At 42.1% G+C, this 243,793-nt stretch overlaps 1 protein-coding gene and 1 long non-coding RNA gene across 6 annotated transcripts; one reads left to right on the forward strand and one right to left on the reverse strand.

Moving 5' to 3' along the window:
* Positions 1–95,582: 95,582 nt before the first annotated feature.
* On the reverse strand, positions 95,583–211,847 carry LOC126284879 (N-acetylglucosamine-1-phosphotransferase subunits alpha/beta). 5 transcript variants are annotated; one of them, XM_049984119.1, is made up of 13 exons: positions 211,594–211,847; positions 211,219–211,466; positions 156,541–156,752; positions 156,257–156,465; positions 156,013–156,135; positions 155,715–155,914; positions 130,810–130,912; positions 105,351–106,513; positions 105,116–105,268; positions 104,843–105,023; positions 104,571–104,761; positions 99,326–99,587; positions 95,583–95,916 (listed from the first exon to the last, which is right to left on the reverse strand). In XM_049984119.1, exons 1-13 carry the CDS (start codon positions 211,723–211,725, stop codon positions 95,845–95,847), a joined length of 3,249 nt encoding a protein of 1,082 aa, XP_049840076.1. In that variant the 5' UTR covers positions 211,726–211,847; the 3' UTR covers positions 95,583–95,844. The 5 variants fall into 5 exon arrangements, with proteins under 5 accessions (XP_049840076.1, XP_049840078.1, XP_049840081.1 ...); XM_049984121.1 differs by lacking the exon at positions 99,326–99,587 and having other exon boundaries at positions 211,594–211,818; XM_049984124.1 differs by lacking the exons at positions 211,219–211,466; positions 211,594–211,847 and adding an exon at positions 210,300–210,339.
* An 80-nt stretch (positions 211,848–211,927) lies between these two features.
* Positions 211,928–222,725, forward strand: LOC126284882 (uncharacterized). Its single transcript, XR_007551566.1, has 2 exons — positions 211,928–212,147; positions 222,282–222,725. It is a non-coding gene; the product is annotated as an uncharacterized LOC126284882 (long non-coding RNA).
* The last annotated feature ends 21,068 nt before the right edge of the window (positions 222,726–243,793 follow it).

Raw genomic sequence — 243,793 nt, forward strand, 5'->3', positions numbered from 1 at the left:
TTTTGCAAGAGCATTATGAAGCAAATGTGGAAATTGCCAAAAGACTGTAACATAGAACTGATGGAGAAAATCCAGTCCCTAATTACATATAAGCGGAAGCGTTTCTTGGCCGAACGGCAAAAGAAATAACAAGTCTACTCATAACAGTTAGTTGCTGCCGAGGAAATACGTACTATGTGGGGAAGAAGCCATCACCTTATACTACGATGCCACAATGAATTAAGTTAAATTGTAATGGTGTGGTCTTACTGCAAATGTATTTTTTTATCTTTAATAATAATATTACGGAAATAATTAAATAGTGTAAATGTATTCTGCAAGTCTCATGTAGTTGGCGTTACAAACAAATTTCGCAATTGTGGATTTAGGAACACGATACAGGTATTGTAGTGAAGAATACGAATCGCCACTTGCCAGGAAACGAAATGAAATTTGTAACTTAGCTCTGGCGACAACGCTACAGGTATTACAATATCTTTTTTCCTTATTGCGTTGTTCATTGTATTTAAAAGATACGTGAACTCGTCTGGTAACATTCGGAGGTGATTAAAATAACTTCTCGGGTCTTCTACTACAATTTCTTTTAGGAATGTCTCAGAGCAACCGAGGTGACGTCTTTTCTTGATCCACTCGCGAACTCAAACACGTTTCTTAATTTTTTTTATCTTTTTCCTTATGCAGCGATTTCACGCAAACAGGAATTAACTTCGCCGCAACTCGTACAACAGCCAAAACTTTCATTTTAGACAAGAATATAGGACACTCACAAACGACGAAACTGAAGTGCACACAGATGGCAGCGTGTCTACAGACACATACGAAAGCAGTTGCGTGCAACGTGTAGCGCAGGCCGGTGTCGTCGTGTAAGACGGAATCCCTCATGCCGGTTTAAGCTGTCGCTCTCATGACGCGCTTGCCACGGTAACACGCACCGTCCGGACCTCGGCACTATCCAGAAGCTTCCTAGCATCCCTGCTGACGTTTCCACAACCTCTGTGCGTAGCCGGGACTATAGCCAGGGACAACTTCCGCCGCCATGTTATAATGTCTCAGCTCTCTGTTGCACGACGACAGCTTTTCCGTACCCTACAGCAATTTATTCGCGAAAATACGTGTTTCAGCATTTTTGGAAATTTCAACCACTAAGGGGGTAAATTAATAGGTGACAGTATTTTTGAAAATAAATAATTACTAAAGAACTACTAAATAATTTTTGAGGTCACAGGTATGACAACTAGGATTTGACTCCTTGGTTAGAAATTAAAAAAAAAAAAAAAAAAAAAAAACGTATTTCAGTGTTTCTGAAATTCAACCCTAAGGAGGGTGCAATTGGGAACGATAATTTTTTAGAAAATATTTCTTTACATTAAATTACGTTCAAGCTAAATACATAAAAACTGGTATTTCATTTCTTGGTTAGATGTAAAGAAATATTTGTAAGGGATGAAAGATCGTATGGAAATATCTCCACAGGAACGCAAATCGCGTGGTTAATAAAAACTTTGGCCTCCAGCTACCAGAACCGCCTGTTAGTCAGAAGTACATTCGGAAAAGACCATGATTACGTGGCCTTAATTGGTGTGAGAAGTTCAGAAGGTGTTGGAATTTGTGAACAACATAAAAATTCGGTTAAATAAAACCAAAAGGAAAGATCTCTGCAGGCCTCACAATCTACGTGAATGAAGCAGTGAGCGTTAAGCTAGTACTGTATGTGTGTGTACTTATTTTATGGAAAACAGCAAGTTACAGTATAAAAAAAGTGGTTTTGATATAGTTATTGAGTGAGAAGAATTATTTCTTTCTTTCTAATGATTCGCATATTGCATTACTTTGTATGAGTTCAGGAAGGCATTGGACAACGTCCCGCGCTACCGTTTCTTAAAAAAAAAAAGAAAAAAAACTCACAAGTTTACCAACTATGGGACCAGATTTGCGAACTGCATTCAAGATTTCCTTACAGACAGAATTCAACACATCGCTTTTAACGGAATAAAATAAACAAATTTAATTTCTGGAGTACCACAAGGAAGTGTAATAGGGTCGTTACAGTTAACAATATATATAAATGATCTATTAGATAAGTTGGAAGCTCTTTAAAACTGTTTGCAGATGATTCGGTTGTCTATAAGAAAGTAGCAGCCCCAGAAGACAGTATGAATTTGCAGAATACCTACAGATGACTGATGAATGGTACAGGCTCTCGCACTTGACGCTGATCGTCAATCAACTTAATATATAGAAAAAGAAATATATGTACTACTGTACAACTACACTATAGATGACAATATCTACCACACAGTATCTAGGAGACCGATAACTATGCAAAGCGACCTTAAGTGGAATAACCACATGAAACAAATAATAGAAAAATCAGATTCTTAGGAAGAATCTTAATGTAACTCAATCACGAAATCACGAAAGCAGTGTCTCACAAGGCGCTTGTGCCACCGATTCTTGAGTGTACCAAGTAGGACTGATAGAAGAGAGAGACAAGCTCCGTCAAAGAGCGGGACGTATCACCAAAGGATCATTTACTCGGCGTGAGAGCGTTAAAGGGACGCTCAACAAACTCCAATGGGAGAGAGGCGTTGTTCATCACGGAGAAGTTTACAGCTGAAATTTAGAGAGTACCTTCCGGGAAGAATAGAACAACATATTACTTCCTCCCACAGGCCCGGATTTAGGGGTGGAGGGGGGTGGAGAGGGGGAGTAAACCGTTTAGAGTGCGTCAAATTCATGTTCTTGAAGAAAACAAAACTCGTTTCACAAAGCGCCTAGCATGCAGCGCACGTTGGTCTATCGATTGTTCAAATGATTTTGAACATATTCTAAGATGATTTCTGAACGAATCATAACGCGATTTTTGAGCGCGTGCATACTATACGTGATGTCTCTGCCAGGGGAATCCCCGTCGCATCTAGAAATAAACAAATTTTTCCACAGAAAAAAAGGGACAGGACTATTTGAGTGATCTGAATGAATCCGAACCTGTGAATGCCAATCGCTGTTTGTTTATGTTGTTGAATGGGTGTGGGAATGATAAGCGTTGTTATAATTCCTAGCGAAATCTAAAGATTCGGACTACCAGAGTGGAAACAAACGACTAACAGGAATAACAGGTAAGAAAGATTACGTATTATCTTCTCGTGATATCCAAGAAAATTAAATTTTGACAGAAAATTCTTGCCACATCGGTACATCACCAAGGACCAGTTGTACGAGTACAGTCCCCGATTAGCAGTCGCTAATACTATGAAAATGGAAGAGGATGTAGATGAAGATGAAATGGGAGATACGTTACTGCGTGAAGAGTTTGACAGAGCACTGAAAGCCCTAAGTCGAAACAAGGCCCTGGGAGTAGACAACATTCCATTAGAACTACTGACAGCCTTGGTAGAGCCAGTCCTGACAAAACTCTACCATCTGGTGAGAAAAATGTATGAGCCAAGCGAAACTCCCTCAGCCTTCAGGAAGAATATAATAATTCCAATCCCAAAGAAAGCAGGTGTTGACGGATGTGAAAATTACCGAACTATCAGTTTAATAAGTCACAGCTGCAAAATACTAACGCAAATTCTTCACAGACGAATGGAAAAACTGACAGAAGCCGACCTCGGGGAAGATCAGTTTGGATTTCATAGAAATGTTGGAACACGTGAAGCAATACTAACCCTACGGCTTATCTTAGAAGAAAGATTAAGGAAAGGCAAACCAACGTTTCTAGCATTTGTAGACTTAGAGAAAGCTTTTGACAATGTTGATTGGAATACTCTCTTTCAAATTCTGAAGGCGGCAGGGGTAAAATACAGGGAGCGAAAGGCTATTTACAATTTGTACAGAAACCAGATGGCAGTTATAAGAGTCGAGGGACAAGGGAAGAGAAGCAGTGGTTGGGAAGGGAGTGAGACAGGGCTGTAGCCTTTCCCTGATGTTATTTAATCTGTATATTGAGCAAACAGTAAAGGAAACAAAAGAAAAATTCGTAGTAGGTATTAAAATCCATGGAGAAGAAATAAAAACTTTGAGGTTTGCCAATGACATTGTAATTCTGTCAGAGACAGCAAAGGACTTGGAGAGCAGTTGAACGGAATGGACAATGTCTTGATAGGAGGGTATAAGACGAACATCAACAAAAGCAAAACGAGGATAATGGAAAGTAGTCAAATTAAATCGGGTGATGCTGAGGGAATTAGATTAGGAAATGAGACACTTAAAGTAGTAAAGGAATTTTGCTATTTGGGGAGAAAAACAACTGATGGTCGAAGTAGAGAGGCTATAAAATGTAGACTGGCAATGGCAAGAAAAGCGTTTCTGAAGACGAAAAATTTGTTAACATCGAGTATAGATTTAAACGTCAGGAAGTCATTTCGGAAAGTATTTGTATTGAGTGCAGCCATGTATGGAAGTGAAACGTGGACGATAAATAGTTTAGACAAGAAGAGAATATAAGCTTTCGAAATGTGGTGCTACAGAAGAATGCTGAAGATTAGATGGGTAGATCACATAACTAATGAGGAGGTATTGAATAGAATTGGGGAGAAGAGGAGCTTGTGGCACAACTTGACTAGAAGAAGGGATCGGTTGGTAGGACATGTTCTGAGGCATCAAGGGGTCACAGTTTAGTATTGGAGGGCAGCGTGGAGGGTAAAAATCGTAGAGGGAGACCAAGAGATGAATACACTAAGTAGATTCAGAAGGATGTAGGTTGCAGTAAGTACTGGGAGATGTAAGAGGTTGCACAGGATAGAGTAACGTGGAGAGGTGCATCAAACCAGTCTCATGACTGAAGACCACAACAACAACAACAATTTCTGTTCTTGGGAATAGCTCGGAAAACGTGTTGCACAAACACTTAATAAGCCTAACTGGAGAACAAATGCAGGATAACTGGGACAGTGATTATATCAGGGTTAGTGAAGTTAACCGGAGAATACGTTTTGACAGTGGGAGGTATAGTTACAGAATTAGTTATAACTAGATTGTTTTTTAGGACGAGGGAGGAGAAGAAATAGGGAGATCGCAAAAATTATATGGAAGAATATGACGATTCCCAATTCATGTAAAAAGTTCGTACTTCTACTACTTTTCGATATCATGCTTGAGAAACTGGAGTATATGAATGAAATGTGAAACTCCTCGTATTTCCTAATATAAAACTTATTGCTTCTACTAGGCCTAACAGGCATTTGATATTGGTACTTCGTCAATTATATTGTGTCGTGTTATTTATGTAAATAAGGTAGATAAAAATTACCATTTGTCCAAAACAATCTCGCTAATTTGGCACGTGTTTCAATTACTGCAGTATTAGAAAGGTCTGTTTCATTTTATCTAGCAGATAGCGACAAAATAGATGTAATAATATCGAGAAATAACTCCAGGCTTTGGTAGTATTCGTAACAACAGCTTTTTCAGTATTAAGACAACGGCATTTTGATTTTTCATGCAGTAGAACGTTTGACGAACTTTGATGAGGTGACACATTCTTTCCCAGAAAGGAAAGCACACCGTGTAAAGCTGTACCAAGATTAAAAAGAAAAAATGCTTGGTACTAAGGATTCTACATCTACATCTACATCCGTACTCCGCAAGCCACCTGACGGTGTGTGGCGGAGGGTACCCTGAGTACCTCTATCGGTTCTCCCTTCTATTCCAGTCTCGTATTGTACGTGGAAAGAAGGATTGTCGGTATGCTTCTGTGTGGGCTCTAATCACTCTGATTTTATCCTCATGGTCTCTTCGCGAGATATACGTAGGAGGGAGCAATATACTGCTTGACTCTTCGGTGAAGGTATGTTCTCGAAACTTTAACAAAAGCCCGTACCGAGCTACTGAGCGTCTCTCCTGCAGAGTCTTCCACTGGAGTTTATCTATCATCTCCGTAACGCTTTCGCAATTACTAAATGATCCTGTAACGAAGCGCGCTGCTCTCTGTTGGATCTTCTCTATCTCTTCTATCAACCCTACCTGGTGCGGATCCCACACTGCTGAGCAGTATTCAAGCATTGGGCGAACAAGCGTACTGTAACCTACTTCCTTTGTTGTCGGATTGCATTTCCTTAGGATTCTTCCAATGAATCTCAGTCTGGCATGTGCTTTACCGACGATCAACGATCAACGATTGAAGAAATGTGCACTGTCTTGCTTTTCTCTTGTCTTTACTGTTTTTATGTTTCCTATATTTAACTTTATGTCACACAAAAGAGTAAGTTATTAGCTAATAGGCAATAAAGAGTGAAAATTTTCTGAAGATTTCTTATTCTCCCAACCACATATTATCCCACCCTGTATTAACTGAGATTTTCTTTTAAGGAGGTAGGATGTCAAACCGGCCAACTGGGAGCAGAAGAGGCACCACAGGACATTTTAATTTCCACTATCCTGAATATGGGTTTCATGGCTTCCATTACACGTTTGAATTCCACAAAGCAAAATACAGTGATGTGCGAAAGAAGAATGCTGTGTTAAAGAGGGTGGCACTGCACTTTGGCACACACCTGACCAAATAACATATCTTATATTTTCTCTAAGATACGTGTTTTGTATGTATGTTTATGTGCGCTGCAAAATGTACATATTTTTGAAAAATCGGCTCTTTAAGATTTTTGACGTCCTATCTGAGGGGGAGGGGGGAGAGCGCCACTATCAAGTTTTCGCTATGTTGCGGAGGTACTGTAGATATGGGGTTGTCCTTTCACGTACATCTCGCAAAATGATCACGACCAAAATATTCAAGAAATTAGAGCTAATACAGAGGCCTACCGACAATCATCTTCTCACGCGCCATTCGCGAGCAGAACAAGGTGGCGGGGAATCATTTAGTAGTACGGGAAGTACCCTCCATAAACACACACAGTCTGGTGACTTGCGGAGTATCTGTGTAGATGCAGATGAAATAGCAGCTGAATAGTCCATTTTTAAAGAAATAGGCGTGCTGCTAATACGTTAATTTGTATTGTATCGTAGGCTACTGTACAGATTTCTATTTGTCTCACAACGTACGTTTTACAGATCATCTGATCCTATTGTCCAGAAGACAAGGCTTATTACGTATGTACATAAATTTTGCCAGCACAGGATTATATTCAACAATTTGTGAAATGTTTTCTCATTATGTACAGCACTTTTTATTGTAATTTCGTTTGCACATGTTTCTTCTGCACTTGCGTCTGTCTCTAAGACACTAAAACGGCTTTTTCATGGGTTTTGGAACACATTTTAGATGTTTTCCACGAGTGAACTTTGCAAAATAAGTTGACACTCGGCGCAGTGGCTGGTGAGGGCGATCATAAAAGCATTTCCCATTTATGGTCGCTTCCATCAGCCACTGCGCCGAGTGTCAACTTAGTCTGCGTGCTTAGTACTAATATTCGCCATAATTTTTGTTTGGCGTAGTTTGCAATGTGTTTACACTGTTGTTTGGCTGCAGATGTTTCATATCATTTTAAAGTTTGATTATATCGACACATTATATGTTAATTATTTTTTCTTCTGCAGCTGTTTCACAAAGTATTTCATTCCAGAATGAGATTTTCACTCTACAGCGGAGTGTGCGCTGATATGAAACTTCCTGGCAAATTAAAACTGTGTGCCCGACCGAGACTCGAACTCGAGACCTTTGCCTTTCGCAGGCAAGTGCTCTACCATCTGAGCTACCGAAGCACGACTCAGACCCGGTACTCACAGCTTTACTTCTGCCAGTACCTCGTCTCCTACCTTCCTACCTCTCCGCTGCAGAGTGAAAATTTCATTCTGGAAACATCCGCCAGGCTGTGGCTAAGCCATGTCTCCGCAATATCCTTTCTTTCAGGAGTGCTAGTCTCGGTCGGGCACACAGTTTTAATATGCCAGGAAGTTTCATATCAGCGCACACTCCGCTGCAGAGTGAAAATCTCATTCTATTTCATGTTTGTTTTGCCACAAAGATCCGTGTTTTGCGAGCTTGTACACTAACAATAAGAGTAGCTCAGTTTCAGCCACAACAGTAGGTAGCATACTTTATAGAGGTATTGTTGTAGTTCCTGGTACATATAGTGTGTTGTGTTGGCAGAAGAGCCAACACCGTGTTACGAATGGAGGCCGAAATTCACGCGTTTTAGCTCACGCGTGAGAAGGGAAGAACTATACTGACGTGAGGTCTGGAACATGACAAGGAATGAGAGTTCAGAAAGCAGACGTAATTAGTTTGCTACTTAACTTTACTCCATTAATGATGAACGTCGCTCTTGACGATACATGATTCACAATATTATCTGTTCAGAATACATTCATAGTAACTGAATATGGCGCCTTGCTAGGTCGTAGCAAATGACGTAGCTAAAGGCTATGCTAAACTGTCGCCTCTGAAAATGAGCGTGTATGTAGACAGTGAACCATAGCTAGCAAAGTCCGCTGTACCACTGGGCCGAGTACTAGGGAGTCTCTCTAGACTAGACCTGCCGTGTGGCAGCGCTAGGTCTGCTATCACTGATAGTGGCGACACGCGGGTCCGACGTATACTAACGGACAGCGGCCGATTGAAAGGCTACCACCTAGCAAGTGTGGTGTCTGGCGGTGACACCACATTCCTCCCCCGCAAATCGGCGTACGGTTGTGGTATAAGGCCTCCGTCCCCATGTTGACTTATACGACGAGGTGGGGAGCCGAACAACAGGCGAGGCTGTGCCACCTGCACCCTGCCATTAGGACCACGGGGAGCTAGGGAACGCCTGAAAATCTACTCCAGGGTGCACGCCAACATGAGGTGTATGCTCCCGTAGAGAGACAGGAGGGGCCGAAGGGTCGACCTCCATCGGGCCGGCCCCGGCGAAGACGACACATGGTCCGGAGCGGGCAAGAGCTCCATGTCGGAGGACAACTGGTCACGGGAAGCGATCGGCGGCTCGTGACCCAGGGGGGCGCTCGGCGGCTCCAGCGACGCGTCCACTGCGGGCGCCGCCGGGGGAGGCGGCGGCGGTGGCGGCGGCGCGTCGCCATGGGGCAAAATGGAAGGCAACGTCGGTAACACGTGGGGCTGAGGCAAGGCAGTGGATGGGTCCCCGGGGCGCTGACTGGACGGCACCGTCGCTGAAAGCAGACGGGGAGCGGCAGATCCCGTGCGACGACAGAGGCGCAGCTGGTTGAGATGCCGGCGCACCGAACGAGAGGCCTCTCAAAACCAGATACAAGACATCAAGGTTCGATGTTGGCGACCGTGGAGCAACTCATCCGGCGAGCGACCATCTCGGGGCTGAGAGCGATATGAGGACAAAAAGAGCAATAACGCGTCCTCCCGAGAATGCGACTCTTGCAACTTCAACATCTGTGACTTGAAAGTTCTGACCAATAGTTCAGCGGCACCGCTTGACTGTGGCGAAAACGACGCGGACGTCAGATGTTGAACACCATTGGCCTTGCAGAATGACTGAATTTCTGCGGACATGAATTGTGGGCCATTGTCGGAAACAATAGTCTGTGGAAGACCTTCAGTGCAAAAGACAGCGGATAACGCTTGGATGGTGGCAGATGACGTCGTGGAAGACATCCGGACAACAAAAGGAAAATTACTGAATGAATCTACCACAACCAACCATCGAGCATTCCAGAATGGACCAGCAAAATCGATGTATAAGCGTTGCCAAGGGGAATTGGCTTTTGGCCATGCAAAGAATTTCCCCGGTGGTGCTGATTGTTGTTCGGCACACACCATGCAAGAAGAACACATATTCGTAATCGCGGCATGGATTCCGAACCAAGTACAGTGCTGACGAGCAAGTTGTTTCGTTCTCACTATACCCCAATCCTCCCCCCATGAACCATGGACCTTGCCGTTGGTGGGGAGGCTTGCGTGCCTCAGCGATACAGATAGCCGTACCGCAGGTGCAACCACAACGGAGGGGTATCTGTTGAGAGGCCAGACAAACGTGTGGTTCCTGAAGAGGGGCAGCAGCCTTTTCAGTAGTTGCAAGGGCAACAGTCTGGATGATTGACTGACCTGGCCTTGTAACAATAACCAAAACGGCCTTGCTGTGCTGGTACTGCGAACGGCTGAAAGCAAGGGGAAACTACGGCCGTAATTTTTCCCGAGGTCATGCAGCTTTACTGTATGATTAAATGATGATGGCGTCCTCTTGGGAAAAATATTCCGGAGGTAAAATAGTCCCCCATTCGGATCTCCGGGCAGGGACTACTCAAGAGGATGTCGTTATCGGGAGAAAGAAAACTGGCGTTCTGCGGATCGGAGCATGGAATGTCAGATCACTCAATCTGGCAGGTAGGTTAGAAAATTTAAAAAGGGAAATGGATAGGTCAAAGTTAGATGTAGTGGGAATTAGTGAAGTTCTGTGGAAGGAGGAACAAGACTTCTGGTCAGGTGACTACAGGGTTATAAATACAAAATCAAATAGGGGTAATGCAGGAGTAGGTTTAATAATGAATAGGAAAATAGGAATGCGGGTAAGCTACTACAAACAGCATAGTGAACGCATTATTGTGGCCAAGATAGATACGAAGCCCACACCTACTACAGTAGTACAAGTTTATATGCCAACTAGCTTTGCAGATGACGAAGAAATTGAAGAAATGTATGATGAAATAAAAGAAATAATTCAGATAGTGAAGGGAGACGAAAATTTAATAGTCATGGGTGACGAATTCGGCGGTAGGAAAAGGGAGAGAAGAAAACGTAGTAGGTGAATATTGATTGGGGGAGAAAAATGAAAGAGGAAGCCGCCTGATGGAATTTTGCACAGAGCACAACTTAATCATAGCTAGCACTTGGCTTAAGAATCATGAAAGAAGGTTGTATACATGGAAGAACCCTGGAGATACTAAAAGGAATCAGATAGATTATATAATGGTAAGACAGAGATTTAGGAACCAGGTTTTAAATTGTAAGACATTTCGAAGGGCAGATGTAGACTCTGACCACAATCTATTGGTTATGATCTGTAGATTAAAACTGAAGAAACTGCAAAAAGGTGGGAATTTAAGGAGGTGGGACCTGGATAAACTGAAAGAACCACAGGTTGTACAGAGTTTCAGGGAGAGCATAAGGGAACAATTGACAGGAATGGGAGAAAGAAAAACAGTAGAAGAAGAATGGGTAGCTTTGAGGGATGAAGTGGTGAAGGCAGCGGACGATCAAGTAGGTAAAAAGACGAGAGCTAGTAGAAATCCTTGGGTAACAGAAGAAATATTATTTTAATTGATGAAAGGAGAAAATATATAAATGCAGTAAATGAAGCAGGCAAAAAGGAATACAAACATCTCGAAAATGAGATCGACAGGAAGTGCAAAATGGCTAAGCAGGGATGGCTAGAGGACAAATGTAAGGATGTAGAGGCTTATTTCACTAGGGGTAAGAAAGATACTGCCTACAGGAAAATTAAAGAGACTTTTGGATATAAGAGAACCACTTGTATGAACATCAAGAGCTCAGATGGAAACCCAGTTCTAAGCAAAGAAGGGAAAGCGGAAAGGTGGAAGGAGTATATAGAGGGTCTGTACAAGGGCAATGTACTTGAGGACAATATTATGCAAATGGAGGAGGACGTGGATGAGGATGAGATGGGAGATGCGATACTGCGTGAAGAGTTTGACAGAGCACTGAAAGATCTGAGTCGAAACAAGGCCCCCGGAGTAGACAAATTTCCATTGGAACTACTGACGGCCTTGGGAGAGCCAGTCCTGACAAAACTCTACCGTCTGGTGAGCAAGGTGTATGAAACAGGCGAAATACCCTCAGACTTCAAGAAGAACATAATAATTCCAATCCCAAAGAAAGCAGGTGTTGACAAATGTGAAAATTACCGAACAATCAGTCTAATAAGCCACAGCTGCAAAATACTAACACGAATTCTTTACAGACGAATGGAAAAACGAGTAGAAGCCGACCTCGGGGAAGATCAGTTTGGATTCCGTAGAAATACTGGAACAATACTGACCTTACGACTTATCTTAGAAGAAAGATTCAGGAAAGGCAAACCTGTATTTCTAGCATTTGTAGACTTAGAGAAAGCTTTTGACAATGTTGACTGGAATACTCTCTTTCAAATTCTGAAGGTGGCAGGGGTAAAATACAGGGAGCGAAAGGCTATTTACAATTTGTACAGAAACCAGATGGCAGTTATAAGAGTAGAAGGGTATGAAAGGGAAGCAGTGGTTGGGAAGGGAGTGAGACAGGGTTGTGGCCTCTCCCCGATGTTATTCAATCTGCATATTGAGCAAGCAGTAAAGGAAACAAAAGAAAAATTCGGAGTAGCTATTAAAATCCAGGGAGAAGAAATAAAAACTTTGAGGTTCGCCGATGACATTGTAATCCTGTCAGAGACAGCAAAGGACTTTGAGAGTAGTTGAACGGAATGGACAGTGTCTTGAAAGGAGGGTATAAGATGAACATCAACAAAAGCAAAACGAGGATAATGGAATGTAGTTGAATTAAGTAGGGTGATGCTGAGGGAATTAGATTAGGAAATGAGACACTTAAAGTAGTAAAGGAATTTTGCTATTTGGGGAGCAAAATAACTGATGATGGTCGAAGTAGAGAGGATATAAAATGTAGACTGGCAATGGCAAGGAAAGCGCTTCTGAAGAAGAGAAATCTGTTAACATCGAGTATAGATTTAAGTGTCTGGAAGTCATTTCTGAAAGTATTTGTACGGAGTGTAGCCATGTATGGAAGTGAAACATGGACGATAAATAGTTTGGACAAGAAGAGAATAGAAGCTTTCGAAATGTGGTGCTACAGAAGAATGCTGAAGATAAGATGGGTAAATCACATAACTAACGAGGAGGTATTGAATAGGATTGGGGAGAAGAGACGTCTGTGGCACAACTTGTCGAGAAGAACGGATCGGTTGGTAGGACATGTTCTGAGGCATCAAGGGATCACCAGTTTAGTACTGGAGGGCAGCGTGGAGGGTAAAAATCGTAAAGGGAGACCAAGAGATGAATACACTAAGCAGATTAAGAACGATGTAGGTTGCAGTAGGTACCGGGAGATGAAGATGCTTGCACAGGATAGAGTGGCATGGAGAGCTGCATCAAACCAGTCTCAGGACTAAAGACCACAACAACAACATACCCCAATGTCCTTGGTGGAGAAGCTTTAACACAGAGGACTGTAACGAACGTGAGACCACGACCCTAGACTGATCATTATCAGAACGCAACAACAAAACACCACGGCGAACAAAAAGTCTCTCCTTGGGAGCCAAAAATCTGCGAACCAACGGCTCCCCGATAAGTGACTTTGACAAGGGCCATTGCGTAGCAACAAAACGCAGAACGGTAGCAAGGACTGGGTCGGCAGATGTGGCTGTAGCTACACGACGAAAATCAATCGGAAACGATTCGACCACGTCATCGGTTACCGAATCGATGAACATGCAAGCAAGTTCGGGGAATCGCATGACCTATCCTCAGCAACAGGCAAACGGGACAACGCATCAGCGTTTCGTTGCTTAGCAGTGGACCGATACAAGATATCGTAGAAGTACTGTGATAGGAAAATAGACCAGCGAATGAATATGTGAGCTGTACGTGGAGGTGCAGGCCTGTTCGGAGAAAAAGCGATGTCAAAGGTTTGTGGTCTGTGATTATGGTAAAGTGACGACCATACAAGAAGTCATGAAACTTTGTAACACCAAATACAAGAGCCAACGCTTCTTTCTCGATCTGTGAATAATTTGTTTGCGCAGATGAGGGCAATTTGGACGCAAAGGCAACAGGGCGATCGTGCGATCCATCTTTGTGCGCAAGCACAGCACCGATCCCGAAATCCGATGCATTCACCATCAACAAAATGGGTTTCTGGGGATCGAATGGCGTAAGGCAAGTACTGGAAAGCAACGCCGATTTCAATCGGCGAAAGGCGCGTTCGCATTCTGTCGTCCAGACGAACGGAACACCTTTACGGCGTAAGCGATGAAGCGGAGCTGAAATGGAAGAGGCATGCGACACATATCTGTGATAATAGTTGATTTTTCCCAGCACATTCTGTAGCTGCTTCAAATTCTGCGGCGAAGGCAAGTCTGGTATGGCACGGAGGTGTGTGGGACTGGGATGTATGCCTTGGGCATTGAGTACATGTTCCAGATAAGGCAAGTCACCAGCAAAAAACATACATTTTTCCTTCCGTAAGCGAAGACCATTTTGTCGCAAGACCTGAAATAATGTTCTGAGATTGGCTAAATGTTCTTCTTCCGTTCTCCGGAGATAAGAATATCGTCCAGATAGTTTGCTGCAGTAGGGACCGACCCACAAACAGTTTGTAGGTATTGCTGAAACAAAGCAGGGGCGAATGCACACCCGAATGGCAGTCGTTTGAATTGATACAAACCAAGATGCGTGTTAACCACCAAAACGCGCTGGGATTCTTCGTCCACCGGTATTTGCAAGTACGCATGAGCTAGGTCCAACTTCGAAGAATATGTGCCTGGGCACAGTTTGTTAAAAAGATCTTCTGGGCGGGGTAAAGTTGCAATCAATAGTTGTGGATTCACTTTTGCCTTGAAGTCCACACAAAGTCTCCATTTTCCCAAAGGTTTTGGCAAAATTACTAAGGGTGATGCCCAGAGAAAAGCCTTCACACGTTCAATTACGCCTTGTAATTCCAAATCGTGTAATGTTTTTGCGACCTCATCACGCAATGCGTGGCGAAAACTGCGCACTCTGACAAATTTTGGTTGCTCGTTGACTTTCAGTTCCAAATGTGCTTTATAGTTCTTAGCGCAACCGAGTTCCGGTGCAAAAATGTCTGCAAATTCTTCTTATAGACGAGAAACACTGAAGGCTCAGTCTGGTTCACTGATAGGACCTTACTTACTATAGACAAGTTAAACAACTGAAATGAATCGAAACCAAACAAGTTCACTGCCGAAGAAGAACGAAGGACGTAAAAGGACACAAGTTTTGTTTGTCCTGTGTATGCTGCAAGATGCTGCACTGTCCTAACACAGGGATCTCTTGACCTGAATAGCTAGTTAACTTAACATTTGCAGCACGCAACGGAGGTGTGCCCAGCAGTTTGTAAGTGTCTTGATTGATCACTGAAACTGCAGCTCTGGTATCAAGCTGGAATGGTATCACTTTGCCGTTAATGTACAAGTCTACAAAAAGTTTATTGTCCTGCTGACGACAAGAGCGACTGTCTCGTGCAACGTGAGCTGACACTGGTACAAAATCACTTGCAACTTGACGGGAGTTCCGGCGATGTCGACGCACACTAATTGTGGGACGAACACAGTCACTGTTTGAGAGAGTGGCACAGGGCGAGTGGAATGAACGACATGAATTTTCCATGGGCGAAGTTTCGCGAGCCTGAGTATCCTTTGTTCGATTCCGATTCCGGCGCGAAGCAAAGGGCCTGGAATGGTTTTGAGTTTCCGATCTGCTTTTTCTGGCAAACACTCTGAACATGTCCTGTTTTATTACAGTAAAGCCAAATAGCTTGGCGTGACGGGCAATTCTCACGCGAATGTTTAGTAGCGCACCGCGGGCATGATTTGAGCACTGCATTTGCTTGTCGGTGCGGCACACGTGGCTGAGAGCCTGGCGGCAGCGGCGCGGCCGGGCGCGAGGGCTGTTTACCGCTCCGTGCAGCTCGCCCGGCGGGCCGGTTAACCTGACACACTGCTGGCAAAGTTTCAAATGATTCCTGAGCAAAGTCAAGTGTGTCCTGGCGATCCAATATGTCCATCACTTGTTGAAGGGAGGGATTGACTAGTTTCAAAATCTGTTCCCGTATACGAACATCAGAAACGTTCTGTGCAATCGCATCACGTACCATAGTATCTGAATATGGGAGTCCCCATTGACACTCAAAAGCACAATCCCTAGTGAGGCCTTGCAAGGTTGCAACCCACTCCCTATTAGTCTGACCTGCCGTACGTTTTGTACGAAAGAAGGTATACCGTTTTGAAACTACATTGACTGATTGTTTGAAATATGCATCTAATGCAGACAAAATTTCTTCGTAAGACAAAGTTGCTACGTCGCGTCGGGGAAATAATTTGACCATCACACGGTAGGTTTGCACACCGGCGGACAACAAAGGAACAGGCTGCTGCTCGTTACCTTGAATTCTGTAGGCGGCGAGATGGAATCCAAATTGGCGTGACCATTTCGTCCAGCTTTCCAGTGCAACATCAAAAGGTCGAAAAGTTGGTGCAACAGCGTGTTGTGGCTGCGTTAGCAGTGGAGCGGCGGCTGCCGCATCGGTTTGCATTGCACGTAGACCATGGACGAACTGTCCAAGAGCGTCCAGTAATGCCAGCGTCTGCCGATTCTGATTCTGAAACAAGATGGCGGACACTGGAGTCGTTGAAGTGAAGGATAATTGGAGGGAAGAGGGCTCTTTAGATTGGGTGATCTAATAATTCTTTGTAGGCGGAAAACAGAGTTCCATTGTAGAGTACTGTGCTTTCATTTATTAATTGTTTTCCTTCAACTATGGCTTTTTGTATTTGATAGTTTTCTGCAGTTATTAGTTTTTGTGAGGGTCTGTCGTTGCATTTCACAATTTTCCAATCAGTATTGACCATGTTTCTTGTCCATAAGGTGTTCAGCAAATATGGAATGACAGGTGTTACTTTTAATGCTCCTCTATGTTCTGTGAACCTGGTATTCAAGTTTCTGCTTGTCTGTCCCATATAAACTGATTTGCAGTCCTGACATGCTATCTGGTAAATCCCAGATGTCTTGTGTTTCTCTGTGCTTGTGTTGGTTGTCCTAATTTTCTCTGTGTTGAATTTTCTGTCCTGTAGGCTATTTTTAGCCCTGGTTTTTTGAGGATGTTCCCGATTCTGTGGCTGCGTTATTGTTGTAGGTGAGAGGTGAACTACAAGTTTGTTTTTGTGGATATTTCTTGTTCATATGTGCTCATATGTGTGTTTCTAAATTGGTGACAAGACTATTGTCTTTGTGTGTTCGGTGTCCTTTTTAATTTTGTTTTTATTTTGTAGTTCAGTTTTTGCATTATACCCTTTCTCTACAGTTATTTGTCTGATTGTGTGTAACTCATTTTTATAGTTGTTTTCAGTGAGTGGTGTTTTGTTCAGTCTGTGTTTGTGAATGGCTGTGCTGTTGGCTTTTGTCTGTATATTGTGAGGTCAAGGAACTTTAACATTTTGTCGTTTTCTGTTTCTATGATGAATTTTGTATTCTCGTGGACTTTGTTTATGTCACTGTGGAGTTGTTGGATGCGAGTGCGTGTTTCATATAGAAGGTATAAGATGTCATTTACATAACGATACCAATATATTATCTGGTATTGTTTGGGTCTTACTATTGCTTCAAATATTTTATTTCAATCAGATTCAGAAAAATGTGAGTTAGGAGCCCACTGACAGGTGACCCCATTGGAAGTCCGTCTTCTTGTGAGAAGAACTGATTGTCAAATGAGAAATAGTTTTGCTCTGTGATTGGTTTTACAATGCTAGGTATTTCTTTTATGTGGGGTTTGGGAATTTCTGTCTGTTCTTCTAATTGTTCGATGATGTTGATGGTTTCTGTGGTGGGGATATTGCTGTAAATGTGTGTGATGTCAAATTGCCTCTGTGGGTATCTTGATGTCTTTGATTTTTTGTATCAGCTCTTCAATGTTGAGTGTGTTTTGTTATTTGTGTATATGTAATGTTCATGTAAGAATGTGTGCATTTCTCTGGCTAAGTGATATGTGGGTGCACTTCGGAAATTGACAGGGGGATGTATCAGAATGGCCTCCTTGTGGAGCTTTAGTGGGCTGTTCAGTGTGGGTGCGTGGGAATTCTTTTGTTTTAGCCATTACGCTTTCTGTTTTGTGAATATGTGTGAGACATTTTTTTAGAAGTGTTACATGGTATTTTTGTGTTGGGTTGCTGGCTAGCTTTGTTATGTTGTTGTCTTCCAGCAATTTTGAGGTTTTAGCCTTGTATTTATCCTGTTTTACTATTATCATGGTGCTGCCCTTGTCTGATCTTGTAATGAGTGCCACATATTTTAAAGTTTGTTCTTTAATTTTCTGGAGATTTCTTCTTCTTCTTCAGTTTTTGCTTTTCTCAACATGTTATTTTAAAATGCAGCAACAGCCCCCAACAAAAACTAATAATTGAAGAAAACCATCAAATACATAAAGCCATAATTGAAGGAAAACAAGTAATAAATTAATACACAGTTCTCTACACTGGAGCTCTGTTTTCTGCCCACAAAGAATTATTAGATAACACCAGCCAATAGAACCAACCCCCCACCCCCACCCCCAATTATCCTTCAAACACACACACACACACACACACACACACACACACGCACCACAGACAGACACACACTGTCTCTCTCTCTCTCTCTCTCTCTCTCTCTCTCTCTCTCACACACACACACACACACACACACAAACACAACTTTCCACCTAGAACTAATTAATTTTAGGCATAGCCATAACAATTTTCAAATCGGAAATTTTGCTTAAGTAATTCGTCTACATTAAATTGTATATGGCTACAGGTGACAAACTGAAGGAAAACAGCCACTATGAAAACCTTATACCTCAGGAAAAACAAGCCACGTGGTAAAAAGGTATGCATACATAACTCTTTTGGTTCTTCAAAAAATTGTAATTACGATTTCAAAACTAATATTTACATTTGCACAAATAGTAAAAAACATTCTTTATGTTTAAGAGCCATAACATAAAAGCTCACTGATGATGCTGCAACTGCAGTGAAATGTGGCTGGGATTAAAAACAAAATTGTGTTTTCCTAAAGACGAACTGCATCCAAAAACATATGTACTGGGAAATCTGTTTGTTATATGAATCGCCAAATACAAACTTTTATAGTACTGTAAAGTCATAGTATACTTATTCGTCGTATAATTAGTGGTTTCTTTAGAACATCAGTGTGTCACCTCTAGTTTGGTGCTGTCGCATTCATTTGTTCGTGATATTCACTTTGCTCACGGCACTGCTGTTTGCACGCCTCGTCTTCGTTGTCCGAACTGTTCATGTGGTGTAAGTATAAATTTGATGGCGTTTTTTTCTCATTTGTTTTGTTTGTGAGTATTTTCTGCCCACAAAGAATTATTAGATAACGCCAGTCAATGTGTGTGTGTGTGTGTGTGTGTGTGTGTGTGTGTGTGTGTGTGTGCGTGTGGCCTTCTTGGTCAAGACGCAATTAAACATGTATCATATCGTGAAACTATATCACGATTTTCATTGTACTGATCTTCACTTTATAATAGTGCAACAAAATCTGAATTATTACTACTTTACTCACCTTTACCTGTTGTAGGTTATAGAGGAAAGTATTAAACGTGGAAAACAAAATGAATTAGTTACTGCAGAGGGTCAAGAGTATGTTCTTACGACATGATCAATCATGTACGACTTGGGCAAATACACTCCTGGAAATTGAAATAAGAACACCGTGAATTCATTGTCCCAGGAAGGGGAAACTTTATTGACACATTCCTGTGGTCAGATATATCACATGATCACACTGACAGAACCACAGGCACATAGACACAGACAACAGAGCATGCACAATGTCGGCACTAGTACAGTGTATATCCACCTCTCACAGCAATGCAGGCTGCTATTCTCCCATGGAGACCATCGTAGAGATACTGGATGTAGTCCTGTGGAACGGCTTGCCATGCCATTTCCACCTGGCGCCTCAGTTGGACCAGCGTTCGTGCTGGACGTGCAGACCGCGTGAGACGAAGCTTCATCCAGTCCCAAACATGCTCAATGGGGGACAGATCCGGAGATCTTGCTGGCCAGGGTAGATGACTTACACCTTCTAGAGCACGTTGGGTGGCACGGGATACATGCGGACGTGCATTGTCCTGTTGGAACAGCAAGTTCCCTTGCCGGTCTAGGAATGGTAGAACGATGGGTTCGATGACGGTTTGGATGTACCGTGCACTATTCAGTGTCCCCTCGACGATCACCAGAGGTGTATGGCCCTGTAGGAGATCGCTCCCCACACCATGATGCCGGGTGTTGGCCCTGTGTGCCTCGGTCGTATGCAGTCCTGATTGTGGCGCTCACCTGCACGGCGCCAAACACGCATTCGACCGTCATTGGCACCAAGGCAGAAGCGACTCTCATCGCTGAAGACGACACGTCTCCATTCGTTCCTCCATTCACGCCTGTCGCGACACCACTGGAGGCGGGCTGCACGATGTTGGGGCGTGAGCGGAAGACGGCCTAACGGTGTGCGGGACCATAGCCCAGCTTCATGGAGACGGTTGCGAATTGTCCTCGCCGATACCCCAGGAGCAACAGTGTCCCTAATTTGCTGGGAAGTGGCAGTGCGGTCCCCTACGGCACTGCGTAGGATCCTACGGTCTTGGGGTGCATCCGTGCGTCGCTGCGGTCCGGTCACAGGTCGACGGGCACGTGCACCTTCCGCCGACCACTGGCGACAACATCGATGTACTGTGGAGATCTCACGCCCCACGTGTTGAGCAATTCGGCGGTACGTCCACCCGGCCTCCCGCATGCCCACTATATGCCCTCGCTCAGAGTCCGTCAACTGCACATACGGTTCACGTCCACGCTGTCGCGGCATGCTACCAGTGTTAAAGACTGCGATGGAGCTCCGTATGCCACGGCAAACTGGCTGACACTGACGGCGGCGGTGCACAAATGCTGCGCAGCTAGCGCCATTCGACGGCCAACACCGCGGTTCCTGGTGTGTCCGCTGTGCCGTGCGTGTGATCATTGCTTGTACAGCCCTCTCGCAGTGTCCGGAGCAAGTATGAGGTTTCTGACACACCGGTGTCAATGTGTTCTTTTTTCAATTTCCAGGAGTGTAGATTAAAACTGCCCGTTGGAACATAAATGCGAATTTACATATTGTTTACTAACATTCAGTTTTACCGTATTAAATGCGAATGTTTGCCTATTTTCATTATACTTCAGGCCAAATTCGCAAGTAGGTTGCTACAGTTTGTTGTGCTCGATTATTATTATATAAAATAGGCATTGTTAAAGGATATATATTTGTGCTGAACGAATAGTTAGCTTATGAATCTTATGTATTGAAAGGGAAATAAATTTCAGTCATACTATTTTACGACAGTGGAAGGCTTAAGGTCTACACAAAGATGTCAAGCAATAAGAATAAATAAATTAAGCTGCTACATTGTGGGAAAGAATCTTATTTAGTTGTTTTGAGTCTTGTCCCGAGTTGTTTTGTATACACATATTGTTATATATCAATAGAACACTGAGATTGGTACACGCCTCACCTCAATGACATGATGGCACTCTTGGTTACATTAAATACACCTTGTTATGTAGACTCATAGTGAGGAGATACTTGGGGATATGGCAAATGAGTCTGAAATGTTATTCCATAGTAGAGGCAGACCTTATTACTACTATTTCTTGTAGCTAATTTTCTCTTCATTTACTTGTTCATCCAAGGATAATATGATAATGAAATACAATACAATTAAAATAAATATACAAAATGTAAATACACATAGTGACCTCTTCTTGAGTAAGATTTGTATTTTCAACTGTGACCTTTAGCTGGAGGAAATAGTTCTTGTACTGTGTAAAAGGCTTGCAGGTGACATTCATTAATGGCTTACATAAAAAAATATTGGGATGTACATTAATTGATGTAATTGGGCACTATTATTAGGTTAGTAATTTTCTGGCTGTATCTATATGTATATGAAGAAAAGCATTTTCCGTTTTGCTTCACACATTTCCAATTAATTTATTGGAGTAGTTTTAGTGCGAGTAAGTTAAGCTTAATAAACTAAGGAAAAATGCAGCTACCAAAATGAAAATTATGTGTTTAGTTGCACACAGACACAAGTTAGCAATTATTGATATTGCTTGCAACAGATTTAGACGGATCGGAATTACAGAAGCGTCTGATGCCACCCATCTGCTTTACCCAAGATGTCACCAATATGGCGGAAATCACCATTCTCGAGATCTCCAATATGGCGCCTATGACGTCATTACATAAACACGACAACAAACACGAAAGTACATATAAAACCACCAAACACATCTCCCTGCAAAAATATAATCAGAAACAGGAGCACACACAACACGATGCAAAACCACACAAAACGAAGACATAAAAACACCACAAAATCCCCAATATCAACACGAATCGGTCACTTCCCTTCACCACTACCACAATATAAAAACTCAACTACTCCAAAAATTACAATCACACTGCAACTATCGATACCACAGAACCAACACCTAAAACAACAGAAATTGGAGTGGGACACTTCCCTTGACGTACAGCGGTTAACTACAACTCACAGTACCAAAACACACAGAGGTACGACGACACATTGGAATCGTACACTACCCTTCAAGTATATAGGTCAACAGCAGTTCACGATACCAGAACACACATACAGAGATTTGTCAGTATGTCCAACTGTTTGAAAGCTGTCCATAAGAGATTCCAGAGTGGACACTGAAGACACTGAATATTATATAACATGCTTCTCTGCAGCAAACACATTTTCGTCACAGACAAAACATCAGTGAATTACAACAGGAAAAGTTAAAAACTTTTTTCCATTTTTATCTCCAAAATCTGCTATTATACATAATGCAAAAGTTGCAGAGCTTGGACTTGTGAGAAGAGCTATAATGTGTGTCTTCTAGATCAGGTTCATGTAAGCATGAACACCACAGATATACACCATACATGAACCAATGAACCACATGACAGTGTTAAGAGGCAAAGATGGTGAGATGATGTCTGTCGTTAGGTCTCAATTCCTATAGTCTGAGCGCCATAACTCTGGCCAACCGCAAATTCTGCTTGCTTAGGCCATATTTCACTATCTCCGCCATAAGCCCAAAAAGTTACAGTAACTTATATGACAGACAGCATGCCATCCCTCACTTCTGCCTGTAGACATGCACTATTAAATGGCATACCGCATGACAAACAGCAAACCAATAACAGCAAACGACACTGTAATAACATAAACACAACAGAAACTTAATTCTTAACTCACTGAAACCAATTTTCGTTCTCCTACAACAGTGACAACTAATAAATGCACTTCAAGCAGTGACACCCAAATTAACCCAAAACACCACATTAACACACAGACCATACACACCACCAGGGGATACCATGAACTGCAACATCTACAAACACAATACACTCAAGTTAAACTCTGCACCACCATTATGTCACACACCACAACACCATTACGTCATTGGTCAAAGCCAGCAGGTGGCATCAGATGCCTCCATTGACCCTTAACTTTAAATAGGTCTTTTCTGTCCTCATGTTAAGGATAGCCATGAAACTCCATTCTGTCATCACGCCTCCCCCCCTTCCCCCCTGACCCCAACTTCTCTGTATTTTTTTACTTTCTGGATAGGAATTGAGATCTAATGAGAGACACCATCTCACCATCTTTGCCTCTTAACACTGTCATGTGGTTCATTAGTTCATGTATGGTGTATATCTGTGGTGTTCATGCTTACATGAACCTGATCTACAAGACACACATTATAGCTCTTCTCACATGTCCAAGCTCTGCAACTTTTGCATTATGTATAATAGCAGATTTTGGAGATAAAAATGGCAAAAAGTTTTTAACTTTTCCTGTTTTAATTCACTGATGTTTTGTCTGTGACGAAAATGTGTTTGCTGCAGAGAAGCATGTTATATAATATTCAGTATCTTCAGTGTCCACTCTGGAATCTTTTATGGACAGCTTTCAAACAGTTGGACATACTGACAAATCTCTGTACATTTACTCGCAAATGAAGTTTGTTGTGAATAGTCAATCATAGTTTGAAAACAACGTTAATGTTCCTGCATTTCAAAGCGTGTGGTTGCAGCTGTAGCAGTTCCAAGGTTACATATTGACAAAGTTGTTTGTGGACTGTCATTCAGTTATTGAATTTAGTAGTTTCAATGGTGTTTCCTGCTGGTTCTGGCTAAAGAATGGTTTAATAAACTTTCAGACGCTTTTTCCCATTGTGTTTTATAGAGTTGTTTGTGTTTTGAAGTCATTTATTAAATTTAGTATGGTAATTTTCAGCTGAATTTTTTATTGTTTGTGGTGAAATATTTCAGTAAAACTTTCGTTCACTGTGCTTAATTTCATTGATTGTTCCAGTAGCCACATGAATTTTTGGTTTTCTATAAGAAATTGTGTAAAGTTTTTGTGGTATTGGTATTAGTTCGTAAAACTTGTCACTTTCTTAGTAGAGAGTTAAGTTTGAGATAGTTATTGTTAGTTCTTTAAATAGTTCTTCTGTTCCAATTCAGATTAGGTAACATAGACATGTAGTTTTTCCAGTAACTGTTAACATTTTACCACAAGTGAGAAGTGAGGCGTTTGTCGTTGGTTTGTGGGTAGTGGATTTGTTCAAAGTATTTTCATAAGGGAATGGAGTAGGGAAGCCAGTGGTCATTCTAGTGAGATCCTCTCCTAGAAATGCAGAATTTGTAGCATAAATAAGTTGATAGAGAAGCAGGAGCATAAGACTGTGCCCATAAGGTGCAGTTACAAAGTGCAAAGGAGGAACTAGATAGGGTGAGGAGGTTGAAGGGCGATGGAAATGGGAACTGTCTCTTGATAAGGTTGCAGCTAGGAGGAGGAGGTATTCAGACAGTTGTACTTTGCATACAACCAATAAATTTGACCAACTGTCAGAATTTAGTGAAGAGATACCTCTTGTATCTGTAGGTGTAAGAAACATGCAGCATTCCTCAGCAGTTAGTAAGTCTAGGTCAGTTACAAAGTCAAACAGAAAGAAGAAGGTTCTGCTGTTAGGTAGTTCGCACAGTAGAGATGTGAGCCAGCAGTTGCAGGAAGTGTTGGGGAATGAGTGCCATGTCACCAGCATTGTGAAGGCTAGTGCAGAGTTGGCTCAGGTGACTGTTAAAGTAGAGGAGTTATGTAGAAATTTATGAGAGAGGATCAGATAGTGACTGTGGGTGAAGCTGGGAGTATGATGTAGGTGATGACCTAGCAAAGAAAGCTACTCAAATTGCAGGTACTAATGTGCACTTTGTACAACTGTATCAGCGTCATCATCGGCCCCACGTTAATGCTGCTGTTAGGCATGTTAACATGGGGCTGGAGAAGGCACTGATGGTGAAGGGCATTTCACACTTTGCAGTGGTGTCAGTTGAGTAGAGCGGGTTTCACGAGGCATGGTCTGCGCCTCAATAGGTATGGGGAGGGGAGGTTAGCTAAGCTTATAGGTGACAGTGTAGTGGGTGGTGGGACCATTCATGGGAAAATTCCTGTAGTAGTTGGTGCTACAGCTGCATCCTTTTTAGATTGAAGTCAGCTGATAGGTATCCCTGGTTAAAGGAAGTCCCTCTAACAAAGAAATCACTTCCAGAGTAATCAGGTACCCAGGTAATGAAAGAATTAACTTATTTAATCAAAATATAAGGTGTATTAGTGATAAATTTTGTAAACTGCTTGTAGATGTTGACTGTGGCATTATTGTTATATTGGAGCACCACGTAAATAATTTGATAATTCAGCAGCTTCCTCTACCAGGATATAGATTATCTCTGTTTTTCAAGGATTTGTTTGTGGAGTCGGGGAGTGGCCATGTACATAAAAAGCAGTATTCCATTTAAGTCCATAGATGCATCATGGCACTGCACTGAACAGGTATCTGAATGTAGTGCAAGGGCAGCTGAATTTAGTAAAATTAAACTTCTAACTGATGTTTATAAGTCCCCTAACTCAGACTTCAGTGCATTTCTGCTCACGCTAGAAAGGATTCTTGGTTCACTTGGTGACTTCAATATTAATTTTGTATATGATTGTGCAAGGAAAAGGATATTGGAACACCTAAATTTGTATAATCTGATGCAGATTGCTTTTTTTACAACTAGGGTGCAGGGGAGCGGTAGCACAGCTGTTGACAGTATTTTTATTCATTCTTGATTACTAGATAGGCAGTCTGTTAGTAAAAGGATGAGTGGCCTTTCAGACCATGATGCACAAATTTTAACCTCAAAATGTTGTTGTCCTCATACAAATGTTATATATAATTACAAACTATGTAGAAAAGCTAATCCACTGACAATAAAGAGTTTCTGAACCTCGTTAAGGAGCAAGAGTGGTAGGATTTTCATAGTTCCGATAACATAGGTGACAAATATAGTGCTTCCATTAACGCAATTATGCTCTTTGAAAGTTGCTTTCCATTAGAACTTTCTAAACGGGGTACTAGCAGTAAAAAGAAGGCTTGGTGGCTGACTAATGGGATAAAGATACCATGCAGAAACAAGTGGGCATTATATCAAAATAGAGCTACAGTAGCTCATTACAAACAGTATTGTAAAGTGCTTAAAAATGTTATCAGCAAGGCAAATAGTATGTAGAATGCAAATATTAAAATAAAATTAAAAGCATATGGTCAGGTGTGAATGAAGTGTCTGGTCAGCAGCATGATATATGTTGCTCGAATGCAGGACAACCTATGGCCGAAAACTGGACTCAACACCAAGCCAACAGGCAGAAGGCCCGTACGAAGACCTAGAAGTCGATGGAGTTACTGCATATTCAAAGATCTTCAGAGGGTGGGAGTGCTGGAAGGGTGGCAGAAACGAGCTGAAGGCTCAAGGCAGCACGCTGTCCATTGGGCCTAGGGTTGCCACTTTGTTCACAAAAAAAGGAAGACTTTTCATGGACATATTTTTTAATGGCTAGTGCATTCAAATTTTTATTAAATGGCATTTTCAATAAAAAATAGCTCACACTTACATCTTAAGCCCTATTCCTTCATATAACTATGGTATTTTGAAACTGATTTAGCTTTATTTAGGAATGTACTGTCATTCTTTAGCTGGTTAAAAAAATCTTTGCAGAACATGTCAAAATTTATTACTATTTGAAGCTCTGATTTTATAAGTTCTTGTGAACACCTGTTCCAAACATTAGTCCACTTCTTCTACATCATCGAAAACACTCGTTCCACAAATACATTTGAAACTGGTATATTTAGTATGAAACACATGTGCCGAGACATATTTGTCACTTTTTGTTGAGGCACTAGTGTGAAGAATTTTATCCACTTAGACGCAACATCACCGTCCTCAGTGATACAGATTGTAAAGTTATCTTTCACTTCACAACATTCTTCATATAGCTGATCCATGTTGATCCTATTCTGTAGATTAAGTGTTTCCACTGCAAGTTCAAAATCTCAATATTGTAATTCCCCATTCAAATAAAGAGGTTACTAGCTGAGAAGTCATAATGGTTTTCAAGATATTTCAACAATTTGTCATAGAAAGAATCAAATTCACATGAAATCTTATTAAGAGATGTTGATGAAATCTTTCCCATTAATTTCTTGCTTTCACTCCCATAGAATTTATCCTCCTTTCTTTGTGTAATCTTCTTATACATCATGCACAGACTGTTATGTGATTCAATGATGTTTAGCTTCCTTTTCTCCAGGTATCTGGATACTTTTTGCATTTGACCTTCTATATTTGACACAAAATGCAAGTAAACTTCAGGAATAACTCCTTTCACTGGGTCTTCAGCTAAAAATACGGAGGCAAGTTGCTTTGGACAGGCATCAATGCAGCTGAAATAGCTCTTTACAGCTGGCCAGCACTCAATCAATCTGTTAATGGCAGGAATTAAGTCCAGCCATCTTGTGAGCACATGCCTTAATATCTCAGACCACTCAAAATCCATAAATTCAAAAATTGATTTCAGTTCCTCACGTCTTTTAGCTGATACTGAGAAATGATTATAGATTTTCAAAACAAGATTCTCTACACCCATTTCCAGCTCGTCCATAGCATGCTTCATTGCATTAAGAACCATGTGGTTTGAACAAGTGGCTTTCTGCAGGTTGAAATTTATGGAAAGTAGTAATTGATAAACAGATTGTTTCCTGCCAAAATTAACATTAGAATTGTAAGCACTATATGCAGTTAAACTATTAATATCTAGTGAATGGCTCTACAGGCTATCAACAATTAACTCTGCCACTGCATTTGAAGTTTCATCAGGCTGTTCAATAAATGTCAACAGTTTGTTCTGTACACCTACTAAAGTTTCAAAGTATCTTATACAAATTGGGAAGCGTCTGTTGCTACTGAGAAAAACTTACTATTTTCAGGAGATTTTAGAACATTAACAACATCACTGACACTTTTAGGTGCTAACACGTTTTTCACCAACATTTCTGCCTTCGTCTTGCCACAGGGAAGTTTTACAGCGGTTTCTGAATCTGTGGATATACAAGACGTCAATTTATTGCTACAATCCAAACTTGAATAACTTAGGTTGTGTTTGACTGTGTGATACAAAAGTCCTAACTCACAAGCTATGACAACGTTGGCTTCAGATTTCTTCGAGTTCACAAAATATTTGGAAACTTTCGTGGTTTGACTACTTGCTTTCTCCTTTAACTGATGTCCTTTGTACTGAGCGCGTCGCTTGAGATCAAACTGTGCACCATGAGAAATGCTGAATTCCTTCCTGCACAACGTACAAGAAGCATGTTTATCAGAAGTTAAACCATGCCTAACCAGCGCGAAAGTATCTTCCCATTTCTTTAAGTACACTTGACTGTACTGCTGTTGCTTGCCGCGTTTTTTCTTCGCTGGTGAACTCAGTACAATTCTTGAACAAAAGTAAATTAAGAAAACTAGACTTTCCGGGTCAATTCTAGTGTCCTATACCATCGGTCGGCTTTGGCCAATGACGTAATGTGTGCTGTTATTTTGTTTGTGCCGCATAGTGTAGTCGATGAACGTTAAATAATTTCTCTGGATTTCTTCGTTTAGCGCATAATTTAAAAATTCGATGCGAATTGTTTTGTGTTCATCTCGTAATTTATTTCGGCATCCTTTGTTAATGAAAGTAGTCGTGATTTATAAGTAGCCGTGCTTTACAAGGTCTTGATTTCTAACGCTATTCGTTATGGATGAGTCAGTTGTTTTTGCTGCGAAAATTCTGCTTCAGAAAATGAGTGACCGTAAATCAACTATAAAATTTTTCCAATCTACATCTACATCCATACTCCGCAAGCCGCCTGACGGTGTGTGCCGGAGGGTACTCGGAGTACCTCTATCGGTTCTCCCTTCTATTCCAGTCTCGTATTGTTCGTGGAAAGAAGGATTGTCGGTATGCTTCTGTGTGGGCTCTAATCTCTCTGATTTTACCCTCATGGTCTCTTCGCGAGATATACGTAGGAGGGAGCAATATACTGCTTGACTCCTCGGTGAAGGTATGTTCTCGAAAATTTAACAAAAGCCCGTACCGAGCTACTGAGCGTCTCTCCTGCAGAATCTTCCACTGGAGTTTATATGTCATCTCCGTAACGCTCTCGCTATTACTAAATGATCATGTAACGAAGCGCGCTGCTCTCCGTTGGATCTTCTCTATCTCTTCTATCAACCTTATCTGGTATGGATCCCACACTGATGAGCAGTATTCAAGCAGTGGGCGAACATATCAACCCTATCTGGTACGGATCCCACACTGATGAGCAGTATTCAAGCAGTGGGCGAACAAGCGTACTGTAACATACTTCCTTTGTTTTCGGATTGCATTTCCTTAGTTTCTCCCAATGAATCTCAGTCTGGCATCTCCTTTAACGACGATCAACTTTATGTGATCATTCCGTTTTAAATCACTCCTAATGTGTACTCTTAGATAATTTATGGAATTAACTGCTTCCAGTTGCTGACCTGCTATATTGTAGCTAAATGATAAGGGATCTTTCTTTCTATGTATTCGCAGCACATTACACTTGTCTACATTGAGATTCAATTGCCATTCCCTGCACCATGCGTCAATTCGCTGCAGATCCTCCTGCATTTCAGTACAATTTTCCATTGTTACAACCTCTCGATACACCACAGCATCATCTGCAAAAAGCCTCAATGAACTTCCGATGCAATCCACAAGGTCATTTATGTATATTGTGAATAGCAACGATCCTATGACACTCCCCTGCGGCACACCTGAAATCACTCTTACTTCCGAAGACTTCTCTCCATTGAGAATGACATGCTGCGTTCTGTTACCTAGGAACTCCTCAATCCAATCCCACAACTGGTCTGATATTCCATATACTCTTACTTTGTTCATTAAACGACTGTGGGGAACTGTATCGAACGCCTTGTGGAAGTCAAGAAACACGGCATCTACCTGTGAACCCGTGTCTATGGCCCTCTGAGTCTAGTGGACGAATAGCGCGAGCTGGGTTTCACACGACTGTCTTTTTGAAACCCATGCTGATTCCTACAGAGTAGATTTCTAGTCTCCAGAAAAGACATTATACTCGAACATAATACGTGTTCCAAAATTCTACAACTGACCGACGTTAGAGATATAGGTCTATAGTTCTGAACATCTGTTCGACGTCCCTTCTTGAAAACAGGGATGACCTGTGCCCTTTTCCAATCCTTTGGAACGCTACGGTCTTCTAGAGACCGACGGTACACCGCTGCAAGAAAGGGGGCAAGTTCCTTCGCGTACTCTATGTAAAATCGAACTGGTATCCCATCAAGTCCAGCGGCCTTTCCTCTTTTGAGCGATTTTAATTGTATCTCTATCCCTCTGTCGTCTATTTCGATATCTACAATTTTTGTCATCTGTGCGACAATCTAGAGAAGGAACTACAGTGCAGTCTTCCTCTGTGAAACAACTTTGGAAAAAGACATTTAGTATTTCGGCCTTTAGTCTGTCATCCTCTGTTTCAGTACTGTTTTGGTCACAGAGTGTCTGGACATTTTGTTTTGATCAACCTACCGCTTTGACATAAGACCAGAATTTCTTAGGATTTTCTGCAAAGTCAGTACATAGAACTTTACTTTCGAATTTATTGAACGCCTCTCGCATAGCCCCCCTCACACTACATTTGTTTGTCTGCAAGGCTTTGGCTATGTATGTATGTATGTACTGGGCGTCATTGCGGGTTTTCAGTGTTGCAAGGCCATTTACATGAATACTGTTAGAGGAAGAGTATTCCTAAAGGTTTTTGTTCATTTTTTGCATTAGTAAAGTAGTCAGCAAAGGTACAGGCCTCGTTTTTTAGTTAGGTGTTGGTGGGTCTGATACTTTTTTCTTCTTTTACGTTGCGTTTTTTTATGTTACAGTCTTGTGCGTGTGCTACTTTTTTTGTTTACCTGGGGGAAGGTTTCTCTGTCACTTTAATATTTTCTGGTGGGCCGAGGGGTATTGATGTGTCTTTTAAAACTTTGCATCTGATTGAGGGCGGGATGAACTGATTTGAGTGGTACCTCATTCGTGCCTGGAGTTTGTGTTTCTCATTATTTTTCCATTAGTTATTCTGGATGTTGCTTCTTTCGTTACAGTTTGACCTTCTCACATTATTATTTCTTGTTATGTCATTATTTCGTTATGTTAGTCTCAATCTTTGACTCCTTTGGAAGTTCGTAAGCGGTAAGTTTCTATTTATGTACTCAGTTTTCTTTTTTTCTTTTCGATGTTTTTGTTACACTTGTCTTATTTTTACTGTCACTCCTGGTGTATCGATTTTACTGAGTGTTATTTGGATCTACTGCAGCTGGTGTGAGTTTCGTGTAGTATAGTTATCGGTTGCAAGGTTTGGTCTTTTTTGCGTTTTATTTCTTTGCGTATGCTTTAATGTGTACAAACATTTTCATTTTCTGAAAGTCTAGTCATATTCTGTAGTTCACAAACAAGATCATTTTTACGGACGTTTCTGATATAAGATTTTTGCACAACAAATGTAATATTGGAATCGGTAACTAGAAATTATCTCCTACATAGGTTGCTTCTAGTTACCGATTCCAACTATTCGACGGTTCATTATTTAGATCGTTTTTGCAGTACGTGTGGAAAATATAATAGAACAGGCTGTGCTAACGGTATACTATGCCTTCCACATCGCTGGAAACAGGTTCTACGCAACGATGTTCCATTATATTATATACACTCGTAATTGCTCTCATGTTCTTCTTTATTTCAGTCATCTTCAACTCGTTTAAATGAAATTCGCGCGTAAATAGTAGTCGCGTTAAATGTATTATTTTATGGCATGCTACATTCGTTTGTTTAACAGGATAATCCGTTCCATTCATGGATTGTCCATTGCAGCATCTTTGCCTTACGTAAGACGTCATTGGTCAAAGCCGACGGGTGGTATCGGACACTAGAATTTATCCGACTTTCCCCTGTATGGATTCAAGAAATTATCGCTGCAACGAATTTTATTAGTTTACAAACATCTGTAGTTGTACACATCAGAATCGGAAATAAGTATATCGACAACATAATCGATTGTGCAATCGAGTGATCGTCGGAAGTACCAATTTAAACGTAGACCAATCTATCTATATCTGAACGATAATAATAATAAATACAACAAAATTAATGTCAAGTTTTGTTATATGTATATTAGGGGGAATAATTGTGTTGAGTTCTGCGATAGTTTAGCGCCAAATATTTTAAAAAACGGAAGAAAGGGCTGCTCCTGTTCCTTATTTATTTAAATGATGTGCCCTCTAGTATTACAGGTGATTCTAAAATACTTCTGTGTGCTGGTCACACTAGCTGGGTAGTTGTTGTGCGCAAAATTGGTTCTGTTTCAAATAGTGCAGTTCATGACACAAATTCGTGTCTTGTAGAAAATAAAGTAATGCTAAATCATATTCAGGCTGAGGTTTCACTGTTTCTAATACACAATTCAACAAAAGCTGAGGTTTTAACTGCTTATTTTCATTTAATTATGACATACGGTATTATATTTTGGGATAACTCTTCCCATTATCAAAGGATATTTTTGGCTCAGAAATGGGCACTTTCAGCAATAAATGGTGCAAGTTTGCAAACCTCTTGTCGACTCCTGTTCACTAGCCTGGGTATTCTGACATTGACCTCTCAAATTAAAAATATCAACTTATTCTGAAGAATTAGCAGCTTTCAATCAGTTAATACTAGGCAGAAATCCAATTTGCATCTGGATTATACTTCCTTGACTCTTGTGCAGATAGGTGCACAGTATAGGGCTGCATCCATTTTCATTAAGCAACCACAAGAATTCAAAAATCTTTGCAGTAATCCATGTGCTTTCAAATTGAAACTGAAAATTTTCCTCATGGGTTATGCTTTCTATTCTGTCGAGGGGTTCCTTGAAAAATTAGGATGATTCCTATCTTATATTGTTGATTGTGTTTACATAAACTTACGACTTGTCTTTTTTGGGTTCATAAACATTTTATTTTATCTGTTATAACTTTTATGTCGTAATTTCATTTACTTACATATTCTGTGACCTTAGAAATTTACTCCTCAATTTCATCCTACGGAACTAGACGTGTAAAAATAAATAAATAAAAGCAATACTAGAAGGATAAATGATTTACTCTGTCCATCACTCAGCTTTAGTAATACTGAAAGCAGTAAAGTATTCAACCATAAAAGTGGTTGGTTTGGGTTGTGTTGGGGGAGGAGACCAGACAGTGAGGTCATCGGATTTGGGAAGGATGGGGAAGGAAGTCGGCGATGCCCTTTCAAGGGAACCATCCCAGCATTTGAGTAGAGTGATTTAGGGAAATCACAGAAAACCTAAATGAGGATGGGCGAACGCAAGATTGAACCATTGTCCTCCCAAATGCGAGCCCAGCGCATAAAAATATTCCACACATACACAGTGATATAAAGAATGCAATGAGTAGTAAAATTAACTTCACACAGAAATTAATGACTGCTACTGTACAGAAAAAATCTCTGAACATGTAGTGAAATCCGGTGTGTGAGAAGGGAAAAGAAATAACTCAAAGACATCATGTAAATAGTCAACATGTTGCATACTTTTCACTAAGATGTAGTGCCTGCTATTATTTTAAAGCTGGCCTGGTCTACATTGTGAAGATAGGTAGTGATTACGGTCCTTAGAAAATGAAGATAACGTGTGGTCTGCCTTTCTGTACAACATGGTTTGTAACTAGTTCTTTGACTAACATTAGGTTTTTCCTTTGCAGTTTGAGCACCAAATTCATCTAGAGTAAATTGCCTTTTTTGTTTCAATCATTGTGCAAATTTAATTAGTGTAACCTGCAGGATGTAGCTAAGAGTAGAAATCTCGTAATCAGCTTTGACTGGTGATTCTGTCATCATATTCACCAGTACTACATAACGAATTAGCCGACTGTGTCATCAATCAGTCCTGTGTTTTTAACTAAGTGAATAGGGACCTCCAATGGAATATAGGGGGTTCATGTTGGGCGTACTGATTATTCATGCTTCAAGTGTATTAAAAACATCAAAATTTCAGACCACAATGGGTAAAGAGAGATTTTCCTCCTCCTCCTGACTTTCTCCCCCGTTCCCACTCTCAACTGGACTCTGAGTTGTTCTTCGTTTGCAACCTTTTCTCCCTGAGGAACAAACTAACGCTTCCAAAGATAAGGTTACAGTTTTTTCTACTTTTAAATGTGTGAATCGACTTCGGTTGGAATTTTTCCTCACGAAGGCAAGTAAGAACTACTCATTGCCACTTCGTAATTAAATAACTTTTTGTGCATGTCTTTGGCTAATTTCGTGGTGTCATTTTTGAAGTATTAATTTCTTTTCACTTTAGAAGGACAAGTCACCGCCATTGGTGGTGTATTCACACAATATGATACATGGACTTCACTTAGCACTATACCAAATTATGGAAGTGATGTTTTGAAATACCATCTTGATTTAAAAAGTCAAAATATAGTGTCAGAATCAAACAACTCGCAATGATAAAGTTACTGACGCCTATAGTAATGTATGCATAAATGGATTTCATTTACTAAATCTTTTTCATAAACTTTCCACATTGCTGTACAGTTGGTGTTCCGCATAACTGCTTCAATCTGAAATGTCAAGTGGTATGTTACGGCATTTGGTTCCTTCAAGTGTCAATGTCTTCACTCTCCCAACACGTATATCTGACAAGAACCATAGCAATAATGAAATCTGAAGACATTGCAGTGTAAGTGTTTTTTCAGCCTGCATCTATCACCAAGATTGGAGTTGATGGTGCTGTCTTACTGAGTAGGGATGCAGGTTTTGTGCTCTCTAATACAAGAAAAGACACACCAACGGAATGCCACAGGTATTGGTTAAAGTTGATGTACATGTATGTACAGGCAAACAAATTATTACAATTTCTAAAAAAATAGGCTGTTTATTCAAGAGAAAGAGCATCACAAATTGAGGAAGTCAATATTGGTCCACCTCTAGCCCTTATGCAAGCAGTTATTCAGCTTGACACTGATTGAGAGACTTGTCAGATGTCCTGAGGGATATCGTACCAAATTCTGTCCAGTTGGCGTGTTAGATTGTCTAAACCCTGAGTTGGTTGGAGAGCTGTAACTATAATGCTCCAAACATTTTCAATTGGGGAGTGATCTGGTGAGTTTGCTGGTGAGGTAGGATTTGGCAAGTAGGGAGACAAACAGTAGCAACTCTTACCTTGTGCAGATGGGCATTACCTTGCTGAAATGTAAGGGCAAAAAAATGGGACATAGAATAATGTCGACAAACCACTGTGCTGCAGGGATGGTGCAGATGACAACTGAAGAAGTCCTTCTATGAAAAGAAATGGCACCACAGAGCATCAGTCCCGGTTATCGGGCTGTATGGCAGAAGTAGTCAGGTTTGTATCCCACCACTGTCTGAAGCATCTCCAGACATCAGGGTTTAATTTGAAGAGAGACTTATAACTGAAGCCAATATTACTCTAGTTAACAAGACACCAGGCCTAAGACATGTGTGCAGACGTCCTGAGACAGCAGTGGTATACTGACTTGTCTGTCGCCTGCCATACAACAAGGATTAATGGTGTGGGATGCCATTTCATTTCACAACAGGGCCCCTTTTGTTGCCGTCTGTGGTATCCTTACAGCACAGCACACAGCATCCCCTCAGAGGCCTCGCAGGTTCGTGCTTGTCTACCACAGGGCCTCAGACTTTGTAGCACCTTTTCCTTTCCATAATGCATGTCTAACCTCTTGCTGTTCTTTTTCCTCTTCCTTGGGGAACATGTGTGGGCTGTTTTTGGAAAAGTATTCTGCATTTTTGGTATTTAGTATCAGAATACTCTGTTTGTTTTTATTCAGCTGAATGTCAACCTTACTAGCGTGCATTCTCTTGTACCAGACAGGTGCGCAATATTCATCCACGGGATATGTGAGAGATAAGGCCGCTGCATGGAGAGTGTCAGCTTGTGCATCCCAGGAAGCTCCAGCTAGTTTCCGGATAATGTTGTTCCTGGTCTTTAAATTTTCTTCTAGTGATGTGAAGTGAGTCCTGCACGTAAGTTATTGGTCCAGTGTGATTGCAAGATACTTAGGATGAGGGTTGTTCTCAAATGATTTGTTATGGAAGGTGACATTTAGTGGCTGGTTTGCTAATCAGTTGTTGAGGTGGAAAGCTGTCACTTTAGTTTTTGTTGGGTTAGGGCACAATCTCCTATTTTTGTAATAGTCGCCATGTACTCTGAGGTCTTGTGTGAGCACATTTTCTCCCTCCTCTAGGTGCTTGCTTTGATACACAATGGCGGTATTGTCAGCATAGCCGAACTTCCTTTTTGACATGTCACTTATATATAGGTTGAACAATAGTTGGGCCAGGACAGATCCTTGTGGTAGGCTGTTCTTAAGTTTATGTGACTTGCTCGTTATGTCATGAAGACAGACTCAGAAATATCGGTCTTTCAGCATGTTGGACAGCAGTGTCGTTAGTCTTAAGCATGGAACAGTTCGCTTTAGCTTTAACATTAGTCCATCCAGCCACACAGTGTCATAAGCATCAGTTAGATGTACAAATGCTACTGAAGTTTTCAGCCCTTTCTGGAAACTAGCTTCTATATATGAAGTGAGTGCCAACACCTGTTCACACCAACTGCGGTTTTGCCTGAAGCCTGCTTGGCAGGGAGGCACTTTCCTGTCAACTTTTTGGTAGACCCTACTGTAGAATAGCTGTTCCAGTAGTTTGTAGCAGACACTGAAAAGGCCAATTGGACGATAGCTTAAGGGATCATCTTTCGGTTTTCCTGGTTTGAGGATTGCGAGCGTTTTTGCTACCAGTCGCTACCTGACCCTTGCACAGGCAGTCTGTAAAGGATCTCTGTAGCCATGTCTTTCATTTTTGCCAAGGTGGATGACAGGTTCTGGGAACACTCCATCTAGACCTGCTGTGTTCCTTAGCTTTAGGCATCTTATGGCTTACTCAACTTCGCTGAAGGATGATCTTCAGTCGACGGTGCCATCTATAGTTTTGAGCTTTTCTTGTAAATTTTTGTGTTGTCCAGGGGAGCATTGCTCGTGACTTGATGTGTTGTGCAATCTGTGATGGGGTGATTTGTGGTTTCTGGCTGATTTTTGGTGTTGCTTTTTGTTGTCTGAACAGGGACCATGCTTTGCGGCTTGAGTGGATAAAGTCCAGTTCTTTGGTAGTTGTCAACCATCTGTCTTTGCTTTGGCTGTTAAGAAACTGGAGTACCTTGTTGCCTACCTCTGGGTCACCATGGGCTTCATATTTCATGTAGAGCTATTCCAACTCCTTGTTCCAGCAGGGCACATATTCCTTCCTGAAACCACGAGATGTATTACATTTTGCTTCTCCTATAAGGACATCTACAACGTGCATGTAGCTTTTTAATATCGCTGGGATCCAACGGAGATGTCTATCAACTTCCTTTGCCCTGGATTTGTATGTCTGCCATCAGGCAGAGTGAAAGGATCCCAAGGTCTTTGCATTGTATGAGAGGTGGGGGTGACGATTTTCGATCCAAACTGTTAGAGCTTCGCCGTTCGGATAATTTGTTCTGCAAACCCTCATTTCATGGTGGCTGTTGAAGTCCCCTATTTTTTTATTTACACGTCAGGTTCCATAGGAGCAAATTGAGGACCAAATCTCCAAGGTCATGGAACGAGTCGTCAGTACGCGAAATTAGAACATAAAAGTTGTTGTTGTTGTGGTCTTCAGTCCTGAGACTGGTTTGATGCAGCTCTCCATGCTACTCTATCCTGTGCTAGCTTCTTCATCTCCCAGTACCTACTGCAACCTACATCCTTCTGAATCTGCTTAGTGTACTCATCTCTCGGTCTCCCTCTACGATTTTTACCTTCCACACTGCCCTCCAATGCTAAATTTGTGATCCCTTGATGCCTCAAAACATGTCCTACCAACCGATCCCTTCTTCTAGTCAAAGTTGTGCCACAAACTTCTCTTCTCCCCAATCCTATTCAATACCTCCTCATTAGTTACGTGATCTATCCACCTTATCTTCAGTATTCTTCTGTAGCACCACATTTCGAAAGCTTCTATTCTCTTCTTGTCCAAACTAGTTATCGTCCACGTTTCACTTCCATACATGGCTACACTCCAAACAAATATTTTCAGAAATGACTTCCTGACACTTAAATCTATATTCGATGTTAACAAATTTCTCTTCTTCAGAAACGCTTTTCTTGCCATTGCCAGTCTACATTTTATATCCTCTCTACTTCGACCATCATCAGTTATTTTACTTCCTAAATAGCAAAACTCCTTTACTACTTTAAGTGTCTCATTTCCTAATCTAATTCCCTCAGCATCACCCGATTTAATTGGACTACATTCCATTATCCTCGTTTTGCTTTTGTTGATGTTCATCTTATATCCTCCTTTCAAGACACTGTCCATTCCGTTCAACTGCTCTTCCAAGTCCTTTGCCGTCTCTGACAGAATTACAATGTCATCGGCGAACCTCAAAGTTTTTACTTCGTCTCCATGAATTTTAATACCTACTCCAAATTTTTCTTTTGTTTCCTTTACTGCTTGCTCAATATACAGATTGAATAACATCGGGGAGAGGCTACAACCCTGTCTCACTCCTTTCCCAACCACTGCTTCCCTTTCATGCCCCTCGACTCTTATGACTGCCATCTGGTTTCTGTACAAATTGTAAATAGCCTTTCGCTCCCTGTATTTTACCCCTGCCACCTTTAGAATTTGAAAAAGAGTATTCCAGTCAACCTTGTCAAAAACTTTCTCTAAGTCTACAAATGCTAGAAACGTAGGTTTGCCTTTTCTTAATCTTTCTTCTAAGATAAGTCGTAAGGTCAGTATTGCCTTACGTGTTCCAACATTTCGACGGAATCCAAACTGATCCTCCCCGAGGTCCGCATCTACCAGTTTTTCCATTCGTCTGTAAAGAATTCGCGTTAGTATTTTGCAGCTGTGACTTATTAAACTGATAGTTCGGTAGTTTTCACATCTGTCAGCACCTGCTTTCTTTGGGATTGGAATTATTATATTCTTCTTGAAGTCTGAGGGTATTTCGCCTGTCTCATACATCTTGCTCACCAGCTGGTAGAGTTTTGTCATGACTGGCTCTCCCAAGGCCGTCAGTAGTTCTAATGGAATGTTGTCTACTCCGGGGGCCTTTTTTCGACTCAGGTCTTTCAATGCTCTGTCAAACTCTTCACGCAGTATCGCATCTCCCATCTCATCCTCATCCACATCGTTCTCCATTTCCATAACATTATCCTCAAGTACATCGCCCTTGAATAAACCTTCTATATATTCCTTCCACTTTTCTGCTTTCCCTTCTTTGCTTAGAAATGGGTTTCCATCTGAGCTCCTGATGTTCATACAAGTGGTTTTCTTATCTCAAAAGGTCTCTTTAATTTTCCTGTAGGCAGTATCTATCTTACCCCTAGTGAGATAAGCTTCTACATCCTTACATTTGTCCTCTAGCCATCCCTGTTTAGCCATTTTGCACTTCCTGTCGATCTCATTTTTGAGACGTTTGTATTCCTTTTTGCCTGCTTCATTTACTGCATTTTTATATTTTCTCCTTTCATCAATTAAATTCAATATTTCTTCTGTTACCCAAGGATTTCTAGCAGCCCTCGTCTTTTTACCTACTTTATCCTCTGCTGCCTTCACTACTTCATCCCTCAGAGCTACCCATTCTTCGTCTACTGTATTTCTTTCCCCTATTCCTGTCAATTGTTCCCTTATGCTCTCCCTGAAACTCTGTACAACCTCTGGTTCTTTCAGTTTATCCAGGTCCCATCTCCTTAATTTCCCACATTTTTGCAGTTTCTTCAGTTTTAATCTACAGGTCATAACCAATAGATTGTGGTCAGAGTCCACATCTGCCCCTGGAAATGTCTTACAACTTAAAACCTGGTTCGTAAATCTCTGTCTTACAATTATATAATCTATCTGATACCTTTTAGTATCTCCAGGGTTCTTCCACGTATACAACCTTCTTTCATGATTCTTAAACCAAGTGTTACCTATGACTAAGTTGTGCTCTGTACAAAATTCCACTAGGCGGCTTTCTCTTTCATTTCTTAGCCCCAATCCATATTCACCTACTATGTTTCCTTCTCTCCCTTTTCCTACACTCGAATTCCAGTCACCCATTACTATTAAATTTTCGTCTCCCTTCACTATCTGAATAATTTCTTTTATTTCATCGTACATTTCTTCAATTTCTTCGTCATCTGCAGAGCTAGTTGGCATATAAACTTGTACTACTGTAGTAGGTGTGGGCTTCGTATCTATCTTGGCCACAATAATGCGTTCACTATGCTGTTTGTAGTAGCTTACCCGCATTCCTATTTTCCTATTCATTATTAAACCTACTCCTGCATTACCCCTATTTGATTTTGTGTTTATAACCCTGTAATCACCTGACCAGAAGTCTTGTTCCTCCTGCCACCGAACTTCACTAATTCCCACTATATCTAACTTTAACCTATCCATTTCCCTTTTTAAATTTTCTAACCTACCTGCCCGATTAAGGGATCTGACATTCCACGCTCCGATCCGTAGAACGCCAGTTTTCTTTCTCCTGATAACGACATCCTCCTGAGTAGTCCCCGCCCAGAGATCCGAATGGGGGACTATTTTACCTCCGGAATATTTTACCCAAGAGGACGTCATCATCATTTAATCATACAGTAAAGCTGCATGTCCTCGGGAAAAATTACGGCTGTAGTTTCCCCTTGCTTTCAGCCGTTCGCAGTACCAGCACAGCAACGCCGTTTTGGTTAATGTTGCAAGGCCAGATCAGTCAATCATCCAGACTGTTGCCCCTGCAACTACTGAAAAGGCTGCTGCCCCTCTTCAGGAACCACACGTTTGTCTGGCCTCTCAACAGATACCCCTCCATTGTGGTTGCACCTACGGTACGGCCATCTGTATCGCTGAGGCACGCAAGCCTCCCCACCAACAGCAAGGTCCATGGTTCATGGGACATGTTTTGAGGCATCAAGGGATCACAAATTTAGCATTGGAGGGCAGTGTGGAGGGTAAAAATCGTAGAGGGAGACCGAGAGATCAGTACACTAAGCAGATTCAGAAGGATGTAGGTTGCAGTAGGTACTGGGAGATGAAGAAGCTAGCAGAGGATAGAGTAGCATGGAGAGCTGCATCAAACCAGTCTCAGGACTGAAGACCACAACAACAACAACTTTTATGTTCTAATTTCGCGTACTGACGACTCGTTCCATGACCTTGGAGATTTGGTCCTCAATTTGCTCCTATGGAACCTGACGTGTAAATAAAGTTGGGCCAGGACAGATCCTTGTGGTAGGCTGTTCTTAAGTTTATGTGACTTGCTCGTTATGTCATGAAGACAGACTCAGAAATATCGGTCTTTCAGCATGTTGGACAGCAGTGTCGTTAGTCTTAAGCATGGAACAGTTCGCTTTAGCTTTAACATTAGTCCATCCAGCCACACAGTGTCATAAGCATCAGTTAGATGTACAAATGCTACTGAAGTTTTCAGCCCTTTCTGGAAACTAGCTTCTATATATGAAGTGAGTGCCAACACCTGTTCACACCAACTGCGGTTTTGCCTGAAGCCTGCTTGGCAGGGAGGCACTTTCCTGTCAACTTTTTGGTAGACCCTACTGTAGAATAGCTGTTCCAGTAGTTTGTAGCAGACACTGAAAAGGCCAATTGGACGATAGCTTAAGGGATCATCTTTCGGTTTTCCTGGTTTGAGGATTGCGAGCGTTTTTGCTACCAGTCGCTACCTGACCCTTGCACAGGCAGTCTGTAAAGGATCTCTGTAGCCATGTCTTTCATTTTTGCCAAGGTGGATGACAGGTTCTGGGAACACTCCATCTAGACCTGCTGTGTTCCTTAGCTTTAGGCATCTTATGGCTTACTCAACTTCGCTGAAGGATGATCTTCAGTCGACGGTGCCATCTATAGTTTTGAGCTTTTCTTGTAAATTTTTGTGTTGTCCAGGGGAGCATTGCTCGTGACTTGATGTGTTGTGCAATCTGTGATGGGGTGATTTGTGGTTTCTGGCTGATTTTTGGTGTTGCTTTTTGTTGTCTGAACAGGGACCATGCTTTGCGGCTTGAGTGGATAAAGTCCAGTTCTTTGGTAGTTGTCAACCATCTGTCTTTGCTTTGGCTGTTAAGAAACTGGAGTACCTTGTTGCCTACCTCTGGGTCACCATGGGCTTCATATTTCATGTAGAGCTATTCCAACTCCTTGTTCCAGCAGGGCACATATTCCTTCCTGAAACCACGAGATGTATTACATTTTGCTTCTCCTATAAGGACATCTACAACGTGCATGTAGCTTTTTAATATCGCTGGGATCCAACGGAGATGTCTATCAACTTCCTTTGCCCTGGATTTGTATGTCTGCCATCAGGCAGAGTGAAAGGATCCCAAGGTCTTTGCATTGTATGAGAGGTGGGGGTGACGATTTTCGATCCAAACTGTTAGAGCTTCGCCGTTCGGATAATTTGTTCTGCAAACCCTCATTTCATGGTGGCTGTTGAAGTCCCCTATATTTTTTATTTACACGTCAGGTTCCATAGGAGCAAATTGAGGACCAAATCTCCAAGGTCATGGAACGAGTCGTCAGTACGCGAAATTAGAACCTAAATGTAATAACAAATAAAAACGAATGTTCATGATCCCAAAAATGTCAGTCCATAAGTTTAAGTGAATGCAACCAACAATACAGTAAGAATCAGCTTAATTTTTCAAGGATCTCCTTGACAGAATAATAGGAGTGACCCATGAGGAAACCCTTCAGTTTCGATTTGAAAGCGTGTAGATTACTGCTAAGATTTTTTAATTCGGGTGGTAGCTTATTGGAAATGGGTGCAGCAGTATATTGCACACCTCTTTGCGCAAGAGATAAGGAAGTCCAATCCAAATGCAGGTTTCATTTGTGCCGAGTATTAAACGAGTGAAAGCTGCTTCTTCTTGGGAACAAGAAATAAGGAATATATGTATTGAGAGGCCAATGTCAAAATACCCAGACTCGTGAACAGGGGTTGACAAGAGATTCATGAACTTACACCAGTTATTGCCTGAACCGCCTGTTTCTGAGGCAAAAATATCCTTTTAGAATGGGGAGAGCTACTCCAAAAATAATACCATACGACATAAGCGAATGAAAATAAGCAAAGTAGACTAATTTTTGTGTCGAACGATTACTCACTTCTGATACTGTTCGAATAGTAAAAATGGCAGTATTAAGTCTCTGAACGTGGGCTTTCCTTGACAGCTTAATATCTATCTGAACACCTAGAAATTTGAACTGTTCAGTTTCACTAATCATGTGCCCATTCTGTGAAATTAAAATGTCAGGTTTCGTTGAATTGCGTTTTAGAAACTGTAAAAACTGTGTCTTACTGTGATTTAGTGTTAGTTTATTTTCTACAGGCCATAAACTTAGGTGATGTACTGCTCTATTTAAACTGAGCCAATGTTGCACACAACATCCTTTACTACCAAGCTAGTGTCATCATCAAACAGAAATATTTTAGAGTTACCCATAATACTAGAGGGCATATCATTTATATAAATCAGTCACAGGAGTGGCCCCAACACTAATCCCTGGGGCAGCCCACACTTGGCAGTACCCCACTCAGACCCCACATCACAGCCATTATCAACATCCAGTGAATAATGACCTTTTGCTGCCTGTTGCTAAAGTAAGAGGTGAACCAATTGGGAGCTACTCCCGTATTCTGTAATGGTCAAACTTCTGGAGCAATATTTTGTGATCAAGACAATCAAATGTCTTAGTTAAATAAAGAAAAAATATGCCCAACGTTTGAAATCTTTTGTTTAGCCCATCCAGTACATCACTGAGGAAAGAGAACATAGCATTTTCAGTTGTTAAACGACTTCTAAAGCCAAACCACATTTGAAAGCAAATTGTGTGATATAAAATGATCAAATATCATTACATACACAGCCTTTTCAATAATTTTTTGCAAACACTGATGGTATAGAAATAGGTCTAAAATTATCTACATTATTCCTTTCTCCCTTTTTATAAAGCAGCTTTACTACTAAGTGCTTTATTAGTGATTGGGAGCTCAACGTTAGGCGGGTGATGGAGCCTCTTAGGGAAATAGCGGAAAGGTCGGGGAAGAAGGCCAGTGTTTACTCTGTCTGCTTGCCGGGGGCTCTCATCCGAGATGTGGAGGAGGCCCTGCCGGCGGCGATAGAGAGCACTGGGTGCACCCGACTGCAAATTGTTGCTCATGTCGGCAGCAGTGACTCCTGCCGTCTGGGTTCAGAGGTTCATACAGGAGGTTGGCGGAGTTGGTGAAGGCGGAAAGCCTCACCCGCGGGGTGGAATCTGAGCTAACTATTTGTAGTATTGTTCCCAGAACCGATTGCGGTCCTCTGGTTTGGAGCCTAGTGGAAGGCTTAAACCAGAGGCTCAGACGATTCTGCAGAGATCTGGAGTGCAAATTTCTGGACCTCCGCTATCGGGTGGAGAAATGTAGGGTCCCCCTGAATAGGTCAGGCGTGTACTACACGCCGGAAGTGGCTACAAGGGTAGCGGAGTACGTGTGGAGTGCACATGTGGGTTTTTTAGGTTAGAGAATTCCCTCCCTAGGCCCGACAAGACGCCTCCTGAGACGCTGCAAGGTAAGAGTAGGTAAAATACAACAGGAAATAACAATATTAATCTGCTAATAGTAAACTGCAGGAGCGTCTATAGAAAGGTCCCAGAACTGCTCTCACACTTTTCGCTATTTAGCGTCAACTGCCACGTGCCACACCATACAGCAATCTTTTCTAAATCGCTTTGCAACTGATACTGGTCTTCGGATGACCTTACTAGACGGTAAATTACAGCATCATCTGCGAACAACCTAAGGGAACTGCTCAGATTGTCTCCCAGGTCATTTATATAGATCAGGAACAGCAGAGGTCCCAGGACGCTTCCCTGGGGAACACCTGATATCACTTCAGTTTTACTCGATGATTTTCCGTCTATTACTACGAACTGCGACTGTTCTCTGCTCCACCCACTATCACTACCTCATCCTCCTCCGTAAAATCTTTCATAACTCCCCTATGCTGTCAGTCACTTGAGTCAACCCTGCACTAGGCTTCACAATGCTGGTGACCTGGTACTCACACCCAACACTTCCTACAACTGCTGGCCCACACCTCTACTGTGAGAACTACCTAGCAGCAGAACCTTATTCTTTCTGCTATACTTTACAACTAACCTAGGCCTCCCAATTGCCGAGGACTGCTGCATGTTCCCTACATCTTCAGCTACACGAGGCTCCTCTCCACTCAACTCTTACAGTTGCTCAAATCTATTGCATATATGCAAAGTAAAACTGTCTGGATACCTCCTCTGTTTAGCTGCCTTCTTGCTGATTGCCAGTTCCCATTCACCACCACCCTTCACCCTCCTCAACCTATCTAGTTCCTCCTCGGCGCATTGTAACTGCACCTGAAGGACACAGATCTTACGCTCCTGCTCCTCTATCGACTTATTTCTAGTACAGCTTCTGCATTCCTAGGAAAGGATCTCACTAAAATGACCACTGGGTTCCCCACTGCATTCCCCCCAATAAAAATACTTTGAACAAATCTCACACTGTAACCCACTACTCATAAACCTACAACGGAGCCCACACCTCTCACTCACGGTAAAATTTTACAGTTACTGAAAGAAACTATACATATACATTACCAAAGTTCAGTTACACCAAGATAAGGTACATCTGGTAATCGAGGATTTTGCCACATGTCATTAGGTGGTTTGTATAAATCTGTGATTGTAATTACTGCTACGTTGGTTATTATGATTTCAGTTGTTGCGTAAGTAGGTACGTACCCACGAAAACACAGTTAGAAATCGAAAACTAACGGAGTCTGAACTCAAGTTTCTTTTTTTTCTTTCACATATAACAGGTTGTCAAGTAAGAGAATACTTAAAAGAGAATCAACAACAAAGAGTTAAAAGGTAGGTATGAGAACCACAGTCGACGGCTGTCTTCTCTGTGACTCCCATGCGAACTGTGGAGAATAGTCTCTGTGGTTGGCGCGAATTTTACGTGTCGGCTGCGATCGACGTGTGCGGTAGTCGCCACATGAGCCCCCTTGGTGAGAGCGGAGCTCGGATGTTCCTCTCTGTAGCGGGCAGGGAAGTGCCCTTGTCTGCCAGAAGGCGTGGTGCATCGAGGCTGCTGCCTTATTGACTGCGGAGGTAGCGGAGTGGGGTTCTGCATCGTTGTCTTGTGCTGATCGCAGCGCGACGCTGGCACCGCCGGAGTGTCGTGAAGTAGATAAGCAGGTTTCACTCTACTTAGCGATATGGTGGCTTGTTTCCCATTCAGTACTATGTCTAGGGTGTGTACATCTCTGCGTATCAGGCGATGAGATCCAGTTTATGGCGGTTGTAGTGGTGGTTTGACGCCATCTGTGCGTAACAATACACGCGTGCAAGTTTTTAAATCGTTGTGCACGAATGTTACCGGGGCTCCATGTCTGGACGCTTTCGCAGGTTTGATTTTCTTGATCGTTTCTCACAGTCCTTGTAAATATTCTGACCGGTCACCAGCATTCGGTACGCCTGAGTCGTCCCAGGTAGACGTATTGTTTCTCCGTAGACCAACTCTGCCGGGGAGGCGTCCATACAAGTTTTAAAGATCGTCCGAAGACCTGACAGTACAGTGGGTAATGCTACGGTCCATTTAGTATCGTGGCACATGAGGGCTGCTTTTAAGGCACGGTACCATCTTTCTACCATCCCGTTGCTTGCCGGATGGTAGGCGGTGGTGCAGTGATGGCAGTACCCACAGAATCTTGCTAACTGAGGGAATAGTTCTGATTCGAACTGTCGACCTCTAACAGTCGTTATATGAAGTGGGCAGCCGAACCTCGATATCCAAGTTGACACGAATGCCGTTGCCAGAGTTTCCGCCGAGATGTTGTCTGTAGGTATTGCTTCCAGTCAGCGTGTATACCTGTCAATGATTGTTAGCATGTAGCTATTACCATGTGATGGTGGAAGAGGTCGTACGAGGTCCAAATGAATGTACGAGAAGCGTGCCTTGACATCCGCGAATTGTCCGATTGGAGGGCGCACGTGTCTGCTCACTTTGCATAGCTGACAGCGTGGGTAAGATCTAGTCCAGTTACGACAATCGCGGTCTATTCCTGGCCATACAAATCTTTTGGACAACAGTCTGATAGTTGTTCGAACACCGGGGTGACATAGGCACTAGAGACCATGAAACACTCTTCTGCGATGTGTGATTGGAACATAAGGGCGTGATCGACCATGTTGTACGTCACAATGTAGTCGTACTCTTCCCGGGCACGTCAACTAGCTGTAACTTCAACGCCGTGTTGTCGTCACTCAACAGGATATGTAGCTCATCATCTTCCTGCTGGGCTTGCGCTAGTTCTGCCATAGTTACAGGCTGTGTTATTATACTGGATACTCGTGACAAACAATCAGCTACCACATTGATTAAACCTGAGATGTGGCGTAAGTCTCTGGTGAATTGGCTTATGAACTGCAATTGAGAATACTGCCTTGGAGAGCATTTGTCACTGTTCTTGTTGAATGCGTAAGTCAAGGGCTTATGATCGGTAAAAACTGCGAAATCACGAGCTAAATATATAGCCAAAAGTCCTCTATCGTAAGCACTCTAGCGTTGTTGTGCTGGTGACAACTTGTGCGAATAGTATGCCAGAGGCTGCCATGCGCCGTCTACCAACTGTCGCAGGGCTCCACCAACACCAAACTGGCCAGCGTCCGCCACCAGGGCCAAAGGTGCTTCTAGTTTAGGGTGTGCCAGCAGTATGGACTGAGCCAGGCTCTGACTTCGAATGCTGCATCAGATTTCTCATTCCATTGTATGGTTGCATTGCTGCGAACCTTTGGGCAGGCTAATAACGCGTTTAACGGTGCCTGCTGTTCAGCTATCCGTGGTAGATGCCTTCTGCAAAAAATTAACATGCCTAGGTATCTTCTTAATTCTTTGACCGTAGTAGGCTTGGGCATGTGTAGAATAGCCTCAACTTTTCCGGGTAAGGGTGCTGAACCTGTAGCGGATATGCGATGACCTAGAAATTCCACTTCAGGTTGGCCAAACAGGTATTTCGCTGTATTTAACACTATTCCAAACTTCTATTAGCGTTGGAGTACTTCTTTTAAATGCTGCTTGTCCTGTTCATTGTTTGCAAAAAATATGAGAATGTCATCCAGGTAGGCAAAACAAAAGGGCAATCCTCGTAATACAGAATCCAGAAAACGTTGCCATGTGTGTGAGGCAGTTCGCAGACCAAACGTCATGAAATTACTTTCAAATAATCCAAAGGGTGTTATAATGGCGGTCTTTGGTACGTCTTCTGGCGCTACAGGAATTTGTGTATAGGCCTTTGCTCACTAAAGACTGTGGCGCCGTGCAGCGCGTGATTGTAGTCCCTTAACAAAGGTACAGGATAACGATCCGGAATAGTTCCGGCGTTCAGTGCGCTGTAGTCGCCACACAGACGCCAGGCTTCACCTTTTCTTTGGTACGAGGTGTAAGGCCGACGCCCATGGACTGGATGACGGGCGTATAATTCCTTCTTTAAGCATTAGCTCTAATTCCGCTTTAGCTATAGCGAGGTTATTCTCCTAGGTCGACATGGTTTTTATGTAGTGTACTGTATCATGCAACACTTTCTGCGGTGCTCCTGACGGTTTCGTTAATTCAGGAAAATCCGCTAGGACCGCGCGGTACTCTGAGTCTGCCATTTGAATTAACTTAATACTGGTACAATCTGTGTCACGATGATAACAAGCCGTTGATAGGTTGGTGAGACTGTCTATCAGGCGAGCATTGGCCAATTCTGGCAAAAGTCTGAAGTGTGGTAAGAAATCAGCTCCTAATATTTCTTATGTGATATCTGCTACCGTGAAATTCCATTTAGAATCTCTACGGACTACCAAGTTCAGATTCTCTTGTTGTAATCCGTATGTTGAAACCTGCGAATTGTTGGCGGTAGGTAAGTTAAATGCAGTTGCGAGGCCGGCAGCAATGCAAGGACTGTCTTGGTAGTGCACTGAGGTCTGAACCGGTGCCGATTAAAAATTTCCTGCCTGACGCACGATCTGTTGTGAAAAGGCGTCGAGGTTCAGGAAGGTAGGAGGTAGCGTCTAGTGCCACTTTCCGCTCCGATTTGGAGAAAGAACATGGGCTAATGCATTTACGTGCTTGCTCGCCATACCGACTATGATACCCACATATGGCCTGTCTGTTCTCGGTTTTAGATTGCGATGCAGAACGACTTCCATGTCGTCGCCGGCTACGGCTTCTCTGATTGACAATGATGCCATTCGACATTAGTTTCGAGAGCTGTGGGCCTAGGAGATCGACCTTGGCGGTTAGTGCATCGTAATCCGCCCGAGACACCGTAGTAGATGCAGCTGCTACGCTGACAGGTGTGTCTACAACACTGACCTGTGTGTTCGGCGTGATCGCTTCCAGTGTGCCGTCGGCGAGTTCTGCTACCGCGCCCAGTGACGTCTCGTTCTGCGTGGCGATGACTGCTTTTACTTGCGGTGGCAGGCGGGAACTCCACAGGGCACGCAGAAGGCTGTCTGGAATCGTGCCGGGGAGGGGGGCGTCCACCTTGCTGCGGAGATGGCGCAGCAACTGCGAAGGTTCCCGGTCCCCGATTTCTTCTTGCGCCAATACTTGCCGGATTCTATCTTCTTGAGAAACGGCTAAGCGTCGTATCAGTTCAGTCTTTAACCGTTCATATGCATGCTCAGTCAGAGGAGCTGTTATGATATCCTGAACTTCAGTTGCGTAACGATGATCGAGTTGGCTAACTACTAGGGAAAACTTAGCTCTTTCTGCAGTTATTCCCACGTAAGTGAAACTCGCTTCCACCTGTGCGAACCACAGCGTTGGGTTGTGTGGCCAAAAGGGTGGTAAGCGAACCGCTAGTCTTGATACTGCTGGCGTGTCCATATCCGAGTCTAGTGAAGCAGGGGATACAACTCCTCGGCTTTGACCAATGACGTCATACATTAGTCATAGATAGTAAAGTCTTCACTTCGAGGCATAGATAATAAAATAGTTCTGTGTTCCGGACAAGCGCTGTCATTGTACATTAAAAAAATAATTATTCGTAATGATATTGAGGTAATTTGGAGTAGTAGTTTGTTACTGGTGAACAATTTTTAGTGTCTTATTTTCGTTTATAGGAATGGATTTGTCTGTTTGTGGGTATGTAATTTTCGTTCCTGCCTGTCTAGGCGAGCTTCGGTTATTCCTCGATATTTCCGTGTGGTTAGTTCACTTTTCCATTTGCTTCTTTTGCTGTATTTCACTATTTTGACATAGTTCACTGTTTTATTCCACTAGTATGTGTATTTCCGTGTTGTGCAGTACGTAATAGAAATTTCTCAGCTGTCGATCTTCTTTCGTTTCCCAGCACTAGTATCAGTACGGCCTTTTCGAATGTGTACTTGCTATATTACAGGCGAAACCCCCGGCACAACTAAAATTTGTATCCCATCCTTCACTTCGCCTTTACGCAGACACTATATATGTCAATTGGCGAGCAAGATACAAATGTTGCGTACAGCTGTATTATATAACTCAAGTAACGAATGGGATACTGTTAGCGTCCAAGGCAACAGGAAAACTGTACCCCATAGTGAAGTACGGGATACAAATTGTATATGTGTCGTCTTCTTGTCTCCGTGTAGTTCAATTGAGGTACAGGTTGCAAATGTAACGTATGTCCATTTCCACTTTTTCGTCACCAGTGTACATAAATAGAGGTCAAGGGAAGTCTGGTATACATATATTACATACGTAGTTCCTTCTGTCAACAGTAGTACTGATATGTACGTAACAAAAGACTGTTAGTAATAGCGGACACGAAATAAACAACACATCTACAATTTGTATCCCGTGTTCCATTTAGCGGAGGATACATCGTTCAAGTGAAGAACAGGACAGTAATGCTAGTGAAAACGAAAAAATCGACTTACGACAAACTCGTATTCCGTACTTTACTTAAGCAACACACTTCGAATGAGCTTTTAATTTGACTTCGTAGGCTTTCCCGGCGTAATAAGTCTTGAAAATCTCTTCGGGTTTGCTGCCGGATCCTAAAATCAACTTGACTCGATATTTCGGCGATCCAACTGGTCGCCATCTTCAGGAGAATGCTGCTTGCTGATGAGTCCCGCTGAGAACTAACGCCTGGCTGCAAAACGACGTCCTATATAGCCCACCGTGCAGTACACGGCGCGTGCGCCGCCCGTCACAGTTGCTGCTCTCCAAGACAGGGAAGGGGCGCCGCCCCTGGTAGAACTTTGCGGCAACGATATATCGCACTCATGGTCGCACCGAAGAACGTTCAATTTTGATGCGGGGTAGTACCGGATTTCACGTCCTGCTAAGAGGAAACCCATTGTCTCTATTGATTAAATTATCCGCCAACCTAATTTCAATCGCCTCTTTATAAACACTATTCCAAAAACTGGAAATGTTGGCAACTACCACCGTTTCGTCATATTTCATGCCGTGTCCCTCATTTAAACAGTGCTCTGCTACTGCCGATTTTTCCGGCTGTTGTAGACTCGTATGGCGTCGAAGTTAGATAAACTTCGGAGGAAGAAAGGAAAGCTGTTGAGTACACTCGCCTTTTTGCTGAGATGCAATGACGAAGGTATCATTCCTAATTTCGCCAGATTTGTTCATTTTATTAGTAGTAAGAGAGCTAATAGGATTAAGGAACGTGCAAGCCTAGCACTTATAAGAGAACGCATTCGTTTTACCCGCAGACAGCTGGATATTGTTTCCAAAGATTTATTTTACTTACATTTGAACTTGTCGTCGCAGTTTTCAAGTGATGTTTGGCAGTGGGTTGATGATTCCACATGGGCGATTTCGGATTGGGCTCATAAGAGCGCCGTTACCAGACAATCTTCGAAATTTGAACGGCTTCTTTCTCGTTCTACAGCATCAGAAGGGGATAAACGTCGGCGCGCTGTGGTTAATCTTTCTAACAAGGCGTTGGATGGGCCCACAGTGGCGGTGTTGGAGAAAGGCTTAAATTTTTCGCCCACTCCCAAGAGTCTTCCTGTCACAGAGTTCATATGCTCTGTAGAACAAGCAGTACACAGCCTACCCGAGGACCAAGCAGAAGAAATAAGGCAAGAAGTGTCCCACACATTACGTCGGGCTCGGCCACCGCGGGATAACATCTCTTCCGCAGAGAGAGCAGCCATTCGTTCCCTTAGGAATGATGATGAAGTAGTAGTTTCACCAGCTGACAAGGGGAATGCCACGGTTGTAATGACGCGGGATGATTACGTCCTAAAAATGGATTTATTACTCAACGACCCGGCATACAGAAAACTATCTAGTGACCCCACAGAAAGGATTAAACGCAAGACACTTTCACTGTTGAAAAAGAGTTCGTTGTCCGACGATTTATGTAAGAAACTTCATCCTGGTGCTGCCGTTCCGCCTAGGTTGTATGGTCTGCCTAAGGTACATAAAGAAGGGGTTCCTCTACGCCCAATTGTTAGTAATTTGGGTGCACCCACTTATAACCTGGCGAAGTATTTATCATGTGTTCTCCGTCCATATGTTGGCGAGTGTGAACACCATATTTACAATTCGGTGGATTTTATTAGTCGATTGAAATCTTTGAAGTTGAGTCCTTCAGATCTATTAGTGAGTTTTGATGTGGTATCTCTGTTTACGCAAGTTCCTCTAGAAGAGTCGCTTAATTTGATTAGTGAAAAACTGGATGAAGAGTTGGTGAAGCTTTGTCGTCATGTGCTGACATCCACATATTTTTTATTCAACGGACACTTTTTTGAACAGAATGACGGAGTGGCTATGGGTAGTCCTTTATCACCTATAGTCGCCAATTTATTTATGGAGGACTTCGAGGATATGGCACTAAAGACTTCAGCTTTGCAACCAACGTGCTTCTGGAGATACGTGGATGATACGTTTTTTGTTTGGCCGCATGGACGTGACTCTCTTAATAGATTTTTGGACCATTTCAACTGTCTTCATCCCCGCATCAAATTTACCATGGAGGTCGAAAGTGATGGGATGCTTCCATTTTTAGACGTTATGGTTTATAAAAAACCAGATGGTACTTTGGGACACAGTGTTCACCGAAAGCCGACGCACACAGATCGGTATCTGCATTCTACGAGTTGTCATCCACCCTACCAACGCAGTGGCGTCCTCAGGACTTTGGTACGGAGAGCATATGCCATTTCCGACGCGGACAGCTTAACCCAAGAACTTGCGCATTTGATGGCTGTTTTTAAGGATAATGGATACTCCGAGAAGCAGATTCGTCGGGCTATGGAGTTTGGACCATCTCTGGAGGTGCATGAAGAGGAACATGGATCGGTGGCCTTTCTTCCCTATGCAGGAGGTATATCGTTTTAAGATTGGACGAATTTTAAGGAATTTTAACATCAAAAGTGTGTTCCGACCGCCTTCTAAGATTAGGGCACTACTTGGCTCTGTAAAAGATGATCTGGGGCTTAGGAAACCCGGTGTATACAAAATTCTGTGTCAGTGTGGGAAAGCTTACATTGGTCGTTCGATTCGCACAGTTCATGACAGGTGTGTGGAACATCGACGCCATACGAGGCTACAACAGCCGGAAAAATCGGCAGTAGCAGAACACTGTTTAAATGAGGGACACGGCATGAAATATGACGAAACGGTGGTAGTTGCCAACATTTCCAGTTTTTGGAATAGTGTTTATAAAGAGGCGATTGAAATTAGGTTGGCGGATAATTTAATCAATAGAGACAATGGGTTTCCTCTTAGCAGGACGTGGAATCCGGTACTATCCCGCATCAAAATTGAACGTTCTTCGGTGCGACCATGAGTGCGATATATCGTTGCCGCAAAGTTCTACCAGGGGCGGCGCCCCTTCCCTGTCTTGGAGGGCAGCAACTGTGACGGGCGGCGCACGCGCCGTGTACTGCACTGTGGGCTATATAGGACGTCGTTTTGCAGCCAGGCGTTAGTTCTCAGCGGGACTCATCAGCAAGCAGCATTCTCCTGAAGATGGCGACCAGTTGGATCGCCGAAATATCGAGTCAAGTTGATTTTAGGATCCGGCAGCAAACCCGAAGAGATTTTCAAGCTTTTAATTTGTATCCGCTATTTCATTTACGGTTTAGTGAAGCAGGGGATACACAGTTCAAGTGAACAACAGGACAGCAATCCTAGTTGAAACTAAGAAATCGACGTACGCTGAACTTGTATCCCGTACTACACTTAAGCAATACAGTTCGAAATAGTTTCGAGATACAACTGACATATATATAACGTGATGTATGCTTTGCTAGTAATATATTTCATTCATTTCTTTCCATTGTATTTTGCGGAGAAATACTAAGATACAAACACTCGATATCGATAACGTGAAAATAGTGCTGGCCCATATATATGTGAAGTACAGTTTTTCTCTCTTGCATTCTTTTGTTTCTGAACATTCTTCTCAGCTCTTTCCCCTTTGTAATACATGCTCTCTGGCCATTTCTGACGTCATTGGTCAAAGTCGACGGTTTGTATCCCCTGCTAAACTAGACCCCTATATCCGTATCTGCTGTTTGTTTTGCAATCGGGGTCACCAATGTAGCGTAAGTAGGTATGCACCCACGCAAACACAGTTAGAAATCGGAAACTAACGGAGTCTGAACTCAGGTTACTTTTTTATTTCTATTACATATAACAGATTGTCAAGTAAGAGAATACGTAAAAGAGAATCAACAACAAAGAGTAAAAAGGTAGGTATGAGAATCACAGTCGACGGCTCTCTTCTCTGTGACTCCCGTACGAACTATGGAGAATAATCTCTGTGGTTGGCGCGAATTTTACGTGTCGGCTGCAATCGACGTGTGCGGTAGTTGCCACACAGTGTTCTCTTCCTCTTGCAGTCACCGTATATTCTTCTATATCTTGACGAATGTACAAACTGATCCATAGGTATCAGAGGGTTTTTTTTTTTTTTTTTTTTGGTCATCAGTCTACTGACTGGTTTGATGTGGCCCGCCACGAATTCCTTTTCTGTGCTAACCTCTTCATCTCAGAGTAGCACTTGTAACCTACGTCCTCAATTATTTGCTTGACGTATTCCAATCTCTGTTTTCCTCTACAATTTTTGCCCTCTACAGCTCCCTCTAGTACCATGGAAGTCATTCCCTCATGTCTTAGCAGATATCCTATCATCCTGTCCCCAGTGTTTTCTACATATTCCTTTCCTCTCCGATTCTGCGTAGAACTTCCTCATTCCTTACCTTATCAGTCCACCTAATTTTCAACATTCGTCTATAGCACCACATCTCAAATGCTTCGATTCTCTTCTGTTCCGGTTTTCCCAAAGTCCATGTTTCACTACCATACAATGCTGTACTCCAGACGTACATCCTCAGAAATTTCTTCCTCAAATTAAGGCCGGTATTTGATATTAGTAGACTTCTCTTGGCCAGAAATGCCTTTTTTGCCATAGCGAATCTGCTTTTGATGTCCTCCTTGCTCCGTCCGCCATTGGTTATTTTGCTGCCTAGGTAGCAGAATTCCTTAACTTCATCGACTTCGTGACCATCAATCCTGATGTTAAGTTTCTCGCTGTTCTCATTTCTACAACTCTCATTACCTTCGTCTTTCTCCTATTTACTCTCAAACCATAATGTGTACTCATTAGACTGTTCATTCCATTCAGCAGATCATTTAATTCTTCTTCACTTTCACTCAAGATAGCAATGTCATCAGCGAATCGTATCATTGATATCCTTTCACCTTGTATTTTAATTCCACTCCTGAACCTTTCTTTTATTTCCATCATTGCTTCCTCGATGTACAGATTGAAGAGTAGGGGCGAAAGGCTACAGCCTTGTCTTACTCTCTTCTTAATACGAGCACTTCGTTCTTGATCGTCCACTCTTATTTTTCCCTCTTGGTTGTTGTACATATTGTGTATGACCCGTCTCTCCCTATAGCTTACCCCTACTTTTTTCAGAATCTCGAACAGCTTGCACCATTTTATATTGTCGAACGCTTTTTCCAGGTCGACAAATCCTATGAACGTGTCTTGATTTTTCTTTAGCCTTGCTTCCATTATTAGCCGTATCGTCAGAATTGCCTCTCTCGTGCCTTTACGTTTCCTAAAGCCAAACTGATCGTCACCTAGCGCATTCTCAATTTTCTTTTCCATTCTTCTGTATATTATTCGTGTAAGCAGCTTCGATGCATGAGCTGTTAAGATGATTGTGCGATAATTCTCGCACTTGTCAGCTCTTGCCGTCTTCGGAATTGTGTGGATGATGCTTTTCCGAAAGTCAGATGGTATGTCGCCAGACTCATATATTCTACACACCAACGTGTATAGTTGTTTTGTTGCCACTTCCCCTAATGATTTTAGAAATTCCGATGGAATGTTATCTATCCCTTCTGCCTTATTTGACCGTAAGTCCTCCAAAGCTCTTTTAAATTCCGATTCTAATACTGGATCCACTATCTCTTCTAAATCAACTCCTGTTTCTTCTTCTATCACATCAGACAAATCTTCCCCCTCATAGAGGCTTTCAATGTATTCTTTCCACCTATCTGCTCTCTCCTCTGCATTTAACAGGGGAATTGCCTTTGCACTCTTAATGTTACCTCCGTTGCTTTTAATGTCACCAAAGGTTGTTTTGACTTTCCTGTATGCTGAGTCTGTCCTTGCGACAGTCATATCTTTTTCGAAGTCTTCACATTTTTCCTGCAGCCATTTCATCTTATCTTCCCTGCACTTACTATTTTATATCATGTTATTAAGACTCAAGTGTTTATCTGAGTTTCCTCGGCGAGATGAATTTCCTGCAGGCAGATGATATCAACTTCGTTTTCTATCGTTATTTTGCTCAAATAGTTGCTTCTATCTCTTGATATTCCTTCTATATTTAGCTGTAAGGTTCATACACAAGGTCCTGTAACTTTTGTTGGTTTTTGGCTCTTAAAAATGCCGTTGTGGGGTCGCTGCATGTCGTTCTGGACGTGAAAGATCTAGTTCGGCCTCCATTTGTGTGGACTTCTAGCCATCCTGCTCTTGCAGTCTGTTGCCCGGGGTGCACCATCTTGGAGGTTGTCTACACGTCCCACCCCAAAATATAATTAGCATGTACAAGGCATGTAACAAAATATACTTCTTTAGACGTTCGTCAATGGTTGCCTGTGTTGATGAAATTATACACAAACATAGTAATTATTGAATATTGAAGCCTTCAAAATTGACGCAGTTAAAAGTGAAACTAATAACTGTCATTCTTTGAAGAAAATGCTGCAGATGGAGTCACTTGTAGAGTTTGGATTCTTTCAATCTCACAAATATCTTCAGCTTCTGGCCGCTTCAACCGATGGCCGTCTATCTTTCTTATACGTTTTACAGTGAAATTCTCTTCATTAGGAATACTGATATTCTCTCTCAAATAACATTTTTCAATTTTCTTTGTTTGGAAAGTAACAGTGATACATTTTCCAGTGCCGAACCATTCAAAATTTCAGCAGAATCACTGTTACTCAAACTCTCGGAGAGTTGTTATCAGATGCACATGAAGGCAGACTTTAGACCTATTCTTTTATTTCTTGCATTCAAAATTGTCTCTTAGGTCTTCCCTCAGGTTTGTCTTCATTCATTTCTTGCTCTGAGAGTTCTTCCTCAAGTTTGCGTTTTACCAGAGTGTTTGTTAGGATCGCTGTAGGTGCTCTTTTCCTTCCTCGTCTAGTTGTAGTGCGAGCTGCTGCCTTGGTGTGTGGTCTGATATCTTCAACAAATCTGTATGCCAGGGCTAGGTCTAATTCTGGAAGATAAAGGTGTTAATATTGAAACAGACTCTTTTGAAGAATCTCAGACTTCCACAGAATATAAGTGGTCTGTTGTATATGAGGACAAAAATTCATCATCTGTAAATACATCAGAGTTAAAGGGCTGTATGCCTGAAACTTAAAAACCATTGACCACATTGTTGGGTGTAAACGCTTTAGGCAAAGCTCTACCAAAACTTTCAGAGATATCACAGATAGAGTGAGTTTTTCCTGGATGCACTGTCATCCAGTCTTCTGCAGCAGAATTATAATATGCTTCCAGTGGACCGTACTCTGTCCTATCAAGGGGTTGCATTTTATGGGATGTGTGAGGAGCAATTGTCAAAAGAGTAATTCCATTTTCTTTCGCAAAATGTAGAGATTCCAAATTAACATGACTGATATGACTGTCCATGATGATGAGCAGAAGGAGCTCTGTGTAGCACCCTATCCAGCCAGTCCTCACATGGAGAGATCATGATTGTTAGGACGCTGCCTCCTATAGCATTTTTTTGCACAACATGCTGTCACAAGTGTCAAAAAGGTCCTCCTTATAACATGAAAACCATTTTCTTGCCATGCTCTGTCCAATGGCATTATTTCTGTACTCAACGCGAATTTTTCTGGTATCTCTATTTAACTCAAACAGAAGAATATGCTACAAATGTTCAGATTCTTCCACTTGGCACCTCATTTTCAAGCGTCCACACCTCCACTCATTGATCTTCAAATGACAATATGTAAACCCAACACAAATTACAACTTTTGTATGTTGTTTCTAGCCTGTGTAAGTGATGCACGTGTTGTCACTGATGGGTTCATGTTGTAGCATACATTTTACTGTTTTCAAGATTTTATAATAGTGGTGATGAATAGGAGGTATAACCTTCAGGGCGTATTTTACATTCATATTTATTGCCACAGAGATCGGTCTTGATATGCTATAAAGAAGTTCATGTGGGATACTATGTAGACTTTCTAAAGAATGTCTGTTTCCATTTTGCTTGTGGATATCGATTTTTCAAAATGACATTGCTGATGAGATACTCATTTTACATTTGATAGCAAATGGCTCAGCCTTCGCAGCTGTGATCCATCTCTATGTCAGCCATTTAATTGGTTCACCTTCGACTTCACCAGAAAGTCTCTTTTTCTTCTGAAGTACCCTCTTCCAACTATGAGGCTTTCTTTTACATTTACAACCTCTAATAGGCTGTGGTGAAGGCATAACCTCAACATCTGAAGGGGCAGTCACTGTTTTGCTCAACTAAAACATCATTATTATTTAGTTGGTGAAACGAAATTATTTAAAATGTTTAGTTTTTGACATAACTGGAATGAAGAATTATCAGAATTAGAATCTAAATCTGAAACTGCTACAAAGTCTGTATCAGTGTTCGAGCTGTCACCAAAAATGTCTCCTTCACTGTTCTTTTCACTTGTTGCAGACCACTATTTGATCAAAATCATCATCATCATCATCATCATCATTTAAGACTGATTATGCCTTTCAGCGTTCAGTCTGGAGCATAGTCCCCCTTATAAAATTCCTCCACGATCCCCTATTCAGTGCTAACATTGGTGCCTCTTCTGATGTTAAGCCTATTACTTCAAAATCATTCTTAACCGAATCCAGGTACCTTCTCCCTGGTCTACCTCGACTCCTCCCTACCCTCTACTGCTGAACTCATGAGTCTCTTGGGTAACCTTGCTTCTCCCATGCGTGTAACATGACCCCACCATCTAAACCTGTTCGCCCTGACTGCTACATCTATAGAGTTCATTCCCAGTTTTTCTTTGATTTCCTCATTGTGCACACCCTCCCGCCATTGTTCCCATCTTCTAGTACCTGCAATCATCCTAGCTACTTTCATATCCGCAGCCTCAACCTTATGGATAAGGTAACCTGAATCCACCCAGCTTTCACTCCCATACAACAAAGTTGGTCGAAAGATTGAACGGTGCACAGATAACTTAGTCTTGGTACTGACTTCCTTCTTGCAGAAGAGAGTAGATCGTACCTGAGTGCTCACAGCATTAGCTTTGCTACACCTCACTTCTAGTTCTTTCACTATGTTGCCATCCTGTGAGAAAATGCATCCTAAGTACTTGAAACTCCACCTGTTCTAACTTTGTTCGTCATATTTGACACTCAATCCGTTCATATCTCTTTCCCACTGACATTACTTTTGTTTTGGTGTTGCTAACCTTCATACCATGGTCCTTACATTTCTGATATAGCTCTGAAATATTACTTTGCAAACTTTCAATAGAATCTGCCATCACAACTAACTCATCCGCATATGCGAGACTGCTTATTTTGTGTTCACCTACCTTAATCTCACCCAGCCAGTCTATTGTTTTCATCATATGATCCATATATAATATGAACAACAGCGGAGACAGGTTGCAGCCTTGTCTTATCTCTGAAACTATTCTGAACCATGGACTCAATTTACTGTCAACTCTAACTGCTGCCTGACCATCTATGTAAAGACTTTTAATTGCTTGCAAAAGTTTGCCTCCTATTCCATAATCACATAGAACAGATAATAACCTCCTCCTAGGAACCCGGTCTTATGCCTTTAGTAGATCTATAAAACATAGATACAATTCCCCATTCCACTCGTAGCACTTCTCCATTATTTGCCGTAAGCTAAAGTTCTGGTCCTGACAACCTCTAAGAGGCCTAAACCCACACTGATTTTCATCCAATTTGTCCTCAACTAATACTCGCACTTTCCTTTCAACAATACCTGAGAAGATTTTACCCACAACGCTGATTAAAGAGATACCTCTGTAGTTGTTACAATCTTTTCTGTTTCCATGTTTAAAGATTGGTGTGAGTACTGCTTTCGTCCAGTCTGATGGAACCTGTCCCGACTCCCACGCCATTTCAATTATCCTGTGTAGCCATTAATACCTGACATTCCACTGTATTTGATGAGTTCCGACTTAATTTCATCCTACTCAGCTGCTTTATTGCACTGCAATCTGTTGACCATTTTCTCCACTTCCTCAAATGTGATCCTATTTCCATCATCATTCCTATCCCATTCTACCTTGAAATCTGAAACATTGCTGATCGTATTTTCACCTAAATTGAGCTACTCGTCAAAATATTCCCTCCATCTGCCCAAGGCATCCACAGGATTCACCAGCAGTTTTCCTGACCTGTCCAAAATACTTGTCATTTCCTTCTTACCTCCCTTTCGAAGACTGCTAATTACACTCCAGAATGGTTTTCCAGCAGCTTGACCCACAGTCTCCAACCTGCTTCCAAAGTCTTCCCAAGATTTCTTCTTGGATGCTGCAATTATCTGTTTGGCTTTCTTTCTTTCTTCAACATAACTTTCTCTGTCTACCAGAGTTCTAGTATGTAGCCATTTTTGATACGCCTTCTTTTTCCTTTTACAGGCTGCCTTGACTGTGTCATTCCACCAAGATGTTTGCTTCATCCTACTTTTACACACTACTGTTCCAAGACTTTCTTTAGCCACTTCTAGTACTGTGTCCCTGTAACTTGTCCATTCCTTTTCCAATGACTGTAATTGACTACATTCAACTAACTGGTACCTTTCTGAGATCGCTATTATGTACTTGTGCCTGATTTCCTTATCCTGAAGTTTCTCCACTCTTATCCTCCTACATATGGACCTGACCTCCTGCACTTTCGGCCTCACAATCCCAATTTCACTGCAGATTAAATAGTGATCAGTGTCATCAAAGAATCCCCTGAATACACGTGTGTTCCTCACAGCCTTCCTGAATTCCTGATCGGTTATTATATAGTCAATGACAGATCTGGTTCCCCTGCCTTCCCAAGTATACCGGTGGAATGTTCTCATGTTAAAAAAAAGAGTTTGTGATTACTAAGCCCATACTGGCACAGAAATCCAAGAGTTGTTTCCCGTTCCTGTTGGCCTCCATATCCTCTCCAAATTTAGCCATAAACTTTTCATACCCTTCTGTTCGATTTCCAATCCTGGCATTAAAATCACCCATGAGCAGAACACTGTCCTTGTCCTTTACTCTAACAACTACGTCACTCGGTGCGTCATAAAAACTATCCATCTTATCTTGATCTGTGCCTTCACAATGCGAATATACTGACACAATCCTAATTTTATTGCTAGACACTGTCAAATCTATCCACATCAGTCGTTCGTTTACATACCTTATTGCAACTACGTTGGGTTCCATTTCTTTCTTGATGAAAAGCTCTACATCACATTGTGCTATTTCTGCTTTGACTCCTGACAGGTAGAACTTGTATTCTCCCAGTTCCTCTTCTTTCTCACCCCTTACCCGAATGTCACTAACAGCTAAAACATACAACCCCATCTTACTTGCAGCCTCTGCCAGCTCTACCTTCTTCCCGAAGTAGCCCCCATTGATATTAATAGCTCCCCATCTCATTACCATTTGTATGCCAAGTCGTATCTTAGGAGTCCCTGGTTTGTCAGTTGGAGGTGGGACTGTGTCACCTCCAAAGGTCTGAGGCACTTTGCTCTGATTGTTGCCAGCATCAAATTTATAGCACCAGGGAAGCAGGTTGCTGGCCTTACTTGCCCCAGGTCCCATTGAGTTTTACCCCTAACGGTTGAGGGACTAACCGGTGGATTTGGTGGTCTTTGCCATATGAGCACCACGATTCAGAATATGTCTGAGATGACCAGCCTTATTCCAAAGTAACTGGTATCCCGACTGTCAGGACCACTTACTTGACCACTCGTACATTGCCCGTAGTTCATGAACTAGGACATGATACCAGGAACCCACACCATGAACCAATAATCAAATAAAAAAAAGAAACGTAAGAAATACCTCATACACACACTATCACTGTAAAGCTTGAAAATGCAGAAAAGATGCAAAATTGGAACCTAAAGTCAATTAAACATAGGCTGCCAAGGAGTTAAATACTTCAGCAACTGAAACCACTGGTAAAATTTTCCCTTGCCAGAGCAGACAGTGCAGTCTAGCAACAAAACATTTAACTGTGGAGTTAGTCATTTTAGCCACTCATAAGTATTCAGTAATGCAGCCCAGCCATGTTATTACTCACACTTTTTAAAAAATGAAGTTGTTCAGCTTCGCTTCTGAACACCCCATACCCCGAAAGAGTTGGTACCAGCACATTTTCTTGGAGCAGCCATTTTTCTGTCTCCTCCCCACGCTCCTTTGGGACTCTACGAAGAAACTTCAGTTCTGGAGCAGGTTCTGATGGCCTGGGTGAAAATATATTCATTTGTGATGTTGCATATCTCCTAAACGAAGGCGACAGTGAATGGTACCGTAGGATGCTGACAGGTCAATAGAGACTGTGTAAGTAGGCTGTTTAGGTTTTCTTATTGGTAACGCCACGTAGCGCTCTGTATAAAAAAAAAACACTGGCTGTGCTGTGTGCAGTCAGTTGCTGGTTGGCATTGTTGTAATACTCGCCATTGTAGTGTTGGGCAGCTGGATGCTAACAGCGCGTAGCATTGCGCAGTTGGAGGTGAGCCGGACGTGGGGAGAGAGATGGCGGAGTTTTGAAATTTGTAAGACTGGATGTGACAATTCCAAAAACTTCGTGAGTGGACGAGTGGTGGGTTATGGACTTGCTATATTATCCGCAAGACTCTTCAATGGTGATTGTGCGCCTGCACAGTCAAACAGATGGCTGCTGGCTATCTCTACAAGGACTACAGTGGGTCTACACCTTTGATGACCCACCAATACCATTATTTCTACAAGGTCTACAGTGGGTCTGCATCTCTGGTGGCCCACCAATACCGTAATCTCTACCAGGACTACAAGGGGTCTACTCTCTGATGACCTACCTACCAATATTCTTCAAAACTTCGACTGACTCTGCTGTGGGTTTGCTCTGTTGTGGCCCATTACCTGTCTGCATGTCAAGAGTCAGCACTGTCTTTCCGTTGGGAGGACAGCACTACTTCTTCAAGACTGCATGGAAATCCACTACTTCCGTGTGCATTTTCTTTTATTGCTCAGTCTTTGAGAAAAACACTACTATTTTACTGTGATGAATGATCAGGACTATCTATATGGACTGTGAGAAAATTTTAGCTTTTGACCAACATTGTATCGATAAGTGTGTGCATTTCATTTCTTTGTCATTGTAATTATGAAAAAAATTTTCAAATCTGTATTGGCCACTGCCCAAAACAATTTGTAAATTTTTTTGTGGGGAGCATGGGGGCTATGTAAGTAGGCTGTTTAGGTTTTCTTATTGGTAACGCCACGTAGCGCTCTGTATAAAAAAAACTCTGGCTGTGCTGTGTGCAGTCAGTTGCTGGTTGGCATTGTTGTAATACTCGCCATTGTAGTGTTGGGCAGCTGGATGCTAACAGCGCGTAGCGTTGCGCAGTTGGAGGTGAGCCGCCAGCAGTGGTGGACGTGGGGGGAGAGATGGCGGAGTTTTGAAATTTGTAAGACTGGATGTCATGAACTGATATATATATTATGACTATTAAGGTAAATACATTGTTGCTTCTCTATTAAAATCTTTCATTTGCTAATTATGCCTACCAGTAGTTAGTGCCTTCCGTACTTTGAATCTTTTATTTAGCTGGCAGTAGTGGCGCTCGCTGTATTGCAGTAGTTCGAGTAACCAAGATTTTTGTGAGGTAAGTGATATGTGAAACGTATAGGTTAATGTTAGTCAGGGCCATTCTTTTGTAGGGATTTTAGAAAGTCAGATTGCGTTGCGCTAAAAATATTGTGTGTCAGTTTAAGCACAGTCTTGTACAATATTTCTAAGGGGACGTTTCAACTGCTTTCGTAATCTCCTGCCTTTCAAAGCCATCTTATGTATGCTGAAACAGTTTCACTATGTGGAAGAGACTGCAAAATAACTTTGGTTTGTTAAAAGGGACAACCAAAGATTATCTTAAAATTTTTTAGTTGCTGACAAATCATTGAGATAATTCCTGGAACAAGGATCTGTCCCCAATACAAGACATTATATTAGTTGTATGCAGATAGTAACTGTTCACAAATGAACAGTTACCACTGATGACCATGCAGCTTCTCTAGAATAAATGATAATTAATTGAAACCCTCAGCTACCGACAGGTGTTGTTGATATACCTCGATGGCGACAGCTGAAAATGTGGGCGCTGACCAGGACTCGAACCCGAGATCTCCTGCTTACATGGCAGACGCTCTCTCCACCTGAGCCACCGAGGACACAGATAAATAGTGCGACTGTAGGGACTTACGCCTTGCACGCTTCCCATGAGACGCACATTCCCAACTGTCTACAATCTACATACGTAATGTTCCTAATAGATATTTGCCCACGCATATCCAGGGTGGTCCATTGATCGTGACCCGGCCAAATATCTAACGAAATAAGCGTCAAACGAAAAAACTACAAAGAGCGAAACTTGTCTAGCTTGAAGGGGGAAACCAGATGGTGCTATGGTAGGCCCGCTAGATGGCGCTGCCATGGGTCAAACAGATATCAAATGCGTTTTTTTTAAATAGGACCTCCCCCATTTTTATTACATGTTCGTGTAGTACATAAAGAAATATGAATGTTTTAGTTGGACCACTTTTTTCGGTTTGTGATAGATGGCGCTGTAATAGTCACAAACATATGGCTCACAATTTTAGACGAACAGTTGGTAACAGGTACGTTTTTTAAATTAAAATACAGAACATAGGTACATTTGAACATTTTATTTCGGTTGTTCTAATGTGATACATGTACCTTTGTGAACTTACCATCTCTGAGGACGCAAGGAAGCATGCTGTTATTGCGTGATTACCTGTAAATACCACATAAATGCAATAAATGCTCAAAATGATGTCCGTCAACCTCAATGCATTTGGCAATACGTGTAACGACATTCCTCTCAACAGCGAGTAGTTCGCGTTCGGCAATGTTCGCACATGCATTGACAATGCGCTGATGCATGTTGTCAGGCGTTGCCGGTGGATCACAACAGCAAATATCCTTCAACTTTACCCACAGAAAGAAATCCGGGGACGTCAGATCCGGTGAACGTGCGGGCCGTGCTTCGACGACCAATACACCCGTCATGAAATATGCTATTCAATACCGCTTCAACTGCAACGCGAGCTATGTGCCGGACATCCATCACGTTGGAAGTACTTCGCCATTCTGTCATGCAGTGAAACATCTTGTAGTAATATCGGTAGAACCTTGCGTAGGATATCAGCATACATTGCACCATTTAGATTGCCATCGATAAAATGGGGGCCAATTATCCTTCCTCCCATAATGCCGCACCATGCATTAACCCGCCAAGGTCGCTGATGTTCCACTTCTCGCAGTCATCGTCGATTTTCCGTTGCCCAGTAGTGTATATTATGCCGGTTTACGTTACCGCTGTTGGTGAAAGACGCTTCGTCACTAAATAGAACGCCTACAAAAAATCTGTCATCATTCTGTAATTTCTCTTGTGTCCAGTCACGGAAATGTACACATCGTTCAAAGTCGTCGCCATGCAATTCTTGGTGCATAGAAATATGGTACAGGTGCAATCGATGTTGATGTAGCATTCTCAGCACCGACGTTTTCGAGATTTCCAAATCAATTCGTCTGCTACTGATGTGCAGCTTTGCTGTGACAGCAGCTAAAACACCTACTTGGGCATCATCATTTGTTGCAGGTCGTGCTTGACGTTTCACATGTGGCTGAACACTTCCTGTTTCCTTAAATAAAGTAACTATAAGGCGAATAGTCCGGACACTTGGATGATGAAGTCCAGGACACTGAGCAGCATACATAGCATACGCTCGTTGGGCATTTTGATCACAATAGCCATACATCAATGCGATATCGACCTTTTCAGCAATTGGTAAATGGTCCATTTTAACACGGGTAATGTATCACGAAGCAAATACCGTCCGCACTGGCGGAATGTTGCGTGATGCCACACACTTATACGTTTGTGATTATTACAACGTCATCTATCACAAAGCGAAAAAAGTGGTCCAACTAAACATTCATGTTTCTTTACGTACTAACAAATATGTAATAAAAAATGGGGGTTCCTGTTTAAAAAACGCAGTTGAAATCCGTTTGACCTATGACAGCGACATCTAGCGAGCCAACTGTAGCGCCATCTGGTTTCCCCCTTCACGCTAGACGAGTTTCGTTCTTTGTAGTGTTTTCGTTTGATGCTTATTTCGTGAGATATTTGGCCCGATCACTATCAACGGACCACCCTATATAGTTAAATGGCTACCCCAATGTTTGCCCATGCATATATAGTTAAATCGGTACCCAGCCATTGACCATCGTCTGTGCGAATGCGCACAGGTTGCCCGAACTATTACGAGAATCATCACCTTCGTGTGCGTGAGTAATGAGTGGATGGGCAAATATCTATTAGAAACATTACGTATGTATATTGTGGACAGTTGGAAATGTGCGTCTCATGGGAAGCGTGCAAGGAATAAGTCCCTGCAGTCGCGCTATTCATCTGTGTCCTCGGTGGCTCAGATGGATAGAGCGTCTGCCATGTAAGCAGGAGATCCTGGGTTCGAGGTCCCGGTTAGGGCGCACATTTTCAGCTGTCCCCCTCTAAGTATATCAACAACACCTGTCGGCAGCTGAGGGTTTCAATTAAATATCATTTATAGGCATGTATTCAAGCCTCAGAACTGCGTATGGTCTTTGTCGCAACACAGCAATAGAGAAGTTTTGTCCCAGTAGGTCCTGCAGTCTTGAGGTTTTGACTCCTGTTGAGATCGGCCTGTCATGCCAGAACAAGATGGGCATCCTCTGAAAAGATATTATTCTTAGGGCCTACTTCCCCCCAGCTTTCTAACCACACAAATTTTTCTTGGAAAGGTGGTTTTTCGTCATTACTACTTAAAGACTGAGGGCACAGGAAAGGCTCGTTCACTCCAACATGTTTGTCAGCTGAAACTTCCTGGTAGATTAACACTTACACTGCTGTGGTCATGTTTACACATCTGGCTATGCCGTTTCCCAGATCGTGGACGTGTCTACGTGTGCCTCTAAATCTACATCTACATCTACATCCACACTCTGCAAGCCACCTGACAGTGTGTGGCGGAGGGTACCCTGAGTACCTTCATCGGTTATCCCTTCTATTCCAGTCTCGTATTGTTTGTGGAAAGAAGGATTGTCGGTATGCTTCTGTGTGGGATCTAATCTCTTTGATTTTATCCTCATGGTCTCTTCGCGAGATATGCGTAGGAGGGAGCAATATACTGCTTGACTCCTCGGTGAAGGTATGTTCTCGAAACTTCAACAAAAGCCCGTACCGGGCTATTGAGTGTCTCTCCTGCAGGGTCTTCCACTGGAATTTATCTATCATCTCCGTAACGAAGCTCGCTGCACTCCGTTGAATCTTCTCTATCTCTTCTATCAACCCCATCTGGTACGGATCCCACACTGCTGAGCAGTATTCAAGCAGTGGGCGAACAAGCGTACTGTAACCTATTTCCTTTGTTTTCGGATTGCATTTCCTTAGGATTCTTCCAATGAATCTCTCTGGCATCTGCTTTATGGACGATCAACTTTATATGATCATTCCATTTTAAATCACTCCTAATGCGTACTCCCAGATAATTTATGCAATTAACTGCTGCCAGTTGCTGACCTGCTATTTTGTAGCTAAATGATAAAGGATCTATCTTTCTATGTATTCGCGGCACATTACACTTGTCTACATTGAGATTCAATTTCCATTCCCTGCACCATGCGTCAATTCGCTGCAGATCCTCCTGCATTTCAGTACAATTTTCCATTGTTACAACCTCTCGATACACTACAGCATCACCTGCAAAAAGCCTCAATGAACTTCCGATGTCATCCACAAGGTCATTTATGTATATTGTGAATAGCAATGGTCCTATGACACTCCCCTGCGGCACACCTAAAATCACACTTACTTCGGAAGACTTCTCTCCACTGAGAATGACATGCTGCTTTCTGTTATCTAGGAACTCTTCAATGCAATCACACAATTGGTCTGATAGTCCATATGCTCTTACTCTGTTCATTAAACGACTGTGGGAAACTGTATCGTACCTCTTGCGGAAGTCAAGAAACACGGCATCTACCTGTGAACCCGTGTCTATGGTCATGAAATCATCGATGCAGTAACTACTTTATGATCGCTGATTCCCTGTTCTGCGTTAATTGTTTCAAATAGTTCGGGTCTGTTTGTCACCAGAAGGTCTAATATGTTATCGCCACAAGTCGGTTCTCTGTTTAACTGCTCATGGTAGTTTTTAGATAAAGCACTTAAAAAAATTTAACTGGATTCTTTGACCCTGCAACCCGTTATGAACGTTTGAGTCTCCCAGTCTATATCCGACAAATTAAAAACTCCACCCAGAACTATAAGATGTTGGGGAAATCTACTCGAAATATTTTCCAAATTATCCTTCAGGTGCTCAGCCACAACAGCTGCTGAGCCAGGGGGCCTATAGACACATCCAATTACCATGTCTGAGCCTGCTTTAACCGTGACCTTCCCCCAAATTATTTCACATTTCGGATCTCCGTCAATTTTCTTCGATACTATTGCACTTCTTATCGCTATAAACACGCCTCCCCCTTCACTGTCCAGCCGGTCTCTGCGGTATCTCTTACTGTGCTACAGACGTCTGATTGCATCCTGAGCTACTGACCTCCCAATGCTGCGGATGTGCTATTTCCGTACCCTCGGTCAATAAAAAAGTTTAGAGTATTTATCATACAACATATGTGCCTCATTGCAAGCTATCATTTGCGTAAAACCTTGTTTTGATATCTCCAGTTGTTTGAGATAGTAAAATTTCGATATCTTATCTGCATTTGGTTGATTGTAATGTACGGGCTAAAATAACAACACACAAACCTTATGCAATGTATTTTTACCTCTACAGACTCTTCAAAATTTCGAGAAATGTTTTACTACATTTGATGTGGTGCAGTAATTATGGCGGATAACCAAAAGGAATTCAGGTCTTTACCAAGGGAAGATATCAGACAGATTTTGAACCAAAATCTTTTTTTCCCGCCAAATAGTTCTCGAAAAATTGGATAGTGAGTATTTTGTATCAGCCGGAAAGTCGTCTTTCAGCACAGGCACCAATATTTGGTGAGCAGTACAGCCGTAGTGAAAGTCTCCTCAGCGCAGAATGAGGAGAGCACGTCTGTAGCAGCAAAAGGATTAAAAGTGTTTACCGATTTGTGACTCGAACCTGGGATCTGTGCCTTTTGCCGACAAGTGCTCTGCTGACTCACTTATCTGAGCATGACTCACAACTTTACTCCAGCCAGTAGCTCAACTTAGCCGCAGCTAGGAGTCTCAATCTGGCATCCAGTTTTAATCTGCAAGGATATTTCTGAACAGCACATATTTGCTGTAGAGTGACTGTTCATTCTGGACCTTTGTCAACTGTTTTAACATTTGCTCTCCAATACTCCCACCCCCTCTCCCTGAGTAAGTGTAATTTTAATAAATTCTTCAGTTGACTGAGAATGTTTTTTTTTATTTCTTTTTTTTCCCCTATACTTCAAAGCTTTAGCTATATATTCATTGAATACATGTAAAAACAAAGCTCACACTCAGTTTCTCAATAGAAAAGAGGTTCCCAGGCACTTTTTTCTCATAGACCACTTTCAAACTTTTACTGTTTTCAGTAGATCCCTTGCTGCTGCATTTCTCCTATATTCCAAAAACTTCTAAAAAATGTCACAGTCGAGTTCCAACAATAAATTTGGAGAGGTGAAAATAAAAAGAAAAGTAATATATTTCCTTGTGTCCTATTTATTAAAATAATACTTACAGGTATATACTTAATATGATTAAAAATAAACTTTGATAACACACTAATTAACAATCATTTTTAATAGGTTGGTAACGACACTAAAACTTTTTTCAACAAGATATGACGAGAGGAACGCTATCAAAAACTTTCTCCCAATTTCCCACAGCCTAGGATATTTTTCGGGTATTTCTGCCTGTAGCCAAAATGTTTGCTATTTCAAATTTCACCGTCAGTTCCTCATTGGCCCTAAGCTCAAGTAGCTCTTATTGTTATACCACATTCACCACTTCTGTTTCATCAAATGGATTTATGATCCACAGTGGTATTTCCATCATCAGAATGTCTTCAAATGCATTTTTGAAGTCATCATGCAGGGTAATTAAATGTTGAGCATATGTCTGAATATCCTCATCAAGACATTCTCTCTGTGACAAGTTTGGAAACTGGAAGAATTTGTGGTGACTGATTTTGCATCATATATTTCAGTTTACCAAAATAAACCGAAATTACACCTTTCGTTTTTATTAAATTTAGCTGTCCCCTTGTAATTACAAGTTAACATCATTAAATTTGATGAACAAATCTGTCAAGTATTCAATGTCTGCTTTAAATTTGATCCTACTTTCTTTTAAATCTGGATCTTTAGTTTCCAGAAATTCTGTAACTGTTTCGAAAAGTGAGTAAAATCTTGATAAAAGTGTACCTTTCGACAACCAGCGTACTTCAGTATATAAGAGCATTCGGAAATCTTCATCATTTTCATCACACAGTAGTGCAAATAAACAGATATTCAATGCATTGCTCATTATTTTGTTAACAGAGTTAAAACACAAATTGAAGGGATTGCTGCAATTTATTTCTCAAATTTTTCACTACAAGATGTTGTTGGCGGATGACACAGTGAATTACAGTTGGTCTTGGTATCATTCTTTTAAGATGACTTATAAATCCACAATATTGCCTGAACATAGCAGGAGCTCCATCTGCCGCCACCAAAGTAATGTTTGTTAATTTAATTGATTTTTCCTTTAAAAAAATCACTCAAGACATTAAATATTGATTGGCCTTTAGTGCCCATTTCTAAAGTTTTCACAAATAGCAGCTCTTCGTGGATTTCTTTGTCCATAACAAATCGATTATATGCCAATAATAGTGCTTCATTATCAGGTAAATTCCACTTGTCCAGTTGAATAGAAAAACGAGTGGTTTGCAGGTAATTACACAAGAAGCTTTCAATATCAGAGCTCATTTCATCAATACATCTTTGTACAGTGTTGATACTTAAAGGAATTCTTTTGGGAACGTCAAATGGTTTGTGCAGAACAGTTTTTAAAACCTCCTCAATGGCGGATAAAATTAACTGATCTCCAATGGTGTGTGGTTTTTCAGATTTTGCTGTAAGGAATGAGATATTGTAGATACCCACAAGCCATCATCGTTACTATGAGATGTTGAAGTGAACATACTGTCCACAGTGGGTCTCTCTTCAAATTTTTTCTTCAATGTTTGAAAATATTTCAAATCTCTACCTATTTCATCAGGATTACACCTTCTTAAATGATCTTCGGGCTTTTGTTTCATAGAATCATTGCTCAAAATTTTGTTGCATAAAAGACATACGGGCAATTGCTTTTCTGCCTTTGATGGAAGAAAACCAAATTTCAAATAATCAACACTGTATTGTCAACATTTCTGCTTAGATTCAGCTGTTTTTCATATCAGTTATCTACAATGAGATCTAATTTCTTCTGTCTCAACACTAAACCCACAAGACAAAATGCATGCCTAGATAATGTTATCTCAAATGGCTGCAGAAATAATGTTGTCTAGGATGTGGTGAAACCCATGCTGTCTGACCATGATGGATTACTTCTAAAATTAACTGGGCTGGGGAAAGGTCAAGAGCAAACAAAAGAACCTAGGGCAGTGAGACAGCTAAATCATACAAACATAATAAATATGTCACATAGAATTATGAGTGTAGACTGAAATTCCACTGTGATTCAAACTCACTCATTTACTGGAGCACTTGATTGCTTCCTACATACCGTTGTAAATATCTTTAATGAGTGCTGCCCACTCAAAACAAAATCAAATTGGTTACATACCAAGAAGCAGAACAGAAGTTCCAGCAACTGGTATGCATCTTATCTCCATAAATTAAGGATCTTACTAAGAGTGTAATATGAAAAATCAAACAGAGACAATCACTCTAAACACACTTATGATAAACTAAAAAAGATATACAGGAAGAAGATTGTTGGAGCTAAAAAAAAGGCCAATGGTGATTACATTCTTAATTCTAGCAACAAATGCAAAGCAGCGTGGAATGTAATTAAAACAGAAATTAGAAATTCCCTTAAGTGCAGAAGAGGTTAATAATTACATCATAAATTTTGGAAAATTTTCTATGACAGATGAAGTCAAGGCAAGTAATAACCAAAGAAATGCAGATAAACCGCCAGTTTTATGAAAAAATGTATCTAATGCTGGTTTAGAAACTTTTCGGTAGAAAACTGTTGATCCTAGGGAAATAATAGATGTTGTCTCCAAGATGAGCAACTCTAGAACAGTGGATGTCTATGGTCTGTCCAATTTTATCCTTAAAATTTTTTAAATACGATCTGTCACCCTATGAGTTTCCTTATAAATCTTATGTTCACAAAATGAGTATTTCCAGACACCTTGAAGTTAACCACCATATTGAGTGTGCGTAAAAATGGGGACAGAAACACAACTAAAACCTATAAGTCTATTGCAATAGTCCCAATAATATCAAAAGTTATTGAAACTATAGTAAAAAACCAGCTGAATGATTTTTTTGAAAGTAATAACCTCTTAGACAAGGCTCAGTATGGTTTTCTAAATGGACTGTCTAAAGTTAAGGCCATCAAAAATGTTCTACATGGCTTTGAAGGTAGACAACATACCTATGACACTCTGCTGGAGCTTAGCAAGGCCTTTGACACTGTTTCACATAATATTATAAAATAACATTATGGATTAAAAGGCAAAGAAACGGCATTTTTGAGATCATATTTATCTAATAGAAAACAAATCGCGATCATAAATCCAAACAAAAAAATCTGATTCTCAGATTCTTATGTATGGGGTCCCACAAGGTTCTGTACTGGGACCCTTTCTGTTTGTTATAGGCGTAAATGACTTGCCAAGTATGGTGCCATGTAAAGTAGCGATGTGTGCTGATGACACCACTTTTATCATGTCTCATACAGATGGAAAGGTTGTGATACAAATGAAGAGGCTAGTGAGTGGTTCAGGGACAACAGATTAAAGCTAAGTGATGATAAAACAGAACACCAACTTTTCTCCCTTAGCAACCTTGATACTGACCTGCATAAACTCAAGGAAAATTCAGTGAAATTGTTAGGCATCCATCTTGACAGTAAGTTATGTCGGAATACCCAGACAGAAAAAATTTTTAATAAATTATCAAGAGTAGCTGTGTCAATCAGAACCACTCACACGCCTCTTCCATCATTAGTGCATTCATCTGTATGAGACGTGATAAAAGTGGTATCATCAGCACACATCACTAGTTTACATGGCACCATACTTGGCAAGTCATTTAGGTCTATAACAAACAGAAAGGGTCCCAGCACAGAACCTTGTGGAACCCCTCCTTATGGCCTATTATCCATTTTTTCACACACATCTGAACTATGGGATAATACTCAGGGAGAACTCTGCTGGGGCCAAGAATGTTTTCCTGTGGCAGAAGAAAGTAGTAAGGTTCATTTTTGGTCTACAAAACACAACTTTCTGCAAAGAATACTTCACCAAATATAAAAAAGTTATTGGTCCCAGCTTGTACATACTGTGAGTTCTTGCCTACACCAAAGAGAATGCTCTTATAATGCAACTAGGGCTAATATCCATGAAACCAGGAACAGAAATCTGATAAATGTCCCCTGGACTAGACTATAACAGACCAAAAGCAATTTTACACTCATTGGCAAGGTGTTTCTGAACAAAATACCACAAAGTATTTAGGAACTGCCTTACAATAAATTTAAAATGATGATGGAATCATGGCTAAAAAGAAAGGCTTTCTATAATGTTCAGGAGTTTTTATGTAATACTATAATTTCCTGTCTATTGCTTTTTCACCACTCGATACACAAATACCTTCTAAACGACATATTTCCTTTACATACAAAAATAACTGATCAGTTAAAATGTTTTAGGGTGATACAACTAGGCTATCCTCCACTTCCCTAATACATCGAATCCACTGAAGGTAATACTGTACTGTGTGGCTGTGGAAGTATCTGACTCAGTCGTATTTGCAGCTGTGAATTGAGCAGTCACTCTGAACCGTGATTAATTGAAACTGACCCTGGAAGAGTAGGTGAACAGGAAGAGCTGTGCCACAATTGTAGCAAAGGGAAGATCACAAATGTGACTTCCTAATTGTGTCGGATTCTGATTTCAAGATTTACAAAGCAACAGGAAAAAACTGAAGGCCTCGGTACAAGAAGGGGTAACTCCACTTTTCCCAATCACATACCAGCCCGTATTACTTTTAGAATCTATCCATCATATCACTTCGGTTGACAAAGGGATAAATATTTGAAATATCCCTGTTTTTGCACCAATCATACACAAGCCAGTCAAATTAATGTCTTATGTTAGACATTAAATTTGTAAAATGTGAGTGTCCTCCTTCTTGCACCGAGGTCTGCAAATGTTAAGCGCTGAAGTTGGAAGGAAAGAGTGCACACCAAGTTCACACGTTTCGTTGCATCAGTTAGAATAAAAGTTTACTAATGTAGCCCCTATTCCGATGAGTGAGCAAAATGGTAGCAGTGAGGACCAACGGTGGAGCACGGTGGCACGTCACTTAGCAGGCAGGCCGCAATACATCTGTGCAGATGTAAACTGGCGTTTGTCCGCGAGGTCCTCTGTGATGGACACGGAGCTGAGTGTTGACTATTCCAGGACGTGAGAACAAAAGTGAGGCTGTGTGACTCTACTGGCCCCTCTTTAAAAACTCAGTCCTAGCAAGAAAACAGTGTGCGCACGCACACGCACGCGCGCGCGCGCACACACACACACACACACACACACACACACACACACACACACACACACACTCTGTCAGAGTACGGATTATTTTCCATCCCCCCCCCTCCCCAAATGGTCATTCCTACAAAAAGCTGTGTCGTCTTACCAGTGACTTCTGAGGGAATTCCCCCAGTCGTCTGGGTTGCTGTCACCTGACCAATTCTAACCATTGACCACCTCCCAGGGAATATATACTACTTCTTCAAATCGAGGAGCTTTTCTAACGGTCACTTCCGTCTTGTATCCACCTATATATGCAACAGGAAAGGTGCTGCCTTAAAATTAACGTGGACTTGGGATCACAGAAAGATATGGACTAAACGAGACGGTGGCTTTGAGAAAAGAGGATACAGTTAATATTGAAATTTCAGTTTACTTGTCTATTCAAAATATCTGAATAAAAATTGATTATTTCAGAGATAACTGAATATTCCGTCATCATTATGTGCTAAATTGGAGTTTCTAAGTAATTAACATTGATACCGGACCAAGTATCTTGAAATTTCGTCAAGCTTGGTATTGGGACCTATGTTTCTACTATTGATATTGTCCTAAAAGAAGCTTATGTGCTTGTATTGTCTTTTTTTTTGCCTGCTCTCTTCTAAAGTAAGTTAAATAACTGAAATATGTGCAAAATTGTTGGAACTGAGTAGTAGCTTTTATTTCTATTTTGAAATGCATTTATGTGCAAAATTTAAGCAATGGAAAAACTTGGGTGGAATAACAGTCAATATGAATTAGGACAGATTGCTGGAGGGAGAGAGAGAGAGAGAGAGAGAGAGAGAGAGATTGTCCCATAGCGTAGCCTTCTTTTATATGTGCCCATCTGCCACACAACCCCTCCTCTATGTGATTAGTAGCACTCCACTGTAATTCATACTGTTGATATTTGATTGAGGTTTTTCACTATTTGATTTTTCCTTTTTCTCTCTACATTCACAAACACCCAAAGTGAAATTTATGCATGTTACACTAATTCCCAGAGAAGTCATAACTATAATCAATATGAATCACTGCTTCTATTGTTGGCACAAATAAATTTTACAATGCCCTTCCTCTATATGGGTGTGATAACCATACGAAATTTTAGCAATTTTTCTGTTTTTCCATTTTATTGTACTCCAAAGTTTAGATCAAGGCTTCACAACATACGTGCTCGCGGAGCAAGCTGTGAGCAGCAAGGCGCGAGCACGGAGCAACGCGAGCACGCTACCCCCACTACCGGACCAGAGCGGACACAACAGCTGCCGCCAGTCAGTCAGTCAATGTAAATCTGCGGCCACCTGCACGGATATCACTCAAGAATTATTACTGCGACAAATGAAACAAATAAAGGAGAATCTACATGTGCCACATAATTTTATTAGCTTAGTGTATGCCTCTACATTCGTATTAATTTGTGAAATGTTACACAATAAAAAGTGTCACTGAAGTGTGGGATTCTCGGTTATCTTGTACTTTTTGCCCTTTACAATTGCGTCTATGTTCGGAGTAATTGTTCTTGTGCACTATAGGCGCAGCGTACAGTTTAAATTTCGATCAGATAATGCGTTTCTCAGGCGCGTCTTGTTACATTTCATTGCAGAGAACAGTTGTTCACAAACATACGTGGAACCGAACATGGATATTATTGTAGTCACCAGTTTGAGTAAACGAGGAAATCTATCCTGAGGGAAGTGTCTGTAGAATTCCAAAATGTTTTTCTTGTTCTCAAATTTGTTTCTGTATTCTGTGTCACACTGCAGGTCAATAATTTCTAGTTGCAGCTCAGGACGAATCTCTTTAATATTCGCTGAATATGGAGAGGAGAACAGATCAAAATCACTGTCTAGTGCTGTCAGATCTTGAAAGCGTTGATCAAATTCTTTCTTAAGGGCAACTAAACTATGTGAATAACGTTCACAGTCTTTGTGAACATCTTGCATGGATGATAATTTAGGAAAATGAGCTAGATTTCCTATTTCCAGCTGACTCACCCAAAGAGTCAATTTCATTTTAAAAGCTCGTATTCAATCTATGAAATGAGTAATTAGTAGATCTTTACCTTGTAGTGAAATGTTCAATGCATTCAGATGGCTCGTTAAATCTGCTAAGAACGCGAGATCACATTTCAATGAAGTCTCTTTCAATTCAGGAATACACTTGTTATTTATTTCAATGAACATATTTATCTCATATAATAAGCAAAAAAATCGATTTCATAATTCGCCACGACTAAGCCAGCGGACCTCGCTGTAATATGGCAGGCTACCATACTGGCCTTCTACATCCTCAAGAAAGCTTTTAAATTGCCTGTCTTGTAGCTCATGCTTCCTTATACACTCCTGGAAATTGAAATAAGAACACCGTGAATTCATTGTCCCAGGAAGGAGAAACTTTATTGACACATTCCTGGGGTCAGATACATCTCATGATCACACTGACAGAACCACAGGCACATAGACACAGGCAACATAGCATGCACAATGTCGCCACTAGTACAGTGTATATCCACCTTTCGCAGCAATGCAGGCTGCTGTTCTCCCATGGAGACGATCGTAGAGATGCTGGATTTAGTCCTGTGGAACGGCTTGCCATGCCATTTCCACCTGGCGTCTCAGTTGGACCAGCGTTCGTGCTGGACGTGCAGACCGCGTGAGACGACGCTTCATCCAGTCCCAAACATGCTCAATGGGGGACAGATCCGGAGATCTTGCTGGCCAGGGTAGTTGACTTACACCTTCTAGAGCACGTTGGTTGGCACGGGATACATGCGGACGTGCATTGTCCTGTTGGAACAGCAAGTTCCCTTGCCGGTCTACGAATGGTAGAACGATGGGTTCGATGACGGTTTGGATGTACCGTGCACTATTCAGTGTCCCCTCGACGATCACCAGAGGTGTACGGCCAGTGTAGGAGATCGCTCCCCACACCATGATGCCAGGTGTTGGCCCTGTGTACCTCGGTCATATGCAGTCCTGATTGTGGCGCTCACCTGCACGGCGCCAAACACGCATACGACCATCATTGGCACCAAGGCAGAAGCGACTCTCATCGCTGAAGACGACACTTCTCCATTCGTCCCTCCATTCACGCCTGTCGCGACACCACTGGAGGCGGGCTGCACGATGTTGGGGCGTGAGCGGAAGACGGCCTAACGGTGTGCGGGACCGTAGCCCAGCTTCATGGAGACGGTTGCGAATGGTCCTCGCCGATACCCCAGGAGCAACAGTGTCCCTAATTTGCTGGGAAGTGGCGGTGCGGTCCCCTACGGCACTGGGTAGGATCGTACGGTCTTGGCGTGCATCCGTGCGTCGCTGCGGTCCGGTCCCAGGTCGACGGGCACGTGCACCTTCCACCGACCACTGGCGACAACATCGATGTACTGTGGAGACCTCACGCCCCACGTGTTGAGCAATTCGGCGGTACGTCCACCCGGCCTTCTGCATGCCCACTATATGCCCTCGCTCAAAGTCCGTCAACTGCACATACACTTCACGTCCACGCTGTCGCGGCATGCTACCAGTGTAAAAGACTGCGATGGAGCTCCGTATGCCACGGCAAACTGGCTGACACTGATGGCGGTGGTGCACAATTGCTGCGCAGCTAACGCCATTCGACGGCCACCACCGTGGTTCCTTGTGTGTCTGCTGTGCCGTGCGTGTGATCATTGCTTGTACAGCCCTGTCGCAGTGTCCGGAGCAAGTATGGTGGGTCTGACACACCGGTGTCAATGTGTTCTTTTTTCCATTTCCAGGAGTGTATAATTGGTTGTACGAGCAACAACACTCATCACATTGTTTAGAGTGATACTCTTTGCACATAAGTTTTCCTGGTGGATCATACAGTGAATGCCCCTTATTTCATTCGGCACGGTCAATTTTTGCATTGTCTCCTTCAACAGCGCAACAAAACCTGATTTTTTTCCTGTCATCGCTGGTGCACCGTCTGTAGACACAGAAACTAAAGAATTTCACGAAATTCCTATATTGTCAACACTTTCTTCAACACTACTTAAAATATCACCTCCGGTTGTAGTGTTCTTCATGGCTACTACATCGAGGACCTCCACCCTCACCTGAAGGTCTCTATTAACACCTCTCATAAATATGGCAACCTGCGCTGTTCTAGTGATATCAACACTTTCGTCCAGAGCTAGAGAATACGCCATAAAATCTTTACAGATAATTGCAAGCTGGCTCTGGACGTCGTCTGCCATGTCCTGTATGTGACGCATAATGGTCATGTTAGATAATGGCACAATCCGAAACTGTTCAATTTGAGATGGACACAAATGTTCCGCTGCAACTACCAAACATTCTTTTATTAAATCGCCATCAGTGAAGGGGTGCAGGGATTTTGCTAAAAGCAAAGCAATTTTGTAACTCACTCTGAGAGCTGCCTCAGTTGATTTTTCTTCGTCGTCCAGATCTTCTTCAGATAGCTTCCTTTTAAGTTTAATAACTTCTTGTGCACAAATCTGGTCCATCACATTCTCCACTTCCGTAGTCTTTCGCGTGGTACGACATATAATGTCGCCGCAAATTAAATTTCCTAAAGGACTTCAGCGTTTTGTAACATACTAAACATTCTGCAACACCATCTTTTTCTGTAAACAGATACAATTCCTCCCAATGGGGTTTGAACTGCGAAAGCATGGTTGGGGTTACACAACGGCGACTTGACATGATTCTTAACCAGCGAAGTGATGTTAGAGCAGATCGTAGTTAGTTTTAGGTTAGTGTTGTTTAACGTCCCGTCGACAACGAGGTCATTAGAGACGGAGCGCAAGCTCGGGTTAGGGAAGGATGGGGAAGGAAATCGGCCGTGCCCTTTTCAAAGGAACCATCCCGGCATTTGCCTGAAACGATTTACAGATCGTAGTACTTTAAACGTTACACAGTCGGCGCGAATTCAATAGGCACGCTGCAGCCCTATTCAAACGTGCGCGCGCATTTCCCCTCCCTCACCTCCCGCCCTACTCCATGACCTGGCGCGCGCAGCGCACATATACTGAGGGTTGAGCCCTCTGCTGTGGTAGAAGTTTTAGCGCACCTGCTCGCGAGCACGTGCCTGAGCAGACGCGAGTACTCGCGCTCAAAACCGGCCAGTTGTTAAGCCCTGGTTTGGATGTTTTGTTGTTTTTACCACTGTGTTGCCACAAAATGAAATGCCAAAAATTTCTCTTTTCTCAAATGAAATGGCACAGTTTCGGAGACTGTACTGGTCTCATAGAGAGATGATTTTTGTTTACCTTTCTTTATTTATCATCAAATCTATGTGAAATTATGTGGTTATATACTCTCTAGACTTGATTGTAAAGAAAAATCTCATAGCTTTAAATACGACTATGAAGACAGGAAAAAAACCTGTACTTCCTGTTTTCTACTTTAGTTTGCATAAAACAAGGCTGACCATTACATAAAAGGAATGGAATAAGACATATTTTTTCCTTATTTGTACCTTTATTTTTCTTTCGTGGAACAGATAATAGTTACTGATTGCTTGCTTGACAATGTAAAATTAATAACTGAAGATTCAAGGGTCAACATAGTGCTCTTCATTGCCACACACACTATGGTCTCCCGCTGATGACTACTTGGCCATGAAGATGCTGTTCGGAAAACTGTCTCCAGAGCCCAGGGTCTATACGCGGGCAAGGAAAAAAAAATCACGGATTTTTCCCGGATCTCCCGGTTAAAAATACATTTTCTCACGGGGGAAAATACACTTTTTCGTGTTAAGTGACAGTATACTTTCCGTCGGAACAGTAAAACTTATCAATCCTTTGAATGGATATGGTTTTATACAGCAGCGTAGAATCTATCGGCAGTTTAGAAAACGAAACTCACGTGGAGGGGGGGGGGGGGGGGGGGGAATACGGTTTGGAAAGATTTTTGATGTGCAGTGACATCTACGCCGCATATTTTCGTATTACGAAAGCATAAATTCGAATTCCACCAACAGGAAAAGTGAATGGTTTAAGTTAATGTACATAGTATTGCTTCAAGAAAAGCAAAGCTTTCTCATACAATATTTGTCTCTAAGATTAATAAACTAAAAGAGAAGCTATGCTTTCACATGTAATGTTGATCTGTTTAGCGCATGTTACACTTTAAGATACATCACACAAATACGCCAGTAAAATTTTTAATACCGACATAAATCTCTGATCTTCTGGGCTTGACATTCTTCTAAATGGCTCTTCATCAAAGAATTGACTTTTAAATGAGAGTAAACACTCTTTGATTTAAGAAATTCGTCGTACATTCTTGCACATAGTTCATCTTGCGAAATAGGAAATTTACTTCCAAAATAACGCTTTTCAAACCACAATTCGCAATATTTCCCAGCGACCTGTTAGATTCATTTCAGCAGTTGCCAGAGAGCGCCAGATAAGAGGTGTCACCGCGCTTGCACAGCTACGGTGACGTACGAAGCTGTATGTTAGTACGTGTAAAACATTAGGTCATAAAAGAAACAAAGCATCAGATGATACTCCACGACCGTCGGAGTTTCGTGAACCATACTAAAATGCATAGTTCCCCTTAAAGCGCAAATTCGTATGACCAGATTCCCAATGACGTAGGCCTCGACCTGATATTAAGCTTTTCGGTGTGGACTTCGGGATGTAAATCTTCTTGGAGTACCAGTACTGTATTATCTCATGTTTGGTTCTTTATTATGGCATAATGCCATGCGTGCTAGAAGCTCAAAACGTGCACTTGAAATGTAGCGAACAGTTGAAACTAGCCAATATTGTGGAATTAAACATTTCGTTTCAAATAAATTTACTGACTCAGCAGAAAAGCTTCATAAAAGCAAAATTTCTTTAGCAAACCGACAGAAATAACTTTATTGTTCTGCAAGGCGATTATAGAGGGTCTATACAAGGGCGATGTACTTGAGGACAACATTATGGAAATGGAAGAGGATGTAGATGAAGATGAAATGTGAGATACGATACTGCGTGAAGAGTTTGACAGAGCACTGAAAGACCTGAGTCGAAACAAGGCCCCTGGAGTAGACAACATTTCATTGGGACTATTGACGTCTTTGGGAGATCCAGTCCTGACAAAACTCTACCATCTGGTGAGCAAGATGTATGAGACAAGCGAAATACCCTCAGACTTCAAGAAGAATATAATAATTCCAATCCCAAAGAAAGCAGGTGTGAAAATTACCGAACTATCAGTTTAATAAGTCACAGCTGCAAAATACTAACGCGAATTTTTTACAGACGAATGGAAAAACTAGTAGAAGCCGACCTCGGGGAAGATCAGTTTGGATTCCGTAGAAATGTTGGAACACGTGAGGCAATACTGTCCCTACGACTTATCTTAGAAGCTAGATTAAGGAAGGGCAAACCTACGTTTCTAGCATTTGTAGACTTAGAGAAAGCTTTTGACAATGTTGATTGGAATGCTCTCTTTCAAATTCTGAGGGTAGCAGGGGTAAAATACAGGGAGGGAAAGGTTATTAACAATTTGTATAGAAACCAGATGGCAGTTACAAGAGCCGAGGGACTTGAAAGGGAATCAGTGGTTGGGAGGGGAGTGAGACAGGGTTGCAGTCTCTCCCCGATGTTATTCAATCTGTATATTGAGCAAGCAGTGAAGGAAACAAAATAAAAATTCGGAGTAGGTATTAAAATCCATGGAGAACAAAATAAAAATGTTGAGGTTCGCCGATGACATCGCAATTCTGTCAGAGACAGCAAAGGACTTGGAAGAGCAGTTGAACGGAATGGATAGTGTCTTGAAAGGAGGATATAAGATGAACATCAACAAAAGCAAATCAAGGATAATGGAATGTAGTCGAATAAAGTCGCGTGATGCTGAGGGAATTAGATTAGGAAATGAGACAATAAAAGTAGTAAAGGAATTTTGCTATTTGGGGAGCTAAATAACTGATGATGGTCGAAGTAGAGAGGATATAAAATGTAGACTGGAAATGACAAGGAAAGCGTTTCTGAAGAAGAGAAATTTGTTAACATCGAGTATAGATTTAAGTGTCAGGAAGTCGTTTCTGAAAGTATTTGAATGGAGTGTAGCCATGTATGGAAGTGAAACATGGACAATAAATAGTTTGGACAAGAAGAGAATAGAAGCTTTTGAAATGTGGTGCTACAGAAGAATGCTGAAGATTATATGGGTAGATCATATAACTAATGAGGAAGTATTGAATAGGATTGGAGAGAAGAGAAGTTTGTGGCACAACTTGACCAGAAGAAGGGATCAGTTGGTAGGACATGTTCTGAGGCATCAAGGGATCAAATTTAATATTGGAGGGAAGCGTGGAGGGTAAAAATCGTAGAGGGAGACCAAGAGATGACTACACTAAGAAGATTCAGAAGGATGTAGGTTGCAGTAGGTACTGGGAGATGAAGAAGTTTGCACAAGATAGAGTAGCATGGAGAGTTGTATCAAACCAGTCTCAGGACTGAAGACCACAACAACAACAACATATTTTAGCCTTCTGTAATTATGTGAATGTATTTTTAATTCACTTCATAGCTTTCAGCCACAGAAAACCGTCTTGTTTTCATTTGACGTGAGAGCAGTAAACGAAAAGGAAACAGAAAATTCACCAAATGTAAACACGGGTCTCTTGGAGACTACCCACCGCTCACTATAACTCAGACTACTCTGTGCATAAAAAAAAAAAAACCTTTTCAAAAATAAGTCCATTTTGTAGCGCACATCTTTCTGAACAGTAAAACATGTATCTTCCAGGAAATGAAAGACATGTTATTTGGTCTGAAGTGTGCCGAAATACATTGAAACAACATCCTTATGCCGCACGTCACTGTATTTCGCTCTGTGGAACACAAACGTATATATTTTGTTTTTTGAAATAGATTTCATCAAACTATTTTAGGACAGAGGAAATAGAAAATGTCCTGTAGTGTCTCTCCTGTTCCCAGTCTGCCGTTTTCACATCTTGTCCCTCTCTCTTCTTTTAAGGAAAAATTACTCGCAATTAATACTGGATGGGATTACTTGTAACCAGGAGAACAAGAACTCGTCTGAAAATCTGCACTCTTTATTGCCTGTAAGCTAATAACTTGCTGTTTTGTGCGATGTAAAATTAAACATAAGATACCTAAAACCTGTAAAGAAAAGAGACAGGCAAGACAGTACACATTATTCAATTCTTAGGTCCTAGCGATTTTTCTGTCTGATGTTGATACAGCTATACATGGCGTGCTTTCCCTCTTGCGAAAGAACTATTATCTTATCAAAGCGCATCAAACTTTTGCTACATGAAGAATCGAAATGTCGTCCTCTAACACTGAAAAACCTGTTAATACAAACAGTGCCCAAGACCGGTGCGGTTACTGGATCTGATTACATCTATTTTGTCACTGTGTGCTGGATAAAACAATATAGGCCTTTCTAATACAAGGTGCATTCAAGTTCTAAGCCCTCCGATTTTTTATTCTCCGGACTGGAAAGATATAGAAATATGCGCATTGTTTTAAAATGAGGCCGTGTTCATTGTCAATACATCACAGAGATGGCAGCACCGTACGGCAGATGGAATTTTACGGCCAGCGACGAGAATAAGAACTGTTTTAAATACTTACAATGGCGACGTATTCCTTACTTGAACAGTGTGCAAGTCATTCGTTTTCTGAATTTGTGTGGTGTGAAACCAATTGAAATTCATCGACAGTTGAAGGAGACGTGGTGATGGAGTTATGGGTGCGTTCGTGGGTGCGACAGTTTAATGAAGGCAGAACATCGTGTGACAACAAACCGAAACAACCTCGGGCTCGCACAAGCCGCTCTGACGACATGATCGAGAAAGTGGAGAGAATTGTTTTGGAGGGTCGCCGAATGACTGTTGAACAGATCACCTCCAAAGTTGGCATTTCTGTGGGTTCTGTGTAAACAATCCTGCATGACGACCTGAAAATGCGAAAAGTGTCATCCAGGTGGGTGCCACGAATGCTGATGGACCACCACATGGCTGCCCGTGTGGCATGTTGCCAAGCAATGTTGACGCACAACGACAGCATGAATAGGACTTTCTTTTCGTCGGTTGTGACAATGGATGAGATGTGGATGCCATTTTTCAGTCCAGAAACAAAGCGCCAGTCAGCTCAATGGAAGCACACAGATTCACCACCAGCAAAAAAATTTCGGGTAACCGCCAATGCTGAAAAAATGATGGTGTCCATGTTATGGGACAGCGAAGGCGTAATCATTACCCATTGCATTCCAAAGGGCACTACGGTAACAGGTGCATCCTACGAAAATGTTTTGAAGAACAAATTCCTTCCTGCACTGCAACAACAACGTCCAGGAAGGGCTGCGCGTGTGCTGTTTCACCAAGACAATGCACCTGCACATCGAGCTAATGTTACGCAACAGTTTCTTTGTGATAACAAATTTGAAGTGATTCCTCATGCTCCCTACTCACCTGACCTGGCTCCTAGTGACTTTTTCCAACAATGAAAGACACTCTCCGTGGCCGCACATTCACCAGCCGTGCTGCTATTGCCTCAGCGATTTTCAAGTGGTCAAAACAGAATCCTAATGAAACCTTCGCCGCTGCCATGCAATCATCGCGTCAGCGTTGTGAAAAATGTGTACGTCTGCAGGGCGATTACGTCGAAAAGTAACGCCACTTTAATCGATTTCGGGTGAGTAGTTAATTAGAAAAAAAAATCGGAGGTCTTAGAACTTGAATGCACCTCATACTGCAACAATTGTAACACACACCGCATGAGCGAGACTGTTTTGGCAATAATGATCATCATGATGTGATCTTCAGTCCTGAGACTGGTTTGATGCAGCTCTCCATGCTACTCTATCCTGTGCAAGATTCTTCATCTCCCAGTACCTACTGCAACCTACATCCTTCTGAATCTACTTAGTGTATTGATCTCTTGGTATCCCTCTACGATTTTTACCCTCCACGCTGTCCTCCAATGCTAAATTTGTGTACCCTTGATGGTTCAGAACATGTCCTACCAAACAGTCCCTTTTTCTTGTCAAGATGTGCCACAAACTTCTCTTCTCCCCATTTCTACTCAATACCTCCTCATTAGTTATGTGATCTACCCATCTAATCTTCAACATTCTTCTGTAGCACCACATTTCGAAAGTGTCTATTCTCTTCTTGTCGAAAGTATTTATTGTCCATGTTTCACTTCCAAACAAATAGTTTCACAAACGAATTCCTGACACATGAATCTAAACTTAATGTTAACAAATTTCTCTTCTTCAGAAACGTTTTCCTTGCCATTGCTGTCTACATTTTATATCCTCTCTACTTCGGCTATCATCAGTTATTTGCTCCCCAAATAGCAAAATTCCTTTACTACTTTAAGTGTCTCATTTCCTAATCTAATACCCTCAGCATCACCCGACTTAATTCGACTACATTCCATTATCCTCATTTTCCTTTTGTTGGTGTTCATCTTATATCCTCCTCTCAAGACACTGCCCATTCGGTTCAGTTGCTGTTCCAAGTCTTTTGCTGTGTCTGACAACTACAATTACATCGGTGAACCTCAAAGTTTTATTTCTTCTCCATGGATTTTAATACCAACTCTGATTTTTTTCTTTTGGTTCTTTTACTGCTTGCTCAATATGCAAATTGAATAACATCGGGGATAGGCTACAACCCTGTCTCACTCTTTTCCCAACCACTGCTTCCTTTTCATGCCCCTCGACTCTTGTAACTGCCATCTGGTTTCTGTACAAATTGTAAATAGCCTTTCGCTCCCTATATTTTACCCCTGACACGTTTAGAATTTGAAAGAGAGTATTCCCGTTAACATTGTCAAAAGCTTTCTCTATGTCTACAAATGCTAGAAATGCAGGTTTGCCTTTCCTTAATCTAGCTTCTAAGATAAGTCATAGGGTCAGTATGTGTTCCAACATTTCTACAGAATCCAAACTGATCTTCACCGAGGCCATCTTCTACTAGTTTTTCCATTTGTCTGCAAAAAATTCGCGTCAGTATTTTGCAGCTGTGACTTATTAAACTGATAGTTCGGTAATTTTAACATCTGTCAACACCTGCTTTCTTTGGGATTGGAATTATTATATTCTTCTTGAAGTGTGAGGGTATTTCGCTTGTCTCATACATCTTGCTGACCAGATGGTAGAGTTTTGTCAGGACTGGTTCTCCCAAGGCCGTCAGTAGCCCCAATGAAATGTTGTCTACTCCGGGGGCCTTGTTTCGACTCAGGTCTATCAGTGCTCTGTCAAACTCTTCACGCAGTATTGTATCTCCCATTTCATCTTCATCTACATCCTCTTCCATTTCCATAATATTGTCCTCAAGTACATCGCCCCTGTATAGACCCTCCATATACTCCTTCCACCTTTCTGCTTTCCCTTCTTTGCTTAGAACTGGGTTTCCATCTGAGCTCTTAATATTCATACAAGTGGTCCTCTTTTCTCCAAAGGACTCTTTAATTTTCGTGTAGGCAGTATCTATCTTACCCCTAGTGAGATAAGCCTCTACATCCTTACATTTGTCCTCCATTTCCATAATATTATCCTCAAGTACATCGCCCTTGAATAAATCAATACTTCTTCTGTTACCCAAGGATTTCTACTAGCCCTTGTCTTTTTACCTAATTGATCCTCTGCAGCCTTCACTACTTCATCCCTCAGAGCTACCCGTTCTTCTTCTACTTCTTTTTGATCCCCCATTCCTGTCAATTATTCCCTTACACTCTCGCTGAAACTCTCTACAACCTCTGATTTAGTCAGTTTATCGAGGTCCCATCTCCTTAATTTCCCACCTTTTTGCAATTTCTTCAGTTTTAATCTACAGTTCATAACCAATAGCTTGTGGTCAGAGTCCACATCTGCCCCTGGAAATGTCTTACAATTTAAAACCTGGTTCCTAAATCTCTGTCTTACCATTATATAATCTATCTGATACCTTTTAGTATCTCCAGGGTTCTTCCATGTATACAACCTCCTTTGATGATTCTTGAACCGAGTGTTATTTATGATTAAGTTATGCTCTTTGCCAAATTCTACCAGACGGCTTCCTCTTTCGTTTCTTACCCCCAATCCATATTCGCCTACTATATTTCCTTCTCTCCCTTTTCCTACTCTCGAATTCCAGTCACCCATGACTATTAAATTTTCGTCTCCTTTCACTACCCGAATAATTTCTTTTCTCTCATCATACATCATCATCTGCAGAGATAGTTGGCATATAAACTTGTACTGTTGTAGTAGGCGTAGGCTTTGTGTCTATCTTGGCCACAATAATGGGTTCACTATGGTGTTTGTAGTAGCGTACCCGGATTCCTATTTTTTTAAATTCATTATTAAACCTACTCCTGCATTACCCATATATGATTTTGTATTTATAACCCTGTTTTCACCTGACCAAAGGTCTTGTTCCTCCTGCCACCAAACTTTACTAATTCCCACTACATCTAACTTCCCATTTTAAATTTCCTAACCTACCTGCCCAATTAAGGAATCTGACATTCCACACTCCAATCCGTAGAATGCCAGTGTTTTTTCTCCGGTATATTTTACCCAAGAGAACGCCATCACCATTTAACCATACAGTAATACTGCATGCCCCCGGGAAAAATTACGGCTGTAGTTTCCCCTTGTTTTCAGCTGTTCGCACTACCATCACAGCAAGGTCATTTTGGTTCGTGTTACAAGGCCAGATCAGTCAATCATCCAGATTGAGGCCTTAGTACGTGTTCGTACAATGCGCTTTCCGTGCTACTCCCAGAATGGAATGTAAGAGGTTGCTAGCCGGGGACTACAACTAGCCCTGTCTAGTGTAGCCATCTGGCCAAAATTTTTTTGTCAGAATTTCACTTTCTTGGATACACCATGACGATAATACATAATCTTTCTTGCCTGTTATTCCTGTTAGTTGTTTATTTCCACTCTAGTACTCTGAATCTATGGATTTCGATGGTAATTATAACAACGCTGAACATCTGCAAAGCAAATCAACCACATAAACAAGCAGCAGTAGGCATTCATCGATTCGGCTTTATTCCGCTCAGCTCGTATAGCCCAGTCCCATTTTGACTGCAGGAAAGTTCATTTCTAGATGCGCAGAGACACCACCTACACTATGCACTCATTCAAAAATCAACTTATAATTCATTCAGAGATCAACTTAAGAGTGTGATCAAAAATGTCCAAAAAAAAAAGCAGGGGTGTGTTTCAAAATCATATGAATAATCGATAGACTGATGTGTGCTTCAATGCTAGGTGCTTTGTGAAACATGGTTTTTTTTCCCTCAAGAATATAATTTGCCCCCTCCTCCCAAAATTGCTACCCGTTTCAGATACCCCGGTTAGCCCCCCCCCCCCCCCCCCCCACTCCACTCCACTAGATCCGGGCCTGTTGCGCACACGTGAATCTGACATCTTAGGTGTGCTAGTAAAATTTTTCTGGGTACCCCATGTGGCTCATTGCTGCTTACACAGCCAACAGCCACACTTCTTTCGCCTGAAGAGGAAGAAGGTATTAGTCATACACGACTCAACTGCGCGTGTGCATGAGCCTGCTCGTAACTGCTTAAATGAATCTAATGCAAACAGTTGTGACGTCACGCTCAACGGAGGCAATTTGTTGTTATGAAGTAATGCATAGTTTTCCTACAGCCTTTGACACATTTTGCTGTTTGCAGACGCTTGTATGTGCACTGTGTTATTTTATATGACGCATTTCCTTTGCAATTTTAAGTTTTATTTTCGTTTTTTCTCTCGTTCATGTTTTAATGCTGCAGTATTATTCTGCAGTAGCGGGATACAGTAATATCCCTTCTTAGAGTATCAGCCCTTAGCACTCAAATGACAAAAATTTAACTGAAAACTAAAACATTGAAATATTCCCGCAATGCTAAAAAATTCCCGGGGTTTTCCTGGATCTCCCAAATTGTATACACCCTGAGAGCCACAAACATTCAACTATGCTCCATTTAGACTATTCAGTACTGCAGTATGAGACTTGAAAGGTACATTACAGAAATAGCGTCTACTAAACATGTACAAAGTAGAATAGGATTAGAAGAGGATGTGGCACAGAGTTGGTCAATGGAACCATCCCAGCATTCACCTTAGCAGCTTTGGAAAACCATGGAAAATGCAAGTCAGAATACTTTTGACCTAATTGAAATTTTGAGTGACACTAAACCTTAAAAAAAAAGGGGGGTTCAACCACCAACTATGTTTTCTAAACAGAACTACATACATTAGACACATTTTTTTTCTGGGTGGAGCACAAACACATCTCTGAAAACCAGTAAGTTAACCCCACTGATGTTTTAGGATGCCCAGCAACAGCAAACACTGAGGAGTTGGAACCTCTCATTTGGGCCAATGCAATGTTGGCAGTGGTCCTCAAGGGTGCATAAACTGTACAGTTATGGAAACTTTTGACTTCAGGAAATCTCTGAATTCTGAGGACCAGGCAGAATTTGTCCGATTCTCTTCTGAAATAAAATAAAACTGAACTTCATTGATGGTAACATATAAAAACTGAAACAAATCTATGAAGATAGTATTTGAATTTTGAGGGATCTTTGTAAAAATTTCCTTTTGTGCCACCTTTCAGCTGTTGTTCTCATTACTTTCTAAAATTAATTTGTTTTATTGTCCTCCAGAGCAATTACCAAAACAGTCTATTTTTTAACATTCTTCAGAAATTTTTAGGTTCATTATAATAGGATGTCCATTGGTAACATTGCACTGTGTACCTGGATAGAGAAAGAGTGATTTTCATTCAAGCCCACTGATAATGTGGAAACATTTATACCTGATGATTCTCTAGGTGTATTAAAATATTTTGATTCCTTCCTATCCAGTCAATGCTTAAAACAGGTTTCCTGGATTCATTGATGATATTTCCACAACTTTGGCTCGTGGCCGGAAAGCCCTTGGCCTTTCCTCCATTTCTTAAATATCTACTCCCAAATCCATTTCACCTGATCCTTCTCAATTCAACAAGTCATTTTCTTAGACGTCAATCTCCACCTCTCAGATGGCTCCATAACGTCTTCTGTTAATATCAAGTGCACAAACCACTAGCGATACCTCCACTATGTAAACCGTCAGTGATTCCGTGTCAAAAAATGTCTTCTTTACAGCCTCACTGCATCTGCAGAGAAAAACAAGAGTTGACTAAATACAATGACAACATTACTTACTTTACGCAATCATACCCAGAGGATCGTGCACAGCTATGAGCCTCCTCTTCCATTGGATTCTGTTATGTGCCTTCTGTCACTAATCACCAGCTGCGACGATCTACAGCAAGACCTGTACATGCCATCCCTCCACCTTTCCTTTGTCTTCCTAGTGGTTTTCTTCCACAGGAGGTAAAATCCATGGATTTCAAAGGCCGTCAGTATTTATCTGTCTGAGTGACATGTCGTGTCAATACTAGCTGCTTGCTTCTCATCAGGTCTTTCATATTTTGTTTATGTAGTTTTATTACCTCATAATTAAGCCAGATCTTCCATTCTCAATGGTCTTGTCTTATGCTAGACCATAGATCTTTCTTAAGACTTTTTGCTGGAAAACAACTCTACAGACCTACAGTTATGTCAGTGTTTTGCTGCAATTTGAAAGTCCTCAAGAGATTGCATGACTTGAAAAGCAGACGCAGATAGAAGTATGATTAGTTTGCAGCTCTAATCCTCGCTTTGATTTCTGGCTCTCACAATGTGTCATCCATAAAGATTATCCCCAGATATTTAAAATTATGAACCCTTTTGTATGACTGGTACTGACTACCGAGGCTGGAGTGGGTATCTTGAACAGTCATGGGTCAAGCTCATCACCAGATACTCTGTCTTCAACTTATTCACAAGACGATCCCTTCTACTAGCTTCGACCTCCACACTGTCGCTCAACCACATCAGCTCTTCCTTGGATCTGGATGACAGTGCCACATCATTGTCAAACTGAGGTGTGCGATTTTCTCACCCTCTACCTTGATCGCTTCAAATTTGTATGGAAAGCTTCACTCATTATTTTTTCCAACATGTGGTTGAAGAATATTGCTGATACACTATGATGTGGTTCACTTTGCCTTTGGAATCAATGAGACAAGTGTGAACCAGGCAGACAAGTTTCCTGGGTATTGAAAATTTGGTTAGGCAACTCAAAAGACTCTTCAAGTGTGTGCAGTATATGCCTTCGTAAAAGGTATGAACAGCACATGTAGGTCTTCACCTTATCACATCTTGTTGGTGAGCCACTGCAGCACATAAATGTTGTTGACATTTCTGAAATCCCAGTCCATTTTGTCGGCTTTCTTGTATATAGAGCAGATGACTGTTATCTTCCAGTCTTCTGGGAACTCCTCGAAATCCAGATCCTCATGATTACTTGGTGAAGTTTGTTCTCTCCCCTCCAGTTTGAAAAACATCTGCCTAGATTCCATCTTCTCCTTTACTTTTATTCTTCTTCAGCTTAATTATCTGAATATTTATTTCCTCCAGTGAAGGCAGTCTGTATTTCACCCAGGAATCAAAATCTACAATGTCAGAATGTCAAAATTCAAACATATCTTCTAGGTTCATAACAGTCGAGGATCACCTCGAATTATTGTTTCCAACCGACACTATAATTTAAATTTGCTTTTCTTCAGTACTCGAGTCATTACTTCACTTCTTCCTATACTTCTGCGGAATTTTCAGATGTCTACCGAGTGCTACATTTGACCGAGTTGTGTCAGAGGATTTAGCTGAACACATCATCAGCATGTAAAGCCATATTCTGCCAGTGTAACATTATGCCAGCCCACACCGTAACACCTGGAACATCAAAACAATCGTGTTCAACAAAGTTTCTGGATACATGATGTGTTCCTATCTTTTGCCACACGAAGGTGCGTCTGACATTGTCGAACGTGATAGTTTTGGTGATGCGGTTGTTACAACATGAGCAGGGATTATGCTGCACGGGCATGCTGCTCTACAACTCTTTGAACACAGTATACTCACTGGTCAATATTATTGTGACTCTGCACTTTTTTTCCCATGTGTGTCTTTTCAGAGACGTATTTGACCCCGACTATTTTTGCCCTTACATTCTGCACACTAGTGTAATGACTGTTCCAGAGACAAAGCTGTGCTTTGTTAAACATGCAAAATATCAAGTTACTCAGTTACTAGCCTCAGGTTACTTATTCATACTCACATCACACATGAAAGTTCATGTTTTCTACATCTACATCCATACTCCGCAAGCCACCTGACGGTGTGTGGCGGAGGGTACCCTGAGTACCTCTATCGGTTCTCCCTTCTATTCCAGTCTCATATTGTTCGTGGAAAGAAGGATTGTCGGTATGCTTCTGTGTGGGCTGTAATCTCTCTGGTTTTATCCTCATGGTCCCTTCGCGAGATATATGTAGGAGGGAGGAATATACAGCATGACTCTTCGGTGAAGGTATGTTCTCGAAACTTCAACAAAAGCCCATACCGAGCTACTGAGCGCACACTCCGCTGCAGAGTGAAAATCTCATTCTGGAAACATCCCCCAGGCTGTGGCTAAGCCATGTCTCCGCTATATCTTATCTTTCAGGAGTGCTAGTTCTGCAAGGCTCGCAGGAGAGCTTCTGTAAAGTTTGGAAGGTAGGAGACGAGATACTGGCAGAAGTAAAGCTGTGAGTACCGGGCGTGAGTCGTGCTTCGGTAGCTCAGATGGTAGAGCACTTGCCCGCGAAAGGCAAAGGTCCCGAGTTCGAGTCTCGGTGGCGAGATTTTAAAGCTGTGCAGCAGCCTTGTGGCAGCCAACTGAACAGCAGCACAGTTTTCAGTTCAAAAAGACTACACGGGACTTAAATGGTCAGTGATATTCAGATTACTGTTTTGCAATTTACACTATGTTTGCTTCTCACAGTTGCAAAATACTTGAAAAATTGTCAGCATTGTAACACTTGTGTGTGGTGGAAAAGTAAAATCACAGAGCCTTCTCCATTTTTTACAACTTAAGAACCAACTGTTTTATAATATGTTGCCCTTTCATTTTGACCTATTAATATGCTCGGGTTGGGGGTATATTAGCAGTTACATGAATTAATGTTTTTTTTATACAAGTGACTTCCAATAAAAAATTAATTGAAGAAAAGATTTGACAGTCTGGAAAATTTTATTTATTTATTAAGACTGCAGGATGATAGGAATGATTCCCATAATTAATTACACATGCTTTCACAACTGACTAATAAAACTTGTCTATGGAATGATACTCCAAGACTCATTCAAAGGATACTCACAACAGTTCTGGACATCATCTAGGAAAGGTTGACAAGGCTATTTGTAATATTTGCAGAATGTCGGTACAGTGAAGTATTGAACTATTTGGGTAAATTTCATACATACATCATTCCTTGCTGCACCTTTAAGACCCACTTCCCTAAACAGTTAGTATCCAGTCATTTATCAACAGGTCTTTGTTATTTTACCTAATGACTGCATTGTAAACATTTGTTTCTTAGTCCCAAGTGACTAATACTTCACCTTTTACTTACCTCATTACCCAATTTCTCTCTGGATTTGCTAGAGGAGGAATTCTGTTTCCTGTCAAGCAAAATAATGTAATGTTTCAGGCCAATATGTCAAAATTTACAGCAAATTTTGGAAAAGGATGTTGGAGATAAATATTCCAAGAAAAATATTACTTACATTTCTAACAGCACTGGTGTATTTGCTGTACAAACAAAATGGTGTGATGATTTATATGAACTGTACAGCTCTCCCTTATTCACACTATTACAAACACACCTTACATTCATTGCCTATTCATATTACAAAAAGTATTATTTAAGACAAAAATTATTAATAAACAAATTACAAATATATCCATCAAAAACTGGAATGTAAGGAAATATTATTTACATTGTGACTAGATTGTGATTCAGAACCTGTAGCATTCTTTACACATTACACACCCACATCTGCATATTGTCTTGCAAGATTGCCATTTGACGCTTTACGATGGCATCGAACCTGGCGCTGCAAAATGAAATGGGAGAAAGTGATAAATGATCTTAAACTCAAATAATTACAAATTATTAAATCTTACTATATCACCAAGCAACTGATAATATAGTAGAATATAAATAAGAAAAAGCTTTGAAATTACATATAAGACTAATGCATGGAAATGACTCAGCAGTTATCACAGTTATATCATTTTCTAGCTGACAAGTTGAAATTGCCTTTGGACGTATCGGTGATGCCTCCACAGATTTGACATACAAAAGTCATTCCAAAAGTTGTGATCAAGACTTTGTTCCCATCTGGTCCTTGTGCACTACTCCATACAAATAGTAGTCTTCACTGTTTGTAGCATGTTTGTTTAATCACATTTGCACAAAAATGGCAGACCGAGATTTAAACCCTTTCAAAGAAAAGACTCCCTGCATCAGATATTTGTCAATAATTGTAGAATGCATACTGGGATCAGTACACGGCTGCATGCATTATAGCCACTGTAGTTCTGACATTAGAGACTGATCTCCCATAGGCTATATTCCCTCTATGTGATATACAAAAACCAGGATCGGACAAGTAAAACGGTTGGGGCAAACAAGAAAATTTCTTTAAATGAAGGCACGTGTTCTTCACAACAGGGCACCTATCTGTTCAATATGGAATTGGGAGTTTCATAGGACACATTTTTTTTTTCTCCTCCACAGCTGCCTGCAACAGAATGAATGAATAAATGAATGAATCAGTGTTGTGGCTGTTGTCATTTACTGGTTACAACTTGCTCATGGAATCCAGGAAGATGGATGAAGTTAATGTAACATGTTAAAGTTTAGAATGTTCCATTCCTTGGGGAATTAACTGACGAAATAGTTCTAAATTTGTGAAATGGGCATGTTTACTACTGGTGAGGCAGTATAATTATTAGCCTGTCAGTGCGGGGGCAAGTATTGTGGTGTTCTTACACATATATCATATGCAGCAAGTAACTAGGTTATGAAATTGTTGTACTTATGTAGATCATCTGCAGGAAGCAATTAGGTTTTGAAATACACACACGTTTTATGAAGATGGTATCTGTTCCCGAAAGAACAGATATCATTGATGACCGTGCATGCAGCTTCTCTAGAATGAAATGATAATTAAATTGAAACCCTTAGCTGGCAACAGGTGTTGTTGAAATACATCAATGGGGGCAGCTGAAAATGAGTGCCCCGATGTGGACTCGAACCCGGGATTCCCTGCTTAAATGGCAGACACTCTATCCATCTGAGCCACCGAGGGCACAGAGGATAGTGCGACTGTTGGCAGCTAATAGTTTTGATTTAATTATCATTTCATTCTAGAGAAGCTGCACAGTCATCAATGGTATCTGTTCTTTCGGGAACAGATACCATCTTCATATAGTTAAAGGCTACCTGGCCATTGACCACCTCCTGTGCGAATGCGCACGCCTTGCCAAACTCTTACGGGACTCGTCAGCTTAGTCTGGTGCGAGTAATGAGTGAATGGGCAAATATCTGTTAGGAACACTACAAACGTAGGTTGTGGACAGTTGGGAATGTGGGTCTCATGGGAAGTGTGCAAGAGATAAGTCCCTGCAGTCGCAATATCCTCTGTATCCTCAGTGGCTCAGATGGATAGAGCATCTGTAATGTAAGCAGGAGATCCCAGGTTCGAGTCCCAGTCGGGGCACACATTTTAAGCTGTCTCTATTGATGTATTTCAACAACACCTATTGGCAGCTAAGGGTTTCGATTTAATTAACATCACATACATTTTATCTTCACACAGTTATTTATTTGGAATTAACACAGTATGTACACTGTTATATGGGAATATGTTAAAAGTCCATTTAATTATTATGTAGGCACCTTCAGTGTCTACCAACTTCCTCATGACCTGGATCGGAAACGACAGCTATCTGGAGGAAGCTGTGTGGGATGTTGGTAAGAACTTCCTGAATCCATGCGTCTAATTCATCCAACGTGTGAGGTTTCGTTCAATGTTCCTCCTGTTTTGCCCGGGCCCATAAAAATAAATAAATAAAAATGTCACAAGGTATCAAGTCTGGATTTTTTGCAGGCCATTCATGTAGTCTACTTCTCCCCAGCCAATCTCCCGAAAATTTCTCATCCAACCATTTCCACACGACATTTGCATAATGAGGTGGTGCACTGTCTTGCATGAAGATAATGTAGTCAGTATTTTCCCATCCAGTTCATTAAATTTCGATGTAGATGCCTGTGGTGTTGATGTATTTACTCAAACAACTTGCAATGGAATCTACAGTTTTCTGGAGGAAGTTGCGTAGGATTAGTAAGACCAAACACAATTCTGAAGCACCGGAAGGTAGCATTCACCAATCATTGTGCCACACAGAAAACATCGACCCACGACATTTGTAACCGTTATTCCACACCACATGGTCATGGTCACTTTTGGACAAGAATGCATCTTCTCTACTATCTTCTCTACTGTAACTCCAGGATTCTGTACCACTCAGTAATGGAAATTGTGCCAATTGACGAAACCTCCCACTTGGAATATGACCTCATCAGTCAAGAGGATGTTATGAAACAACTGAGGCCAATCTCCATGCCAATCCCACATCAACTACCCATACTCCATTCTGTGATCACAGTCTTCTGTATCAGCTGTTGCACGTAATGGGATCCATACTCCAAAGTTTAACTCTGCACAGCCTGCTATCACTTGCTGCCAGGTGTTTCGACTTCTCCAGGCTACGATTGAACATGTTCTACACAATCACCACATTCTCAGCACACCAAGATGTGGATTGCCACCTGTTTTTGCTGCATTCTTTACCAAACCTGTGGTCTTCAGCTTCGCATGACAATTCTTTATTGTCTCAATGGGAACCACAGCATTCCCTCCCTTTGCCGCATGCACAGGCACAGGCATAATCCAGTTCCACACCCACTACTGTGAAACAACTTATATTCATGGCAATTGGCCATCTTTGTTGTAGCTGAGTGTACTGCCTCTTATGGCCAGAGTAGGTACTACACGGCATGAAAAATCACTAGCCCATTTAATGTTCTGTACATTTGTACTATTTCCATTATTATTCCATCAATATTAAAAAGACTGTGATATGCTTCTATTCCCTTCATGTAGACTACACCTGCTGTAACACACAAGAACTTTGACTGCAAACAGAAAGATTTCTGTGCATGAAAGTGCATGTTCTTCACAATGTACCACTCCTTTTAATGTGACAAGATACAAGCAATTCTGGAATGTAATTATTTTACTTCAACTATAAATTAAAGTTAAATGGATCACTTGTTGGCAGACATGGATGGAATAGGTATAGTGCAAGTCAACAGTAACATATATCAATATTGATAACTTTACAACACGTAACATAAACAGGACATGGAAAGAATAATGATCATCTACTACTCACCTCAATCACAAGGAAACTGACAAGTGAAAAGCTGAGAAGTAAAGCTAGGCATAAATATACAAACACGCGTGCGATATTTCTGCTCGCTCTCCAAGCCTCCAGTTCTGATACATGCAGAAACCGATTTCGGTATTCTGGTGGCAGTTCAAAAGATGATGGAGCAGGAAACAGTGCTTCATAAAAGTCCTGCAGAACTGCACGAATCACATCATTGACTTTCTCAACGGTAGGATCCAGATTGTCATTCAGACATATGAATTTCCTGTTAACAAGGGCATTTATACAATTTGTTAATGTATTTCAAATGTTAAAATTTTGAAATAACACGAATTTCCTATTTTGTTGAAAAAAATCAAACTAACACATATTAAAACTGAATATTGCAGTCATAGTAATATACAGTTATCATGAAATATCCACAGTAACATATGAATGCAGCTAAAAAAAAAAAAAAAAACAATGCCTGCACAACATGGGCTTTCAAGGAACATAATCCCTTCTTTGGGAGCAACAGACAAACGTTGGGTGCTCAAACAGCTGGCAACTAGTAGTCTGAGCCATTAAAAATAGTGGCTGCACAGAATGACATTAAATGCTGAGATTTTCCATTTTAAGTTCAAATGGTTCAAATGGTTCTGAGCACTATGGGACTTAACATTTGAGGTCATCAGTCCCCTGGACTTAGAACTACTTAAACCTAACTAACCTAAGGACAACACACACACCCATGCCCGAGGCAGGATTCAAACCTGTGACCGTAGCAGCAGTTCTGTTCCAGACTGAAGTGCGTAGAACCGCTCAGCCACAACTGCTGGCCATTCTAAGTCTGTTATTACTTTGTGTAGCACACAGTGCTACAAACAGGCCACAAAATCCAGCTCTGTAAAGGTTTTATTTGGAGAGCAGATGTCGCATGTCACGCTGGCAGAAACTGTTTCCAACATGGCTCTTTGACAAGCAGTTTAAGAGGACGGCAAGAACTATTTGTAATTACCACACTGCAAACCAACATACAGTATTGAATCACTCAACTCTACACACTGTCTTCTACACTGTGAGGAGACATACCAACTACAGAAAGTCACCTCATGACCAGCCTTTTGCCTTAGCCATTATGTGTGAGGCTGGACTTAGGATCAGTGACTGTTGATGCGCAGACGTGAAGCTTTGGAACCCGCTCATGGGATTTGTACTTCCTCTATGAACAACCAACTAACTGGTGGGTAGTCTGTTGCCCACCAGTGCCACTTTGCATGGTACTGTGGGTGTGGGGCTTGCACTGTTTCTGTCAGGTTGACAGCCACTGTAATAAAATAAAAAATAAAAACAAAAAAATGCATAAAACTTATTAGATATGTACTTATGGTGCATCAAATGGTGGGACCAAAGGTCTAAAAATTGACTGTGTAATAAAAAAGAATTTGTAAAACCAGCTATGCAGCCAGAGGCCATTTCATTTACAATTACTAATCATACACAACTGTGTCTCCACCATCCACGACAACAGGGAGTCAAGATACAGTCAGAAGCTTTTGTGACTCACCAGTGGAGACTGTTGCCAGTTAATGTAGAAATTACCAAAAATCAAAACTAAAGACTTGTGGAAAAATTATTTTCACATTCCTGAACTACCTAGTGGTTGCAGAAGAAGATTTTTAGCAGAATGGCTACCTTATCTAATGTGATCTGACTCATGGTGAGACACAACCCAGCATACCATCTCTTAAGTGTAGGAATGACCTCCAAATTCAGGAGTAAGAATTGTAAATGCATATAGCTTTTGTATCCAGTATGTGTGGGCACAATAGGAAAAAGAAGCAAAATATGATACAACAGTAAATAAGACAAAAAGGAATTACAGACATTGGCTGCAAGTGGGCATTGTTTTAAATCAATAGGGAAAGTTGAAAATTTGTGCCATACTGGGATTCAAAACCAAGTCTTCTGTCCTCAAGGCAGATACTCTGACACTAAGTCAACTGGACACAGAGGTCATCGCAACTGCACGCCTTCCGTCAGACCCAAATTCTCAAATCATCCACACAGTACGAATGTAGTGCCCCTTGCTTATTATTCTCATTACTCACAGCATTTCACCAATTTCCATAAGAGTTCAGGTCTGGTGTGCGCACGCACGCACTCACAATTTTCTGGTGTGAGTAGAAATGCACAGCTTAGCATAAAAAAGTGTAAGTTCTAATCGTTTTTGTAGATTCATATGGTTTAACTTACTGGGGTTTACTGTCTTACAAGCAGCCGCTGTATTACAGATGAACAGTCAGCTCTGACTGACAAGCACACATAAAAAGTATTGACCCAAATCTTGCTGATGGACCAGTGCTAATATTTATATGAAATGACAAACGGACATTACAGGGAACATTAATATCCTTATGCACTAGTCCACAGTTGCAGTAACGTTTTGAAGATAAAAACCATCTTGGCGCCTTTGCGTACTTAATTTTTTAAAACCAATGTTTCTTCAATAACTGTGTCGTGTGTGAAAACCAAGATACATATGTATCAATATGTGTAACATTGCCTTCATTAGGAGAGGGCAGTGTCTCTAACACTTTTACTCTTTGACCCAGAACATGTTAGCTAGTGAACCTTGCCCTTACCTCCAAATTTTCATTATTTTAAAGCATCTTTTCTTGCATCTGGTCACATAACTGCAGGAAATTGAGAAGTGAAAGTTAAGGTGGGAAAGGCTTAACCTGTATATTATTTGATATATAAAGGTTAATTAGAAGATGTAAACTGGATACTCTTTCACACTGAGTGGAAGTAATTTTATAGGATCAAATCTAAACTTATGCAGTTTGTGTGAATGTCAATTGTTAACATCGATACTGAAACACAGAATAACTTATAACTGACTGTATGATACTTAAAATTATATCTGTACTGGACAGACCTAAATGACCTGTGCCTTCTCTGGAATAAATTTACTTTGATTTGTGAATTACATCAATATGGAAGAACAGGACAAAGTTAGGCACATTCGGTCATTTGAAGATTAATGAACTAGGTCAATGGACACTTTCTTTTTCTGCAGAAGATCCTCATCATCACTCGTCGTTAATTCTGTGTGGCAGTTAATTACGGATTCAGCTTAATCAGCAATTACTCCACATTAACTTCTATAGTGGTTCAGGTGAATCTACTGCCAAGAACTATTATTGTGTGGTTTGTGAACTAATAGACAAGTTTAGTTTGTTGTCACAGAAGTCGATCGTGTTCAGTAAACATTGTTGGCCCTAAGTGAAGATTATACAAGTTCCTTCATTTACTCGTGCACTATCAGCGGATTTGTGTGTGTTCCCATTATCGTGACCTTCAAAAATCAAAGCTCCCTGTACACTTCAAAACAAATATCTCCGAAGTATGTGCTGCAGTGCATGTTACACAAGTTGAGCCAACAACAGAGCAAGAATGAGCACTGTGTTATAAGTAAAGAAACTGATTCTACTTCATTCTACGTCATTTTATACATACATTATCTGTGGAATTTGGTAACTGCCATGTACCAAAATCAGATGATAGTGCACAAGTGATTGATGAAAAAAAAAGACACAATCATTTCAAAAATAAAAAAAGCAAATTGTAGGTGGCAAATTGGTTTTAACCTTCAAAAATAAAACCTAGATCCATCCAGGATTTATGTTCTTTCTAACAACATTTACTTCCTTTCTTGAAGTACTTCTGAGATAAGTGGTTCTGAACACTATGGGACTTAACTACTATGGTCATCAGTCCCTTAGAACTTAGAACTACTTAAACCTAACTAACCTAAGGACATCACACACATCCATGCCCGAGGCAGGATTCGAACCTGCGACTGTAGTAGTCACGCGGTTCCAGACTGTAGCGCCTACAGCCGCACGGCCACTCCGGCTTACACTTGTGAGATATTAAGAAACATTTCAAGAATTCATACTCCATTGCACTAGCTGTGTAATTGATCATAATATATATGAAATGAATTGTTTGATGATATGATAGTGGAACGGCAAGAATATCATCTTTGCAGGTGTACTTAAAAAGCTAAAGACATACAATGACAATGATTATTTTGGTGATATGTAAATTCAGACATAAACACACAATTGGCGGGGCTCAGAACTGCATTCTGAGCACAGTTCTGAGCAATTATTTGTATGGATTCAAGCAAAAATATTATTTCAATTCTCCGTGTTCCTTTTCCATGCTTCCACACAGGTAATAAAACATTTTATGTTACCATGACTGGCAACAACAGTATGAAATATAATATTATACTTCTGGGTGTTCTGCCAGAAGCACATTATCATACCAAAAAGCCGCAGAGATCAAAAATTAAATGCACCCTTGTTGACACTGAATGTAAATGGTACAAGCAGAGTTAAAGTACACAGCATAGTGTTCAGGGGGGACAGCAAGAGAAGGAGGGAGGGAGGGGGGGGGGGGGGGGCTGGGGGTGAAAGAAAGATGGGAATACAAAGTGATAGGTAACAAGAAAATAAATCAGAATAAATTGAGACCAGAGACAGTGGGTGAGACATGAGGAGGCAATAAGGCACATTTTCATTTATGACTGTATGAAGCACTAATTCTGGAAGGGAACAAGCAAAAGGCATGGGAGAAAAAAAACACAATCTTGTCATGGCTCTTCTGTAGCAGGAGCGTTACCAGAAGCTGCGGTCTGTGTGCCAAGTTCCCATAAAGTCCTGTGTGTTTATATCAATTATCACTGTGATAAATGCAGTCTGTGTGCTTTTTCTTGAGCTGTGACCTGAGAAGCAGCAGGGGAGAGGATATCCACAGTGAAGATGACAAGGCCGGACCACAGAGGAAACAGGAAGACTGCTGCAAAATGAAACTGCTCTGCCTCCCTCAGGCACTGAAGCCAGTGATTATGACTGTGCTCTGTACTGACCATCTACAAGAGATTATCCATAAACCGCTGCCACACATATAGTATGAACACCACACGACAAGAGAAAACACACCATTCAGTAATGGTTATACTACTGTACCACTGTACCAGATTATTATTTGTCCACTTCAGTTGGCACTGATAGATAAAATACTAGTGTTCCAGAGTCCTCTGGTTTGTACTGATTGACAAGTAGAGAGCTGAGTATTTATGAAAGAGTGCACATATAATGTAACTATGTACATGCACAAGAGCCTTAAACTTCATTTTTTCACAATTTACCATTCACAGTTTATTCAGGTCTGTGGTTAATAATTTGGTACTTACTTTGGTTCCTTCCGTATTTCATCGAGAACAGAGACAACGTGGGTTATGTTTGAGTTAATCATTTTGAAAGTCACATCTTGATGTTTATCTTTCACTATTTCATATTTATACCTTTTTACTGAGCCAAACTTGGATGTTAACAACTTCGCCAATGGCCCACAATTCACCACAAGTGGTCTGCTCACAATAGGCTGGCAAAAGTGGGAGGAAAGACATTATTACAACAAGTACAAACTCAGAAACATAAAAGAAGCTAATGAGTAGCTACCTACAAGCCTGGAGTCCTGGTACCTCTCATACATCGGTGTGAATGCTTCTCTCTCATATACTACATGTGGCACTGTTCTAGAACAATTTATTACTTTGTTGGTAAAGGCTGTAACACGGTGAAAGCCAATGGGCAATTCATAAAGTCTCGCCAGAAGTGTCCTAATTTCTCTGTCGGACAATGTCCTGCAACAAAGAGAGAAAAAAGTTTCATGTTCATGAACAATTTGATTGCTGAACAGCTAAAAGCACAAAATTAAAAGCACAAAAATTATTACCCTGACTGATCAGTGTCAAATATGTCAAATATCTCTGAAGCAGATCGCGACTTCTTTTCACTCATAAGAAAATAAAAGTAAGAGAAAGCATACTGCATATCATTTGCTCTACGTATCTTATGTGAAGAGGTCAAGAGCCATTCGTCCTGAAATCTGAAATAACCATCAATAACCATAAGATACAATATTCACACAGAAAAATATATAATATGTGCTGCAACTCTATATTTATTACCTTCTCTGCAAATCTTCCATTATCTTTTTATCTATGAGGTGAGGCATATGTGCAGGAACTTTTCGCACCTCAAAACCAAATTCCTTATTATAAAGGCGATTTACATAGAGCAATGACCCAGCAAACGAGTCTCTAAGCACCTTTCGAGATATTCTGTAAGGTGTTCGGTAAACACGTAATTGGTTGTAATTCTGTTTCTCGTGAGGAAATTCTGTGACACTCATGCCATTAACACGCTCCAGAAATGCCTTTCTCGGTTTAGAAGCATTAGGAATAATTTTTTCAACATTAGTTCTGTCCCATCTGTGGTATTTTCCATAATTGTTCCTGTTTTGTTTGATCATATCTTTCACATTTTTCCTCAAAGAAGACTGGCGTCTGGTTTTGTGAGAACTTCCATCCGCGTTTTTCACATGTCTGGTTTCATCTGCAAGTTGAAATTTATCGTCAATGGAGTTTGGCTTCCTATTGATAGAACTGACAAATGTGCCCACAGACTTGGTAGCAAATGTTCTAGTGTTGTTATGGTCATTAACATCAACCTCCTTGTTTACATCAGGAACACTTGAGAACCGACCAGTACCAAATGACACACTGTTATCTGGTGTCAGTGGTCCTACAGTTTCATTAGAGCCAACAGGAAATTTGGTGACTGAATCATGTGACAATGTTCTGTCATAGTTATAATGGAATTTATAGTTAGTTCGGTGACTTACAGAAACATGAGGAGCTGTAGATGATGATGCTACAGGTTCAGTATATTCATTACTTTCTCCAACACTGTTAATTGCACTGAGAATATTTTCTGTAAGTGTTGCTCTTTCTGAGGTGTTAAAAAATTTAGCTACTGAATCCTCCTGTAGACTTCCTTCTTTCCTATCCATGTCATCAAAAAAGTTTATGTGCTTGAATGGATTGTCATTATTGTCTTCAAAATTGAGCTGACTGTCAAATCCATCATCACTGAAAGCATCCATGCTCTGGTTGTTCTCATCATACATTTCCACGCCACCATTACTTCCGGCATCTCCATTTCCGAGATCGCAGTCGCCACCGTCATAAAAGCAGTCTGAAGTGTTACATGCAACATCACAGGAGCCATCATTGATGTAAGACCATGGACATAAAACTGAACAGTCTGGAACTGACCATGAGAAGTACACCTGAAAAGTAATTTTGCATTTTGTCAAACAAATAGAATGAAAAACAGATTTGTAAACAATGTAGTTACGCTTATCTTTCAGATAAACTATTACAAACTGAAATGGGAAAAAGAGCTGATTCTGTAATTATATAGAGGAAAGAATTAAGCCATAAATAAGCAATGAATACATCATTTGTTTACAAATGTACCAACTCTGAAATGGTAAATGTAATATTCACCTTCAGTGCTGCACTGTACTGTGTGTCTCAATTGTTGTGTGTATGATAATATGGTCTGACAGAGAAGAAGTGGTGACATGTAACCACCAGCATTTAGGAAAGTCAATGTGTACAAATAGCAAGCAATATGTGATGGCAATATGCCATTAATCTGATAAAAATATTTATGAACCTTAGTAGACAGTTGCAGCTGAGGATGTTGCCCAGCTTTTAAGTTTACTGTCAGTTCTGGAAAATAAAAATCCATACAAATTATTTTTAAAGTAACAGTTTGTAACCATATGAAAACTTGAATGCCGCTGAAAATCAAATGAAAATTGCCAAGCCCCACTACTGATGTAAAACAAACTGAGTTCACTGGATAACAACACATTGAATTAAGGAGTTGTTTAACTGCCATTGCCCTGTGTACCAATATCCATTAGTTTTACAAATTATCTGAAGATCTAGATTCGGGTATTGAAAAGTTTTGTTAATTACATAGCATGTAGCACTGTGTGTCATTAAGCTACATTATAACTATTAGGTGTACAACTTTGCTTCCGCCATTTTTTCCCCACCATTTGAGGCTTTAATAAAACAAAATTGGTTACACATATACCATTCAAAGAATTTTCCATCGCTGGCCACTACTTTCTCCCATCTTCTGGGCAGTGTGCGAATCCTGCATCGAAAAAATTGTTCATCTTTTGAAGCGATTCACAAATCGATCCAATTTATGACTTCATGAGATCGGGAGTGTTGGTCAGCCACACCATGCGCCATTGATTGGAACAGGGGGAGCAATGTCTGGAGAATACGGTGGATGGGGTAGGACTTCCCATTTTAACATTTCCAAGTACATTTTGACTTCTTTTTCAACATGGGGTCGAGCACTGTCATGCTGCAAAATCCCTTTATCGTGCCTCTCGCTGTATTGCGGCCATTTATCTTTTAACACTGCTGAAACGCATTATTTGCATATGATAACAAGCATCTGCTGTTGTTTCACTTGGCTTTAATGCCTCAAAGACACAACGCTGAGCTGGTCCCACCAAATGCAAATCTTGGAGTCCTGAATATTCTATGTGGAAGCACGGTCAGGATATCCCCACGATTTTTTGCATTTAGGGTTAACGAACTGAACGCATTTTTCATCCTTGGTCACAATGCGATGCAGAAATCCCTTCACTTTTTGCCTCTGAAGCAACTGTTCACAAACACACAAATGCCATTCAACATCTCTCGGTTTCAGCCCACACGGGACCCAAGTTTCTTCTTCCTCAATCATGCCTATAGCCTCGAGACATTTTGAAATGGCTCACGGTGTCACTCCCACTAATCACGCCAATTCTTCCCGAGTTTTACGCTAGTCTTCACTTGGCGATGTCTCCAATTCTGCATTTTCGAAAACATTCTCTCTTCCACCACTATGCCGGTCTACGGCATTAAAATTACCGTTCTTGAAGTGTTGAAACCACTCACGACACATTCTTTCACTTACAGTGTCCTTACCATATGTACTTGAGAGCATTCAATGAGACTCAGCCGCTGTTTTCTTCATACTGAAACAAAACAGTAACACCTCCCGCAAATGACGAGAATTAGGCTCGTAAAGTGACATTTTCAATCGAGAACAACTTTATGATGCACACACAAATCGGCTAATGTTCAAATGAGGTTGTGTTGACTGAGGTAGAAGCTAACTGCCTGATGCGGGCAATCTGTTTCTTTTGACCGCGACTTACCGTTGTCGCAATCTATAGGCAAATGGAGGGAAAAAAGTTGTACACCTTGTAGTAATGTATTATAAACAGGACTCAACATTCACAGATTTAAGTAAATATTGTCTTTCAAAAATATCACTGTAATTAAGTGAATTCTAAAATTACTGTAGATGTTGAGCAGCTTTGCAGTAAATATAGTAGGACTGAGGAGGCAGCAGCTCTCTCACTAATTTGTTGCTGTTGTGGTCTTCAGTCCCAGGAGAGGTTCGATGCATTACTCTATCTTGTGCAAGCCTCTTCATCTCTGGAAAACTACTCCAATTTACATCCTTCTGAGCCTTTTTACAGTATTCATCACTTGGCCACCCTCTACAGTTATTATCCCTCACTCTTCCCTCCCGTATTAAATTGATGATCCCCTGATGCCTCAGAATGTGTCCTACCAACCAATCCTTCAGGTTGTGCCACAAATCTCTCTTCTCCCCAGTTTTACTCCTTACCTCTTCATTAGTTACGTGATCTACCCATCTAATCTTCAGCATTCTTCTGACACACCTCATTTCAAAAGCTCCTATTTTCTTCCTGACTATACTGTTTATCATCTTTATTTCACTTCCATACATAGCTACAATCCATGCAAAAACTTAAAAAAAAGAAAAAAAACTCTTTCTACCATTTAAATCAATATGTTATTTTGATATTAACAATTTTTTTTCTTCAGTAATAATTTTCTTACCATTGCCATTTACATTTTATATCCTCCCTACTTCGGCCAACATTAGTTATTTTTCTGCCCAAATAACAAAACTCATCTACTACTTTAAGTGTCTCATTTGCTAACCTAAATTTCTCAGCATCACCTGATATAATTTGGCTACATTATATCATACTTGTTTTGCTTTTCTTTGTGGTCATCTTCCATCCTTTTGAGAGGTTTTCGAACTTCAAAGTTTTTATTTCTTCTCCCTGCACTTTACTTCTTAATCCATTCTTTTTTCTTTTGTCTTCTTTAATGCTTGTTCAATGTACAGACTGAATAATACTGACGATAGACAACAACTGTGTCTCACTCCCTTCTCAACCGACACTTCTATTTCACGCTCCTCGACTCGTAACTCCAATCTGGTTTCTGTACAAATTGTAAATAGCCTTTTGCTCCCTGTGTTTTACCCCTGCTACCTTCAGAATTTCAAAGAGAGTATTCCACTCGACAGTGTCAAAATCTTTCCCTAAGTCTACAAATGCTGTAAATGCAGGTTTGTCTTTCCTTAACCTATCTTCTACAGTAAGTCTTAGTGACAGCGTTGCCTCACACGTTCCTACATTTCTTTGGAATCCAAACTGATCTTCCATGAAGTCAGCTGCTACGAGTTTTTCCATTCATCTATATTGAATCTGTGTTAGTATTTTGCAACCATCACTTTATATTAAACTGATAGTTCAGTAATACTCACACCTGTCAATACATGTTTTCTTTGGAATTAGCATTATTATATTATTCTTGAAGTGTGAAGATCTTTTGCCTGTCTCATACATTTCTATTGGGCCTTGTCTTTTTACCAATTTGATCATCTGCTGAATTCACTATTTCATGAATGCGATTTTCACTCTGCAGCGGAGTGTGTGCCAATATGAAACTTCCTGGCAAATTAAAGCTGAGTGCCGCACCGAGACTCGAACTCAGGACCTTTGCCTTTCATGGGCAAGTGCTCTACCAACTGAGCTACCCAAGCACAACTCACTCCCCGTCCTCACAGCTTCTGTAAAGTTTGGAAGGTACGAGACGAGATACTGGCAGAAGTAAAGCTGTCAGGATGGGGCGTGAGTCGTGCTTGGGTAGCTCAGTTGGTAGAGCACTTGCCGTGAAAGGCAAAAGGTCCCGAGTTCGAGTCTTGGTCCGGCACACAGTTTTAATCTGCCAGGAAGGTTCACTATTTCATCTCTCAAAAGATACCCATTCATCATCTACTGCATTTCCTTCCCCTGTTCTAGTCAGTTGTTGCCTAATGCTCCCTCTGAAACGCCGGCCGAAGTGCCCGAGCGGTTCTAGGCGCTACAGTCTGGAACCGCGGGACCGCTACGGTCGCAGGTTCGAATCCTGCCTCGGGCATGGATGTGTGTGATGTCCTTAGGTTAGTTAGGTTTAAGTAGTTCTAAGTTCTAGGGGACTGATGACCTCAGAAGTTAAGTCCCATAATGCTCAGAGCCATTTGAACCATCCCTCTGAAACTCTCAACCTCTGGTCTCTCAAACTATACAGGTCCCATCTCCTTTATTTTCTACCATTTTGCAGTTTCTTTAGTTGTAATTTACAGTTCACATCCAATACATTGTGGTTAAACTCCACATCTGTCGTTGGAAATGTCTTACAGTTTAAAATCTGGTTTCAACATCTCTGTCTTGCCATTATATAATTTATCTAAAACCTTATGGTGTCTACAGGTCTCTTCCACATACATGATTCTTAAACTGAGTATTAGCTATGATTAAATTAGGCTCTGTGCAAAGTTCTTCCTGGACGCTTCCTCTTTCATTCCTTTCCCCTAGTCCATATTCATCTATATTTTTCCTTCTCCTCCTTTTCCTGCTATCATATTCCAGCCCCCACCAAAATTAAATTTTTCTCTCCCTTGGCTATCTAAATAATTTCTTTTATCACATCATACATTCCTTCAATCTCTTCACCATCTGCAGAGCTAGTTGATACATAAACTTGCACTACTGTGGTGGGTGTTGACTTGTGTCTATCTTGGCTACAATAATGTGTTCACTGTGCTATCCACAGTAGCTTACCCACATTCCTGTTTTCTTATTCATTATTAAACCTACCCCTGCACAGCCCCTTTCTGATTTTGTATTTATAACTCTGTGTTGACCTGACCAGATGCCATGTTCCTCCTGCCACTTAACTTCACTAATTCCCTCTATATCTAACTTCAACATAATCATTTCCCTTTTTAAATTTTCTAACCCACCTACATGATTAAGGGATCTAATCTTCCACACTCTGATCCATAGAACACCAATATTCTTTCTCCTGATGACAACATCCTCCTCAGTAGTCTTCCCCCTCCCCTCTCCCCTCCCCCCAACAATCCAAATGGGGGACTTTATTTTACCTACAGAATATTTTACCCAAAATTTAACCATAGAATAGAGCTGCATGCCCTCCGAAAAATTATGGCTGTACTTTCCCACTGCTTTCAGCTGTTTGCAGTAGCAGCACAGTAAGGCTGTTTTAGTTATGCTACCAGGCTACACCAGTCAATCATCCAGACTGTTTCCCTGCAACTACTGAAAAGGCTGCTACCCCTCTTCAGGAACCACATGTTTGTGTGGCGTCTCAATAGATACACTTCAGTTATGGTTGCACCGGCAGTATGGCTATCTGTATCACTGAGGCACACAAGCCACCCAACCAATGGCAATGTCCATGGTTCATGCAGGCCAGCTTACTAATTTAATCAATTAACAGCATTAAGCAGTACAGTGATACTTAATACAAAATAAGTTACTATGTTTTCTTGTCTTCTATTTATGTATATCTTGATTCATTCCACATTTCTGAAAATAGTTATTCTTGATGGGATCCTCAGAACATGATGAATTAATTAATTCATGTGGTCTGAAAAAGTGGAAACTGTGTTTTCTAACTGTTATCTATTATTACTTATTGTTTTAAGATGTACCTTTCTTGCTCACTTGAATCTTTTTTTCAAATTAAATGTCTGTAAGATCACTTCTGTCAACTTTGAGACAATGTGTTTTGCAAGTGTTGAGCTTTACTGTGTCTATAGTCATCAGCTTCATCCCTAAAATTCACTAGACAGATGCACTCTTAAGTCTGAGAACACTTTGTAGCTACCGTAGCTGGTACGTGTGTCCAATTGCAGAGGATGAAAAGTTCAGGAAAATGTCCGTCACTAATCTCATAATAGTCTAAAGCAGATTCCCTGGGCCACCACTTCTGATCCTGGTGCTGATGACTCCTATGGAAAAAAAAAAAAAAAAAAAACTTTTTTGTACATCTCTTGTCACTCTGTATTATTCTTGTCTTCAATTTATTAATCAGCTACTTCGACAAAGTTATGACTTCCCAAAATCATGCCCTATAATTAGGTCCATTCTATCTGACACTTAGAATAGCTTTTCATCAACCCCCGCAACCTCGAAAATATCCTGGTCAGACCTATGCTCCTGTGTACCACATGTTATGTAAGTACCACTCACCTTTCTACACTGGTACAACACCTACCAAGACTGGCAAACACAATATCCTGTTGCAGAGTATGCTCTACAATATGAAAATCCTGACCTCAGTGCCTGTTTCACCACATGTGCCATCTGGATACTCTTTCTTGAGACCGGTCTCTCATCAACTCTCCAAGTCGGAACTGGTTCACAACGTGTTCTTGGTTCTTGCCACCCACCTGGCCTAAATTTACATTAATTTCTTTGGTTTCAGCATTTCTTTTCAGTAACAATTTCTTTTTTGCACTCTCATTTAGTCTTCTGTATATCTTTTATTTTCTGACCTGTCTTTTTCTTCCCTGCCCCCAATTCCCCTGTATATCACACATAATGCACTTAACTTTCAGATCTTATTAACTGTTGCACAATACTTCTTCAGTAATCTCTGCCTTGCTTACTACTGTATTTTCCACCTTTTAACTCTCAGGTTTTCAAATCTTGTCCAGTGCAGTCCTCAGAAATCAGTCTTTCTCTCTCATCCCATCCAGCAATGCTCCCTGGACACAGGTTTTGGGATGACTGTTTAGTAACTTTACCTATTTCCTAAATCTTGCCAGTCCTTTTCCTTCATCCTTCTACATTCCCCTTCAACCCTCCTGCCACTGATTCCAAGAGCTTGCAAATTTACCTAGCTTTTCTACATGTTTTATCTTGCAGCTCCCTGGTGAGCAGATTTGTTATTCGTCCAGTTCTTTTATATTTTCAAAAATAAATATGAGGTGTTACTTGTTAGTTACATCTGACATATTGTTGCTATGCTCTGAAGTCATTATCAGGATTCAGGTACTCATTTTATATCTTTTTTTCTGCTGCAAACATATTGTCTATGTTTCTTCGAAATGGATGGTTCTCTACTTTCTAAGTTGAATTCACTATTTTTTTACACGGATTTCTTGCCACCTAAAACACTTATTTTATTCTTTCAATGACACCATTCTATTGCTGCAGCTGAGTCACGCCAAATGGGTGAGCCATTTCCTAGTTTTGATCTGTGTTGAACAATTACTTCCATCATTTATTATATTGTGACCACTACTTACTCATGTTCAGACTCTATATTCGATTAACCTTTCCTATATAACATCTTCCAGGTATGGCACAATAGAATAAGCGCTGAGACTTCAATGGCAAAGACGGAGACCATCAGAATGGCTTAGCTAGTGGAGGAAGCAACCCTGCTTTCAGGGGTAATATTAAAGCTCAAGATATATAAACACTAACAGGTCAGGGCTGACTGAAAAGACGTTTGTTCTCCATGTCTGGGGTGTCCTATAATGAACTCTGTGGCTTACAACCTCAGTTTTACCTCTAGGAATGGGCTGTGCCCACCCTCTAAGCTGGGTTTCAACTTCTGACATGATGGAAACAGAGTAAAGACTGCTTGAAGAGGTAACTGGGAATACAAATCCTCTACCAGCATGAGCAGTGCAGCCCAGGTTATCAGATCAAGGAAACCCTGAAACATCTGTGAAGGAAAGTCTGCACTTCCCAGAATGTTAAGAAAGAAATATGTCCCGAATGAACACGTGCTTGGAATTGTGAACACCAGCATGCTCCTTTTTTTAAAAAAGTGGCTGATCAATTTTCTAAGAGAGAAACACTTTGCAAGAGACCAAATACCTGGAAAGAAACCCGACAGATTCAGAAAAGTACAGAATCTATAAGAGAACACCAGTGGTAAAAAGTACCTGAAACATAATGATTCTAGAAACAGCCTTTGTAAAAGAAGAATAGAGCTGAACCCATCATCAGTTTTATGTTACTATCAGTGGAGATTCAAAAAATAGCAAGAGAAATCCTGAAAAAGTGGATGACTTTTGGCAAACTCTCAAAGATGCAGCATCTACAATTCCTCATCATTGTATTAAAATCTTGCTTGGTGACTTCAGGCTTAAGTGGATTGGTTGGTTGACTGGTTGCTTAAATTGACTGAACTATTAAGTCAGCAGTCTCTCTGTCCTTGAAGAGACAGGTCTCTATGACTGCAGATCAAAGAGAGCCTACTGCACAAAACTCAGGGGAAGAAAACCTGCTGAGGTAAGGGTCAAAAAGAAGAAAGAGTGACAGGGAAAAAAAGGCAAGCACAAGGTGCTCCATCTAGAGAGCAGCCAGAATACCCTGAGAGCAGAGTTCAATCAGGTGGCACAGACAGACAAAAGACAAACAAGTCCAACAGACCACACAAGAGGAGCAAAGGGGTAGGGTTGGGGGGGGGGGGGGGGAGGGGAGAGAAAAGAAGAGTAGAATAGCATGTAGGATGAAGACCGGGCTGGACCACCAAGCCCAGACAGCTCCAGCCCAGTCTGGGCACAGAAGGCCAATCATCTGCCAAATCCTCAATGGGCTGATAAGGTTAAGTGGTCCTCCCTTACAGAGAGTGGTAAAAGCACACTTCATAAATAAAACCAAGTCAGTTGCTGAGGTATCGTCTCAAGCAAGCAAGTGAGAGAGATTAAGAGTCCACCGCAGGGCAGCTATGTCGGGACAGTCTAGCAAAATGTGAATAATCGTCAAATGGGAACTGCAATGACAGTGGGTGGTCCTTGCCGCCGATGCGGAGCCGACAAAGGACGGTAGAGTCCCAGTGAGAGGCCTGCACAGAGCACCTCCGCAGATTTATGCTCTCCTTTATTACCCACAGTTTACTTCATGACGTCAGGGTAATCCATTCCGTATTCCAGATTCCTAAAACTTTATGGTGTAACACCAATCAGAGGTCTGTTTCTGGAATACTGATCTGAAGAGTCAGTTTACTGGAAGCCTGTTTGGCCAGGCCGTCAGCAAGTTCAATCCACAGGATCCTGATATGACCTGGAGTCCAAACCAAAGTCGCTGATCATCAATACTGTTCAAGCACATACACGGAATACTGGATAGCAATAATCAGGAGGGGTGAGGGTAGCACTGCTCGAGAGGTTGCAGATGAGAAAGGACCCACCAGTGCAGCAAGGGGTATGCTCAAGCACATAAGAGAGGCTACCAACTCCCAAGTGAAAGCATCCGACAGGGAGAGTAGTTCAGTATATCTCACAGGTGTATGAGCAAGGCCAACATGACCAGCAACCATGCAGTGCAGACAAATTATGAGATGCACCTAAGACGGAGAAAAATTGGTGGCAGAGGGCCTCGGAATGGTCCGAGTCTTTCGAACCGTGTGAGAGGTCAAGATGAAGCTGCGGTCGAGGGATGCACCGTGGAGGTGTAACGGAACTGGATCCAGAGGAGAGGTGGAAGAGGAAACAACTGAAGTCCAGAGAGGATAGACTGGATGCAGATTGCAATTGTAATCCCCTTGAGGGCCGCCAATGCGGGAGATGGGTTATTGTGTTTGGAAGGAGGAGACGGTAGTTTAGATGCTTCGGGGAGCTGCGGACACGGGCAGCATCACTGACACGCTGTTGTTGGCACCTGATCCGCAATGGAGAGACCCTAGTCTCCACGAGTAAACTGTTCACAGGTCTAATTCGAAAGGCTCCTGTCACAAGTCGAATCCTGCAGTGGCGTGTCAGGCCAGTATCCGCAATGCCAAACTGTACGCCAGACTCCCATAATCGAAATGGGATTGTAACAGGGCTTTGTAAAGCTGCAGAAGAGTAGTGCAGTCTACACCCTAGCTGGTGTTATTCAGGCAGTGAAGAGTATTAAGGTGCTTAAGCTGGCGAAGATGCGTATTCCGTGTCAACTGAGACTCAAAGACCAGTCCTAAAAAAGCGATAAGTGTAAACAAAATTGAGTTGCTGGTCATTCAGATAAACTTCTGCTCGTGGGTGAATGGTACAATGTTGATAGAAATGCAATACGCTAGCCTTGGCAGTTGAAATTCAGTGACACACACACTAAATGAGGAATATTAGGGGCAAAAGTCATCAGCATACGAGGAGGGTGATACTGAGGACTCCACAGCTGCTGCGAGACCATTGATGGTGACTAGAAAGAGTGGGACACTCGGTACAGAGCACTGTGCGACCCCATTCTTTTGAGTAATGGGGCTACTGGGGAAAGCATGACCTTGAACCCGGAACATATGGTGCAATAGGTAGTTCTGTATGGAAATTGTGCGAAGATCCCAGAGACCACACTCACGTAAGGTAGCAAGGATGTGGTGTCGCCATGCGGTCAACGAAGAAAGCTTTAAGGTGTTGACATCAGGCAAAAGCAGTTCAGAGCAGTTCAGATGGCAGACTTCAGGCAAACCAGATTATCAGTAGCGGATTGGCCTTCGCGGAAACCATCCCGGGGCGGACATAGAAGACCCCGGCACTTTAGGAGCCAACACAGCTGCTGGCTCACCGTGCATTCAAATAGCTTACAGAGAACATTAAAAGGACTAATTGGGCCTTTTTTTGTTATGGTTTTAGGTTTAGGGCACAAAACTACTACGGTCATTAGTGACTTAGGAAAAGGTAAAGAAACGAAACTGGAAATAAGCAGCAATGGCAGCAAAACTCAAAAACGTGGGGAAACTAAAAAACAGAAGGAAAGCTTAGAAAACCACTATAGAACGAGAGGGGGGGGGGGGGGGTTGTTTGTCCCCAAAAAGAGCTTTAAATGACTGATGTCATCTCACTGACACTAATAAACTCGAGAATGCGATCACCTGATGGCATGTCATCTGCTAAAAGGGAAGATATATCAGGCGACAGCTGTAGACGGGCACGTAACAGAGTAAAATAGGGGCACTCAAGTAAAAGGTGTCTCACCATCCACAGTTGAGAGCAGGGAAGGATGGTCACTTAAAAGATGTCGATGGCTAAAAAGACAGTGCCCTGTCCAGAGTCTAGTTAAAAATACCTCCTCCAGATGATGAAGTCGGGAGGAACAGCTCCAAGCACAGGGAAGAACTTTCACGTCCCACAATTTATTATTGGGAAGTGTAGACAAATGTGCATACCATAAAAGGGCAACTTGATGACAAAAAACACTCTGTACATTGGCAAAGGGAACCACGCGAACAGGAGGCTGAAGAAGAGAGACTGCAGCCTTGGCTGCTATATAGGCCGCCTCGTTTCCATGGATACCAACATGTTCTGGGCTCCAGAGGAATGCCACAGAGATGCCCCCCAAGTGGTGCAAGTGGAGGCAGTCCTGAATCCCGTCGACAGGGTAAAAAGCTTGCAGACTGAGGAGAGAGCTGAGCGAATCTGAGCATATAATATACTGTATCCACTGGTGGCGATGGGTGTATCGGACAGCCTGGAGGACAGCGTAAAGCTCCGCAGTAAAATCCGAACACTGGTCGGGAAGACAAATTCAATTAGGGGTGTCGCCAACAATATAGGCACTCCCTACACCAAATGATGTTTTTGAGCCATCAGTGTAAATAAATGTGGCATCCTTCATTTGTGCACATAGAGCACCAAATGCCCGATGATAAACAAGAGAAGGGGTACCATCCTTGGGAAACTGACAAAGGTCACGGAACAGGCAGGTCCGGGGCCGGTGCCGAGATGGTGCTGTACCCCAAGTTGTCAAGAAAGTTTTAGGAAAATGGAAGGAAAGAGAACATAGCAGTTGACAGAAGTGGACTCCTGGTGTTAGTAGAGAGGAATGGCGACATGCATACCCTAAATCCAAGGAAGCATCGAAAAAAATGTCATGGGCCAGATTAGGAGGCATGGAAGACAGATAACGACTCAGAAGGACAGCTCGCCAATTGGACAGTGGAGGTTCAGCAGTCTCAGCATAAAGGCTTTCCATAGAGCTGGTGTAAGAAGCTCCAGATGCTAAACGTAATCCATGGTAGTGGACAGAGTCGAGACGCCGAAGAATAGACAGCCAAGCAGAGGAGTAAACTATGCTTCCATAGTCCATTTACGAGTGCACTAAGGTGCGTTACAGGCGGAGAAGGATTACTGCTCCGCTCCCCAGGAGGTACCATTCAGGACACAGAGGGTGTTGAGGGATCACAGACAGCGAGCCAAAAGATAGGAAATGTGGGAGGACCAGCACAGTTTTCTGTCTAACATAAGACCCAAGAATTTAATGACGTCAGCAAACAGAAGGTTGACAGGGCCTAGATGTAAAGAAGGTGGAAGAAATCCGTAGGACACCAAAAATTGACACAAACGATCTTACTCGGAGAAAAGCGGAAGCTGGTTTCAATGCTCCATGAGTTGAGGCGATCGAGACATCCTTGAAGATATCGTTCAAGAAGGCTGGTCCGTTGAGAGCTGTAGTAGATTGCAAAATCGTCCACAAAGAGGGAGCCCGAGGCATCAGGAAGGAGACAATCCATAATTGGATTTATGGCAATGGCAAACAGTACAACACTTATCACGCACCCCTGGGGTGCCCCGTTTTCTTGGGAGAAAGTAGTGTTCACCGCACTTTAAATGTGCGCTCTGCCATAAATTCACAAAGAAAAAGGGGCAGCCGACCTCGAAAGCCCCAAGAGAACAGTGTGCGGAGGATGCCTGTCCTCCAACACATATTGTATGCTCTCTCCAGATCAAAACATTTTGCTACTGTTTGGCGCTTCCTGAGAAAATTGTTCATGATATAAGTGGAGAGAGCAACAAGATGGTCAACTGCAGAACGATGCTTTCGGAAACCGCATTGGGCAGGTGTTAAAAGACTTCGGGACTCCAGCAACCAGGCTAAACAGCAATTCACCATACGCTCCAAAACCTTACATACACTACTCGTGATGGAAATGGGACAATAGCTGGAGGGGAGATGTTTGCCCTTTCCCAGTTTCGGAACAGGAACGACGATAGCTTCCCACCATCTTCTGGGAAATGTACTGTCGGTCAAAATTCCATTATAAAGATGAAGGAGGTAACGCAGACTATGGTATCGTAAATGCAGCAAAATTTAAATGTGTATAGCATCCGGTCCTGGGGTGGAAGAGTGAGAAGAAGAGAGTGCATGTTGGTGTTACCGCATGGAGAAAATAGTATTATAGCTTTCGAGTTTTTGACAGAGGAAAGCAAGAGGTAGCACTTCCGCTGCACATTTCTTCGGGAGAAAAGCGGGTGGGTAATTTGAAGAGCTCGAAATCTTAGCAAAGCATTGACCCAATGAGTTGGAAATTGCGACGGGGTCCACTAATGTATCATGTGTGACAGTGAGCTCAGAGACTGGGGAGGAACTAGGCGCGCCAGTTAACCATTGAATCTGACTGCAAACTTCTAAGGAGGGAGTGAAGGTGTTAAATGAGCTAGTAAAGAAGTCCCAGCTTGCCTTCTTGCTACCGTGAATGGCACGACACCATCGCGCATGTAACTGCTTATAGCAGATACAGCTGGCCAAAGTAGGATGGTAGCGGAAAAACGCAAGGAGCACGTCGCCACTCACGTATTGCATCACGGCACGCCTCGTTCCACCAAGAAACTGGGGGGTACCGGGGCAAATCAGAGGTGCGAGGTATTGAACGTTCCGCAGCTGTAAGAATAACTTCTGTAATATGAGTGACCTAATTGTCGACACTATGAAAGTGACGGTCATCGAATGTCGCTAGAGGCAAAAAAAAAGTGCCAAATCGGCTTGGACACACTTCCAGCGTCTCAGGCGTGTAGATGGCAGTTGTGGCTGCAATCGAAGGACACATGGAAAGTGGTCACTCGAGTGTGTATCAGCAAGGGCGAACCATTCGAAGTGCCGAGCTAGCGGAACAGTACCAACCGAAAGGTCCAAAAGAGAAATTTGTCATGGAGGCAGACAAAAATGTATGGTCCCCAGTGTTGAGGCAAACAAGATTCGCTTGGTGGAAGACGTCTATCAACAGTGAGCCACGCGGACAAGAATGTGGAGATTCCCAAAGCGGGTGGTGGGGATTGAAGTCCCCAAGCAGCAGAAAGCGGGGACGTAAGTTGACCAAGAAGATGAAGGAGATCAGCTCTTGCCATTGGTGTGGACGGTGGAATGTATACAGTACAAAGAGAGAAGGTGTATCCAGAAAGGGAAAGATGGACAGTGACAGCTTGGAATAAACTGTTTAATGGGACTGGGTGATAATGGACAGTATCATGGAGAAGAATCATGAGTCCTCCATGTGTTGCTGTGCCTTCAACAAAGGGGAGATCAAATTGAACTGACTGAAAATGGGGAAAAACAAAGTGATCCTGGGGACGCAGCTTTGCTTCCTGAAGACAGAAGATGACCGGCGAGTAGGATCATAAGAGGATCGACAATTCATCCCAATTGGCTCGAATGTGGCGGATATTCCAATGGATAATGGACATAGGGTGGACTGAAAAGGGAAGAATGTGACCGAGGTTGCCCTCAACTCGACAACTGCTCAGAGCTTGCGACCGACAGCGTGGAACGTTGTTCGGGAGCAGCTCCTGCCACCGGCGATCGGCCAGTTGATCGGCCACCGGCAGTGCGCCTCGGCAACACAGAAGACGGCCGAGGTCGGTTACCACCAGCTGGTGCTGTAGATGAGACGTGCCGTGGTGGAGAAAGAGAGGAACTGGGTTTCTTACTAGCCTTCATGGAAACAGGAGGTTGAGATGAGGGAATGAGCCGCTCATCTTCAAAAATGGGGCAATCACTAGAGCAAGCAGCACGGTCACCCATACAGTTGACGCAACAAGGGAACGGAGGTGGACAAGCACCCTCGTGGGCATCCTTGCCACACGTAACGCATTTGGCCGGATTGGAACATAACTGGCTGGTACGATTGAACTGCTGACACCGATAGCAACACGTAGTGTTTGGGATGTAAGAGTGAAAGGAAATTATCTCATAGCCCACTTTTATGTTTGATGGAAGCTGAGCTCTGTCAAATGTCAGGAAGATAGTACAGGTTGGAACCAAGTCCTTGTCAACCCTTTTCATGACTTAATGAACAGCCGTTAGCCCTGGTCAGACAGGTAGTTTTGAATTTTCTCGTCGGACAATCCGTCAAGGGAGCATGTATAAATGACCGCACGTGATGAATTGAAAGTGCAGTGCACTTCCACTCAGACAGGGAAGGTATGTAGCAGTGAAGTACGCAGCAATTTTTGTGCCTGGAGGGCACTGACTGTTTCTAACAACAAGGTGGCATATCGTAATGGGAAATAAGACTTTACAGGACCTGCAATTGCGATGACACCTTTCTGAATAATGAAAGGGTTGACTGTGGAGAAGTTTTGACCTTTGTCAGACCGAGAAACAACAAGGAACTGTGGCACTGATGGAAGAATAGTCCGTAGCTGAGTCTCAACTTTCGCTTGTGAGCAGACATAGTAGATGATGAGGAAACCATTGCAGAAGTATCCCCCATGATTACCGGCGTCTCTGATGGCGCGCTCCTTCCTCGTGGGGGCCCTCTCTGAGGGCACTCACACACTTAGGTGATTGTTCACACATCAGGTCACACCTCCCGAGAAATGGCCGAAGGGACCAATCGACACTTTCGGAAGGTATCAGCTCGGGTAATGACCTCTCCCTGGGGCTGGCCGTTACCAGGGGGTATGTAGATGTCCTACCTGTCTACCCGGGGTGGGGAATTACGTGTTACCCCGTCACCGGCTATGCGTGGGTCGGCCTTCAGACACGCACAGGGAGGAAAAAAGAGAAAGGGAGGAACAAAGAAAAGGAAAGGAAAGAAGAGGGGTCTCAAACGCCGCAGCGGAGAAAATGGTAAAGAGAAGAGGTAAGGAAAAGAGAAGAACAAAGGAAGGACAAAGACTTGCCAGCACAGAAAGCGAAGAAGAGAGACTGTTTTACAGTTTTGAGCATCCTTCTCCAGGCGTAAGCACAAAACATACTCCCACTCCCAGAGGGGGAGAAAGGGAAGGCAAGAGGCGGAGGTGGGGGGGGGGGGGGAAGAATGGGGGAAGGGGAAGGATGTGGAGGGATGGGGGATGGGGGATGGGGAAGGATGTGGAAAAGGTAGGTATGCACCCTGGAAAGAGGGCCAGACTAGCTCGGGGTCCTGTGCTCGCTACACACGTATCCACAAAAGAATTGTGGACTCACTGGGGGTGACAAATGTCCATCTCTAGAGGGTGCATACCCAGTTTCAGTAGAGGGACAATGACGCTTCCTCGCCATTGTGATGGGAACGTGGCGTTGTACCAGATACAGTTAGAGGTGGCAAGGGTATGACGTTGATGATCCACTGCCAGGTGCTTGACGATTTGGTTGTGGATACAGTCTGGCCCTGGGGCTCTATCAGGATGGTGGGCAAGAACACTGATAAATTCCCACTGACTGAATGGAGCATTATATGGATATAAGTGATGTATAGTAAAAGATAATTGCTTTCACTCCAACTGCTGTTTTAGGACACAAAAGGCAGGTCGATAATTTTCAGACGCTTAGGCTCGAGCATAGTGTAGAGAAAAATGTTCGGCGATGGCGTCTACGGTATGCCAGATAAACCTGCAGGTTGTCTGGTGTCCACACGAATGTCTGATCTTAATCCAAACCTGCGAAGAAGAGGTACGCTTCCATCTTTTTAGTAGGTGTCGGACCCAGGCAAAAGCAGCTTAAAGATGCTCCATTTGTGGGTGACACTTACGGTGTTGGAGATCCCACCTACGATCTCAAATGGCCTCTGCAAATTCCAAGGACCACCAAGGTACTGTCTTGCACTGGGGAGGTCCTGACAAAAAGGGAATTGCTAAATCGGCTGCTGAAGGAATTGCTGTAATCGTATTCTGGATTGCCTCATTGATATCTCCATGCAGCAAGAAGCCAAGCTCGACAGCAGACGTGAAAACAATCCAGTCAGCACTGTTGAGAGAGCCCATCCAGGCTGGTGTGAAAAGATCTGGAAGTGGTCACTAGGGGGGTGCAGGTGATCGTGGATCCCCAAGTGGATGGGTGGAAGAAGACAAGGCCTGCAAAATGGGAAGGTCTACTACTGAGAAGATTCCATGCACCACATTGAAGTGTGTGAGGGTACCAGTATTCAGGAGGCAATGGTCAAGTTGTGCCACTAAGTTTTCGAGGTCTGTACCGTGGCTAGTGAACGTGGTTCCAGCCCACAAAGGGTTATGGACGTTGAAATCACCCAAGATTAGAAAAGGTGGGAGGGAGGAGCTGAGAAACCAATGCAAACAGTGTACTGTGAGACTCTTCACCATCGGGAGGATGGTAACCATGCAAATGGTAATATCCTGAAATGCCCTTACCTGAACAGCCACAGCCTCCAAAGGTGCACTAAGAGGCACGAGGCACGAGTTCTAAAACATATGCGCAAACTCTGCCCAACACCTTGTCATAGACAGCATGATTCTTATAATATTCCTGGTATCCATGAACAGCTGGGGTCTGCATTGCTGGAAACCACGTCTCCTGAATGGCAATACAGGAGGTAGGTGATGAGCTTAAAAGATGTTGTAGCTCACCCAGGTGGTGGAAAAAAACACTATGATTCCAATGGAGAATAATGTTCTCGATGTACAGCGATGCCATGAAGGGACCAAGGGGAAGGTTAGGCCTTTGGGTCACCTGCTGCCAATGGTTGAGGGGTTAGACATCATATTACACAGAGTTTCGGGTTCTGTTGTGTGGTATGAACTGGGGCCTCAGGAACCACTGGAGAGTCCACCTCAGGCTGTAACGTACAATAAGACGTCTGGACCATGTATATTCACAAATTTACAATCTTATCCTTTTTTCAATCTAATTTGAAATGTTTTAAACTCAACTGTAAAACAGTATATGAAGTGCTAACACAATAAACCCCTGTGATTTAAAAAAAATAAAAATAAATCATAGAATTACTGCACTACAAAAAGAGATATATTTTTGTTTATGTTAATATATATGATCATAATTGTTGTATTGTACTGGTGACTAAATTTCATTTTTTGTACATTATTTTCAATTTAATGTTCTATATCTATGTTTCGATCTTAGTATGAATATACTTTTACTGATACTTTGGAGCTATGTTAACTGCATGTGTGTGTCGAAGGAAGGAAGGTAGGAGAAATGTAAAGTTTTCTGGAGTTGTGTACAAATGGAATGTATTTCACTGAGTGAACATTGTAAATTTATGGCAGCAAGGCATCTAGGACTATCAAATGTGAAAATTACATATGAATCAGTTTCGTCGTCTACATTATTCTACAAACACATCAACCTATAGGGCATCCAGACCTACAAGAGAACCTGGCTTTTAGATAGAAGTTCAAGCAACAAATTTGAGGAGATCCTTAAGAAACAAGATGAGAATTTTTTCTTTAAAACTACAACTGGACCCAGCCAACAACATGTAATTACTCCATGAACAATTATTTACAATTAATGGTCATCCAATGTGTGTAACAAAGGAGGTCATTAAAGTGGTGCTATTGGGACCAGGATACTTGTACGTTTGGATTTTTGACAGTGTTTATGTTTCAAGTCACCAAAAAGCATATAGTTGTGTTGCAAAGTGGAATGATTTTAAACCAAATGTAGTTTGACATATTACCATGTGGATAAGTTTTGGAAAGGCGCAAAACTATGGACATACATGGTTGTAAAAGGTTGAGGCATTATTAATAAAGTTGACGCCAGCTACCCAATCCAGGACAATAAGCAGCTAACCAATTAAAATATTAATTTTTGCATTTTCTCAGTGCAGTGTTGTGCTGTATGGACATTTTGACCAACATTTTTTTTTCTTTTAGCATCGATAATTTAAGAACAAATTTACAAAAAGTGAATCATGATCCGAACAATGAAATAAATATGCTGAACCTACCAGCTTCAACTAGTGAGTTTAGCCAAGACATAGCCGATAACAGCATGTTTTAAGATGTATTAGACAATAGTCGACCAAAGCACATTAAATGAAATCAGTGCAGACTCAGGAGTTTTAGACAGTAACATGTTAGATTCGAGTCTAGACCATGAGAAACAAGTACAGTTGCATGTAAGTAAAACAATGCTGAGTGAAAATCCCAAACAGCTAATTTACAAGACATGTTTACTGCATTAATGTAATCAAAGGAAAAAATAGTGAAAAACTTGAAACAAAAAGCCTGTCATCAATGGAAAAAAACAGTGGAAAACAAAGTAATCTCATTAGAACAGAGCTTAACGCACAAATTTCAAATATTAAAAATGACTGAGCTTTTCTCCAGTGAAAGCTAAAGATGAACGTGTGAAAAAAGTTGAGGGGAGGGTAGAGGCTTGAGAATCCAAAATACAATCATTATAAACCAAAATATAAGAAGTATACAAGGACCTCACATCTGAGATACGTGCTGTTGAAGCTAAGACGTAAAGATGCTGTTGGAGACACTAGTACACAATCTGTGAACTTTATAAATAAGCTAAATGAAAAAACAGACATTGTTGCTTCAGATGTAGATGAAAAAGTTCAGAAGATAGCTGAGATAACATAATGATGTCACCATTACCAAAAAAACAAGATGGGGCTTATCAAAAAACATTCTGTAATGTAGGACATCCAAGCTTTCCTGCTATGCCACTGAAGTGTTTCACTGGTGACAAACACTTTCATCCAGTTGATTTTATACAAAGTTTCTGTGATAGTTTTCTCCCTGGTATGAGTGATGAATTAAAAATTAAGTTCATTAAAAGATCATTAGAAGGGGAAGCCTTGTCATGGGCCAACTAACTTGACTGTAGCAATTTAACCATAGATGAATTTGAAAAGTGTTTCTTGAAAAAGTTTTGGTCTGACACTGAACAGGCAAGGATAAAGAGTAAGTTTTTAAATGGTCCAATGTACAGGGAGCAGAAAGGGGGTATGAAAGAGTTTTGCAAAGACCAGATCATGAAACTTGCACACATAGACCAACACTTTGATGAATTACCTCAAATGGATGCACTTAAGAGAAGGCTACCACAAAGAATTCAAATGGGGTTAGTTTACAGACCAGACGATTCTGTAGACCAGTTCCTGGAGAAAAAAAAAAAAAAAAAAAAAAAAAAAAAAAAAAAAAAAAAAAAAAAAAAAACATTAGTTTTCAAAATTTGCAAAAGACAAAAGGGTGTTCCAAGATCTGTCTGGGGCACTTCAGTGGTGATGTCACTTATTCCTCTTCCCATCCTGTGTAATGAGTTAGGTAGTATCTTTAACTGTCTTCGATTTCAGGTAATGTGTGGTAAACAGGACTGGATCGAGTCTAGCAACTACGACAAACCGATCGGAAGTGGCCCTCCTTGTTACACAGCGTGCACGTTTTCCAGTGGTGGGGACAATCAGCCTGCGAATGGGCAGTAAAGCACTACGGACAAGATGGAAGTGGGCTGCGAGATCGGTGACGAGGGGCGACCAAAGGCGCCAACACCATAGAGACATTGGAACATGAGGAGTCCCGACAGTGCTGGCCTCCGTCCGCTGGCCACGTCGACGTCGCGAGGGCGGAACCCGCCATAATGTCACGATCGCTGCCACCTGCAGTCGTGCCATACAACGTTCGTTAGCTGATTGAGCAATTTCAAAGGAGTGGGCAATGCGGAGAATCTGTTCCAAGGAGGGGTTGTCGAGTTTCAACTTCGCAGTATGGACCACAGGGTCGGGACCCAGCTGAACCACCACATCCCTGATCAGGGAGTCCGCATATGAAGCCTTACACTGCTGATTGGTGTATATAAAATTGCATCGATGGCTGAGACCCTGCTAGTCCATGACTCAGGAACGATACGATTGACCAGGCTCTTTATGGTATGGGTGGAACCTCAGCTGAGAGGCGACTACATGGTAGCATTGGGAATAAAAGTTTGTCAGCACAAGGCAGATCTCCTGGAAAGAGAGAGCCACAGGATCGGTCAACGGTGCCAACTTGCAGAGAAGAAAGAACGTGTCTTGGAGAGGCCCAAGACAAAAACAACGACCGCTGTAAGGAGTCGTCCGTGATTTGAAAAGCCGTGAAATGTTGTTTCAGCCAATGTAAGTAGGTTTCCCAGTCCTGTTTAGCGTCATTAAAGGGTGGAAACAATGGCGGACGTGGGAAAGCATCAGACACACGAGGACTCTGAAGCTGTTGCAGCAACACGTCTCGGGCATTGACTTTGGCAGTTAGTAACTGCAGTGACTTTTGTAAGATGTCTAACTGGAGCTGCTGTTGCTGCTGCTGCATGAGCTGCTGCTGTTGCTACAGCAGACAGACCAACTTCGCCTCCATACCAACAACGACCACCGTTTACCTCGTCGCCAAAATATTGTAACTGCGACCGGGACGGTCACGGGGTAGCAATGACGGAAAGCGCGGTGGGACCCAGGGAGAGGCCCACGAACAACAACACAACCGGAGAGGACGGACACAACCAGCGGACAGAACGAATAAAACAAGATTGAACAACGGAGTCACCAGGAAACAAACACTTTCACTCGTACACAGAAAAAGGAAGTAGCCTGCCTAATGCGAGGCGAGGTGTCAACCGACGTACGCGAGGTTAGACTGGCTGGCTGAGCGAGAGGCACGTGCTTAAGTACGCTATCGGGGGCACCGCTATTGGCGCTGGAACCAAGTGTTCCACTGTATCGCCCTCACACTAAAAGTGGGCCAGGAGGCGCGCGCCGCCACAGCTTACTGCGCGATGGTGCGGAGACCTCTATGGGTCTTCAGCGTCCAAGATGTCTGGCGCGGATTCAAATTCCGCAGCGCGCGGTACCAGAGTGTCCCTGTCACAAGGTAGGAAACAGTGACCTGAACATAAAAACTTCTAATACATTTCTGTAAAGTACTTGCCGTTGACCAGATAGAAGAAAAGCACTAAAACTCGCCAGTTATTGTGCACTGATCAGACTATACAATCAGTTTGCGTGCCATATCTTCTTCAAGCTTATTCTAAGTGTTCATCACAAATTTAAGCACACAGAAAACTATTCCCGCTAAACCACTCCTAGTGGTGAATTCGTCCCACACATTTACTGTGATGCTTCCAGTATCAAAATCGTGAACAATGAAATTATATGATGGCAGCCATCTCTGGTAGAATACCGAAGAATGCGTAATGTAGGACAAAGTAAAACCTGTGTACATCATGAATATTATTGTTCCTTTTGGCCATTTTGTATCGCTTCTTAGCCCTTTGTATGCTTGGTCTGCTTTTGCATGTCACATGATGCAACTGACTCTCCAGTTCGGTATTGTGTGGTTCTATTTTATCATAAGTTGTGACTATTTTGTCAAACAATAAATCACATGTCTGCAAATATCTGACCTAGGTGTTATGAAATGCTTATCAAAATCTGTTGACACACACTTTGGTAGTATGACCTGTCTGTTGATTTATCAGGAAACTCTCCGGTAAACAATTAAATCGTTCTGCAAAAGTTGAGATTGGGGTCCAGACATTCTTTTGAGAATTTATTCCTGCTGTAATTGCTCATATTCTTTGGGAAACTCGAAATGTGTTTGCAAATTAGGGCCCAGTCAAAATTTCATTATTGCACGTTTCAAACCACTTGCAGTAAACGTAACATTGCTACACTCTGCCATTTTTGTAACATATAGCACTGTTCGTGCAGAGATGTGGAAACTGCTTCTTTCCTCATGGTTTAGTGCTGCGGCTATTGCACCAGGTGGTCGAGACTGCCATATACAACATTACTCGAGGTGATTCTACAAAATGTCAATGTGCCATACAACATTATTCATGCACACGTTACAATTAGTGGCAGGTCAAACTGAACAATGGGGACCATGTGTTTATTTAATGAAAAGTTGAAGGCTATGCTGGAAGTAGAAACTCTAGGTCCAGTCATAAACCAGGTCCAAGCAGGGTGTGCACCGAGAAAGCCATCTGATAGAGAGACAGAGAGAGAAAGGAATAGCGGAAGTATAAGCTTGCAGCATGCAAATGAAAGTAATGCTGCAAAGGCTGAGGCTCCACGGTAGCCAAGCATGTACTCACAAAAGAGTTGAGAGACACCTGGAGGGTAAAGTGGACAGCAATAATAAATGCAGGACAATACTGGGAAAACATTTGACATACCGTACATATAAAAACAGGAATGAGTTATCACCTTCTGTAACAATTTGATCTACAAGTAATGTCCACAAACGTCAAAGCCCTCCCGTGGAAGAAGAAGAAAACATAGGTTTCTCCAAACACAGTACTAGGAGAGATACAAATTGAACATGTTGCCATTAAGTGGCCGAAAATCAAAAAGAAATACTAAAGATCAAAGTAAGAAAAAGCACCAACATCTACTCGCATCACTACCTGTCAAAGATGAAAGTAAGATTCAGCTGAACAGACCAATGCCAGCTTAAACAAGAAACCTAAAATCAACATGGAGACACTGAAGCAGAACAAAGGTAAGTACCTCAAAAACCTGTTTAATTTGGAGATTAACAGCTGGGAAGAAATCAGAGACTCATAAAAGTAGTCAAGCATTTGGCAGGCCTTGTGCGAAAACAGAAGCTAGGGTGTTGGAATGAAAACTTGGATGAGGATTAAAATTCTGTAAGAAGTGGAACTCTACCAAGACTGAGGAAGAATGGGAAGATGGGAAGATTTCAAAGAGAGAGAGAGAGAGAGAGAGAGAGAGAGAGAGAGAAGAAGAAGAAGAAGAAGAAGAAACAGTAAGGACTGTAAGTTCAGAGAAGAGGAAAAATGACAAATGTTTCATAATGTCATCTACCCATCTTTCATATTTACCATCCATTTGTCTCCTTACATGCCCTATCACCTCCATGCCATTTAATAATTACATCTTTCACTCAAGACTAGTCCCTGATTACAGTGTTTTACCTATTGCACAACCAGGCATACACAATTCACCAGACATCAACTTCTTGCCAATGAGCACATTAGCCGAAAATGCATAATTCATAAGTGATTTACAGGAGAAGTTGAAGTTTGAACATAAATGTGCCATCGCACACAAGAGTTTGTCTTCCTCACTCTTTGCCACCACAAATATACACTACTTTCCCAATCAATACGCCATTTAAAACACACAATACAAGTACCATTTGATGTGACGGTGGTGCTAATGTTGATGTAAAGAGGTTACTGATTTTAGTGTCGGCTCATTGGATACCAGGACATGATGCATGTGCAGGATATAGAGTGCAATGTATCGAAATCATAACTAATAAATAGCCTGGTTAACAATAGTGAACCCCCATTCTCAAAAACCAGAGCCAGGTTATCGTAATCTTCTGGAAGATTACTATAAGGTACCAACATGAAGATACAACAAATAACACTTGATTATGCTGCTGCAGAATCAATAGAAGCCTATTAACTGTTGTTTATCTTACCTTCTGCCCTTTAGAATAGGTAATAAAGTCTTCTGGCCAAACTTCCTTGCCAAGCATAACATCATCATTGAAGTATAAGAATTTATCTGACAAGCCAGGAATCCTGCAATCAGAATCAAAAAGAACAAGAACCATCGGGAATAATTAGGAACACATACCTATTACATTCTTGTGCTGTTACACATAAAAAACTAGATAAGCTTGCTGAGTTAATGAAGTCAGTATCATTCACTTTGAGGTGAAGACTCAGTATGCCCTTCAACAAAACAGTGCTCATTAAAGTGATTCAACAAAAATCTGGCACATAATGTGCCAAGTTGCTTGCATCTAACATGCAAGATCTAATTGGTCCAACAAATGACATGTTGCTCATTGAAGTAATGTCAAGTCATCAACAGGCCCATAAAGAGGGCTGTATGCGTGCACCCACACACGCACACAAGTAAGGCTACACCGTGCTGGCTGAATACACTCTACCGGGACTGCTGTTCTGCAGCTTGACTAAGGTGGAAGGTTGTGGCAGGTGGAGTCGGCACAGGAAGACGAGATGGGGTGCAGGATGGGTTCAGGAAGGGAGGCTGATGAAAGGAGTGGACTGGGAGCGTGTCATAGAACAGAGGAAGGGGAGACTGGCAGGGAGGAGGGTGTTGGTGCAGAATGAGTGAAGTTAGGGTCCTGGGGAAAGGTGGACAGGGGAGCAGGGCAGTGTGTAGCGGACATCGAGGCCCAATAGATTACAGGAACAGAGGATGTATTGTGAGGACGAATCCCACGTACATAGTTTGGAGAAGCTGGTATCTAGCGATAGTTTCGAGAAGGCAAGGGTCCTGAAGCAGCCACTGAAATCGAGTGCCAGGTGCAAGACATGTCAGGTACACCCACCCAGCACCCCACCCTTTTTCAGATCTACCACAGGCTTATCCTACCCCATTACAGGAAGGGACACCCATGAAAAAGCAGTCATGTACCAGCAGTGAAGTTTTCAGTCTTGCTTATGTGCCTGTTGAAAACTCAACACCTCTACTGTTAGACAAGTTGTTACATTTACTCCAGACTTCTCTTTATCATACTCATTCAGAAGAACATCAGCACAGATTCACCAGTTTAAACGTTGTAGACATAAATTGTATTTATCTACAGCTGCAATGCACTCTCATCTGAGAGCGGCAATGCCCATCTCCTTAATTCATGAAAATGTTTCTATATCTCAGGACTTTCCACAAGTAGGTGTCACATAGCATGAAGGGCTGTCAACCTCTTCAAAACCACCATTTGTTGCCTCTAAGTTGTATCGTATTTTCTGTTAGAAGTCATCATCATCATCATCATCTTCATCATCATCATCTTTGACAGTTTCCAGCCTCTGGCCAGGTCTGTATGGAACATAGGCCTCTCCATCGTCTACCATCTTGCCACCATCACTCCATCTTCACCTTGGTCCAGTCTTCTCCTTTCGTCAGGACACATTCCTCCACTCCTTTCAGCCATCTGTCTCTCAGTCTTTCTCTTGGTCTCTTTCCTCCCAGTCTCATCTCGTGCATCCTCCTGGGTATCCTCTTCTCCTCCATTCTCTTAATGTGTCCATACTATCTCAGCCTTGTTAGAAGTATTTCATTTGAATTCAATCTCAGTTGTCTATTTTATAATCTAACACTAATAAGTTAATATATGGGCAAACATTCCTACAATTTTCAAACTATATTTTGTTCTGTTTCTCCCACCTGTGTTCCACTGAAGTGGTTTGATCCTTCCTCCCATCTGTGTTCCACTGAAGTTGTTTGATCCAACCCACTTTGTTTTATGTGATACATGTGTTATTTTCAAATCAGGTCTCAGCAATAAGTGTACTGTTTATCCAAAGATACTGCCATATTAACAGTCATTCTTTAACAACTGTACCTGAAAGTGTGTAGAATACTCGACTTTCTACAAATATTGTTCTTGAACACCTCTCATATATTCAAGGTCAGGATTCTTATGGACCATTGTCAAATAAAGGTTCCATCTTTTATGCAAAAACATTTCTCTCTCTCTCATTACTCAAACACGTTTCGGCACCTCTGTGCCATCACCAGTGGGTTCTGTTTATTGCTAATGTGATTTTATGTTACATAGTTTTGCAGGACCATCTGTGCAGTGTCCTGCACGGGTAGCTTGTTATGTTTTGTTGTGACTGATCCTCCTCCTATTATGTTCTGTGAGCACTGAATACACATTGTGTATGTATTTGTATAATTGTGTGTGCATTTGTGTAATTTTGGTTTTAGAAATGCCTTTTCACTTCACTGAAATTACACAACAGTCAATAATGTTATTTTTATGTGTGCAATGCAGTTTATTTGAGGCAGGATGATTAAAACTGTTTTATTCTAGTATCAATTTTTGGGCACTAGTTTTGTATACAACATATGGCTACCGATTATTTTCTGCTGAACTAGCATATTTAAGAAATGTAGTCTGGCATATCTCTCCACCTAAGCAGTAATACTGTTCTTGTAACCAAGTGGCATTGTACCCTGAAGCTATATCAAGGAAACAGTAAAGATGATGAGCAAATTGGTATGGAGTTGATTGTTTGTTCTTCATAATGCTCAGTGAGTAAATTTACCATGCTTGGGAAGTGTAAATACCATTCTTGTAACTTTGCATATTTTCAGCCCAATTCTGAAAAGTTCTGGACTCTGTTGCTCCATCCACTTCACCTGTAAAAGGATACAATATCAATTCCAATAATACATATTTTTACTGCTGATGAAAATGGTGGTAACAGCCAGTGAAAACTTAAGAATCTTATTCAGTTTGATGTTCTTTGAAAATAGGGAACATTTTATTCAGGACTGTCATCACCAAAGATTCCAGAAACCATAAAGGTCACAAGGACATCACACACCTTGATACTATAAATGACAACGATTTTAGTAACTGATGTTCCTGGTAATTACATCAAAATCACTGCAAGAAATAGAGCAATTTTGAAGTTATTGTGAGCAGAAAAATGAGCTTCTGAAAAAGCACTGAATCGGAGATGTCTTTCTACATCTACATGACTACTCTGCAATTTACAATTAAGTGCCTGGTAGAGGATTCATCAAATCACCTTCATGTTATTTCTCTACAGTGCACAGGAAAAACAAACATTTACATCTTTCACTGCAAGATCTGATTTCTCTTGTTTTATTACAATGATCATATAGGTGGGCTCAACAAAATATTTTCACATTTGGTGGAGAAAATTGGTGATTCAAATTTCAAGTAAAGATCATGCAGCAATGAAGAATGCCTTTGTTTTAATGACTGCAACCCCAACTTGTGTTGTCATATCTGTGGAACTCTCTCCCCTATTTTACAATAATACAAAACAAGCTGTCCTCCTCTGAAATTTTTCATTGTCCTCTGTCAGTCCTCTCCGATGCAGATTCCACACTGCACACCAATACTCCAGAAGAGGACAGACAAGCACACAGTGGTAGACTAGTAGACTCCCTAAGTATTTAAGTGAATTCAAAATCTTTAGATTTGTGTCATTTATTGTGAAACCAAAATTTAGTAGATTCCTTCTAGTATTATGTACATGGCTTCATACTTTACATTATTTATAGTAAATTACCACTTTCTGCACCATACAGATACCTTGTCTAAATTGTTTTGTAATTGGTATCAATCATCTGCTGACTTTTACAAGACAGTAAATGACATCATCATCCGCAAACAATTTAAGAGGACTGCTCAGATTGTCCCCTAAATTGTTTATATAGATTAAGAACAACATAATGCCCATAACACTATTGGGAATGCCTGATATCTCTTCTGTTTTACTGGATGACTTTCTGTCAATTACCACAAACCTCTCAAGTATTCTATGCTAAAGTATGTTGTTCTCAATGTAGGCTTCATGTTGGCTAATGATAATAGTGCTTTCACATTCAGTCAATTACACGGTAACTGAGCAAGTCTAGGGAAAAGATTTTCAGCTGTAATGCAAAGAAGGCCAGATGACAATCATTGCCTCTCACTGGAAGTTCACGACGGTAGCCTGCGGAAGGAGGGCTACAGTCTGGGACTGTAGTTGCTATGATATCTTCGCAAAATTTCATGGCAGTCATCAAAATAAGTGGTAGCCCATACCATCGGTGAGCTACTGTCTGCTTTGCTGTTATATAATAGCTGCTTCACATGGAGCTCTGTGCCTCCCTTTTTGCACTAGGTACTATAACATGAAACTGCCCAGGGGTGATACAAGATCTGTAGTGTACCAACGTTAAAATCTCAAGGGCTGCATGATAAGTCACAGCTGACAGCACGGCATTGGCTCTGGACAGGGGGCTCACATCAGCCTAGATACAGGCAAGCATAGACATCAGTGACATCGATGGTGCCAGTTTCGAGTTGGGGTGTGCAGCTGGTGCTGTAAACTAGCACCTGAGTTCGAAGGTGAAACCTCTAGTGTTGATCCCCGCATCTGCAGCTATCGAGCCTTAGCTCAGTACTTTGAATAATATCTGCTGTGTCCTGGAGTGGTCACACACTTGCAGCCAGCACTGCATATAGATCTAGAGTGAGGTGGACCGCGAAGATAGCGGTAACTGTGGCTTTACCAGAGTCAGGTACAGGGTGACTTGCAGAGCAACCAGCTGTAGCACTTCCGACTTTCCTTTGCTTCTTAATGGCTGAAGCGGCTTCCTCTTGTGCAAAGGGAGGAGTCTATACAGCAAAAATTCCATGGTGTGCCTCCATCCTCGAGTCATTTCCCCACTGTCCTAACTCAATGTTGAAAATACTAATGGTCGGTTTGTTTTGTTTTGTTTTAGGGCGTCAAAAAAACTAGGGTCATACGCACGCATGTCAAAACCGTAAAACACAAAGACAAAAATGGGGTTAAAAACTACCACATGTTAAGCCTAATCGATGGAAGGAAAGGCAGCTAAATATAGGGACTTGGAGAAAGGGCCATAAAATATGCCATAGAGACAATGGAGCTCCTGAAGTAAAGGTTAAATGTCCTTCATCATATTGCTACGACAGATAAAAACTGAAATGCGGTCAACAGCTCATGCGTCATTTGCTAAAATGGCTGATAACTCAGACGACAAACATAAATGAGAACATAAGTGGTTAAAAATAGGGCATTCCTTCAAAAAATGGTGAACAATCAAAGATTGAGGGCAATGAGCAAAAAGTAGTACAGGATATCTACTTAAAAATGGCGACAGTTAAAAAGACAGTACCCAATACGCAATATAAATAAAATGATCTACCTGCAGTGAGAGGGCAAACCACTGGGAGAGGTTTACTTCCCTGTAGCTTGTTCCAGCGAAGGGAGGACCAGTGGTGATTCCAAAGTGACACCACCTACTGACAGACAACAACACAAGACCACATCAGAGGGAACAGAAGAACTGCAGCCTCGGCAGCAGTGTCAGCGGCCTCATTTCCCATCAGACCTATATCTCTAACGTCGATCAGTTGTAGAATTTTGGAACAGGTATTATGTTCGAGTATGTCTTTTCTGGAGACTAGAAATCTAATCTGTAGGAATCAGCATGAGTTTCGAAAAAGACGGTCGTGTGAAACCTAGCTCGCGCTATTCGTCCACGAGACTCAGAGGGCCTTAGACTCGGGTTCACAGGTAGATGCCGTGTTTCTTGACTTCCGCAAGGTGTTTGACACAGTTCCCCACAGTCGTTTAATGAACAAACGGACTATCAGATCAATTGTGTGATTGGATTGAGGAGTTCCTAGATAACAGAACGCAGCATGTTATTCTCAATGGAGAGAAGTCTTCCGAAGTAAGAGTGATTTCAGGTGTGCCGCAGGGGAGTGTCATAGGACCATTGCTATTCACAATATACATAAATGACCTGGTGGATGACATTGGAAGACATTGGAAGTTCACTGAGGCTTTTTGCAGATGATGCTGTGGTGTATCGAGAGGTTGCAACAATGGAAAATTGTACTGAAATGCAGGAGGATCTGCAGCAAATTGACGCATGGTGCACGGAATGGCAATTGAATCTCAATGTAGACAAGTGTAATGTAATGCGAATACATAGAAAGATAGGTCCCTTATAATTTAGCTACAAAATAGCAGGTCAGCAACTGGAAGCAGTTAATTCCATAAATTATCTGGGAGTACGCATTAGGAGTGATTTAAAATGGAATGATCATATAAAGTTGATCGTCGGTAAAGCAGATGCCAGACTGAGATTCATTGGAAGAATCCTAACAAAATGCAATCCGACAACAAAGGAAGTAGGTTACAGTACGCTTGTTCGCCCGCTGCTTGAATACTGCTCAGCAGTGTGGGATCCGCACCAGATAGGGTTGATAGAAGAGATAGAGAAGATCCAACGGAGAGCAGCGCGCTTCGTTACAGGATCATTTAGTAATCGCGAAAGCGTTACGGAGATGATAGATAAACTCCAGTGGAAGACTCTGCAGGAGAGATGCTCAGTAGCTCGGTATGGGCTTTTGTTAAAGCTCCGAGAACATACCTTCACCGAAGAGTCAAGCAGTATATTGCTCCCTCCTACATATATCTCGCGAAGAGAGCATTAGGATAAAATCAGAGAGATTAGAGTCCACACAGAAGCATACCGACAATCCTTCTTTTCACGTACAATACGAGACCAGAATAGAAGGGACAACCGATAGAGGTACTCAGGGTACCCTCCGCCACACACTGTCAGGTGGCTTGCGGAGTATGGATGTAGATGTAGATGTAGACCAATGTGACCAGAGACCCACAAAAACATCGCAGTGGCTCTGGCAAGAGTGAACAAGTGAAAGCTTTCCTGGACTCACTGCACTAATGGGTGGACGGTGTGGAGAGTATAGAGGCTCTGAAGGACACACACAGTCAGAGCAGATGACACAATTCAAAAGCCTGTGTCACCGGATGTACTGCGTGGCCTCATGCAGAGCGAAGAGCTCCGCTGTAAATACCGAGCAGTGTTCCAGATTTCGATACAGAAAACTGATAGTGCTAGTGACAAAGGCACACTCGACACCTGACCAGTCCAAGAGCCATCAGTGTACACAAAGGACCTATCGTAAAGTTCCGTCTGAAGGTCGAGAAACTTACAGTGATAGACTGAGGCTGCAGTAGTGTCCTTAGGAAGCAAATGAAGTCCAAGGTAAACGCGGGCTGCCGCCCAAAGCCAAGGTAGTGAAGGGTTCACACCCATCAGGAAAGTGGCAGGTAGCATGAAGTTAAGCTGCCGGAGCAATAGCTGGAAGTGAACTCTGAAGGTAACAGAAGACGGACGCGCCCCACACTGGCGATCAAAGGTGTCATCGAAGGAAGAGGCATAGGATAGGTGGCCAGGTTCGGCAGACAAGCAGCTAGCATATCTGCTGAGCAAAAAATACAGACTATCAAGTGGGCTAATGTAAAAGGCACCAGTGGTTAAACAGATGCCACGATGGTGGATTACATTGAGACAGCATAAGAGGGATGGACATGCAGATGCATAAATGAAACACCCATTGTCTAGTTTTGAACGGACAAGGGCCTGGTACAAACACAGGAGGGTCAATCGATCTTCTCCCCAGGAAGTGGCATTGAAGGACATTGAAGGACCGCCTCCAGCGGGCTGTCAGGTAAGACACGTGTAGGGACCAGGAAAGTTTCCTATCGAGCATGAGCCCCAGGAATTTCAAAGTTTCAACAAACAGAAGAGTAACAGGTCCAAGATGTAAAGACGGAACGAGATGGTCCACTGCAGAACGGTGTGTTCCAAATCCACACTGTGCAGTAGTTACTAAATTGCAAGACTCGAGCCACCATACTAGCCGGGCATGGATCATTTGTTCCAGCACCTTACAAACACAGCTGGTGAAAGAAATAAGGCAGTAGCTAGAACGTAGGTGTTTGTCATTACTGGACATATGACAGCGGCTTCACACCAGCACCTGAGAAACATGCCCTCTGCCCAGCAGCAGTTGTACATATGAAGGAGAAAGTGCTTGGTCACAAGGGAGAGGTGCTGCAACATCTGAATGTGAACATCATCTGGCCCTGGGGCAGAGGTCCGGGATGAAGTAAGAGTATGATCTAGCTCCCCACAGCAAAAGCTGCATAGCAGCACTCACAATTCTGAGAAGAGAAGAGTATTGCCCAAGCTGCCTCCATTCATTCCCAATGAAGGAAGACAGGATGATAGTGAGTGGAGCTCAAAATCTCTGCAAAATAGCTGTCCAAGGTATTGGAGATAACAATAGGGTCTACTACGGCATCATCTGCTACAATAAGGCAGGAAATTGGAGAACGGACCTTGGTACCAGAGAGCCGTCACAGGTTGCCCACATGATGCAAGGAGCGCAACTGTTAAAGAAAACTAGTAAATGAAATCCAACTAGCTTTTTCACTATCCCACAGAACATGATGACACTGTGCATGCAACTGTTTATAACAAAAGCAGTTTGCCATCATGGGTTGGTGGTTAAAAATGGGGAGAGTATGTCTCTATGTGTGAATTGCGTCACAGCTTGCCTCAGTCTACCAAGGGCTCGGGACACAGTGTGATAAAGAGGATAGCATTGGTAAGATATTCTACCTCGATATCACAACTGGGGAAATATTGCTCGTCAAAGCTTACCAGATGTGTGTACAGCCTTAGAAAGTCGGCCGTAGAAAGCTGCCATTTGGGTGTGCATGCAGATGGGGTAAGAGGCAAGAAATGGGTAGCACACAGGAAATGGTCACTTGAGTAGATGTCAGAGAGAACGGAACACTCGAGATGAGTGGAAAGCTGGGCAGTGCAGGAGGAGAGGTCCAAATGGGAATAGGTGTGCGTGGAGTCCGAAAGAAACATGGGTGCTCCTGTGTTAAGGCAGAAGAGGTTGAGTTGATTAGGAAGATCAGCCAAGAGGGGACCTCTCTCACAGGTTCTGGGAGAACCATAGAGACAGTGCCCATTAAAACCACTGAGCAGTAGAAAGGGATTTTTGTTTTATGTTTTGTTTTAAGGTGCAAAAAACAACTTGGGGTCATACGTGCACAAGTCAAAACTATAGAACACAAACACAGAGATGAGGGAAACGACTATATGTCAGTCCCAATGGACAGAATAGGAGACAGTTACGCAAGGCATGTGGAGAGGGGGGGAGGGGGAGGAAGAAGAAGAAGAAGAAGAAGAAGAAGAAGAAGAAGAAGGAGAAGGAGAAGGAGAAGGAGGAGGAGGAAAAAAAACACCATGCAAAAATGGAGGTGCAAAACTAAAAATTAAAGAAGAAGGAGGAGGAAAAATAAACACCATGCAAAAATGGAGGTGCAATACTAAAAATTAAATGGTGTTCGCCATATTGTTTCGCCGGATAAAAATTAAAATGCAGTCGACAGCCCGCGCCATTCGCTAAAGCGGCTGATAAATCAGATGGCAAACCCAAGCTGGACCGTAAATCGGTAAAAAAAATGGCATTCCAGCAGGAAATGGTGGACAGTTAAAATATGGCCAAAATACATACAAAGAGGTGGGCCAGAACCACAGAGCAAATGATGATGTCTAAAAAGGCAGTGCCCAATATGCAGCTGAGTTAAAATAATCTCCTCCCAGCGCGAGGGCCAAAAGGAGGTTGTCCAAAGTGCTGGGCGAGGCTTAATTAGCCGAAGCTTATTCCCTCGAAGGGAGGACCACTGGCGATACAAAAGAGACACCACCTCCTAAGAGATGGCAATGTAGAGATCATTGGAGGGAACAGAGGTACTTGTGGGCTGAGGTACAAGGACTGCAGCCTTGACAGCAGTGTCAGAAGCCTTGCTTCCTGCCAGACCAACAGGACCAGGGATCCACAGGAACACGACATTGGCTCCACCAAGAGTGAACAAGTGACAGTTTTCCTGGACCCATTGCACTAAGGGATGAGCAGTGTACAGCACACACAGACTTTGGAGGGCGCGGAGTGAGGCTGTGCAGAAGACACAATTTGGAAGGCTGTGTCGCCGGATGTAGTCCGTGGCTGATACAAGGCGAAAAGCTCGGCTGAAAATATTGAGTATTGTGCCGGGAGCCAATATCGAAAGACATGGGTGCCAATGATGAAAGCACACCGGCCCCACAGCTAGTCCGAGAGCCATCAGTGTATACAAAGGTACTATCGCTAAGTTCCATGCGAAGGTCGTCAAACTGAAGGCGACAGCCAGAGACTGGAGTACTGTCCTTAGGAAGCGAATGAAGGCCAAGGTTAACATGGGCTGCTTCACGAAGCCAAGGTGGTGAAGGGTTCATACTCAATGGAAAAGTGACAGGTAGCGTGAAGTTAAGCTGCCGTAGCAAGTGGCGAAAGCGGGCTCCAGGAGGTAACAGAAGAGGGACGAGCCCCATACTGACGAGCTAAGGAATCATCAAAGAAGGAGGCATAGGAGGGAAGACCACGCATGGCAGACAAACGGCAGTAGGACAGTGGTAGTTCACCAGCTTCAGCATACAGACTCGTGGCTAAACGGATGCCATGATGGTAGATAGTGTCAAGACGGCGTAAAAGGGATGGGTGTGCAGATGCATAAACGAAACACCCATAGTCAAGTTTCAAATGGACAAGGGACCAGTACAAAAGGAGGGTGGTTTGATTGGCACCCTACGAAATACCACTGAGAACACTGAGGACATGGAGGGACTGTGTACAGCGGGCAGCGAGGTAAGAGACATGGGAGGACCAAGAGAGTTTCCTATCAAGCATGAGCCCAAGGAATTTCGTAGTGTCAACAAATGGAAGAGCAACAGGCCCAAGATGTATAGGTGGTGGGAGACACCATTTGCACTGTCAGAAATTCATAAAGACGGTTTTGTCAGTGGAAAAGCGAAAGCCATTGATGATGCTCCAGGAGTGAAGACAATCAAGACAGCACTGAAGATGATGCTCAGTACGGCAGATCCGCGAAGAACTGCAATACATGGCACAATCATCGACAAAAAGGGAGCCAGAGATGTTCAGCGGGAGACAGGCCATTATACGGCTAATGGCGATAGCAAAGAGGATGACACTTAGGATGGAACCCGGAGGCACACCATTTTTTTGAATAAAGGTGTCCGACAAGGCGGAACCAACACGTACCTTGAAAACTTGGTCTTGTAAAAATGTCTGAAGAAAACATGGTAGGTGCCCAAGGAAGCCCCACGTGTAAAGAGTACGGAGAATACCAGTCCTCCAGCAGGTGTCGTAGGCCTCGTTCAAATAAAAAAACACAGCCACAGTCTGGATTTCCACAGAAAACCATTCATGACATGGGTGGACAAAGTAACGAGGTTGTCAACTGCAGAACGCTGCACTCTCAATCCACACTGGGCATTCGTGGGTAAATGGCGAGACTCCAGCCACCACACCAGCCTGGCATGAATCATATGTTCCAACACCATGCAAACGCAGTTGATATAAAAGATGGGGCGGTAGCTGGAAGGAAGGTTTTTGTCCTTACTGGGCTTAGGTATGGGTATGACGGTGGCTTCACGCCAGCATCCAGGAAATGTGCCCTCAGCCCAGATGCGGTTGTCTGTGTTGAGCAGAAAGTGCTCGCCCGCAAGAGAGAGGTGCTGCAACATCTGAATGTGGATAGCGGAAACAGGGATGAACAATAGCGCCCGGTCTGTGGCCAAGGAAAAGGTAAAGAAACGAAACTGAAAATCAGCAGCTATGGCAGCAAAACTCAAAAATGTGGGGAAACTAAAAAACAGAAGGAAAGCTCAGAAAACCACTATAGAACGAGAGGGGGGGGGGGGGGGGTTGTTTGTCCCCAAAAAGAGCTTTAAATGACTGACGTCATCTCACTGACACTAATAAACTCGAGAATGCGATCAGCTGATGGCATGTCATCTGCTAAAAGGGAAGATATATCAGGCGACAGCTGTAGACGGGCGCGTAACAGAGTAAAATAGGGGCACTCAAGTAAAAGGTGTCTCACCATCCACAGCTGAGAGCAGGGAAGGATCGTCACTTAAAAGATGTTGATGGCTAAAAAGACAGTGCCCTATCCAGAGTCTAGTTAAAAATACCTCCTCCAGATGACGAAGTCGGGAGGAAGAGCTCCAAGCACAGGGAAGAACTTTCACGTCCCACAATTTATTATTGGGAAGTGTAGACAAATGTGCATACCATAAAAGGGCAACTTGATGACATAAAACACTCTGTACATTGGCAAAGGGAACCATGCGATCAGGAGGCTGAAGAAAAGAGACTGCAGCCTTGGCTGCTATATCAGCCGCCTCGTTTCCATGGAAACCAACGTGTCCTGGGATCCAGAGGAATGCCACAGAGACACCCCCCGGTCCTGGGGTGGAAGAGCGAGAAGAAGAGAGTGCATGTTGCAGCTCCCGCATGGAGAAAATAGTATTGTAGCTTTCACAATTTTGAGAGGAGAAAGCAAGAGGTCGCATTACGCTGCATGTTTATTCAGGAGAAAGGCTGGCGGCTAATTTGAAGAGTTCGAAATCTCAGCAAAGTGTTGACACAATGAGTTAGAAACTGTGACGGGGTCCACTAAGATATCATATGCAACAGTGAGTCCAGAGATTGGGGAGGAACTAGGTGCACCAGATAACCGTCAAATTCGACTCCAAACTTACAAAGAGGGAGGGAAGGTGTTAATGAGCTAGTAAAGACGTCCCAGCTTGCCTTCTTGCTATCGCTGATGATGTGATGGCATCGCGCACGTAACTGCTTATAGCGAATACAGTTGGCCAAAGTAGGATGGTGGCAGAAAACGTAAAGAGCACGTCGCCGCTTACGTATTGTGTCACGGCACACCTCATTCCACCAAGGAACTGAGGGGGTGCCAGGGCAAATTGGAGGTGCGAGGTATTGAACGTTCCGCAGCTGTAAGAATAACTTCTGTAACATGAGTGACCTGATTGTCGACACTAGGAAAGTGACGGTCATTGAATGTCGCTAGAGACCAAAAAAAGTGTCCAATTCGATTGGGCACACTTCCAGCGTCTCAGGCACATAGATGGCAGTTGTGGCTGCAATCTAAGGACACATGGAAAATGGTCACTCGAGTGTGTATCAGCAGGAGCGAACCATTCAAAGAGCCGAGCTAGCTGAACAGTACTGACCGAAAAGTCCAAATGAGAGAAATTTGTTGTGGAGGCTGACAAAAATGTAGGGTTCCCAGTGTTGAGGCAAAGAAGATCCACTTGGTGGAATGCATCAATCAATAGGGAGCCTCGCGGACAAGGACGCGGAGATCCCCAAAGTGGGTGGTGGGCATTGAAGCCCTAACCAGCAAATAGGGTGGGGTGGGGTGGGGGTGGGGGTGGGGGGAGCTGATCGTTGACCAAGGAGATCAGCTCTCGCCATTGGTGTAGATGGTGTAATCTATACAGTTCAAAGAGAGAACGTGTAACCAGAAAGAGAAAGACGGACAGCAACAGCTTGGAAGGAACTGTTTAAGGGGATTGGGTGACAATGGACAGTATCATGGAGAAGAATCATGAGTCCTCCATGTGCTGGAGTGCCATCAACAGGGGGGGGATCAAACCGGACGGACTGAAAAGGAGGGAAATCAAAGCGACAGTGGGGACACAGCTTTGTTCCCTGAAGACAGAAGATGACCGGAGATCTTTGCGCTGGAAGGTTTGACAACCGTGGCACTAAAGGTAAAATCACAAGTCTGCATGGCTGCCTCCTTAGTAGTCAAAGGAGATGCAATGACACTGCTATATTTACCTACAGGAGGCACAATGGGCTTTCGACTGCCGAATAACTTATGAGCAGCAAATGTCGACACCTTTTCCTTCACTCTGATTTCCTGAATAATCCATTCATCTTTGAAAATGGGGCAATCTCTAGAGGAAACAGTTTGGTCTCCCATACGGTTGATGCAAAGAGGGGATGGAAGTGAACAAGCACCCTTATGGGCATCCTTGCACATATAACACATTTGGCCAGATTGGAACATGACAGGCTGGTATGAGTGAACTGCTGGCACCGATAGCAACGCTTAGGGTTGGGGATGTAAGGGTGACCTGAAATTATCTCACAGCCCGCTTTTATGTTCGATGGAAGTTTAACTCTGTCAAATGTCAAGAAGACAGTACGGGTTGGAACCAAGTCCTTGTCAACCCTTTTCATGACTTGATGAACAGCCGTTACGCCCTTGTCAGACAGGTAGCTTTGAATTTCCTCGTTGGGCAATCCGTCGATGAAGCGTGTATAAACCACCCAGTGTGATGAATTTAAATTGCGGTGTGCTTCCACCTGGACAGGGAAGGTGTGTAGCAGAGAGGTTCGCAGCAATTTTTGTGGCTGGAGGGCACTGACTGCTTCTAACAACAAGGTGCCATTTTGTAATCGGGAACAAGACTTTACGGGACCTGCAATTGCATCCACACCTTTCTGAATAATGAAAGGGTTGACTGTGGGGAAGTCTTGACCTTCGTCCGATCGAGAAACAACGAGGAACTGTGGCACTGATGGAAGAATTGTCCGTGGCTGACACTCATTTAACCTTCGCTTGTGAGCAGACATAGTAGATGATGAGGAAACCATTGTGGAAGTGCCCCCCATAATTACCAGTGTCTCTGATGGCGCACTTCTTCCTTGTGGAGGCACTTTCTGAGGGCACTCCCACCTTTGGTGATTGTTCACACCTCAGGTCACACCTCCCGAGAAACAGCGGAGGGACCAATTGGCAACCTGGTCATCACAACTGCGGGTATCCTGTTCTTCGAAGGTCACCAGGGAGGAGTAAAGGTCCAGTAAGAATTAATAAGCTGCCATTCGGGGCTGCACGTGGATGGGCCAGGAGCCAGCAAACTGATAGCACATGGGAAATGGTTGTTCGAGTAGGTGTAAGGAAGAATGGACCACTCAAGATGATGGGCAGTGCAAAAGGATAGGTCTAAATGGGAATAGAAGTGCGAGGAGTCAGAAAGGAAAGTGGGTGCTCCAGTGTTAAGAAAGAAGAGGTTGGGTTGGTTCAGAAGGTCAGCCAAAAGGGAAAATTTCTGGAACGTCCTTGGAGAACACCAAAGGGGATGATGCGCATTAGAGTCATTGAGTAGCAAAAATGGGGGATGTAGCTGCACAGTAATCTGAAGGAAGTCTGCCCTGGTGATATCAAAGGACGGAGGTACATAAATTGTACAGAGGGGAAAAGTAAGGTGGGGAAGGAGAAGGCGAACGGCAACAGCTCGAAGACAGGTAGTCAGGGAGATGGGTTGACTGTGAATGTTATCCAGCACTAGCAATATAATGCCCCCATGAGATGGGATGCCGACCTCAGGGGGAAGGACAAAACGAATTGGTAAGTAATGGGAAAGCTCAAAGCGGTCTTGAGGGCGCAATTTCGTTTCCTGAAGACAGAGTACAAGGGGATGCTGCGATGCTAGCAGCAACTGTAAATCCTCTTTGTGGGACCGAAGGCAGCGAACGTTCCATTGGAGTACTGTCAGGAGGAAGAGATGTAGGGGTGTCAACTCTGTGGACGCCAAGGGACAGCCGGTGCAGAGCTGCTACTACAGGGCACAGAAGCAGGAAGATCCCATTTCACGGGGTCGACAGAAGCATCAGTGTGCTGGTGCAGTCGGAATGTGGAGTCTGACACTAAAAACGGTCGGCGGTGCGCACCGGTGAGACAAAGGCCGGTGGGGCTAAGTGAGCGGTGGTGGTGTTGGTGGTGGTTAGTGTTTAATGTCCCGTCGACAACGAGGTCATTAGAGACGGAGCGCAAGCTCGGGTTAGGGAAGGATTGGGAAGGAAATTGGCTGTGTCCTTTCAAAGGAACCATCCCGGCATTTGCCTGAAACGATTTAGGGAAATCACGGAAAACCTAAATCAGGATGGCCGGAGACAGGATTGAACCGTCGTCCTCCTGAATGCAAGTCCAGTGTGCTAACCACTCGCCACCTTGCTCGGTAAGTGAGCGCGTGGCGACACTGTCGAGCAGGATCTTCAAGTCGGTAAAGGAAAAAACCATTTGCCTTTAAGGGACTTCTTCAAGCCCTTCCAGTTAAAGGAAGACTGAGGTGTTGTCTGGCTGGAGGGATGCGCTTGGAGGCAGCATATCCGCCATTGCAGTCGATGCGGCGGAGAGAAAGAGGCGGACATTTGCCGTCGTGTGCATCCCTGCCACAGGTTACACACGTGGCTGGGTGTCGACAAGACATTCTAGTGCAATTGTACCAATGACACTGGTAGCAGCACATCAAATTCGGAATGTACGGCCAGACTGTGACGATTTCGTAGCCCGCTGTAATCTTGGACACCAGCACCACCCTATCAAAGGTGAGGAAAAGAGTGCGGGTGGGCACCGAGAAAGAATCGACCTTTCTCATTAGACGATGGGCGGCAATGACACCCTGATCAGAGAGGTAAGATTGTATTTCGGCCTCGGTTAGACCATTATGCGGCCCGGTGTAAATTACACCATGGGAAGAATTCAAAGTTCTACGTGCCTCGACACGAACAGAGTAGTCGTGCAGAAGTAAGGCAGCAAGTAGTAGTACTGCTCAAGAATCAGAAGCTGTCTCCAAAAGCAGAGTGCCCTTCTGTAAATGAGAGCAGGATTTCACAGGGCCAGCAATGGCACCGACACCTTTCTGAATAATAAACGGTTCGACTGTGGCGAAGGACTGACCTCCTTCAGTATGTGATAACACGAGGAACCGTGTTGCAACGGGAAGGGTCTTTAAATCGTTAGCCTCATTACGTTTACATATTGTAGATGTTGATTGTGAAGATGATTGACTCATTGCAAGGAAATCCCCAGCTTCTCAGTTGGTGCGGTGCTGCCACCTGGGGGCTCACTTCACAGGGGGTGCACCCAGCTTAGGTTCACATCTCACATCACGCCTTCGTAACACATGGAAGAGAGACCAGTCGGGAATTTGGGTAGGTTGCAGTTCAGGCAGTCACCGCTCTCAGGGCCTGGCCCGTACCAGGGGCGAACCCTACCTGTCGACCTGGGGCTGTGGATTACACGTTATCTGGTCACCTGTTTTGCACCACATGCGTCGGCCAGCATTCAGGAGCACACAAGGAGGAAGAAGGAAAAAGAGGATCCTCAAATGCCAAAGCAGAGAAACGAGAGGAGAAGGAAACAAAGAAAGGAAAAGGGAGCCAAAAATAAAGTTGAGACTATTTGCAGGTCAGCGACAGAATTCAGAACATTCCCAATAATACACCAGACGAGGGGGAAAAAAGATATCAAGAGGAGTGACATGCAGCACATAAGGGAAAAAGTGCTGCAAGGGCCAGGGCCCTGTGGTAGTCGAGCACGAACCCGCCAAAGAGTGGCGAGCCCCCTGGGGGGAGCAGAAAGGAGTGAGGGAGTTGCCCAATAAGCTGGAGAAAGTCTGCCCTTGTGACACCAAATGATGGATGGATGTAAACAGTACAAAGAGAAGAGGTGAAGTGAGGAAGAAAAATCCAGACTGCAACAGCTCGAGTCAGGTAGACTGTTTGACCATGGACATGAGTCATCCCAGGTGAGCAGCACGGCTCCTCCACGAGATGGAATGCAGTCTTTGTGTGGAAGGTCAAAGCGGACACGAAAGAAATGCAAGAGCTCGAAGCAGTTGTGAGGACACAAGTTTGTTTCCTGGAGGTAGAGAACAAGCGGACACTGCAATTCTAAGAGCAGCCATAATTCCTCACGTGTAAAATCGCCCAGTGTCACGGTAGCACCTCCTTCTCCTCATCCAGCTGTGGAACAAGCCATGAAGCATGTTACATTCCATCCTGGATTTTCCATTGTTTGATTCATAATTCCTCTTTCTCAGACCTAAGGCCACGAATGTTCCATTGGAGGAGAGTCGTGACAAAGACAGCAGAGGTGGAAAAATATTAACGAGGGTCACCTCAGTGGCTTCCAAGTGCTAGCCTCCAAATATTGTCTGCTAGAGGGCACAGAGACCGGAGGATCACGCTCCACAAGATCTACAGAGGCATCAGCATTCTCCTCCTGTCAGTCTGCAGAGTCCAGGGCAGAAAAATGTTCGGCAGTGTACTCTGGTGACACAGAGGTCGCCGGGTGACACTGTTGAAGACAATCTCCGGGTCAGCGAAGGAGAAGACGGTTTGCCTCCGTTCGATTTTTTGGAGCCTTTCCAGTTGGAAAGACGTTTGCCGGCCGGATGGACACAAAAAGCCTTCGCGGAAATATTCCTCCTGTCCTTTCCGGCCTGCCGGTCGTGTAGCAGCTGACTGCCCCACGAGGCAAAAGTCCGGCGGCTCGACGCACAGCTGGAGGAGGAGACGCAGACGCTACTGTGACACTGGGCGATCTTACACCTGTGAGGCCGAATTTGAAGTTGCACATCTGTGTGGCCACGTCATTTGTGGGGTGAGATGTAGCAAGAGTGTTACTGTAAGTGCCAGAGGGTAGAACGCAAAGTTTCCGACTAGTCGACAACACGTGAGCGATGGGGTACGGCACTTTTTTCTTCACCCAGATCTCCCAGACGGCCCGCTCATCTCTGGAGGAACCTGCACAGTCACCACTGCATCGATACAGTCGGGAGGAGGCAGAAGCAGACAATTGCCCTCATGAGCGTCCTTACCACAGGTTACACACATTTGGCACGTTGTCGACAGGACTCTCGAGTGTGGTCGTAATGATGACACTGGTAGCAGCACACCAGGTACGGTCTGACTGATCATTTCATAGCCTGCTTTCATCTTTGACAGGAGGACAACACTATCGAAAGTGAGAAAAAAGTGTGTTTGGGCACTAAGGATGCATCTACCGTTTTTGTCACCCGACGGACCATAATCGTGCCCCGATCGGAGAGGCACGTTCGGATTTCTGCCTCGGTCGGACCGGCAAGCAGCCTAGCGTACGTGACACCGTGGGAAGCACTCAGCGGGGAGCGACACGAATACGATAGCCGTGGAGGATCGGAGTTGCGAGTGGTTGTCGCGAATGAGAATCTGGAGTAGTTTCCGAAAGCAAAGAGCAACTGAGTAAATGAGAGCAGTATTTCACGGGTCTGGCAATTGTATCGACACCTTTCGGAATAATATAGCGAAGATGCCGAGTCGCAGATAAACACGTTACGTCTATCTGCATCTACGCTATACGGTGAGCTGCAACTTTCCTTTTCAAATATTGTTAAATAACATCCTGGATTTTCCATTGCTTGATTTCTGAATACTAAATGAATTTACCATATCAACTGTCTTCAGTGCATGAAAGCGTGAGAAACCACAAGGCAGGTGGGAGGGTCTTTGAATTGTGAACCCCATTCCAATTACATTTAGTAGATGCTGACTGCTGAGAAGATGATTTGCTCATTGCGAGAAAATCCCCCACGATTGCCAGCATCTTTGATGGTGCACTCCTACCAATAACGGAGGGTGGAGAGGGGTGGGAGGGTCCTTCAGTAAGGGTGCACCCACCTTAGATGATTGTTCACACTCAGGGTCACATCTCCCGGACACGTGACAGGGAGACAATCGGCAATTTGGAAAGGTAGCAGCTGAGGCTCTCCCTGGGCCTGGCCTGTACCAGGGGGTATTTGCAAACCCGACCTGTCAACCCGGGGCTGGGACTTACGTGTTACCCAGTCACCTGTTACACATCAGACACACGGGCCGGCCTTCAGGAGTGCAAAGGGAGGAAGAAGAAAATGAGAGAAAACTTAAATGCCAAAGGGGAGGAAGGGCAGGAGAAGGCGAGGGAAGAAAGAAAAAAGGAATGACAGACAGTGGAGAGACTGTTCTGATGTCAGTTACTGAAAATGCAGCACACATTCCCAAAAACATCCCAGACATGTCTCACAAGGGAGGGGAAAAAGAAGAGCAAGAGGACTGACAGAAGGAAAAAGCTGCTGCAACGGCTGGGGCCCCGAGGTAGCCGAGCACGAACCCACCGACGAGCTGCGAGCCCCTGGGGGGACAATACTAATGGTATTTCTATTCTCCCAGTGGAGACTTTTATGCCTCACCCCAGAGATTATCTTTTCACTGTTTGTCCACGTAATCCTTCCAGCGTATCTCAGAACAGCATTTCCTAATATTGCTTTAGTCTGTCTAAACTACTTAGAGCTGCATTGTCTGCCATGTCTACTCAGCTTGCTAGAAGCGAGTTGTAGTCCCACTGGGATCAGATGGGTCACAGTGCTCCGGAGATGATGGAAGCCATTCGTGTGAGAATTGTTTGTGTATAAATGTGCCTGTCTGCCACTCGACTCCTCTATTTGGTAAGTACCAGTCTGTAGGAATTAATATTGTTAATCGATCCCTGATTTTTTACTATTTGTGTTACTGAGTAGTTCTCGATTATGATATGTTCAACATCATTGAAGATTTCCTAGCTTTGGATCTATGGAACACAAAGTATATCTAGCCTAATATAATCTAACTGGGAACAACAGTGTCCCCTTGTAGTTAGTCACAATGAATTTGAAGCACTGATAACTCACTAACATGTGAAACATATCACCAATTTCATGTCTTGATATACAGTAAATTTCATTAACATTTCTGGTACAGTCACAAACTGCCAAGTTTTTGGGAGTAATATGGTTGGAATAGTTTGAAACTTTAAACATTTGTATCAGTAATAATTATATGTTGCTTAAATCATATGCTTTTCTGACAGTGAATAAGGGCACACCTAAAGCCGAGGAGTAGTATAATGTTCAGTAACACATATGTGAGGATTATCCAGAAAAAAAAACAGATGTTTTGAAATAAACAATTAAAAATATGGAAAAACCAAATTTTATTGTGTACATTTCAAAGGTACACTCTTAACCTACTTTTCTACATAATCACCATTCAAACTTATGCACTTATGGCACTATCTGACAAATTTTCCAGTACCATCTCTGTAGAAATCGGCCACCTGCAATTGCAACCACTGTTTTATACTGACATGCAGTTTGGTGTTGGTGTCAAAGCAGTGTATTGTAGCGAGCCAAGTCTTCATTGCTGAGTAGAGGCAGTAATCAATCGGTGCCAAATCCCATCCAAATCCCCATAGTTCCCCATGGGAATAATTGGCCACTTACGGATGTGCATTGTCTTGAAAGAACTACAAAACTTCTGTGCTAAGTTTTCCCTGATGCTTGTTTCATCTTGCACAGTGTTTGACAATATCTCTCTGGGTTAGTTATTGAGCCACGTTCATGAGAATCAATGGAGAATCACTCCCTTACAGTCCCAAAACACAGTAGCTATGGTCTTTCTTGCTGTTAGTATTTGGAAGCACTTCCTTGGAAGAATTTGTGTGTACCGATTCCATTGACAGTCATTCTGTTTCACAATTGCCATGCTTCACCCAAATCTTGTCCCTGCTACAACACAATTGATAACTCTGTTACAGTTTTTCTTATTATCTTTGAGGAAGGTCTGTGCTTCAGCCAGTCTCTGTTTTCATAGTGTTCTGTTAAGATTTTGGAATCCTACATAGCATAAAATTTGTGCTAACCAAGCTTATGCATTACCATTTCATGCGCCAAATACTGAAATTTGGGGAAAATGTTGTGAAAGGTCTATAATCGTGAAAAGACGATTTTCACGAATTTCATCATTGATTTTTATCATCAGTTATTCAGACAGAAGTCCAGGATTACCACACTGGTCTTCATTACGAATATTGGTACTGCCATTTCTTAAATCAATGCACTGTTGTGTCACTTGGTTTTCACTCATTATTCCTTTTCGGTACACATCACAAAGGTTGCAATAAATTTCTACTGATTTGTAGTTTTTTGCCAAGAAAAACCTAATCACAGAACGCACCTCACAAGTGATGGGATTTTCTATTGCAACACACATTTTAACACATCGTACAAAGCAAAGCAGAAGAGAGCCAGATCACATGCTACCACAACTGGATGCCTACTGAGTGTAGGAACACTATGGCTAGGTCCTGGATTGTAATGACAAGTCATATATTTTTCTAAACTATAGGGTGAATTTTAGAACAATTTATACACAAATCTAGGCATTTTACTATCAAAAGATGTATTTTGATTGTGCAAATAATGTGATATTTCAACAAATTTTAGTAATAGGTCATATTGCGGCCAACTTTTAATATAATAGGTCATATTTCCGTCAACTTTTGCCAAAAATGCATATACTGTTTTTCTCGTATCTTACAGGACACAGGAATAAGAAAATGAAAATGTTGCTCACGAGACAATATTTAACATGCTATTATGGAAGATAAACAGATAAATTAGTACACAGCTTTATTTCTCAGGACTGTAGCAGAAAATCGGTGTACCACAACAGTCATTTTGCTAACATAAAACAATGTTGCACAGAGTCGACAATACGCTCTCAGAGCCAACAAAGGCGGCTTCTGCATTGATAATCATCGCACTCGCACAGGTGTTCCCAGTAACCAGTTTGAATACAGCCTTTGCCTTGTTCACCACGCCTAAAGCAAAGTGCTCCGACAGAGTGAAGTTGCGAGGATATGTTCGAGAATTTGGAGAGGAGTTCTTTAGTATTTATGGGAAAATATTATTTTGTAAACTTTGTGAGGTTGAAGTTAGTGCAGAAAAGTGCTGTAATGTGTAACAACACTGTAATACCGCTAAACACAGCAGTTGTGTGAAACGAAGTGCTGAAAATAACAGCAGGCAAACGCTGTTATTTGAACAGACAGGTCAATCGTAAACCGTGCAATCATTCTGCAAGGATTTGTGTGAAATGATGGTGTCCTGCAACATCCCATAGGAAAAGATGAAGAATCCATGCTGCATATGGTTCTTGGAGAAGTACACAACACATCCAGTTCCAGATGAATGAACTATTTATCCATATGCTACAATGATGTGCTCAACAAAATACAAATTACTATTGCTGAGCAAAAGATCTGGCTGTCGATAGATGAAACTACGGTAATTAGTGGGTGATATATTCAAAATGTTGTTGGTGTTCTAAAAGTTGATGGCCCTGGATATATGTTCGTACTAACATGTGAAGCTCTCGATAGAGTAAACAATTCGACAATTGCTATTTTGTTTGATAACTCTCTGAAGCTACTGTGGTCGGATGGTGTGAAAAGAGACAACGTTTTGCTGCTTGCAACAGATGGTGCTTCATGTATGGCTAAAGCAGCCAAATGGCTTCAGATTCTCTACCCCAGCACGGTGTATGCCACTTGTCTTGCACATGCATTGCACAGAGTTGCCGAAGAGGTGCTATCATATTACCCTGACATGGACAAATTAATTTCCTGTGGCAAGAAAATCTTATGTGAAGGCTCCACTAAGGGTGCAGAAATTCAAGGAACAAGCACCTTCAACACCCCTCCCACCTAAACCTGTTCTTACACGATGGGGTTCTTGGCTTTATGCTGCTGAGTATTACTGCATCGACTACACACAAATAAAGACAATCTTCTGTGAGTTTGATAGCGATGAATCAAGTGCTATCAAAATTGTGAAAGAAGTCTTTACAGATACATTGTCTCGAAACTTGGCATACATCAACGCCAATTTTTCAATGATATCAAAAACCATCAAACGACTTGAAGCTGTTGGCACTCAGCTATGTGAGGCGCTGAGTATTGTGCAACACGCGCAGAGTGAGTTGGGTCAAGCTTGTGGTCATGTGGCTGACAAAGTGAAATCCAAATTGCAAAGTGTTCTCCATCGGAATCCTGGATATTCTACACTGCGCAAATAAGTAACAGTCTTTCAAGGAATGCCACAACATTTGAAGATACGGAAACAAAGCTGAACTCCAGTGACCTGGCTGCCTTCAAATACGCTCCAGTGATGTCTTGTGAAGTGGAAATGAGCTTTTCCAGGTACAAAACTATCCTCAGTGACAACTGTATATCTTTGACAATGGAAAACCTGAAAATGCACCTTGTGATCCAGTGCAACTTTGCAGATACTCAAGATTGACATGTGGTATTAAATAATGTTAAATGCTTTAAATACTATGTAGAAATAAAAACATTGTTTTACTGTTTTGATGAATGATCTTTTCACTGCACTTTGTATTTAGAAAATAAAACATTCAGATATTCAAAAAATAAGTGCAAATTAGCCACAAACCCTACATAAAGAAAGAACAATACTTACAATATACTGAGAAGTGAATTTTGTATTGATGTGATGTTTAAAGCTTTCCCGGCATACTGATTGTTCCATAAAAACACGGGAGAACTGTCGGATATCAGTAACATCCTGCCATGATATTTCGGCGCAGAGTCTTCTGGCCATCTTCAGGTGAGTGTCACTGTAGTAGTACTGGCGAGTACGAGCTGAGCTCCGCTATTTAAAGTCATCTGAGGTGGCATTGCACATGTGCTGCTCAGTGTGATGGCCAGAAGACTCTGCACTGAAATATCGTGGCAGGACGTTACTGATATCCGGCAGTTCTCCCGCATTTTTGTGGAACGAATTTTGTATTACTTTATGGTGAATAAAAAATTAAATAAACAAACAAGAATGCTTTAAATGAACTTCTATTGAGCCATATTTTATTTTTAAGGTCATATTTATGTACGTTTTAGGTCATAAATGCTTGCATATTTCACTATTTTTTAGGTAATTAAAATCCGGGCCCTAATTATGGCACTAAAATTGTGGCTCCCACCCACAGTCACAACAGATCAAAGTGTCTGTTACTTTCAAGCTAGCCCTCATAATATACGTATCTTCAAAATGATATTTAAATGTACTATTGGCAGGATCACTTCCATGGATACTAAGACAAACTGATGTGACGTAACTGTCAACTGTGCATCATATTGATAACGAGTTGAGTTCTTGAATGAGATTTTCACTCTGCAGCGGAGTGTGCGCTGATATGAAACTTCCTGGCAGATTAAAACTGTGTGCCCGAGTTGAGTTCTTGGTTGGACATGATGTTTCAGAAACAAATCATACTTCATCATTTTCATTCTACTGCCTTTTGCATCTATGTCTAAGAGTAACACAAATTATTTGTGAAATTGCATTGTTAGGACATAAATATAAAACACAACATAGAAGTACCTATGCAAGTGAGTTTCTATTGCCGGACTACTGAATGTCGGCAAATGAGACATGTCGGGAAATATTTTGTTGTGAGGGACCACAGTAAGACGTGGGTTGTCCAGGTTTAACCAGTGAGGTATCTGGCCATTTGTCACCACATACACGTGGCGAACCCACGGGGCAAATTTCTCGAGAGAACGCAGGGAATACCGCAACTCCTAGAATCAGAATAGAAAACTGAAGTTGTGAAATGTGGATGTGGTTTCACATTGTATTTTGCTGCTGAAAAAGTCTGAAAAGTAGATTTAGTCTCAACCTCTTTGTCCTCGAATCTTGATGGTGCCAAACTCTCCGTATTAGCAAAAGGCAGCTCCATTATTATGTACGCATTACTGACCACTATTTTCATTTCCTCCAAATACAGGGTGCCTCTCGATAGCTACGTGAAAGAAAACAGTTAGATGTGAAATTGTGCTGACTCCAACACTATATCCTATGTTTTTCTTTCAGTTTAAATGGCATTCTCATATAAAAACTAAATTAATTATTTGTGATAATACCTCCATCATTGCTGTAGCCGCTTTCTCAGTACCCAGCTCTATGACAGATGTCCCATTGTTGGGGTACATCCAAACATTGAGAATGTTATCTCCCACATATTTTTGAAATAAAGCACGAATATCATTTTCTATGTTGTGCATGACAACTGATGGTATGCCAGTAATTATGAGTGTATTCTTCACAGGGTAAGAAGCTGGGGCAAATTTGTCTAAAAAAGAAATTTAATATTACAAGAACATACATTTGATATAAATTGAGATTGTCATTTCTGTAAGAAAAATACCTGATGTCCAGTGAGCCTGAAACAGAGTAACATTAGCCTTCTTAACCATCACTGTCTGCTGGACGACATCACCTGCCTCTTCTGGATCAGAGAAGTAAATGATTGTTCTATTCAGAGAATAATTCTTCTCAGGTGGGTTTTGCACTTTCTCTCTATTCCACAGGTTGGTCAGAGCGATGTCATATTCCTTTTCTGGCCCTTCATTGGGGAACCTATGTAACAGATCAATCAAGATAACAATCAAGGAATGGTTCGTTTAGTACTTGGTATTCACTAAAATGTTTTACATCACCTCAAGTTGCTAAAATAGCGATTTTAAGCACTTCCAACATTTACATATCACCTCAGCAGAATAGTGTGTGTTAGTTACAATTATCTTAATGTAGGTACATACATTATTCAGGTATCAGATAGACTTTATTACTGATACTGACTTTTCAGTTTGTAGAGTTTGGGAGTTGTTGGGTGGAGGGTGCCAGTGAACAAAATTCAAGTACTTACAGGAGTCAATAGGTACAGGTGGGCACTCTATCTTTTTTGGGCTAGTGGAGCTTAGGTGGAAGAAGGACATTGAAAAGTGCAGTGCAGTGTAGGTTTGCCGTGTTTAGCCTACTTACAAAGATATACAACACATCCCTAAATTAAAACCTTAATTACATAATTTGGATCTGTAGTGTCAGGAATATAATGTCTATGCACAAATTCGAATAGGCAGAGGAGGGGGAGAGAGGATGCAAGCAACCAGAAATATTCTTGAAACATGTCTATAAACAAATAAAGATTAAAAATGAACATAGTGATACTAAATAGAAACATACTGCTGAGCTTAAATTCTGTTACTCTTCACAGAGTACATGTTGTGTTCATAACACGTGACAAGTTAAAACAGTGCATCATATCAGAGCTTACACTTGCCAGGGTAGATTGTCGGATGAGTGATTGTTTGATCCCAATTTCAATCTGGAGAGCAATTTTATTCAGAATGATAGTGATAGTGGTGCAGTATACTACTGTAGTCATTGTGACAAGCAAGGGCTTCTGCAGGGCTATAGAGGAACTGCCTTTGTCGGCAGCCTCAGGCATGTTTTCTCCAAGCCTGAGGACAATGTGGCAATCAGAAATATTCTCACTGCACGTAGGAGTTACAGGGTTCCCCGTGACACCACCTCTCATCATTAGTTTGCAGAATTTGGTTATGAGTCACCACCACCACAACCACCACCACCACCAAATGGTGCTGTAACTATTTCCAGCTCCCTGACTCCTTTCCCCATTTTTACTTAACCCACCATTTATGCCATCCTTCCTATTTTCTCCTGCCTTCCACTCTACCTTCGATAGCTGTTGTTAGAACTCCGTTTCTTCACAATATACATCTTAGACAGTCAGCGCTCCTTTACTTATTCAAGTTTAGTAGAGTTCTTTATTCCTTTATCCTTTGCAGTCCTTCAGTGTTCTTCACTTTATCCAACACCCATTTTATTTTCTCCATTGCCCTACAACCCAACATTGCGAATGCTTCAATTCTGGCTCTCTCTCTGTCTAATTCAACATCCAGCTTTCACGGTCGTACAGAAAAACATCCTACATAAACTATTTAACTAACCTTTCTCTTAACCCCAACCCCAGTTTGCTGCATAATAAGCATTTCTTCTTATGGAAAGCTTGCTTTGCCATTGCAGCTCTTTCACCCATCCCATCATTAGTTAGTATGCTCCCCAAATATTTGTGTTGTGCAAAATGCTCAATTTGACATTCTGTTGCTTTTAGTTTTGTACTTTTTTGTCATGTACCCTCAAAATCTTAGTTTTATTTGTGTGTGTGTGTGGGGGGGGGGGGATACAATTGTTCAGATGATGTGATAAGCTGGCCACCCTAAAACATTAAAAACGGCATCCTAAAATTTTAGGGGGTGAATCTGTCAGCTCACAAAACCTTAAAAGTCATTTCAATTTGTTTCATTGTCAATTAAGAGGGAAGCCTGTCGGCAAAAGAGCTGCCGCCCTATGGTCCGAAAACAAAACAGTCTAGTAAAATGTGGTATGCCATTAGTCTGTACACCACAAGCACTGTTCTTTGGAGTGTCCTCTTACCAGAGCAATACGCCATGTGTCATAGGCCTGCTCATCTCGTCCGCACGGCTGGAAGGAGGTAGGCCATGGCCGCTTAGTGGAAGTTATTGGACACAACTTAATATCTGTCATTTCCAATCTCTTCCATCATGCAAGAGTCTGTACCTTAACAAAGAGGCAATAGCATGTAGGGGGATGGCACACTGGAGTATCTGAAGATCACAACACACATCTGCTTAGCTGCCACAGTAAACCTTTCATTCCATGCAATATCCATCCATCCTGGTACCCAGCAGCAAGAACCTCCTTCCCCAGTCTTTGTAGGTTGAGGACCTTATTCTGGACTACTTTATCTGCTGGGTACACCATTGTAGAGTGTGAAGGGCACTCAGGATGCTGTGACAGAGAAAACATTTAGCACTGTTAAACATGCTGCACCTGCTCTGCTGTCACATATTGAGGACACAATCAGGAAATGCAACAGAGCAACTGGGAAATCTCCATTGTTTAGAAGCACCTGTAAATACAGCTACATAGTTATGGTGCTCAGTTAAAATGTCATAAAATAATGTGTTAAAAATATGTGTACTGCGCGAAATCTAAAATGATACTGGGCCTCTGCAGTAACCAGGGTTAAACCCTTGGATTTGGGGTTGTGCTACCTCCACACCAAATGATTCCAGCAAATGCTGTGCACAGATCCAAAATGGCTCTGTTGCTCATGAATGATGAGAGAAAATGTGTTCCAGAGATGGATGAAAAACACTTTGCTAGGCTGGTGAATTTAGAGCAGCACGGAACTTGCATGCCTGACACAAAATGAGGAGCTGCCGCCGGGTAGTGAGTGGTGGTTCCCCGGGACTCAGCACAGAGACTGGGTACGGGTTTTGGTTTTGTTGTGCTTTAGGGCGCAAAAAACAACTGGGGTCATACGCACCCAAGTCAAAACTATAGAACATGAAGGCAGAGAGGAATTAAAAAACAACTATACATCAGTCCTGATTGACATAAGAGAAGAAAGCAAAAACTGGCATGTGAAGAAAAGGCTGAAAAACACCATACAGAAACGAAGGTCCAAAACTAAAAATTAAATGGCCTTCACCATATTGCTTTCGTCGATAAAAAGTAAAACACAGTCAACAGCCTGCACATAATTTACTAAAACGGCTGATAACTCAGATGGCAAACCCAAGTAGAAGCTGAAATAGTTAAAAAATAGGCATTACATCAGGAAATGACGGAAAGTTAAAACTTGGGTGCAATGTGTACAAAGTGGTTGCGTAGCGCCAATTATCAGATGAAGATGGCTAAAAAGGCAGTGCCCAATACGCAGCCTAGCTAAAATGATCTCCTACCGGCGGGAGGGCCGAGAGGAAGTCGTCCAAGACACTGGGACAGGCTTAATAACCCAGAGTTCACTTTCATGAAGCGAGGACCAATTGTGATGCTGCAGGGGCACCACCTCCTGACAGACGGCAACACAGAGATCATCGGAGAGAATACAAGAACTCGCGGGTTGCGGTACGAGGACTGCAGCCTCAGCAGTAGCCATGGGTGCCAATGACGATGGCACACCCGACCCCACGGTCAGTCTGAGAGTCATCAGTGTATACAAAGGTACTATCGCTAAGTCCCATGTAAAGGTCATGAAACTGAAGGTGATAAACAGAGCTCAGGGCTATGCCAAAGGTAGAGGCCCTACTGCTGGAAAGGCCTTAGTTAATGGATCAGGCTAAAAGTGTCCCACAACATCCTATCTTCCTTAACCATTCTTAGTCCTTACCCAATTCCCTTTCCCAACCCAAGGTCTGATGCAATCCGTGTTGAAGGATGCATGGCACATGGAACGATGTGTCACCAATGAAGCCTCAGGGATACCGGGCTACCTCCCTGAGCAAGTAGCCTTACACCACATGGGGTATTCGTGGTGTGGACCAAGTAGATCCCCAACTCTAGTGCGACCAAGATGGACACAACAAAATACAATAAATTAAAACAAACTGAGGGGCAAACTGAGATCTCGGACACCCAAACATCGGGGTCAGGACCAATGGAATGTATTTCCACTACTGAATGAGGGTCTAGACCTGAGCCAAAAGTGGGAACTGTAACTGAGAAGTTGGACCAGATCAAGATTAAAGCCTTGTCTGAAGCCCAGATGAGGAAATTCCTTAGGAAACTAGAGACAAAAGGAAGGGAAACAATGGTATCCCAAACACATGTGAGAGGGGGGGGGGGGGGGGGAATTAAAAGGGCTTGAGCCCAAGAACCCCAAGAAAAACTGTCTCAGGTTAAATGGGATATGCAGATCCCCACAACGTCGATGACAGCCAGCAAGAAGCTAAGGGGGGAATCTAAGACCCCCTCCTCCCTGGATAAGCAAACCCAGAAAAAACCGAGGCAAGAAATAGGGAAACAGATCTACAGTACTGCAGTCTCTGTTTTTAAGATGGAAGTTATCCTGGAAGGCTATCCACTGGTAGCCATCACCTTCCAAGAGGAGGGACATGTACAGATGGCCCTCTTGGAAAGATAGGGAGGGGGGGGGGGGCGGGGGGTGGACGCTGGTCCAGGATACAAGTTCTAGAGCGTCTATCAAGACTGTGGTGCCCTTATTTTTGTCTTTAAGGGGGTGCGCACGGTGGAATGGTTTAAGGACAAGGTGCCCATTATATTCCCATGGGAAGATGCTAAGCTGCTGGTCAAAACGGCAGCAGAGCTTCTTAAGACCTCAAATAGTACCAAAGATCTTTAAGATGTCTCTCCTAAGACTCAATTTGAGAAAACAGTGATCCAGAAACCTAAAGTGTTGACAGAGGACTGGAGAGTAAACGACCAGAAGGTTGTACCAGAAGGGCAATCCCTGGTGGTGGAGATTGGAGAGAAGTCCCTGAAGGCGATGCGAGAGCAAGACCTGAGACTGTTTCTAGGGTTTTCGTAGGTCACCATCAGGGTTATCCAAGAACTCAAAGGGAATGATGGCAGGAAGACAAAGACTGGAGCTGCTGCAGATTAATCTGCAGCACAGTAAAGGGGCCTCTGCTGCCCTGAGCCACTGCCTGGGGAGGTAAGAAGTGGACGAGGCCCTGATACAAGAACCCTACTTATATAAATGGGGTGTATCGAGGCTCGGTGACATTGAGGGTTAGCCAATTTATGCTAGGAATCTAAGAAACTCCAGAACAAGCATCTATGTAAGAAATGGAATTTCTTTCATGCCAATGATGGATTTCTGCTCCAGAGACTTAATGACCATCAGAATGCAGCAACGTGAGAAAGGTATCACGTTTGCCATCAGCACAGCGACCAACTGTTGGTTGGATGTGACGCTACTGCCCACAACCTAGTGTCTGGCAGCAAGGACACCAACAGTATAGGTGAGTACCTTCTTGAATTTCTCTTAGCTAACGACTTGGAGGTACTGAATAGGGGCAATGAACCTACATTCAGGATACCAGAAGGTAAGAAGTAACTGACATAACTTTTGGTTCCATGAGAATGGGCAACTAAGTCAAACAAAGGCATGTGGCATTAGAGACATCCTCATCGGACCACATGTACATTAAATTCAAAGTTGAAATGGGAATTAGACAGACCATGACCCAAAAAAAGACTGGGAGACACATTGGAGGGACTTTGACTTAAGCTTATCGGAAATTGAAGCCTCGGTAAGGAATCAAGCAGAGTTTGAGAAAGTAGCCTCTGCCATAGTGACCTCATATCAGGACAATGGCACAATAACCAAGAAGTGCACCAATAGGAATGTGCCTTGGTGAAATAACAACTTGGAAATGCAAAGAAAACAGGTATGAAGACTGCTTAACCTTGCGAGACATAAAGGACAATGGGAAAAATATTGTGAGACCCTTGTCAACTACAACCTTGCAATCAGAGAAGCAACGGAGGCATCCTGGAAGGCATTCTATGCGGAAGTGGAAAGCTGCTCAAGCCAGACTGCACAGAATCCTCACTAGAGTACCAACCAATCCAGGAGGTACGTTGACAAAGGAGAAAGGGTAATATACAAAGACAGCACACGGGATGTTGAAACTGCTCCTCAAAACGCACTTTCCTCAGTATGCTCTGCCAGACAACACAGACCAGAATGTGATCCCAGAGAGACAATGGTTCTCATGCACTTGAAGAGTGGACTGGCAATCAGCCAAGGAGTGTGTGGACTTCAATAAAATCCAATGGGCAGTGGAAACATTCCAACCGCTCAAGTCACCTGGCCCAGATGGAATCTATCCAGCTCTCCTGCAACAGGCAGGAGAGAATCTCATAAGTGTCTTATGCAGGTTATTTAGGGTTAGCCTAGCAGTAGAAATCATTCCCAATGCTTGGAGGGCAGTGAAGGTTGTCTTCATTCCAAAGCCAGGGAGAACTGATCATACCAAGACCAAGGATGTGAGACCAATCAGTCTGTCTGCCTCCCCCATTCTCAAAACATTGGAAAAACTGGTAAATGTATTCACTGGGGAGAGGAAGCTAATTAGGGGCCCTCTACATTCAAACCAACGCGTATATCAACCGGGTAAATCATGTGAGACAGCTCTCCATCAACTCGTTGGGAGGATGGAGAAAGCACTTCATTTTCAAGAAATAGCCCTCTGCATCTTGATGGACATCGAGGGGCCCTTCAGTAATACAACCTACAATTCCATGGTGGACCAGAGCCATGCTTAGTAGAAGGAAGGTATAGGCTACCATGATGGATGAAAATATGGTAATTAACACCACTACAGGTTGCCCACAAGGAGTAGTTCTGTCCCCTTTATTGTGGAATCTAGTGGTGAACGAACTCCTTGAGGAACTAAATTCCAAAAAACACTTTTGCCAAGGATACGCAGATGACCTTGTCTTAGTAATACTTAGCAGAATTTACTGACACAGTTAGAAATATGGCACAAGGTGCATTGGACATTGTGCAAGACTGGTGCATTAAACAGGCTCTGAGGATTAATCGCAAGAAGACTGTTGTGGTGCCATTCACGAAGAGGCATATCCAACACTCAAGTTGGAATCTAAAGCTCTTCAATGAAACTCTACCTGTTAAGGGGATAGTGAAATATATAGGTGAAACCTTAGATGAGAAACTAACATGGACACCTCACATTAAGAGAATCTGCCCCAAGGCGAAAGGTACTCTAGTGAGTACCAGAAGGGCTTGCAAAAACTGGGGGCTAACCCCCAGAGGTATGCACTGGATATACACTACGGTGGTTAGACCTAGGATTGCCTATGGGGCCATAGTGTGGTGGCAGATAGAACAGCAAGCTGCAGTTAAGGAGCTTGCTAAGGTGCACAGACTGGCCTGCTTAGCCATAATAGATGGAATTAGCAGCACACCAACTGCTGGGATGGAAACCATGCTGGACATGCCTCCACTACACCTTTGGGTCAAGATAGAGGCAGCAGCTGGGGCATACAGTCTAAAAATCAGTAAAAACTGGATCTCACTGGGGTATCCAGAATCACATACTACGATAGTAAGTGAGGTAAACATAAGAATGGCTGGGTAAATGCCAGCCGACTATATAACAACTCCCACCTGCTGCAACAAGCCTTACAATACAATAATTGGAGGCAGGAGCAGTGAGAAAGAAAAGAGTTCGACACCATACAGGGGACACTGTTTGGGTCCCCGATGGGTTGAAATAAGACCAAGGCATTGGGGCAGGGGTGTACGGGGTTCTCTACGAAAACTGGCCTCAGTATTCCAAGCTGAAATTACTGCAATCAGGGCATGTGTGGAGGAGAATATGCGTAGGCACTACAAGGACCGTATCATATACATCTATTCAGACAGCCAGGCAGCCCTGAAGGCAGTCGCAACTCCTGAACGATATCTAAGATTGTTTCAGAATGCCACAGAGCTCTGGTGGAGCTAGGAGGAAGCAATAGGGTAAACTTAGTGTGGATCCCTGGTCACACAGGGATCTGTGGCAATGAACAAGCTGACAAATTGCCCAGGATGGAGGCAACGACTCCATTTATTGGACCAGAATCTGTCCTGACAATCACCAAGGCTATGATTGAACTAGAACTATAGAACTGGTTTAGGAAACAGCACATAAAATAATGGACCAAGGTCTATAAACAAAAACATTGTAGCTAATTATGTCTACGCTCAGTAATCCTGGGATTGAACAGAAAAAAGATTAAACTCATGACTGGACTAATGACCAGTCATCGGAATTTCAAAAAACACCAACATACAATGGGTATAAGGGAAGAAGACCCTAAATGTAGGATCTGTGCTGAAGGTGAAGAAACTGCATCACACCTGATCTTTGAACGCATGTCACTGGAGAGTAAGAGATACAGAATCTTCAGGACAACTAGACCTGAAGAAATTGTGTCTAACAAAAAACTGGGAAAGGGGCTCCTTGCACTATTTAACAGCATTGGTTGGCTTTACTAGATATACAGGGAGTGATACCGCACAATAAACTCTGTTTTGGTGCAGGCAGTGGCGGGTTAGACCAAAGCAGTTTTTAGCTTCCTGGTCAAAATCAAATCAAATCAATACCAGTTCTCCAGCAGGTGTTGTAGGTCTTCTCCAAATCAAAAAACATGGCCACAGACTGAGATTTCCACAGGAAATCATTCATGACATGGGTGGACAAAGTAATGAGGTGGTCAACTACAGAACACCACGCTCGAAATCCACACTGTGCATTCATCAGTAAATTGCGGGACTCTAGCCGCCATACCAGCCTGGCATGAATCATGCGTTCAATCACCTTATAAACACAGCTGGTAAGAGAGATGGGGCAGTAGGTAGAAGGTAGGTTTTTGTCCTTACCTGGCTTAGGTATGGGTATGACAGTGGCTTCACACCAGCATCCAAGAAATGTGCCGTCTGCCCAGATGCGGTTGTGCATGCTAAGCAGAAGGTTCTTGCCTGCAAGAGAAAAATGCTGCATCATCTGAATGCAGATGGTGTCTGCCCCTGGGGTAGAGGATTGGGATGAACTGAGAACATGATCTAGCTCCTTCATAGTAAATGTGGCATTGTAGCACTCAAGATTTGGAGAAGAGAAGGGTATCACATAAGCCTCCTATGCGCCAATGAAGGAAGCAGGGTGATAGTGGCAAGAGCTCAAAACTTCAGCAAAATGATGTAGGAGATAGCAATATGGTCCACTATGACATTGTCTGCTACTGTCCAGTCAGAAACTGGGAAATCTGCTCGTGGTTCCAGAGAGCTGTCAGAGGTTGGCCCACACAATAGACAGAGGGGTGGAACTGTTAAAAGAACTAGTGAATCAAATCCATTTAGCTCTTTTGCTACCCGAAGAACACCACGACATTTTGCACGCATCTGGTTATAATGAATGCAGTTTGCCATCATAGTACGACGGTTAAAAATGTGGAGAGCACATCTACGTATGCAAATTGTGTCACGGCATGCCTCAGTCCACCAATGGACTGAGGCACAGAGTGGTAAAGAGGAATTGTGAGGAATGGAATGTTCTGCAGAAGTAAGGATACTGTCTGTGAAATATTTCACCTGGTCATTACAACTGGGGAGGAGTAAAGCTGTCAGTCAGCCTTAGTAAGCTGCCACTTGGGAATGCATGTGGATGGGGTGGGAGTCAGCAAACGGATAGTGCACAGGAAATGGTCACTCAAATAGGTGTCAGAAAGAAAGGACCACTCAAGATGATGGGCAAGCTGGGCAGTGCAGAAGGATAGGTCCAAATGAAAATAGGTGTACAAGGAGCCGGAAAGGAAAGTGGGTGCTCTAGTGTTAAGGCAGAAGAGGTTAAGTTGATTAACACTTTACAGTCCACACATCTCAAACAAACTGATTCGCTTGGCACCACCAGCACTAATTCTGATTACTTGGCTTGTCATTGGTTGTTCTTGACATTATTGGAAGATTATAAATTGTTCAGTTTTACTAATCTCATTGTTAGTTCTCATAAGTTCTCAACCCTGTTCCCCTACTCTCATGAAATTTTGAAAATATACAGATGTAAATAAATACAAAATTTGTTTGTTTCACATATTTGTTTATTTGCATTGTCTTTGGTACTTAGTATTTCTCTTTCGTATGATATGTAGCTGAACAGTCTCCAAGATGTAACTCAACTCCACAGGACTTGCACATAAAGTTTGTTATTGTTCTTTTCTTGTTTTTGGAACATACATGGCAGTTTCTTCATTTTTGTTTATTTGTTTCGGAAATAGGTATTAGTTGGTGTTGCTTTATGTGATCGGAAAGTCTGTCAACTAGATCACGATGAGACGTACGCAATGTAGTGGCAACCTCCAAATTTTGCTCATAAGCAGGTACATGGTCTTTTATCTACGAATCACATTTTCAATAAAAAGAACTTGAGATTGAAGACTGTGTTCTGTATTGAAATATTGACATGTATGGAATGCATTGAATAATGTGCAATTAAAGAGGTACATGCAAACCTTTTTTGACCATTTTATAGTTTTTCTGTTTATAGGGTAATAACTCAAATACTGGTCTGCCTGATCCACTCCTTTCATGCATTTGTTGTAGTCTAATACACTTTCAGGTTTTTTTTACATTTTCTTTGATTGTCAGTCAAAGTGGCATTATGTATTGTAGTGATCATTCATATCATTTTAGTTTTCGAAGCTCTCCATACCTGTGCGAATACTTCACCATTCCGTTGATGACAAACTTCAAACACGTTGACTTTTGCATGCTTTAATTTTTCCAGAAATCCTCTATTTTGCCATATCGTACCACAAACTCGAATTTTCTTTTTCAGTAATTTCTCTGCAAGCTCTACACTGTTATAATAATTCTTCATCTAGAGGTGATGCCACTTTCCATAAGAAGGTGTCAACAGTTCCATCACTGTTTCTGCTACAGGCTATCCAGTGCCAGAATATATCTTGAATGGGGAAATGTATCCCGTACTAGAATGACACAGCATCCAAATGAGTATGCCATATTTAATGATTTTCGATGGATTGTCAGCTTTAAAATTTAAACGTCCATGCCACAGTATCATTCCTTCATCTACATCTACATCTACATCTACATTTATACTCTGCAAGCCACCCAACGGTGTGTGGCGGAAGGCACTTTACGTGCCACTGTCATTACCTCCCTTTTCTGTTCCAGACGCATATGGCTCGCGGGAAGAACGACTGTCTGAAAGCCTCCGTGTGTGCTTGAATCTCTCTAATTTTACTTTCATGATCTCCTTGGGAGGTATAAGTAGGGGGAAGTAATATATTCAATACCTCATCCAGAAACACACCCTCTCGAAACCTGGCGAGCAAGCTACACAGCAAGGTCGAACGAGTGTTTTGTAAGCCACCTCCTTCGTTGATGGACTACATTTTCTAAGGACTCTCCCTATGAATCTCAACCTGGTACCCGCCTTACCAAAAATTAATTTTATATGATCATTCCACTTCAAATCGTTCCGCACGCATACTCCCAGATATTTTACAAAAGTAACAGCTACCAGTGTGTGTTCCGCTATCATATAATCATACAATAAAGGATCCTTCTTTCTATGTATTCGCAATACATTACATTTGTCTATGTTAAGGGTCAGTTGCCACTCGCTGCACCAAGTGCCTATCCGCTGCAGATCTTCCTGCATTTCGCTACAAATTTCTAATGCTGCAACTTCTCTGTATACTACAGCATCATCCGCAAAAAGCCACATGGAACTTCCGACACTATCTACTAGGTCATTTATATATATTGTGAAAAGCAATGGTCCCATAACACTCCCCTATGGCACGCCAGAGGTTACTTTAACGTCTGTAGACGTCTCTCCATTGATAACAACATGCTGTGTTCTGTTTGCTAAAAACTCTTCAATCCAGCCACACAGCTTGTCTGATATTCCGTAGGCTCTTACTTTGTTTATCAGGCGACAGTGCGAAACTGTATCGAATGCCTTCCGGAAGTCAAGGAAAATAGCATATACCTGGGAGCCTGTATCTAATATTTACTGGGTCTCATGAACAAATAAAGCGAGTTGGGTCCCACACGATCGCTGTTTCCAGAATCCATGTTGATTCCTACAGGGTCGATTCTGGGTTTCCAAAAAAGACATGATACTCAAGCAAAAAACATGTTCTAAAATTCTACAACAGATTGACGTCAGAGATATAGGTCTATAGTTTTGCACATCTGCTCGACGACCTTTCTTGAAGACTGGGACTACCAGTGCTCTTTTCCAATCATTTGGAACCTTCCGCTCCTCTAGAGACTTGCGGTACACAGCTGTTAGAAGGGGGGGCAAGTTCTTTTGCGTACTCTGTGTAGAATCGAACTGGTATTCCGTCAGGTCCAGTGGACTTTCCTCTGTTGAGTAATTTCAGTTGCTTTTCTACACCTTGGACACTTATTTCGATGTCAGCCATTTTTTAGTTTGTGCGAGGATTTAGAGAAGGAACTGCAGTGTGGTCTTCCTCTGTGAAACAGCTCAGGAAAAATGTGTTTAGTATTTCAGCTTTACGCGTTTCATCCTCTGTTTCAATGCCATCATCATCCTAGAGTGTCTGGGTATGCTGTTTTGAGCAACTTACTGATTTAACGTAAGACCAGAACTTCCTAGGATTTTCTGTCAAGTCAGTACATAGAATTTTACTTTCGAATTCACTGAATGCTCACGCATAGCCCTCCTTACGCTAACTTTGACATCATTTAGGTTCTGTTTGTCTGAGAGGTTTTGCTGCATTTAAACTTGGAGTGAAGCTCTCTTTGCTTCCGCAGTAGTTTCCTAACTTTGTTGTTGAACCACGGTGCGTTTTTCCCGTCCCTCACAGTTTTACTCGGCATGTACCTGTTTAAAATGCATTTTACAATTGCCTTAAACTTTTTCCATAAACATGTCGGAACAGAAATTTTCGTTTTGATCTGTTAGGTAGTCTGAAATCTGCCTTCTATTACTCTTGCTAAACAGAGATTTTTTGACTTATATCAAAAAGTTTCTTGAAACTTCTTGGAAACGTAATCAATTATGAATTGCACTTTTAAAAGCCAGTCGGCATTATCTGGTTTATTGTTGTTGTCGGAAAAACGTAAAAAGGATAATATTTGTCTGAATCGGTTGCAGGACATCAATTTTCAAAATATCGATGTATCTATCACAGATTTGTTGACCAACAATCATCGATCCTAGCTTTCTTTTTTACACTTCCCATAAGAATAGCAAGCCCAAACCATTCTCTAAGTTTGGGTCCCATAACACTGACAAATTTGGCATTCTTTTTTTTATCCAGTTTCCTTCTGTTGCAATTTTGACTGTAGTACTTGATTTTGTTGCTAATATATACAAACAGATTGTTCTAAAAACAAAGATGATGGGACTTACCAAACAAAAGCGCTGGCAGATCGATAGACACACAAACAAACACAAACATACACACAAAATTCTAGCTTTCGCAACCAACGGTTGCTTCTTCAGGAAAGAGGGAAGGAGAGGGAAAGGCGAAAGGATGTGGGTTTTAAGGGAGAGGGTAAGGAGTCATTCCAATCCCGGGAGCGGAAAGACTTACCTTAGGGGGAAAAAAGGACAGGAGAACACTCGCGCGCGCGCGCGCGCACACACACATATCCATCCGCACATACACAGACACAAGCAGACATATGGACATATGGACTACCCCAAGAGGCGGTAGCATGGCCACCATTGCAGTTGATACAGCGGGGAGTAGGAGGCGGACAATTGCCCTCGTGCACATCCCTAGCATAGGTGACACATTTGGCTGGGTGTCGACAAGACATTCTAGTGCGGTTGAAACATAGCACATCGGGTTCAGAATGTACAGCCAGACTGTGATATTTTCATAGCCTGCTTTGATCTTGGGCAGAAGCACCACTCTGTCAAAGGTGACAAAAAGAGTGCGGGTGGGCACTAAGGACGAATATACCTTTTCCATTTTCCGATGGATGACAATGACACCCTGATCAGAGAGGTAAGATTGGATTTTGGCCTCTGTTAGACCATTGAGCAACCTGGTGTAAATTACGCCACAGGAATAATTCAAAGTTCTATGGGCTTTGACATGAACAGGGTAGCTGTGGCAAAGCGAGGCAGCAAACAGTTGCTGGGCTTGAGAATCATGAGTAATCTCCAAAAGCAAAGTACCATTCCGTAAATGAGAGCAGGTTATCAGAGGGGCAGCAATTGCATCAGTACCTTTCTGGATAATAAACGGATTTACTGTGGTGAAAGACCGACCGTCTTCAGTAAATGAGACCATGAGGAACCACGGTGCAGTAGGAAGGGTCTTCGAATCAGTAACCTCATTACGTTTACATTTCATCGACGTTGATGGAGAGGATGATAGACTCATTGCCTGAAAATCCAACGTGATTGCCAGCGTCTCCAATGGCGCGCTCCTTCCAACTGGGTCCCCTTCACAAGTGAGCGCACCCGCCTTAGGTGATTGTTCGCACCTCAGGTCACACCTCCCGAACACCTGACAGAGGAACCAATCGGCAATTTGGGATGGTTGCAGCTAAGGCAGTCACCCCTCACTGGGCTTGGCCTATACCAGGTGGTACGTGCAAACCCTACCTGTTTATCTGGGGCTGGGAACTATGCATTATCCAGTCACCTGTAGCACGTCAGACACATGGGCTGGCCTTCAGGAGCGCATAGGGAGGAAGAAGAAAAAGAGGAACTTCAAATGCCGAAGCAGAGGAATGAGAGGAGAAGGGAAACAAAGAAAGGAAAAGGGAGCGAAAAACAGAGGCAAGACTGTTCTTTCGTCAGTGACAGTCAATATAGAATATTCCCAATAACATCCGAGAGAGAAAAGAAAACAGTGAGAGGATAAACATGCAGCACGGAAGGGAAAAAATGCTGCAAAGGCTGGGGCCCCGTGGTAAACTGCGTAAGGGACTGGTCGCGAAATACCTGTGGACAGTGTGATCCCGTCATGGTGGATGGCATCAGTGATCGTCAGATAAGAAGGCCTCACTGATCCATACACTATGTACCTGTAGTCTAGCTACGGAGTCGAAAATGAGGCCCAGAAACCTCACTGAGTCTTTAAATTGTTGAATGTTGTCCCTCATTGGCAAGTCAGATAAATTAAAAATATGTGGAGAAATTACAATGAACATTGAGCCATGCGCAGCTCGTGTTTGTCCCATTTATTCTCGATATCTTGTCTTTGCAGTACTGCTGTCCTGTTTCTTATTCAATTTACTGGCATTACTAAGTTGCTGGCTTGCCTGCTCATGAGTGGCATCAGCAGCGCTTATCAATTCTCGAACTGTTTTTGGAGCGATCACTAGTGTTTCCGGGTCGTCACGAGTCGGGAGTTCAGTGGGGACGGAGCAGCAGTGAGGTCCGGACAGCCACAACTAGCCCGACCATTGCCGGAACACGTGACTTCAATGGGGACGACCCTAGTTGGTCGTCTCATCGGACGATGTGTATTTGATCACCGACCGCTTCCGCGTTCTCTGAATGCGTCAACTTGTGATTCCTCCTAGTTATTCCACAGTGACTGGTTTTAGTATTGTTTGAGTTGTTTGTGGAAGTGTTTTAACGGAACCGTGTGTATCTTGTGTGGTTTTGACTGAGCAGCTATTTTAATGCTGTCTGCGTGCTGGATTGTGGTAGTTGGTCGGTCGGGACAGAGCAGCGAAGAAGTCTCCGCGGCGCGAGGTCAGGCCGGGACCGCTGGCGGCATGCACATGCAGTCGGATTGTGAGGCGCTGGCTCCGAGAGCTACAAAGTTTGTTGCCCACTGAACCTGGACACTGAAGTTGAGTGATCAGTTAACCTGTTATGAAACCTCAACTGCTGTGACATTTCTTCGTTCATTGTCAGCTGTTGCTTCCTGGACTGTTCCAGCTAACAGTAACATACGGTGTGTTGGCATTGGCGAATTTCTGCAGCCGTCTTCCTGTACGGTCTTTAACTATTAAATTGATTGTTACTTATCAGTGAAGTGCACCAGCAGTATTGTCTGCCTTGTGGCTGTTAACATGCCAGTTACGGGACCTGGTCGTTAGCGTAGTTTGCAGCAGTGTGTTTTTCCTCACCATGTTGATGCTGTCTGGCACGGTGTGTAGTTCGGCAGCCTTTTAGTTGTTTGTTCATATTTTTTCTTAAGAGTGGTTATTGTGGCTTGGCTGTTGTGAAGACGTAGTGCAGCTGGTAAATTCGTCCTCAGCTGATTTTTTTCTGTTGTCGTACTGTTGGTCAGGCAGAAGGAAATTGATCAGGTTGTTGGTCGCTCCTTCAGCAGTCCCTGGCTTGGGCTGCCATCCGATCATTTAACCTTACTCTAGGCTGCCTGTCTCACCGCACCTTATGTTAGAGCTACCTTGGAAGAATTCCGAGCACCACTGTTCTGTTGGTTTTAGATTGTAATTTTCATTTCAGTCAGATGTACTGTGCGAGGCCTTCAGCCATCTATTAATTTAGTTTGTTTTAATTTTAAGATAAGGTTTCAGCTGACTTAAATTAAAGTATGTAGATTGATTTGTGTAATAACTAAAAATTTGAAAGTTTGTTCAACCTGAAATTCTTGTTATCCAGGCCCTACATCCTGAGTAGTTCAATGTCTTACGTGTGGCCTTCAGCTGAGTACTTATGTGAAATATTTGTAAGTAAGGCCTTCAGCCGCGTGTCTTCTTTAAAGCAATTTTTATAACTTGTGTTTAGGCCTTCAGCCATTCTTGTTTTTGGTGTGGTTTTGCGCCTTCAGCCTAGGAGGTATGGCAAGTTTTCTTAACTCCTTCAGTCGTATTGTTTTAATTTGATCCTTTTAAGGCAATGTGTAATTAAGTGGTTCCTAGGAAAATAAAAGTTTGTGTGTTTTGTGCAACTAACAGTAACTGATTACGGCTCCCTCCGCAACCATAACCTGATGTGCTCTGTCCTGTGAATCCAGATTGCAAACACACATATACACTTATCTGTATGAAACTGAAAACCCCTCTTTGAAGCCCACTTCTCTAACTACTGCAGTGTAAGTTGCAACTGACAAGTTGCTGTTGCAAGACTAGAGGAGGAACAGAAAACTGCAAAATTGTCCACAACCCTTTACCATAGACATAATACCGTTTATGCTTATGGCAAAGAGGGTAACAATGCAAACATTGCCCGGAAGAACACCATTCTGCTCCTCAAAACAATCCAACAACACGTCATCTATTCAGGACCAATAAAAGTCTTAGATAGGAAGGGCAATATGATGATGGGGAGGTGGCCACAAAAGCCCCATTTCTGGAGCTGCCCAAATAGTGTTGTACACCTCACTGTTGTGAAAAAATATAGTAAGACAGTGCTGTTTACTTAGGGAACCCTGCTAGGTAGACTCCTCTAGCAATGTCGGGTTGTCGACATTGGACTGAAATCTCGTCAATCCACACAGAACAGTTAAGTAGTTGCCTAGTCTCCAACATCCAGACTAGATGAAAGGTAAGGTAAGCATTCGTTTTAAAGTCTTTCCCACACAGCTCATTAAGGTGACACTCTTGTGGCTACTGGACACGTTTAGTCCTTACCTAGTTTGAGGAGAGGTATCAAAATTGCCTTTCCCAACGAGTTGGAAAAGTGACCTCTCTGCCATATCAAATTAAAATATTCAAGGAGAATTTTCTTCAACACAATAGGCAAATGTCGGAGCATGCTGTATCAGATTTGCTCATGACCGTGTGCAGTACTAAGGTCCTCAGACAACGCAGAACTGGTTGGTTGGTTCAAAAGAGGGGGAAAGGACCAAACTATGAGGTCATAGGTCCCTTGTTCCAAAGGAAACAATGCCACATGGGTGAGAATAAGACAATGAGATTTGCAACACAAAACAGAATGAAAGGAAAAATCACAACAATGACGGAAGGGCAGCAAACACATAAATGGACAAAAGGGGACAAAAAAACGACAAAGACACAAGAAGCAGGTAGAAGAGGTTAAAACAAGAAAGCAGGTTACCATGGCTGTCTGACCATGAGGATAGGAAGGAAAAGCCAGCCACTCTGCAACACTTTAAAATCTCCACCCTGAAACCACTAGGGTGGAGGATAAACAGGGACAAAGGACATGTACTAAAACTTAGAGCAAATGACAAAACTCACCCTCAAAAATAAAACTTAAAACTAAAGCTGTTGTTGTGGCATTGTCACCCAACACCGAAGGTAGGGTGCTGGGAAAGTTAAAAGTCTGCCGCAGAGCGGCTAAAAGTGGGCAGTCCAGCAAGAGATGGACGACCTTCATCCGTGAACAACAGCGACACCAAGGTGGGTCCTCGCGACAGAACAGGTAACCGTGCATCATCCACGTAAGGCCAATGGCCAATGTGGGGCCGATGTGGAGCCAACGGAGAGCCAGAGATACCCTGCGAGAGGAGCGAATGGAGGTCTTCTACACATTCATAGTTTCCTTAATGGCATGCAGTTTGTTGTGTGTACTGAGATTATGCCATTCCATCTCCTAAAGCTGAAAACCTGGCTACGTAAAAACGAATGCACGTCAGTTTCAGACAAGCCAATATCCATAAGTGGTTTCCGTGTAGCCTGATAGATCAGCCTGTCACCAAGTTCGTTGCCAGGGATTCCAATGTGACCTAGGGTCCACACAAACACTACTGAACAAATGGACTGTTCCAGAGCATAGATGGACTCCTGGATAGTCGCTACCAAAGGATGGCTTCATGCCTTGTATCAGGGTGTATACGCGGACAAGGAAAAAAAATTCCCGGATTATTCCCAGATTTCCTGAATAAAAATACTCTTCTCCCAGATGAAAACACACTTTTTCTGTGATATTAAGTGACTGTATATTTTCCATCGGAACTGTAAAACTTATCAATCCTTTGAATGGTTATGTCTTTATACATGGGTGCTGAATTTCCGCTGCTTTAGAAAACGAAACTCAGTGAAGAAAACTCCTTTTGGGAAGTCTTTTTCGTGCGCAGCAACATGTACACTGCATATTTTTGTATTATGGAACTGTAAATTCGAACTCCACCAAACACTGCATGTTGCTTTCCAAATCATTGTAATCGAGATTGCGATGCGCTTTTGTAAGCCGGTCTTAGCTCATGTCATGTGATCCCGCCAGCCGATGACAGAAGATATTCAGACCACAGAACACGTGAAGTAGTCAGCCAATAGCAAGATCACTGTTAAGTAGCACGGATACACAAACAGGAAAAGTTAATGTTTTATATTAATATACATAGTGTTGCTACAAGAAATCCAAAGCTTTCACATATAATGTTGATATTTCCATTTGAGATATATCGCAGAAACATGCCAGTAAAATTTTTAGGCGAGTCCAGTGAGTTGTCCTCAAAGTTTTCCACAAATGAACGAACTACCGCAGAGAAGAGCTTTCTGTAGCACTACATCAATTTGCTCATAATAACGACATGAATGTATGCTCTTCTGGGCTCGACATACTTCTAAATGGCTCGTCATCAAACGCTCTGTGATTTAAGAAATTCATCATACATTCTCGCACATGGTTCGACTTGCATAAAAGGAAATTTACTTTGAAAGTAATGCTTTTCAAACTACCATTCGCAATATTTTCCCGAAACCTGTTAGAAATAGGTTTGTTTCAGTAGTCGTCAGAGAGCGCCAGATAACAGTCGCCACCGCATTTTGGCAGCTGCTATGATGCAGGAAGTCCATATGTTCGTACGTGTAAAACAATGACAGATCTAACATTATGTCACAAAAGAAAAAAAGACATCAGAGGATACTCCAAGAGCATCGCAATTTCATGAACCATAGTAAAATGAAATATTTAAAGTGCATACTTAAAGAGCACATTTACATGTCCAGATTCCCAATGAAGTAGGCCTCGACCTGATATTAAGCTTTTCAGTGTGGATTTCTCAATGTAAATTCTCTTGGTGTACCAGTACTGTATTAGGTCATAATTTATTATGGCATAATGTTATATGTGCTAGAAGATGAAAACATGCACTTAAAATGCAGCAAGCAGTTGAAATTAGCCAATAGTGTGGAACTAAACACTTTGTTTCAAACACATTGACTGCCTCAGTGTAAAATATTAATAAAAACCAAATTCCTTCAGCAAACCGACAAAAATAACTTCATTGTTCTACAAGGGGCTTAATGCATGGCTGTCAGAAAATTGGAAATAGAATAAAATCTGAAACTAATAATGTATATTAGTGTTGTGTACATAGTTCCGTGTAGTCAGCGCGTACACAACTTTCCCAATAGAGCGTGCCCCACTAAGCACAACAGCGCAGGCGCAGCACTCGTCCATCTCTGCACTACGAGATGGCGTTGTCTTAGAGACGGACCAAATTCTGCTTCCGCCGATCCGCGTATTAATATGTCTCACAGCCAATGAGATTGCTGCTAACAAGTCCATTACCATCGTCAGTATAGAAAAAGATACTGCACAGTTCATGGAAAAATACACATCCAGGAGAGTGACCTCGCCCAACAGCTGGAGAATGAGCAGAAGTGCAGATCCACGTCGATGAAAGATGTTATACGAGGTGCATTCTAGTTCTAAGGCCTCCGATATTTCTTCTTCGGACTGGAAAGAGATAGAAATATGCGCATTGTTTTAAAACGAGGCCGCGTTCATTGTCAATATGTCACAGAGATAGCAGCACCATATGGCAGATGGAATTTTACCGCCAGTGGCGAGAATGAGAACTGTTTTAAATACTTAAAATGACGACGTTTTCCTTACTTGAACAGCGTGCAATCATTCGTTTTCTGAATTTGCATGGTGTGAAACCAAATGAAATTCATCGGCAGTTGAAGGAGACATGTGGTGATGGAGTTATGGATGTGTCGAAAGTGCGTTCGTGGGTGCGACAGTTTAATGAAGGCCGAACAACATGTGACAACAAACCGAAACAACCTCAGGCTCGCACAAGCCAGTCTGATGACATGATCGAGAAAGTGGAGAGAATTGTTTTGGGGGATCGCCGAATGACTGTCGAACAGTTCGCCTTCAGAGTTGGCATTTCTGTGGGTTCTGTGCACACAATCCTGCATGACGACCTGAAAATGCGAAAAGTGTCATCCAGATGGGTGCCACGAATGCTGACAGACAACTACATGGCTGCCCGTGTGGCATGTTGCCAAGCAATGTTGACGCGCAACGACAGCATGGATGGGACTTTCTTTTCGACGGTTGTGACAATGGATGAGACGTCGATGCCATTTTTCAATCCAGAAACAAAACACACAGATTCACCACCACCAAAAAAATTTCGGGTAACCACACATTCACCAGCCGTGCTGGTATTGCCACAGCAATTTTCCAGTGGTCAAAACAGACTCCTAAAGAAGCCTTCGCCGCTGCCATGAAATCATGGCGTCAGCGTTGTGAAAAATGTGTACATCTGCAGGGTGATTATGTCGAGAAGTAACGCCAGTTTCATCGATTTTGGGTGAGTAGTTAATTAGAAAAAAAATCGGAGGCCTTAGAACTTGAATGCACCTTGTAGTTCTCAGCACATGATGGACACGATGCATCATGTAAAGCGCCCTTTCCCAATTGGCTTGCTCTATGGGAAAATTTTAAATAATGGATGTCAAACTCTACAGCGGACCATCACATAAAGGCCGAAACATGTGACACTTCTTTTAATCGCCTCTTATGACAGGCAGGATTACCTTGGGCCTATTCTAACCCCAGGACCCACAGGTGGAGGAAACGCGGGCACAGTGGCGCTTAAAGGCTATGAGGTGCTCCAGGGAAGGGTGCCACTTATGCCAATGTAGAGCTCACCGATGCCCTTTAACTGCCTCAGCAACTTACGGCAACCACCCAGGAACTATCTTTTGCTGGGGCACCCTAAAGAATGAGGGATCACGTTTTCCTCCACAGAAACAATCATTGTAGGTACCTGCTCAACCAAAACATCGATGTTACCATGTGGGGGAGATCCAACAGTGACAGCAGAGGTGAAAGCATCCCAGTCTGCCTTGTTTAAACCCATCTGGGCAGGCATCTGTGGGCCTGATGCCAGGGCAGTGACAGAAAGATGGGGAACTGGTCACTACCACACAGGTCATCATGTGCTCTCCAGTGGATAGATGGGAGAAGTCCTGGGCTGCAAAGTGATAAATCAATGGCCGAGTAACTACCACGAGCCTCGCTGGAATGTATGGCTGCCCCAGTATTTAAGAGGCAGAGGTCGAACTGAGACAGTAAAGTTTTGACATCTCTACCTAATCCCGTAAGTTAGGTGCCACTTCACAAGGGGACATGGGTGTTAAAATCTCCCAAAAGTAGGAAAGGTTTAGGGAGTTGATCAATCAGAGCAGCTAATACATTCAGGAGTACTGCACCATCTGGAGGAAAATCTACATTGCACACAGTTATTTCCTGCATCGTCCTTATTCTGACAGCCACAGCTTCAAGAGGGGTTGGAAGGGGCACAGTGTCACTACAGACTGAGTTTACGACATAAACGCAAACTCCACCTGACACTCGATTATAGTCGCTACAGTTTCTGTAATATCACTTATAGCCACAGGGGCAGGCATCCTCATTACCGGGAATCAGGTTTCTTGGAGGGCAACGCAGACAGCGGCTGTAAAAGTTAACAGTTGCCATAGCTCAGCCAGGAGGTGGAGAAAAGCGTCGCAACAGGTGGAGAAATCCATCGCAATTCCACTGGAGGATGAGGTTATCTTGAGACTTGGAAGGCACAGAACGTTCAATGAGGCAGTTTACGCCTCAGGGTCACCTGCTGCTACCTACTTATTGCCTGAGCAATCTATATCCATTGTGTCTGAGGGTTTGGCGAGATCTAGGTCCTCAGCAGACACCAGAATCTCCACCTTGTCCCCAGACGTAGAGCTTGTAGGTAGCAGTGGTGTGGGGGCCACCACAATTTCCTTGGTCTTAGGGGCCTTCTTTTGGGACTTTTCTCACTGCTCCTTGGGCTTCTCTGGCTGGGAGGGTTTCACTGATTCAGCCTCTGGGACTGAGAATGACCATGAAGCCCTATGACCAGCTGCTTTTGGTCTCTTTAGCCAGTAGTGGGTGTCATCTTTCCCATTAGCAGCAACCTGGGAAGGCAATCACCTCCTGGTGAGAGGAGCAAAAGAAGACTTATGCTTCTTCAGCTGAGGAGTGGGGGCTGGTGTCCCCAACGGTTGGGAGGGATGGGGGGCGGGGGAAGGGGGCGGGGGGGGGGGGGGAGCAGAGCTGCCCAAGTACGTGGTGTGAGAGCAACTGGGGGGGGGGGATGCCCCCCCCCCCCCACCATCAAGGGGGCAAGTTAGCCTTCTCGCTCTGAGAGCCGACTGGAATTTGCTGAACTGATGGGGCTCCAACTGTTCTCACAGCGGCAGCATATGAGGAAGCCATAGCAACAAGACGTAGGCACTCATATTTTCTCTTAGCCTCAATGTAGGTTAGTCGATCTAGGGTCTTGTATTCCATGATTTTCCTCTCTTTCTGTAAAATCCTGCAGTCTGGCGAGCAAGGTGAATAATGCTCTCCGCAGCTGACACAGATGGGAGGTGGGGCACATGGATTATTGGGATGTGATGGACATCCACAATCTCGACATGTGACGCTAGAAGTACAGATGGAAAACATATGGCCAAACTTCCAGCACTTAAAGCACCACATCGGAGGAGAGATGCATGGCTTTACGTTACAGTGGTAGACCATCACCTTGACCTTCTTGTGTAAGGTGTCACACTGAAAGGCCAAGATGAAGGCGCCGGTGGCAACCTCATTATCCCTCGGACCCTGATGGATGCGCCGCATGAAATGAACACCTCGCCGCTCTAAATTGGCGTGTAGCTCATTGTCAGACTCCAAAAGAAGGTCACTGTGGAAGAAATACCCTGGATCATATTTAAGCTCTAATGTGGCGTGACAGTAACAGAAACATCCCCCAGCTTGTTACAAGCGAGTAAAGTCCGTGATTGGGCAGAGGATGCTGTTTTTATCAAGACTGACCCAGATGACATTTTGGACAAGCCCTCCACCTCCCCATAGTAATAAACTCCACACAATCCTTGTCCTCTAAATGGTCTACAAAAAACTGAGGCTTCATCAGTTCTTGTACATATGAGGCACTGGAGTGAATAAGGTTTGCTGCCATCCTTAGCCTGGTGTTCCTCCCATGATGTGGCCAGGGAGGGCAATGATTTAGGGTCGTACTTTCTTGTACTGTACTGAGACTTGGAATGCTTAGAGACTGTTGGTGTTTGATCAACAGCAAGTGATGACGTGGTAGGCTACATGGCACGTCATCCTCCCTCATGCCACCGATTCTGACTGACCAGGGGCCCTCCCCAAGGGCGCCACCCAGCTGCATCGAAGGCCGGCTGACAGGATGGCCATTGCTGGGAGTCCCGATGCCCCAGGGTAACGGGAATCTACTCCTTGGCATATGTGGGGAGCTAATGGCGCAGGCATGAGCAATGCGATCTCTGTGTTTTCAGGAGGCTGCAACCAACAGGGTACATGGCAGCCCCACCACAAAGGATAGGCTACCGTGCTGGATATGAAGAGCTAAGAAGTCCATGGTCATTGTCGACGCAAAAAGCAACACTGCATAGTGCATGGTGGAAAACACACCCAGGAAGGCTTCCTCACCCAAGAGATAGAGAATGAGCTGGGCTGCAGTACAACACTGAGAAAGTTGGCTGGAGATCTCTAGGCACGATGGGCAGAATGCACCATGTAAGGTGCCCTTCCCCAGTAGCTCGCTCTTCAGCAAATTTTTGAAAAATTGAGGTCAGACCCTACAGGGGATCATCACATAAAAGCCGAAACGTGTGAGACTCCTTCTAGACGCCTTTTATAACAGGCAAGAATACCTCGGGCCTGTTCTAATCCCCAGACCTGCAGGGGTCAATGTAGAACTGAGCAACCCCATGGAGAAGGGGTAGTTGTTATGACTCAGAATTGCTGGATATGAAGTCCAACCAGTCCATCTCTACAGGCGTATGGTGCTGGCAGAATGCCAGATCCCAGTTTTTATTGCCAGTAGTCATTGCAAATGCTCTGTTATTGTCTGGGAGATATCTCTGGATGTTTCGCTATACCTTCATTTCAGCACTGCCGCTATTACCCAACAACTGTGTTTACTGAAAATACATCTGATGTCTTCTCAAACACAATTTTAGAACAAGTGGAACAGTAGATAAGAGTCCAGAACCTTTTCTTGTTCTCCTTAATGACATTTTAAGCCTTGGCCCCCGCCAGCTGATAGGTTGTGAAGTTTCCCACCATTAGGTGGCACTCAAACTGTCGCAGGGCCGCACACATGACTTGGCTTTCTGAATGGCACTCATCAGTCCACCTCAGGATGGAGGTGTCAGCAGCGTGGTGGACCACTTGTGTGATATAGTCCTCCCACTCCTGGACACTCATGGCATTCAAACGCAGCCACCTCGCTGAACAGTGTCCAGTTAGACCTACTGACAATCCATTTCAGTGTCTTCTGTTCAGGTAATGCTCTATCTAATAGGTAGATTCACAGTGGGAAGTGGTCCTCAAATGAAGGTCATCAATCGTTTCCCACTAAGCTGAGCCTGCAAGAGCTAGAGAGCAGAAAGAGATGTTGATGGCTGACAATGACAGTAGCAGCACAGAAATGAGTGAGACTGCCTGTGATGAGGATGTACAGTGCAGAGGTACAAGTAGGAAAAATGGTCAGGGGAGTTGTTCCATGAGATCTGTTAGAGCTTCAGAGTCTATGACATACACTAATTTCAACTGTAACTGCTTTCAGGTCAGTAGCCAGCAGAAGAGCAAAGGACTGGTGTGCATTACTGACAAACACAGTTACCCATTCCTCGGTCAGGTCATTCTTGCGACAGAGGGTATAGCTCCACAGTACAGGGGCATCAGCTCCTTTAGAATGAATTTCCTGCAAACACAAGGGGGCATTCCTGTGCTAACAGTTGTAGTTCCACCACAAGTGCCCTGAATCCATTAATGATGCACTGCAGTACGAGTCCGATTTATCACAAGTGTAGCACTTTCACCCTGTCTTTTCTGCTGGGGAGGGTTCCCAATCGATTGATTGAGAGGGGTTATGGGACCAAATGGTGATCTCATCAGTCTCGCAATTCCGAAGTGAATCACAAAAGGAAGAGGATCTGCTAAAAGTGGCCGCATCCAGACGGGAGTTAAATTATAAAATAATTATCATTAAACACACACAGTAAAGGCATAAAAGGTGAGACCAAATCTAAAGGCTGGAAAAAAGGAGGCAGTCATGGGGTCACAGACCAAGAAGACTGTAAAGTATGTCCCAACCACAGCCAACCTGTCACTGCACCAAGACTAAAGTAGAGCCTTATATCTAGAAATAAAAGCCACTTTCACAGAGGAAACTGAGGACCAGTTCAACAATCCGTGGATCATCTGCTAATGATAAATTTAAGGAATCACAAAGACCAATATGTGAGGTATCGTCAGTTTGGCCTCACAATCATATTGTGGCGGTGGGTCATTACATAGGAGGAAACAATGGGTGAGACGAGTACGACCAATGTGTAAACGGTATAAAACATTGGAATCTTTCTGAAAGGAGAGGAAGGAAGAGTGCCAAACTGAAGTAGACTCCTTGATTGTGTGGAGTTTATTACTATGAGAAGTAGCACTCCAGATGGCATTCCACTTTTGGGCAGAGAGAGATCTGACATACATCTGCACATCCACATATAGAATCATGGGAATCATGAAAGGAAAATGGGGTAAGTATCTGCTTCTCTAGCCAAACGGTCAGCCAGTTCATTCCCTGGGTTGCCCACATGAATTGGGACTTGGAGAAAGATGAGTGAACTGGCGGCACGCTCAAGGGCAGAGAGGAGGTCATGGACAGCACAGACCAATGAGTGACAAGAGTAGCATCAGTCGATAGTCTGCAGGCTGCTTACTGAGTCTGAAAAAATTAAAACCCTGTGGTGGGAGGCCTGAGAAACAAAAAGAGGGTCCTTTGAATGTCTAGAAGCTCTGAGGTGGACACACTACACAATCCCAACAATAAATGGTGTGTCGAAAATAGTAGGTAACGTGAAAGCGTATCCCCTCTTATCGACTGTTTTAGATCCATCAGTGTAAATGGTGGCACCCTGGAACTCTGCAAGGATGGCACATATAAGAAGCCGGTAAACCACAGGAGCAACAGAGACCTTAGGAGCCTGGAATAGATCGGTCCTAAACTGTGATCTAGCCACTATCCAAGGGGGGTATTGGAGGAAAGACATGGGGTGGAGTCCAGTGAGTGGAAATGGAGATCCCAACAGTGGGAAGTGAGACACATGCCAACTGGCAAGCCCACCTGTGGGCAGGTGTTAGGAGGGAGACACCCCTCACTAGCAAAGAGCACAGGGACATAGGGTGATTAGGAAATTGACAAATGGAGATTGCATAAGAAACAAGGAGTTGGCTCTGTTGGATGTGTAGAGGGGGAATCCCCATTTCAGTGAAGAGACTATCAACAGGACTAGTGCAAAAGACAGACACACTCCACAATGATGGACAGGGTCAAGGAGTTGCAAAGTGGAAGGAGCTGGGGAACCATAAACCTGACTGCCACAATCTAGTCTGGACAAGACCAGAGCATGGTAAAAATGGAGAAGAGTGGAATGGTCTGCACTCCAAGAAGGCAGAGAACATTAAGCTTCTGCATACATGTAGTCTTTAGGTGGCAAATGGGGGGCAGCCATGTCAACTTGTTATCAAATATAAGGCCTAAGAAACAGGACTGTGTTAAAGCATCAAGTAGCTGGTTGCCTAAATAAAGTTCTGGATCAGGCTGTACTGTGGATAGACAACAAAAATGCTTAACCTGTGTTTTGGAGGGAGAAAACTGGAAGCCATGTATGGCCAATGTGGAGCAGGCAGAGTACAACTGATTCCCTGCGACAGGTCTGCAAGGAAGACTTCCACACATTCATAGTCTGCTTAATGACGTGCAGTTTGTTGTATGTACTGTTATACCATTCTGTTTTCCAAAGTTGAAAAACCCTGCGGTGCAAGACAGAATGCAGATCAGTTTTGGGGATGCCCATCTCCAGAAGTGGTTTACGCGTAGCCTGTTTGGCCAGCCTGTCAGCAAGTGCATTGCCTGGGATTCCGACGTGTCCTGGGATCCACATAAACACCACTCGACAATGGGACCATTCCAGGGCATAGATGTACTCCCGAATGGGTGCTACCAAAGGATGGTGAGGGTAGTACTGGTCAATAGCTTGTAGGATGCTCAAGGTGTCAGTACACAGGAGAAGTGACTCACCAGTGCACGAGTGGATGTGCTCAAGAGCACGAGATATGGCCGCCAGCTCTGCAGTGAAAACACTGCAGCCATCTGGCAAGGAGTGCGGTTCAATATGTCCTCCATGAACATACGCAAAGCCTACGTGACCATCAGCCATTGAGCTATCAGTGTAAACCACTCCGTGGCCCTGGTACATGTCGAGAATCGAGAGGAAGTGATAGTGGAGAGCCGCAGGTTTGAAGGAGTCCTTAGGACCATGCGAAAGGTCCAGAACAATCTGTAGCCTAGATTTACACCATGGAGGTGTACGTGAATGGACCTCGAGGAGAGGTGGTAATGGGAAGGACTCCAGTTCAGACAGAAGGGACCGCACGCAAACCACAATCGTAAGCCCTGAACTGAGCCACCGATGTGGGAGATGAAGCACTGTGGTTGGGGCAATAATTTGGATGCACAGGAGAACTACAAATGTGTGCAATGTAACTGGCGAGCAGATGTGCATGCCTAACCTTCAATGGAGGGACTCTGGCCTCCACCAGGACTCTGGTCACCAGACTCATCCTAAAAGCTACTGTCACTAGACAAACACCACAGTGGTGCACTGGGTAGAGTAAACGCAAAGCTGAGGGCGCCACTGAACCATACACTATACTCTCGTAGTCAAGGCAGGATTGAACAAGAGCTCTGTAGAACTGCAGCAGTGTAGAGCGATCTGCACCCCAGTTCGTGTTGCTCAGGCAGGGGAGGGCATTGAGATGCTGCCAGCACTTCTGCTTAACCTGACGAAGGTGAGTTAACCAAGTCAATCGGACGTCAAAAAGCAGTCCTAAGAATCAATATGTCTCCACTACAGTGAGTGGATCATCATTAAGGTAAAGTTCTGATACTGAATGAACAGTGCGATGGCGACAGAAATGCATGACACACGACATCGCATCTGAGAACTGGAGTGGGCCAGAGCCAATGACTACACCTTGTGAGTGGCTCCCTGTAGGCGCCACTCAGCAACGCCAGTACTGGAGGAGCAGTATGAAATGTGGAAGGGATCCACATACAGAGAAGGTGAGACTGATGGCCCTACAGCTGCTGCTAGACTGTGAATAACTACTAAAAATGGAGATATACTCAATACGGAGCCCTACAGAGTGCCATTCGCCTGAATAGGGGGGAGGAACTATGGGAGGCACAGACTTGGACATAGAAAGTACAGAGCGACAGGAAGTTTTGGATAAAAATCAGGAGCGGGCCCCAGAAACCCCACTCATACAATGTGGCAATGAAACGATGTTGCCAGGTCGTGTTGTATGCTTTACGTAAGTAAAAAAAAAGGTGGCCACCAGATGTTGGCATCTGGAAAAGGCTGTTTGGATGGAGACTCAAGGGACACAAGATTATCAGTGGTAGAGGGATCCTGACAGAATCCACCCTGATATGGAGCCAGAAAGTCGGTGAGGCTGATGGGCTGGTAGCTATCTACATCAAGTGGGTTTTGAACGGGTCTCAACACAGGAATGATGGTGGTCTTCCATCAATGCGATGGAAAGACGCCATCGCACCAGATCCAGTTTAAGACGACGAGGAGTTGTTGCTTGTAGTCATACGAGAGATGTTTCATCATCTGACTGTGAATCCGATCCAGCCAGGAGCTGTGTCGGGGCAATGTGCAAGGGTGCTGAGGAGCTCGCACTCTGTAAATGGGGCGTTATGGTGTTCACTGTGGCATGTAGTGAACAAGAGATCTTTCCTTTCCATCCGCCGTTTGAGGGTGCAAAACGCTGGGGAGGGGGGGGGTAGTTCTCTGACACAGAGGCTCGAGGATAACGCTCAGCAACTGTGTTTGCGTCAGTAGATAACACGCCATTGATGTTAATGTCAGGAACACCAGTTGGGGTTAGGTATCCAAAGAGACATCTGATCTTCATCCAAATTTGGTAAGGTGATGTACGACACCCAATGGTCGAAACGTACCTCTCCAAACACTCCTGTTTTGATCGTTTTATAAGCTGGCAAATGAAGGCATAGAGCCGCTTAAGGGCTATTAGGTGATCTAGAGAAGGGTGCCAGTTATGTCACTGCAGAGCTCACTGACACACTGTAATTGCCTCAGTGACTTCCGGCAACCACCAAGGGACTGTCTTTCGACGAGGGCACCCTAAGAGTGAGGGGTTGCATTTTCCGCCGCAGTAACGATTGTTGTAGTCACTTGCTCAACTATCACATAGATGTTAGCACATGGGGGAGAGTCAGTGGTGACTGCAAAGGTGAATGCTTCCCAGTCTGCCTTGTTTAAAGTCCATCTGGACAGGCATCCATGGGCCTGACACCGGGGTAGTGACAGGAAGATGGGGAAGTGGTCAGTACCTCACAGGTCGTCATGAGCTCTCCAGTGGATAGATGGGAGAAGTCCTGGGCTGCAAATGGATAAACCAATGGCCGATTCAGTGGTGACAGCAGAGGAGGATGTTCCCCAGCCTGCCTTGTTTAAAGCCCATCTGGGTACGTTTCTGTGGGCATGATGCCAGGGGAGTGACAGGAAGACGGGAAGTGATCACTACCACATAGGCCATCACATGCTCTCCAATGGATAGATGGGAGAAGACCAGGACTGCAGACCAAAAGATCATTGGCTCAATATGTGCCATGTGCCACACTGAAATCTGTTGAGGCACCTGTATTTAAGAGGCAGAGGTTGAGTTGTGACAGTAAATTTTCGACTTCCATACTTCGGTCAGTATGCACGGTGCCAGGGGTATGCATGGGTTATGTGCATTAAAATCTCCCAAAAGTAGGAAAGGTTTACCGAGTTGAGCAATCAGTGCCGCCAATAGGTTCAGGGGTATGGCACCATCTGGAGGAAGATATACACTGCAGACAGTTATTTCCTGCGTCATCCTTATTCTGACAATCACAGCTTAAAGAGGGATTTGAAGGGATACAGGTACACTGCATACTAAGTTCAGGACATAGATGCAAACTCAATATGACACTCAATTATAGTTGCTACGGTTCCTGTAATATCCCCTATAGCTGCGGAGGGCAGAGGTCCGCATTGCCGGGAACCAGGTTTCCTGTAGGTCAATACAGAAAGCAGGTGTAGAACTTAACAGCTGCTGTAGCTCAGCTAAGTGGTGGAAAAAACAGTCTCAATTCCACTGGAGGAATACGTGAGACTGGGGAGGCAGTCTACACCTCATGGTCACCTGCTGTGTAGAAGGGCCCAGCGACATCTAGGTCCTCAGTGGATGCCAGAATCTCCACCTCGTCCACAGACACAGGGGTTGTAGGTAGTGGTGGTGTGGGTGCCGTGGCAGTGCCTTGGTTCTTGGGGGTCATTTTCTTTTTAGGTTTGTCCGGCTGGGAGGATTTCACTGAATCAGTCTTAGGGCCTGAGGAGGATCATGAAGCCCTTACGACCAACTACCTGTGATTGCTTCAGCCACTGGCCGATGTCAGATTTGCCAATGGTAGGAACCTGGGAAGGGAGTGACCCAAGGAATCCCTTCCTGGTGAAAGGAGCCAAAGACGACTTACACTTCTCCGGCTGAGAAGTGGGGACTGACGTCCCCGATGGTTGTCGGAGGGGGGATTGCTCCTGAAGTAGGTTGTGCAGGAGCAACAGAGAGGGAAGTGCCCCCCACCATCAAGGGGGTAAGTGGAGTCTGATAGCTCTGAGAGCCAACTTTAAACCGCAGAACGGAAGATGGTAGAACCGTCGTCATAGTGGTGGCATAGGTTGACGTAATATTCACAGGATGTAGCCTCTCATATTTTCTCTTAGCCTCAATGTAGATCAGTCAGTCCAGACTCTTGTATTCCATTATTTTTCTGTCTTTCTCGAAACTCCTGCAGTCTGGCGAGCAAGGCGAATGGTGCTCTCTGCCCCTGACACGTGGAGTATTGGGGTGTATAGGATGTACACACTCCCAAGAGGTGACGCTGGAAGTACAGCGGGATGACATATGGCCAAACTTCCAGCACTTAAAGCACCGCATCGGGGCAGGGATATATGGCTTTACGTTACAGCGGTTGACCATCACCTTGACCTCATTGGGTAATGTGTCACCCTCGAAGGCCAAGATGAAGGCGCCGGTGGCAACTTCATTATCCCTCGGACCCCGGTGGATGCGCCAGAGGAAATGGACACCTTGCCGCTCTAAATTGGCCTGCAGCTCATCGTCAGACTGCAAAAGAAGGTCCCTGAGTAATATGATACCCTGGAATATATTTAAGGTCTTATAGGGTGTGATGGAAACAGAAACATCCCCCAGCTTTTCACAGACAAGTAGTGCTAGGCAGAGTATGCTGTTTTGATCCAGACACACCCTGACCGCATTTTGGATAAGCCCTCCCCCTCCCCAAACTTATGCTCCACAAAAAAAAAAAAAAAACTGAGGTTTCATTGACAAGAAAGATTCCCTATCAACTCTCGTACATACGAGGTACCGGAGTGAATAAGTTTCACTGACATCCTTAGGTTGGTGTTCCTCCCACAGTGCGGCTGCGGGGTGGGACAATTTGGGGTCGTATTTCTTAGCACTGAAGTTAGACCTTGGCCGCTTAAGACTGATGGTGTTTGACTACCAGCAAGAGATTACGTACCACGCTTCATGGCATGTAATTCACCCCGATGCCACCCATTCCGACCAGGGGCCCTCCCCACAGGTGCCACCACGGGTGCCACCCAGCCGCAGCAAAAGCCACCTGGTAGGATGGCCATTGCCGCAAGTCCCGATGCCCCAGGGAGATGAGCATCTACTCCTTGGCATACGTGGGGCACCAGCAGAGCAATCCCTGTGTGGTCAGAGGCTACAACCAACAGGGTACATGGTGGCCCCACTGCAACAGACTGGCTACCGTGCTGGGTATCAGGCGCAAACGGACTAAGGAGTCCATTATCGCCAACAGTGTAGAAAGCAATTGTGCACAGAGGATGGAGGAAAACTCACGCAGGAGGGTGACCTCACCCAACAGTGGGAGAATGAGCAGAAGTGCAGATCCACATCGACGAAGGATGCAAGAGGTCTCAGCGCATGATGGACACTGTGCACCATGAAAAGCGCCATCCCCCAATTGACTCGCTCTTCGGGAAAATTTTGAAAAACCGAGGTTAAACTCTAAAGGAGACCATCGCATAATGCCGAAATGTGTGAGGCTCCTTTTAGTCACCTCTTACGAAAGGTAGGAATGCGTTGGGCCTATTCTAACCCCCGGACCGGAAGGGGGAGAGACGCTGGGGAGAGGGGTCCTGTGAGGGAGCCCAATTACCGGCAGATGCCGAAGAAGTGGGGAACTACTACTGCCGGGGAGGGGGAGCGGCTCCCTGACAGGCTGTCATGGGAACTGCAGGGGTGGGGGAGGGGGGAGAGGTATGGGGCTGGGGTAAGGAAGGAGGAAAGAGGAGGAAATGAAGTAACAGAGGCAAAAGTTGAAGATAGTAACACTGGGTGGAGTATCTCATACTTTTGGTGAGCCTCAAGATAAGAAAGGTGATCCAGAGACTTGTATTCTTCTATCTTCTTTTCTCTTTTGCATGCTGAATAATCCAATGAGTGAGTGGAGTGGCGGCCAGCACAATTGACACACACACGTGGCGGAACACAGAGGCTTCCCTCACAGAGTGAGTGGCCACAGTCACCACACAAGACATATGCCCAAAACGCAAGCACCAAAAGCACCGCATAGGTGGAAGGATGTATGGCTTCACATCACATCTGTAGTACATAACCTTGACTTTTCTGGGAGAGTATCCGCCTCAAAAGCCAGAATGAAGGTGCCAGTATTATTCCGTTTGTCTTTGCGACCTTTCTGCACACTTCAAACAAAATGTACGCCATGCCGCTCCAGATTAGCCCCAAGTTCCTCATCAGTTTGCAGGATGAAGTCCCTATGAAAAATTACTCCCTGGACCAAAGAGATTGGTGAGGAGGGATAGTCACTGGGATATTTCAGACTATCACAGTGTAATGTAATTAGCTGTCGGAGATAAAGTTTATCTCATGCGAAAAGTACAAAGCCCACAGTAAAGAGTTAAGGTAATTTCATTATGTTGCCAGAAAATGTGTTTAATTTATTTAATTATGAATATTTTCTTTTATGATAAATAATGGATTCGTTTGAGATGTTAAATGCTGTATATTTATATGTATCTTTGGATTTTATTAAGGTCAGTAGACCAAAGAATCTAGAATGCAGGAATGTCTGCAACTTCCGGGCACATGTTGGCTTGCCCATCACTTCTTTGTCAGTACTGGAGGGAGTTGTTGTTGTCTTCAGTCCTGAGACTGGTTTGATGCAGCTCTCCATGCTACTCTATCCTGTGCAAGCTTCTTCATCTCCCAGTACCTACTGCAACCTACATCCTTCTGAATCTGCTTAGTGTATTCATCTCTTGGTCTCCCTCTACGATTTTTACCCTCCACGCTGTCCTCCAATGCTAAATTTGTGATCCCTTCTTCTAGTCAAGTTTTGCCACAAACTTCTCATCTCCCCAATCCTATTCAATACTTCCTTATTGATTATGCGATCTACCCATCTAATATTCAGCATTCTTCTGTACCACCACATTTCGAAAGCTTCTATTCTCTTCTTGTCCAAACTATTTATCGTCCATGTTTCACTTCCATACATGGCTACGCTCCATACAAATACTTTCAGAAACGACTTCCTAACACTTAAATCTATACTCGATGTTGACAAATTTCTCTTCTTCAGAAACGCTTTCCTTGCCATTGCCAGTCTACATTTTATATCCTCTCTACTTCGACCATCATCAGTTATTTTACTTCCTAAATAGCAAAACTCCTTTACTACTTTAAATGTCTCATTTCCTAATCTAATTCCCTCAGCATCACCTGATTTAATTTGACTACATTCCATTATCCTCGTTTTGCTTTTGTTGATGTTCATCTTATATCCTCCTTTCAAGACACTATCCATTCCGTTCAACTGCTCTTCCAAGTCCTTTGCTGTCTCTGACAGAATTACAATGTCATCGGCGAACCTCAAAGTTTTTACTTCTTCTCCATGAATTTTAATACCTACTCCAAATTTTTCTTTTGTTTCCTTTACTGCTTGCTCAATATACAGATTGAATAACATTGGGGAGAGGCTACAACCCTGTCTCACTCCCTTCCCAACCACTGCTTCCCTTTCATGCCCATCGACTCTAATAACTGCCATCTGGTTTCTGTACAAATTGTAAATAGCCTTTCGCTTCCTGTATTTTACCCCTGCCACTTTCAGAATCTGAAAGAGAGTATTCCAGTCAACATTGTCAAAATGTTTCTCTAAGTCTACAAATGCTAGAAACGTAGGTTTGCCTTTTCTTAATCTTTCTTCTAAGATAAGTGGTAAGGTCAGTATTGCCTCATGTGTTCCAACATTTCTACGGAATCCAAACTGATCCTCCCCAAGGTCCGCATCTACCAGTTTTTCCATTCGTCTGTAAAGAATTCGCGTTAGTATTTTGCAGCTGTGACTTATTAAACTGATAGTTCGGTAATTTTCACATCTGTCAGCACCTGCTTTCTTTGGGATTGGAATTATTATATTCTTCTTGAAGTCTGAGGGTATTTCGCCCGTCTCATACATCTTGCTTACCAGCTGGTAGAGTTTTGTCATGACTGGCTCTCCCAAGGCCGTCAGTAGTTCTAATGGAATGTTGTCTACTCCGGGGGCCTTGTTTCGACTCAGGTCTTTCAGTGCACTGTCAAACTCTTCACGCAGTATCGTATCTCCCATTTCGTCTTCATCTACATCCTCTTCCATTTCCATAATATTGTCCTCAAGTACATCGCCCTTGTATAAACCTTCTATATACTCCTTCCACCTTTCTGACTTCCCTTCTTTGCTTAGAACTGGGTTGCCATCTGAGCTCTAGATATTCATGCTGGAGGGAGATGGACGTGTTTATGTGACCAGTGCAGTATAATGCATTTAGAGTAGCAATGTTCATAGTGAAAATGGTGTAATTACTAAACAAAAAGTACGAATAAATATATTTTTTTGTGAAATTACTCCAGATCCAGTAGTGTTTAGTTCAAACAAGAAGAAAACCCAGGCCATGCTTGTTGGAATGATTATTTTGCAGACAAAACTTTGAGAACCCCTACACAAACGAGATCTGCAGTGTGTAATCATTCAGCAACTACAAATAAATAAGTCTTGCTGAAATTGTGCTGGAACTACTCATAACTATTCTCATTCAAAAACACGTGGTTCTACCACAATATACTGCGTAAGATTCCACAATTTTTCAGTTATCTAAGAAATGAGATAGGCAACAACCAGTACAATATGGTGACGTCGTCCGGGATTATTGAAAATGTTACCGAAATAAATTATCACTGAGATTGCGAATAAAACGACAGAATTCGTACATCCTGGATGAAAATGTTCAAGGAAAATGTATGCTGATACCTTCAAGACAAAGGAAGTTGTATGATGATACCTTCAAGACAACGGAATGCAGTTACTGGAGCAAGAATAATGGCGCAATAAGTCAAGAAAAAAGTGTAAAGTGTTGTGCATCATCATCATCATCATCATCATTTAAGACTGATTATGCCTTTCAGCGTTCAGTCTGGAGCATAGCCCCCTTATAAAATTCCTCCATGATCCCCTATTCAGTGCTAACATTGGTGCCTCTTCTGATGTTAAACCTATTACTTCAAAATCTTTCTTAACCGAATCCAGGTACCTTCTCCTTGGTCTGCCCCGACTCCTCCTACCCTCTACTGCTGAACCCATGAGTCTCTTGGGTAACCTTGCTTCTCCCATGCGTGTATCATGACCCCACCACCTAAGCCTGTTTGCCCTGACTGCTACATCTATAGAGTTCATTCCCAGTTTTTCTTGGATTTCCTCATTGTGGACACCCTCCTGCCATTGTTCCCATCTTCTAGTACCTGCAATCATCCTAGCTACTTTCATATCCGTAACCTTAACCTTGTTGATAAGGTAACCTGAATCCACGCAGCTTTCGCTCCCATACAACAAAGTTGGTCGAAAGATTGAACGGTGCACAGTAACTTAGTCTTGGTACTGACTTCCTTCTTGCAGAAGAGAGTAGATCGTAACTGAGAGCTAACTGCATTAGCTTTGCTACACCTCGCTTCCAGTTCTTTCACTATGTTGCCATCCTGTGAGAATATGCATCCTAAGTACTTGAAACTGTCCACCTGTTCTAACTTTGTTCCTCCTATTTGGCACTCAATCCGTTTATATTTCTTTCCCACTGACATTACTTTTGTTTTGGAGATGCTAATCTTCATACCATAGTCCTTACATTTCTGATCTAGCTCTGTAATATTACTTTGCAAACTTTCAATCGAATCTGCCATCACAACTAAGTCATCCGCATATGCAAGACTGCTTATTTTGTGTTCACATATCTTGATCTCACCCAGCCAGTCTATTGTTTTCAACATATGATCCATAAATAATATGAACAACAGTGGAGACAGGTTGCAGCCTTGTCTTACCCCTGAAAGTACTCTGAACCATGAACTCAATTTACCGTCAACTCTAACTGCTGCCTGACTATCCATGTAAAGACCTTTAATTGCTTGCAAAAGTTTGCCTCCTATTCCACAATCTCGTAGAACAGACAATAACTTTCTCCTAGGAACCCAGTCATATGCCTTTTCTAGATCGATAAAGCATAGATACAATTCCCTGTTTCACTCATAACACTTCTCCATTATTTGCCGTAAGCTAAAGATCTGGTCCTGACAACCTCTAAGAGGCCTAAACCCACACTGATTTTCATCCAGTGAACACTGGTAAAGTTTCAGTTTCAGAAATTCAATACTTGTTGTGCAACAAAAACGAAAGCAATGTTCATGTAAGTGTAGTGTTTCAGTGTTGTGAATTCCATCATGCACCAATCAACAAAGAAGATGTTATAAGATAAGAACATTAGTAAACTGTGAGTAAGGTTATTTAGTATCCTTTAGAAAAGATACATTTATTGTGTTTTGTTTATTCCTATTTAAAAGATGACTATTGTAAAACAGGAAATTATTGACGATGGTGTCACCAATGCTAGTATCGATGTAAATTTATCATACGAAAGTGACTGCAACAGTAATAGTCTGGATCCTGTAGACAAAGTTGAAACTCGTATGGAAAAACAGGATGAAGTTAAAGACATGTTATCAACAAAATTAATTACATGGAGGGAAAATTTAAGGCAACTGATGACACTAACAAACAAAATGGGCAGTGGTTAGGAAATATTAAAGGGGCCATTCCACGCCAAGTTCCCACATGACCATCATGGATTTTGATGAAATTTTGTATGAACATTCACACATGTTCTCAATGAACACTGGTAAAGTTTCAGTTTCAGAAATTCAGTACTTGCAGAGATGTAGTCACTTGTTTGAAATCACAGCTTCCAATAGTGGATCCTTGAACTTTCAGCAACTTTGAGATGAGATATCTCTGTAAGTATTTGCATGAAAGAAACAAAACTTAGCCATCTTATACAACTTTTAGAGCTCTTTAAAGTAAAATATTAAGAAAAGGATTTCTGAGAAATTTTCATATAGATAATTTGAAGCAAAGTTGGGTGCAAAAATAGCTGTTTAAAAAAAATTCGAAGTTTAGTTTTTTATATCTCCCAAAGTAATTGTGGGATGTACATGAAACTTTGCACACCATACCTCACTAACACAAGGTCTTAAAATATAAAATTTCATTCTCCTACTGCTTTCCATTATTTCACAAATCTAAGGTGAAGTTGACAATTTTTCAAAAAGTGGTAAAAATGGGTATTTTTAGTCAAATTTTTCAAATAAGTGTTTTCTCCAAACTCTTCTTAACTATGGTCATTAGAAAGAGCATCTTCTAAAGTGGATTTGGTTTTGCAATGCAAGCATATAAGGCCCTAAAAAGTAGCATCATCAAAGAGGCGCACTGGAAGTTTGAACACATTTTTCTGGCACTCAAATTATACCTGAAATCTTTTATTATGCCTAATAAATGTTTATTAGTGCCTTGAATAATTGAAATAAAAAGATCTGGTAAATAGGCATTGAGACTGTCAGAAAAACTTGAAAACTATCTATGAGAAGTAGCCCTTCTGCTTTTATCGTAAGTGTTCATCTGTATAAAACTCTCCCCATTTGTAAAAAGAGAGAGAGGGAGAGATTGAGTGAGTGAGTGAGAGAGAGAGAGAGAGAGAGAGAGAGAGAGAGAGAGAGAGAGAGAGAGAGAGAGAGAGAGATAGGGAGAAGATACACCATAAAGAATTCAATGAATAATAGCTTCATATTTTTTGTACTTCTCAAAATTGTAAATATTTACAAGTGGAAAATGAAGACCTAATTTTTGGATTCAACTGTAAAAACATTTTTCCAAAAAGAATCTGTTTGCTTGAATCATGCATCAAGTGATGTAAATTTTCCAATCAATATTGCAGAGATTTTAATTCACTAGGTGTTGTAACCTGTGAATTTTTGTCTTAAAGTTATTAGGGAAACATGTGAAATTGGTTGGTTAAACATCTAAGAGTTTTAATTTTGTATTTAATCACACTTAAATGTAGCCTACTACCTTGGTAAATACGTAACCACTAGTTTCACAGAGAAAATTCACAAGATTCACTGTTTATAGAAAATATAATGGCAACAATTACTTTAACAATCAGTTTCATAACTGTGAGCCTTGTTTGAACAATCAGTATTTCAGTGGTGTGTTAGCAGCATAGTGAGTGGGTTCTCTTGACTGAGTGTGGCTTGTTAAGTGATTCGTAAGACCATCAAAGTTTGTAATCTAATTTACAAAAGATTGTTTTGATTGTGTCTTTTATAGCATATATCTCTTATTAGATTTTTTTATTGGCATTATACATTGTGTATAATTTCATTCAGTAGCAATTTGTCTGAAATTTAAGCAGATTATAATTTGCTCTTAGAGGCCAAGTACATTATTTAGTTACTGATTAGATATGGATGCAGAAGGGAACAGCATACCTTCATGCTCAATTAGGCAAGGAGATAGTGGAACAAAGTGTCACATCACTTTCTTTGCCAAAAAAGCTGCTTTAAAATGGTTTGCAGATTTTAGTGATGAGGAAAAAGACTTGTTGGTCCGACGTTCTGAAGCAGAGCTGGACAATACCTCTCAACCTTGCCTACACCATGAAGCCCTGTTAGAGGTTACAAAAAAAATGCTTTAATCCCTTTGGGAAGGTGAATCATAATGTTAAGGCAGGAATTCACACTCTTGATACTGAAACAGCTAATAAGGCTTCTGATATGTTGAAGAAGCAGCTTGTTAATAACATAAAGCCAGGTCAGAAAATTTGTCTGGCTTGCAGGACTACCTTAAACACTTGGACGAAGCTTTATCAGCTTCATCATCACGTTCTGATGAGGACTTTACACCAAAAGAAGAATTAAATAGTATCTTATTGTCTAACGGTATTTCACCCCTGCAGAGAACAGTAAGCTACAGAGATAAGCCCCAATATGTGAAGAAGAAAATTCAAAAGGCTCAAAATGTGATTAAAAACAGAATTGTAAATGCAATGGGAATAAACCGACAAATTGAAGATGCTAGTGAAGTTAAGGAATGTGGAAACTGCGCCGACTATGCACATTTGCTGACTGAACTGAAAGCCAAGATGCAGAATGCAATTCATAAAGAACAGACGCAAATCTTAACCTTGGCACCTGTAAATTGGACAGTCAGACAAACAGCAGCTCAGTTCGGCATGTCTGAAAGAATGGTGAAGAATGCTAGGAAGCTTAAGGGAGAGAAGGGCATTCTAGCACTTCCCGAAAATAGGCAAAGCAGGAAATTACCAGAAGGCGTTGCTAGCAGAGTGCGAAATTTTTTTGAAGATGATGAGTATATTAGGGTGTGCCCTGGAAAAAAAGATAGTATTTCAGTTAGACTTTTAGATAGACAGACATACATGCAGAAAAGATTGTTACTTTGCAATTTACGGGAAATGTATGTTATCTGTAAGAATATAAATGGTCCAGAAATAGGGTTCTCACCCAAATGGTGTGTGACAGTAGGATCAGCTAGAATGCATGCAGTTTGCGTCTGTGCAATTCACCAAAGTGTTAAGCTTATGCTTAGCAGAGCTGGTATACGTGAAAATTATAAGGAGATTCTCAGCAAGGCAGTTTGCAGTTTGAACTCTAAACTGTGCGTGCTACATCGCTGTGAAATGTGTCCTGGGCCCGAAGCTATAGCATCTGAAATTGCCAGCTATTTCCTACATCATGAGCCACAGGAAGTTATTGTGTTTAAGCAATGGATACATACCAATCGGGACACACTGGACACGAAACAAATGGTAGTGGATGAATTTATTGAAGATGTAAAAAATAAAATATGAAGTCGGTCATGCCATCATTTCATTGCCAAGCACCAAAGCTTGCATCTTAAAGGCCTTAAATGTCATCTGAAAGACAAAGAGCTTGTTGTCCTAATGGATTTTGCAGAAAATTATTCTTTTATCATTCAGGATGCTGTGCAAGGCTTCCACCGGGACAATAGTCAAGCAACAATTCATCCATTTGTTATCTACTTTCGTCAAAAATGGGAAAGTAGAATCTTCAAGTTTTTCCATTATCAGTGATTGTTTGCGGCATGACACTATTACAGTTTACATTTTTATCAAGGAACTCATCAAATATATAAAAGCACGGTTTGCACAGATATCCCACATTCATTATTTCAGTGATGGCTCCAGTGCTCAATATAAAAATTTCAGGAATTTCCTAAATTTGTGCCATCATAAGAGTGATTTTAGAATGACAGCCGAATGGAATTTTTTTGCTACTAGTCACAGGAAATCACATTGTAATGGGATTGAAGGCACAACAAAGTGGTTAGCAGCAAGAGCAAGCTTGCAATAAGAGAGAGTGGGGGGGGGGGGGGGGGGGACAATTAAGAAATAACATTGTTTCTATTTTTATTCTTTTGCTATTAGGACTTAAGCTAGGTCCTATTCAACAGGACTTCTCATTTCACTTATCCCAGACATTAATAAACATGTATAAGGCAAAATAAAAGATTTCTGGTATAATTTGAGTGCCAGAAAAATGTGTTCAAACTTCCAGTGCGCCTCTTTGATGATGCTACTTGTTAGGGCCTTATATGCTTGCATTGCAAAACCAAATCCACTTTTCTAGATGGTTTAGAATATGCTCTTTCTAATGACCACAGTTTAGAAGAGTTTGGAGAAAACACTTTTTTGAAAGATTTGATTAAAAATACCCATTTTTACCACTTTTTGAAAAATCGTCAACTTCACCCTAGATTTGTGAAATAATGGAAAGCAGTAGGAGAATGAAATTTTATACTCTAAGATCTTGTGTTGGTGAGTTATGGTGTGCAAAGTTTCATGTACATCCCACAATTACTTTTGGAGATATAAAAAACTAAACTTAGAATTTTTTTAAACAGCTATTTTTTCGCCCAACTTTGCTTCAAATTATCTATATGAAAATTTCTCAGAAATCCTTTTCTTAATATTTTACTTTAAAGAGCTCTAAAAGTTGTATAAGATGGCCAGGTTTTGTTCCTTTCATGCAAATACTTACAGAGATATCTCATCTCAAAGTTGCTGAAAATTCAAGGATCCACTATTGGAAGCTGTGCTATGGTTTCAAACAATTGACTATATCTCTGCAAGTATTGAATTTCTGAAACTGAAACTTTACCAGTGTTCATTGAGAACATGTGTGAATGTTCATACAAACTTTCATCAAAATCCATGATGGTTATGTGGGAGCCTCTAGACCACTTGGCATGGACCCAAAGACAGACTCGATGTTAATGAGATATTTTTGGAACAAATACAGCAAAACAACGCTGCTCAGTTAGACCAGAATCTTAAGCTCATCAGTGATAGATTTGAAAAACAGTTCAAAGAATATGAAAAGAAAAATGACGATCGCTTTCAAAAGGTAGAAGCAGAAATTTCCAGTTTGAGTCGTAATATGGTTAAGATCACGGATAAAGTCAATTATTTCGGGAGCAAAGTTAAAAATGTAGATGAAAAAGTAAAAAAAAATCTGAAAACTGAAGTTAGTACACGTAGAGAGAAGATCCATAATGCTTTTAAAGTTGTGCATTCAGATATCAAACATCTAGAAGAAACATTATCTGAGTATATTTCTCGTGTAGACGATAAAATTGTTAAAGTAGAAAGCAAGTTTGAACAAAAGATAGGAATTATTACTGAAAAAATAGATGTGAATAATCAGATAAGCAAAAATGAAGTCAAGAGTTTAGAAAGTAGTATTAGTGACATCACTAAGAAACTTGAAAGTGTTAGTAGCAATATTGTCAACAATAGTTTGCCGAACAATATTGGCACTTTGTGGTGCAACATTCCAGTAAAAAACTTTTCAGATGAGACCAGTATGCATCCGGTAGATTTCCTGCAGCATTGCAAAAATAACTTTTTTCCAAATATGAATGATAATTTGAAAATTAAATTTGTGAAAAGATTTCTAGAAGGTGAAGCATTGTCATGGACTTATCATTATTGTACGGAGGGAATGGCTTTTGCAGAGTTTGAGGAGAGGTTCTTAAGTAAATTCTGGTCAGAGACAGAACAAGCAAGAATAGAAAGTGAATTCTTGAATGGACCTGTTTATAAACATGAGTTTGGTAGCATGAAGCAATTTTGCAGAAATCAGTTCAGGAAACTCACTCACCTTAGCAAACCTTTTGATGAACTCACTCAAATCGATGCACTTAAAAGGAGGCTACCATATGAACTACAGTGGGAGTTAGCTTATGGTCCAGATGACACAATAGATCAGTTTTTGAGATATGTTGACAAACTAGACAGAATTATTGAGAAAACGGGTAAACCACTACACCATAGTCAAAACCATTTTCAAAAGACAGGGCATAGAAATTGGGGAAACACACAGCACAATAAAAATGAACCACACTATTTTGGAAGTAGTAACTCTCATCAGAGAAATCACCAGTACAACTTCAACGGATCACAAGGACACAATTTCCATTACAAAGGTCAGTATGGAAATAGTCATAATCAATTTGGTAACAGACACTTTGGAAATAAACCAAAGGAGTGGAATAGTCATGTGGTATGGGGAGAACTGAACAGGAGTTAAAACACTGAATAGGTCTCCACTGGTGGTCCGCAAGGTAGGAGCTACTTATACACAAATGGAAAGGGCCAACCCAAACTGTCAAACTAAACAGAAAGATACCAGTGACATAATGAGTGATTATTTTAAAGAGAAGTGTTATCTCATTAATGTAGTATCTATTACAAATAATATATGTCATAAAAATAAACCAGAAACAAAAGATAAGTTATTTAAAGACACTGATTGCTTAGAAAACTGTGAAGAATTAAACTTAGATTCATTCTATGAGTGGGCTGAGAGGGGCACCTTGCTGAAAAATAGTTGTTCAAATGATCAAAGTGTATTAGGAATTAGAGAACTTATGGAAGAGTCTGGTGGGCTAGGAATGAAAATTGCACCTAGTAAAGATGATTTAAATGTGTATCTGCATACTGAAGGTAAGAGTGCAGAGGATCACGACGATAATTTTTGTGATGTTGATTGGGAAGAAAATGAGATTGAGGATAGTAATGAAGAAAGATGTTTTATTGGTGTAAGTGAGGAGTTGGAAGCTTTAGGGATTACTAATAATGAAGAGGATGATAATTAAATTAGCAAGGTACAGATGAATACAGTTGACAATTTGAATGATAAGGATGACAGAATTTTAGTCAATGAGTTGTTTGATCTTGATACATGTAAGAAAAACGAGAAGGAATTGACAAGTAATCTTAACAGCATTAGGGGAGTAGATGATCAAATGTCAGATAGTGAGCAATTTTTGTTTAACTTATGGGTTAACAGTAGTGCCATTAAGGATGATGAAATTTTCAGAAAGGTAACACTTGATATATGTGAAACTTTGTATTCAGAATGGTGGCATAGAATTAAGTATCACATTGCTCAGATGTAAGAGATAAATATAAAGGAGAGACACATAATAGCACAAATGAATGTAGTTGGATTAATGAAATATTCAGGAATAGTAATCAGGCCAAAGAAAATGCTATTAGGGTAATAACAGCATATAACTCTGGTAGTAATGATACAGGTAAGGACATTGGAAAGGGATATGAATTGAGTGAAACTGAAGATGACTTATTACATGAGAATATTAACAAAAAATTTGACTTTGATGTAACCAGTCCGTTTATTGATGTGCAGATAAGATCATGGAAAAGAAAGTGTTTAGTGGACACAGGAAGTCAAGTATCTGGGATATCAGAATCATTAAGTAAAAAACTGAAAACTAATAAGGATTATGTTGAGTTACCTGTAGTAGGAATTAAAATAAGAGGTAATACTGGGAAGCACAGTAAATCAATAAGGAGTCACGCTTTTATTGCTTTTGAAATTGAAGGAGTATCATAGTCACATGGGTGTCTTGTCATTCCTGATCTCACAGAGGATTTTATCCTAGGCATGTCTTGGATAACAAAAGTAAGTGCAGCATTTGATTGGGCTGGACAGAAATTAATGATGACTCTACCAAGTGGTGAAGTCATCACTACGAAACTTCTTACATCAAATATGTTGTGTATGAATAAAACTGAACAGTATTGCATTTACAAAAGAAGGTAAGTACATTGAAAGCCATGTCACAGATTTTGATACAGATGAGATAGAGTTTGAAAAGTTGGTAAATGAAAAAGTAGCCGAAGCTAGAGATATAACTGAGAACCAAAAACAAGATTTGAAATTATTTTTGTGGGAATATAGTGATTTATTTAGCAATATACCAGGTAAAGTAATTGGATACCAATGTACTTTACAGTTGAAGCCAAATGAACCGTTCTTTACAAAACCATTCAGTATTCCAATCTCGAAAAGGGTAGCAGTGGAGAAAGAATTACAAAAGATGGAAGTGTGTGAAATCGTTGAGAGGAGTATAAGCCCTTATAATAATCCCTTAGTCATTGTAAATAAACCTAAAAGGCTAGTCAGGTTAGTACTACATTCCAGACAGTTAAACAAATGTTTATGCAGAGAAACTGACCACCCAAAGAACATTGATGAGTTGTTATACAAATTTAAAAATATCCAAATTATGTCAAGCCTTGACCTAAATTCAGGTTTTCATCAAGTACCTCTTGCAATTAGTTCTAGAAAGTACACTGCTTTCTTATACAATGGGAGATGTTACCAGTATTGTGTAGTGCCTTTCGGATTAAACTCATCAGTCGCCGAATTTATAAGGGCATTAGACTATGTACTTGGCCAAGAAGTTGTGTCAGAATTAACAATTTATGTAGATGATATATTAGTGTCAAATCAAAGTTGGGAGGATCATTTGAAGTGTGAGAAACTCAGAAGAGGGGGAATGACATTAAAACTGGAAAAATATAGATTTGCTGTGACAGAACTCAAATTTTTAGGTCATGTCATTACTAAGGAAGGGATAAGTTCAGATCCTGAGAAAATAAAATCTATCGTAAACTTTCCATCTCCTAGAAACGGAAAACAATTAAAATCTTTCTACGGACTCTGTGGATTCCATCGAAAACACGTAAATGGACAATTACTTAATGTAACATGTTTAAGCAAGTTACTTAGAAAAAAAATGCTACATGGAATTGGTATGAAGAGTGTCAGAAAGCATTCGATAAAATTAAGAATGAACTTTGTAAGAACACACTTTCACAAAGACCAGATTTTAGTTTGCCACTTTGTCTTCACACTGACAGTAGTGATTATGGACTAGGAGCAAAACTATTTCAGGAGAAAGTTGTGAATGGAAAAAATCGTCATTGTACTATTGCATTTGCCAGCAGAATGTTACTTAAACATGAGAGAACCTAAACAGTCGCAGAAAATGAATTACTCGCAGTACACTGGGCATTTACAAAATTTAAAACCTACCTGACAAATTGCCTATTGGCTTCTGTCTCGGGTTCTTTGGCCGACATTCATCTAATGATTTTTCTGATGTTTCGCCAGCCCGAGTGGCTGGAATTGTCAAAGCTTCACCCTCCATTGCCGGTGGTGAACTGGAGCCGAGCTCGTGCTCGCAGACTATATGTACCTGGCGCGCCAACATCCGAGGGCTTCTCCGCGGTCATTTCCGGTGTGGTTCTCCTCTTGCTACCTGTGTCGGTCGTTCGCTGCAGTACGGGAAGTCAGGATCCATTTACCTTAAGGCTTTCCTCTTTCTTGTTCAAACTGTTCGCGTGTTTTTGTATTTCTACAGCTTCTCTGAACAAGCGCGTGTGATAGTGCTTCTCTACAGCCAGAACTTCGGTGTCGGTGAATTTTATTACGTGGTCGGTCTCATTCAGTGCGTGCTCTGCCACGGCCGATTTCTCCACCTGTCCAAACCTGCAATGTCACTTGTGCTCTTTGATCCTGGTGTTTATTGATCATCCAGTCATTCCGACATAGACTTTTCTGCATGTGCACGGTATACGGTATATTCCCGACATTGCAAGTGGGTCTCTTTTCTCCTTCGCCAATCTAAGACACTCTTTGATCTTCCTCGTCTGTTTGAAAATCGTCTTTACGCCATGTTTGCACAGAGCACGCACTGAATGAGACCGGCCACGTAATAAAATTTGCCGACACAGAAGTTCTGGCTGTAGAGAAGCACTATCACACACGCTTCTTCAGAGAAGCTGTAGAAATACAAAAACACGTGAACAGTTTGAACAAGAAAGAGGAAAGCCTTAAGGTAAACGGATCATGGCTTCCCGTACTGCAGCGAACGACCGCCACAGGTAGCAAGAGGAGAACCGCACTGGAAATGACCACATAGAAGCCCTCGGACGTTGGCGCGCCAGGTACATATAGTCTGCGACCACGAGCTCGGCTCCAGTTCACCACTGGCAATGGAGGGTGAAGCTTAGACAATGCCAGCAACTCGTACTGGCGAAACGTCAGAAATATCATTAGATGAACATCGGCTGAAGAACCCAAGACAGAAGCCAATAGGCAGTTTGTCAACAAGTGGCCACGAAAGCCTTAACAATTTTAAAACCTACCTGCTAGGACACAAGATAAAAGTGTATTCAGGCCACAAAGCTATAAGTTACGTGCAGGAGTGTAGACTGTATCACAGTAGTTTAACCAGGTGGCAAATTTCATGCAACAGTTTGACTACGAAATTGTGTATATTAAGGGGTCAGAAAATGTAGTAGCTGATGCTTTATCCAGGTTACCAGTAGGAGATCAGGAAATGTTTGATCAAGGGGAAGAAAGGGAATTTAAAATAAGATACACGAAGGGAATCCAAGATGAAAAGCTCATAAGGACACTTTGCAATAACATCAGGAGGGGACAAAATAACGATCCTAATTGGAAATTGGTTAAGGACTGTTTAGGCAAAAGAGGGTATGATAAACTTGACAAATACTATAAGGTCTTTGAGGGAATACTCTTTAGAAGAACATATGTGGACGCTGACAATTGGAAGCTATGTTGGCCAGAATGTGAGGCAGACAAGTTAATAAAGTACACGCATGAGAGTTATGGTCACTGTGGAATACAGAAATGTGTAAAAAAGTTACAAGAAAATATCTACTTTTATAACATGGTAGAGACGGTGAGGAACGAAATATCAACATGCCACAAATGTCAAAGATTAAAAGTAAGCAACAGAACATTGTTGTTGTTGTTGTTGTTGTTGTTTTTTTTTTGTCTTCAGTCCTGAGACTGGTTTGATGCAGCTCTCCACGCTACTCTATCCTGTGCAAGCCTCCTCATCTCCCAGTACCTACTGCAGCCTACATCCTTCTGAATCTGCTTAGTGTATTCATCTCTTGGTCTCCCTCTATGATTTTTACCCTCCACGGTGCCCTCCAATACTAAACTGTGACCCCTTGATGCCTCAGAACATGTCCCATCAACAGATCCCTTCTTCTAGTCATGTTCTGCATAAACTTCTCTTCTCCCCAATCCTATTCAACACCTCCTCATTAGTTACATGATCTACCCATTTAATCTTCAACATTCTTCTGTAGCACCACATTTCGAAAGCTTCTATTCTCTTCTTGTCCAAACTAGTTAGTGTCCATGTTTCACTTCTATACATGGCTACACTCCATACATATAATTTCAGAAATGACTTCCTGACACTTAAATCTATACCCGGTGTTAACAAATTTCTCTTCTTCACAAACGCTTTCCTTGCCATTGCCAGTCTACATTTTATATCCTCTCTACTTTAACCATCATCAGTTATTTTGCTCCCCAAATAGCAAAACGCCTTTACTGCTTTAAGTGTCTCATTTCCTAATCTAATTCCCTCAGCATCACCCGACTTAATTTGACTGATTTCCATTATCCTCGTTTTGCTTTTGTTGATGTTCATCTTATATCCTCCTTTTAAGACACTGTCCATTTCGTTCAACTGCTTTTCCAAGTCCTTTGCTGTCTCTGACAGAATTACAATGTCATCGGCGAACCTTAAAGTTTTTATTTCTACTCCATGAATTTTAATGCCTACTCCAAATTTTCCTTTTGTTTCCTTTACTGCTTGCTCGATATACAGATTGAATAACATCGGGGAGAGGCTACAACCCTGTCTCACTCCCTTCCCAACCACAGCTTCCCTTTCATGTGCCTCAACTCTTGTAACTGCCATCTGGTTTCTGTACAAATTGTAAATAGCCTTTCGCTCCGTGTATTTTACTCCTGCCACCTTCAGAATTTGAAAGAGAGTATTACCTTTCGCTCCGTGTAGTTTACTCCTGCCACCTTCAGAATTTGAAACAGAGTATTTCAGCCTAAAACTTTCTCTAAGTCTACAAATTCTAGAAATGTAGGTTTGCCTTTTCTTAATATAACTTCTAAAATATGTCATAGGGTCAGTATTGCCTCACGTGCCCCTATATTTCTACAGAATCCAAACTGATTTTTCCATTCGTCTATAAAGAATTCGCGTTAGTATTTTACAGCCGTGACTTATTAAACCGATAGTTCAGTAATTTTCACATCTGTCAACACCTGCTTTCTTTGGGATTGGAATTATTATATTCTTCTTGAATTCTGAGGGCATTTCACCTGTCTCATACATCTTTCTCACCAGATGGTAGAGTTTTGTCAGGACTGGCTCTCCCAAGGCTGTCAGTAGTTCTAATGGAATGTTGTCTACTCCCGGGGCCTTGTTTCGACTCAGGTCTTTCAGTGCTCTGTCAAACTCTTCACGCAGTACCGTATCTCCCATTTCATCTTCATCTACATCCTCTTCCATTTCCATAATATTGTCCTCAAGTACATCACCCTTTTATAGACCCTCTATATACTCCTTCCATCTTTCTGATTTACCTTCTTTGCTTAGAACTGGGTTTCCATCAAAGCTCTTGATATTCATACAAGTGGTTCTCTTTTCTCCAAAGGTCTCTTTAATTTTCCTGTAGGCTGTATCTATCTTACCTCTAGTGAGATAAGACTCTATATCCTTACATTTGTCCTCTAGTCATGCCTGCTTATCCATTCTGCACTTCCTGTCGATCTCATTTTTGAGACGCCTGTATTCTTTTTTGCCCGTTTCATTTACTGCATTTTTATATTTTCTCCTTTCATCAATTAAATTCAATATTTCTTCTGTCACCCAAGGATTTCTATCAGCCCTCGTCTTTTTTCCCACTTGATCCTCTGCTGCCTTCACTACTTAATCCCCCAAAGCTACTCATTCTTCTTCTACTGTATTTCTTTCCCCTGTTCTTGTCAATTGTTCCCTTATGCTCTCTCTGAAACTCTGTGCAACCTCCCTGGTTTAGTCAGTTTATCCAGGTGCCATCTCCCTTAATTCCCACCTTTTTCCAGTTTCTTCAGCTTTAATCTACGGTTCATAACCAATAGATTGTGGTTAAGTCCACATCTGCCCCTGGAAATGTCTTACAATTTAAAATCTGGTTCCTAAATATCTGTGTTACCATTATATAATCTATCTGATACCTTTTAGTATCTCCAGGCTTCTTCCATGTATAGTCTTCTTTTATGATTCTTGAACCAAGTGCTAGCTACGATTAAGTTGTGCTCTGTGCAAAATTCTACCAGGCGGCTTCCTCTTTAGTTTCTTACCCCCAATCCATATTCACCTACTATGTTTCCTTTTCTCCCTTTTCCTACTGACGAATTCCAGTCACCAATGACTATTAAATTTTTGTCTCCCTTCACTATCTGAATAATTTCTTTTATTTCATCATCTGCAGAGCTAGTTGGCATATAAACTTGTACTACTGTGGTAGGCATGGGCTTCATATCTATCTTGGCCACAATAATGCGTTCACTATGCTGTTTGTAGAAGCTTACCCGCATTCCTATTCATTATTAAACCTGTGTTTATAACCTGTTTTCACCTGACCAAAAGTCTTGTTCCTCCTGCCACCAAACTTCACTAATTCCCACTATACACAACTTTAACCAATCCATTTGCCTTTTTAAATTTTCTAACCTACCTGCCCGATTATGGGATCTGACATTCCACACTCCGTTCCGTAGAACGCCAGTTTTCTTTCTCCTGATAACAACATCCTCTTGAGTAGTCCCCGCCCGGAAATCCGAATGGAGGACTATTTTACGGCCGGAATATTTTACCCACGAGGACACCATCATCACTTAACCATACAGTAAAGCTGCATGCCCTCAGGAAAAATTACGACTGTAGTTTCCCCCTTGCTTTCAGCTGTTTGCAGTACCAGCACAGCAAGGCCCTTTTGGTTAGTGTTAGAAGACCAGATGAGCCAATCATCCAGACTGTTGCCCTTGCAACTACTGAAAAGGCTGCTCTCCCTCTTCAGGAACCACACGTTTGTCTGGCCTCTCTCAACAGATACCTCTCCGTTGTGGTTGCACCTACGGTACGGCTATCTGTATCGCTGAGGCACGCAAGCCTCCCGACCAACGGCAAGGTCCATGGTTCATGGCGGGGGGGGGGGGGGGGGGGGGGGGGGATATTATTGATACGTGAAGTAAATGCCATTAAAGATGTTAGTAAGAGGAAAGCAACGGGCTGTGATAAAATACCAGATGAAGAGCTACATCCAGACTAACAAAGCTCATCAGTATGATACATCATCAGGGCACTGGCCTGAATATCCACTCGAAAGTATTTTACTCCCTTTACCCTAAGAAATAAAAAAAAAAAGAATTCAAATATTACAAGACAATTTCGTATGCCATATCACAGAGGTCATGTGTAATCTTTAATTCAGAAGATTAGAATTAAGAACTGAGGAAAGCAAGGAGAAGGATCAGTTAGGACTCGAAAGGAAATGGAAAACACGATGCTACCGAACGAAGATGACTGGACACAGAATGCTACAAGTTAATGGGGGTGTGAACAATCCAGAATGTTTTGGTAACAGCTTGGTGGACTGGAATATCTTGCTGAAGGTACTGAAAGCTTGGTGTACACAAGAAGGACAGAAGATGGAAGATGAGGAGACAGGTAAGGCAAGCTTTGGAAGAGAATGTAGACAAGTTTGTCGTTTGTCACAATCCTTGTCAATATTTATGCTCAAAAGCAAGCATACCAAGTAATAGAAAAAGCAAAATACATAACAGTAGGAAGAGAAAGAATAAAGAGAATTAACTATGCAGATTATCAAGCAATGTTGGCTTAATCAGATAAAAAACTACAGTTTATGATGTAGAAGATAATAAAAGTGGGGAAGAGGGTATGGAGTGACAATAAATATAGGAAAGTCAAAAGTGATGATAATCAACACACACAAGAGCTCTGGAAAAATATACTTGAAAGAAAAGACCTCAGAAGATGTAATATCTTTTTGGGAATTTAGGGAGTTTGATGACAGGAAATGCAAGCTGTATGGAGAAAATTAGAAGTTAAATATGAATGGATAAGAGACCTTCAGAAAACATGAAAGGTTTGTGTATGGCAAAAATGTCACGTTTTAGATCTGGAACGTGGGGAAATACGGAAGCGTCCGATCCCGTCCGTCTGCTTTGACCCATGTCGTCAACATCGGAAAGCAAACAAGCAAACACACACACACACACCAAAAAAAGCCTAATGACACTAACGGACAAGCGCGGGAAATGGGGGGGTTTTTTGGGTGGGGACAAACGAAATATAAACAAATTTAGAAACCCACCCCCACACAAAACCACGCAAAACGACAAAAAAACCGACATCACTAAACTCCCCAAATACCACTAAACACAATATCATCTGGAATCGGACACGTCCCTTGAACTATATAGCTCAACAGCAGCTCCCGATCTCATAAATTGGGATCGAACACTTCCCTTGACCTGTTATCCTTACGACATCTCCACATACAGTCGTCCCTGGTACGAGTCTTCACGACATACTGAACACTTCACGACTTCATCCAAAATCCGAATGGTTGAAGAAATTTTATTAGAGACAACGCACTGTCCCCCATCATAGCCGACAACCGAAAACTGTCGACCCTGTCAGTCATATCCATACCTACCAGAGATAAAAAAAGCAATTTACCAAAATACACACGACGCCACACTAGCAAACTAAACCAAAAACATCACCTAACACACCACCAGAGAGCACCACCGATCGCATCAAAACGACACCAACAAACACGCCACTCTCACAAACTAAATTCCGCACCGTTGTGACGTCACACACCAAGCAGCCTTACGTCACGGGTCAAAGCCGACGGGTGGGATCGGACGCTTCGGTCGACCCACAAAATAACCGTAGTGACTAGCTGAAAACACTTCCACAACCTACCGGATGTTACCGCACCAACTCCATAAACTCAAAACCACAATGACAAAGCTCAAATGAACTCAATGACACACAAATTCAGGCGGGTGGAATCGGGCGATACCGTTGACACTAAATGATACATGTCCTTGACTAGTTATAGAGATTGGAAGCATACCAGCTTTCAAGTTACACACTGGAGTTATCATCTACTTTTTCTGGTATGACATACCTACAACTTTGGCTACAAACACAAATTGTGTTGGCAAAGTCAAACATTCAAAGAGAGTATGGAGAAAAAATTCAGTTTCATCAAAATTCTTTACAACACTGCAAATGTATTTCGGAGTCTAGAATGTGAGGTCAATTTATCACCACTGTAAGAAAGAAATATTACGTATTTGTAGATGGCATTCCATTCAGTAAAGCAGCGAGATCGTCTGTACAGTAAACGCACTAATATTAAAATTCAGATTCAATTACAAAACAATAACCTGCAGTATTTGTAAACTGAACGGTGTTGATCATTAACCACGAATCATGAGCCACACTTAACAACAGGTTAAGAATGAGGGCTCATACCTTGAAAATGACTGTCATTTATGAAACAGGTGATAAGATCTCCATAACAATGGATGATAAATATCTCTGAAGTCAAGAAATGGAAAATACCCTGGTTAATATGCCATACCTTGCTGTGACAATGTGTGACGGCAAACAGACTGCGTAAGGGCACCCTGCCGGCTTCTCCTCTCGCAGCTTCTCTTCATACTCACGAAGCTGCCCTTGCAGTAAAGGGTCCGAACCGTTAACCCATGTGTAAACAACATCAATAGGTACATGCTGGCAAAGCTTATCTTGTAGTGGTTTTTTGATGACATTGTCACTAAATGGATTGAACGCAGCTTCGTATTTTTCCTTGCTCCAACGTAACCACACCTGCACACAAACGAACGCTTCAAAGAGAAAAAAATTGTCGAATCGTAATTACACTGAACAAAATCTCGAAATATTATCTGCACTTCTTATAAATCGTTGTAAAACCGGGTATGACTGTTTTACTAACCTCACCAAATTGTATTACAGTGGTTAACAATGAGAAAATGATTAAAGTAATCAATAAAATAGAATATTTCTGCGAAAGAAAGTCGTAGCTACGTCTCTGTAATATCTTCTTGGTGTTTGCAACAAAATTCATATCCGTCAATCACTATATCGCAGAAACCCCATCACAGACGCACAATCCTCAGCCGCGCAAGCGCCACTGTTATTTGATACACGCTTGCCTACCGTGCTGCCATCTTTCGGTAGCACCAGACACCGCACCGTATTGCACATGCGCAGCTACGATGACGTAGACGGCCCGTGCTTGGTGCTTGCTCTGCTCATATACGCTTTTCGTCGCATTTCTGTGTGTAATTTCGTGCGTGGTGGGGGCATCTCGTGACGATGTGCAGCCCAGCGGCATGTTGTTGAGACGAACTACGGAGTTGTACCTGTAGCAATTGTTTTATCAGTTCTACCCAGATAAGGAATGCAAATAAGGGAGCAGTTCTTGGCGTACTATTCATTTCAAAACTAGACTCTACAGCTCAAATGATCATAACGTTTTGCTATGTGGTGAGTCTCACAGATTTTTTGTTTAATTCGAACTCAGCAATATTGTTATGTAGCATTTGCAATCTCGTTTACATCTACACAGCGCTGAAAGAAGTTAGTAGGAAGGAATACAAATTTCTTGCAATAAAAAAAAAACTGTTCCTTTTGCAGCTTACACCAGAATAAATGACAATAACTTTCATGACTATTTCAAGATGTGTTAAAAATTCACAAGGTTGTCTGTGAGGCAATAAATATAAAGCCATGTGGGGAGTTAAAACGATAAAACACAGTAAGCTGCCAGTCTACAATTTAGCATGTAATTTAAGATGTAAACACAAACAAATAAAAGAAATAGCTTCATGCCTAGAGGAAGTATTAGACAAGTGTCTTGTGATGGAAGAAACTCTGTGTTTCACGGAAAGCAGATTTGTAAAATTCTGCTACAGCCGTCAATATATTTGAAGCAAAATATCTATAAGTTCAAAACTATTGACCAAATTTGCCTGCTTAAGGCCTGGCCAGACAGAATGCGGCCCGGACGTCCGGCCTGTGGCCTTGACCGCATCCGACAGGCCGCACTGTTGAATCTCTCGTTATTGTATGGCGGCGGTCACACAGAGTGCGGCTCTGACGCACCGGCAACCGGCCGCCGCCGGGTTGTCACAAATTACAGATTCGCCGCAAGCCTGGCGCACTCAACCGCTCTGTGGTCACACTGGAAGCAGCCGCGTGAGGCAGTTTTTATCTTGCATCTCTTAGTGCATGCATCATGGACACAGAAAGACTTATAGAGGTGGTGACACATTACAACTTTTTGTATGATACATGCGATCCTGATTTCGAGGTAGAATAATTTTGCCCTCGATATACTCTTGATAGAAAACTGAATTCTCAGAAATAGTGGTGTCACTGTGACGCCCATAATGTCCAATGTCAACTACTGTAAACTCGTAGTATGAATCAACGATCGCCAGGAGAACCACCGAAAAGAATTGTTTGTAACAGAAGAACTGGCATCCACTATCCTTCGGGCATTTTGACCTGATATGCTTTCCGTCTACGCTTCCAAGGCAGTTCGCAAATCCCCAAAGTTCTAAAAATCCTTCTTCAGATTTCTTCCACATCTCTGTTACTTGGGTTGTCTGGCACACTTGTTTCACATTTTCTGAGACTGTTGAACGTCCTAACCGAAAAGAAAAAGCTATGGTCTGGTGACTGTCACCTGTTGTCAAGTATATGGAAAAGGTTAAAATAAATTATGCGGATAGGACGAATAGATAAGTTAACGACCAAAGATATGTTTCTTTAAATTCAATGACAATGTTGTGAATACAATGAAACAAAACAATCTATTAAGTAGAGAGTTCTCTCTAGTGGGACATACGGAACTAGATGTTACTACCGTTTGCTGTATTCGTAAACACTGCAAATAAAATTATCACTCCACTCGTAACTACACTGTGGGATAGCACTTCCGCCGAACCTTTCATATGATACAGCAAAACTGAAATGGAATAAATTATATGATTTCAAGTTACCTCAAACAAATGACTAGTCTGTGCCTCGTATCAATTGGCTTTCTCCAGTTCGTTGTGCACTTCTCGGTGCTACCTTTTTATCAGGCGATGCAGTTCCTGGAAACATTCTCGCGACATACGAAAATATTTGAAGAACCTATCTTCGTAAGACTCTAGAGCAATACGCAGACGATGGTATTCTCCTAAGCTTTCTCTCTTGCTATTAATGTCATGCACCCAACATCTCCTCTTCTTGGTGCCATTTCGTATCACTAGTGCGAGCTACTCATTTCTGCACTTGAAAAAAAAAAAAAAGAAAAGAAAAAAAAACTGGCACAAAGATAAAGTGTCCCGCGCTAAGCTTCCAAATCGTCTAACGCCAAGACAATCGCTCTATGCATGCAAGCTTAATAACGGGGTAACAGCTGACAGCTGACGGCCGTCGCCTGTGGGGCGCCCCTGGCCGCTGACGGGCCCCGCCTCCCGCTGCGCCGCCCGTCTCAGCGGCACGCCGGATTCTGTCTGGCCAGGCCTTAAAAGTCAGCTTTAAGTCAATTTTTACGTATGTTCGTACGTATTAGCATTAAGAGATCTTACCGTGTCATAAAAGGAGCAGGACATCAGACTACTCCAGCAGCACCGGAATTTCATAAATCACACTAAAATGCTTCATTCCGCTCTAATTGCACATTTCTATGTCGAGATGCACTCTGAAGTACCTGATATTCAGCTTTTCTATGTGGTTTTCGTAATACCAGTTTTCTTGGAGATCCAGTACTATATTCTCATCTTCGGTTCTTTATTACGGTATATTGTCATTCGTCCCAGAAAACGAAAATTTGTACTTGAAATTGAGCGTAGTTGAAAGTAGCCAATAGTGCGGAATGAAACACTTCGTTTAAAATAAATTAACTGCTTCAGCGGAAAAAATTAATAGAAGCAAATTTATCTACAAAACTAACAGAAATAGCTTCATTAAGACATTTAATGGTTGATTGCTAATAACGTGGAAATAATATAAAATCAGAAAATTGTTGCTACTACCTTATTTTGGTCTTTCATGATTATGAGAATGTATATTAATTCACTTGATGGCTCCCGGCCACGTTTGTTTTGTTTTCATTTGACATGGGAGCTGTAACCGACGACAGAATAGTAATATGTAGAAACGTATACACAGGTCACTTGGAGAAGGATCCCTCCCCCAGTATAACTCAGCTTGCTCTGCGCATGCGCAAAACTGGCAGATTAGGCACGCTGGAAAATTTTTTCCGTGTAGCATCTTGCTACTTGCTGTTACCGGTACTGCTCATACGGCAAACAGCCACGCTACAAGTAGCCAGAAGCCGGAGAAGGCACGGCTCATACGCGAATTCAGCTCTGCGCATGCGCACGAGCCCGCTGGCAACTGCTCAGACGAACCTCATTTGATTTTTAAAGAGAGCGAAACAATATTCGGCAGAACTCCAGCAGTACTGCACGCTTCTTACGTAACCTAATGTAGTATTCTAATCACAAAAAGAGAAACAGAATTTTTATTATCCCATAACATACAAAGTCAAATCACAGATCTGATGTATTGGGGACTCGTCAAGATTACATTTACATTACAATTACAATTTGTATATACAATACTACAAAAACAATACATCAACACTCCATTTTACATGTATTATAAAGTAATATATAACAACACTGTTTACGTAGTGAACATATTTTTACAAAAATTTTTTGACTTGAAACTGCTAAGCTGTTTCCTTGCTCAGACCTCCACATCATCATTCAAAATTCTTCCACAGAGTAATAACATTTCTCCACTAATAACCTGTGCAGCTTTGCTTTCATTTGCCCTAGCTCCATGCTGTTTATTTGTTTCTTTTTTAGCATGTTGTAGATTTTCATGCACATATATTCCAGGGTTTGTTCATATAACTTTAACCTGTGAGTAGGAAGCAAGAAATTTGGCTTGTTCCTAATGCTGTATTGATGCTTAAATTTGTTGTCTGTGAATAATGTATGCTTACTGTATAAAAAAATTATCAGTTCATAGATGTACAAACAGGGGGTACTTAATATTTTTAGATTTCTTAACAGTGGGAGACAAGATTATTCTGGTCCTGCATTACACATATTTCTAACAATTGATTTTTGTAATTTCAATATTCTAAAGATTTGGCTTGTATTGCCCAAAAGATAATACCATACCCTATAACAGCTTCAAAATATCTGCGACAAACTACTTTTCTTATCTCCGTGCTCATTGAATATGACAAAATCTTCATAGCAATGGTCAGGCTGTTTAACTTATTTACTAAGTATTCTATATGTGAGGACCAGGATAAATTTTGGTTCAAATGTATTCTTAAAAATTTAATACAATCTTATTCTTTTAGTTCCTGGTTTCTTCAGATAATATGAATTTCATTTATCTTAGAGTTTTTAGTTTGAAACTGTAGTAAATGTGTTTTTTCAATATTCAATTTTAACCCATTTAGTTGGAACCAGTTTTCTAGTGGATTTGTGACAGTTGAGGGAATTTGTTCCAAGTGATTGTTTTCGATGAGTGCAGACTTATCAGCTTATAAAACTGAGTGTGAATTTATGTTTAGTGGCAAGTCATTCATGTAAAGTAAAAATAAAATTGGACCCAGAATTGAGCCTTGTGGAACGTCTTGTGAAATATTCATCCATTCAGAGAAGAAATTTCCCTTGCTTGATGATATAACTACTCTTTGTTTTATCTTTGTGAGATATGTCCTGAACCACTCTAAAACATGACCTCCAATTCTGTATTTTTCTATTTTATACGGAAGCAATTGATGGTTTACAGAATCAAATGCTTTTGTAAGGTCACACAACAATCCTGCAACTATGCTAGACTTGTCTAAGACAGAACAATTTGTTTTCACCAATTCATTTATGGCATCTATTGTGTTTTTGCCTTTCTGAAAGCCATATTGATTATCTGACAGTATGTTTGATTTTTCTATAATTTTTTTTATTTGCATTACTACCACTTTTTCAAATACACTCCTGGAAATGGAAAAAAGAACACATTGACACCGGTGTGTCAGACCCACCATTCTTGCTCCGGACACTGCGAGAGCGCTGTACAAGCAATGATCACACGCACGGCACAGCGGACACACCAGGAACCGCAGTGTTGGCCGTCGAATGGCGCTAGCTGCGCAGCATTTGTGCACCGCCGCCGTCAGTGTCAGCCAGTTTGCCGTGGCATACGGAGCTCCATCGCAGTCTTTAACACTGGTAGCATGCCGCGATAGCGTGGACGTGAACCGTATGTGCAGTTGACGGACTTTGAGCGAGGGCGTATAGTGGGCATGCGGGAGGCCGGGTGGACGTACCGCCGAATTGCTCAACACGTGGGGCGGTAGGTCTCCACAGTACATCGATGTTGTCGCCAGTGGTCGGCGGAAGGTGCACGTGCCCGTCGACCTGGGACCGGACCGCAGTGACGCACGGATGCACGCCAAGACCGTAGGATCCTACGCAGTGCCGTAGGGGACCTCACCGCCACTTCCCAGCAAATTAGGGACACTGTTGCTCCTGGGGTATCGGCGAGGACCATTCGCAACCGTCTCCATGAAGCTGGGCTACGGTCCCGCACACCGTTAGGCCGTCTTCCGCTCACGCCCCAACATCGTGCAGCCCGCCTCCAGTGGTGTCGCGACAGGCGTGAATGGAGGGACGAATGGAGACGTGTCGTCTTCAGCGATGAGAGTCGCTTCTGCCTTGGTGCCAATGATGGTCGTATGCGTGTTTGGCGCCGTGCAGGTGAGCGCCACAATCAGGACTGTATACGACCGAGGCACACAGGGCCAACACCCGGCATCATGGTGTGGAGAGCGATCTCCTACACTGGCAGTACACCTCTGGTGATCGTCGAGGGGACACTGAATAGTGCACGGTACATCCAAACCGTCATCGAACCCATCGTTCTACCATTCCTAGACCGGCAAGGGAACTTGCTGTTCCAACAGGACAATGCACGTCCGCATGTATCCCGTGCCACCCAACGTGCTCTAGAAGGTGTAAGTCAAGTACCCTGGCCAGCAAGATCTCCGGATCTGTCCCCCATTGAGCATGTTTGGGACTGGATGAAGCGTCGTCTCACGCGGTCTGCACGCCCAGCACGAACGCTGGTCCAACTGAGGCGCCAGGTGGAAATGGCATGGCAAGCCGTTCCACAGGACTACATCCAGCATCTCTACGATCGTCTCCCTGGGAGAATAGCAGCCTGCATTGCTGCGAAAGGTGGATATACACTGTACTAGTGCCGACATTGTGCATGCTCTGTTGCCTGTGTCAATATGCCTGTGGTTGTCAGTGTGATCATGTGATGTATCTGACCCCAGGAATGTGTCAATAAAGTTTCCCCTTCCTGGGACAATGAATTCACGGTGTTCTTATTTCAATTTCCAGGAGTGTATGTTTGAGAAAATTGGTAGAGTAGAGAGTGTGCGGTAGTTCCCCATATCTTCTCTTGAGCCTATTTTGAACAAAGGTTAGACCTCTGCATGCTTCAGGGCGTCTGGAAAGTGTCCTTCTTTGAGTTATTTATTGATTATTGAGCAAAGGGGGTGAGCTATTATCCTGGCAGCTGATTTAATTACTTTAGTAGGTATGCCATCCCATCCTGCGAAATTTTTGTTTTTGAGATGTTATATAGTGTTTTCTACATCTTTGACTGATTTTTTAAAATTAGTTAAAGCATTCTTCCCCCTTTTGACCTAATTGTAGTTTTTCGGTGTAAGAATCTACATCTACAGCTGAGTTTGTTACATTAATAAAAAAATGATAAAAGATTCTGAAATCAGAGCAAGATTTGTTAGAGTTTTATTTCCCACCTTAATTTTGGAGATAACTTTGCTGTTAGTTCTCATCCCCAGTTCTGATTTTAAGACAGACCAGACTGCTTTTGATTTGTTTTCATGAACCAAGATGTATTTATTATTTACCATTTCTTTTGCAGCCTTCACTACCCTTTTAAATAAGCCTTTATACTGTTTGGCATAATTTATGAAAACAGGGTCTTTGTTGTATTTCAGTTCCTTGTGCAGTTGTCTATTCTTCCAAAGAGATATTTTTATTTAGTGGTGGTCCAATTTAGCTTATTTGTCACCGTTATGTGGAATGTTGTAAGTGGAAAAAATTCATTAAATACATGTAAGAAACTTTCTAGAAACCAGTTAACTTGTACAGAGATTGGAGTATCATCTTCAACTTGTCACTCTAACTCTTCTAATTTAGGGCAGAACTGTTTTAAATTTTCAACAGTAATATGTCTTTTGCTGTAAGTAATTTTAGTGCTTGGTTCATGAACAGTTCAGAATGGTTTGAGAGACCTAGTTCCACTCATAACTTCTTTGCATCATCAAATTTATAATTTGTTAAAATTTTATCAGTACAGCTTCCTGTATTTTCGTTTGATCTTGTGATTTCCATGAAGTTTACCTTGAATCAAATTTTTGAATTAAGTCCATAAACTTTATTGAGTCGTTTGTTTGATTTAGTAAATTTATATTGAAATCAGCTGCTATTGATACCTTTTTCTTTTTCTCATTGATGACTTTCTGTAAAATATTTTTTAATTTTGTTAAAAATAATATTGTTATCTCTATGCCTGGTATTATATATATATAAACAATAATAATATTTTTTTCTAATTCAATTGAGCAGCTTTCAGATACTCCTTCTTCATTTAGAAAATTGAAAAATCTTTTACTTTATACTCTACAGAGTTATTTACAAGTATGCATGAGCCCTCATGAGTACTATTTGTTCCACAAAAACTTGAGGCTACATTGAAATTTTTTAACTCATTTAAAATATGATACCATCTTTTGTAAACCAATGCTCGTGTAAATAAACAGTTTTAATATTTTTGCATTCTCAGAGTAAAATTTGTAGTTCATCAATTTTATTCATTCTTTCATTTTGATGGTTTGTAACCATGCCATTTGTGTTCAAGTGCATTAAAAAAAGTAGTGTTTTTGCCTAAGGTTTCAAGAATAGCTTTCTTTACAGGATTTTTACACTTCCTATCCTCTTCTTCCTTATTTTCAGTTTTTGTTTGAAATGTTTGGGAACCAGTACAATCATGAATAAAAACTTTTCTTGCCTTTGTATTTTCCTTAGGCTCACTGGTACTAAAAATCATTTAAGTGCAGTGGTTGTTGATATTTCTATTTGGAAGTCGAGTGGTTGTTGCTGTCATACTGGCTGTTAGTGGTGGATTGGTTTCTGCTGCTGGGATGACTGTTGATGGGGGGATGGTTTCTCCTGCTGGGAGTTGGGTAGTTGTTGCTGTCATGCTGGCTGTTGGCAGTGGATTGATTTCTGCTGCTGTGCTGGCTGTTGATGGTGAGATGGTTTCTCCTTCTGCATCAGTACATAATATGTCATCAAGTTGTTGAGAGTGATCTGCTTCTGCTAACAAGGTAGTAGTTTTTGGTTTAAACCAATCCATAATTCGTGTTTTTGTACCGATTGTTAAGCTTGGTCAATGTGTCCACATGGCACAGGTATTGGTAAATAGTTTTTCTGCTAAAAGTTCTTTTCCTAATTTATTTAAATGGAGTCTATGAGCTGTGAAAAACCTTCGACCTAAGCCATGTACGTCAACATTCTGAAAGTCACAACATATTTCAGAGATTTGTTTGTTAGCAGCACAGATTTCATAGTTTACACACGACCAGATAGGCAAGTCATAACGAAGTGGTATGTTTACAATGCAAATAGTGGTGTGTATAAATTTGCTTAAACAGTTCTTTTATTAACTTGTACGTTTCATTCCGGTAAACATCGTTTGAGCCACCTAAAATTCCGGCAAAATCATCTTTATTTAAGTTCGATATCTGAGCAGAATTTGTTTGTTCTGCTATCTCACGATATGGAGCTCCTGGTTTGACAAAGCCTGATACCTTTAAATTACATTTTTCTGTCAACAGTGCAGAAATTCCACGTTCATCGCTATCACCTAACACACAAGAGATCGTTTTTTAGTTTTTTTGCGCTCGATGTTATGGAAACACATGTATTTGCCCAGAAGCCATGTTATGTTTCTGCACATTTCCTACAAGTAATATCTTTCCTACTTTAGACTCCGTATTAGATATTAGAACACACTATCCACTGTTGTTTACACTGGTAGGCCTACTAGTACGTCTATTTGATTTGTTTTGGCCATTATTTTCACTCGGAAGTGTGAGTGGTTCTCTTACGCACTTTCTACTATTATCTCCCACTGATGTATGGTAACCAGTTGTGCACATGAGTTTTCGATCTGCTTCTGTTTTCTGTATCACGTTTATCCTGGTAATTTGCTGTGGATGTTACCTGAAGCTACTGCTTGTAGCTCACAGTTTTCGTCTCGAAGATTACTGGTATCTCGCCACGACTAGCTGAAGGCTGTGTAATCGTTCGTTCAGCGTCTCGATTTCACTTTTACAGTTATTAAAAACTACGTTTTTTACAGTAAAACTATAACTTTTAGTCACATTCACATCACTTGCTTCTTTACTTGACGCCATCTTGTGAACCTGAAGTTAGACATAATGTAATTATTCCGAGCGAGCTGCGTGTAGTATAAAAGCAAAATGCAGAGATTTCATCGTATTGTTGACTACTGAAGCAACTGAAGCTATTAAGCACAGTCAGTCGTCTGGTAATCGCTTAACTCCTTCGTTATCCGAATCCGACATATACTTCACAGGAGTGGAACAGTCTTCTAGTATGTTGGTAACCAGTCGATCAAAAGCAGAATCCATAAAGCCACCGAGGCCCCTCATTTTCCCCTCTTATTTTATGAAGTGCCGTTCTATGTCCCGCCAACTTTACTTGCGCCTAGGGGTCGCCGAGGAATTGGCGTTGCTGATTGACCACGTGGTGCCATGACGTCGTCTTCCACACCAGCCAATCCAGATCGTTGCTACTTTCTGAAACGCGCTGTTCTTTTAACGAGGCCACTCGTCTGTCGATCCATTGTGTGGCCAACTCGTTATAGTACTTCACTGTTGTGTGTTCTAGGCCTGTGTTTATGATGGTAGATTCCAACACGTGTTTTGTGTGCGATAAAGCATTTCAGCTTCGAAAAACTTTATACCCGCACATCAGGATAATGCATGATGTAGAGCCAAATACAGAAGGTAAGATTAAGTGACCACAAGACGACTGCAGCTATTCCTTCAACACCTTGGCTAGTTTGGCAGCACATGTGGACAAAAAGCACATGGTTCGAACTGCAGATGAAAAGATTGTATTCCAGACAATGGACGGTAAGAAACACCGCATAATAATAAGTTTTTACTATTCTATAGTAGGAATGTTTCTGGTAAAACTATAGAATTTCGTTCTTTGTGCATTCAGTAATCTGGTGCAATGTTGTACTGCAAAGTTTCTTTCAGTTCACATGAAAGGATTTGTATTAACTGTCTAATCTTAGAAGACATTAAAGTCACAATCATTGTAATCCACAATGGGTAACTAATACATCTTATTTTTACAGTCCATAAATTGTGTAGAAACTTTTTTATTTTATTTATTTATTTATTTATTAATTTTTTATAGCTCAACGCATGGAACCCAGATTGGAATCCAGTTTCATGTGTTACAGATTTCTCTTAGCAAAAGGATCGCGAGATAGTGAGCAAATTCTGAAGCTGTGGGAAGAAATTGCTGTCACTTGTTAACTATCGCTCCAAGAAAGGAGGTCAACACTGTGCAGCAATGAGGAGGTGCCAGTTCAACGAACATCTAAGAAACAGAACTTCCGTTCAAAAAGTGTCTTTGGTAAACCAACCCTGGCTGAAAAGACAAATGTTGCTAATGCTTTGGTGCAACCTGACAGTGAAGTGTTGAGTGTACATGTTGGCTTTGATCACACATAATCTAAGAATTTAATTTATCTGTCCTACAGTTGTGTATGCATGTTTGTTTATCATGGTTTATAGGCCTACTGAGGAAACTCGCCATGTAAAAAAATGAGTAACGCATCATACTCGGTACCTCAGAGTAATGTGGAAATCCGAGTGTACTTAATAAAGAAAATGTCACTGTTTGTGTGTTTCTTCTGACTCACTTATCCTATTGCATATAGTTAACAAAATGTAACTGAAATATCTACTAAACTATAACATTAATTGGACTATGTACCTAGTCATTTCAAATCGTTTTGCTATTTTTTACAGGTCAAGTATGAGTATTCACCAGAATCCTACAATTGGCAACTGAATGAAGTCAAAAAGCAAAATTTGCTTGGACAAGCTGAAAATTGTTTATAAAGTTCCAGTTATTATTTTTTATATTAAAACAGTCCCCAAGAATCTATTTTGCTGACATTCTTGGTCTAATTTTCTATATTTAACATGTCGGTTATGACATACTTAGTGATGGATGTTTAGTCACCAGGCATACCACATCAGGTGTGTGGCTTTTAGTGACAATACTGCAGTCGATGAGTTAACAGCTTTTCGAGACCTTGAGCATGAAGTATATGCATCTAGAAGTCTTATTTAAAATTGCAGCCAAAATTCTAATGTCTGTCTGAGGAATTTTCCTTTAATGGCATTTTATGCCCAATAATTCAGTTAATGCCTGGTAATTACTTAACATGGTAAGTGCTGTGAGGCCAACACCAGCCACAGTAGAGCCGTCTGCCACAGCTGCTGGCAACTTTGTGACATTTAAGGGATAATATACAAAAGAGTGCTGTGCAAGAATTTCAAACTAGTGTTCTTTGGTTAAAGCAATTAAAATCAAACTTGTGAAGCATGTTAAGAATCACATACACCTCACCACAATTTAAATGTTTACATTGAAATGGTTCTGACATGTGCATAATATATGGAAATGTTATATGTTTTTGAAACCTTAAGAACCAAACCTGTCAGTTGAATTAACATGTGAGTAAACCCATCACAATAGCACTATGTTATGCATCAATTAGCTGCAGTTACAGGATAAGTAAAGATGTAAGAAAACTTTTCATATAAATTGTATTCTAAAGCTTGCAAAGGTTATAGAAAAGATGGACAACAAGATAAACTTGTGTAGGCATCATTGTAAATACATTTTTACTTCAAGAAAGCTGAATAGAATAATAATCTAAAGAAGCCTTAAATTGCATGACACACATCACCAATCAGGTATTTTCTGTTGGAGAAATAGTCTAGTTTTTCAGAATTTTTTCATTTGTTCTTGTAAAAACCTTGTATCAAACAGCTGTTTTTTCTACAATCAATCCATTATTACATGCATGTAGTTTTGGTGACCCAATGGCAGCCATCTTAAGGCTGTATGCAAGCCACCAGATAAACATGTCTACATAGTTGGTCTGCATTGTGCAGGTCCCATCAGTTTCTTATTAGATTCTGTTAATGTATCCTTCAGTTCCATGTGGATGCCTCTGATATAAAAGTATTATGATAATTTTATTAAATGTTTTCTTGCTGTGTTGACGTATATCAATGGTGACAGAAGAAAATTTTCACTGGATTGGGATTTGAAACCATCTCTCCTGCTCTCAAGGCAGCTGCACTGACTACTTCACTACCCAGACACAGTGCCCATCACAACTATGTGGATTACCTCAGCAAGTCTCCCATCTGACCCAAAAATTCCATATGTCACTACTATTGCAGTAGTACCCTCACTACAGCAGTCCATTTCACTCGCCGTATCCATGAGAATTGGAAGTTCTAAGGAATGACGAGATACATTTGAAGTTGTCTAACGCTATAGATACAGCAATAAGGAATAGCGCAGTAGGCAGCACAGTTGAAGAGGAATGGAGATCTCTAAAAAGGGCCATCACAGAAGTTGGGAAGGAAAACATAGGTAAAAAGAAGGTAGCTGCGAAGAAACCATGGGTAACAGAAGAAATACTTCAGTTGATTGATGAAAGGAGGAAGTACAAACATGTTCCGGGAAAATCAGGAATACAGAAATACAAGTCGCTGAGGAACGAAATAAATAGGAAGTGCAGGGAAGCTAAGACGAAATGGCTGCCAGAAAAATGTGAAGACATCGAAAAAGATATGATTGTCGGAAGGATAGACTTAGCATACAGGAAAGTCAAAACAACCTTTGGTGAGATTAAAAGCAACGGAGGTAACATTAAGAGTGCAATGGGAATTCCACTGTTAAATGCATAGGAGAGAGCAGATAGGTGGAAAGAATACATTGAAAGCCTCTATGAGGGTGAAGATTTGTCTGATGTGATAGAAGAAGAAACAGGAGTCGATTTAGAAGAGATAGGGGATCCAGTATTAGAATCGGAATTTGAAAGAGCTTTGGAGGACTTACGGTCAAATAAGGCAAAAGGGATAGATAACATTCCATCAGAATTTCTAAAATCATTAGGAGAAATGGTGCAAGCTGTTCGAGATACTGAAAAAAGTAGGGGTAAGCTATAGGGAGAAACGGGTCATATATAATATGTACAACAACCAAGAGGGAATGATAAGAGTGGACGATCAACAACAAAGTGCTCGTATTAAGAAGGGTGTAAGACAAGGTTGTAGCCTTTCGCCCCTACTCTTCAATCTGTACATTGAGGAAGCAATTATGGAAAGAAAAGAAAGGTTCAGTAGTGGAATTAAAATACAAGGTGAAAGGATATCAATGATACGATTCGCTGATGACATTGCTATCCTGAGTGAAAGTGAAGAAGAATTAAATGATCTGCTGAACGGAATGAACAGTCTGATCAGTATACAGTATGGTTTGAGAGTAAATCGGAGAAAGACGAAGGTAATGAGAAGTAGTAGAAATGAGAACAGCGAGAAACTTAACATCAGGATTGATGGTCACAAAGTCAATGAAGTTATGGAATTCTGCTACTTAGGCAGTAAAATAACCAATGACGGACGGAGCAAGGAAGACATCAAAAGCAGACTCGCTATGGCAAAAAAGGCATTTCTGGCCAAGAGAAGTCTACTAATATCAAATACCGGCCTTAATTTGAGGAAGAAATTTCTGAGGATGTACGTCTGGAGTACAGCATTGTATGGTAGTGAAACATGGACTGTGGGAAAACCGGAACAGAAGAGAATCGAAGCATTTGAGATGTGGTGCTATAGACGAATGTTGAAAATTAGGTGGAGTGATAAGGTATCGAATGAGGAGGTTCTACACAGAATCGGAAAGGAAAGGAATATGTGGAAAACACTGATAAGGAGAAGGGACAGGATGATAGGACATCTGCTAAGACATGAGGGAATGAATTCCGTTGTACTAGAGGGAACTGTAGAGGGCAAAAACTGTAGAGGAAGACAGAGATTGGTATACGTCAAGCAAATAATTGAGGACGTAAGTTGCAAGTGCTACTCTGAGATGAAGAGGTTAGCACAGGAAAGGAATTCGTGGCGGGCCGCATCAAACCAGTCAGTAGACTGATGACCAAAAAACAAAAAATTCCATGAGATATTCCTGAAAATGGCTCTGAGTGTATGAGTGCATCTGAACTGAAGAAAGCTACCGAATGCCAAGCTAGGCTATGTATAGAAGCAATTGTATGCATTGTGACTGTTCCTTCGGATGTCTGAAAGAATGGATACCATGCTTATAATTATAGAAATATAACTAGTTGTCTTATGACTGAGGTGTCGACGTCAGTCTGAAGAAGTCCATGGAATCTAGTAAAAAAACTGGTGGCACCTGCATAATGCAGACCAACTATGTGATGTATTCATCTGGTGGTTTATGTATAGCCTCAAGATTAATGGAATGCCGAAACTAGTTGCATATAGTAGGGGATTTATAAAAAGTAAAACAGCTGTTTGGTACAAGGTTTTTCACAATAATTTGAAGCCAGCTGCAGTCCTATATCCCACCTTTGATAGAATCACAAAAAGACGAAAAAATCATTCATTGCCCTAAGAATTTCTCCGAAAATATTACCCATTACATGGAATGACCAGATGGTGCATTCAGAACAACAATAATGGAGACCTACGCAGGACCAATGCCTGGTAAGTGCTAGATCAAAATATGACCTCTTCCAACACCTCTTCATTTTCTACCTCGTTTTCATTTTCTTCTTCACCTAGCTCTGAATTACTGTCATGGCTGCTATATAATCCAGATAAAGGCCCGACTCGGTGTTGTAGCTGGTTACTTTATGTAGAAGAGGGCAAATAGAAGGCAGAAGTCCTAAATTTTGCATTTAAGAACTCGTTTACACATGGTGATCATACAGACATACTTGATTTTGCCCATCACACAGACTGGCATGTGATTGAACTTGAACGTGGCATCAGAGCTCACTCCTCAGAATTTACAAGAATTAGGGGACTTGTGTGGACAGATGTAATGCCCACTCCCTCCAGCGACCTATCGAGGGCTTCGTTGATTCCATGCAAAAACGCATTGTCACTGTTATCCGTGCTGAAGATAGACATACCGGCTATTAGGCATGTGGTCGAAAGGTTCTGATTAATCAGTGTGTGTAGCTGTACTTAGTCAAGGATAGACTGTAGCCATTCATCGAGTTGATCACTTATTTTCGTTTCTTTACGAGAATATAACATCGTTTCATTCTATAGGAACAGGAAATAGTTCACTAGAGAAATCCCACAAGCAATATGGTGGGGTCAGTCTGGCCCCAAATTTACCTGCTCTAAACACAACCACTTGGTTTTACAGTTCAGAGTCCAAAGTATGCAGACCTACAGCACTACAATTTTACATGCATTCAATCTAAACATAAACAAAATTCCCTGGCATCTGTATTACCCCACCACACTGGTTATGGGTTAGATAGGCTATGCCTCATGACTTGGCAGACATTTGGAAAAGAAAGAAATGAAGGTAGTTAACTGAGGTGATGGGAAGAAAGAGGTAAGTGAAAGTAAAGAGTAAGTATCATTGAAGTAAAGATGCACTTGAAAATTACATAAAGGAAGTAAATTTTGTGAATTAACTGGAAAATATTTCAAAATCTTGCAGTGTACAAAACTAACTAACTTTCAGTTTATTTAAATAATACTACTATTTGCCTAAATAAACACTTGCATAATATTGTACAAACATTTTCAATAAAAAAGTTTTGGTTGCCAGCAGCTTTTCAAGAAGTAATGTATCTTATACAAATTCATCCCACCAAATATACTAATAAATTGTAAAGTGAAAACGTTAAATATTGTTTCGAGAGTTTTCTGTAAAGTGAACGGAATAATGGTGTTAACCCGTTCTACAGAAATTCTGGAAGTGCTTCTTAATATTTCAGCAGGTTATATGATTAATGTTTTATGTACTTTAATATGAATAATTTAATTCATAATTTAAGTGAACACACTGAAAACAGAAAAAAATTATAGTAATTCAATAAAAAATAAATAAAATAAATACAATCTGAAACACTAGCAGGACCATGAAACAAAAAATAAAGATTGAATTTCAATGTACAATGTACCGTTATATCTGTATAGGAAATAAATATAAATGCAAAAGGAAATAGTGTGCAAGGATTAAATAATTATGGGTAAATCACCAGAAAATGTTAAGCAAACAACAGTATATGTTTTACCCACTTTTGATGACTAATTAGTAATGCATTTCAGACATTGCCCATCATCAGAATATCTGTCCAGAAACGTCACAAAATATGTATGACACATTACGCGTACTTAGATTCATAGGCAAATAAGTTAACATACCAGAGAAAAAAAAATTGCTTCAGAGTATCATGGGGCTCTCAACTCACAGCATTCTGCAATCACATAATTAGCTGTTATAACATACCACTAATTGCCTTGAATGTAGAAGTGCAGAGTTCATTTGTCATATTTTGACAGAAAATGAACAAAAATCAACTGAAAAACAATAAAAACAGTACATCATGCTAAATGACGTTTTATTCCTTTAGGAAAACTAATAATCGCAATTGAGAGTGCAAAGATCACATTGGAACAAAAGTACAGTATTAATACGGGTGGTATGGGCAAGAGACAGAGGGAAGGGAAGGGACAAGGGGGATGTGGTGAGAGGCTTCCAAATTAATCTCAGCTTATGTAAATGAGAACCAGATATATCTGGTATTAATAAACTTAAAATAGGGAATAGAGGCTTACTGTAAGTCTATTAGGTATTGTGTATACACATAATAAGTTGAAGGTGAATTTTTTTTAAAGTTCATAACCAGGTTATTAAATTATTCCAGCACTTAGATAAGAACACACAATATATTCAATATAATGTTATTCGAGCAGTGAGAAGCTATTAGCCTCTGTAAAACAGTAGTAAGTCACATATTTAGCTTTTTTGTTTGTTTTCATAGTTTAATTTTTAAGTTAGAAATGGTAGTATGGATAGGGTGTGTGCTGAACACAGGAGGAGCTGGCTGCTGTTCACGATTGGCTGAAGGTACTTCTGACTATGGTCAGCTGTCTTCAGGCTGCTGCATTCAGGTGTAATGGTGGCGGAGAAACTGGTGCATTGCTTGGAACAGCTCAGGTATCATTTGTTTCACCATAGGCTCTGCTGTTGAGGCACCTACTAGTGTATCTGATGTGGTGGGTCTGCCGTGACCATAGGGTGAGTGGCGGTCTGTAATACATTTGCATCACTTGAGGCAAAGGGTCAGCATTGAGACAGATCAATGGGACGGGGGATTGTACTTGGTAGAGTGAGCATTCATGATCAAGGAAAGATGTAAGCAGAACACGGATTAAAGGATCAGTGGAAGGAGTGTTGGGGCATGGAGGTGTACAAAATAAGAGCAGAAGAGAGGTATATCTTTGTTTGACAGGTAAATTTGATTATCATCTTATAATGATCGCCATTGGCAGTCACTAGGTGTAGTATGATGGTTTTTGTGATATAGTCTGCTCTGTGATTTTGGAATCAGCTGAAGGCATTTTTCCTTCTACACTTGTTTTGATGTATATATATATATAGTACAAACAATGTTTTTATCCTCCTGATTATTATTGAATTGTTGTGTGTGTTTGCATATTCAGCAAAGCAAGATATTGTTTATAATGTTTGAATTATTTGGAGTATTAGGCATGTAATATATGTATTGGCTACCTATGCAAATTCCCAGTTAGAATTAAGTTTGCTATTAATTCAGATAGAACACTGCTGTATAAATTGAGATTGTGCCTTATGATATGTAGTCCGTAGTCTTGTCATAATGCTGTGACATAATCTCTTGTGTTTTTGTATTTATTACGACAAAAAACCACCCCCTGCCCCCTTGCCACCTCCATTTAGTCACTATTGATTTTACTTATACCCTTGACCATACCTCCTCATATTCCCATTGCTCTTTCACAATCCAAGCCCCCCCCCCCCCCCCGCCCCCACTCCCTCCAAACAAACATTCTGTATATGAAATTAGGTCAAATCTGTTGAAGAAATCATTAGCCAAGTCATCAGGACAAAGACACAGCATGGCTTCCATTCTGTGGTGGAATGGGTAAGTTAGAGCGTAAACAGGCAAAGAATCAGAGGAGTCTTTCTGTCACCAAGGAAAATTAAAGAAAGGTTGTGACCTGACAAACATACTCTCAGGCTCAGTGTACCAGCCTGTACAAACTACTGCTAATTGCTGTGTTGCTCATCACCTCAAGCATGAGAAAATGAAAATCAGCAGTTTAAGAGAACTGTTTACTGAGTAAATGCAAGATAGCCTTGAAGCAGATGAGGATCTGGCCCATATCTGTAGCTGTTGGGTTTCTGTAATTACAGAAACAGCTGAAACTAGACTGTATGATCACAACAATATACACACTCGCTATGTAATTATCAGTTTATTTATCGGCTGTTTTCTAATAGAAGAACTGACCACATGTTGCACATGAGGCAGTATATATAAATGTAACACAATATTTTCACACAATTTGAAATTAATTAGTATAATTAAGCAATGCATGGAAGCATGCACGTCGGAAAGAAAAATTACAGAGAAAAACTTCACATAGTTCACCACCTATTACAAGTGATGGCACTGCAAGCTATGCTGGACAGGTTGCATAAATGTGACCTATGGATGCAGAGGGTGTTGCTTTAGCATATGCTTTCTCCATGATGTAATTCAGCCAACTGCATTGTGTTCACTGGGCATAAGTGTGAACCTCATTAATTTTATGACAGTCAGACTTGGCCCCTGAGAATAGTGATGGCGGCAGATTTGATGTGGAATTTTATGAGAGAACTTTTTATCCATGTGAGTAAGATTATTGTGTAAAAGTGATAGTTTGACATCTTACAGAAGCCTCCTCATTGTCCTTGAGTTTTTCACTCTCACCCCCTAATTTTACTTGGTTTTAATAAGAAGTGTGAATTTAGGATTATTTGTGAAATTAAATGCCATAATATGCACATAGACTGTTTCTCTACCTGGGATTCAGAATAGAAATTTACATTCTGGTGCAAAATCAGAATTTTATCTGTGCTGATCTCCATGACTGTTCCTTTATTTAACACCCTGTAGTCTAACAGGATGCTGGCAGGCATCAGACAGAAAACTGGAAACCCCAGATATAAAATAAATGTAATTACTTCTCAAACAGTGATTTACTGCCATATGGAGTTCTGCTCCACAGACAGCCACTGCCAATGGGTCTGAAGATGACCATATAAGTGGTCGAAACCAATGACCACAAATAAATTCATATGGAGATCGAGAATGATTTAAAGTAAATTATCCAAAATAAATATAAAGTAAAAGAGTACCTCATTAGCCTCCCCTCCTATGATTAGTCATAATGTTTGGACTCAAGGATGTATGTACTGGATAACAGGAATGTTCATATTAAACAGATATTTAACTTTACAGTTATATGAACAGCTGATGGTGCTCTCTAAAAATTATAAAATGGTTTGTATGAACTATTAGAGGAAACAACAGTTTAGTAAAAAAACTATTTCTGGTTTTCTGTACTCCTAGTTCCTTCCTCCAGGAAGATGAATACATTTGGGAAGACTGGGAATGAGGGGAGCGTCGCTCAGACCACAAGTTGAGAGAAACCCACCTGCATTGAACACTGATGCAGTTCATTCTGGAGCACTGGTACCACTTGAATTTTTGGAACCCCACCAGGTCAGTTTAAGGAAGAAACCAAGCAGTTGAGTAGTGGGCTTCTAGATTTCTTACTGGTAGGCTCAATCAACATGCAACTATTATGAATATGCTTCATTAACTCAAATGAGAAAACCTTGGACAAACATGTTCTCTACATGGAACACTATTGAGAAAAGTTAGAGAAATGTCATACAAGGTACCCATCACCACATACCGTATTGTAGCTAGCGGACTGGGCCCTATGTTTGTAATACAAAATACGGAAAAGAACTCTGAGTCTAATACATTAAAACATACGGTATCACTCTGAAACTTTGTGATTTATTTCAAATGTTTTGTTACACATTTCATTGTAAATGATAAACTGTGATTACCAGTGACCTACATCTATAACAGCCTCACGATTTAGAGATGTGAGTATTGTCTAGACATATTAATCTATTAATAATTTCTCATTCAGCATTGTTTATCACGATGCCATAGGAACATAACACGGATTCTGAGAAACTAGACAAGGTATAGGAGGATGCACTTTGTGCATAACACTGACATATAGTTCTTTGTTTACATAACAACGACCAAAATTGAAGCATAACACATACTTTGCCAGGAGCACAATATTGGGATCTCCCCCCCCCCCACCCCCACCCCCCCCACCCCCACCCTGGAAATCAATTCTATGGACTTCTCTATAATGTTGTCTGAGGCCTTAGTTGAAGGGTGATAATTTCGTTAGTTGTGGATCTCATAAAATTTGAGTGCAGGATAATTGTTGTGGTGACAAACGGACATATATTTACGTTTGCGTTATATTTGAAGGTGCCATATTTATCGCACTTCTCGCAATAAAACCTAAAATAACAAGGTAAAATCGGAAAATATAGTTAATGAATAAGCATTCAAAGAATATTTTGATACAAATTATGAACAATATCATGCACAAACTGCAGAAAATGCAAGGAATATGTATGTAACTTTTACATATATTTGGTCCGCTTTTCCGCATTTGCCACAGCTGCAACCGGGTTTGTATGTTACCGCATTATCGATTATTCGCATTCAAACCAGGTTTTTACATTTAATTCCCATAAGTTAATCTCCATTGAATACTCTGGACTTGTTTGACGTTCCAAAATGACAGCTGTGGGCAATCTACATGTAATGGCTTTTTAATCAACAGGTGAGCGACGTCGCTAATGTCAATAGAGCTCATTAGTAACACTTCTTGTCACCAGGCGGCACTGCTACAAACGTTCTCTGTCTCCCTGATGACATCACGAGTCTCAACCAATCAGCAGACCCAATTCCTTGGCGTCCCTTAGGGCTCGTCCACACGCAACGATCTGTCTGCGCAAATGTCTGAGCACATCACATCTGCGCAGACAGATCGTTGCGTGTGGACAGAAGATTTGAACCAACTTGAAGTGTGTGCAAACCTGGAAGTTGGAGTTGGAGGTTTGAGTAAAACCTCTCGAATATGTGGGCTCAAACCACATTTGTGCAGATAAGTTGGAGCGTGTGGACAGGAGATCGCCGCAAATCTGGCGCGAAATATCTGTTTGCTCAGTCTAGTGTATGTATTTGTGCGTACAGGGCATTAAAATGGCTGATACCCGTCAGTGTTCTCGAGAGTTTGTAAGTGAATCCATTGAAAAATATAGAAACCACACATGTTTGTGGAAGATTAAGAGTAAAGAATATAGTGAATATAGTGACTGAGACAAAAATACAGCAGCATAGAATGCTCTAATTGAAAAATTGCGGGCAGTTGACGCCTCGGCAAACAGAGAAACAGTAACAAAGAAAAGAAAAATCGTTGCGAACTGTTTACCGAAAAGAGTTATCCAAAGTTCAGAAATCTATAAGATCGGCGCAGATGTCTGTACATGCAAAAGATCGCTGCAAATGTGGTGTGTTCACACGACACAAACACCAATCTACTACTCACCCGCCATTTGTAGGTGTAGAAAAGAAATATCAGTGGCAAGCGACTACGCTCCACGTAAACGGCAAAAATTTAATTCAGTTATTTTGAAACATAGAAATGGAGGAAGTTCTGTTGTGGTCTGTGTTCGCAACTTGTGTTGCAAAAAAACATTCAGACCAACCGCAGGAAACAGAGAAAGCGGTCAAAATGGTGTAGACAGTGGGTGCTAAAGCGAAAGCAGTTTTCTTACGTAAATTTACTGCGAGAGTTGCAGGGCGAACCTAGCGACTGGCGAAATTATTTGCAGATGGATGTCGAAACTTATAATTATCTCTTTTAAGAAAGCCAAGCAGATCAAAATACCATAACGTTGGCTGATATACTTGATCTTCTCCTACAAAAGATCTTCTAGATTTCAGAACTTTGGATAAGTTGGAAAGGAATCCAAAGAACTCTTCTTAGCATCACTAGAACGAACAAAGGCAATAGTAATCCAACCATTTCCCGTTCCTTGCACAGACATAGCCAAACTAAATCTTGCGACAAAACCCATCCACCTGCGGGCACCAGAAAGTATAGAAGCTTCGTTGGTAGCTTTTGGAGAAAGATTATAAGGCGTGATTCTGGAGGATGACGTCACTCAGCCTGCAGCCACACGAGCAGCCGCACGATGCCTCGTCGACGTTATGTTAGAAGGCGTTTCAGGCCCTCTGTTTTCAAAGTATGTGAGAGTATTAATCTGTCTCCAAAAGCTACCGACGAGGCTTCTATACTTTCTGGTGCCCACAGGTGGATGGGTTTTGTTGCAAGATTTAGTTTGATTATGTTTGTGCAAGGAATGGGGAATGGTTGTATTACTATTGCCTTTGTTCGTTCTAGTGGTGCTAAGAAGAGTTCTTTGGATTCCTTTCCAACTCGTGATGTAATTGCGTGGAAGACGAACCTAACGACTGGCGAAATTATTTGCGGATGGGTGCCGAAACTTACAAGTATCTCTTAAAGTTTGTAACCCCTCATATTATGAGAAAAAATACTTGTATAGAGAAGGGCAGTTTCTCCTTATGAACGGCTGGCGGTAACATTAAGATTCCTAGCAACAGGAAGGAGCTATAAGGATTTGGAATTTTCAACTGCAATATCGAAACAAGAGTTTAGTGAAATAATACCCGCAATTTTTCAATTAGAGCATTATATGCCGCTGTCTTTTTGTCTCGGTCACTATATTCTTTACTTTAATCTTCCACAAACATGGGTGTTTTCTATATATTTTAATGAATTCACGTACAAACTCTCGAGAACACTTGCGAGTATCAGCCTTTTCAATGCCCTGTGCGCACAAATACAAACACTAGATTGAGCAAACAGCTGTTTCGCGCCAGATTTTGCAGCGATCTCCTGTTCACACGCTCCAACTTGTATGCGCAGATGTGGTTTGAACCCACAGATTTGAGAGGTTTTGCTCAAACCTCCATCTCCAACTTCCAGGTTTGCACACACCTCAGGTTGGTGCAAATCTTCTGTCCACAGGCAACGATCTGTCTGAGCAGATGTGATGTGCGCAGACATTTGCGCAGACAGATCGTTGCATGTGGACGGGCCTTAAGACTGTTATAGATGCAAGTTACTGATTATCAGAGCGTATCAGGTGCAGAAATGTGGAACGAAACATCTGAAATAAATCACGAAGCTTTTGGTTAGTTTCAACTGATATTTTTTTTTGGTAGTAGGCAGTCAAAATTTTCTTTCATATTTTAATATACGGGGTGAGTCAGGAAATTTCCCCTGTTTCTGGAGGCTATTACCACAGTCTATATTACTTAGGTTATCTGGAACAAAAAAATGTAAATACACTAATGTGATCAGATCCATAATTAAGGAGCTACAACAGAGTTCTGAAACAGAGACGGCGTATGGAGCGCTACACTTGTGTTCGCAGGTCACACAGTCAGTCTTAGGTAGACAACTGCAGAGATTGGTTCGTTTGCATAACAACCACGTTGCTGATACTGCACTCAATGTTTACTGTTAAGGTCGGTTCACACTTAACTGAACGTCTCTGTCATTTCAGGTAACGTCAATTGCCACAAGATCGTCCGAGCATTCCCACTGGAACGTCAACGTAACGTCCTGTGACGTCACAGAAGGTTCTCACCAGTGTGGCTTTGTTTATTTGCAGTTTGTGAGACGACTGACGAAGGAACTACCGGAAGCGCGAAAATGCCTAAATTCAATTTAAGAAGTTTCTTTCTTTTCCCACTCTGTGTATTAATACAGTTTTAGTTCTCAAGAAGTACTTTGCGAAAAATAAGTGGCGTTATACAATACTGTTCTCAGTTTATAAATTTTTGCCATTTGAACCAATAGGGTATAGTTTCATGGGTAAGTCCCACACTGTACTTGATGTAATACTTGTTAACTCTGTGAAGGCCACTATTACATTCGATAAAGCTCCACCATCTGTACTAGAAATTTGTCTGAGTTTGTAAGTGAATGCTTTGGTTGGCCGAATGTAAAGAAGCAGATACTTCTTCATACTTGTTACAAAAAGTTTTGCTATTGAAACAACTTTCTAGCTATAATCTAGGATGTTATGTATCTGTCATACAGTGCAACTGCACTATAGATAAACTGTGACAACAGATGAGAAGCAGGGAACTTCAAAACCTTTGAAAATTCAATTTATATGCTAATGTACATGCATGTTCTGTCATATATAGCAAATTGTGAAAACTTGTGTACATTATGAGTTATAGATAACTTTTCTATATGGTTGTTTATTCACGACTAATGTTTTTCAGGTACTTGGCAACTGGTGACTCCTTTCTGACAATGGCGTTCAGCTACCGACTTGGACATTCAACTGTCCATTATATAGTGAAAGACATCTGCCAGGGTATAATTGATACAATGCTACCAGAAGTAATTCCAACAGAAGAAGATTGACAACTCATAGCACAACAGTTTTAGGATGTCTGGAACTTTCCCATTTGTATAGGTGCAATTGATTGAAAATCATATTGCGACTGTGGCTCCTCCAAACAGTGGATTCCAGTTTTTTAATTACAAACAAACATATTCTATAATTCTTGTACTAGGTGATACAAACTATAAGTTCGTAATTGTAGACATTGGGTCTTATGGTAAAAATAGTGATGGGGGCATATTTGCTCATTCCAAGTATGGGGAAAGCTTTGGAACTTGGCAAATTGCAAGTGCCAGAAGATAAGAGACTTCCTGATCTGTTGTTGTAGTGCCACATGTGATTGTTGGCGATGAAGCTTTCCCATTAAAACATTATTTACGAAGACCACATATGAAAAAATCAAGCAAGTGGAGATATTAGCATAACTGCTTTTAATGCCAAGCTATCCAGAGCTCGTCCAATCTCTGAAAATGCGTTTGGGCAATTAGCTCAGAAATTTAGAATTTTTTTAGGAGAATTAACGCAATGCCAGAGAATGTGGACAGAATAGTTATGACGACATGTATTTTACATAACTAAATTAAAGAAATGGTCCTGTACAACTTGAAGCAGCAAATGAGAACCCACTGGCCGCAGGTACTAGGTGGTCAGGGTGGTTCCGCTACATTATCTGCTTTTATTGTGAGGGAACAAATGAAAGATTCTTTTAATTCCGCTACTGGTGGACTCCCATGGTACTAATTCAAATTTGTGTTCAAAAGCTTCGAAACAAATTAGTCTCTCTGTTTTATTTTTTAAATGCCTGTAATTCCACTATATGTTACAGTGAGTGACTGCCTATGTTTGTGTGTAAATTATTCTTGAAGTTTTTCGTAGTACCAGATCACTTGAAGTACTCAGGTGTGAGTAATTAAAGATAAAGTTTGGAGAAAAGGGGTGCCATGTATTCAACCATTTAATACTCTGGTAGTTTCCTACTACATTGGGACAGTGATACCTGAGCAATAAAGAAATTGAAATAGTACAGTTTTGTGTTTTATTCATAAAAAAGTGGCTACATACAATTATTCCATATCCCTAACCTCAAAATTAGGCTTGGGCAATACAATTTTCCATATATGTTTTGCTTTGAGTTGGAGTGAAAAAGTAATATCGTTAGGGGCATATACATTGTCACTATGAAAAGGAAGTGGTATAACAAGAAAAAAATTGCCACTATAATGGATTAACATGATTAGTAAGTATGTCTTCATCCGTCAAGTTATTCCACCCCCGGCCAAACTCAATCCATAAAAAAAAGAGCCTAGCCTGAAAGAAAATCCCTTTTTAATATGATGTTAAATCACCATTGACTTGGCGTTTTGGTTCTCTAAAATACTAGTCATTAGCATAAATAAGGCACAAACACAACAGAAAACTCTTTGGGTGTCAGATATAGGGGATCATGTAAGAAAATTAGGTTGGTAAGACAGAATTACATTCTAGAATGAAATTTTCACTCTACAGCCGAGTGTGCGCTGATATGAAACCCTTCTGGCTGATTAAAACTGCGTGCCGGACCGAGACTCGAACTCGGGACCTTTGCCTTCCGCGGGCAAGTGCTCTACCACTGAGCTGCCCAAGCACGACTCGCACTCCTTCCTCACAGCTTTACTTCTGCCAGAGCCTCGTCTCCTACCTTCCAAATTTTACAGAAGCTCTCCTATGAACCTTGCAGAAATAGCACTCCACCAAGCGAGGTGGCGCAGTTGCTAGCACACTGGACTCGCATTCGGGAGGACGACGGTTCAATCCCGACTCCAGCCACACTGATTTAGGTTTTCCATCATTTCCCCATATCGTTTCAGACAAATGCCACGATGGTTCCTCTGAAAGGGCACGGCCGATTTCCTTCGCCATCCTTCCCTAACCCGAGCTTGAGCTCAGTCTCTAATTTCCACGATGTCGACGCGACGTTAAACAACACTAACCTAAACTAACCTAACTATCACTCCTGAAAGAAAGGATATCGAGGAGACATGGCTTAGCCACAATCTGTGGGATGTTTCTAGGATGAAATTTTCACTCCACAGCGGAATGTGCGCTGAAATGAAACTTCCTGGCAGATTAAAACTGTGTGCGAACCGAGACTCGAACTCGGGACCGTTGCCTTTCGCCGGCAAGTGCTCTACCAAGTGAGCTACCCAAGCACGACTAGCGCCCCATCCTCACAGCTTTACTTCTGCCAGTACCTCGTCTCCTACCTTCCAAACTCTACAGAAGCTCTCCTGTGAACCTAGCAGAACTAGCACACCTAAAAGAAAGGATATTGCGGAGACATGGTCTAGCCGCAGACTGGGGGATGTTTCTAGAATTATATTTTCACTCCACAGCGGAGTGTGAACTGAAATGAAACTTCCTGACAGATTAAAACTGTGTGCCGGACCGAGACTCGAACTGGGGAACTTTGGCTTTCGCGGGCAAGTGCTTTGCCAAGTCAGCTACCCAAGCACGAATCCTACCACGTCCTCACACCTTTACCGCTGCTACTACCTCGTCTCCTACCTTCCAAACCTTACAGAAGCTCTCCTGTGAAACTTGCAGACCTAGCACTCCAGAAAGAAAGGATATTTAGGGGTCATGGCTTAGCCACAGCCTGGGAGATATTTCTAGAATGAAATTTTCTCTCCACAGCGGAGTGTGAGCTGATATGAAACTTCCTGGCAGATTGGATCTGTGTGCCGGACCGAGACACGAACACGGGATCTTAACATTTCCCGGGAAAGTGCTCTACCAACTGAGCTACCCAAGCACGACTAGCGCCCCGTCCTCACAGCTTTACTTCTGCCACTACCTTGTCTCCTACCTACCAATACTTACAGAAGCTCTCCTGTGAAAATTGCAGAACTAGCACTCCTGAAAGAAGGGATCTTGCGGGTACATGGCTTAGATACAGCCTAGGGGATACTTCTAGAATAAAATTTTCTCTCTACAGCGGAGTGTGCGCTGATATGAAACTTCCTGGCTGGCAGATTAAAACTGTGTACCGGATCGAGACTCGACCTCGGGACCTTTGCCTATGTTGATCAAGTGCTCCACCAAGTGAGCTACCCAAGCACGACTAGCGCCCCGTCCTCACAGCTTTACTTCTGCCACTACCTTTGCTCCTACCTTCCAAAACTTACAGAAGCTCTCCCGTAAGCCCTGCAGAACTAGCACTTGAAAGAAAGGATATTGCTTGAACATGGCATAGCCACAGCCTTGGGTATATTTCTAGAATGAAACTTTCTCTCTACAGCGGAGTGTGCGCTGATATGAAAGCCTTCTGGGAGATTAAAACTGTGTGCCAGACCGAGACTCGACCTCGGGACCTTTGCCTTTTTTGATCAAGTGCTCCTCAAATTGAGCTACCCAAGCACTACTAGCGCCACGTCCCCACAGCTTTACATCTGAAACTACCTTTTCTCCTACCTTCCAAACCTTACAGGAGCTCTCATGTGAGCCTTGAAGAACTAGCACTCCTGAAAGAAAGGATATTGCGGGGACATGGCTTAGCCACAGCCTGGAGGACATTTCTAGAATGAAATTTTCCCTCTACAGCAGAGTTTGTGTTGATATGAAACTTCCAGGCAGATTTAAACTGTGAGCCGTACCAAGACTCGACGTCGAGACCTTTACCTTTGTTGATCAAGTTTTCCACCAAGTGAGCTACCCAAGCACGACTAACGCCCCGTCCTCAAAGTTTTACTTCTTCCACTACCTCGTGTCCCACCTTCCAAACCTTACAGAAGCTCTCCTGTGAACCTTGCAGAACTAGCACTCCTGAAAGAAAGCATATTGTGGGGACATGGCTTAGCCACAATCTGGGGGATATTTCTAGAATAAAATTTTCTCTTTACAGCCGAGTGTGCGCTGACATGAAACTTCCTGGCTGGCAGATTAAATGTGTGTGACGGAGCGAGACTCGACCTCAGGACCTTTGCCTTTGTTGATCAAGTGCTCGACCAAGTGAGCTACCCAAGCACAACAAGCGCCATGTCCTCACAGCTTTACTTCTGTCACTATTTCGTCTCCTACCTTCCAAACCTTACAGAAGCTCTCCTGTGAAACTGGCAGAACAAGCACTCCTGAAAGAAAGGGTCTTGCGGGGACATGGCCTAGCCACAGCCTGTAGGATATTTCTAGAATGAAATTTTCTCACTACAGCAGAGTGCGTGTTGATATGAAACTTCCAGGCAGATTAAAAATGTGTGCCGGACCGAGACTCGACCTCGGGGCCTTTGCTTTGTTCATCAAGTGCTCCACCAAGTGAGCTACCCAAGCAAGACTAGCGCCCTGTCCTCACAGCTTTACTTTCGCCACTAACTCGTCTCCTACCTTCCAAACCTTACAGAAGCTCTACTGTGAACCTTGCCGAACTAGCACTCCTAAAAAGAAAGCATAATGCGAGAACATGGCTTAATCACAATCTTTGGGATAATTCTAGAATAAAATTTTCTCTCTACAGCAGAGAGTGCGCTGATATGAAACTTCCTGGCTGGCAGATTAAAACTGTGTGCCGGACCGAGACTCGACTTTGGGACTTTTGCCTCTGTTGATCAAGTGCTCCACAAACTGAGCTACCCAAGCACGACTAGCATCCCATCCTCATAGCTTTACTTCTGCCACTACTTCGTCTCCCACCTTCGAATCATTACAGAAGCTCTCCTGTTGACTTTACAGAACTAGCACTCCTGAAGAATGGATATTGCTGGAACATGGTTTAGCCACAGCCTGAGGATATTTCTAAAATTAAATTTGGTCTCTACAATGGAGTGTGCGCTGATATGAAAGCCTTCTGGCAGATTAATACTGTGTGCCAGACCGGGACTCGACCTCAGGACCCTTCCTTTTGTTGATTAAGTGCTCCACCAAGGGAGCCACCCAAGCACGAATAGCGCAATGTCCTCACAGCTTTTCTTCTGCCACTACCTCGTCTCCTACCTTCCAAACCTTACACTAGCTCTCCTGTGAACCTTCCAGAACTAGCACTCCTGAAAGAAAGGATATTGTGGGGACATGGCTTAGCCACAGCCTGAGGGATATTTCTAGAATGAAACTTTCTCTCTACAGCAGAGTGTGCGCTGACATGAAACTTCCTCGCTGGCAGATTAAATATATGTTCCGGACCGAGACTCGAACTCGGGACCTTTGCCTTTGTTGAACAACTGCTCCACCAAGTGACCTACCCCAGCACTACTGGCGCCAGTCCCCACAGCATTACTTCTGCAACTACCTCGTCTCCTACCTTCCAAACCTTACAGAAGCTCTCCTGAAAGAAAGGATCTAGCGGGGACATGGTTTAGCCACAGCCTGGAGGACATTTTTAGAATGAAATTTTCTCTCTCCAGCAGAGTGTGTGTTGATATGAAACTTCCAGGCAGATTAAAACTGTGTGCCGGACCGAGAGTCGACCTCGGGACCTTTGCCTTTGTTGATGAAGTGCTCCACCAAGTGAGCTACCCAAGCACGACTATCACCCCGTCCTCACAGCTTCACTTCTGCCACTTCCTCGTCTCCTACCTTACAAACCTTACAGAAGCACTCCTGTGGACTTTACAGAACTAGCACTGCTGACAGAAAGGATCTTGCAGGGACATGGCTTAGCCACAGTCTGGGGGATATTTCTAGAATGAAATTTTCTCTCTATAGCGGAGTGTGCGCTGTTATGAGACTCTCTGGCATATTAAATCTGTGTGTCGGACCGAGACTCGACCTCGGTACCTTTTCCTTTGTTGATCAAGTGCTCCACTAACTGAGCTACCCAAGTACGACTAGCGCCCCTTCCTCACAGCTTTACTTCTGCAACTACCTCGTCTGCTACCTTCCAAACCTTACAGAAATTCTCCGGTGGACTTTACAGAACTAGCACTCCTGAAAGAAAGGATATTGCGGGGACATGGCTTAGCCACAGCCTGGGAGATATTCCTAGAATGAAATTTGGTCTCTACATCGGAGTGTACGCTGATATGAAAGCTTTCTGGCAGATTAAAACTGTGTGCCGGACCGAGACTCGACCTCGGAAGCTTTTCCTTTGTTGATGAAGTGCTCCACCAAGTGGGCTACCCAAGCATGACTATCGCCCCGTCCTCACAGCTTTACTTCTGCCACTTCCTCGTCTCCTACCTTCCAAACCTTTCAGAAGCTCTCCTGTGCTCTTTACAGCACTAGAACACCTGAAAGAAAGGATATTGCGGGGACATGGCTTAGCAACAGACAGGGGGATATTTCTGGAATGAAATTTTCTCTCTATAGCGGAGTGTGCGCTGATATGAAAGCCTTCTGGCAGATTAAACTGTGTTCCGGACCGAGACTCTACTTAGGGATCTTTGCCTTTGTAGATCAAGTGCTCCACCAAGTGTTCTACCCAAGCACGACTATCACCCCGTCCTCACAGCTTTACTTCTGCCACTTCCTCGTCTCCTACCTTCCAAAGCTTACAGAACCTTTCCTGTGGACTTTACAGAACTAGCAGACCTGAAAGAAACGATATTACAGGGACTTGGCTTAGCCACAGACTGGGGGATACTTCTAGAATGAAATTTTCTCTCTACAGCGGAGTGTGCGCTGATATAAAAGCCTTCTGGCAGGTTATAACTGTGTTCCGGACCAAGACTCTACTTAGGGATCTTTGCCTTTGTAGATCAAGTGCTCCACCAAGTGTTCTACCCAAGCACGACTATCGCCCCGTCCTCAGAGCTCTACTTCTGCCATTTCCTCGTCTCCTACCTTCCAAACCTTACAGAAGCTCTCCTGTGGACTTTATAGAACTAGCACTCCTGAAAGAAAGTATCTTGCAGGGACATGGCCTAGCCACAGCCTGGGAGATATTTCTAGAATGAAATTTTCTCTCTACAACGGAGTGTGTGCTGATATGTAAGCCTTCTAGCAGATTAAAACTGTGTGGCGGACCGAGACTCGACTTCGGGACCTTTGCTTTTGTTGATCAAGTGCCCCACCAAGTGAGCTACGCAAGCACGACTAGCGTCCCGTCCTCACAGCTTGACTTTTCCCACTACCTCGTCTCCTAACTTCCAAACCTTACAGAAGCTCTCCAGTGAACCTTGCAGAACTAACACTCCTGAAAGAAAGTATATTGCAGGGACATGGCTTAGCCACAGCCTGGGGGATATTTCTAGAATGAATTTTTTTCTCTACAGCAGAGTGTGCGCTGATATGAAACTTACTGGAAGATTAAAAATGTGTGCTGGACATAGACTCAACCTCAGG

This window comes from Schistocerca gregaria, chromosome 8 (genome assembly GCF_023897955.1).
Source record: "Schistocerca gregaria isolate iqSchGreg1 chromosome 8, iqSchGreg1.2, whole genome shotgun sequence".
NCBI classification, from domain to species: domain Eukaryota; kingdom Metazoa; phylum Arthropoda; class Insecta; order Orthoptera; family Acrididae; genus Schistocerca; species Schistocerca gregaria.

Coding starts and splice junctions, on each gene's coding strand:
- LOC126284879 (XM_049984119.1), bottom strand. CDS start 211,725: ATGAATTTTGTTGCAAACACCAAGAAGATATTACAGAGACGTAGCTAC. Junction 155,915..156,012: donor CAAGATTCGAGGACAAAGAG/GTTGAGACTAAA, acceptor TTCTGATTCTAG/GAGTTGCGGTATTCCCTGCG. Junction 95,917..99,325: donor TCAGTTTCCTTGTGATTGAG/GTGAGTAGTAGA, acceptor TTCATTTTGCAG/CGCCAGGTTCGATGCCATCG.